This window comes from Felis catus, chromosome C1, assembly GCF_018350175.1.
Source record: "Felis catus isolate Fca126 chromosome C1, F.catus_Fca126_mat1.0, whole genome shotgun sequence".
NCBI classification, from domain to species: domain Eukaryota; kingdom Metazoa; phylum Chordata; class Mammalia; order Carnivora; family Felidae; genus Felis; species Felis catus.
The window spans coordinates 75914099-76161789 of record NC_058375.1 but is presented as its reverse complement, the minus strand read 5'-3'; the positions used below and the strand labels follow the sequence as shown (position 1 = coordinate 76161789).

Sequence of the window (247691 nt, the reverse complement as noted above, 5' to 3'; positions counted from 1 at the left end):
ACACAGACCCCTACAAAAAGCACATGCTGTTTCGCCTTGTCTTGGATGAAGCAAGTGTAAACAGTACCAAAGAATTACAGAAGAGAGTCCTAGCGGTCAAGTCTTAAAAGGCATTTGAAGATCATCTAGCTCTAATCCAAATGTTTGACTTTTCAGATGAGGTCAAGGGGGTACTTCTCCAAGGTCATTTAACTAACAGGTGGAACCAATAAGACTAGAAAATGAGTAAGGTTAACCCAAGGAGCTTTCTGACACACACCGCATGCTGAGTCTTGAAGAGCTGTTTTCCACTTGCTTCTCTACAATTTCCTCCCCTCCAACCACATCCTTTCAGGAACTCTAAAAAGAGGTCTGGAGAGAAGGGCAGGATGGAGTGGGAGGATAAGAGGGCTATAGCTGAGAAGGGGTCTGTCTCATTTTTTTTTCCAGGGATCTATTTGCCCTGGCTGGGATCGGTGGACAAAATTAGTAACTCTGGGGATTCACCCTTCTTCCTTCTCTCCTTCCCTTACTCCAAACCTGCCTGGGAGAGGTAGAACGCAGATGGCATGGTTTGGCTGTACCTGTTTGACAAAATAAGTGTTCTGGCCCTAGAAATTGATGATGCTCTTACAGAAGGTAGCAATGTCCTAGGTACATAGGACACCATTCTCCCAAAAGTTGTTTTATGACCTAAATATTCCCACTGATACAAATCATTAAAGGAAGAAAGGTCATAATTTTATGACATTGAGTTCAGTAATTAATACAAGCAAGACAAAGGCATTTTTCCCCCATACCGTTTAATTTCTTTATTGTTTTTTGCTTCAGGAAACTGAAGAAGAGGAAAAAAAAATGTTCACAGTACACTTTACTTAATTTCTAAAGCTCAGAGTAACAAGGAAGAGGTCCTACCACATGTCCTACAATTGTCCTCTGTAACCCTACTCAGACATTTCCCCCCAGGACAACCATTAGAATACCTGTGGAGGATATAACTACAGAATCTAATAACAAAGCCACATTCAATCACCAAAAATCATGGTGCTAATGTGCCAATGTGCGATACCATGTTGAAAACGTAGCACCCCTTCCTAGGTGTCAGCTCTGTGATGCACGGAGATCTCACTTCTGCATGCCTCCACTAATTCTCATTAATTTTTCTGGAAATGAAGAAGGATAGTTGTGACTCAGCAACTTTTCTTATTTATGAGGGACAACCTTCGTCTCCCTTAGCAACTTCTCTCTAGCCTTCCAGATTCATGTCTTTTGAGCTGTACCTTGCCAGAGAGTGAGAAGGTTCGATACTAGAATTTTCTAATTTTTTACTTAAGAATATTGGCAAGTGTGGGTTCAGTTTTGTTAATGTCTATCTACTTTTGAGAGAAAGAGAGACAGAGCGTGAGTAGGGGAGGGGCAGAGGGACAGGGAGACACAGAATCTGAAGCAGGCCCCAGGCTCTGAGCTGTCAGCACAGAGCCCAACACGGGGCTTGAACCCATGAACCACGAGATCATAACCTGAGCTGAAAGAAGTTGGACGCTCAACGATCTGAGCCACCCAGGCACCCCTGCAAGTGTGCGTTTTAAAAATGAAGTGTCTACATTGAAAAAATGTATTGTGAGGCTGAAATTAAATATTCAAAAATCTCAAAAAGATCCACCCTCAAACCCAACAAATGTCTATTTAAGGATAAGACAGCCATATAAAAGCTATTTGAAAACAAAAATATATGGTTGAGATATAATAGCTGGTTATTATAGGTCTATTAATGGTATAAAACATGCTATTTAATATGGGTTAAATATTGGTGTTGAGAAATATGGGGAGGTATGTTGGGAAATCAGAGTACAGATTGGATGGCAAATAATCTTAGGGTGCAATAATTTAGTTACATTGTTAAGTTAACTGTATGATTGACATATAATACATATCTTTTAATGCACCAAAGAAAACTCACAGAATGAGTAAAGTGTGGCTGGCAGTTGAAGCATATAGGCACTTTTATAGCTGGGGTTTGATCCTAGCTCTGCTTTCAGTTCAGTGAACTTGAAAAGTTTCTTTATCTATAAAGCAGAAATAACAATGGCAACCAATTCATAGAGTCATTATTGTAAGGATTAAGTGAAAGAATCCATTTAGCACAGTGCCTGACACATAGTAAGCACTCGATATTTGCTTTTATTATTACTCTTGGCAGACTTTTACAGATTACTCATTTAGGGAAAAAGTATTCTGGTATAAATGATCAGCAGAGATCTGATGTATTCCTTTTTCTCTACATTGCCCAATTAAGTTACTTTAAAAGGGGAAAGAAGCTTAAGATGACATATAAATTTCAGAGTCACTGCATGAGGGTACATATAGATAGCAAATTCTGTTATCCAAGGCAATAAGAAAAAGGGGTGTTTTGATTAATCCAATATTCTAATTAACACACAGTTGACAATTTCCAAGGAATTGAAATATTGTATGCACTCAGAGCAAAAACTACTCTAACCACTATTTAATCTCTCTCTCTCTCTCTCTCAATCTCTCTTTGATGTTGGAAAAGAATAAATCATGGACTTTATTAAAATTTAAATATTTTGCTCTTTGGAAAACACCATTAGAAAAGAAAAAGGCAAGCCACCGATTGGGAAAAAAATACTTGCAATGCCCACATCTGACAAAGGAGTTGTATCTAGAATAAATAAGAAGTAATAAGCAATAAGAAAATAACCTAATTTTTGCAAATGGGCAACATATTTCAACAGGTGCCTCATAAAGATATACAAATGGCCAAAAGCTTATGAAAAGATGCTCAATACTATTTGTCACCAGGAAAATACAAATTAAAGTGATGAAGATGATGTGCTATTGTGCATCCAATACAATGGCTCTAATTAGAAGACTAAGTCAAATATTGAAAAAATACAGAGTAGCTGGAACTTTGCCACACTGCCGGTAGGAATGTAAACAACTCCTTTGGAAAACAGTTTGGCAGTTTCTTATAAAGTTCATATGCAATAGAAACAAAAACATATGTCTACATAATGACTTCTGCACAGATTTTCATAGCAACTTTATTCATAATAGCTACAAATTGGAAACAGTCCACAGTTTTTGTCAGCAATTGAATGGATACAGTGTGGCATACCCATACAATGGAATAGTACTTGGCAATACAAAGAAAGGACCTACTGACGCAGTCGATTATGTGGATGAATTTCAAAAACATTATGTCAAGTAGAAGAAGCCAGACTCAAAAAAGCACATACTATATAATTCCAGTTATGTGAAAGTATAGAAAATGTAAACTAATCTATAGTGATAGAAAAGAAAACAACAGTTACTTGGGGCCAGGAGGGGGTGACTGTTAATGAGCACGAGGAAATTGTCGAGGTGAGGGAACTGTAGACCTTAAGTGTGATATTGGTTACATGGGTGTGTACTTTTGTCAGAACTCATGGAACTATATACACTTTTAATGGGTTCAGTTTATTTGTTTAAACAATATTTCAATTAATTTTGTTTTTAATTTTTTTTTTCAACGTTTATTTATTTTTGGGACAGAGAGAGACAGAGCATGAACGGGGGAGGGGCAGAGAGAGAGGGAGACACAGAATCAGAAGCAGGCTGCAGGCTCTGAGCCATCCGCCCAGAGCCTGACGCGGGGCTCGAACTCCCAGAACGCAAGATCGTGACCTGGCTGAAGTCGGACGCTTAACCGACTGCGCCACCCAGGCGCCCCAAGTTAATTTTTTAAAAGGAATAATACAGTTAATCTTTTTTAATAATACAGTCTAGCTTTAAAAAATAGTCAGAGAACTGCTAAAATGTCATTGCAGAAGTAGTTTTAATAGCAAAGAAAAGGAAGCAATCTAAGTATTCACTAATAGATACACAGTAATCAGTTATGATGAGTCTATATTACTAAATACGGTGCAACCATTAAAAAGACTGAAGTAGGGGCGCCTGGGTGGCTCAGTCGGTTAAGCGTCTTACTTCAGCCCGGGTCACGATCTCGCGGTCTGTGAGTTTGAGCCCCGCGTCGGGCTCTGGGCTGACAGCTCAGAGCCTGGAGCCTGTTTCAGATTCTGTGTCTCCCTCTCTCTCTCTGCTCCTCCCCTGTTCATGCTCTGTCTCTCTCTGTCTCAAAAATAAATAAACGTTAAAAAAAAAAAAGACTGAAGTAGTTCTATATGTTTGATATAGATGTTTATGACCTATAAAGTGGAAAGCTAGGATACACAACACTATGTATAGTATGATAAATACTCATTTGCATAAATATATTCTATGTACGTGTGTATATTTATATACATGAAAACTTCCAAAGGATCTATACTAGTTTTACAGACTCTATTTACCTTAAGGGCTAATCATGGGATGAGACATTTACAAAAGGATTTTTCACTTTCCCATTTTTCAACATTGAATCTTTACAGGAAGCCAATTTTACATGTATAATCGGCAGAAACAGTAGTGATATTTCCAAACGGGAAAAACGAAAGGCAGTTGGAACCTTCCAGGAACCTTCCAGGTATCATTATGAACACCAATCTTTTTGTCCTCTCCAAGTGGGGAAATGTTGAATAACAGAGATTTCTAATTAACTAGATACCAATAAGGATGGATTTACTGTATGTTGCGAAGGAAAACATTCTGCTCCATTCTTCCACCAATAGGCTGAAGAGTCATTGAATTCGTGGAAGGGAAAATATGAGATCAAACCTGGCAAGGTGGGAGTTTTCCATCCTAATCACTTGACCTATCTCTCCAAGAGAATCAGTCAATGTCTTCTAGTCTGGGCAACAAACTGAGAGCACCTGCCTATACCACACCTTATGATGACACTCTCTGAGGGTAAAACTGATAAAGGTCAGAGTACTACAAGCACAGCTTTTTCTGAAGATCCTTGGAATCTTCCTGAGAAAATGAAAATTTTGATAACCCTAAATGCTCAGACAGAACATTCAAGAGTCCCCTTTTTAAAAAAAAATTCTTTTTAATCTTTATTTATTTTTGAGAGAGAGGGAGAGACAGAGCTCAAGCAGGGGAGGGGCAGAGAAAGAGGGAGACACAGAATCTGAAGCAGGCTCCAGGCTCTGAGCTGTCAGCACAGAGGTCAATGCAAGGCTCGAACTCATGAACCACAAGATCATGACCTGAGCTGAAGTCGGACATTTAACCCACTGAGCCACCCAGGCGCCCCCAAGAGTCCCCTTATGTAACCGGCAATGTCAGGGCAATCCCAAGAAATACAGATCAGAGTAGCATTGTTCTCAGAAAAGACTTTCAAAATACTGTCGTCTACATGTGTCTTCTCAACTCTGCAATTAAATATTCACTTACTGCTTCCCATAGTTCCCCAAGTCTAGACACTATAATTATCATGACAATTTCTCCAATGTCCTAATTAACAGAGAACGAAAAGCCTGGGAGAAGAAAACAAGGACCCCAGGACTTCGATTCAGCAGTCAGATCTGCCAATGCCAATGAGGGAATTAGCCAAATATAGAGGAGAATGATTCATCTCTTTCTTCACTTCCCTATCTCCCCTTGTTTGCCCTTCCTGTATGCTTCACAAAGGAACATATCAAAACTTTGCTTCTAGGGGCGCCTGGGTGGCACAGTCGGTTAAGCGTCCGACTTCAGCCAGGTCACGATCTCGCGGTCCGTGAGTTCGAGCCCCGCGTCAGGCTCTGGGCTGATGGCTCAGAGCCTGGAGCCTGTTTCCGATTCTGTGTCTCCCTCTCTCTCTGCCCCTCCCCCGTTCATGCTCTGTCTCTCTCTGTCTCAAAAATAAATAAACGTTGAAAAAAAAATTAAAAAAAAAAAAAAAACTTTGCTTCTACTTTTCCTGGTCCCCTAGTTAATCTTCCTGCCCCATGAGGCCCTGCACAGGCCCATCTCAGTCAGCAGAATTCAGTAGGTAGTCTGCTGGACCAAGACATTAGAGCTTGCAGTGTGTTTGGAGAGCTTTGTTTCTATGAATACATTTTGAATGTTGCCTATACGCTTCAGTATATTTTTGCATGACAATTCGAATGTGAGCAACCTGAGCCTCCTCAAGCAGGGCCCAGGGTTCCCATCCAGGAGACCTGCTGAGAAAGACCTCAGTAGGCTGTTCTCCCTACCTTTTCTCCTGTGCTTTAAGGAGGGTCCCAGTGAGTTCAGCCGCAAGGCCACTGCACTTATCAGTACCACACCCTCATTCAGCTACCTCAGCAGTGAGTCAAGGAGTTCCAGGGGTGCCCAGATGCTGCTCTGCCCAAGGTCAGGGCCACTTTTCATACAACGGGCCTGATACTTACAGCATCTACAGGATGTTTACTTATGAGCCAGAATCCCCCCACAGTTCAGTTCTGTGGGCTGAACCTCCCAGCCCTTCTGGGGAACTCACACTCGGTATCATGTGACTTCTGCCTATTCACTGTCACCTCTCTCTTTTCAACTCTGAAATTTTAATTTCCTGTTTGCTTTTCTGCTGGTCTTTAAAGAAATTTGGAGAGGTTAATGGCAAAAAGGGAAGCATTGAGGGGGGCCTGGCTAGCTCAGTTGGTGGAGCGTGTGACTCTTGATTTTGGAATTGGGAGCTTGAGCCCCACATTGGGTGTAGAGATTACTTAAAAATAAAATATCTTGGGGCACCTGGTGGCTCAGTCGGTTGAGTGTCCGACTTGGGCTCAGGTTGCCATCTCTTGGTTAGTGAGTTTGAGCCACACATCAGCTCGCTGCTGTCAGCATGGAGCCTGCTTCGGATCCTCTGTCCCCCTCCCTCCCCTCCCCTGCTCATGCTCTCTGTCTCAAAATTAAATTAAATTAAAATATTTTTTAAAAGAGAGGGGGAACTTCAGTAAAGGGGAAGAGAGGCTCTGAAGACATAGAAGAAGGTTCTCTGTTCTCTGCCACTCGTTTTACAGATACACACACACACACACACACACACACACACACACACACACACACATACACACACACCTGCTCACAAGCACACGTATACCAAGCACCCAGAGCCTCGTGAGACCCTGAGGACCAGGACTGTGGCTAGCTAACCCTGGACACCCCTTAACTCACAGTGGCAGAGGATTTCTGCCCACCTGCCCCCAGCACTCCCCACTCCTTATTTCCTGCCAACTGTTCTCTTTCTACAAGAACCATTAACCTTTCTGAGAAGCCAAAATGGCTCACAATGTCTTCAGGTTCTCTCTTTCTGGTAACAATGCCATGAGTATAATATTTAACGATTTGTAAAGCCCTTTCACCTATATACACTATCCTGTTTAAGTTTCACCACAATCCTGTGAAATAGGTTAAATTATTATCCCCTATTTACAGAAAAGGAAATCTGAGTGTCAATCTGGTCGAGCAAAGCGGGCATATGACGGCACTGGGTCTTGGTCTAAATGTAAGTCCCAGAAACTGTGTTATCTGACACCTGCTTCTAGCGTAAACTTCCCCGTCTGCAGCCCCCTGGATCAGGAAAGTCAGATCAGGCTGATGTCTGTGCATCAGTGATCACTGAGTGGACTAGAGGTGGACACCTGGCCTGAGGCAGCCTGTCCGTCAGCTGGCTAATGGCTCATGAGGATGCCTGGGGCAAAGAGCTCTACCCCAAAGGAACAATGTGATTAAGCCCAGTCATTTGGACTAGCTCTTTTTGGCATTTAGATTGAAGAATTGGCCCATTAATAAGTAGAGGAAAATAGGGCACACATATCTTAGAAGAAAGGCAGAGAGATCACAAGAGGGAGAAGGCACATACCATGGGAGAGACAAAGGGGGAAGCCAGTCCCTCATGCTGCCTTGACCCCTGATCAGCTTTCTGGTTCCAGTTTTATTACTGTGATAAATCTGCTTTCCTAGGCGGGCTCAATGTTTCTCTGCTCCTTGAAACCAAGGGAGACTTTCCACTCTCCACCTTGCAGCGTTCTTTGCTGACTTAGCCCAAAGCACTAGCCCCTGTCAGGTACCCGAAAGGAAAAGTGGGGCAAATGGGTCTCTCAAACCTCGGTAGGAGAGGTGGATGGTCTTATTTCCAGATTTTCTGCTACTCTCCTTTGCCTCTGCCCACAAGGCAACCAGCTAGTCGGGTCAATAAACACAGTTCATTGCAGTCTCCCCAGTTCAACTGGTGAGACCAACAACACACAGAATACAGCCCTGAGTCCAGGTGGCTAGTCTGGTTCTTTGAAGACCAACTTCACAAAGATCAAAACTTCTGAATCAGAGAAAGTCAACTACGATAAGGTAAACATGTAGTTTTGATTTACAACTCTGAGGCTGTGTTCCAAGGGGAAAGATTCTTTTTTTTTTTTTATGGTTGTTTTTTTTTTTACGTTTATTTTTGAGACAGAGAGAGACAGAGCATGAACGCGGGAGGGGCAGACAGAGAGGGAGACACAGAATCGGAAGCAGGCTCCAGGCTCTGAGCCATCAGCCCAGAGCCCGACGCGGGGCTCGAACTCACCGTCTGTGAGATCATGACCTGAGCTGAAGTCGGATGCCCAACCGACCGAGCCACCCAGGCGCCCCGGAAAGATTCGTATAAACAAAAGGGCAGGGGGTTTTTTCATTAAGAAAAATGCTTTTGAAATTATACTGCAGAGCAGTGTGATTGCTTTAGAAAATCTGTTCTGTAAATACTTCCCTATAACTAAAAGATGTAGCATTTGGAGGAAGGGAGGTGTCCGGAGGAATTTTCTACCCCAAGGAAAGACTTTCTTTGGGAGAATATATTTCCACTCATCTAGATCTCACAAAAGGGAAGATAATCTGATCTACTACCCAACACTAGTCTTTATACTCTTGCCTTTTTTTTTTCCTCTCTCTTCAATTTTTCCTTTTCTATTTTTCCTTCAGCTATAACTTTTTGCACAGTTAATGTGCATCATTTTTATTGTGTTCAGACTTTGGAGAGGAGCCACTCCCTAAATACTTCTTACCTGTTTTAACACGAAGCACGAGAATACAAGTGCCCAGGTGTTTAAAATCAGTGAATTTCAGAAGGCAGCTGGCTCTGCCATCCAGAATCCAGGTGTCAAAACACCATGTGATCAGCCTGAATTTCTGGCAGTACCTAGAACTTCCCAACCAGGTATATCCTGACATGAAGCAGAATGTAGAAAATATCTACAAGCCTTCAAAGCTAAGGTAGAAATGTCCAAGCCCCTATTTTTTGTTACCAGGGAGAAAGGGCAGTGGGTAAATCAGTTAGGGATGTGTTTATGCAGCAAATAAGAACAGGGGGGAAAACCACCTAAAACACTGAAGAAGGGAAGATTCAGTAGCCTCTCAAACAGTGAAGTCAGGGCATAAATAGGGCCTTTCTTTACAATTCAACATCCTTAGCAAGTGTCTTTCCTGCTCTGATCACAAGGTGGCTATTGCACTTCTAGTTCAGGTGAATCTGTCCCTTTAAAAAAGTTCTTCCCTGGGGTGCCTGGGTGGCTCAGTCAGTTAAGCCTCTGACTTGGCTCAGGATCTGATCTCCCGGGGTTCCTGGGCGTTCCTGGGTTTGAGCCCCACATCCGGCTCTGTGCTGGCAGCTCAGAGCCTGGAATCTGCTTCAGATTCTGTGTCTCTGTCTCTCTCAGCCTCTCTCTCTCTCTCTCAAAAATAAACATTAAAAAAAAATTTCTTCCCTTAGGGCACCTGACTAGATCATGTGACTCTTGATCTTGGGGTTGTAAATTTGAGCCCATGTTGGGGAGATTACTTAAAAGTAAAGATTACTTAAACATAAAATCTTTAAAAAAGAAAGAAAGAAAGAAAGAAAGAAAGAAAGAAAGAAAGAAAGAAAAGAAAAGAAAGAAAAGAAAGAAAGAAAAGAAAAGAAAAGAAAAAGGAATTAAAAAGTTCTTCCTAAAAGCTTACCCAGTAATTTCTGCTTATTGGCTAGAACTGGCCCACATAACCAAACATTCCAGCAAGGGAGTCTGGGTGAATAAATAAATTCATTTTCTGGCTTGTATAGCAGAGGGCAACAGGAAAAAGGCTTTCACTAAGCCAACCACCAGTGTCTGCCACAGAAGGAATAGTAAAGGAAGTGCCCTAAAGTTACCCACTGAGATGGGAAGTTCTTAGAGTTACTCCCACAGATGAATGTCCCTTTCTAGACAAGACTGTGTAAATAGCTCTTGGTTACTGCCCAATGTTCTATCCGAACAACTTGTGTATGATCAGGCAGAGAAAAGATGCCTTCTGAGAAAGTCTATGGGGAGAAAAGTACTATCTGAACTGGAGATGGTCCGACTGGAAAAAGTTTTGCATGCCTCTGCTTGGCTAACTGCTACCTGATTCTTCGTTCCAGTAAGTATAGCAATTCCTCCAGAAGCCCACCTTGATTTCTTATACTGAATGATATGCTTTCGCTATGCCCCCAGGTAACCTTGAAGTCATCTCTCATAACATCTCTCTCTCTCTCTCATTTGTAAGGCTGGTTTAATGTCTTCTTTTCCCACTAGACGTGGAAGTTCTAAGAGAATAGAATCCATATCTGTCATTTTCACTGATACTCCCCAAGCACTTAGCACAACATCTGGCATATGATAGATGCTCAGTAAATTTTTATTAAATGGAATTAAACTGATCTGGCTCTCCTACTGTGTTGTGCTCCTTTGTAAGTTGTCACATTTATAATGACATAGTTATTTGTGTGATTATCTTTTTAAGTAAACTCTATCTCCAACTCATAACTGAGGGCTCGAACTCATAACCCTGAGATCAATGCTCTACCAACAGCCAGCCAGCCCCCCCATGTGATTATTTGTTTAAAATCTGTTTCCCCACTAACCTATTAGCCCTTTGAGAACAAGGAGTAAGTCAATTTGATTCACTGATGTATCTCCAGCCTCTTTCATATTGCCTGGTATATAGGCAGGGGTATATATATGTTCCATGAATACCTGTTGAATGAATGAATGAATGAATGAATGATTACTTTAGTAAAGATGTGCACCCTCTCTGACCCTCAGTTTCCTAATCTGTAATAACGACTTGCAAGTTATCATGATTAAGTACCTGGCATGTGTAGAACTCAAAAATATTAATTCCTTTCCTCCCCATTGTGACCACAGACTGAATCTCCAGGGTTTGCCATAAGGATGAAAGAAAAGAGAACAGGGAATTCAAGGAATTTATCTGGGATTTGGAACAAGGAACTTTAATCTGTGACAGGAGGAAGGGGGTGTGACAGTCTGCTAGGGCTGTCTACCATGGACTGGGTTGGCTTAAAGACAGAAATTTATTCCCTTACAGTTCTAGAGGCTAGAAGTCTAAGATCAAGGTGTCAGCGGCACTGATTTCGTTTGAGGCTTCTCTCCTTGTCTTGTAGATGGCTAAAAGTCTTCTCTCTGTGTCTTCACATGGTCTTCTCTCTGTGCATGTCTGTGTCCTAACCCCCCCTTCTTATAAGGACACCAGTCACATGGGATTAAGGTCCATCCCTGTGACCTCATTTAACCCAAATTACCACTTCAAAGACCCTACCTACACATAACAGTCCCATTCAGAGGTACTAGGGTTGGGGCTTCAACATATGAATTTGGGGAGGACACAATTCAGCCCATAACAGGGAGCACTGGAAAATCTGTTGCCACTTCTCTCTCATTTCTAAAAATAGCTCATACACAATCCTCCAGTGGTGGTAAATAAGCTTTAAAATGCAGGCAACCTTCACCTTAATATGAATCGCTTCATTAAGTGGAATGCTCTCCAACTAACCATGTGCAATCAGTGACACAGGTGGGAGACGAGGTGCAAGAATGAGAAATAAGTAAATTGGCTCACAGGTTGCTACTGGGAAGGGCAGAGGTAGGTAGCCCAAGGGATAATAACAAATAGAACTTATTAGACATTTACTATGTGTCATGCTAAGAATGAATGACATTAGTCCTCCTATTTATTCCTAACATTAACTCGATGCAGCAGATATATTACCATCATCCTCATTTTACAGTGGAGGAAGCTGAAACACAGAGTGATCGGGTCAGAGCAGAGACCTAAATCAAAGTTTGTCTGAGGCCAGAGCCCACGGTGCTGCTGTCTGGGGACAGTTTTCAACATGAGGACATAGACAGCACAAGAACAGGAGTGTCAAAAAGGTACGAGGGCCGGAAAAAACAAACTTCTGCTCTACGATTTTCCAAAAATAAAAATTATAATTGTGTGCATTAATTTCGACATGCATGCTGGAGGCTGCCGTGCAAGGAATAGAGCTGCCAAATGCCCTGGGATGTACCACCCCACCCCAACACACTAGCCCCGCTGTGTGGGTGCAACTCTTATCTACGCAGGAAGGGCTGGACTCAGCCCTGGGTGTTCCCCATTCTGGACAGCCTGTGGAAACAGATCCTGTCCTTAAACTCCGCCATGACTCAGGGCTTTCTCTAGGGCATGGTTCTCCACCCCGCCAGACCTAATACTCCTTTCTTACAACAGATATTTTGTAACACTTCCTTTGCCATCATGGAATTAAATCCTTAGATAATAGAACCTACCCACACATAATTTCAGGGAAAAAAAAAATAACACTACCTAGGGTGACCAACAGTCCTGGTTTACCTGGGACTGGAGAACTTTCAGGGACAGTGGATTTTCAGCACTAATTCTTTATTATAATATATGGAAGAAATAAAGTAATTTAAGATGACATGTATTAGAAGCCTTTGCTTGGGGCACATTACATTAGAATACCCACTGAAGTAGTCAGTTGACTTATCATGAATAAGTTAAGAAATAAGAATGCATTTTATGCCTCTCTGCTAACAAAAAAGTTGGATTTTAAGTCTTAGAAAGGTTTAATTTTAACTTAATTGCAAGAAGCATCAGGTCTCCTGTGTTACATATTTGCACATGACAGTTACAAATGCAGGCTGATACAGTTGTGTCATTCTGGTGACTGAAAGCCATGACCAGCACTGCAGCAGGTAGTGTGATTTTCTGCAGTGGTGAACATTTCTTGATAAAGTTCCGAATAAAATAAGTATCATCTTCCCTTCATTTAGTTGGTGACTGAATTCCTAAACACTTCTCTGATGCCAATCAGTTCTCCAAATGACACCTGGTTATCCTGCAATTCTGACACTGACTGAAGTTAGCACAGACCTCACAGGTTAAGGGCTCAGTCCCACAACACCCACCCCCCCCCACCCCCCCACCCCCGCCACCCTGAGATGCCAGTCACAAGCTGTAGGTCCCCAGGTTACCTGTACTTCTGTCTGAGTTGACAGCAAATCAGAGGTGCACCAGGAACCCCTCCTTGGATTAGATCATTTTCCAGAACAGCTCACAGAACTCAGAGAAACACTTACTTATGTTTACTAGTTTATTATATAATTACGGACATGATAAAGCATATCAATGAATAGCCAGTTGAAGAGATACACAGGGTAATGTATGTGGGAAGGGGTGTGGAGTTTCAGTGTCTTCTCATGGCACAGCACTCTACATGGTGCCTCCATGGGTTCACCTGGAAGCTCCCCAAACCTTGTACTTCTGGAATTTTTATGGTGGCATCATCACATAGGCATGATCAATCATTAACTCAATCTCTAGGCCCTCTTCCTTTACCAGAAGACAAGGAATGTAGCTGAAAGTTCCAAGCTCCTAGTCATGTGTGATCAGCCCCCATCCTAAAGCTATCCAGGAACCCACCAAGAGTCACCTCAATAGAACAAAAGACACTCCTATCACCTAAGAAATCCCACGGAATTTGGGAGTTCTGTGTGAGAAACCAAGGTCAAAGACCAAATATTAGAACAAAAGATGTTCCTAGTGCTTTTCCCAGTTGCCTTGAGAGAGATTGCCTTGATCTGTTGGTATATTTGAGAATCAGGTGTAAAGAGGGACAATTCTTTGTTGTGTGAGACGTCTTACTTATTGAAACAGGTGTCTTCCTCCCCGGTCACCGCCTACTAAATGCTAGCTAAATTCAAGAGCCCAGTCTTGAATTTTCAAATAGCCCCAATTGAGATCCACTTCTCTAGGGTGCCATCATGGAGGTGAGGAAACCCCTGGTGCCAACAGAACTAAGGATTCACCTAGACTGGAGATAACAGCTACCTTGTGGGGTACTGTGATGAATTAAAATGAGATACTATGGAAATGCATAGCACAGTGCCTGGGCCATAGTAACCACTCAATGAATGGTAATCATCCCAGCTTTACTCTATTTCTTAAACATCCCAAACTTACTCCAGTCTGAGAGCCTTAGAATTTTTACTCCCTCTACTTGAAGTATTCTTTCCCAGTCCGGCTCCTAATCATTTACATCTTAGCTCAGAAGGTCATTTATCAGAGAACTTTTCATAGCCATCTATCTAAAGTAACAAACTTAAAAAATAAATAAATAAATAAATAAATAAATAAATAAATAAAGTAACAAACTTTATCCCTTCATATACCCGATCACATTACCTTGTTTATTTCATTCACAGCAATGGTCACAATCTGAAATTACCAGGTTCACTTGTCTCTTGTTTATTGTCTCTTTCTTCCCAGGCACCTTGTCTGTCTCACTCACTGGTCGTCACCAGCCTCTAGAGGAGAACCAGGCACTGAGTAAGGTCCTCAGTAAACACTGACTCAATGAGTGACTAGTGTGATTGTTAAACCAACGCATATTGTGGCTTCAACTTAAAACTGATCTAGTTTATATGGACCTTACAACTAGAAGGTCAACCACGAGATATTCCAGTCCAGCCTCTGGCATCTCCCCTTGCTACAGCTAAGGCAGGGAAAGGAGAACCTTTCATAGCATGGACAAGTTAAGACCAGCTCAGTCGGTTAAGCGTCTGACTTCAGCTTAGGTCATGATCTCATGGTTCATGAGTTCAAGCCCTGCATCAGGCTCTGTGCTTGTAGCACAGAGCTCGCTTCAGATCTTCTGTCACCCCCTCTCTTTGCCCCTCCCCTGTGCAAGTACATGCTCTTTCAAAAATAAATAAACATTAAAAAAAAAAAAGATGTGGGGGTAAATAACTCCTCACATACTTAGCCTCGAATACCAGGAACCTATATCTTTTCATTCCCCAGAGGGACCTGAACAATTAATTTTTTTTTTAATTTTTTTTTCAACATTTATTTATTTTTTGGGGGGGACAGAGAGAGACAGAGCATGAACGGGCGAGGGGCAGAGAGAGAGGGAGACACAGAATCGGAAACAGGCTCCAGGCTCCGAGCCATCAGCCCAGAGCCTGACGTGGGGCTCGAACTCACAGACCGCGAGATCGTGACCTGGCTGAAGTCGGACGCTTAACCGACTGCGCCACCCAGGCGCCCCCTGAACAATTAATTTTTGAAGCAGTGAAACAGGAGGAGAGCTGGAGCCAAAGGCCAAGAAGTTGGTTACCTAGTCCGTGGCAGTCCAAAGAAGTGTTATTAAAAAGGTTAAAAAGGAAAATGCAGAGGCCAAAAATGCCCATCTGGAGGACCAGCCAAGTACCCATGCCTGCCTTGAAGCTAGAAGCTATGGAGGCTGTGTTTGTCTACCACGGGCATTGAGAAGCCCCTAGAGAATTCAAGTTTATAAATAAATAGACACTGGGCACTTTCTACATGCAAATCAAAGAATGGAAATTAAATGACAATTTCCAGGGGTGCCTGGTTGGCTTAGTCAGATAAGCGTCCGACTTTGGCTCATGTCATGGTCTCTTGGTTCATGAGTTCGAGCCCCGCACTGGGTTCTGTGCTGACAGCTCAGAGCCTGGAGCCTGCTTCAGATTCTGTGTCTCCCTCTCTCTCTGCTCCTCCCCCACTTGCACTGTGTGTGCCTCTCTCAAGAATAAACATTAAAAAAATTTTGAGGGGCGCCTGGGTGGCGCAGTCGGTTGAGCGTCCGACTTCAGCCAGGTCACGATCTCGCGGTCCGTGAGTTGGAGCCCCGCGTCGGGCTCTGGGCTGATGGCTCAGAGCCTGGAGCCTGTTTCCGATTCTGTGTCTCCCTCTCTCTCTGCCCCTCCCCCGTTCATGCTCTGTCTCTCTCTGTCCCAAAGATAAATAAACGTTGAAAAAAAAAATTAAAAACAAAAAAATAAATAAAATAAAATAAAATAAAAAAATAAAAAAATTTTGAGAAATGCCCATTTCCAGCTGCTCTTGTTCCTGAACTTTTCTCCGAGGAGATCGGAGGGTCCTGTTTTCTCATGATGATTGGATCTCTGGATCTTTGTAGACTCTGGGCGACCAAAGGCCTAATTCTTGAGAGAAAAGCCCAAAGAGTCTGCAGGGTGTCTTAATCCAACTTTGTTTTTATCTTTCCCCCATAAGGATTTAGATGCAGGGAATATCATTGTGGGAACAGACACTGGAAACAGCAAGAGGTTTGGAGTCAGATGGACACAGGCTTGAAATCCACCCACCAACGATTATTAACTAAGACCTTAGATGATTTACATAACTTGCCTGTGCTTCAGTTTCCTGTTTTTAAAATAAAGTCAATAATACTTTTGCTACAGGGTTCCTATATGGACAAAGTAAAATTGCAATGTGCACAAAATGTTTGGTATACCTTTGGGGGGCTGCATGCCGAGTATTTATTTCCTCATCACTAAGGGGGAGGGGGACAATGACCTCAAACTGGGGGAGCATGATGAGGATTTGTGCAGAAAATAGAAAAGCAGAGACAAGAAGGAGGAGGCAAAAGTGACTAATGCAGGAAGAGGTCACAGCTGAGTTATCATGTAGGCTAAAATTACTTTAGTTCATAATCAGTAATAGGAGGCCCCAGTACACTTCAGTGATTCTGCTTAGGTTTTAGCTTCAGAAAACCTGGCTTCTTGTCCCAGCTCTGCTGCTTGCCAGGGAGCTGGGGCAAGCCATGTCACTTCTCAGGCTCCTTACAGGTAAAATGGGGTTATTAATACCTGGCTTATTGTGAAAATATACTGAGACACAGGATGGAAGGCACCTGACTCCCAGCAAGACTCATACTCTTAGTGGCTCTCCTCAACCAGTGAAGAGCTGCTGAGCTAGCACCTGACGGTACAAGAACAATGAACGTGAGCTTCACTTACTTATTAGCATTTCAGCGGGCATAGTCTAGATTATGCTGTGGTTACAAGTAACCCTAAAATTTCAGTGACTTAACTATGAAGATTCCTTTTTTTTTTTCCTTTAGTTTTTAAGTAGGCTCCCAACATGGGGCTTGAACTCATGACCCTGAGATCAAGAGTCACATGCTCTACAGACTGAGCCAGCAGGCACCCTGAAGATCTGTTTCTGATTCACCCTGCTTTCTAGCATGGTCAGCCGGGGGCTCTATGCCACACCACTGTCATCCTCACTCCAGGCCCCAGGTTGACAGAGCAGCCACTAGCAGGAACAGTGCTGGTTGCCATGACAAGGAAAAGATAAGACGGTGAAGCATCCTGACTTTCAAAGCTTCCACTCACATTTCACTGGCCAAAGCAAGGCACATACCTTCGAGTGGGTGAGAAAGTACAACCCACCATATGTCAGGAAGGAAAGAGAATGAGAATATTTGTGAGCAGCCTTAATGACTAATGTAGTTAGGGAGCAGAGACTTCAGAGCGATTTAATTATCTCTTTTCCCAGAGAAAGACTTGCCATGGATTAGCTTGTTGAGAACTGGCACGTTACCAAGGATATGTTTCTCTTTTCTTGATGAAAATAAATTATTAGCAAATAATCTTGCTGAGCTGTTGCACTTTTTGCAATATTTTTGTGTTGCTATGCCCACCGCTGGGTTTCAGTACACTAAATTAATTTCTGTAGGCTTCTTTATTGTAGTCGAGAAGATCTTCCTTTCTCCCATGTCGTAAATGTGGACCTCCTCTATATGCTGCCTAATCACATTTTGAAACCCCAATTTCTGACGGCATCAGATGCATTGAACATTCTACCAAAAACCATGGATTTGAAATGGCCTGTGTTTGTATGTGTGTTTCCCACCAGAAGTTGGTTCTCTCGACCCAGAAATGCGGGAAAATAATGCTTCCTTCTCACTTCGTAATATGCACGTGTTTCCCAGATCCTTCTTTTGTAGGAAGCCTTCCTAAAACCCAGGAGGTGTATTGATTATCTACTGCTGCATAACAAATTAGCCCAATACTTAGTGGGGTAAAAGAACAATAAACATTCGTATTTCCCACAATTTCTGTGGGTCATAAATTCCAGCAGAGCTGGAAGTTTTGAGTCAAAGCCTGCTGTGAAGTTGCAGTTAAGATACCAGCCAGGGCTGCAGGCACCTGAAGACTTCTCAGAGGCTAAAGGTCTGCTTCCGAGACACAGCCAAAGAGCCACTTCCAAGTGACCTTCCAAGAATCACTCACATGGCTGAGAAGTAAGTGTTCGCTGTTGACAGGAGGTCTCATTCCTCCCTACATGCGGCCTCTCCACAGAACTGTTTGGGGTCCTTTCCCCTGTGCAAGTGAGCCAAGAGAGGCGAAGACAGAGGCTGCAATGTTTTCCATGACTGAAACTCAGAGTCACACACTGTCACTTCCACAGCGTTCTAGCACACATTCAGCATAGGATACCACGGGAGGGCATTATACATGGTGTGACTACCAGGAGGCAAGGATTATTGGAGGCTGGCTTTCACAGGAAGTAATGCAAGAATTCTTTCAACTGACTCGAAGTCTACTCCAAATATAAAAAATAAAAACTACGAGATAAATTCTGTGAAGGCAAAGACTTTTTTCTTCTGTTTGTTGTGCTTACCTTTAGACATGACCTAACATAATCGATTTTCAATAAATATTGGTGTAATGAATAGATAAGATGAAAAATCAGGAAAACTTTTTTTGAAAAGCTCTCAATAAAACATTATAAGTACTATATATTTTTAAGTTCCAAGTAGATACCAAATAAACATTGAGAATATAAGACAAAGTCCACTCCAAGTTGGTCCAAACTCATCAACTTTTAGTAGTAGCAGGATTTCATCAGGAAGGCAATGTAGCACAGTTTGTAGATTCTGGGTTAAAATCAGGAGAACTAAGCAATGCCTGGGTGGCTCCATCGGTCAAGCCTCCGACTTCAGCTCAGGTCATGATCTCACGATTCGTGGGTTTGAGCCCCATGTTGGGCTCTGTGTTGACAGCTCAGAGCCTGGAGCCTGCTTCAGATTCTGTGTCTCCCTCTCTCTCTCTGCCCCTCCCCTGCTCATGCTCTGTCTCTCTCTGTCTCTCAAAAATAAATAAATGTTAAAAATAAAAATTTAAAGAAATCAGGAGAACTCAGATGAGAACAAGCCATTTAACGTCTCTGGGCCTCAATCCCCCTACCTACAACAGTAGAGGTTTGGACTACATGATATCAAAGGTACTTCCAGCAAGAACATTGTAACATTATTTGAATGTCACCATACATTTGAAACTAAGCTTATGAGAAAATATTTCTGATCAACTTTATTGATTAGACAGTTCTTCCATATGTGCTAGGTTTGAGGCTAATATGTGTACATAGGTCTGGGTTTGTTTAAGGTTTGCAGGGTGGATTATTAAGTCTATTTGAATAAATATTCTAGAATTTCTTTCTGGGAAAGAATTTACTTTGATGGAAGTGAGAGTTTCGTTCAAAAACAATTTCTTAAAAATTAGATGTATGGGGCATGTGGGTGGCTCAGTCGGTTAAGTGTCCAACTCTTGCTTTCAGCTCAGGTCATGATCTCACAGCTTGTGGGTTTGAGCCCAGCATTGGGCTCTGTGCTGATAGAGCACAGTCTGCTTGGGATTCTTTCTGTCTCCCTCTCTCTCTGTTCCTCCCCCACTTGTGCTCTATCTCTCTCTCAAAATAAAAAAAAAATAGACTTAAAAAAAATTGGGACAGGTGATTTTAGAAACAGCCCATGTCTACCTATAGAATTATCTAATTTCATAGCACCCATTTGCTCATGTCTGCTACCCAAGAGATGGGCTGAAAATAAAATGGATGCATTAAAATTTGGGGCACCTGGGTGGCTCAGTCAGTTAGGTGCCCGACTCTTGATTTCAGCTCTGGTTAAGATCTCGTAGTTCGTGAGTCCACACTGACAGTGCAGAGTCTGATTGGGATTCTCTCTCTCTCTCAAAGAAACTCAAAAGAAACTCAAACTCTCAAAAGAAACTCCATATTCACTCTTGTTCACCCTTCATTCCTCCTCAATAAATAAACTTGAAACAATTAAAAAACAACAACAACAAAAAAACAATGGATGCTTTAAACGCTGCAGCAGTTTCTTCACACGTCACCTAGAGCTGAACACAGTACTTCCAAGCGTGCTCTGACCAGAAAGGAAGAGAATGCAAACATTCCCTTATCTGGGGCTTCAGAATGTTAGAATTTTATTCAGGGGGTGTGCATTTCTGAACTCTTGATTCACAGTGAGTTGGCAATAATGAAAACTTCACCTGGACTTTTATTAAACCACATCTTCACCTGGACTTTGTATTAAACATTCTCTTGTTGGAACCACCCCGTTGTTCTTAGTCTAGGTGTCCTCGGATCCTGCTTTATGCCACATATGCATCGGTGGTGTTTTGGTTAACATCCCCAAATTCCTCCTTCCCCTCCCTTCCATTCCATCTCTTGCCGGATCAACCATGAGCCACAGGAGCCCACTGGCCTAGTTCACACAAATCAGCCTCCACGGAGAGCCGGGTGGACGGTGGAGACTGGATCTGGAGGAACAAAGGCAAGATATTCAGCACAGGTGGTCTTTTCTGGGTCATTAATGAAAATGTGGGACATTCAGGACCATGAATGGAAATCTTCCGCATAGCCGCTAGAAATTTTTCATTTGATAGTCATCTATTACACACAGACTCTCTGGTATAATAGAACAAGGAATATTCTTTTTTGTATATGTTAAAATTTTCATTTTAAGTAGACTCCACACCCAACGTGGGGCTTGAACTCACGACCCAGAGATCAAGAGTCACGTGCTCCACCCACTGTGCCAGCCAGGCGCCCCTGACAAGGAACATTCTTAACATACTAATACCTCCTTCTAGTACTGTTCTTTTTTTTTCTTTAGTTTTATTAAGATATAATTCACATCATACAATTCACCCATTTAGTGTATAAATCGATGGATTTTGGTATATTCACAGAGTTACGCAACCATCACAACAATCGATTTTAGAACATTTTCATCTCCTCAAAAGAAACTCCATATCCATTCTCGTTCACCCTTCATTCCTCCTCAAACACCCCAAGCCCCTGGCAACCACTAATCTACTTTCTGTCTCTACAGATTTTGCCTATTCTGGAGATTTCACATAAATAGAATTATACAAAATATGGTCTTTTTGTGTTTGGCTTCCTTCACTAAGCATAATGTTCTCAAGGCTCATGCACATTACAGTGTATACCAGTGCTTCATTTATTTTTATTTTAATATTTATTTATTTTTGAGAGAGTACAAGTGAGCAGGGGCAGAGAGAGAGGGGGGAGAAGGGGACGGAGGATCCAAAGCGGGCTCTGCTCTGACAGCAGAGAGCCCGCTTCAGGGCTCAAACTCACGAACTGTGAGATCATGACCTGAGCTGAAGTTGGACACTTAACCGACTGAGCCACCCAGGCGCCCCCATTTCATTTTATTGCCAAGTGATACTTCACTGTATAGATAGACCACATTTCCTTTACCCACTCACCAGTTGATGGACATTTGGGTTGTTTGGGGCTTTTTGGCTGTGCTGTATAATACAGCTATGAATGCCCGTGTGCAAGTTTTTGTGTGCACACAATTTTTATTTTTCTCGGGTATATGCTCAGAAGAAGAATTGCTCTACTCACACAGGCCATATGGTAACTCTATGTTTAACCTTGTCAGGAACTGCCAGACTGTTTTCCAAGGGGGCCACACCATTTTACATTTCTACAAGCAGTGGGCGGTGTTACCATTTCTCCACTCCCTTGCCAACACTTGGTACTTGTCATTTTCGTGACAGCCATAGGGTAAGTGAAGTAGTGTCTCCTTGTACTTGTGGTTTGCATTTCTCTGATTGGTAAAGATGCCAAGCATTCCCATGTGCTCATGTGCCACGGGCATGTCCTCTTTATTTTTTTTTTTTAATTTTTTTTTTTCAACGTTTATTTATTTTTGGGACAGAGAGAGACAGAGCATGAACGGGGGAGGGGCAGAGAGAGAGGGAGACACAGAATCGGAAACAGGCTCCAGGCTCTGAGCCATCATCAGCCCAGAGCCCGACACGGGGCTCGAACTCACGGACCGCGAGATCGTGACCTGGCTGAAGTCGGACGCTTAACCGACTGCGCCACCCAGGCGCCCCAGGGCATGTCCTCTTTAAAGAAATGTCCATTCAGGTCTGCTGCCCGTTTTGGAAAATTAAGTTGTGTGATTTTTATTATTGAATTGTAGGGGTTCTTTATATACTTTAGATATGTCTCTTATTATATATATAGTTTGCAAAACTTATCTCCCGTGGTGTGTGGGGGGTGTCATTTTACTTTGTTGATGATGTCCTTTGAAGCACAAAGCTTTTGGGGCGCCTGGGTGGCTCAGTCGGTTAGGCGTCCAACTTCAGCCCAGGTCACGATCTTGCGGTCCGTGAGTTCGAGCCCCGCGTCGGGCTCTGGTCTGATGGCTCAGAGCCTGGAGCCTGCTTCCGATTCTGTGTCTCCCTCTTTCTCTGCCCCTCCCCCGTTCATGCTCTGTCTCAAAAATAAATAAACGTTAAAAAAAAAAAAGATTTATGAAGCACAAAGCTTTTAATTTTGGTGACGTCCAATTTATCTATTTTTTCATTTGTTGCGTGTGCTTTTGGAGTTATATTCTAGTGCTGTTTTGAGAGCTACTTTTTCTTAGCTTCCTGTTCAGGTTTAGAAAAATAGTTCTGATTTCCCTTTCCTGCTCCAAATGACTTAGAATAGTAGAAGCTAATATTTACTAAGCACTTACTATGTGCCAGGTTTTTAGCTAAGAGTTGAGACAGCTTGGGTAAACCAGCCCAGGGCCCCAGGGTTAGGGGGATTAATCCAATCCGAGTCTGGAGCCCATACTTCACTGTCCTACTGAACGTGTATCTTCCTCATCTTGACATTTGTTTCATTTTTGCAGGAGGAAAACAGTGTATCTGCTGTTAGTGTTGGACAAGTTACTCTGTCCATGTTCTTTGTTTCCTTCCCTTCCCTGAGGTGAGTCCTCCGCCCCACCCTTTCTAGAACTGCCAGAATCTACACAGTCTCCAACACACACACACACACTTGTCCAAAAGGGCAAAACAACAGCCTCGTTCATGACACAGAATAAATACCAAGTCCCTGATGCCACAACTGAAGCTGCCCTATCCCAGAGGTGCTGAGTCTTTGGTCATGACAGTCTAGGGACTGACAGGCAGGAGCAGCTCTGACACCCCTCGAAAGGGAATTCCGAGCTGGGGTTGCCCTGGAACTCACACCGAAAGCCCCAAATTTAAAACACTTTGCCTGTCAATTCAGTCAAGTCGAATCATGTGGGGGCGATAAATGACAGAAGCTGGTCAGAGGAGTCTCTCAGTTCTTCCTTTGACTTGGACAATATTGACGTTTAAATTTCAACTTTAGTTTCTCTAAGTACACGAGGTCAGAATTATGTAACAGGAGCCCACAAGCTCCTTCCCCCCCCCCCCCCGCCCCCTTTCCCACTGTGTCCAGCTGCCTAACGCAGCCATTTGGGATTCCTTCAGAATGTCTCTCAGACTCAGCTTCCCTCTCTAGTTCATCCTTCTTGCCGCTGCACCTGCTCAGGTCCTTCTCATCTCTTGGGTGAACCAACTGGACTTATTTCATAGTCTCCTCTTCAATCCAATTGAGTTGAAACAAATGATCCCATCATGGTTATCTTCCTCAATCTAAAAATGGATCTTTAAGGTCAGAGACCAAAAAGAATTAATTTCCCCAGAACTAAGCTTGGATTCTGCCATCTCTAGGCATTTAATTAGCATTTGTGCAAGGATTGCTCAGTGCCAGAATGTGCCCACCACCTGCAATAACAATTAAATGTCACGTGAGCCGGGTGTTCCAGGAACCCCTCTCCTGTCCTGCTGTCGTGTGCATGGACTTGGCTAGCATTCGAAGGGGGAGGTCAAGGCAAAGTAGGTATCTTGTCTCACACAACTCGGGAGGGGGGAGGTCATCTGCTGGCCTGTAAATTCCTCTCTATCTTAGTGATGGGAAAGAGTCTGGCCTGTGTCCCTCCTAGACCCATGTCTACCCAGGCCCACCAAGTGACCAGGAAGTTTGTTGTGTTTCCTAGATACAACCACACCTAATTTCCTGAGCCTAAACACCCCTCAACACCGACGAAGGAGTAACATCAAAAGTTAGGTAAGCATTGCAAAATCATTCCTAGTAGCACAGATAGTGATATCCCGTCTTAGTAACCTGCTCCCTGTGACCTTGTGGGGAAAGGTGGAGGTGAGCAGACAGGACAAGGGATCACATCGAGCTTTCAGGAGCTACACCGAATGGATGTTCCAGTTGCTCTCTACTTCTCTCTCCCCAGGCCTCTGTCACCCTCCTCACATCCTGCCTCTAAGTTTCCTAGGTAGCATCCCCATCCCTTAGCCACAGAAAGCTGCCCCATTCCTCACAAGAGGAAGCAGTCCTAAGTTGTCGCTGTCTCTTCTTAAGTGCAAAAATTAATGCCTTGGACTTCAGCTGGATGTTAATGGAAGATTTCCTCTGCCCAGCCTGCTGCTTGCTCTCAAGTAGGAGGAACGTGGGCTGGTCCTGTAGCGGAACACAGTGTGCACGTTCAGTGCCTTTCCCTCTCAGGCCGTGAGGGTGGCCAGCAGAGGCCAGTTTCCTCCTGAATTACCTAAGGACAGATGTCCACCCCCACCCCCACCCCGCGGTCAGTATTACTCATCTGCCAAAGAGAATGCAGGCCAGTAACACAGAGGCAAAGTACTTTTCAGCCATTAGCGTGTTTTTCACCTAGCCCTATGATGAAAACTTTGGCATTATTGTGGTAAAGTCGTTTTTGTTTCCTTCCTGGATCCATGTCATTACAAAGGTCCCTGTCAGTTGAGAACGTTTGTTTACTTCCTATGATAGAATTTGTTGATCCCCACATCTCTCCCCAGATGGAGCGGGGGTGGGGAGGATCTTTGCTTATCCTACCACAGCAGTAAAGAAAAAACTTAGAAGTTTGCCTGTAGAAAGAATTAGCAAGATAATTGCAAAGGGGATGTTTATGGATTCAGAGCCTTGATCTATAAAGTGTCCTTAAGAAACTGGCATCTTCAATTTCAAAGGAAATGGTGAGATTCCTAACCCACATGTGTCCTTTTGCCCAGGGGCCAGACTCTCAACTTGTCCTCCTTGGCTTCCTGCTCACTATCTGTAAGATGAAAGGAACTGATCTAAGATTTCTAGCAGATTCTTAGAATTCAATGTAATTCAATTAACATCTACTGAGTATCTGCTATGTGCGGTTTTGGGTGGTGAAAATACAACTTTGTATCATTCAGGTAGAAATTCCCAGGGATCCTATAACCTGCTTTGAGAAATTGCTCTAGAACAAAGGTCGACACAAACAGTATTATTTCTTTTGCCTCGTCAACCTAACAGCAAAGGAAGAAAACATTTTCCCAAAATGATTTACCCTAAAAACCCTGAGATCTACTGGGGATTCTTGAGATAGGTCACTGGGGTTTATGGTTTTCCAAATTCCTTCTGCTTTTTCCTTCAGGAGTGACTTCACTTAACCTTGACAGTGACAAAGAAACTTCTTCAAGGAAAAATAACTTTGAAAGGAAAAAAAAAAGGATTTGAATAATCATTCAGATCTTAACCATTCTTCCAACAGGAAATATGAGCATATTAATGGTACCAGAAAAATGTGTCAAAAGAGGCTCAACTGGAAAAAGGTAACTTTTTCTTAAACTCTTTCCAGTGATGGAAATTATTCATGGGAACCCAACAGGGAGAAATCTCTGAGGGTAAAACACTGCTATTTTACTGGTGGGTCTTTAGAAATACCCTAACTTTCCATCCATCCCCATTCTAAGAAATCAACTTCCATTGGAAAATTCCAGGCTCAGGCAAAAGAAGTCTACTTAATTTACATTATAATGTAAAACACTGTTTGCCAGACAACTTCCATCACTCATCAGGGTAGCACTGTTTCTCTCTCTTTTTTGTAATGATACGTTACCGAATGATTCTAAACTCGCAGACGCAAGACTATACTTTCACGCATCATTTTTATAGTTCATTTACTAGAGAAGTTTCTATGAACATGTAGAGCACTGGAAACCATGAGGGAGAGAGGCAGTGTTGTCTCCTGGAGTGAAACTGGCCCTAAGTTTGCTTCTGCAAAGGCCATTCATTTGTCACTGATGATCTATCTTTCTTCTCTTTCTTTGTGAGCGGGAGAGGGAGGGTGGATTTGTGAGAGAGAGCCGCCTGAATGGCTTTCTAATCAATTAATTAATCAAGGAATTCTCAGATGCATTTGCCTTCCTACCTTGATTCTAATGTCAGATTCTAAATGAAATTTGCACCAGCACACATACAAACAGAGGCTTTAGAAGTAAGAGTCACTCTGGATGATAGTCCCTTCCCACTTACCAAAAAAGGTAAGTTTTTTGTTTTTGGTTTTGGTTTTATTTATTTATTTACTTATTTACTTTTGGTTTTTGCTTTGGTTTTACATCTCAGGACACAGTGTCACCTGCTATTTGCTGATCAAAACGTAAATCCAGTTGACATCCTTAATGTCTCTTTCCTACCTGCTCCATATCTCATCCATGCACTTGTCCTGCTGGTTCTGCTCCCAGCTCACCATCCAAGCCTTCCGCTGCTCTCGCTCTCCCCTGCTGCCATCCGGGTCCGAGCCGCCGACATCTCACATAAGGAGTGCCTCTCTGGTTTCCTAAACTCTCTTCTCCTCCTACTCTTGCTCCCCTAAAATTCATTTTATCCCTTGGTTTTCAGGTTGATCTTCAAGAGCTTCAATCTGACCGTGTTCCTCTTTGTCCCCTTGACATCTTCCAATGTCTTCCACTACCCTGAAATAAAAGGAAACCTTCTGGCCTTGAAGGCTCTGTGTGATTTGGCCCACTTCGAACTTGCTGCGTAGTCCTCATCTCCTACTCACCACTCCTCGCCTCTCTCTACAAAACGGTATTTCTTGAACCCAAACATCAACCTCCTTCTCACCTCAGCATCTATGCAATTGCTGTTTTCTCTCTCTGGAGTTCTCTTTAGATTCTTCTCACTGGCCTTTCTTCCCCACAAGTGCTCCACGAACAAGCACCATAGGGATCACACGGGACCTTGTAAGAAATGCAGAAACTGGCACACAACCCCTCACCTACTAAATCATAACAGGCCTTACACAAGATCACCACGTGATTCATATGCAAATTGTAGGTTGAGAAGGTCTAGCTTAGGTCTCAGTGCAATTGTCACCTCCTCTGAAAGGCTTAACTGACCCTCAATCCAAATTAGCTTCCCAAATCAAAAAACCATGTATTTGATTTTTTTCCGATAGCTGTTAACTTTAGATGAAAGTACCTTATTTGTTAACTAATATATTTATTTTTTTCCTCACTAGAGTGTAAGCTCTATGAAAGCAGGAGGCATGTTTACATTGCCCACTACTGTTTTACCACCTAGCCTATGTCATCAATACATATTTGACAGATAAATGAATAATCACATATGACTTTAATCTTAATGATCAGAGAGACGGTGAAATACAATAAGTTTTTGACCTGTATTTATCTGGCTTTATCTGACCTAATAACCAACTGGAAAAAAATATGAATCGAATCAATTGTTTTGGCATAAATCACCTGCTGTACTCCAGTGGAATTTAAGGAAGGAAGGAAGGAAGGAAGGAAGGAAGGGAGGGAGGGAGGGAGGGAGGAAGGAAGGAAGGAAGGAAGGAAGGAAGGAAGGAAGGAAGTGGGGAGGGAGTGGGTAGAGAAAGATAGTTGGCCTTGGAAGATGTCAGGGTAATAAATGAAGTGACATTGCAAAGGATTCACAGGATAGGACTACAGAGATAAGTAAGAGATTATGGCAGGCTCCCCAACATGGTGTAAATTATGCTATTATTGGTATTTCTCACCTAGAGCTTGTAAAACATTGAAGACTGAAGCTTTATATTTTGTATTGTATTCCCAGGAACATGTCACTAACTAGTAGCCCTTAAGAAGGAGAAAGTATGGGGGCGCCTGGGTGGCTTGGTCGGTTGGGCGTCGGACTTCGGCTCAGGTCATGATCTCACGGTCCGTGAGTTCAAGCCCCGCGTCGGGCTCTGTGCTGACAGCTCAGAGCCTGGAGCCTGTTTCGGATTCTGTGTCTCCCTCTCTCTCTGCCCCTCCCCTGTTCATGCTCTGTCTCTCTCTGTCTCAAAAATAAATAAACGTTAAAAAAAAATTTTTTTTTAAAAAGGAGAAAGTATGTTGGCAATGTGTGTGGGGTGAAAACCCTCAGTACTGTGTTTCTCCTTTATTCTCGCAGAACTACCACACTCATAACACGTCTGACACCAGATGTGCAAAAATTTTTTTTTCCCACATCAAGCAATTCTGTGACACCAGCTTGGTGTCCTGCAAATGAACTCAATTCTGACATCTACCTGGAGATGGGATCAGATCAGGTTAAGGGCTCAGTCCCAAGAGACCGTCTCCCATTTCAGATGCCAATTTTAAGTAGTAGGTCTCCAGGTAACCCACAACTTCTGTTCAACTTGGCTAAAATCAGAGGTTCTCGGGGCGCCTGGCTGGCTTAGTCAGTGAAGCATGTGACTCTTGATCTCAGGTTGTGAGTTCAAGCCCCACACTGGATGTAGAGATTACTTAAAAAAAAAAAAAAGTCTTTTTTAAAAAAAATCAGAGGTTCCCATGACCTCCTCTCCTGTGGATTTGATTATTTGCTAGAACAGCTTATAGAACTCAAGGAAATACAGAGAGTTACCAGTTTATGAAAACATGATAAAGGATACCCATGAACAGCCAGATGAAGGTCTACATAGGATAAGGTTGGGAGGGTTCCAAAGGCTTCGTCCTCCCAATACGCAGAGGTGTTCACCAACATGGAAACTTTCCAAACCCCATACTGTTGAGATTTTATGGACACTTCCTCATGATCAATTGTTAACTCCATTTCTATTGAGATCAAATTGGATAATTAAACATCAGGAGTTTGTGCTTTGCAAACAGGAGGGAATCAATACCTATGTGCTGAATGAATTAAGAAAAGAACGGTTCCCTTTCCTGATCTTTCGGGATGGGTAACTCCATAAACAAATATTAACCCTCTCCTCACCAAAGGTGGAGATTGTATGGTGAGAACAACAGCACAGTCCGAAGGGTGTGTGTTACAGCTCCTCGAGCAGACCGTCCTTCCCCATGGTGTACACAGAGCAAGGAGCAAGGCCTGCTTTAAGAGCGTAAGAGATGAGGGGCCTGGCTGGCTCAGTCGGCAGAGCGTATGCCTCTTGGTCTTAGGGTTGTAAGTCTGAGCCTCATGTTGAGTGTAGGGATCGCTTAAAAATAAAGTCTTTAAAAAACAAAGAGAATGCAAGAGCCGTATACTCACACCACACCTGTTTGAACGCTCTATTGCCGAGATTTTTAATAATTTTATCTTTGTGTTGGATTTTTACACTACATTGATGGGAGCATGTGTGCAAGTAAAGACAGGTATGATATGAATATCTACTCTTCCTTGTTGTTCCATTTGCATGTGACATTCTTGATGTCCCATGAGGGCAGAATTACCATGGATCCCCATGATGTCGGGGAGTTCGGTGTTACTCAAGGCAGACACAAGGTAAGTGAGTTCCATCTATAACAGAGGGCGGCAGGCACACAGAGCCCTGAGAGGACTTGCTTTCTGCTTGACCCAGAACTTGATTTGAATGCAGAAAGAAAGTAATGGTGCTCTAAATATAAATAATGTTGGGGCGCCTGGGTGGCTCAGTTGGTGAAGCATCTGACTTCAGTTCAGGTCACACGATCTCACAGTTCGTGAGTTCCAGCCCCGCGTGGGGCTCTGTGCTGACAGCTCGGAGCCTGGAGCCTGCTTTGGATTCTGTGTCTCTCTCTCTCTGCCCCTCCCCAGCTTGCGCTCTATTTCTGTCTCTCTCAAAAATAAACATTAAAAAAATTTTTTAATATAAATAATGTTAGTTATTTAACAAATGACGAAAGAATCCCATCATATCCTTATTCATGTACTTCCCTGAATTAGCCAACCATGTTTGCAAAATATGATAACATACAAAGAAAGGGAAAGATGGAAACTCAAAGTTCCTCCTCTTTTCAAGTTTTTACTTATTCCTCAGTAAACCAGAGGTAGAGTGTTGGTAGAATGTCATTATGTGGTGAAATAAAAACAGTTGAATTGGTTTTGTCTGGCACTTCCGCTGTCCTGGTAGGAACCAAATCCACATGCATGTGTGAGAAACAAAATATAGATTGTGTAACTTTACTATTCTGCACATAGGTTTAATAGTACTCTTATACTGACATTTAAAACACACGTTGAGAGGGGCGCCTGGGTGGCTCAGTCGGTTGAGCGGCCAACTTCGGCTCAGGTCATGATCTCGCGGTCCGTGAGTTTGAGCCCCACATCGGGCTCTGTGCTGACAGCTCAGAGCCTGGAGCCTGTTTCAGATTCTGTGTCTCCCTCTCTCTGACCCTCCCCCGTTCATGCTCTGCCTCTCTCTGTCTCAAAAATAAATAAACGTTAAAAAAAAATTAAAAATAAAAAAAAAAACAAATAAAACACACATTGAGGGGCGCCTGGGTGGCTCAGTCGGTTGAACGTCGAGCTTCGGCTCAGGTCATGATCTCACAGTCCGTGAGTTCGAGCCCCACGTCGGGCTCTGTGCTGACAGCTCAGAGCCTGGAGCCTGCTTCTGCTTCCGATTCTGTGTCTCCCTCTCTCTCTGGCCCTCCCCCGTTCATGCTCTGTCTCTCTCCGTCTCAAAAATAAATAAACGTTAAAAAAAATTAAAAAAAAAAACACACGTTGAAGGGGTGGGGGGTAGGCAAAATGGGTGAAGGGGAGTGGGAGACATAGGTTGCCAGTTATGGGATGAATAAGTCACGGCACAGGGAAGAGAGTCGGTGGTAGTGTAACAGCATTGCAAGGTGGCAGATGGTAGCTACACTCGTGGTGAGCACAGCATAATGTATGGAGGAGCTGAATCACTGTGTTTTACACCTGAAACTAAGGTAACGTGTGTCGACTACACTTCAATTTTAAAAAGTGGAAAAAAGGACATTACATAATGTAAAGATGAATGCTAAATGTTATACCAATCTAAAATTTTAATTTTTACTTAGAATGACATTAAGTCGCAAATGAAAAATACCGTTACAAATCAACAGAATGAGGCAGAAAAGAGCAAACTTTCTACTTTATTTGTTTATTAAATATTTATTTTTGAGAGAGAGAGAGCACAAGAGCAGGGTAGGGGCAGATTGAGAAGGAGACAGAGGATTCAAAGTGGGCTCTGTGGGGCTTGAACTCACAAACTGTGAGATCATAATCTGAGCTGAAGTCTACGGCTTAACTGACTGAAACACCCAGGTGCCCCTATCTAGCTAGCTAGCTAGCTATGTTTTAAGTAGGCTTTACTCCTAGCACAGAGCCCAACCCAGGGCTTGAAGTCACAACCTTGAAATCAAGACATTGAGATCAAGACCTGAGCTGACATCAAGAGTTAGATGCTTAACCAACTGAGCCAGGTGCCCCGAAAACTTTCTTTCTTTCTTTTTTTAAAAAATTTAACATTTATTTTTGAGAGACAGAGACAGAGTGTGAGCAGGGGAGGGGTAGAGAGAGGGGAAGACCCAGAATCCAAAGCAGGCTCCAGGCTCTGAGCTGTCAGCACAGAGCCCCATGTGGGGCTTGAATTCACTAATGGTGAGATCGTGACCTGAACTGAAGTCAGACGCTTAATCGACTGAGCCACCCAGACACCCCGTCAAAAACTTTCTATTTTAAAAATGACTGCTTTTAGAGTGCCTGGGTGGTTCGGTTGGTTGAGCAAGTGGCTCTTGATCTTGGCCCAGGCCACAAGCTCGCAGTGGTGAGAGTGGCCTCACGTCCGGCTCCACACTGAGCTGAGTGCAGAGCCTGTTTGAGATCCTCTCTCTATTTTTGCCCCCTCCCCTGCTCACTCACCCTCTCTCTCTCTAAAATAAAATAAGCATGAAAATGACTGCTTTTACAATAACCTCAAACTTGCTTCTAGCTAACAATCTGCAAGCCATCTCTCAAGGGGCTTTTCTTAAAGGAGACAAACCTTCCTCTCCACCCCCTAAAAGCACCACAAAACATTTCAAATGTACAGACTTGAGTACTTTCTCCATCTGGTGCCACTTCCCTTTGATATGAACATACACTCATTCACTAGGCATTCTCTGAGTGGAATAGCAGCTCAAAGCTTGAGAGGGGCTGTGTTCTGTTCCCTCTGGGCTAAAGCAAGGCTCATCCAGACCAGAATGACCTGGCAACCACCGGTTAGACACGCGGATTTAAAGTTTAACTTTACACCAACAGTGCAGTGCAGTCCAGGGCAAGGTCCACAGAGATAGATCCTGACACCCTTACCTTTTAGTGTCTTCATGTCTCTGGGTCATTGAGACCTTTAGGTTTTGGCCTCCACAGGAAGACTTCAAAGAGATAATGCTGCTTCTGGCCTGTAGACCCCATGGCCTGTAGCCAGTTGGAAAACTGAAACTATTTACCCAACAGAGCTTCTTAAGCCCAAAGCCCTGGGAAGGGAAATACAAGAGGCAGAGGGTGCATTTCTGAATGTCCCTAGGAAGGTTGCACCATAGCTGGTAGAAAGCCTGGCCTGCCAAGTCAGAAGCTCTCTTCTTATCAGCCATGTGACCTCAGGCAAGCAACTCTCCATTGTCTAGGCCTCTCTCCCCTCATCTATAAAGTGGGAGCAATGAGGGGCACCTGGGTGGCTCAGTTGGTTGAGCGTCCGACTTCGGCTCAGGTCATGATCTCAGGGTTTGTGGTTTGAGCCCCATGTTGGGCTCGGTGCTGACAGCTCAGAGCCTGGAGCCTGCTTCAGATTCTCTGTCTCTCTCTCTCTCTGCCCTTCCCCAACTCATACTCTCTCTCTCTCTCTCAAAAATAAATAAACACTAAAAAAAAATTATAAAGTGGGAGCAACGATACTTTCACTGTCTGCTTCAGGAGGTTGTTGTAAAAAGTCAAATGGGATACTTTTATGGGAAAGTTCATTTTCAAATTAATGTTTTCAAATTAATATTTATTAAGCATTCACCATTGGTCAGGTTCTATTCTGGGTGATAGAGATACATCCATGAACAAAACCAGGCAAATACCGTGTAAAGTTTGTCATTTGTTCACCAGGGATAACAACTATAAAAAAAGTACAAGTAGGTGCATCTGGGTGGCTCAGTCGGTTAAGTGTCTGACTTTGGCTCAGGTCATGATCTCAAGGCTAGTGACTTCAAGCCCTGAGTCGGGCTCTGTGCCGACAGTTTGGAGCCTGGAGCCTGCTTCAGATTCTGTGTCTCTCTCTCTCTGCTCCTCCCTTGCTTGCACTCTGTCTCTCTCTCAAAAAAAAGGAAAAAGAAAAAAGAAAAGAAAAAAGAAAAAAGTATGAGTGGAGTAGCAACTTAAAGTAGGATCACGTGGCAGATCGTTACAGGCATGGCACCTGACAAGTCATACTGTTGAGTGTCCACATCCCCTTGTGATGGACTCTGCTATTCCTGACTTGTTCATCAGGAACCCAGGCCCTTAGGAGCCCTGAAGCCTCCATTCTTGACTTTTTGAAGCATTCATGCTGGACTAGACTGTAAAAGAATGAGATTTCTCTGAAAAGATAGACTCTCTAACAGCAGCACTGAGGTCCAGGCAGGTGGGTAAGGCAACCCCACACCCTTTGGTCTCAGTCAGATGACTGAAGCTCTTGGATGACCCCAGTGACCCCAGCTGACCCATGGAATTGTGAAAAATAATCAATCTGTGTGTTGTTTTTTCTAAATATTTATCTATCTATCTATCTATCTATCTATCTATCTATCTATCTATCTATCTATCTATTTAGAGATAGAGAACATATGAGTGAGGGAAGAGTGGAGAGAAAGAATCCCAAGCAGGCTCTGCACTGCCAGCACAGAGCCCGTCGTGGGGCTCCATCCCACGAACCGTGAGATCGGGACCCCAGCTGAAATCAAGAGTTGGACACTTAACCAACTGAGCCACCCAGGTGCCCCTAAATCTGTTTTTTTAAGAGCAGGCCACAGAAGGCCTCTCTGATAAGGTGATGTGTAAACAGGAATGGAAGAAGGAAATTGTTATGGATTGAATGTTTGTGTCTTCCCAAAATTCATGTGGGGAAGCCCTCTCCCCCACTGTGGCTATGTTTGAAGATGGGACTTCTAAGGAAGTAGCTAAAGTTAAATGAGGTTGTGAGCATGTGCCGGGGAAAGGCCAGGTAAGGACATAGCAAGCCAGGAAGACAATTCTCACTAGAAACCATATCGGCTGCAACCTTGATCTTGTACTTAAATCCTCCAGAACTGTGAGAAAATCCATTTCTGTTGTTGAAGCCACCCAGTCTGTGGTATTTTGTTATGGCAGCCCAAGCTGATAAGACAGAGCCATGTAGGTATGTTGGAGAGAGCACTGCAGCAAAAGGAGGGGCTGGTGCAAAGGTCCTGGAGTGCAGGCAAGCTGAATGCCGTAATGCTGGAGCACAATAAAGAGGGCCAGATGAAGGATAAAGGGTCAGAGAGGGGAAGACGCATGCAAATCAGAGGGCTATTGAAAGACTTTGACTATTACTTGAAGTTTAAAGGAAAGTCTGCAGTTTGGAGGGACGGAGTGATATGTTTTCAGAGGACATGCATTTCTGTCATATTTGACTTTTATGTAACAATGAACATGTGCTAACTTTTGTAGTCAGAAAAAAAGACTTCAGGACATTTAGAAGACTACACAAGAAAGAGCTAACAAGTACAAGCTGCGTCCTTTAATGCCAACATGTGGGTACAGGGGAAAGCAGGGAGGGGCAGCAAGAAATGAAAGGGTGGGGGAGACTGCAGCTGATGAGAAGGCCTTGGCTTCTTTGAGGACTTGTCCTGTTCTTTGGGAGCTGCACCTCCGTGGGATGGTGCAGGGCAAACATGGGGGCAGACGGTGGGGCAAGAACAGAGAATAAAGTGTGGGCTGAATTCTTTTTTTAAATTTATTAGTTTTTTAAATGCTTATTTATTTTTGAGAGAGATCGAGCATGAGAGGGAGAGGGGCACAGAGGGAGACAGAGGATCTGAAGAGGCCTCTGTGCCAACAGCAGAGAGCCTAACGTGACACTCGGACTCAAACTGTGAGCCCATGGCCTGAGCGAAAGTCAGACACTAAACTGACTGAGCCACCCAGGCGGCCTTTTTTTTTTTATGTTTATTTTTGAAAGAGAGAGAGAGAGGAGAGGCAGAGAGAAGTAGGGGACAAAGGATCCAAAGTGGGCTCTGTGCTGACAGTATTGGTCCTGAGCCCACTTCAGGGCTCGAGCAGGGCTCGAACGGGGCTCAAACTCAGGAACCGTAAGATCATGACCTGAGCTGAAGTCAGGTGCTCAACCAACTGAGCCACTCAGGTGCCCCTGAATTCTTTCTTGATAGGGATCAACTACATCTGATTTGCCCCAGAACTTAACACATTGCCCAGCTTCTATAGGGCAAGAGCTGGATTATTTCTTACAGAAACAGATGACCTGGCCTAAGCAGTTATTGTGTACCCCGCCCCCCATTCTCACCCCTATTCTTTGTTAGTATAGCCGAAGTTTAAAGGGGATCTTTAAATCCCTTTAGTGTAGTAGAGGGATCTTTGGCATAATGAAAGGGTTAAAAGTCCACTGGATTAAGCCCTGCATACCTTGTGTTTGGTTCCTAGTCTTTCAAATGTAAGAAATTGGGGCACCTGGGTGGCTCAGTCGGTTGAGCTTCTGACTCTCGGTTTTGGCTCAGGCCATGATCTCTTGGTTCATGAGTTCAAGCCTGTGATGGGCTCTGCACTGACAGCCTGGAGCCTTCTCTCTCTCTGCCCCTCTCCCACGCTCTCTCTCAAAAATAAATAAATGTAACAAATTGAGCTGAATCTTCAAGTAAGGCTGAGATCTCACAGGTTCTCAGATAACACTTTACACCTCATCATCATGGGCTGGGACTGGCAGAGTTAAAAAGGCAACGGAAACACTGCCTTTTGTGTTTTCTTGTAAAACCTCCATTCACTTCGTTTTATTCTTTAGTTGGCAGAGGAGTAGATGAATAGACAAAGATGCTCAATGCAAGCCTGGACAGAGAGTACTTTTTAAATGAGCATTCTGTTTAAAGTGCAAATGTGCTTTGCTATCAGCAACAGATGCATTTTCTAAACATTACGTATAACCCGTTTCTTTTTCTGAGTTCCAGAGGCGCTAACTCTGATGAACAGAAGGAAAGATTCTTTGTGTTTTGTGAATGATCACCCCCTTAGTCATCTGTTCTGTAAATCTGGCATTTCATGGATCAGGTATTTTAAAAATCCTTTGAAGGAAGCATCGGCCAACTATTTCTGATGATAATTTTTTTAAATATTTATTTTTGAGAGAGAGAGAGAGAGAGAGAGGGAAAGAGAGAGAGAGTGTGTGAATGGGGGAGGAGCAGACAGAGAGGGAGACAGAGAACTCAAAGTGGGCTCCAGGCTCTACGCTCTCAGCACAGAGCCTGACATAGGGCTTGAACCCACAAACTATGAGATATTGACCTGAGCCAAAGTTGGACGCATAACCAACTGAGCGACCCAGGAACCCCTGTGATCATAATTTTTTATCTTCTTGAATAGATTATAAAAATTTGAACATGTTTAGCCCCAATGACCAGTCTTAATGAAAGTTTCAAGTTAATGAAAAAGAAATACAGAATGATGATCAGCACAGTGAAGGGTACTAGAATATGCCATCCTCAAATATGCCACTTTGGCATAAGGATAATTTTGAGCTGAAGGCAACTGAGAAGAAAAAGATACAAAAAAGCTCTCTGCCCACCCCTATTTGCCTAAAAGTAGGATGTAAATTTGCAAAGGTGTCCCGTCTCTTTTCTCTACCAGGAGGACAGAAGTTCACCACTGGAGATGACCCTAGACCTTAATCAGCTCAGAGACAGCACCAGAGAAATCTACAAAACAATTTTTGCTAAAACTAGCCTTTATCTACCATTAATTTCCCCATATATTTGCCTTCCTACAATTTGTCACTCCTAGAAACTCAAAGCCCTTTTTTTTCTTAAGATTTCACTAAACATGTATTGTTCTTTTGCTAAAATGCTATGCAACCAATAAAACAAAGACCACCTACTGAATGGGAGGTGATATTTGCAAATGACAGACATATCCAATAAGGGGTTAATATTCCAAAATATATAAAGAGCTCATACAACACACACCAAAGAAACCCAAATAATATAATTTAAAAATGAGCAGAAGACATGAGCATACATTTCTCTAAAGAAGACACACAGATGGCCAATAGACACATGAAAAGATGCTCTATATCACTCATTATCAGGGAAATGCAAATCAAGACCACAGTGAGATATCACCTCATACCTGTCAGAATGGCTAAAATAAAAAACTCAAGAAATGATAAGTATTGGAGAGGATGTGGAAAAAAAGGAACACTTGTGCACTCTTGGTGGGAGCCAACTGTGGAAAATAATATGGAAGTTTCTCAAAAAATTAAAAATTACTGTATGATCCAGTAATTCCACTACTGGGTATTTACCCAAAGAATATGAAAACACTAATTTGAAAAGATATATGCACTCCTATGTTTATTGCAGCATTATTTACAACAGCCAAACTATGGAAGCAACCCACGTGTACATCAATAGATGAATGGATAAAGAAGTTGTGCCATGTATGTGTGTGTGTGTGTGTGTGTGTGTATGTATATATATATATATATATATATATATATATATATATATATGGAATATTACTCAGCCATAAAAAAAGAATGAAATCTTACCATTTACAACAATGTGGATAGACCTAGAGGATATCATGCTAAGTGAAATAAGTCAGAGAGAAATAAGTACCATGTGATTTCAGTCATATGTGGAATTTAAGAAACAAAACAAATGAACAAAAGAGACACAGTGGGGCAGTTGATTGAGTGTCCAACTCTTGATCTCAACTAGGGTCTTGATCTTAGGGTTGTGGGTTCAAGCCCTGCATTGGGTGCCATGCTGGGCATGGAGCCTACTTAAAAAAATAATAAAAAAACAAGGCTTTATCTATAAAAGGAAAAAGAGAGACAAAGGGGCAGCTGGCTGGCTCAGTTGGTAGAACATGCAACTCTTGATCTCTGGGTCATGAGTTCAAACCCCACATTGGGTGTATAGCTTACGTTAAAACAACAACAACAACAACAACAACAACAACCCCACAAAAGATTCTAAAGTATAGAGAACTGATGGTTACCAGATGGGAGGGGAGTGGGGGGATGGGTGAAATAGGTGATGGGGATTAAGAGTATGCATATCATGATGAGTACTGAGCAACATATGGAATTGCTGAATCACTATATTGTACACCTGAAACTAACCTAACACTGTAGGTAGAATTGTAAAAAATGCTATACCACGCGTTTGAATGACTCCTCTCTGGGTGCTCCCTTGTATATGCATCACGCACTTGTTAATAAACTTCTGTTTGATTTCCTCTTGCTAATGTCTTTTGTCAGTCTAATTTACAGGGCTGGGTCTGTGAACCTAAGATGGGTAGAGGGAAAACAATTTTTTTTCCTCCCTTATATCAGCAACCAATTCCTTATCCTTATGTAACTAAAATAGTCAGCATTCCTTATTGAGGACCCAAAAAACTAGCTCAAGACACAGTCCTTTATTGCCGTTCTTCAGAAATTTGTCTTCCGGCCTTTGGTCAGATGGGTCACAGGGTCTGACCCAAGTTTAGAGAACTACTTAGAAACATTCATAACCAACCAAAGAGGTTTCCTAATGATACAGAGTCTGGTTACTCTGATTTGCTGAGCAAAATAAACAAGTGAATAAATGTATGAAAAGCTGCTTGTAAGACATTAAGTACCCTGTGACTTGTCTTTGCTGGCTTTCGAAAGGAGAGAAAGACACAATTTGTTCGTAATTGGTCAGTGTCCATTTTCCTAGCTCTACTATAATATTACATTATAGCTTTATTTTCCAGAGTTTTTTTTTTTTTTTTTTTTTTTTTGCTTATGGATATATCCTCCAAATGTTTTAGAAACTTTATTAATGAAAACCATTAAAATGTATGAAGCCCTCAACATGCTTAATCCTGTTCTAGGTGCTTCATACGTGTTAACTTACTGAATCCACACAATGCCACGAAGGAAATACTATCATTAACCCCATTTCACAGATGAGAAAGCAAAAGCACACCCATGTTAAGTGACTTGTCTGTTAGGTTGCAGGCTGGAACCCTGGCCACCACACTGCATTCCCTCAGTTCCAGTGACAAAGAGCAAGTGGCTGAACTATTGGCAGAAGGCTCTATTTACAAACAGGGACTTACGTCTGAGGCCACGAATTAATTTAATTTCATACAACCAGGAAAGCAACTAAGTTCTAGCAACTAAGAACTCAGTACGAGTAGTTAACTTACTGCCTCTTGCAATCTTCCCCAAAGCGACTACACGGTGCCTGATTCATGGCAACCGAGCACACGTGTTATTTACCCCGTCTTCAGCTCCGTCTGGTGGAAGAACTGAGGCCATACTTAGAATGTGTCATTGGGCTAATTTTATTCTGTAAATAATAGAATAACTGTAGACAATATTTTAAAACATCCCCACCTATTTCCGCCTCCTCTGACCTCCTTCTTATTGCTCCATCTGCATACTTTCTTGGTCACTCCCGACCAAGAAAATTTTAGTCTAATTGAGATTAATTTTAGTCGTGGTGAATGACAAGATTTTTCTGCTTATATTGTCTGTGTATCACTTGTGTTATATTGTAAAAGTTCTACTCACTTTTACAAGGAGTCATAGATACACGACACACATAAGTGTTTTTCAAATGACAACTCACATTTTGGTTAAAATTAACTCCGGGGGCACCTGGGTGGCTCAGTCGGTTAAGCGTCCCACTTAGGCTCAGGTCACGATCTCATGGTTGGTGAGTTCGAGCCTGCATGGGGCTCTGTGTTGACAGCACAGAGCCTGCTTGGGATTCTCTCTCTCTCTCTCTCTCTCTCTCTCTCTCTCTCTCTCTCTCTCTCAATCTCTCTCTGCCCCTACCCTGCTTATTTTGTCTCTCTCAAAATACCTAAGTCAACTTAAAAAAAAAAATTTACTCCCAGGAAACTGAGCTCACCTTAGGTAAGATATTAGAACAAATTACAATGGATAAGGAACAATCACAAAGGATAAGAAATGCCAAAAACAAAAAACAAAAAAACCAAAAAAAAACCCCAAATCAAAACATTCTGGAGGCTTTGAAATGTAAATCTGAAGCGGGGTGGTTACAAAGGTACCAGCAGGGGTGGGAATGTTAGTTTCCTCAACTTTATACATTCTTTCTTTCTTCTAAGCAGTTTCTTCCAGTAAAACTGGTTCTTTCTCCCCAGGGACCACAAATATCTGATTCTTGTCCTAGCCCAGATGGTGGAGTGCAGGGACCGTCAACAGAAGAAGAAAGAGATCCAGTAAAAATAAAGGTCAGGACAACGCAGGCGCCGGTGCCGCCCGGGTTGGTAACAGCTTGAGAATCTGTCTCAAATGCCATGCTGGAAAGAAAAGTCACATCTGCCTGGAGGGCCCAGCAAATGTTACAGTGTTTTCCTGCACCCACCTGTCTGGACCTGTTGAATGTCACTCTTCACCACATTTACTCTGCATCAAATAGTCCAGACAGAGCTTTCTCATTTCGGAGTAAACGACCATGAGTAAAGACGGCCATGCCTTGAACATTTAGTGAGGGGAAAATAATTACATTACCTTGGGTGGATTGCCTTTTCATGACTGTCAGACAGCCTACCAGAGGAAACAAGTCGTAACGCTAAGGACAGATGCTGAGACACATCAAAAACTCCTATTACTAAAGAATGAAGAAAAGCCTTGGCTTGGGGCGGATTTATAGAACCAGATGTCAACACAGCTTTCACAACCTCTTTCTGAACTGCTGACAGAGCACCAGACATCTGCCGTGTCGTTTGGTGGGAGAGCATGACTCTGGTTGTAGACACACTTGAGTCTGCGGCTAGTGTCTGCTACCTACAATGTGGAACCAGAGACAGGTTAGCTTGCCTGAATCTGTTTTCTCATCACTGGGGACAATGCTTTTCTCTTCCTGGTCTGGTGAGGATTGAACGAGATAAGCTAGGCGCATCCTCTGATTTAACAGTGCCCTGGTCTCCTGTTGGCTAGGTGGCCTCAGGCAGATTGTCTAACTCACAGTTCCCTCATCTGTCAAATGGGGATAATTCACACCACCCAGGTTTGCTGGAACAAGTCAGTCAGTCAAGTGCCCATCTAGTATACAGTCTGAGCTGCTATTGCTACTTATATTGCTCAATCCACGTTCAAAGGTGTTCTTTCACCTTCAGAAATGGAAACCTGAAACACATAATCCCCTAGATAATAGCAGTTACATAGAACTGATAAGTGGAAGGCGTCATCTTGAATATGCATCAGCTACTTCTTGGGCAGGAATGAAAAAATGGACTTGGGCTAAATTGTTTGCCTAGTGTGATGATAAATTAATAGCAGGCTGTGTTTGCTCACCGTTTATCTCCAGGGAGCTCTGAGCACCATGCTGACATAATCTTCAAAACATCCTGGCGAAAAGGAGCTGATGAGTGATTGAATCACCATCTTCAAGACGATGAAGGATTGTCGTCTGGATGGTGACCAGCTGTTTCCACCACAACCAAAGCAGATAAAGAGCCGGCAGGCCTAAGTCATAGGAAAGATTGGGGTTAAACCCTGGGAGATACATCTTGAAGAGGTTTCCATCCAGGCAGTATTTCATTTCAAAGTACTGAATTATGTGGCTACTATTGAATTATAGCTTCCCACTGGCAAATTGAAAACACAGATTTCTCTACCGTATACACACAACTTGGCTTAACACCTGGGTGATTCCTTTGGGCGGGTCTTCCCCTGAAATGACTCCAGCCAATTTCCATGCCAGGCGATTTGGCAGTTTCCCAGGGACATTCTGGAAAGGCTCAAATGAGCAGGTTATCCCACAGTTGAGTGAGCTTTAAGCAGCTAACCCAGACGCAGTCTGAAGGTGAAACAATGGAATGGGGTTGTTTAGCCACCTGGGCTTGTGAAGAGTGTCCATGGCCTGAACATGGACACCTAGGTCATTAGAGCAGTTATAGGACCTTCAAAACTTCAGACTCCTCCACCATCTCTTCAAGCAGTCAACAACAGTAGGACTACACTGCCTTCCTATGGTTGCCATAGTGATAGGAATGGTATGGTTGCCAGCAGGAGCAAAGGGGAAGCATGGAAGTTGGCATAAGCCACAAGTAGCAGCCCAACTCTGGTTTCCTCCCCAGTGAGAGCCCAGCGACAGGCTGAAGGGAGAGGCAGAGCCCAATGGTGGAAAAAACACTAGTCACCGGCACCAACCTCTTCCCAGCTCCTGATGATGGCCAGCCAACTTGTTTTTGATAGGTGTGTTACTTCGGACAATGCTTCTCAAGTTTTGACCTGCCTATAAATCACCTGGATATTACTTTGTTAAAATACAGATTTTGATTCCATTGGTCTGGGTAAGGATCTGAGATTCAGCATTTCTGAGAAGCTCCCTGCACAGCAGCTTGAGCAGCAAAGTCTCTGGGACTTGCATGTATGAGAGCCCCCTAATGCACAGAGGCCTCCACAAGACAGAATTTACTCCTCCTTTATGTAATCCTGCTCTCTGAATTTGTCAGGCCCACCCAGTCTTCTGTTGCAGGCCCATGCCTGCTTTGTTTCCCTGGGTCTGCAGTCTACACTGGACTCCCTTCTAAAATCTGCAGTTTAACCAGAAGCAATGGGGAAAGGGATGGCAGGCCCTTCCCTTAAAGGGCTCAATCCAGAAAGTGCACATTCCCTTTCCACTCCCACTCTTTTGGCTAGAATTTAGTCACATGGCCACAGCCAGCCCCAAGTAAGGTTGGGAAATATTTTATTTTGTACATATTTTATGCTGTGTTCCCGGTGTCCACTGAAAATTCCATACCAAGGAAGGGAAGGAGAGAATGCGTATTAGGGGACACTAAGTCTTTTGTGACGGTTGGGGATAAAAATAATGGTAATGATGCAGTTTTGGGGGTGACGGCGGGGTTCGTAGCTGATGGCTAAGAAAGAATTCTTGAAGACGTCTTTGGTGCAAAAGGTGATTTTATTAAAGCACAGGGACAGGACCCGAGGGCAGGAAGAGCTGTAAGGCAAGGGTGGGGGTGGGGTGGGGGCTGGTGACCGGTTTAAGGAGTTGGGAGAGATAAAGTCTAGAGGGAGTTTCCAAAGAGGCTTTCACATGCTAAAGACTTACTGGAGGCCTAGCTATTGTCAAGCTAAGGTTGTTTTTCCCTCTAGCAAAGAACTAAGACAGTAGGGAGTTCCTGGACTTTAGGCCATTGATGGGATTGTCTTGTTCTTGTAAACTGGTAGAGACTCCTATTTATTTTTTTGTTCTTTCCTGTTTTGGGGTAGTGGGAGTGTATGTATGGAATATCATACAAGGTGGGGGGGGTGCTGTTAGCCTGTACTTTGCCCTCAGCTTGCCCCATGCTCCTCCATCAGTAACAGTAATCGTTATTGAGTACTTACTATCTGGCAGGCACAGCACCTTAAACGAATCACCTCATTCAGTCTTTACAAAAAGCACCGTTGGGAGGCAGTATTATTATTCCCATTTACAGATAAAGAAATTGAGGCTTAGAGAGGTTAAGTAGCCTGCTGCGGTCATACAGCTGAGGCAGAGTCAGGATTCAAATCCAGCCACTGTCAATCCAGAGCCTGGAATCTTAGTAGTAGGGAAAGGACTGATTATAGGAATAGCAGGTGGGGCTAGGCCATTGCAACCCTCAGAGGTGCGGGTGTGGGTCCTGAGTCTGTGACAAAACCCTGCAAAAAATTGACTGCAAAAAATCTTGTGCATGCCACGAGAAAGACTATGCTTACCTGTGACAACGTATACGTTGCTATTCTTTGGAGTTTGAAGATTTGTGAACCAAGGAGCTTATTATTCCCCTTATAGCTGCGACATGGTGGTCACCTGAGGCTATACCAGACTTGAAAGGCGATGGTCTGTGGCCCTGCTGTTGTCTCCCCGCCCCCCAAGCCCCCCAAGCAGACACTACTCCGAATACCTGGTAGGGTTGTCCTGGGAGAGCCACAGCTGGCCAGGACCAGATGGGACCACTTCTTGTGTCAGTCACAAGTTAGAGGACATTTGAAAACTGTTTTCCGAAGTTCACCCCCTCCTTCTTCTTTCCATGAAAAGGGCTTTTTGTTAGTTCAGGCTTTGTTTGGGGATTCAGTCGATAAAGAGACCATTTTATTGTAATGAATTACTGGCCAAGTGGTGCCAGAAATCCTAGTGAGAGGCCAGCACTCTGGCTTTTATTCAGCAAGGTGAATGGAAACAGCTACTGGGCGTGGGTATCAAGGGCACTTTGGAGTTCACTGCCATCAGCAACTTCGGGTTTAGTTGCTGGTTGCCTCTGAGTTCAGAGGGGGCAGAGAAAGTGCTAGCAATAAAATGTAAGACTTTTCCCTTTATCTATGAAAAATGTCAAATGGGCAGGAACTGTGGGCCAGGACTTTTACAGAATGAACTCTTTCTACCTATTATTAAATTGCTAAATCTCCACTACAAAGACTGAGGTCCCTGTAACAATTTCAGCTCATTCTGAATCTCCAAAAAAGCCAGTTTTCTCCGTTGAGCCAACTGAAAGTGGGGGAGGGGGGGGTGTCAAACAGGCACTAGTAAACCTCAGACTTTGTGGGACTCACACAGACATGGAATATTTAAAGTTTCTTTAAATGAATTCTCTCCAAATGGTGCTCAAGGGGCTTAGGAAAAAGAAATGAAAATACTGGTAAGCCAAAAGTCGTACATTCTAACTTGTTTTTCTCCCATGTCTGGCACATGTGGTGGCAACGTAAATTTGTGAAGACACATGGACTGACAGTATATTTCATCATCTCATTTGTTGTTTCGTTGAGACTCCAAGACCCTGTATATTTAAAGTTTGCAAGATGAATCAGCATTTCTTGGGAAACCTCTCTTAAAATATTGCTACGTGCAAACAGTGGCAAGGAATGAGGCACTTAAATCAATGGACCATGAACTCTTCAGAGTTCAAGGAAATCATTAAGGGCTGATAAAGTCAATAGAAGTTTGGGTATGTTTGAAGGCATGTAACACCAATCAGTTCTAAGCGACTGAACCTCAAGTATTGATTAGGAAATGGGTACCCACAGGCCAGGGCCAGCTGTCAAGGTTGGGAGTGTCACACAGACTGGTTCCTACAGAAGACCTCTCTGCAGAGCACGGTTGACCAGGGGGTGTCTTGCCATTTATGCCCTTCAAAATAACATACACTTGTTTTAAGAAAGGAAAGCAAGTTTCCTAGTCCATAAAGCAAGGATCGTTGAGATCTGGCCTGTTCACCTCACAAGCAAGATTATGAGGCATTCTTCTAAAAATGCTGTGCCCATAGTCTGCTGGTGGCATTACTATGCAGGGAGAATAGTGCCCTATGTGGCCGGTGGGAAGGAAACGTCTGTTTACAGGCAGAGTTGATGGGTACAAAACCTCCCTGAAGCTCCTCTTTAAGTGTTACCTCTCCCAGCCGTAATTCATTCACGTAGATTCTGCACACCTTCTAGATTACAATTATAATTAATCATTCGTATAACTGGCATTATTAGTATTCTCTTCCTTTGCTAAAAAGCTGCAGTAGCCAGGGACTTTGACTCGTTCCAGCAGTGAATTCCCAGTTCCCTGGACTGGCTAGGCGCATAGTAGAGAAATCAAAGGTGCGTATATGGAAGACAAATGGCTTATATATCCCAAATTTGCCCTTGTCCTTTGATTTTCTGAACCTGGGATTTTATACACTTGTCCTTTAGGAAGAGAGAGAGTGGCTGGGATGCTGGAGATAGGGTCAGTTCCTAAGGCAGCCAGAGAGGACAAGGCTTTCTCTATTAGTGGTAACACTTCCCAGAGTATTTATAAGTCTACAGCCAACAAAGATTCATCACCACTTGCAACGGGCCAGTTCTCTGAGACCAGTTTGGGGAGGAAAAGCAAGGATGTGAGTCCATATTTTCACATTCTCTGCAAAATCCTTCAATTCACGCTAAAGTGTGACAAGAGAATGTCCAGTTTCTTTTTAAGTTCATTTATTTTTAGTAATCTCTATATCCAAAGTGGGGCTTGAACTCACGACCTCGAGATCAAGAGTCACATGCTCTTCTGTCTGAGCCAGCCAGGCCCCTCCAGTATCTTACTAGATGAGTCCAGTCTTGTCTAGAGAGGACATTATTTTGTCATCAGGAATGTCAAACAGTCCTCTTCTCTTGAAAAAACACCCCCGTAGAAAGGCTAAGAAACACCTGCTGACCAATACCTAAACAGATGGCAGCGAATTTCTGTACACTTTGTAGGTTAAAGAAGGAAAACCATCATCCAAAAAGTACATTCTGCCAGCATTTCCTTGGACATGACCCCTCCTAGGTGTAGACAAACACAGGAAATACAGCTTGTCACTGAAATCAATAGCGAAAGTCAGTTTTCCAATTTAATGAACTTTAAGTCCCGTTTTCCCCCGCAACAGTGAAAAGGGCAAGAAATTAATGATCCTTGATTTTGTGTTATCGTCCAAATATTCATACATTGCAAAGTTTTTTTTTCAAGATTAAAAATAATGTTTATTTATTTTGAGATTCAGGGGAGAGGGACATAGAGAGAGAGAGGGAGAGAGAATCCTAAGCAGCCTCTGTGCTGTCAGTGTGGAGCCCAATGTGGGCTTGACTCTAAGAACCGTGAGATCATGACCTGAGCTAAAATCAAGAGTCTGACGTTCAACCAACTGTGCCACCCAGGTGCTCCTGATATACTGAAAAGTATTAATCATTAAGCCATTATAATTTTTGTCCTGGTTGTAATTAATTTTTACAAAAATCATTTTCTATTCATTGGCAACCTTATAGTATTGGTAGAAAAATGTATCTCATAATCCAAACTCCAGACTATAGAAAAATAGCCATTAGTAAGGGGGATGTTATTTACTTTTCTTTGTTATTTTTTTTTTAAATAATCCCCCCCCGCCCCGCAAACTGAAAGTCTACACACCTTTATCATGTTCCAGGCCTCCAAGAGTATAAAATCTATAAAATGGGATTCTCAGAAGCAGTAGCCCTAGCCCAGTATTATAAGAAGTGCTTATCTGAGGCACTTTAAATTAAAACAGGAAGGAAATCAATATTTCAGCAAATCTACATTTACAAGTTGGGACCCGATGTGTCTTTAAGTGGTCTGAGTTAAAGCAATATTGCACCGGTCAAGCAAAGTAAATCAAGACACCTCCCAAAAGGTGGTAGAGTAAGAAAAATGCCAATTTAATCATTTACTTTAGCAGGCAAGCAATTTGTAAACATTCAGTAGCGGCAGCATCCAAGTTACAAACAATTTAAAAAGAAACCAAGATTAGTGATTATAATCGTTCCTTCCCTTTCCCCAAAAGAAAAAAAGAAAAGAGAAAAGATCTGGAAAGGAATGCCTGAAAACACTACAAACATGGAACATTCAGTTATGTCTTCTATCAGCCTTCTATGCGTCCTCTCTGTGTTTTATTTTTAAAGATGTATCTACTCCTAAAATGCATTATCTTGCAATAACTTGTACGTGAGTGTTTGCAATCTAGGAAGTGGTTCCTGCACACGGATGTGCACGTATCACCTCAGTTCAGATCCCATTCGCGAAGGGAATATTTATGTCTTGATTCAATGCTTCTTTGACTTCGAGTGGCAGGGTGTCAAAAAGATGGTCTTCCACAACAAGCCCGCTTTTCTTGAGCAGGCGACACTGGCCCAGCTGGGCTGGCAGGCGGTCCAAGCAGTTGCCCTTCAGCTCCAGCTGAGTGAGCTGGGAGAGCTGACCAATCTTCTCGGGGAGGAAGGTGATGCAGTTTTGCCCCAGATTCAAAGTCCTCAACTTCACGCATTTGAACAACTGTTTTGGCAGAATGTCCACTTTGTTCCCGGTGATATGCAAATGCTGCAGGTTCTGAAGCAATCCTATTTCTATGGGAATCGCCGAAATGTTGTTGTAGCTCACGTCTAAGCATCTGAGTTTCTGTAAACTGAACACTGCCACCGGTAAGGATTCGAGCTTGTTGTTAGAGAAATAAAGTGACTCCAAGTTTTTGACGTGGGTGATGGAGGGAGGAATGGTGGCAATCTTATTATGCCATAATTTTAAACACGTCAGTCGTTTTAAATGCTGGAAACTGATGATCTCCTCAATTGTGCGTATGTTATTCGATTTTAAATCCAGTTCCTGCAAATTTGAGAGGCTGAAAATAGCATGGGGAATTCTCTCCAGCTCACAGTTTTGAAGTTCGAGCTCGGCGACATTCATCATTTTCTTAAGGCTGTTCAGTACCAAGAGTTTAGTGCCGTCATTGTGAATGACTAACTTTGTAAGATGCGGAGCCACATCTGTAATGTTGGAGGGAACTTTGGTCAAGTTACTCTTCACGTGGAGAATCTTAAGGTGCCGCAACTCTCGGAGAGATTCAAGTCCGATCATCTTATTGTTTTCAGAGTTCAAATTGCCTATCAAGTACAACTCTCGAAGGTTTTTGAGCAAATATACCCAGGCAGGAATTTCTGCCACATCGGTGAACTTCACGTGAAGGCATCTCAAGTGATCTCGGAGAAAGCTAAAAGCAGTCTGTTCCACTTTTGCAGGGCAGTGGCAGAGGTGAAGCTCTTGGAGGTTAGTCATCTGAGAAATCTTAGCGGGAATTTTAGCTTCCGGAATCAGTTCAAGTTTGAGCACATCCAGGTCTGTGAGGTCAAAGACAGCATCGGGCACGCCTGACAGCATAAACAGATGCAGCTCCTGCTTGTCCTGGGCGTTGCGGGACACGTGCTGCCTGAGTTTTTCAAACGTCCACTCGTGGTTCAAACTGATTTCCCTAAGTTTATTTTCACTGACTTCCGACAAGAACACACCAAAGCGCTTCGAATAGAGCTGGTCATATTGGTCTACCATGTGTAGAAGGAACGCAAAATCATTCTTGACATCTGGAATGTCACTGAAGCTGCTCTCTTCTCTGACTTTTTCAAAAGAATATTCCTTTAAAGGTATCCTGAATAACCAGAAGAGAGTGTAGAGGCAGATAAAACCATAAACACAAATAATAGAAATGTAACTGATGAGAAGCTTTTTCAGCATGTAAGCCATATTGTGGGTGCACTCAAATACCTCGTAACCAGTCAGGTGCTCCACTTTGGGCTTGCAGACGTGTTCAAAGCTGATTGCGTTGACAAAGTTTGCAGTATAGCAGAGGATAAAAATGAATTTGGCTGTTTTGATAAATGTTTGGACCACGTAGAGCTTATAGATCAAGTCACTGTCTTCCACGTGAGCACGGAACTTCCTTACTTTCTCAAACAGGGCTTTGGCCTGCTCCCCATCTTTTTTATCAAGGATGGTCATGCTGGGGACTTCGATCACAGGCTTCTCGGCTGAAAATTTGAAGCCTGTTTTGTTGATCATCGGGGTACTGGCACTGGGGCTCCCTTCATCACTGCTGGTAGACACATGCTTTGGTAGAGTCTGGGCACCTGTTATTCTCTGCTTGTTTTCCTCCGAGTCTTCGCACGCTGTCTCAGACAACGCTTTAGTAGTCCACGGAGACTCAAAGCACTTTCCTAATATTGAAACAAAATGTTCTACTTTTGAGCATGTTTTTGGATATTTGAACCAAAAGTTGCTACTGACCATGAGAATAATAGTATGTATAAGAGCAAGGTATGGAAAGTACTTAGAATACCACGGAAGGGCCAGATGGTAACACATCTGATTAATAAATACGTATTGCTGAAAATCCAAGTTTGTTTTTCGGCCTGTTGGATCCTTCTTCTCTTTCTTTGTCTCCTGATTTGAAACTGTCGAATCTGTGTGAGGGTATGTGGCTCTGAGAGGTATGTCAGGTGTCACAGCAGATGTGCCAAAGGAAATGTCACTTGTCGTCCGCCCATCTTGGTCTTGGTCAGTGGCTGCTTCCATCTTGGGGATATTGGTGGTAACGTCGGCATTTCCCGGTGGGGTGTGTGCCTTTGAATTTACAGGAGATGGCAATACCGGCAAGCAGACCACCTGATCTTTGGTAAGTTGCATGGTTCCCGCAAAGATGGCTACCATCAACATAACGACAGCCAGGTAATCCATAAACACGTCCCACCATGGTTTCAGGATTCGGTAAGTTGGTTGAATGTCATTAAGTGAAGCAACTTCCGCAAGGGTAAACATTCCTAGAAAACAAGGAAACAAAAGACTTTATTACAAAGATACAAGTGAAAACATTAAGTAGAAAAAAAAACAAGACAAAACCCAACACTTTACTTGCACCAAAGTAAAGTTTTCTCATCCACATCCTAGCTTTTTATCCAAGATAGGTATAGTAGTAAATAAACTAAAAGGAACGTACACATATGAGAAAAATCGCGGTCTGTTGTAGCTTTTCTCTCCTAGCCCAAGAGAAGAGAAAAAAATGGGAGAGGAATAATAAGAATGCCTACTAGGTAAGAAATTACAACACTTTGCTGAAGGTCTACAAGGGTTAGAGTAGAAATGGAGGCAGGAGCGTGGGCAGTTTGAGAACTATTTTAGGGACAGAACTGAAACGTCTTGTAACTTCCTGGACCATGAAAAAGGATATGAGAACAAGATGGTATTTGCTGTGGACTGGACTGATTTAAGGTTAAGACTGGAGTTTTAGGGAGAGGAGTGAGATGACTTCTATTTTGTTCAAGCCAAAATGGAATGGTCCGTGTACACTATTAAATTCTAGATAGCCTGTGTACCAGACTCAGGCTTACTGTTTATGAATGGTGAATGGTGTGCTTCTCCAAGCCTGGGGATGTTTACTTCTAAGGGTTATTTGCAAAGCTTAGATTAAGTAAGGACTATAAAGCTCTTATCACTCTGGTGGAAATGTGCCACAGACAGTTGAAATTAAGGGTCCAGAGTTTAAGAGGAGTCTTACTATACATACTTGGGATTTATCAATATATGTAAACTGAAACTATGGCCTTGGATACAGCACCTGTGGAAAGCATGTGGAAGGAGAAGAGGGTCAAAGACACAGGTGGAATGATCAGTGACATGACACCAAATAGGTCAGGCCCTGTAAGACCTTTGATCTCTACCAATGTGGGTGAGCCCAGAAGCAATGTGGTCACCATTCACTGACAGCTGGCAGCTTTACAGTCTTGAAACTATACAAAGAGTCAAAGTACCAAGGACAATCATCCTAGAAATAACCAAGAAAAACACAATGTTTATAGGGCAAGTAGTGGGATTGGGTTTCTGTAATCATATACGTGAAACAGGTGTTTATCTTCTTGAATTTGAAGTTTCAACTTCTTTATTTTATTTCTTATTATTTTAGAGAGAGGGAGGGAGGGGCAAAGACAGAGGGAGAGAGAGAATCTTAAAAGCAGGCTCCACGCTCAGTTCAGAGCTCAACTTGGAGCTTGAGCTCATGACCCTGAGCCGATGACCTGAGCCGAAATCAAGAGTCAGACGCTTAATCGACTGAGCCACCCAGGCACCGCTGGAAGTTGAAACTTCTTGAAAAGGAACTTTACTATATTCTACTTTCTCGAGATGCTCTCAGGTTCCAACGTTCATATATAAAATGATTTATAAAGGAAGAAAAATTTTTATCTTACAAAAGTTGCCTGGTATGCTGTGTTGAAAAGGATTCTGAGGCTGACTCTGACTGTGGCAGGAAATACTGTTACATGACAGGTTACTAGTGTCTCCCTTGGATGATATCAGTACTTTGATTCTGCTTGTTCTCTCTGTTGTAGAGTAAATCTCTGAGAGTTAGGATGGACCATACCTTATTTTTTCTCTCCACATAGCTGGTACTGTACAGAGGAGTCACATAATTTTTCTCAATAAAATACAATGAATATCTATTCAATTGTAACAGCAATTCTCATATTTGGAGTTGTTGCGGTTTTTTGGTTTGTTTTAAAATTATTTTTTAACATTTATTTTTGAGAGACAGAGCATGAGTGGGACAGGAGCAGAGGGTGAGGGAGACACCGAATTGGAAGCAGGTTCCAGGCTCTGAGCTGTCAGCACAAAGCCTGATGTGGGGCTTGATCCCACGAACTGCGAGATCGTGACCTGAGCCAAAGTTAGATGCTTAACCAACTGAACCACTCAGGTGCCCCTTGTTTGTTTAAAAGTACGTGCACACAAGCAAGAATGGGGCGGGGGGGGGGGGGGGGGGAGAGAGAGAGAGAGAGAGAGAGAGAGAGAGAGAGAGAGAAATATCTCTTAATAAGGCTCCAAGCTCAGTGCAGAACCTGATTCGGAGCTCGATTCCACGACCCTGGGACCACAACCTGAACAGCAATTGACAGTCGGATGTTCAACTGACTGAGCCACCCAGACACCCCTGCAGTTTTGTTTTGTTTTTTTTAAAGTGAAATGTCTTTTATTTAATCAGGTAAACATAAGCCCAAGAACTCCAAATACAGCCAGACTATTTACTTTTATTTTGTGAAAATTGGTAGAAATCACATTTCTAGATTTCAAGGGCTTAAGTATGAAATGTCTGGCACCCAGTCTTTATTAAAAAAATGATCAAGTAAGTGGGAGACAACATCCCCACTGGAATCCTTTTATTCTGAGCTCTTATATCTTGTGTGTGTCTACGGTTTTGTGAGTGGCTGGGAATTTAAGCAAAAAGCAGGATTATTGCAATGCACAGTGGGCCACACTAAATGAGAAACTGTTCACCCACGTGTCACATTGAGCTCTCTGGTCCCTGTAGAGGATGCACAAAACACAGCACCGAGCCACAGGCTACGGAGCAGCTCTTACTTCACATACAGAGACTGCAGAACACAGCTCACAAAGTTTCTTCCTGGCAAAGAACATCATATGGTCACACCCAGGGACGATGGTTTTAAAGGGCCATCAGTATAACTAATAGAAAAAATATATATATATTTTTTGCACAAAACACTTCTTTCTAGTAAGATTTTTCTTTACTCTTCAAATAGCTGTATTGGGCTCTAAAAGAGTCAGGATGTTTGGGTTGGAGGACAGAGGGGAGAAGGGAATTTTGAAAATCACCCTGCTGAGACTACTGGTTACTTCTCTGCCTCCAGTCTTTTATCTACTTACTATTTAATTATTGTTACAGAAGTAGAGTTGACACTCTATTAGTTTCAGGCGTATAAGATAGGGAGTCAACAATTACATACATTACGAAATGTTCACCATGGTTAAGTGTAGTTACTATCTGTCACCAGACAATGCTATTACAATATTATTGTGGGTTTTTTTTTTTTAATGTTTATTTATTTTGAGAGAGAGAGAGAGAGAGAGCGTGATCAGGGGAGGGGCAGAGAGAGATGGAGAGGAAGAACATCCCAAACAGACTCTGTGCCATCAGCATGGAGCCCAACGTGGGGCTCGATCCCATGAAACATGAGATCATGACCTGAGCCCAAATCAAGAGTTGGACACTTAAACGACTGAGCCACCCAGGTGCCCCAGCTATTACAATATTATTGACTATATTTCCTACATTGTATTTTTCATCCCCGTGACTTATTTTATAAGTTGAAGTTATACTCCCTAATCTCCTTTACCTATTTCAGTCATCCCTGCCCAGCCACTCCCCTCTGGCAATCATCTATTTGTTCTTGCATTTCTGAGTCTATTTTTCTGTTTTTCATTTTGTTTTTTAGTTTCCACATGTAAATGAAATCATAGGATGTTTGTCTTTTTCTATCTGCCTCCATTATTTTTTTTTTGAGAGAGACAGAGAGACAGAGAGAGACAGAGAGAGAGAGAGAGAGAGCGCGCAGGGAACAGGGCCAAAGGGAGAGGGAGACAGGAAACCCAAAGCAGGACCCATGTTCAGAGTAGAGTCTGACATGGCATAATCCTACGACCCCAGGATCATGATCTGGGCTGAGTGAGCTACCCAGGCGCCCCCGTGTGCCTCCATTCTTGACTTCCTTCAATCCACCTCCCACCTGCTGCTCGCCCTTCAGTTAAAACTCCTCTTCTCCCAACATTCTCTATGCCCTAGGTTGGTAACGTCTTCCAGTTTCTCCAAACAGCCGTTCTTCCCTGTATGTAGGTCCTCCCACGCATTATTTCCTCTACTTCCTTCCCATTTCCCTTCATGAGGCTATCAGGTTTCTGTTAACCTTTTCTAGGAAGCCCTCCCTGACCTCTAGTCTTCTCTGATGTGTCCCACAGGACTCTGTACCTCTACCCGTAATAGCCCTTATCACACTGTGGTGGGCTGACTACTTGTTTGATCTCATACTAGATTTAAAATTCAGCAGGGCCAGGGACCATGTCCAGCCTCCTTATTCCCATACAGCCAATTCCTGCCACCTAGTAGGTGCTTAATCAAGGAAAGACTGTATGGCTCTTGATGGTCATCTTCAGCATCCTCCTCCTCCTCCTCCTCAAAATTCCTCAAGGACATTTATTAACTATCTACACATGGTATTGGCAGAAGAGCATTTTATTAAACTTAACTGCCACATTGCAACTTAGGCCTACAAGAATAAAAACTACAAGTCAGGCTTCCACATAAAAATAAATAGCTAAAAACACAAAGTAAAGAAACTACGGGATCCTTGTAACCAGTGATATTCTGTAGCTGTTAAAGCTTCATCCGTGGTTTTAAAGCACCTGGGGCTCAGACTCAGGACAGGAGTCCCAAGAGAGAAGAGGAAGTCGATCACTTTCTCAAGAGGAGGAAGAAAAAGCTAAAAGGAGAAGACAGAGCATTAGAGTACTATAACTTCACAATGACCCCGAATGGTCACTAGCTCAGCCCCCACATCACCCCAGGGTGATGACATCAGAACAACTGAGATTGGGCATGCAAGGGTGGGCTCTCCTCCTCCAGCGTGCTGTCTTCTCTGCCACTGCCCACCAAGGGTTCTGGGGCTCTGCCATTTCCTCCAGCCCACCTCCCTTTTTCCTGTCTGTTGAACTCCTATTCTTCAAGTTCCAACTCAAACTTTCCCCAAACTCCTGTCACATGGTCTAATAATAATCTGTTTCTAATGTTTGTCTCTTCATCCAGATGTTGAGCTCCTTATGGGTACAGACTGTGCCTTATTATTCGCCCTTGATCCACTGTGACCTGTTCTCTCCCCTCTAAAGAACAGAGAAGGCATTTGGTGATGACAATGATGAGGATGAGAGTAATAATGGCAGCTGTCATGTTGCCATCTTCCTTCCACACACCAAACACTGTATGGGGGCTGTATATCTGGAATAATTCCCTGCTTTTGTGCAGGATGCATTCCTGAAAATGAATGTATGAAAGTTTAGAGTTTTAAGTTCTGGAGGATGAGGGAACAGTTCTACTTCCAAAATGCTACCTAGTATCATAAAATCCACCAGAATTTCTAAAATTAAACTGACAGATAATACCAAATGCTGGTGAGGATGTGGAACACTCAGAACCCTTCAACACTGCTGTCAGGGGTGTAAATGGGCATAACCACACCGGGAAACTTTTGAGTGAATATCTACAAAAATGGGACATATGCATACTCTACGACCCAGCAATTCCACTGTGAATTACATACCTATGAGAAACACAGATCTTCATCATAAGGCATGTACAAGGCCATTCCCAGCGGCACTCTCTGCAATAGCCCTAAAGTGGACGCCAGCTAAATGTCCACCACCGGTAGAACGAAAAAGTGAAATGTGGTAGAGTCACAAAGTGAAGTATCAGGCATCAATGAGAATGAATGGTCTGGTTACATGGGTCTGGCCCGTTTATAAAATGAGATCTGTACACTTAGGCCATATGCCTTTTCAGGTATGTATGTTTTAACGTCAATAAAAAGTTTCTTTCTTTTTTTTTTCCAACGTTTATTTATTTTTGGGACAGAGAGAGACAGAGCATGAACGGGCGAGGGGCAGAGAGAGAGGGAGATACAGAATCGGAAACAGGCTCCAGGCTCTGAGCCATCAGCCCAGAGCCTGACGCGGGGCTCGAACTCCTGGACCGCGAGATCATGACCCGGCTGAAGTCGGACGCTTAACAGACTGCGCCACCCAGGCGCCCCAATAAAAAGTTTCAAGAAGAAACAGGAAAAGAAGCTGCAGCACAAACCCCTGCCCCATGGATGTGCAGTGACAGCAGACGGAGGCTTCGCCTTATTCCCACCCCAAGGCACACGCCTGCTGGCTGGCGTCACAGGCCAGGGAAGCCCGTAACCTTCTGGCAGCCTCCCCTCACTGACTATCCTGCCTGGCCTGGGAGAAGTACTCCTCTCCCTGGAGTACAAAAGACCGAATCTGCTACGGAAAAGAGGGTGCGCAAAATGCGCGAAATGTGCGAAAGCTGGGGTTGGGAACAGTCGAACGTGCACAGATGGAACACGAGTGGAACACTGCCTGAATTCCATCTAACCTTCACAACGTTACTCTCATCTGCTCAAGTGTTGTTATTTTCCCCTGACAGACAGAGGAATAGGCTTGCAGGAGTGACGCTGTGTAAGTCAAATAATTAGCGGTGGAGTCTGGATTGAAAAATCTCATCTAGGGCCAAACCACATGTTCCTTCTAGCAGACTATCCTGCCTCTCTTCCTTACTTCGCGTGTTTGCAGTTTGCAAACTACTTCTCTATAAAGTTCCTTGGCTGATTTTCACAGTAACTCCCAGTGAATTAGGCACTGCTATTGCCCAACAGTATGTGGAAACCTGAGGCACAAAAAGCTTAAATGACCTCCCTGGGCTGATTAAGTGACAGAGCTAACAGAATCTTTCATCTCCAAATCTCATTCTCCATCACCCAGTCCTCCAATGGCTGTGCTATTGGCTAACGGCTGGCTGCTGAAGGAGCCAACCACTGTCTTTGGCTTTGAGGAGACAGAGGAATGAAATTATGTAATCATAACCTTCCTTAAGGTAACCTTTCATGACATTCACTCAGAATTCAAGAAAACCATGAGCCAGGCACAGCGAAGGGGAATACAGAGATAACGTACGTAACTCAGTCTGTGCCCCCAAGGAGTTCCCAGTCAAATGGGGATGAGAAGCATTAAGTGTGCTATTACAACACTGTAAGAAAACTGCTCTGACCAGGTTAATACAAAATACAGGAGGAACAGCACAGGACAAACCCATGTCTGCATCTGACAACTGGGATAACTGGGACGGCTCCACAGAGAGGTGGTTTCCAACTTGAGATCAGAAGGAGGCAGACCATCATACAGTGGTGGGGAGGGGAGGAAATATAATTCTGACAGAAGAAACAGTGCAAAGGTGTGGAGATATTGGGAATTATCTGTTACAGAAACTACAAAGTAACTACAAATAATTCTAATGTTATCCCATTATTACTCTAGTATGCTCCTGTACAGATATCACATTTTACAGGTAAGTCACGAGATAGAAACAAACCAAGGCATGGATGGTTTAAATGCAGTCTTAAGGAAGTGCCTGGACCATAGGGCAGGAAACCAGTACTTTCCTGCAATGTCAGCCTCTTGATAGCTCTTATCTCAAGCACAGGGCTTCAATAAATGCATCTGTTATCCTATTTTACCCATCAAAAACTTAGTAAAAACTTCCTACCTCCCAGGGAGTGTTTCAACCATTAACTGCCCCAGAACGCAGTTAGCACTTTGAAAACAGAAGTTGCTTTTCATATACACGAGTGCACACAAAGTATATGAAATACATACTCATGTAATATAGTGTATTAAGTACATGATGATCTTCAAGGACTTTCTCATGTGAAAGTCAAGTCAATGAGAGAGAAGACTGGTACATAACTTCTGTATCTTTGATCTCTTTGGTGAATCAAGACTCAAAATGGATATACACAGGGGTGTCTGGGTGGCTCAGTCACTTAAGCATCTGACTCTTGATTTTGGCTCAGGTCATGGTCTCAAGGTTCATGAGACTGAGCCCCGAATTGCGCTCTGTGCTGACAGGGCCCACCTGGGATTCTCTCTTATCCTCTCTGCCCCTCCTCACCTCGTGTGCACTCTCTATCTCTCAAAATAAATAAATAAATTTTAAAATAAAGAATGGGTATACATGGTTATCAGCAGATATTTTTTTAACCCAAGGAAGGCACATTTAGTAAGTAAGTACATTCTTTGGGCTCTCCTTTATAATATGTCTTGTAAAGGACTTAAAGAATTACATTACAAGGATGAGGATTTCACATTCCAAGGCTTCTCTGTTTATGGTACATGTGAAAATCAGCTTAACATTCCTGTAAGCACACATTTCTCATGGAAATTGAGAAAGCTCTTGTACTAGAAGTGAAAGAGGGAAGTTAATGGGCTTTGGCTGAACAAAGACAAATCAGAAAAGATTCAGTCTAAATTCTTTTCCGATACACGATTCTATTTTCTTACCTGAAATTATGACCAATAATAATGGAATAAACCAATGACCAATAGCCAGGTTCAAAAATTAGAAGCTATGATGATTGGACAACCCTGTGAATATACTAACACTGAACTGTATACTTAACTGGGTGAATGGTATGGTATATGAATTATATCTCAGTAGAGTTGTTAAAACTGAGAAGCCAGACCTCAATCTTTGTTTATTTTACTGCGTCAACTGCCTTTCAACAGAAACAGGATAGTGAAAGTAGATAGGGTTGTAGCCTAACTGTAGGTATTCAAGCTAGGCTGCATTCTAGGTTCAAATATGTTCAAAAATGATTGCTATTCCATTTGATTACATTGAACTGGTTCTGGAGAAAAATCTTTAGGACTTTCCTTATCCTCACTGAGCATCCACGCCTCATCTATTAAATATTGGCAACAATACCTATCTCTTAGGGGCATGTATTGGAAACAACTCAGTTTTTAGGGTCTGACACAAAGGAAGCCCCAAAGATGTCTGCTGAATCTGAGTGCAGAAAAAGGATCACACAGGGGAAAAGCAAGTCCACTTTACTTAGTCTTTTTAAAATTTTTCTTTTTTTTTTCAACGTTTATTTATTTTTGGAACAGAGAGAGACAGAACATGAACCGGGGAGGGGCAGAGAGAGGGAGACACAGAATCGGAAACAGGCTCCAGTCTTCTGAGCCATCAGCCCAGAGCCTGACGCGGGGCTCGAACTCCCGGACCGCGAGATCGTGACCTGGCTGAAGTCGGACGCTTAACCGACTGCGCCACCCAGGCGCCCCGATTTTACTTAGTCTTTAAGTGAAGATGATCAGGTAAATTTCTTGAATTTTGAATAAGCATATAGCACTATGTACAAAGAAATAATCCTGAAATAAATGACAATACAACTTTGTACTCAATTTCACTTCTTTCAAAAACATTTCAATTAAAATTACTTATTTTTTCTTAAGATTTTATTTCTAAGTAATCCCTACACCCAACGTGGGGCTCAAACTTACAGCCCTGAGATCAAGAGTCACATGCTTCACCGACCGTGCCAGTCAGGTGCCCTACAATGGAAACTACTTGTATTAGGCAGTGGCAAATTATACTAGAAAGAGCCTAACTTTGATGCCAAAGACAGCGGGATTCAAATGTTGCTTTTTGTTCATGTTTATTACCAGTATAAACATGGGTAACTTAGGGTCTATTGGAAAACTTACATTAATGGGATTATTATTAACATACAGCAAAATCCCAGCATCAAAACAGAAAAAAAAAGGTCACCTAATTTAAAACTTTAAAAATTAATCCCATTTGCACCAGGAGGAGGCCTTCAACACCCCTATTAAAAGGAATACAAATGGTTCTCAAATGTTATTTAATGTAGAGTGTAGAGTAGGAAGAAGCATAAGAACTTAATTAATTAACCTAATATATATATTTTTCACAGAGGAAGGAGTTTCCTGTCCAATCAGATACAAATTTTCATTTTCTTTCTACTGTGTTCTATGAAAACCCAGTCAGTTTTCTTGGCCAAACTGGGCAAATGGGAGAACACTCAGACTGTTGAGGATCAAATTCTCAAATCCTTCATTGAAATAACTCAAAGCAGAACAAATTAAAGTTCATAAAGAGGTAATAAACTATCATCACTACAAGTAACCCTTCCTCAATATCCAGTGTGCATGTAAACACAGAAGTGTATGTATACACGCATGCACACGCATGCCACACCCAATTCAGACATCAAAAATTCATATGATCAAAGAAAATAAATGGTTCAAATGCATAACAAGAGAGTAAGAATGTTTTAGTTTTTTCAGAGCTCTGTACCCCTGGTATTATGTAAGTATTAACTGTTACAGATGTTACATGGTATTAACAAATATTAAGGGTTTGGTATTATAATTATGCAAGACACTCTATAGCTGATGTAATTCCATATATAAATACAACTTATTTAGTGTTACTTCCTCTTAAAAGATTATGATAAGAAATTTTCTTTTAAAAATAGTTTTCTTTTGTGGTGCCTGGCTGGTTCAGTGGGTAGAGCATGGGATCCTTGATTTTGGGGGTTGTGAATTCGAGCCCCATGTTGGGTGTAGCAATTACTTAAAAATAAAATCTTTAGGGGCACCTGGGTGGCTTAGTGGGTTGAGTGCGCCTGACTCTTGATTTTGGCTCAGATCAAGCCCCATGTTGGGCTGAGCATGGAGACTGTTTAAGATTCTTTCTCTCTCCTTCTGCCCCTTCCCGGCTTGTGCACGCTCTCAAAAAAGAGAGACAGAGAGAGAGAAATTTAAAAAAAAATTTTTTTTTTAAAAAACATTTATTTATTTTTGAGAGGCAGAGTGAGACAGAGCACAAGTGCGGGAGGGGCAGAAAGAGAGGGGGCGGGACACAGAATCCTAAGCAGGTTCCAGGCTCTGATCTGTCAGCACACAGCCCAACACGGGGCTCGAACTCCCGGACCTTGAGATCCTGACCTGAGCTGAAGTCGGATGCTTAACTGACTAAGCCACCCAGGCGCCCCGGGAGAGAGAAATTTTTAAGAAAAGAATTAAAAAAAGAGTTTTCTCCTAACACGACTTTGGTCTAGATACCTCAAAAATAATTGAAAGAAAAAAAATGTTTAAGGACCCCATCCCTTGATTTTACAAACCTCTTGCCATATAAAACTTACTAAAATCAAATTTCACATGGGGCAAAATTCACCCATTTTGCTGATCTCCAAAGACTTTTTTTTTTTTTTTTAATTTTTTTCAACGTTTTTTATTTATTTTTGGGACAGAGAGAGACAGAGCATGAACGGGGGAGGGGCAGAGAGAGAGGGAGACACAGAATTGGAAACAGGCTCCAGGCTCCGAGCCATCAGCCCAGAGCCCGATGCGGGGCTCGAACTCCCGGACCGCGAGATCGTGACCTGGCTGAAGTCAGATGCTTAACCGACTGCGCCACCCAGGCGCCCCATCCAAAGACTTTTAATAAATCCATTTAACACCTGAAAGAAGAGGACTTTAGAAAATTCAGAACTTCTGAGCTACAAATACAAACTTACACAAAAGTATATTTTAGTACTTATTTGGAGTTTCTCTCTACAGTACTGCTATTCACAGAGAAAATCTACTTCAAAGGTAAGGAATGTAACTCTAAATACATTTTAGTAGACCCAAGGCAAAAAAGCTTAGCAATTAACAAAAAATGTGCCAATACACTGTTGTGTATTTTCTTGCTTTCTCTTCTAGCTCTTAAGCTAGAGAATGAGATCTTATTTGTGGAACAAAAGAATCTTGAAATCAAAGGTTCCCACACTTCATTTTAGGCAACATCAGAGTTTCTTTCACAATTTATCACTAGCATTGCTTGACCAGGAACTCAGGCCACCAGAATTTCACAAATCCTTTAGTACCTACATACCTCGCTTAGCGTACCCTCTACTAGAAACTTCATTTCATTCAACAAATATTTACAAGGTATCTATATGCTAGGTACAGGTGCTGGGGATAAAAAGGGAGATAAAAGTAAGGAAAAATTAGTAGCTGTCCTTACTGAAAAAGCAGCTGAGAGGAAACACCAACAGAGAAAGAGGTATGGTAATGGCTTGATTAGCCCGTAAAAAGAGAGCCGACAGCTAATGGACCTCAGTAAAGGCTCCACAGAAAGCCATCCCACTCAACGACAAGTGTTTGGTCAAATGCTTTTAATACTAACTTCATCCAGTTTGTGAGGCAGCCAGTGGGATTTCTGAGGGGAGTTCTGTTTGCATTTCTAAATTCTTCCCACCTGTAAGATAGTCATCTTAGCCCAAACTGACCATTTTCTTTTTTCTTTTTTTTAATTTTCATTTTTTAATGTTTATTTATTTTGAGAGAGAGGGAGACGGAGTGCAAGCAGCAGAGGGGCAGAGACAGAGGGAGACAGAGTCTGAAGCAGGCTTCAGGCTCTGAGCTGTGTCAGCACAGAGCCCGATGCGAGTCTTGAGCCCAATGTGGGTCTTGAACCCATGAACCGTGAGAGCATGATCTGAGCCGAAATCAGATGCTTAACTGACTGAGCCACCTAGGTGCCCCTGACCATTTTCTTTTTAAGTTTACTCACCTTTAATATTGCCTCTCCAGAGTTATGACTGGCACATGCCTGGGACTGACTGAAGGAGAGTGAACTATCAAGGAGTTCCCTGATCCCCTTAGTACCTTTCCATGGTCCTGGGAAGTCTTGCCACATTCTGTTCCAGTTACCTTTAGGACAGAAAGCCCTTCTCACCACAAACCCACGGACATCTGCTCTGGATATAGACAGCTGACAGCTGGGAGCCTACCAGTCCTTATTCCTGATTTAGTCACGACTGCTAGAAAGCACCTGAGTACCTTGCCTAGTGCTCATCTTACTAACCCTGAGAGAACTTCTCAAAGTTAGTAACAGATACTCAGGTATAGCTACACTATTAAAAGGCTACTTGGCAGTTTATTAGGAGACCCCAGCCATCAGGACTAAAAATGAACACAGAGTTAGACAATTGTTGCTCATGACCGCGGCTGAACTGTAAGTTTCATCTGTCTCTCTCCTTTTCTTCCTCCACTTGCATCTGAAGTCCTAACTTAAAGAGGAGAATTTCTTTTACCTGCATGTCCCCAGGCATGACACGGGAAAAAATTTAATAAAAGACGGAATCCTGGTGACCTATAACAGCATTCTAGGAGTGGGCACAGAAGGCACCGAACCTATGAGCCAAATACTGTTAATGACAGTGACATATAATCATGCCGAAGTCAACATAATCAGCTTTGACAGGAGTTCTTCAAAGTCCAAATGGACAACACTATACAACTCTTTTCAACGGGTTATTCTGAAGGTAACTCATTTTGATAGACCATGCAATTTGGCTCATGATTAAACATTCTGCGGAAAAACAAGAAGACAAAGGTAGGTTTGGGCACGCCCTCACCAGGAGATAAGACCAAGGTCTGATTCTTGACGGAGGGCAGGTGATAAGCCAGTGTGAACTTTGGGACAGAGGCAAAGAGGCACCATTTTAGCACATAGCTAGGTGATATAAAGGCCACACGGGAATGGGCCTGAGAGAGGCAGACTCCCTGAGACAATGAAGCTGCCAAAACCTGACTGTCCTTCTCCCTGTCCTCCTGAGGTTTTCTGCCCTTCCGACCATGTACTGGATGCAGATGTTCTGCCCATATCTAACTGTGTGCGCAGTTTGCCGGAGTCAAGAAACACTTCAGTCAGAATACACGTCAAAGTGCTGAATAAGTACCTAGCACATGGTAAGTGCTCAGTGAGAGCTGCTGCTGTTATTCACCGTGTTGAATAAGGCATTTTGGATAAAGGACCCTATAAACATTCTTTACTACTAGGTAATAAGAGAAGTTTGTCTTTCATGATGCGCCCATGTAAAAGCAATGGAATCCAGATGTTCTCCACTTAGCTGTGGCTTCCAAGAAATTCAGCTAAATTTTACATAGGCGTTATAACCATTAACCCTTGGCCTGAATCTTTGTTTACGTATTCACTCCCTCATCCCTCCATCCATGAAAGAGGTCTGTGTACTCAAGCGTTAACATGATGTAAGTTCCTGGAGAAACTCTGGTGAGCACATCCGGACAGATTTCCTTTCTCATAGAGCGCACAGTGTAGGAGAGACAACTATTCATGGAATTGAAGATACAAAATGGTCAACCGAGAGGAGCTACCCAGCAGAGGACCAGACAGGCAGATTTGCCCTGCAGGGAGAGAACAGTAAGCTTTGTGACCCCTTGCTTTAACAGGCCCCTTTCAAGGTCCTGCACCTACTTTTCCATCTCTAACTCTGTGTTCTTTTCCTTAAAGACAGCTCCCCAGTGTCAGGTAACAGAAGATCCTGACCTTCCCCTGCTTGCATGGCATCATGAAGGTGGATAATAGGGGCTTTTCCTCCAGCTGGCAAGGTCAAGGAAGAAGTCCTGAGTGGAGCCAGGTGTGGACAGAGTGCGGGGGTGCTAGGCCAGATGAGGAAAGAGCCTCTGAGGAACTGAGGTGTCGGCAGCCAGCGGGCAGCCTGCAGTAAGCCATAGGGAAGTTTCTGATGTTATCAAACTAAGGGCAGCAGGGAGCCACTGATGTGTTCTGAGCTGGAGATGGGAGGTGGGTGAAAATCGGGATTGTGTCTTTTCAAAGATTGCTGTGGGCCTCAGGGAAAGGCTAGTGATGGAAGACGTGAGATTAGGAGAGCAGCTACTGATTACTCTGGGCCACAGATGACGGTGAAGACTGGACTGTGGGTGGACAAGGGGCGGAGACGGTAGCCTGGATGACTTATGAGCCAACAAGCTGAAGAAGTAACAATCGGACTTAATGGACTGGGTGAGGAAGGCAAAGGAGAGAAAGATGTCAGGGATGACCCCCAGATTTCTTTCAATTCTCTACTTCATTGTTTCATATGCTTGTTCTTTTAGATCCATTTACAGGATTTCATGTTTTCCTAAACCCTTCAAATCTTCTTTTTCCCCTTCACGCATCTTCCAGAATCCTTTATTTCTTTTTTTTTTTTTTCCAAATCCTTTTTAAAAGTAAGCAGATTATATATAAGTGAAAAGAAATATAAGCCCTCACATGCTAGGGCATGAAATCTATAAGCAGTGTTTGAAAAACACTGCTTTAGTGCTATCAACATACAGATGATTGGGAACTATGTTTTTACTGTACTTCTGGGTTGAAGCACAATTTCAAAACCAAAAATAGTTCTGCCTTCATCTATATTTAGAGAACACATACATATAATGCACTGCACTCTACAACACTATATGCAATATAATCAAGAGACAGCCAGTATATAATACTGTAAGAATCCTATAGTCAAAGCTTGTGATTTTTTGTGCTAATAAAACCTGTTTTCTGTAATAAACTAAAATAGGAACTAGTAAAAAAAAAACAAACAGGGGCACCTGGGTGGCTCAGTCAGTTGAGCGTCCAACTCTTTTTTTGTTTTTTTAATTTTTAAAAATTTTAATGTTTATTTACTTTTGAGAGAGACAGAGACAGAATGCGAATGGGTTAGGGGCAGAGAGAGAGTGAGACACAGATCCGAAGCAGGCTCCAATCTCCGAGCTGTCAGCACAGAGCCTGACGCAGGGCTCAAACTCATAAACTGTGAGATCATGACCTGAGCTGAAGTCGGCTGCTCAACTAACTGAGCCACCCAGGCACCCTGAGTGTCCAACTCTTAAAAAAATTTTTTTAAATGTTTTTATTTATTTTTGAAGGACAGAGAGAGAGAGAGAGAGAGAGAGAGAGACAGAGACAGAGACAGAGCATGAGTGGAGTAGATCATGAGATCATGACTTGAGCTGAAGTCGGATGCTCAATCAGCTGAGCCACCCAGGTGCCCTATCCCAAGCATCCAACTCTTGATGTCAGCTCTGGTCATGATCTCAGAGGTGTGGGATCAAGCCCCATGTTGGGCTCTGCGCAGAGTGTGGAGTCTGCTTAGGATTCTCTCTCTCCCTCTGCCCCTCCCCAACTCACACACATGTGTGCGCTCTCCTTCCATCTCTAAAAAACAAACAACCCCCCCCCCCCAAATACCTTAATTAGACCTCTCACAGGAGATACAGAAAGGCAGCAGAGTTTCATTCTGTACTGTTTTCTTTAGGTTAATATTAAAATGAGTTTATATCTCATAAGTAAACAATAGCCAGGGAGTACAATGGCTGTGAAGATGGGGCAAAGATATAAGGGGGAACAGCATGAGAACACAACCAAATACTTTAAACCTATACAAAAATATTCAAATGGCATAATTTATGCACAAATAATCTAGAGTCTCTTTTTACTGAACTAATAATTAAAAAAAAAAATTTCAATTCCTGTAAGGTGGTAAGCATAATGGAGAAGAATGTGGCTTCAGGAGGCAGCCTGCCTGAGTTTTCATCCCAACTCTACCTCTCACCGCTTCATCTGTAAAACAGACACACAATTAATGTCTCACCCATCATTAGTGGTGTAAACCTGGGCCTTCATTTTCTTTTTCAATGAAGTGGGGATAAAATACCACTGTGGCAAGAGAGACAAAACATCCAGTATAATCTTGAACACACAGTAGGCATGCTAACTGAATGTTCCCACACACACCACTCTCCAAACCTGGCTCTAGATGTCCAGAAAAAAATTAAGGAAGGTTGGAGCCCCTGAAGAAAGCCCTGAGAGAAAAAAGGACCATGAAGGATTTGAGGGAGAAGAAAAAAACAAATGAAGAAAAAAAGAATAGGGGAAAAAAAATCAACAACAACCCAAGATAAGAAGGAGGGGACTTCAAGATAATAATAAAGGTGTAAATCAATACCGTAAAGGTTAAAAACTATCAAAATTCCTGGGGCGCCTAAGTAGTTCAGTTGGTTGAGTGTCCGACTTCGGCTCAGGACATGATCTCATGGTTCTTGAGTTTGAGCCCCGCATCTGGCTCTCTGCTGTCAGAGCAGAGCCCGCTTTGGATCCTCTGTCACCCTCTCTCTGCCCCTGCTTTTGTTCATGAGCTCTCTCTCTCTCTCTCTCTCTCAAAAATAATAAACATTAAAAAAAAAAAACTATCAAAACTCTTAAGAATCATTAATGACCTTTGACAATCTCTATTACAGTGGAATTCATTACTGACATTCAAAACCATCTTATTAGGTTTAACAAAAAAAAAAATTCTCCCAAAGGTCAGCCTTCTAAAGTAATAAATATAAAACTTTATTTCCGAATTAGTGATAAACTGGTAAACTTGGCTGAATATAACTTTTGTCCTATTTCAAAGGGTTTGATAAAACAATGTTTTATTCAGATTCAATTTACTTAATCTTATTTCTAAGTGCTTAACATCTATTTGTGTAGCTCTTGTAAAAATTACAAATCATCTCTAGAAAAGCAGATCTGATAGGATACTTAACTGGTAGCCCTTCACTTGCTATGGTGTGTATGGAATTAATAGTCTTTTCCTTTTCCCAAATTATGATGAATTAGTGGAGTTTTCATAGAAAGCCACAATCATGATGATATAATTTATAACATTCCCCCTAGTTATAAAGAATTAGTGAAGCTGTAAAGCCAAATCACAATTGAATAGTCCATAGTTTGTAAAAAGTCCTGAAACTTTTCGTATTGGGAAGGTACAATGACCTTACCTATATGTACAGTTACCTTAAGTATAAACAAGCATAATTTTTAATTTAGTACACTGCTACTTATCTTAGATGAGTTGCTTCTTTAAAGATTACATGAAGTTACTGACCTTAAAAAATTTGGGGTATTTACTTTCTGAAAAAGCATGACATCTATTCAACTCTGAAAAAATGGCTCAAGATAACATTTTTGAAAAAAAAGTGTTACATACTCAAGTACCAACGTATTTATTGAAGCATCTGCTGTTTTAATTGTAGAGATCATAAACAGTGTTCCTCAGTCGATTTCATGTCATGGCCCACAGAGAAAAGGACATTTTTGCACGCCCTTGGGTAAACTGAAGAGGGTAAACACAATCAAGGCTGTGGGCTTCGGGCTCCACCCAAATGAGCGGATATTTCAACCATCTGGTAACCCATTCCTGGCACAGATTGGGAACTGCAGACTAAAGTATATATATTTGATGTAAATTAAGGTCTAAAATCTTCCAAGTGATAGAATTTACCCATCTGAGGTGTGATAATTTTTGGAATGATTAAATGTTATTTTCCATTCTTCCTCATAAGAGCCAAACCCCAGTAAAAACAGATCATTATAACCAAGAAACAATTTGCTCATTTATCTAATTTTACATGCGACACTTCAGAACTACAATAACGTGTAGTGTCTTGATGGACCAATATCATTAGGTAGAGGCCTGCTAATGCTAAAATGGAGGATGGCTGTTCAATCGCTCATGGACTCAGCATCAAGCACTGTATGTTGCGTGAAAGTATTAAGGATTTGTAGTTGAAGTTAACTTACCTGGCCTATCACAGACTTCAGGAAACCTTTGTTGTCATTAAGCCCTCGAGCTCCCATCACTATATGTTATCAACAAATACCTGGCTTAAGTAATGTGATAGGTGCTGAGAATATGTATATACTAGAGCAAGACACATACAGTCCTTGACCTCCCAGAGCTTAAAGATCTGCCCATGCTTACTTTAAGTATGCATACTGGAAAACAGGAAGCATGAACCACTACCACCATTCTGCCCAGAATTATTTAGGGTCAACGGTCCTAACACATCCTGATCTAAAACGGCAACAAAGTAAGTGTATGGCTGTTAAGAAACCTGTCAGAGCTGAGACCAGTACTATGCAATGAAAGTGAAAATATAGTTTGCTTTCTGAAATGGAAAATGTTTGAGTGACAAATGCTAAACACAAGAGGATGCCAGGAGAAGGTATAACTGGGACTACCTCAGGAAAACCGTGAGTTGTCACCTTTACAGGCCACCTGAGCTAGAAATATCTGAGGCTGTTATGCGAGGCTGATGTATAAACACGAGTCCAGATTTTCGTTAGGCAAATAATCTGTAGACACATCGTCTCTTAAATATTTCATCCTATAGCAGTTGATTGAAAGTAGTTGGTATGTCAAGACAGTCTTTACAACTTTATGAATGGGGACTGACCTTCTATCATGGTAGTATGTTGCGTATTATAATTATTTTCCAGCAAGAAATCTAAAATGTTTACAAAGATGAAATAGATATAAACCATCTAAACAGTATCTCCTATCCATTAGGAAATGTGCAGAGAATGTACAGAATATTTGTCCTATACGAAGCAGAAGGCCGCTGAAGCTGCTCGTAGCTTGGAGTGCCCTGCAAGGTGGGCTGAGAGCATCCGTATTTTGGCAAACACATATGTAATTGTGCTATTAGTGTGCCACACCACACCAGCTGAGAAACTGACCCAAATTATGCAACACATTGATGGATGATGTTTGTTTAGTCATTTGACAGTGAAGAATACAGGAGGGCAGGATGAATGATAATTTCTCTTAGGAAGAGAATATATCAATATTATCTTTCAGAAAATGCTCTGTAGATGGTGATGAAAGGCTACCTGGAGTTGTACTGAGTGGGAAAATATAAGTGCCGAGACAAAAAGCCTGGAGGGAAGTTCCATGCTGTGTATGCTTATGTGTCTGGTGTCACCAATTTTTACCACAAATCCATTAGTTGAGGATAAGAGCTATAAACTGCCCTTTCCATGTTTATGCTCTTAACCGTGGATGGCACACCTTCTGGAAAGGGAAGGAAAAAAGTAAGAGGTGTTGAATCCCATTATTACCTACATATGGCAACTGCTACATCTTCCAGAGTAGGTCCAGATGGGGGAAAAAAAAATCCCAAACACTCATTTTCTCCCAGTTTGACTCCCCTCCCCCACAGTTTGACTTTTAATCGACATAGTTCTTTGTTCCTGTGGTAGAGACAACTGACTATCCTCCAGAAACCATTCTCCCTTCCTACTTTTTGGTAACAGACACCTGCTACCGTCACCACTCAGTTGAGCCACATGTACTGTCCAGGTAGAGATCACATTTTCTAGTCTTATTTGCAACCGGGTATGGCCATGTAACTGAGCTGGGGAAACAGAATGTGAGAGGTGCCCGTTCACTTCCTGGTAAGCTCCATAAAGACAAGGCTACTTGATTCAGCCTTCCTTTTTGCTTTTTCCTGCTGGCTGGAAAAGGGAAGCAGGCACAACCTTAGAAGCCAAGGGTAAGGCACAGCAGAGCTGTGCGCCAGCCGCAGGCTGCTCGCATCTGGACGGAGCCATTCTATTTAAGATGCAGCTGTTACAGCAGTTTAACTGGTACCATAATTAATAAAATTTCAAACTACTCCAAAATGCCTCTTAAATACGAGGGTCCAGAAACAGAAAGATTTGGATGGACTCATTTGTGAGTACTTCTTTGTGGTTTCCCAGAACACGGAAGAGTGGAGGCTTTCCCAAAAGTAGGGTTCAGGGAAAGCATGACACTGTCAGATCCAAATTATTAAAAGGGCAATAAGGAACCCCTGAAGGGCCTGAACGAGGAGGAGGGCGATGAGATCACTGCCCTGATTTAGAAAGAATTCTGCCCAGAGTATGGAAGTAGGACTTGAGGTAGGAAAGACTGGAAGGGGGGAAGTGAGTGTGAAAGTCATACTAAGTTGAGGTGACTTCCAGGTAAATTTAGTTTTTCAGCTTGAATAGCTAAGACTGGTGTAATACACTAAGTAGAGATTACTAGAAGTCACTTGACTTAAATCTCAGGGGAAGGATCCAGGATGGAATTATTCACTTGTGACTAATCAGTATATGAAAGATGAGAGGACGCAAGGGGAGTACAAATGGAGAAAAAGATCAAAGAATCCTGGGGATCACTACCATTTAGGGAACAGGTGGGAGAAAAGGATTCCGTGAAGGAGGAGAAGGGGGTCAGAGAAAGAGAAAGAGAACTGTGTTCTGGAAGCCCAAGGGGGCGAGTCAAGGATGTTAAGGAGTAAAGAGTGACTGGTGGGTCGGCAGTCAAGGTCACTTGAGACCTGAGCCCAAGCACTGTTGGCAAAGAAGTCCAGCTCACTGATTGTAAGGATATTAGTGGGAATGGGAATGTTTGCTTCTGGAACGTGGGCTGGGAAGAAAAACAAAAGGCTGGGACAATAGCAAGAAAGGGAAGCAGGTTTGATGGAAGGGTGTACTTTTTAGGATGGGAAAGGAGTGGGGAGTTGGAAGTTAAAAATAACAGGGTGCGAAAGAACAGAGATGTTTTTATATGGCTGTTTGTTACCTGGAACATAAAGTTAAAAGATAGTGCAGTAAACCCATTTCTACAAGAAGCTTCAGCTCAAGGATGCAACATGCTGTTCTGACTAAGTTAAGGTAAAGAGATTACAGAATTCATAGTTCTACAGAAATTCTTTAACCGAGTTTGGATATATATTGTTTGCTTTTTCTCTTCAGTAAGTCGGTAAACATTAATCTCGCTATCCACTATATTACTTACCCAGTTGTAAAACTTTAAAGGGTCCTTTGTGGGGAACGTTGAAAGAAAAAAAGAGTTCCACAACTCCTCTCACTTTGAAAAGAAAACACCACACACAGACCTGTGAGTGAACAGCTCTGTGTACGTTCAAGTAATCTAAACAGCATCAGGAGCTCTCACCCCCTGAAACTGTTAAGGTCAAGCATAAAAAGAACTCAAGTCAGATTACACTGAAAGGAAGAAGGTGGTCAAAGAACTATCTATCATTGCTAAGGAGAGTGTTAGTGACCTAAAGCAGCTTAATTTACTTCTCGTTTCCTCGGCCACAGCATGGAGGGGAAGACGGGGTGAGGAGGAGGTAGTGTATGATGCTGGCATCTGTCAGTGACAATCTTTCTGTTTTCACTTGAGAGAGAGAGGGAGGGTGAGACAGAGAGAGACTCCACTGATGTGTAACCTTAACTGACCGAGCCACCCAGATGCCCCTGTGAGTGACTATCTTGGTTGTGAGATACCATCACATAACAAGGAGACCGCTGAACATTCACAGGAGACAGGAGGAAAACTGCCCCCACCGAGGAATCAACACACACCCAAGCTCATGAAACTGTCACACCCCCCTGAGCAGTTTTAATGCCTGTTCTAGTTTTATTGAGGAAAAAAAAAATGAGGTTTAGAAAGCGTGAATTACCAAGATCACACAGCTAACAAACAAACAAACAAACAAACAAACAAACAAACAAACCAGGATTCAAAGCCCCATCTGACTCTACCAAGCCCATTCCTATCCCCTTGAGCTTGTTTTAAATCGGAAATCTGGGGTGTATGGGTGGCTCAGTGGGTTAAGTGTTCGACTTTGCCTCAGGTCATGATCTCACAGTTGGTGGGTTCGAGCTCTGCGTTGGGCTCTGTGCTGACAGATTGAGCTCTGCGTTGGGCTCTGTGCTGACAGATCGGAGCCTGGAGCCTGCTTCAGAGTCTGTGTTTCTCTCTCTGCCCCTCCCCCAGATTGTGCTCTCTCTCTCTCTCTCTCTCTCTCTCTCTCTCTCTCTCTCTCAAAAATAAAATAAACATTAAAAAAAGTGTTTTTTTTTTAATTGGAGATTGGCTCTAATTAAATTAAAAAATGTCCCCCTATTTATGAATTATTAGAAGGAATGCTTAAGTAAAGGAGACATAACCCTGGTGTTCAAAGGCTGCCTCAGGACACAAGGAGCAAAGTCTAAAAAGTGAAATGACCATTTACAATCCCACTGCCATTTCATAACAGGATTACCTAACACCTTTATCATCATCTCAGCTTTTAAAAGCACTTACGTGGATTCCAACTAATCTGATCCTTACAAACCCCTGGGAGACAAAGAAATAGTGTCAACGTCATTTTTTTAGCCAAGAAATTGTTGCAACAAGGCAGTGGCCCAGCTGATACTGGAAGCCGAGAGCTCTGTAATGTCAAACAGTGTACTTACTAGAATAGATGGTCTCACAATTTTACCTAATCTTCAGGAGTAGTTAGTGAAGTCAGACCAAATACTCACTAGAAACTCTTCTTGCACTGCAGTTTATGAAGCTTTCCTTTTTATTCTGAATTCATTTACTATAAACTGTAACTGTGCTTCTTAAAGAGTAAATAACTCACTTGGGCCTGCCAGCTCTTGGTGCAAAATATGTACTGACTCCCCAAGGTGAACAGAGTACTGCTGTAGCTATGACTATAGGAATCCTACAGGAAGGTTAAGAGACTTCAATCAGTGCTAAGAATGTTAGTCAGTGGTGGGACTGCCTGCATTTACTACATTCTTATAATTCTACCTTGACAAATCAATTAACTTCAGTGCTTCTGAAAAGATGCACCTTTGGCATGCCTATAACATTCTCAGTCTCTGAGAATGAAAAATACTGGTATTAGGGAAAATATTTCTACCTATTATTTTTAATTCAATGGTTACACAATCAAGCCCATCAAGTTACATCCTAATAATCTATACCTAATGGCTACTTTCCATAAAGTATAGTATGTGAGCAGGTAGTGTGTTTCTCAAGTAACTTGGGTCTTTATTCACTAATAACATAATCACAAGGAGAAGAAAACCAGACCTGAATTGCAAAAGCGTCGCTGAAAGATGGTAATACACCAATACAAATTACAGTCCTCCTATAAATCAGAGACCATCCTCAATCTCACAGAGAGCTTCCTGCCCAGTAAAATCTGCCTTGATTGGTTTTCTTTCTGTTGTTGCTGTTGAAAAACCGACAGAGACAGGTGCCTGGGTGGCTCAGTTGGTTAAGCGTCAGGACTTCAGCCTAGGTCATGATGTCGCCATTCCTGAGTTTGAGCCCCGCGTCAGGCTTTGCGCTGACAGCTCAAAGCCTGGAGCCTGTTTCAGATTCTGTGTCTCCGTCTGTCTCTCTCTGTCTCTCTTTCTGCCCTACCCCCCACTTAGGCTCTGTCTCTCAAAAATAAACACTTAAAAAAGAAAAAAAAAAAGAAAGAGTGAGCCAGCCCAGGCAGCATCATGAGAATTTCACACACACACACACACACACACACACACACACACACACACCCCAAGCAGCAACATGGGAATTTCAGGCACACACACACATACCGTTTAAAGCCCAAGTGAGTGCATCTAGTTTTTAAGGAAATACTAACAACAAGAAACAGGTTGAGGGTATTTTCCACTGGTTTAAAAATAAAGCGTTCTACCCTTTAAAAAAAAAAAAAAAGAATCTTAGAATTATAGCAACAGGAAGCAGCAGCTGGATTTATCATCCTTCATTTCCTCTGAGAGTTGTAGTAAGGAACTCCCCATTGAGACAAAAGCAATGGAGGGGTAGCCTACTCCTGCTTGGACCCAGAGCCACATGCTGCTGTGCACTGGCTGGCCACTTCAAAATCAGCCCGCTCACTTTGTCTTCCAAAGCTTTCCGTGCCCAGGTCCTAGGCTTTGACAGAATGAGAAATCTGACCAGAAGTTAAACACACATAATGTAATAGCCCAGGGTCTAGGAAAGCCCAGGAACAACCCCCCTGCCCCAGGTCTCTCTCCGGGGCTCCAGTAGGAGAGCTGGGCTTGGCTTCCTTCAGCCACTTGTGCGTAGCACAAGTTCTTTATTTCTCTTGGCCTTGGTTCCCTCATCTGTGAAGTGGCAACGGGACCGCCTATTTCACAAGGTTGTACACGGGCAACGAGACAATGAATGTCAAAATACCCTGCAAGTCCCCCGTCAATAATAACACCCCAGAGTAACAGCAATACATACCCTTGTAGAAGGGGTTTTACCAGTTCCAAAGCTTGCACAAATATTATCTTTCCCTTTGACCCTCAAAATGATTCAGTAGCTTAGGTGGTGGCAGCTGCATCATCATCACCACCAACACTGTTATTAGTAGTGTTTTATAAATGAGCTGGTCTAGAAGAACATCATAGGAAAACTGCGTCTTCACTCCCTAGCAAGCATCCAGATCATTGGAATATACTTCTGGCAGCACATGAGAGGTAAGTACGAGGCTGGGAGTTATGAAAGCTGTGCACAATTCAGGTCTGCTACTCTGGGCAAGTCCCTTTAACCTCTGCAGGCGATATGATTCATCCATCTGTCATCGGGCTGGTGGGAGACAAAAATAAAATTAGACCTGGTTCCAGCTCTTGAAGAGCTCACTTGCAGGCGAGAGTGGGGGATGGAAAGAAGTGACATATAAACAGGATTAATTACAAAATGGTATTTGCTTAAAAGATGGAGTTGAACAAAATGCCTTGGGATCACAAAGCAGGAAATGACTAACTTTGGGGAACTCATGGAAGAATTCCTTTCATTTGTCAACTGGGAAAAGAAGGAAATCAGACCACACATTTATCAATGTCTCTCCGAGCTAAAGCTCTGAGAAAACTAGGCTTAGAGAGGCTGTCAGCAATATTGATACACAGTACAAGTCTTCCTGGACACCTGTGCACAGCTGATACTGCATTTAAAACGATGCAGGTGGGGCACCTGGGTGGCTCAGTCGGTTAAGCGTCTGACTTTGGCTCAGGTCATGATCTCACTGTCCGTGAGTTCGAGCCCCACGTCAGGCTCTGTGCTGACTGCTCAGAGCCTGGAGCCTGTTTCAGATTCTGTGTCTCCCTCTCTCTCTGCTCCTCCCCATTCATGCTCTGTCTCTCTCTGTCTCAAAAATAAATAAACGTTTAAAAAAAAATTAAAAAAAATAAAAAATAAAAAAATAAAATGATGCAGGTATCTTAAGCAGTAGAAAAGTGTACTTTAGAAACCTCTGAGGGGCATCTGGGTGGCTCAGGGGGTTGAGCATCCGACTTTGGCTCAGGTCATGATCTCGCAGTCTGTGAGTTCGAGCCCCGCATCGGGCTCTGTGCTGACAGCTCAGAGCCTGGAACCTGTTTCAGATTCTGTGTCTCCCTCTCTCTGACTCTCCCCCATTCATGCTCTGTCTCTCTCTGTCTCAAAAATAAATAAACGTTAAAAAAATTTAAAAAAAAAATAAATCTCTGAGCAACAAGATTTTTCAGAATATTACTCAAATACAAATCATACTTTCAAGTCTGTAGTAGTCTGTGGGAGCTGGGTCTATAGTTAGCCCTATTTGTAGTAGTTATAAGACTTAGATCCTAGAGCCAGACTGTCTGGGTTAAACTCTGGACTCTACCTGTTCTCTAGCTGTGTAACTAGCTAAGCTACTTGACCTCTCTGTGCTTCAGATGAAATGCTGGTGGTGGTGGCAGGAGCAGGGGAGGAGGAAGAGGAGTAGTAACACCACCACCTACACCTACCTCACAAGTTTGTTGTGAGGACTGAAAGAACTACTATGGGCTGCCTGGGTGGCTCAGTTGGTTAAGTGTCTGGCTCTTGATTTTGGCTCAGGTCACGATTTCAAGGTTCATGGCATTGAGCCCTGTGTGGGCTTTGTGATGGCAGTGTGGAGCCCGCTTGGGATTCTCTCTCTCCCCATCTCTCTGCTCCTCCCCCTGTCGTGTGTGTGTGTGTGTGTGTGTGTGTGTGTGTGTGTGTGTGCGCGCGCGCGCACATGCATGCACTCTCTCTCTCAAAATAAATAAACATAAAAAAAAGAACTACTACTATATACACATACTTAGAGCAATTCTTGGCACACGATAAAGGCTGAGTTAGCTACTATCATGATTTTCAGAAGTATAAGAATTGGCATTTTTTGGATTGCACTTCTACAGATACTCTCTTAAGCCTGAAAGTTTCCAATTTGGTCTCAATCCACAATTTTCATTTTTCAGAAACTTATCAAAAGTTCAATTAATCAAGAATGAAATAGGGGTGCCTGGATGGCTCAGTTGGCTAAGCGTCTGACTGCCTTAGGTCTAGGTCACGATCTCACAGTCTGTGAGTTCAAGCCCCACATCGGGCTCTGTGCTGACAGCTCAGAGCCTGGAGCCTGCTTCAGATTCTTTGTCTCCCTCTCTCTCTGCCCCTTCCCTGCTTGCACTCTGTCTCTGTCTCTTTCTCTCTCTCTCAAAAATAAAGATTTAAAAAAATTAAAAAAAAAAAGAATGAAATATAGGTTATCTGCTTCAGAAATACATACCCCCAAATTCTGCTTAAGTGAAACACACTAAGTATGATTTAAAAAACTGATTTCCAGGGACAGATCTGAAACTAACATAGGCAATACAGGTTTATGGTGATAGAAATGCTTGCACTTTAGAAAACCAGATGCCTTTAAAGGGACTATACCAGAGTTTTGAATGATACTTTGGAATTATAAAAAAGCTGAAAATGAAAGAGGGAGAACGCCCATATTCTCACAAAAATTTTTTTTAATTTAGTTTTATGTTTAAAACATTTTAATACTTTAAAATAAATATTCAAGGAATATTAAATATGCAAATGTAGCTACCCACTGAAAAATATAAGCGTTTAAACAACAAAGCTCTTTTCACTTTTCTCACTGAATTCACGCAGAATTTCAGGAAATTACTTGGGCTGCTAACAGTATTCATCATTTTTATGTAGTAGCCATCACGTGAAATGGATTGTATCCAGATAAAATTAAACTTCTGTAAATCAAACTGCCATATTTTAATTGGTAGCATTAGCAACACTCACCAAACCAGAAGATTCTGCATTTAATATTTAATATATTAAACATCATCATCCCATTGGCTCTCAACCAACATCAATACTTGCAGACTCTTGGGGCCTGTGGTTTTCATCTTAGTCAATAATGCTTAGCTTCAGGCCTCAAAATTAATCATTAAAATCTGCTGCTGCAAAAAAATGTTCACTAGAACCCCACAAAAATAAAGAGAGGCAGGATATTTTTCAGTCTTATGTTCTAGAAAGAATGGGATACTTTTTCTCAATACAAAACAGGTTTGTTTTGTGATTCTACTTAATGCTTTATAATGTATCCATAGGAAATGAAGCAAAATAATTCAAGCTATAATTTGCTTAGATTCAAGTACATGCTAGGCACATTTGAGGAGGGGTTTTACAAAAGTCCGTTTAATTGGCACAACACTTTGAGACAAATTATTTCCCTAATTTTACAGGTGAAAAAAAAAAAGCTTACAAATGTTAGGTAATATCCTCATAAAGTCACAGAGCTAAAAACTGAAAGACTGGGAAACAAAACTAACCCTAAACACACACACACACACACACACACACACACACACACACACTTGCTTGTAGGTTATCCAGGTAATCATTTCAGAGACAGATAAAGAAGACTAAAAATGTTTCTTAATGAGGGAATTAGATGAGTCTACTTCATTTTGCTAATTAAGAATTACAAATGATATAAAACGAACCTAAAAGTGCTCTGTGGACATACGGTCAAAAATTTAGGAATAAACCTTATGAGAACAGAAATTTTAGGTGCCCCTGTAAGGTCAAAAGGCCATTTTCTCAACTAACCAATCCTTATAATCAAAGTTAATTAAAACCAAAAAGTATAGTGATATTTTAATAATTTTATAGAAAAGGTTTACTTAAAATAGGGCTCAACATTCAAACAATTCAGTGCCATTAAGTTTCATTGATGTACATTGAGTATGTTCATTGAGTTCATTGAGTCATTGATGTTCATTGAGTATGCTCAGAAAATAGAGGAGTAAGATTGTTTCACGCTTTTATCTGCTTAATTATATTGCGTGACGTTCTGCTATATTTGGTGCAATGATTTAGAACTCCTAGAGTACCTGAGGGCCATAAACTCTTCCTATTAGCAGGTTTCCAGACTGTCCTGACTTTTACCGTTTTATAATAAAATACTAAAATAATGTAACTAGTTTATGCATCAGGACAGCTGTTACTTTAGGCTCATACAAAAGAGAATTTAATAGTTAATCAACCCATCTACGACAGCTTTATGATAAACGTGACTCTAAAAGCACTAGGTTGTTCTAGGAGAAACTATGCAAAGTTGATCGCATATTCCCAGAATAATGCATTCTTTGGGTACCCCAAGTTCTACTTCTAGAAGATACAGCAAAGTGCTAGTAGAACTCTAGTTCTCACCCTGACTAGCTATTGGATCCTAGCAATCTCTAGGTCTTAGGTTCTCTATCTGTAAAACAGATAAGACTGTATTAGATTATCTCTTCCTTCCTGACATTAAATTTTAAGATTCAGTTCACACTTAAAATCCAAACTCTAATATATCCTTCAAAGAGAGCCATCTGCCTCCCTTCCTCACCCGGAGGCACAGTCAGCTGCTCAGAGTAGCTGAGTCCCCACACTGCTTTATTCACAGTTCATTAGGGTAATCATTAGGATATAATTATTTGTTTACCCAACAGAGTATAAGTGTTTCCAGAGGAGAAACTGTGCCTTACTGATCTTCGTGTATGTCATATAAGACTGAGATTCTAATTGCTTGGTATATAAAAAATATGCAACAGATGTTTTAAAAATGAAGCAGGCATTCATTTGGTACCTCCTCTGTATGGGCTCTAGACCACATTCTGGAGATGAACCAAAGTTCCTGCCCATAAAGCACTTGCAATTTAGAAACAGGGCAATCATGTATGATGATGAATAACAATACAAGTTTAGTACGTTTTAAGTCATAAGTTTAAAGTGAGTTTTATAGAAAAAAACATGCTCTTGGAGTTTAATATATCTAAGACCTTTTGATGCTTTAACATTGTGTGAGTGACCTTGCAAAGGCTTACCATTTCCCCTCTTCCAACCATTCTCCATATTATGGGTATGACTCTGTAGCATGCTCTTTTTTAAAAAAAAATTTGTTAATGTTTATTTATTTTTGAGAAAGAGAGCGCAAGTGGGGTAGGGTCAGAGAGAAAGGGAGACACAGAATCCAAAGCAGGCTCCAGGCTCTGTCAGCAGAAAGCCCCAAGTGGGCCTCGAACTCACAAACCACGAGATCATGACCTGAGCTGAAGTCAAACGCTTAACTGCCTGAGCCACCCAGGCGCCCCTGTATCATGCTCATTTTTATTATCTTTTAATTAAAAAAAAAATGTTTAATGTTTATTTTTGAGAGAGAGAGAGAGAGAGAGAGAGAGAGAGAGAGAGAGAGAGAGAGAGAGAAAGAGTGTGAGCAGGGAAGGGGCAGAGAGAGAGGGAGACGCAGAATCTGAAGCAGGCTCCAGGCTCAGAGCTGTCAGCACAGAGCTCAACGCAGGGCTCAAACTCACGGACTACAAGATCATGACCTGAGCCAAAGTCAGACACTCTACCCACTGAGCCACCCAGGCACCCTTCATACTCATTTTTTAATGATTCAATTGTTCAGAAGACAAAGTGATCTTGATCTCAAAAGAGCAGAGACTGATTCAGAGTGGACAAAGACTTAGATACTTGAAGATAAACAAAAGAAAAAACATTTAGGGAAGACTAATACAAATTTGTAATGGGAGGTGTAAGTTAAATGTGAAGTTACCTCCCGCTGGAGCACGGAAAAGAAAAGGAGTAAAAAGGTATGTTTTTTAGTCTGGAAGTGTTTAGCTTTCAAGTTCCAAAACATCATTTTGTGTAGTACTCGTCTGTTTTCTGGTATTTATTTCTCTTGTTCATGCACATCCCCGGCAGTTAGCAACAAAAGGGAGTAAAGGCTGCTAGCACTGGTACATAAAGGCACCGTGGAAGACAGGAAGCCCAGCACCTGAAGGATGGCCAAGAAGCCCTTCAGACCCTTTGCTGACAACTCATAATAGGCTCTCTGCATGAATACATGCTGGCACATTTGCATGGAGGAGACTGAGGGGAACCGCTCTTTGCGTTTCTTAAGTAGCACCTGAATTGAGATGAGCCGGGGTGCACACTGCAAACCCAGATTTCTGGGCTCTGCTCAGACGTCTCCCTTTCTACATGAGCCGCACCACGCAGTAAAGCAAACTAAACGTAGCTTGGGAACTCTGGCCAGCAAGGCTGAGGTGAGATGACTCAGCAGGTTAGAGCTGTGACCCTTTACTTCTGGACTCATTATTCTGGTTCTTATCCCATGGCTACTACAAATGCACAAGCACGGACTGGTCTTACTCCAGAGCCCATCTGAGAACATGGAGTGGCTAACACAGCTTGGCACGACACATGGGCAGGTTTTCCCAAAGAAAGCCCCAGTTCCTGGTTGACAACCAGCTCCCAAGAGTTTGGCCGAGAACACTAACAAAAAGGTCACTGTCCTCCTTAAACTCTGTACAATTCTATTATTTAGAAAAGGCACAGAAGTTAGGGAAAGTAGAAGAGTCGGGTGGGAGGTGGGATTGTGGGATTCTGTCAGCTAAGTACTATAAATCAATTTCCAAAGCTATGAAATTTATCATGGTAATAATAATATTTCTTTCAATGAGACTCTACTTTTTTCTATTCTTCAGGAACTGCAATGCATTTGCTTCTGTCTGAGCTGAGTGTTGCCACACAGGGTTCTCTGTATGTTGCTTATTCACCTGGGCTAACTTATATATGCCACCAGATCACCAGGAAAAAAAATGTGGCAGCCACATAAATCATGTGTTTCTACTCTACATCTGAAGCTTTAGCTAAAGGGCAGAGAAGGGCAAAGAAGGGTAATCTCAGGTTCAATCACACTGACAGATGCCGTATCTCCCTTCCATATCTCCCTTCCTCGCTAAATGTCCCTGGTGAGCAGGGCCAGGGTTGGCCTACTTTTGAGTACAAGAACAGGTGTTGCAAGAGGACTTTCATTTACCCTCCCCATGTTATCACCCAGACAAAATTCCCCATAATAATAGACCTGGTCTCTCTCTCCGCCTTCCCCTTCCTCTTTCTTCTCTTTGGGACCTGCCTGCCTGCAGAGATGGTGCATTCCGGACTCCTCTCTTGTTGGGTGTTAGAAGGCTTTACCTGCTGGCTGCCAGCTTCCGCTGTCCTGCTATGTTGGGGAAAAAGCGGGTAGTCTATCTAATTCAAGGATGAAATTTCAGAAGACCCACTTGGCTGCAGACCCAAAGCCACGTTCTCCAAAAAGTACTTTCAGTAATAAAGATGGCATTTTGCTGCCCATCAGCCTGACTCCTTTATCTTTCTCAGTGGCTTTTTAATTTGGGCAATAGAGGAGTTATTTCTGGCCCCCCTCAAACCTCAAGAGTGGGTAGGCCACTTGGCCTTACAGTTCGTGGCAATTATTTACTGAAGATATATGTACACTACACAATGTGGTGAGAAAGAAATGAAAATAATCTGTCTGGTCTAATCTGTTCATGGGTGGCTGTGACCATATCCCATCCCACCAGCTTCTCGGGAAGGTAGTCCAAAACATGGTATCCAATTTGTGTGAAATTTAGAGGAAAACAATTCATCTAAAATATATTCGAAAGAGAAACAACTGTATCAAAAATATTATCGATGACTTAGCCCACGGAAATAGGTTTTTGGCCTATGAGAAGCATGAACCACCTGGAAACTTTCTTCCAAATACTTTACAAGCCAAATGATACAAGTAAAAAGTTTATTACCCTTAGTATGATTTGTATGTTCTGAAGGGCACCACGAAATGTCTTCAAGTTCTTCCTTCTTTCTAACAGGTGAATATTTTACACTCTCAATCCTTTATAAAAGCATTATTTTTTTTTTATTTTTTTTCAACGTTTATTTATTTTTGGGACAGAGAGAGACAGAGCATGAACGGGGGAGGGGCAGAGAGAGAGGGAGACACAGAATCGGAAACAGGCTCCAGGCTCTGAGCCATCAGCCCAGAGCCTGACGCGGGGCTTGAACTCCCGGACCGCGAGATCGTGACCTGGCTGAAGTCGGACGCTTAACCGACTGCGCCACCCAGGCGCCCCTATAAAAGCATTATTAAAAGCCTTCAAAATGAAGTGTTTCTGTGTAAAAGTTCTACAGCTAGCCATTTGCTTGCAACTGAAAAAGCCAGTCATGGGTAGAATCGTAACAAGTGGAGACACTAGACAGCTAACAAAGTAACTTCAATATGTGTCATTATTATAATTCATCTCCAGAAGTACTCTGTGAACTAAGTACTACTATCAACCTCAAGTGAGGGGAGAAAATGGTGTTCAAGTGGTTTACCACTCCGCCCAAGATTACTCAGGTAATTAACATTGGCAGCAGGGAGACTCAAACCCAGGTCTTCTGATGGTAAAACGTAAGTGCTTTCTATGAAGTCATGATGCTGGAATTAGGATGCTAAGGTGCCTACACCCTCCCTCCAGTTTTCCAGAGACCTGGGCAGCAGCAACCAAAAGAAGTAATCTGAAGCAGACAGAAGAGCAAGCTAGCTCACTGAGTTCAGATTCCCCTGACCTTCTGTATTCTTTCTCAGCCCTTTTAAGGAAGAAAAGTGAGTGAACTCATTTCATTTAATTTCCTTCCTTCCCTTCCCCATGCCTGACCCACAAAGACACAGCCCGGGAACCAGACCAGTGGGGAGCTGAGATCTCTAAAAACAGTTTCACATCTGTTAAACTATAGGATGCTCTGCTAACTCCAAAGGGAAGCTGAGGGTCCAGCTTTCTTGAATTCCCCAGTGGTCAGATGGTCAGTACAGCTGTGATGAAAACCGCAGCTGAGCCTGGGGGCTCTTGAAGGAGCCAAGCTAAGGGTGAAAAGCCTTTGGCTTTGAAGGGAGGGGGTGGGGGGAGGCTAAGAGAGCTCCTCCAGAATGCTCCCAAGGACATCTCTATTGTAAAGTTTTCATCCTATCCCCTCACTTATTTTCTAGACCCCACCTTCTCTGGTTTGTCCTTGGAAAAACAGCAACAGGCTTGAGTCCTGAGAAGGGGGAAGTTGGGTGGTCTCAGGCTAATTCCATGGGAATTCCATGATCACAGTTCTTCCTGGGGGCAAAAACAATGACGGACTGGAGCCACTCAAGCCACTAAATAAATAAATGACTAGTGGATGTTAAAATACCAGAGTTATTAAGATAATCTTAAAAGTATAGTTATAGAAGGCACCTGGGTAGCTCAGTCGGTTAAGCATCCGACTTCAGCTCAGGTCATGATCATGTGCTTTGTGGGTTCAAGCCCAGTGTCGGGCTCTGTGCTAACAACTCAGAGCCCGGAGCCTGCTTCAGATTCCGTCTCCCTCTCGCTCTGCCCCTCCCCCGCTTGCGCTCTCTGTCTCCGCAAAATAAATAAACATTAAAAAAAATTTTAAAAAAGTATACTTGTATTTTGGAAGAAATCAATTCAAAGCCAACTATAAAATTTCTGGGATCAATTTGAGGCATCAAATTAGTCTTAAGAACTCCATTCAAGGGAAGTAGCAGACTGAAATATTCATAAAATAAGAGACTCCTTTTTATGAGTCATGGTGATCACCACTATTACGAATGCCAGCAAATAACCTCAAAAGTCAATGGTGGTAAAGCACCAGAGAAAACAGTGAACTTTTAGAAGGTAACCCTCCTTTTTCTTTCTTTCTTTTCTCTTCCTCTTTTTTAAATAGGCTTCACGCCCAGTGCAAAGCCCGATGCAGGGCTTGAACTCACAACCCTGAGATCGAGACCTGAGCTGAGATCAAGAGTCCGATGCTTAGCTAACTGAGCCCCCCAGGTGGCCCAGAAACCCTCCTATTTAGAACAAATCAATCAACAACACCAGAATGCTAAAAAAGCACATTTCAATGTGTGTAATTGTGCTCACTTGAAGAGTGAGAGGTAAGATACCTAAAACCAGCCTTTCTGGCTAATCCTGCCATTTCTCTCAGCGGTGAGAACAGTGTCACCTGAGTGGAAATTACACTTGGCAATGTGACACTGTGTACCTCACTGAAAAGGCATCCCCATCAGACAACTTTTATTTTGATCAAATACAGGGTAGAAAAACAGGAGGAGGAGAATGAAAAAAAGATGGCACTGCAGAGAAAAGACATTACCTAATATATTTAAGAGGAAGCACTTCCTGGAACTTCTTGTCAACAATTCACATCACCTTCATCTCGATGAGAATAAATCCAAAATCAGTTCTTCCTCTCCTCAAACAGAAAGCACTGCCACTTTCCCTGTGCTGTTCCCAGCCCACCAAACCTCCCAACTCTTCTTCCTTTGAACACATAGTAAGCAGAATGGTTAAGAGCAGGGTTCGGAAATCCCATCACTAGAGTAAAAATACTGGCTCTGCCATGTATTAGCTGTTTGACCTTCAGGTTGGTTACTTAACATCTCCGTCCCTCCCTTTCCTTATCAGTAAGATGGAAAAAAATAGCACTCATCTGAGGCTGTGGTGAGGACTGAACGAATCCGTACCTGTACTGCACTTACACAGTGCCTGGCACACGATAAGCACTCTATACATTTAACTTTGATGATGGTGGTGATGATGGCAATGACAAGGACAGGGGCTTAACAAGGACCTGGAGATCACATAGTTCCCCCAAGCAAGCACACAACCCACTACAAAAAGCCTTCTTATTCTGTGGACCCAGGGGACTCAAAGTGATTCTTCTCAGTGGCTACAGCAGCTTATCAGAAGGGTCAGGCTCAAAGGACCAAAGCCAGGGCAGGAGAGATACGGAGGAACAGAGACAGAGTGCTTGAGTCTGGGAGAAACTCGTTTGGGGCAGTTCCGAGAAGCGGTAGCGGCCAACAGTTCACAATCATGGGATTTAGAACTTAGAAAGAAAGTAACAGGCCAGTCAGATATGCACGTTTTGTTAATATGGCCAAACTCTCCACCACCCTTCCCTCAAGGTCCATCTTCCAGAAACTGCTCGAAGTTCCTAGAGCACTTTTTCACATTTTCATGGCTACCTTTGGCATGTAATCATTCTGGGGAATAACTGACATCTCAATTCAATTATAAATTCTGAAAGGAGGTATGTGTGTGCCTTATACTCTCACATCTCTCTTCCTGGCCTATCCCAGCACCTAACTCCCACGATGGACATATTCAAATGGGAAGTACACAATGTAAAGGCTCTGAGTGAGCCAGTGCTATAGAGATACATGGTATTATATTAAAATAAGCACACACATGGCTAGTACAGAGAAAAAGACACAGAGCAGCATGCCTGCCCCTTCCTTTTTGAGGCTTCAGTGAAAACGCTGAGTCCCTAAAGTTTAGAGGTAGAACATTAAGCTGTCAGTAAAACTACTGAAAAGACTCAGTTCCAAGGAGAATTTGAATTAAATAACAAACCATAAAGTAATAAGGAAGTCCAGCAAAACTCTGCTCTCCACCACCCCACCCCCCCGCTGCCATGATGGCCACTTTGATTTTTTTTTAAAACAGTGAACATCAAATTCTTTTAAAAATTTTCTAGTGGTACCTTTGCTTTGCAGGTGCCCTAAATGCACGTTTAACCTATCTGGTAATCTAGCCCTACTTGGGCACCAAAGGATTCCCTGCGGACACTGAGAGGCAGGCGTGGAAGAATGGAGTCGGGCAAGAGTCAGCAGGTGGAGAGGGAGGAGTGAAGACAGCAGGAACCAAAGCAGAGGGGCAGAGATGGCAGCTAGAAATCGGGCAACGATGCAGTCAGAGTGAGGTTCGTGAGTTCAATTCCTGCCAGCTTCAATCTAGAGAGAACTGCAATCTTCTCCTTTTACTGGCCAGAAGTGACAACCCACTGATGATGACTTACTCAACGCCAAAGCTGCCAGTGTGGGGTGGAGCAGGAACTGGAATCTGGGTCTCCCAATGCCTCCTTGGAGCCCTACCTCCTGGGCACGTGCCCCTTCTGGACACTCACAGGGCACGAGGGATCAGGGCTCAGAACTCAAGCAGCCACGAAAAAGCTCCCCAGTCTCCCCTGCCTCAGTGCCACATGTTGAAAGAGCCAAGAGAAGAGGCGAGAGAGATTAGGCTCCTGGTTATCCACTGTTTTGATGAAGCCATCTGCCCTTCTGATCAGATTTGCTGGACTAGAGATGCATGGGCACAATGTTTCCCAGCCAGGAGGACGTCTGGCTGGATCAGGCCCAGGCTTGACAACTGATGGCGTGAAAGCACATGGCACAAGAAGTACGCACCATTTTCATTCCCAGTGCCCCTACTGCCTCCACTGGCAGAAGAAATGAAATCACCACTGGATACATGGCTTTGTGGTTTCTTGATTCCTAAGAGTACAACTGTGAAGAACACAGGGTGAGTATAGGACATGTAAACCAACAGAGGAAGCTGCTTTATGAACAGTCTTGAAAGGGATACTGTTGTGGTTTTACTGGCTATAAAATTAGGGCAGACACAGAAAATGACTGTGAGGCTCAACAGATGCTCCTGCTAAGTGCTCTGCGTGGCTTGTGGACCATCTCTCAGTTTAATTACAATCCGGACCTCCTGAGCTATAAAAGCCATCTTTATAAGATCCAGCCTCCTTCCTCTGAGAGCAACTTTCTGCAAGTATCACTATGCTTCAATGCCCACTGCAAGTGTTAAACACATATATGGTACCTGACCTGGACACAGTGTTCTTTTTAATCTTGGGATTTTGACGATGTACATAAATCACTCAGTCACATTCCTGTTCCCTATTCCAAACACCTACACAAAATCAGGCAAATGAAGAGGAAAATAGATGACTCCATCTCTTGCCTTCTTTCTCCTTTGACAGCTCTCAAAGGCACCCTACTTAATAAAAAGGTCATTTCTCCGGAGGGAAAGCAAGTGAGACTTGAATAAAAAGCTTGTCATCATTAGCATCACAATGTCCCCCTTCTTGGTCTTCACCTACAAGCCTCTGCCACTCCTTCCCTCTGCCAAGTATATCCAGAGAACATCCAGCTTTCCTGCCCTCACCTTGACTTCCCCTTTGTCACCCATCAGTGCCTGTGGGAAGCCTTCCCCCAAATCTCTATGCCAGTAACCTACTCCTTCTAATTCCTTCTGTGAGGCTCTCAGAGTATCCTGTGCATTTTGGCACCTCCACACCCTTTTACAATGACCTGGCTTTGAGTCTGTCTTCCTCACTGAACTGTAGGCTTCTCCAGGGCAGGGATCACTACTTATTCATGTTTGTTTTCCCGAGGATGAGTAATGGCACCTGGCACACAGCAAGAGCGCAGCACTTACATGGTTGTAAGCCAGTGTCACACACATTCTTTTTTTTGTAAGTTTATTCATTTATTTTGTGTGTGTGAGAGACAGACAGAATTCCAAGCAGACTCTGCACCATCAGCGTAGAGCCTGACGTGGGGCTTGAACTCATAAACTGAGAGATCATAACATGAGCCAAAGCCAGATGCTTAACTGACTGAGCCACCCAGCCCTCCTGCCCCCATTCTTTAACTGGATTCTTCTTCTTTTTTTTTAATGTTTATTTTGAGAGAGAGAGAGCAAGTGGGAGAGGGGCAGAGAGAGAGGGAGACAGAATTCAAAGGCTCCCGACGCGGGGCTCCAACCCACGAACTGTGAGATCATGACCTGAGCTGAAGTTGGACACTTAACAGACTGAGCCACCCAGGCGCCCCTCTTTAACTGGATTCTTAAAGTGACACTTAGGAATTGTTGGTCTCACTTTACAAAGAAACTGAGGTTCAGAAAGGTTTTATAGGCTCTCAAGGCCACCAGTTCTTGCACCTTCTGGCTCCAGGCTTGATTTTCACTGGACCCCATTACCATCAGTTACCTATACAAGTTCTATATAGAGGATGAAAGAGAAAGCTCAGATCCTCTGATGTAAGCATATATGCAGTGACCTGCTTATCTGAAGAAATAACACAGAACCTTCAAATGTGGATAAAATCATTGCTCTGAAGGGAGGAACACTGATCCGATCTGGAGATGGAATTTACACTCATTCTTTTCTCAAGCACCTTTCCATCCTAAAGCTCTGCAGAAATGTCTGGTGGATGTGAGTTAAAGACAAACAAAAGTTCATCTGATTAAAAGGTCACGAGACAAACTGTCTCTGGTTAAACTGCCAACACTGCCTCAGACTTCTTGAATGAGCTGGAGGTAGGGCCGCAGCAGCTGCCAAGCTAGAAGTCACCTGGGTGTGGCTGATTCACCATTAATGCTCTGAGAAGCAACAACCTGTAGGAACTGTGGCTGCTTGGCAGGACGGGGCTGGTTTGGTCTTTGACCCTTCATGACTCTCTTAAGTGCAGCTGAACTCCTCAGCTGAGGAAAGCAGTTTTCAGCACAGCTGTACCCTACAATAATGTGAGGGAGCCTCTGAAGTGTGGCCAAGCCAGGCCCCAGCCACAGAGGTGCTGACTTAGCCGCGCCTGGGGTGTGGCTTTCATATCTGCATCGGAAGTGTTTAAAAGCTCCTCTGTGGGGCACCTGGGTGGCTCAGCTGGCAGAGCGTCTGACTCTTGCTTTCGGCCCAGGTCATGATCTCGTGGTTTGTAGATAGAGCCTCATGTCGGGCACCGTGCTCACAGTGCAGAGCCTGCTTGGGATTCCCTCTCTCCCTCTCTGCCCCACACTCCCACGCCCCCTTCCCACCATATGTACTCGCTCTGTCTCTCTCTCTCTCTCTCAAAATAAAAATAAACATTAAAAACAAATAAAAGCTCCTCTACAATTCTAGCGCACAGCCAAAGTTAAGATGATAAACGCAACCGAAATGTCTTCTGGGCCCTTCCTTTCTCACGTGTCCATCAAAGTTTAAAACACTGAAGCGAATGGCTGCCAGCACTCTGGAGGTGTTGAAACCACTCTTTCATTACTTAAACTTTTCTAGAGATGGAAGCAGAACATTCCTCTACGATATCCTTGACTGGGAAATTTTCCAGCCTCTTCTAGTCAAACATTTCCAATGACAGGGAACTCGCTACCTTTTGAAAAGGCACTTTGGAATTGTATGCTTGTAACAGGTGACCGTTACAGCATGTAAATTACAGGTGTTCCTCAATCCAGGATGGTGTTGAGTTCCGACACACCCACCATTAAGTTGAAAATATCGTCCGTCAAAAATGCATTTAATATACCTAACACACCAAACATCATAGCTTAGCTTAGCCTAACTTATATGTGCTCAGAGCACTTACATTAGCTTGTATCTGAGCAAAATCACCTAACACAAAGCCTACCTTATAACGAAGTGTTGAATGTCACATGTAATTTATTCAATACTGTACTGAAAGTGAATGGCTGTGTGGCACAGCACGGTAGTCAGTGTATTGGTTGTGTGCCCTTGTGATCCTGTGGCTGACCGAGAGCTGCGGCCAGCTGTCTGGCATCATTAGAGACTACTGAACCAAGTACTGCTAGCCCGGGAAAAGATCTAAATTCACAATCTGAAGCACGTTTTCTACTGAATGTGTATCACTTCATACCACTGTAAAGTCAAAAAATCATTAAGTTGAACCATCATAAATCAGGGGTTGTCTGTATATCTCAGTAAAGCTGTGTGTGTGTGTGTGTGTGTGTGTGTGTGTGTGTAAGTAGTCCACAGTAAATGATCTCTCTCTAAGCATCAATTTCCTGATCCATATGGAGTGACAGTATTTCCTTTGTAGGACTTGTGAGGATTGGAAAGCACCTAGTAGCTGGAACATTGTAAGATGCTCAATGAATAAAGCTTCCCTTCCTCTCTCTATAAAGGTGGAATGGAAGTCTTCCCCCAAAGTCCTTTTTCAGGCTAAACACTGCTCATGTTTACAATCCACAGATAGTTAATGACTCATCAGGCTGTGGTTTTTCCATTCCTCATCCTCTCAGTTCTCCTGCTCTGAATCCTTAGATTTGGTTTTGTTTTTTTAAGTGAGCTCTACACCCAACATGGGGCTTGAATTCATGATCCCAAGATCTGAATTCTCACGATCTACCGTCTGAGCTCAGCCAGACCCCCGTGAAATGCTAAGCTGTGACAACTGTTTGTGGTGGCATCGCTTCCAGAGCATCAGTGGGTTCCAGTACAGTGATGGTGGCATAACATGAACTGCGGACTGGTTCACGCTAAGTATTTTACAAGTTTTAGGAGCTCTAGATTCCCCCCACCTCCCACCCATATACTTGGTATCAGTTGCCAATGGGCACTAAACCATATGTGCAGGTTCAGTGACATTTTGGAGGGATGATGAGTCCTCTTTATTTAGCTCCTCAGGAGTAAGTACAGGGATTAGGTGGGAATTCTTCCCATTGTCTGCTGTGCCTTTCTTATCTATAATTCTGGCTTGGCAACATAAAACTGCAGAAACCAAACAGATATGGCTAAGACAGACAAGTTCAAATCATGGCACTCTCTCTCAAAGCAAGCCATGTAACTCTGAATATCAGCACACTTCTCTGAAAATGGGAACACAGCACCTTTCTACCAGGGTTACTATGGAAATTAAGTGATATGTTACAATAAAACACACAGCACAGTGCCTAGTACTTAACAGGTATCCAAAAAACTAGAAGAGTAATTATTATCAACACTGTGGTATGGCAATTTCCCATTTTTACACTAGACTGTCCTGAATGTTAATCTGTTTGGCTAGGGTCCTGACCTCTCTGCTTAGTTCTTGCCATCTCTGTCCTCTGGGGCAGGTAAAATCTGGTCCTCACACGGGAGCTTCCCCTGCCCTCTGCCCTTCTTCACAGCCTCTCTCCCCACAAGCCCCAGAATGTGGACTTCTTGGCTCCTATCAGCACCTGCTGGTGTATAAATTGAACTGGAGTCGGGAGACCTGGATCCTAGGTCCTGCTCAGCCACTAGCTATGTGACCTTGGGCCAGCCACACAGACTCTTGGATCTCTGTTTCCCCTTCTGTAAGACGATGGCATCACACAACATGATCTCCAAGGCCTCTTCCTGATCCAAAGGTTTATGACCCCCTTCCTCTCCCCCCGCACCCCCACCTCCGGGCCCCCTCCCAGCTATCCTTGATCATTCCCAATGCACTCCTCTGCCTTCCTGCCCACTAAAGGGAAGTTCATGAGTACTGACCCTCTCCCCACACTCTGACTTCTGCCCAAGCCCTGGAAACACACTATTAGTGGCAAAGAATTTATAATAAGCCACTTAAGACATAGATTTCTGGAGGCTGGTCTGGAAACTGAAACTCACGTATTACATTATGTTTATTAGAGAATGTATTCATAAACCATTTTGAGATTGTATTAAGATGATAATCTCCACTAATGATTCCAACTACTGCCTGTTAGAATAATATAGAATATACACACACACACACACACACACACACACACACACACACACACACACACACATACATACTGTGGAAATGTTTCATAAACATTTTCTGGCACACCTTTTTTTTTCCTTGTGTTTCCCATGCAAACACTGCCCCTCCCAGGGCTGGAGAGGACACTGAGGAGTTTCAAACTCAGACATTCTATCCTCGTCTCACAGATTGTACACAGAGATGTAAACTGCTTTTAAAAATGATAAAGACATCACTAAGATCACAGAAACATTTAGAGATGATTATTCTTTTTAAAGAGCTCTTGGAGTGCCTAGGGGGCTCAGTGGTTAAGTGTCAAACTCATGATCTTGGCTCAGGTCTTGATCTCACAGTCATGAGTTTGAGCCCCACGTTGGGCTCTGGGCTGGGTGTGAAGCCTACTTTAAAAAAGAAAAAAAAAAAGAGCTCTTTTAGGACATCTAAAAAGAATTTCCCTTAAAATTTTTTTTAATGTTTATTTATTTTTCAGAGAGAGAGACAGAGAGAGAGCTGAATGTGAGCAGGGAAGGGGCAGAGAGAAAGGGAGACACAGAATCCAAAGCAGGTCCAAGCTCTGAGCTGTTGGCTCAGAGCCCAACACCAGGCTTGAACTCAGCAACCACAAGATCATGACCTGAGCTGAAGTCGGATGCTTAACCGACTGAGCCACCCAGGCACCCCAAAAGAATTTCCCTTTTAAAAGTTCAAAGCCTCAACAACTTTTAAGAAGCTCAACTGAATTGCTATATAAAATGAAACAGATCATGTATGAATAGAAACCTGTGGATACAAAGATATTTTACATAATTTAAAAAATTACATAAGTCAAACCTGTTCACACAGAAAATTAGAAATGAAGGTAAACCAGAAAAAGAATGAACAGATACACCTTTATATATGAGTTTTTAAAATCAACATATATGTCACCTAGAAGAGACATGTACTACATGGAAAATTTCACTACACACATATTTATATAGTTTTCTGACTCAAGCGGCCTTTGAAATTTCAGCAGATATTTCAGATACAACTATCTCGCTGTGAATTTCTCTAAGCTATTTGCTTATTTACAATGATAGCTGAAAAAAACATACCAAGTCTGCCAAATCTGTAAATACACAGAGATTTAAAACGTTCATCAAATAAGAGAAACAAACACATTTAAATGCCATCTAACAGATGTTTAAAATATATTCCATGAATATGGCAGGCTTATCTTTTTGGGGAAGTAACGTAAAAGCCCTGCATATGTTCCTAGTACACTCAGTTATATATTTAGGAACACGTAACGATTGTGCTTCTCAAAAATTTTCACTATATTATCATACATGTTGTTACTCATCATCCAGAATACCTATCTGTTCTCAGACAAGCAAATAGAGGAGTTAGTCAATACTGCTCACTGGAGCACCCGCCTGTTTCCTGAGTGATGGAGGGGAGGGTGGAGGACACGCCCCGGTCCTGAGGAGAACAATGAAAGAACATGCGCAGGTTGCTGGGAACACAGCTTTTCCCTTTGGCAACCGCATGGTTCTTTCTGAACTTGACAGAACTTTCCATAACATGTAAGCCAAGAGCTTCCTCACCTATATGGGAGAGCTTGCATCCTGACGAAAGCAAGGAGACAATTCTTTAAGTGGTCATTTATCTCGTCTTTATGTGTTTTTGTTTTTAAGTAGACTTTATACCAGTGAGGAGCCGATCTTCAGGCTTAAACTCACAATCCTGAGATCAAGACCTGAGCTGAGATTAAGTATCGGACACTCAACCCACTGAACCACCCAGGCGCCCCATCTTGCCTTTATGAAAATATAACTTATGTCACTCACATACAAATAAGGGTAAGTACAGATTATTTTCCTACACTTCAGCTTACTTAATATTGTGCTCCTTTTGCACACAAACTCTGTTAGCATTATACATAAAATAAGAATAAGCAGGTCGTAAAAAAGACCCTGAGGTATTCTCCTATGCCAACCTATGAAAAGACCTTGAATGCCAGTGCACAGGGCTCTCTGTCCTGTTCCTGTCTGGTCCCGCGTTTTATTTTTTAAAAATGTTTATTTATTGTGTGTGTGAGAGAGAGATAGAGTACAAGCAGGGGATGGGAAAGAGAGAGAGAGGGAGACAGAATACCAAGCAGGCTCCATGCTATCAGTGCAGAGCCCAATGCTGGGCTCGAACTCATGAACCTTGAGATCATGATCTGAGATGAAATCAAGAGTTGGACACTTAATTGACTGAGCCACCCAGGTGCTTCCAGTCCCACATTTTAAATTGGTGATATTGCTGCAAAAAAAGTTTTGATTGCACAAAGCTTAAGAGGAGAGCAAAAGAGAGGCGCCTGGGTGGCTCAGTCAGTAAGGCATCCGACTCTTGAATTTGGTTTGCTCAGGTCATGATCCCAGGGTCGTGGTTTAGAGTCCATGTTGGGTTCTGCACTGGATATGGAGCCTGTTTAAGATTCTCTCTCTCAGGGGCGCCTGGGTGGCGCAGTCAGTTGAGCGTTCGACTTCAGCCAGGTCACGATCTCGCGGTCCGTGAGTTCGAGCCCCGCGTCAGGCTCTGGGCTGATGGCTCGGAGCCTGGAGGCTGTTTCCGATTCTGTGTCTCCCTCTCTCTCTCTGCCCCTCCCCCATTCATGCTCTGTCTCTCTCTGTCCCAAAAATAAATAAACGTTGAAAAAAAAATTTTAAAAAAAAAAGATTCTCTCTCTCAAAAAAAAAAAAAAAAAAAAAAAAAAAAAAGAGAGAGAGAGAGCAAAAGAGAATTTGCAATTAAAACACCTCAAAAAGGCTGAAAGATGGCCCAAATCAAAACAGATTATAGTTAGAAGGAATCAAGTTAAATAATTTAATCCAAAAGATTTCAAGAGCACAGATCAGGGTGAAAGAAAGAACTGGCTTACCAGTTAGTATATCTATGAGAAAGATGTTGATGTTTTCACAGATTGGGACCTTAATACGAGCCAAAGAGGAGACCGGCCACCAAACAAACATTACCAGGTAGACAATGGCTGGGACAGGAGAGGAAGTGGTCCCACTAATCTTTCTGCTTCTCAGATCAAGCCTGCCCTTCTGTGTTCAGTTCAGTTCTGGGTATAAGTCCACATGTGACATAGCTAGTAGGTGAACCAGGGTTGCGTAGAGTCTTGAAAAATTAACTCGAAAGCATTTCGGTGCGTACTGTGATTTGTGCAAGGTACTATAAAGTGTGCTAGTACCCAGGGATGATAATGAGTGAAAATGATAACAATGCAAATAACTAGCATATATCCTAAGCATTGCTCAAAGCACTTTCTATGTATTCATTCATTCATTTAACCCAGCAGCTTACTTTGCTTCTTGGTCATCTTCTAGATACCTGAGGTTTCCCCATTTCTGCCCAAGTGAACCATCCCTACATTCAACAGGTTGTATTTAATCACTTATTCTTCCACATTTTGTAACATGTTTCCCCCCACTTTTCTTTTGTTAAAAATAAAATTCTGGGGTGCCTGGGTGGCTCAGTCAGTTGAACGTCCAACTTCAGCTCTGGTCATGATCTCACAGCTCCTGAGTTCGAGCCCTGTGTCAGGCTCTGTGCTGACAGCTCAGAACCTGGAGACTGCTTCGGATTCTGTGTCTCCCTCTCTCTCTGTCCCTCCCCCTCTCGTGCTGTCTCTCTCTCTCAAAATAAACATTAAATTTTAAAAATTTAAAATAAAATAAAATTCTAATAGCACCAAACTGGGGCATCTGAATGGTTCAGCTGGTTGAGCATCCAACTCTTGATTTCAACTCAGGTCATGATCCCAGAGTTGTGGGATCAAGCCCGGAGTCAGGCTCTGTGCTGAGTGTGGAGCCTGCTTGGGATTCTCTCTAGACTCTCTCCATCTGCCCCTCTCCCTCACTCATGCTCTAAAATAAAAAAAATTAAAAACAAGCAAACACACACCAAACTGGTATATATCCATCATCATTTGACTTTTTAAAAGTGACTTTATTATAAAGGTGATAAAAACTGAAAGAAAAACTGGAGAACACAGACACATGGAGAGAAGTAAGAGAAAAACAAATCAGATGATTTTCTGACCACTGTTACCATTTGTGGAGTTCCCCTCCACTTTTTGCTGTGAATACATTTGTGGCTTCCACTTTACATTGAAGTCATCATACTGCACATGCATATTTGCTATTTGACCTGGTGAAATTGAGCAGCATTTTTCTCTTTTACTAAATAGGCTGTTACCATCAATTTGTGGGGCTGTGAATGTACCATATGTTTTGAGATAAAAACCAAGGAAAATGTTTCCTCCTCCGTGCCCCCCACTTTAAATCGCTCATTACTGAGGGCTTTAAGGCCTCTGAAAAGATGTCCTTGTCCTTGCAAATCAATGCTAATAGAAAAAGAGAAGTAGTCTCTTAATTGCTGCTGTGATTTAATGAGCACTTGTTAGATGAGAAATCTTACTGAGTGAGCTAGACTATAAGAGCTGCTAGATCCTTTTTCCACTACTTAAACTTCTAAGAAGAAACTTGGGTAAAAAAAAAAAAAAAAAAAAAGAAAATCCTACATGTGACTGCTATCTCTTAGGCAGTTATAAATCACTACTCCTCCTTGTCCTAAGGCAGTCTCTCCTACTCTTAAATGAACTGGCAAAAAGAGAAATCTTTGGATATTGAAGCTCCTGCTACCTGCTGTGGATGAGGTACTATACTTAAAATGGGAGACAGAACTTCAAAGATTGATGAAATTCATCATGGATGAGGTGTGACAGGGAACAGATCCTCTCATTAATATCCCTCTCCCTTCCCTCACCTCTTCTTACGGAGATAAAGGGACAGAAGGAAAAATGCAAGCCAGTCAACATGTCCAAAAAGATATCTGGTTAACACCTAAAGCCAAGTGATGGGAGGGAACCTGGGGAGTGAACTTAAGTGCCTTTGTGACTATTCTGCCTCCACAGCTTGAGATCTGAGGCCTGGCACTCTTCCCATGCGGGGCTCCGCACACAAGTTCTTCACTAATGCCTAAGTGTGATGTGCTTATTCCATCTAAGTAAAAGGTTAAGCCATGGCAGTAAATCTAGCAGTAGTAAAATAAGGATTCTCTGGAAGGTTGAGGAAACTGTTTCTTAGTGCCATAAACAGCAAACTTATTACTACCTTCTTGTTCTTTCCAAATCCCCTAAATCAAAAACACCTTCTTCTGGGCAGTTTAATACTCTGGTACTGTCCTCACTAGGATGTACTGATGTCAGTATGAAGGTAACATATCCCAACAGTGTCAGAAAATTAATTATCGAGGCAGAAACAAAATGAAAAGCAGAGGGCTATGTATCAAGATATTAAGCTCCTCATCATTTTTGAGAAGAAGATAGATGTCTGTGTTGACTGGAGCACAGCATTTGTACTGAATCATAAGAAATGAAGTCAAAGGGTTAAGGTTTAGCTAGATTCCAGAGTATACTGAAATCCAAGAGAGTTTGGTTTTATTTGGTAGGGCAACAGAGAGACTGTGCAAATTCACAGTAACATGAAACAGCTTTGGAAAGCCTAGTCACGTCATGATATATGAGATACAAGGTAGAGGGTAGCAGCCATGCAGGGGGCGTTGAGAGACACTGGAGACTGGCTGGGATTGTTGTCATTATTTAGTTGGAGAGGTCATATATGGTATCAATGGGACTGAGAAAGAAAGAGCAGGTCACAAGAAACACAGGTGAGAACTGTAATCGTGTGGCCACGGGGAACAGAGGGGAGGACAGTTCAGTGATGCAAACATCTGAAAGCATACCGGCAAGCAAGCCACATCCCAGTTAGGGATTATCAGCCACTGCACACTTCTGGTTCAGGTCATGTCCTACAAGATTTATGGACCTCATTTCTTTCCATCGTCACACCAACTCTGAGAGGAATTATCACCCCACTTTACAACGAGGAAGCTTGGACCCAAAGACATTGAGGCCACTGGCTGGAAGAGTTGGGATGTGAACCCATGTCTGTCTAATGCCGTGGCTCTTATTCACTCTGTTGCTTCCCCACTGTCAAGGCTTCAAGAAATAGAAGCAGCCCGCTCTTCACAAGTCCTGACCTAACGCAGCAGCCTCCTATACACCCAAATAAGCTACAATTATTTTGCCTTCACCAGTTCACAGTATAATATCAAATACACGATTTCTGATATTTCGTTGTGAATATATATGGCACCTGGGGGTCTCTAAAGTGCCGAACAGATGTTAGGTATTATTTTTATTATTATGTGGGCGTTTTCCTACGGTGACTAATGTCAGGAAATAGAAAGGGCTCCATTACAGAGTGTGTCTTACCTACAGCCCAGCCCAAAGATGAACTTATTAAGGCTTACTTTGTGAGGTCATTTTCCTTTATACCAAGATAGACAGAACAAATGAAGCATCTGTGTCCACGTGCTTGGGATTCTTACAGAAAGGCCCATCTGCAATTTTGGGTACAGGCTGTAGCACGACCAGATGCTGTGCAAACAACATGCCCTACTTTCTTTAACAACGACAAAGAGAAAAAAGGTTAAAGCGTAACACTCTCAACTAGCTGGTTTGTTTTCCTATAAACTCTACCTACAAAGTATTAGCAATGAGTAAGCACGAAGTGGATCAAAGTAGCCACGTTGTGCCAGGTTCAGATGCCCTCCCCCACCCCAGCCTTGCCCGGTGCTGGCAGATGGTGTCTGGCTGGGCTTTCAGAAGGCACCCAGCTTTTCTAAAGTCCCTTATGTCTCCAATGACAGACTCATAGGCTGCTGGGGCTGAACAGGATCTGAAGAGTTATTTGACAAAGAAGGTAATTAAGGTCCCAAGAGATGAATGCACAACGTTCTGCATTTTCTGCCCAATGGTCAATCTCCCAATTACACCCACTGAACAACATGCTGGAGGCTACAGAACATGGAAGGGGTAGAGAATTCACCTCTTCCTTCTTCCTTCCTTCCTTGTTCCCCTGCCCAGCTGAAACCCCATGGTCAGACATCTTACGAGGACCTCAGAGGCTCAGAGTCTGCAGCCTGGGCCAGCCCCTCTAAGAGCATCTCTTTCCAGTGGGGCTTTGCCAAGCGGTCTCGCACAGGCCTTCCAAAGGCATGCTGCTCATCTTACCCTCTCTCAGCATGTCAGAGGCATCCTGTACCTTAGAAAACCCGCCTCGGTCTCCCCCGACCCTAAAAAATAAGACCCTATTTTGATTCTGCAACTCCTCCAATTTACCCATCGAACTGCCACCAATGGTAGTTTCTGGAAGTACTCTCTGGAGCAACCCTTTAAAAACGCTGTAGCCTATTAAAGCCTAAACTCACTTGCCGGGCAGTCGATGTCCCACCATTACCTGCCCCCATCCTTTCTCGTCTCTCCACATTTTCCCATATGCCCTGTGCTCATCACCAAACAGAACCCCTGTTGTTTCCTGGGCGTAATGAGTGGCTCATGCCACTTCTGATGTCCGGAATACGCCTCGGGGCACCTCCTCTCTTCTCATGTGGAGCTGCCCACCTATTTTCCCAGGCCTGGCTCAAATGTCACTCTTCCTAAAAGAATGGCTCTCTATTACAGCAACAAGCTAATTTCTGTCTTGCAAAGAATACTCATTTATTCTTTATACATTAATTCAACCAATGCTTATTAGTAAAGCACTTGGGCACCAGGTACCCTGCTGGGCATACAAAGACACTTGGAATCAGAAATACAAATGATCAATTAGTAGTTATGTGATTCTGGAGGTACTGTGGCTTCCCTTCTTCCAAGCAGACCATACACTCCCTGATGACAGGGAATGAGCCCTCTTCTTCAGTATCTCCCACAGCACTTAATGCCATCTGTGGACCCGTAAAAACTCTCAAGCTCTCTCAGTCACGGAGTGTAAATGTACCGTAACTTATGTGCTTATCCTTGAGCAGACTGACATTACTTTTTTTAATATTCCCAATAGCCATTCTGATGCATGCCATGTAGCAGTCTCTCAGTAATTCTGAGGAATGAATGAAGAGAAGGAGGCAAGAAGCAAGCCACCGTGACAACAGGGATGTCTGTCTTGTTCACATCTCTGTCCCTGGGGTCCAGTACAGGGTTTGGCCCATATGGGAAATAACAAACATTCAGCAAATAACCATAGCCGCTGCCCTGGAAGAACTTGTCTCTTTACCTACAGTCACGTTTCCAGTCTCCTCTCTCAGCACATGGCCAGAAGAAGCTCTTAGGCAAGATTATAAGGAGAAACAGAAGTCCTGGGCCCAATTCCCATGGGAGCAAGGTCTTAGTTTCATGACTCCATCCCTGGCAGCTGCTCTGCTGGGCAGGCCTTTAGCACCCGATCTTCCAGAGACATCACCTATGCAGAGGCACGGATGAACTGCTTCCAGACTGAGACCCATGAGCAGCTCACAGAAAGGCATAAAGTGACCAGCGCCAACTCCATCTCTTAGCTCCTGGCCAGTGGTACCCCCCCCCCCCCCACCATGGCCTTGCCACTCTGGGCCAATGCTTCTGCATTCAGTTATCAATTTGGAAATGAAAAGCAGAAGCTAAAAATAAAGTTCAGTGAAACTGTTCAAGGTTAATGGGATGGAAACCACAAAAGAATTCGTGCCTGAGGGCAAGGCCCATGGTTCTGGGAGATAGCACATAATCAGCACCACACTGGCCAGCGCTTTGTAACCTCTCATGGGCCCCTTCTCAGAACTGCTCTCTCTGTGTGGCCTGGACCACACAGCTCGGCACCCAGTTTGCCTCTACCTCATGTGGCGTCCAATTCTCTCTTTTTTAAAGCTTTTTTTTTTTTTTTAAACTATTTATTTATTTATTTACTGAGAGAAAAACAGAGAAGGGAAGAAGGGGAGAGTGCCGGGAGGGGTAGAGAGGGAGGGAAATCCCAAGCAGGCTCTGCACTGTCAGCGCAGAGCCCGATGAAGGGCTCGAACTCACATACTGTGAGATCATGACCGAGCTGACATCAGACGCTCAACCGACTGAGCCACCCAGGCGCCCCGCTTCAAATTCCTTCTTAAGGTGAAGTATAGATGCAGTTTCATGTATATAATAAATCTTTCTTTACTGGACAGTCTGTTCTCAAGGGAAAAGGGGTCTGGGATCTAAATATAATTTACCATTGTATTGTTAAGAAAAAAAATGTAGTCAGCATTTATAAATTGAGAGATTGCACATTAAAAATCTGACTCTTGCTTTTAAAACTGGAAGATCTAGCAGTCTGGGATCCACTTACTCCACAGCAACAACCACCCCAGCTGAGCTGTCCCCTCTCAGAAGGACCACATGTCTGCCAGTTGACAACAGTCGCAGATCACTCCTGTTTTCTGATACTCATATCTGCTTGGCCTGGTGAACACCTGAGTTTGGAAACCATATTTAACGTAGTCAACCCAAGCAAGCGCCTGAATATCATTTCTGACTTCACTCTTTTCCTCACTGTTAGAGCTAACTGATAGAAAGCTCTACTCATCTTTTAAACATTTCTGAAACTCTTAATTTTCCAATTCGCTCCCTCTAGTACTCAGTCTAATAATCTGTTAATGCCACTGGGACTAAATTCCACGGATCCTATACTTCCTAGCTGTCACTCAGCCTCCTCTCTTTCCTGCCATTTTCAACCCTTCCTTCCACCTACCCCCCGCACCCCCACCTCTCTCTCCTTCTTCATCCCAGTGATCTGGCAGACCGTAACATAGCCTTGTTCTAAATGCAAGTCTCTGCTTGTTCTGCACATGTTCCAAAGCTGCTGACTGTGGCTGGAGAAAAACACATAATCATGGTAACTGACAAGTTCTATTTTTTTAAAAAATGTTTATTTGTGTGTGTGTGTGTGTGTGTGTGTGTGTGTGTGAGAGAGAGAGAGAGAGAGACAGAGAGACAGAGAGACAGAGAGAGAGACAGAGAGAGCTCAAGGAGAGACAGAGAGAGAGAGGGAGACAGATAATCCCAAGCAGGCTCTGCACTGTCAGTGCAGAGCCCGACTCAGGGCTCGAGCTCACAATCCATGAGATCATGACCTGAGCCACCCAGGCGCCACTCGACAAGTTCTATTTTAAATTCATGACCACTGATCTCTGCAGGGTCCTTAGTTTAGCCTCTGCAACCTGACCACCTTTTCCTCACTCCATGACTCTTCCTCTCTCCTAGGTGACTATTTTGCCATTTCTCCTCTCTTTATAGAAATCTCCTCCCTACCCGTGGCTGCAAAACTGTGCACTCTGTGTTCCACTGAGCAAAGAAGAAGCAACAGAAGGAGAATATCTCCACACTCCCGTTTCCACCTTTACCAACTTTCCTGCATTTAGACATACATTCCATAGTCTGCCATATCTAAAGCAAGTCCTGCCCTTGTAGATACCCCAACAACTTCTCTGACTTCATCAGTCTTCCAGCAACATTCTCTCTCTTAAGTCACCGGATTTTCCCCTCGCCACTGGGTCGGACCTGTCTGGAAACCTCATGCTGCCATTTTCTCCATCTTTAAAACCTCTCCCCATCACCTCATATCCTCTTCCAGGTTCCCTTTTACTCGTCTGCTCCCCTTTAAAGGGAAACTCCTCAAGAGATACCCACACTCATTCTCTTTAAAAGACACAGAACAAGGCTTTCTTCCCTCACTCTGCCAGAACACTCTACACCAGCTACCCAGGATCCTCACTGAGCCTCAGACGGGCCAAGCATTGTTCTGTCTTGGAGCCTCTGCCCAGGATGCCCTTCTGCCTGACACACTCTTCCCGGAGATATCTCCACACAGTTCCTACCATCACCTCCCCCAGGCTTCCCTGCCTGCCACCTTCTCACACACACACACCTTCACAGTGCCTAGTCCCCTTCCTGTGTTTTATTTTTCCCCACTGTCCTTACTGCCACATGGCATATTCTAAATAAATTTGGTTCTTACCCATCTCTCTCCCCTCTCATTGGCTGTCTCATTATTAAAGTTTTAAATACGATGACGTGTCTGGCTTCTGTTCTGTACGACCTGTGGATGTTTCCAAGATCACAGAATGCTCCCTGGATTATCATTTGAAGCATATAATTTGCACTCTCTAGCAGTTTCCCTTCTGTGGGGAGACCCGTCTGCAACTCTTGGATGAGTGTCTGGGAAGGCTGCTAGGAAGCACTCAAGGGGTGTCATTCGACATGGTCGACACCCGCAGTTGGGTGCAAGTCTTCAGACACCTTGCAGTGACGGATTACACATAAACTTGCCACTTACTAAGTCACATGAATAACAAAACTCTATTCAATCAGATGCTTGCCAACAATGTCTTCAAGGTTATTTCCTTTCAAATATCTTTTAAAATGTTTTTATTCTTGAGAGACAGAGCACAAGTGGGGGAGGGGCAGAGAGAGAGGGAGACACAGAATCTGAAGCAGGCTCCAGGTTTGAGCAGTCAGCATAGAGCCCGACATGGGACTCGAACTCATGGACCACGAGATCACGACCTGAGCCAAAGTGGGACACTTAACCGATTGAGCCATCCAGGTGCACCAGTCATCAAAGTTATTTCTTAATCACTCAAATGCTAAAGTCACTTGGCAGACACAGACATAAAATTTCTTTTTACCAAATCACTCAAAGCTGTGGTGAATTGTAATACATTCAAACTACTGTTTGGGTAAAATGGTGCCACCATTTCTTCATCAATTGTCCAGGGAGGGGATAAGTAAAACAAGTCCTATGTTTTGGGGGGAAAAATGATTCTATCAAATGGTTCTGCTGTTATTTTTAACATTAGAAAGAGAAGAATAGTCATTTTGTAAACCTCACCTAAGGAAATATGCCCAAATCTAAGAAAAACTACAAGCACAAGATACCCAGCATCACAGGTTAGAGCATTTTGCATGACAGTGAAGCACATGATCTTCCCACCACAGTAAAATGATGTGTGCCACTAAATGGAATATTGTATAACAATGATGGTTAAATATTGATATGGGGGGCACCGGGGTGGCTCAGTCAGTTAAGCATCCAACTTCAGCTCAGCATGATCTCATAGTTCGTGAGTTTGAGGCCCACATTGGGCTCTGAGCTGACAGTGAGGAGCCTGCTTAGGATATTCTCTCTCTCTCTCTCTCTCTCCCTCTCTCCCTCTCTCTCTCTCTCTCTCCCCCCCTCCCCAACTCACACTGTCTCTCTCTCTCTCAAAATAAATAAAGAAACTTTAAAAAAATATATCACTATGGAAAAATGTAGTATCCCAAATGTTCTGCATACTACAGAACAACTTTACATTTTTAGAGACACAGAAAGAGGTCAAGATTTATTGTAATAATTATGTGAGGCTATTTTTTTCTTTTCTCTACGTGCCAAAATTTAGCATATTGCTTCTATAATTTAAATGCAGGGGCGCCTGGGTGGCTCAGTCAGTCAAGCATCCAACTTCAGCTCAGGTCATAATCTCGTGCTTTGTGAGTTCGAGCCCCACGTTGGGCTCTCTGTCGACAGCTCAGAGTCTGGAGCCTGCTTCAGATTCTGTGTCTCCCTCTCTGTCTCTGCCCCTCCCCTGCTCGTGCTCTGTCTCTCTCTCAAAAATAAATAACGTTAAAAACATTTTTAAAACAAGTATATCTAAATTTTAACATTAAGAAAAGGTAATTTTGACACATACACGAAACGGCTCAACTGCACGTGCTGTTTTGTGAACTAGTGGGTCTTGAGACTTGACTCCACATCCTGTACCAATTCCCCACTCATTGCTGACTTCCTCCTTCCATAGTTTCAGATAATCTTCTCTACATGGTAACGTGGTTTTAATTCCCAACTAGTTTAGATTTCTATAAAAGTTACAACTTAAAAATATGTACCAAAAAACACAGATACCGAAGGTACAGACACCTGAATCTGTTGCCTCTCTCAGCAGACTGAATTACGTACAAATACCTACCAAAATCGCTTTCTGTGTGAAGAGTCCAAAGAATAGCTATTTCTTTTACTGGCCAATCATGTTTTTAATTATAAAGGAATGATGTACTCATTTTGTAAATGCAAAGACTGACAGTGAGTGTTCACTGTTTCACTAAAAATCCCTCAGTGTATCCAGAGTTATACAAGAAATTGGAATATTTTTGTTAAGCTAACTTAAATTCAACCATTTATTCAACAAAATTTACACATCACTAATGAAGATGCCTAGTGCTATATGGAAATGTGTAATAAATACAGAGTTCTAGTCCTCAGGGAGCTTGCGGTCTGGAGGAGGGGTAAGATGTTTACACCTGCAAATATCACTCAGTGATTCAAATGGGGATGTGACTCTTATCTTATTTACCTGTGTGTCTTCACCACCAGAGTTTGTGACTCATATCAGATGCTCAATAAATGTTGGCCGAATAGATAATTGAGGGGAAAATGTCACAGGCTATAAAGTGCAACAAAGGAAGGAGAAATTAGTTTGGACTTGGGGCTTGAGAAATAGAAATGGAAATGAAAATGAGAAAAGGCCAAAGACAGGTGGGCGAGAAGGAGAGATTAATGCTGGAATAGTTGGAACCAGTCGGTAAGAACCTGTTTTTCATTCTGTGGGAGATGAAACGCCATTGCAGATCTTTGAACAGGGCAATAAAGTGATACAGGTTATACCTGAAAAAATTAGTCTGACAGTCTATATTTAGGAGAGCAAGTGTGGAAATTGGTTCAGAGACTTTTGCAATAGTCTGTGCAAGAGGAAATCAGGTGCTAAACACAAGAGGTTGAAAGGGGATAGAAAGGAAAATATATTCAGGGTATCTAGCTGACTGGGCAAGAGCTGCTGTTTTATTTTTAATTTTTTTTTAACGTTTTTATTTATTTTTGAGACAGGGAGAGACAGAACATGAACAGTGGAGGGTCAGAGAGAGGGATACAGAATCTGAAACAGGCTCCAGGCTCTGAGCTGTCAGCACAGAGCCCGACACGGGGCTTGAACTCATGGACCACGAGATCATGACCTGAGCCGAAGTCGGCCGCCTAACCGACTGAGCCACCCAGGCACCCCAAGAGCTGCTGCTTTAAATCCCATTTTCTGATTTAGATACAACCGATATTCTATTAACTCCTTCAGAGATATGCATATATGACACCAAGCTTAGACCCGTCACATGCTCATGGAGCAGTATTATTGACCCTCACATTATGGATGGAGACAAAGTTTCTGCAGCACGCTCAGCAAGAAATTGGGGGGGGGGGAATCAAGCCCTGGTCTCCCGGGTATTCTTTCCGGTCATGACACATGTTCAACCTAATGAGATTTCTCTGCATTCCAGGCTAGAACTGGAATCTAAAGTTCATCATTCCAATGTCAATATATTCTGCAGGAAACACTTTGCTTGTGATGGTCCTAGAAGTCGACTCTGGAAAGTCAACTTTTTCATTTGGATTAGATAATATGCCTCCAATACACCTCTTTCCCTTGTCTTACCCAGTTCTGTGTCTCTACAAACCCTGTGTTCAGCCACGCTAGACTCTTAACATTCCTTGCCTCACATATCCGGACCACATTTTCCTTTACACAACTGCTTTTCTGATCTGTAGAATGAAGAAGACAGTACCAAACGTCACAGAGACATACAAAACACACACAAAAAAGTCTCACACGCAGTAGATACCAAACCAATGTGAATTATTACATCTGTACCCCCTCAAACATATTTGTTTTTATTTATTTTTGAGAGAGTGAAAGAGAGAGAACAGACACACACACAAGTGAGGGAGAGGGGCTAGGGGAGAGGGAGGGGGAGAGAATCTCAAGCAGGCCCCATGCTCAGTGTGGAGCCCGATCGATGTGAGGCCCAATCCCACGACCCTGGGATCATGACCCAAGCTGAAATCAAGAGTAGGACGCTCAACTGACTGAGCCACCTCAGTGGAGCCTCCTCTTATTTGTTTTTTAAAGTTCAGTCCGCATCGACTCCATGGATTGATCCAGGAAGAATTAAATGGCTCCCTCTGTTTGCAATTGGATTTTAGTTTTTTTTTTTTTTTTTTTTTTTTTTTTTAATAGCCTCCTTTATGTTCTGGCTAAAATGCTCATGTCTACTTCTCCAATTAGAAAACTAAGGCACTATCTCATTTACATTTTTATCTTCAACGAGGCTGGTATAGTGTGAAGGATACAGTAGGTCCCAAATAAATAGGTGCTAAATCCATCCATGTTTACTTTCATTAGTAAACTGCTGATTAATCTTAAAATGGATTTGTCGGGAAGATGATTAGACAACACACATCACTGGAACAAATGTACCTACTAATGCGTCACATTTAGTAAGTCAGTCTCATTCACATACAATTTATCTAAAAAGAAATAATTCCTTCTACAAGACACTTTAAGGTAACATCACAGATTTCACAGGAAAATATTTGTTTGTGTTCTAGTATCTTTGAAGTGTGCAGTATCACAGCAAACACCACCATCTCGTCCAGCTTCCTATCCATTCCCTCATCCCTAACAGAATGGTCTGATTGAGCTCATCCAAGGTCTATGAATAGCAGATTGCTGGCCAGCACTGGTGCTTAACAAATGTTTCCTTATACTGAGCTTACGTCTGTAACTTCTACACGTTAATTCTAGCTCTGCAATTTATATTACTAAGGTTTCCACCCCAAGAAAACTTATAATTGGAACCACAGTCTTCTAAGCTGCATCCTCACTCCACAGTTCACACAAAAAGAGAGGGGAAGTACTGAATTTAGAGCAGGAGAAAAGTTTTTATTGCTTACTCTCTTTCAATTCAAGTGATGCAAATGGGTGTCAATGGGCTGTAGATAAATGTGCTGGAAAAGCAGTAGATAGAGTTGAACAGGCACGTGCAATGGGGTGATACGGAGCAGGGAGGTGCAGACAAGTGCATGTAAAAACCGAGCAAGTCCAACAGCTGTGCTTATTGTACAGCCTAATCCCCTAAGGGCCACATCGCATCGGAGACTTTGATACTTCCATATCCTCCCTCCCTAAGATGACTAAAGTTTCAGACCACACATGATTTTAAGCTAGAGGATATTAATAGTTGACTATTTTCTCATTCTTTCTGCTCTATGTCAAATGGGCCATGAAAACTTTCAGCAGCTTCACTGTATTTCAGATATATTCAAACACAATCTAGAATTTGAACACGGAAAACAAACAGCACGCGATGGCCTAAACATGGGATCACTACTTGCAGAATGAAAACAGTGCCTACCATCTGGGCAAGGTTTTCTCCTTATATTGTTTGCTTATCGAGGAGTGTTGCAACATGGTCTTACAGATCAAAAAGGCAGCCTTGGAGAGCAACTGCTGAGCACAGAGTATCTGCTGAACACTGATGTTCCAGCCTTGGAGAACAGATCTAAGGGCTAAAAAGTACTGTCATATCATCACCATCTCAGAAAGCCTAAAAGTAGATTTTTTAAGAGGCCACATTCATTGGCTTCTGGGAAGTCTTTAAAAGTGGTATTGTTTAGCCATGGCAAGTATATATATATATATAGCACTGGATTATTTATTAGTAGACACTACTGAAGATGAGAAAGTTACCAAAGAGTCAGTTTAAAAAAAAAACACAAAAAACTCAAAGTGATCTTATTCTGAATTTTTTTTCACTTCTGGATTTCTACTACTATTATCATTTACAAACAATTGCCAACTCCCCCCTCGCAGCAGGTTCCTGCTGGTTCTGCTCACGGTTCTCTAACAGGGAAGACCATGGTAGGAGATTCTGACGTGTCTCAAGATAAAATAGAAACATACCTCCTTTCAAATGTTACGAGGATTTCTTCAACTTAGTCACTAAGAAATGTTCTGCTTCTAATTAAACATATCTAGTTCATTTGCGAAGAGTTTCTGCAAAACAATCTGGCCATCTATCATCAGTGATAGATATATCTATCATCTATCATCTGTCTGCAGTGACCCATCAGTAAAACTCTGACAATACCTTGCTGCCTACGTCACATGCTGGATCCATCTGGGTTAACCGTAATGAACCTACTGAAGCACAGCTGGTCTCCAAATTAGAAACAAACTACATTAGTCACATTAGCGTGCAAGTTATCCTGGAATTCAGAATCCACTTTCCTTTAAAAAAAAAAAAAAAAAAAAAAAAAAAAGGAGGGGTGCCCGGGTGGTTCAGTCAGTCAGTTAAGCATCCAACTTTGGCTCAGGTCAGGATCTCGAGGTTCATGGGTTCGAGCCCCATGTCAGGTTCTGTGCTGACTGCTCAGAGCCTGGAGCCTACTTCCAATTCTGTGTCTCCCTCTCTCTCTGCCCCACCTTTGGTTATGCCCTGTCTCTCGCTCTCAAAAGTGAATGAACATTAAAAAAAAAAAAAAAAAGGAGAGGGGTAAATAATAAGGATTATTTTCCTAACCTAGGCCACAAAAAACTTATGAAATAATGATAAGGGCAGCAAACACAAAGATTTTACTATGTGCAAGATGCTGTTTAAGCACTTTAACTTCATAACAGTCTTTGAAGGTAGGTACTATCACTATCTCTTTTACAGGTGAGAAAATTGAGGCAAAGAGAAACTAGGTAACCTAACCAAGCTCCTTAAAAATCACAATGGAAAAAGTGAAAAGGTATAAAATGCATCCTTTCTAGACTTCTTTCCCTGGTCTCCCTCTTCCCAGTGGCCTGAAGGAAACTCTTGCCAGTATTTAATTGACACCTCAAAGCCAATCCCAATCTGAAACTTTTGCTCTAGTCCTGCACAGTCTGATACTGTCGCCACCAGTGAAAGGTGGCTATTTAAATTTAAATTAACTTTTTATAATCAAATTAATTAAAACCAGATAAAACAAAAATTCCAGTTACTCGATCATATCGCTCACTCTTCAAGTGCTCAGTGCCCAAAAGGCAAGTGTTGCTGGCTAGCAGAGCAAATATTTCCACCTTGACAGAAAGTGCTACTAGATAGCTCAGCTGTCTGACAAAGTTTCCTATAATGGGCCAAATAGTAAATATTTTAGGCTTTGCAGGCTGTAGGGTCTTTGCAGCAATCACTCAACTCTGCCATTGTAGTGCAAAGCAGCTGTAGACAATACATGAAGAATGAATGTGGCTATGTTCCAGAAATGCAGCCAGCTGTGCCACAGGCCACAGTTTACTATGGTTACTACAGGTCACTTTGCCACAGGTTTGCCCTCAAGGTTTGATTTTCTACCATCCTGCAACTTCTCTTAATTAGCAGAGAAAAAACTGCAGCAAGATTCCCCTGCACTCCGTGGAGGGAAGCTTGGGTCACATAACTCTCTTTTCTTATCTCATCTCTCTCCCCTCACAAGAGCAAGGGGGCACATCTTCTAACACAGTGGCTCTTAAGAAGCCTAAAATACAGATTTTGGGGCCCCATCTGCAAAGCAGGCTTTAGTGGGTCTGAGGTGGAGCCCAGGAAGGTGCATGTTAAATAAGCCCCACGGATGGGGGGAGGGGGGGAGTTACTCTGTGCAACACAACATGAAAAATGCTAAGCCTTTGAAACACCAGGTGGGAGAAGGGAGGGAGGGTTAGGAGGTAAATTCCCCTCTGGAAGGTGTAATCCCCAAGCCAAGCAGAGAGAAGCTAGCACTTATACCCAACAGCCCCAGTAAAGTGCAAATGTCAACTGAGGAGATGAGGCACCAAACAGGCCAGCAGGAAAGAGCTCTGGGCAGGAGCAAGCGGGGAGAGTGCAGCTGGTCTGGCAGGGACGGCAGGGGACAAAGCAGCCTTCCTAAAGGACCTCAGGAGTGGACATACTCCCCAGCACGTGGACTCCCACCCTGTCTGCTGTTCCTGGAACCCAGCAGCAGCACAAAGAATTTTCAACTCTTTCTTTACATTATTTTTTTCCTTTATAAATGGATTCATTCAATATTAGCTGTGACCTTGTGCGAATCCCTCAGCTTCCCCCTAAAATGAAACAAAGTATACAGAGGGTTCTTGTGAAAACGAAATCAGTGAGTATGTGCAATGCACTTAGAGCACGCGCTCAGAGTTAAGTGCTCTAGAGGCGTTTGTTAAATGAAAAAATGCCATTTAACATTTAATGATCGCCTCCTGCCCGTCAGGTACAGTGTTAGATGCAAAACACAGAAACAAAGAGAACCTCAAATGGAAACACTGCTGGATATGCTCTATGTATAAATAAGGGAATGCTGTGGGAACACAAGAGATACAATTCTAGAAGTGTGTCACACCACAATGTGCATATAAACACAACTGCACTGTTCACTGAAAAATGGTTAAGATGGGAAGTTTTAAATTACCTGTTTTTTTTTTTTAACCACCATAAAAAAAGATCACAAATGAAAATTAAAAAGAGGGCGCGAGGAGAAAGGGGAAGAAAAGTTGATGGGGGTAATTTGGGACTGGACAAAAGCAGGAGGGATGCAGAGAGGATGTAAGGGTAGACCCAGTTCCTAAATGGAAGACTGCATTCCTGGATACATTGGGGATGCTCAGAGGTGTCACATGGGAAGCACAGGGGTTAGGCTAGTTGTTTGAAATGGCATCTTAGTTTGTTCATCATTAAATCTCCAGCAATTACAAGAAACCAAAATACAACAAAACAAAACAAAACAAAAAAAACCCCCAAACCCCTGAATGTTATTTATTGGGACTTAATATTATCAATCAGAAAATGGGGGCTTTTTTTTTTTTTTTAAAGGACATCAAGTACCTGACTCTCCTGTTACAAACTAGTCATTTTGCTTCCAAGAGACTACATTCCACCAAGACTCTTTAGTCACGACTTCCACTGTGGATTTCCGTGGTGGTGTTTTATGACATGTGGTATTATCTTCCTAGGTAAGAATGTGTCATCTTATTGAAAAATAAACACTGTATCATTACTTCAAAAAACAAAGACACAACAACAAAAGCTCAAATGGTGAGTGTGTATGGTAGCCCAGAAGACCCCGGCGGATCCGCTCACCTCCTGAATCCTCCTCAGAACGGTCTCCTCTACTCCGCCCCCATCGCTAGCCCTGCTCTGCCAGGGTGCCGTCCTCCACCCCACAGTTGCCAGAGGCTTCCGTACTTGCGTTTCCTCTGCCTGGAACGTTCGTTCTCCTGATACCCTATCTGGCACATACCTTCACTTCCTCCAGGTCTCTGCTCATGTCTACTGACTAACACCCCCTTCTCCCATTGCTCTGTCTCTTATCCTGCTCTATTTTTCTTATTAGCACTTGCTATAGGATAGATAACTCTTATTGGCTCCATCCACTACATGGTCTCCTTGAGGATAAAAACTCTGTGATGTTCCCTACTGTATCTCTAGCTCCTAAAACAGTGCCTGCTGTAGAGTAAATGATCAAAAACTATTTATGGACCTGAATTGGAGTGTGTATGAAGGACACTTGACAAATCCTTATTGTATTACGGTATTTTGTAAGGGCCAAGTAGTCAAATATTTTGGAGTGTCTCACCTGTAATCACATGCATATTTTTAAACTTTTTTTTAAACTTAAAAAAATTTTGAACATAAAGACTTATTTAAAAAATTTTTTTAATTAGTAAAGCCAGGGGTGCCTGGGTGGCTCAGTCAGCGAAGCATCTGACTTCGACTCAGGTCATGATATCACAGTCCATGAGTTCGAGCCCCACGTCAGGCTCTGTGTTGACAGCTCGGAGCCTGGAGCCTGCTTCGGATTCTGTGTCTCCCTCACTCTCTGCCCCTACTCTGCTCACGCTCTTTCTCGCTCTCAAAAATAAATAAACATTAAAAATAAAAAAAAAATGGTAAACTCTCTGATATTAAAAAAATCAAATTGCAAGATATATTAAAAGGATGTCTGGATTTTGCACAAGTCCAAAGATTCTGCTTGTCTATTTAACATATAAATCAACATTGTTTATACCTTTATTCAGGTCTTTTGTTTATCCTCATAATGTTCTGAGGGGTAGGGATGGGACAGATATTTCCCCCTACTTAACAATGAGAAAATAGTGCAGAGAAATTTCCTTGTCCACACACACCCAGATCAGCAACAAAGTTGGCAACATGGACACCCTTCCTCTCTCACAAGTTCTACTGAATCATTAGGGCCAACTGATTCCAGTTCCACTTACGAGATATTCCTGTTATAGAAACTGCTGAAATGACAGACAAAGCAGTCTTGGAGCTAAGAATTAAATGGATCTATGAATAAACATGATCACCAACCAGTTCAGCCCCAGCCTCCTCTTCTACCAACCTCCTCACATCTTTGAACTACTACTTAAGGCACTGTCCTTACCTTTATCTAGGAATGGCAATTATACTCTTCAAATGCCACCTTTTGACTACTAAATTAAACATCTATAATTCAGATTATTGCATACTTTGTCACTACTAGATTCTATTGACACCCCATTGTCAATATATACTGAGTGGAGAAGAAAGCAGGATCCACTGACAAATGGCTACAATGTGACCCCAGTCCTTAGTGAATTTTTTGTTAGGTGATAAAGTCATTGCAGTGTAACAATGATCCTTATTACTCTGAAATAATGAGAAACATCCAGGTATAATATCTCTCATTAAAAAAAATAGTTTATAGGAAAACAGATTCATTACTCAGGAGTCACAGAGTCCAATTCTATCTTGTTACAGATGAGAAAACGGAGACAAATAGTTTCAAAGACTTGTCCAAAGCCACACTACTAGTTTTGGCAAGAGCCAGAGCTAAAACCCTTGTCTCCTGCCTCCCACTTCAGAGTTCTGCATTTACAAGCTTGACAATCCACATACACTGGGATCTTTTCCTGCTAGTTTGTCCTTTTAATGATCTTTTCAGTTTTGTGTAGAGGAAAATTAGTCATTAAACAAAGTACCCATAGACCTTTTGATCGTTAAATGCCCCATAAATATTTGAGTGAACTGAACCGAATCTGGATATGACTTATCCCCGTAAGAAGCAGAATGCTTAATGCTTAAGACCATCCATTTGTGATTTTTGGTTTCCATAGAGATACCTAACATTTACTGCTACATGTGGTCTGGCTTACATCTATGAACAAGCATTTCCTGATGAATGGCAACTCCCACAAGATATAATTTCCCAAATATTTTAGACAGCTGATGAAGAAAAAGCATTCCCCATAGAAAAGATTAACAGCCTATTACGTCATTCAGCACTGAAAGGCACTCCAAGTTTGCTATGATATAGCTGAAGCCCTCAGAGATTTGTTTTAGGCACATAACGGTAGACATCTAGGCTTTATTAACCAGTTTAACAGATGGGATTATAAAATTCAGGACTGAAAAACCATACCATCGATTTGATGCAACAGTCTAAATCAAGATAGTTTCCAATCCTACACAATGACAAGGAGGTCTTTGGTATTTTCATTCTTCAATGATTAGCGTTAGCTTTACAGAAGGGCCCTATTTTATATGATGGTGAGTCCCCTCCTCTACTGTATCCAGCATATCTGCAACATAACAATGCTGTCAGTTCATTCTGGGCATAAACATGAGAAGCCATGGGAAAGAGCCATGAGCTTCAATAACCGCCTGGCTCTTCATTGCTTCCAGCTGCTTGCCGTGGGGCAGGGCGGTGGGGGTGGGGGGTGGGTGTTGGAGTTCAGTGTTTCTGTTAAGAACTAAACTTATCAAAAATGTTCCAGGTTAGGTCATTAAAAATACAAGAGCAACCAAGAATGGCTTATATGAAACGATACATTTAGAAATACATATATTTTCTCCTAGCATCCTCTTCCCAGAAAGCTGTAACACAGAAACTGGTTTTGATCTCTTTCCTATTTTGGAACTTTGTATCAACAACTTTGAGGGGTTGTTGAGTTAGAGCAAAGGGGTCAAATATTTTTCAAAAAGGACAGGTTGAGTCAGTATCTTGATGTTCCCTAGATCTCTCTCTCTCTCCCCTGTATGATTACAGAAGCCTGCACACATTGTTTCTAAGAACATTTCAACAAAATTGCCTTTAGTGAGAACAAGACAACTGTTCACAGTCTGGACAGAATAACTAAATCGTTTGTACTAGATGCCTGATTGTAATGTGGCTTACAAAAGCCATCTTTATTCCTCTTAGGTTATTAACTATTCCCACCTAAATTCCCAAGACTTTATCCTGATTTCAACTCTAACCCTCTCCCAAACTTACGGAAATTAGGCAAAATAATTAAGAGTTAAATCTCTTAAAAGTAGTCATTCATACAAGTTTGAACAAACACCATAAGCACTTATTATATACCTGGCACCGTGCAGGAGGCAGAGTAGGGCACACTGTAAAGTCACTTCCTGAAAGGGAAAGGGCTGAGTTGGGGAAGGGAACAAAAAACACACCAACACCAACTTCAGGGAAATGCAGTTGTATTGAGTAAGCAGATAGAACACACAGCAAAGTTAAAACAGTGAAATACAGACACTGCTTGGTTTCTCCAAAGGACCGCATAGAGGTAGCCCTTCGCCATCAATAGGATGGACTTTTCATGACAGCTATCATGGTAATTCTCTCAGAGATGCGGAATGAAGAAACAGAAGCTGGGGGAAGCAGAATAGACTGCGAATGTCTTTGTACAGAATATGACTAGGTTGGTTCATGTCTTGCTTCCTCTGTGACAAACAGGAGAATTAAGTCCTGGTCACCAGAGTAGAAGAACCCCCATAGAGACTAAGGAAAGCATCGACAGCCACCTGCCTGCCTCCACTCCCCCGTCCACCCCTCACTGGGCAGGTTCAGAACTCGTGTCTTGGCAATGAAGTGTTGCGACCTGGAATGGATATGCAACATCTCTGAAGGCTGCTAGAACACTCTCTACATTGCATGCAGATAATAAGGCTGCCCTTCACGCACGCAGGGCAGCTCAACTCAACGGGCACTTACCATGGCAGTTCCATGTCGTTAACGCCATGCTAGTTTCTGTCAGTGGACAATTTACATTTATTATTATTATTATTTTTTAAAATAATCTTTTTTTTTTAACGTTTATTTATTTTTGAGACAGAGAGAGACAGAGCATGAATGGGGGAGGGGCAGAGAGAGAGGGAGACACAGAATTGGAAGCAGGCTCCAGGCTCTGAGCCATCAGCCCAGAGCCCGACGCGGGGCTCGAACTCACGGACTGCGAGATCGTGACCTGAGCTGAAGTCGGATGCTTAACCGACTGAGCCACCCAGGCGCCCCGGCAATTTACATTTAAACTATAGTACTTGTCCCCAAAGAACTTGCACTTAAGTTAGAGACAGAATATACTCTCGGGAAAGCAAATATGTATAGACCTAAGCCATATTCAAATTTATAAATTCTAAGTTTGAAATTCTGCAGAATATTCCTAGGTAGTGAGGAAGAAATCATTCAAGGGACTGAGCTATATAAACCAGGTCAAGAGAGATAGAATGACCCCAATGATGAATGTAGGTAAAAGCCATAGGTGCCCAAAAGGAAAACTGGAGAAACATAAGATAGCATTTAAAAGCAAACAATCCGAAATGAAGACAAAACATAAAAACAACCCCACAATATTTTCAGTGAAGCTTTACTGTGGAAAAGAGTCACCAAAGGTACTGAAATAAATCTGTCTGCCACCTGTACCAAACCAAACCAGATAGGATAAGTCACCAACATCTTCCAACTGCAAATCACCAGAGCACTTTATAATGAAGGTGATTGACATAAATCATTAACTCTTGAGATGATACTTAAGGTATCTTGTTAGTGGTCCTCTAAGTAGCAGACAGAAACAAGTGTTAATGAAAAAACAAAAACAAAAACAAAAAACGGAACCCTACTGCTATCAGAGACCTAAGAGTAATTATGCCCTATGTAAATTAATGTAAATGCAAGCAGTCTAAAAACTCTAAGCGTTGAATTCTGTTCAAATGTATTTTAAGACTAAGAGTAAATATATTTCTCATGAGGTGTAAGAGGGTATCTTCTGAATATTTGAACCCTCAAAGACCGTTAGGTACAGGTACTTAGAAAAAAAGCACTTCTGTATGTTTTAATTAATCATTAATGAGGCTCCAAATACGAATTCAACCTCAGGTAATCATCTACCCACTTTCTTTAACAAAGTACAAAACAGAAGCTATGCTACACTGTATTGCCCATGAGACTACGACCTTTAACCCTAGATATGGGTAAGATAACTCGACCCTGTAAATATAAGACAGCTGCAAGAAAAGGCCAAAGATACTCATCATGCTAACTGCTTGGGGCTCGTACCTTCTAGCAGTGGCAAATGAACTTTCCTTCACTAGCGTTTTATCTGTAAACAACTTACATAACTTTGCAACCTTGAGGCATGAATGAACCAACACAGGAAGTAACTTCACCATCCATTGCTTCAATGCTGTGTTTATGAAATATCTCATCTCAGGAACAGATTTTGAAGCAGAATTGTTAAAGCACGGTTCTATGCCCAAATGGAAGGTATGGAGTGTCCTACGGAAATTATCTAGATTTAATTCTTCCCAGAAGAACAGAATAGTTCCGTTGAGAATACTACTCGTTTACTTCCAGATTATCAAACTGGACCAACGTTCATCAAGCTGAACTGGGAGGGGTACCCGGTCCCAGGCGGTCACTGCTCTCTGTCAGCTGTTCTTCCATTATAGCTTAGTCCTGAAGAATCGTACAGCCAAGGAGGGGGCGGATGCTGGGAGCTACAACCATGAAAGCACCTATGACATCAGATTGGATTCCTCTGGGGAGTGGCAGAATGCAAAATGCGTCTCATTTCCTGACAAAATGGTGTTTCTTGAGTTTCCCTTCTAAATGTCCATACCTAAAAGGAAGGGTTTTTTTTTTAATGTTTTTATTTATTTTTGAGAGAGAGAGAGACAGAGCATGAGCAGGGGAGGGGCAGAGAAAGAGAGAGACACAGAATCCGAAGCAGGCTCCAGGCTCCGAGCTGTCACACAGAGCCCGACTTGGGGCTCGAACTCACGAACCGTGGGATCATGACCTGAGCCGAAGTCAGATGCTTAACCAGCTGAACCACCCAGGCGCCCCTGAGGGGTGTCTGGGTGGCTTGGCTGGTTAAGCATCTGACTCTTGATCTCAGCTCAGGTATTGATCTCAGGTTGTGAGTTCAAGCCCTACGCTGGGCTCCATGCTAGGAGTGGAGCTTACTAAAAAAAAAACTTCAGTGTACATCAATTTTCTAGAAAAACTAAAAGGCAAGCAAACACAATTTAACTGCTTTTATCTTCTAATTAAGTAGACTTAAGCACCCAACCAAGCTTAAGAGAACCACTACAGTTCTCAGACCATCAGAGCAGAGCTTGAACCTAAGTCTACCACCGGCTTTGGTATCCTTCACCCCGCTTCCTTCCCAATCCTTTAACTCTGCACTGATATGGCACCTACCCTACGTCCCCCAGCTAGAATTGTTGGGAGTCCTCTTCAAGTCATCTGCCAACTCTCATATCCAGAAGGTTGCTGAGTCCTAACGGTTTTAGCTTAGAAACTGTTCACCCGTCCTTCTTCTCCCCACTGCCCAAATCCAGGCTTTAACCACAACCAAACTCCCTGCCACCTATTTCTATCTACTGCAGCCTACTGTCTTTAGAAAAGAAAATGGAAATCTAATCGTACTTTTCCCCTGCTGGTTCTGGGATCAAGTTCAACCTTCACAAGTGTGCACAAAGCTGCAACGACTACTTCAGGTGCACCATGATCACATACCCTGTGAGGTTCCTGCCACCCTCAACTGTACCTACAGTGAGCAGGCCAAGAGAGCAATGACAAAATCCCCATCAAAATAATACGGTGGTGATATTTGCACCAGGTTCTTCTTCTACACCTTTCCCCAATTCCTGTTGCAAAGGCTCCGACGGGGGAGGAGGACTTTTTTTGTACTGAGTACAGTGGCTGAGAGGACGGGCTGGAAGCCTGGACTCCTCCTGGCGTGCCCCTTGAGAGCTGGTGTGATCCTGGACAAGTTACTTATTCGTGCTGAGCCTAAACTTCCTTTTCTGTAACACGGGACTAAGGAGGGCTGACCTCACCTCAAGCGTTGTGTCAATTAAGTGACACAGTGAGTGCTTATATTGATGTGCTTTATATGGGGAGGAATGAAGTGAGGTACGTTTACATAAATAAACCTCACGGGCATCACAGAATTCACAAATACTCTTCAAGCACGTGTGATGGGGTGTGCAGCAGTTGTGGGCGAGATGACGCAGATGTTTTTAAAGACACCCGTGTGATCTGAAGAGGCCTGTCAGCTTTTAAGGACTTGATCTAGGGACGCTTCACTTTGCAACCCCTTTTTATTTTTACTTTTATTTTATTTTTAATGTTTATTTATTTTTGAGACAGAGAGAGACAGCATGAACAGGGGAGGGTCAGAGAGAGAGGGAAACACAGAATCCGAAACAGGCTCCAGGCTCTGAGCCGTCAGCCCAGAGCCCGACCTGGGGCTCGAACTCACAGACCGTGAGATCATGACCTGAGCCGAAGTCAGACGCTCCACCGACTGAGCCACCCAGGTGCCCCATTGCAACCCCTTTTTAAATGATGTAAAGTTCCCTGGAAGAGATCAGTAGTTTCTGATTCTGACATTTTAGGATCTTAAACTCTTCTGATTTGTCTGCTTCATTACATCTTCTTCAAAACCAGGAATAAACACTCTGTGCCAGACACCAAGCAGAGTACTGGGGAATATAAAGTTGACTCTTATATTAGCCCACCATTAGAAGGCCATTCTTTGGCTTGGTTGTGCTGGTAAATTTAGTACCTTTAAAAGAAATCTCTTGGGGCGCCTGGGTGGCGCAGTCGGTTAAGCGTCCGACTTCAGTCAGGTCACGATCTCGCGGTCCGTGAGTTCGAGCCCCGCGTCGGGCTCTGGGCTGATGGCTCAGAGCCTGGAGCCTGTTTCCAATTCTGTGTCTCCCTCTCTCTCTGCCCCTCCCCCGTTCATGCTCTGGCTCTCTCTGTCCCCCCCCCCCAAAAAACAAAAGAAATCTCTTACATTTGGGTCCATTTTCCACCTTTTCGTGTTTCCTTTGCTTGTCACAGACAAGGATTCTACTTAACAGGTCTCTGAAAATGAGAGACTGCTCAACCCCTTCCACTTAAATTCTAACCCGTCAACAGGCAGTCCTTCCAGTCAGGGCAGCGATTTTCTCTCAACCTTCCAATCCCTGAAGTCACAGGGTCAAAATGTGGGTCATAATTTGTACCTTTTAAGAATTCCCAAAGCATGTATTTCTTAAATGTATTAGAATTCCCAAGAACTCCCAAGGAAATCTTCATTTTAAGGGAAAAAATTTTAGTTAAGTATCTTTACATGAAAAGATGTTCTATATCATTAGTCACAGAGAAACATAAATCACAATGAGATACCACTACACCCCTACTGAGATGGCTATAATCAGGAAGACAGATAATAACAAGTGTTGGCCACAATGTGGAGAAACCGAGACCTTCATGCACTGCTGCTGGCAATGCAAAATGATGCAGTTTATTTTATTTATTTTTAATATTTATTTATTTTTGAGACAGAGACAGAGCGTGAGTGGGGGAGGGGCACAGAAAGAGAGGGAGACACAGAATCGGAAGCAAGCTCCAGGCTCGGAGCTGTCAGCACAGACCCTGACATGGGGCTCGAACCCACAAACCGTGAGATCATGACCTGAGCTGAAGTTGGACGCTTAACCAACTGAGCTACCCAGGCGCCCCTAAATGCAAATGATGCAGTTTAAATGATTAAAGTCTGGCAGTTCCTCCGTATGTTAAATACAGAATTACTACAGGACCTATCAATTCTACTCCCAGGTATATACTAAGAGAAAGGAAAATATAGGCCCCCACAAAAATGTGTACACAAATGTTCATAGCAACATTACACACAACAGCCCAAACGTGGGAAACAACCCAAATGTCTGTCAACCAAGAAGAATGGATAAAATTTGGTATATCATATCTAGTTTCAGTTTTGCAAGTTGAGAAAGTTCTGAAAATCTGTTTCACCACAATGTGAACATAATACGGCTGAACTGACACTTAAGGATTTTTTTTTCTTTTCTTTTTTTTTTTTTTGCCATAGGGGAGCCTGGGTGGGTTCAGTCAGTTAAGCATCCAAGTCTTGATTTTGGATCAGATCGTGATCCCAGGGTCATGGGATCAAGCCTCACACTGAGTGTGGAGCCTGCTTAAGATTCTCTCTCTCCCCTTATGCCCCTCTCCCCTGCTCTCTCTCTCTAAATAAAAAAAATTTTTGGCATATCTAGACAATGGAACATTATTTGACAAAAAAAAAAAAATGAAATACTGACACTACAACATGGATGCACCTTGAAAACATTATGCTCAGGGAAAGAAACTAGTCACAAAGGTAACATACTATATGATTCTACTCATATTAAATGTTCAGAACAGGCAAATCTACAGACAGAAAGTAGATTAGTGGTTGCCAGGGGCTCGGGGAGAATGGAGAATGACTTGTAATGAATTTCTTTTCTTTTTTTTTTTTTAGTTTTATTTATTTAAATAATCTCTACATTCAACATGGAGCCTGAACTCACAACCTGAGATCAAGATTCACATGCTCTTCTGACTGAGCCAGCCAGGTGTTCCAAGTCTTTTTTAGGTGATGAAATATTATAAAGTTGATTGTGGTGATGGTTGCACAATTCTGTGAAAGTACTAAACACCACTGTACACTTTAAATAGGCCAATCGTATGTCATGTGAACTATATCTTAATCAAGCTATCAAAAATATGTAAGCAAAAAAAAAAACAAAAACAAAGGACAATTAAGTGAATTACTTGGTCCTTAGGCTAAAGCCATGACATTCTGTTTAGCTTAATAAAAGGCCTTCAGCTATGCAGTCTATATCAGTAATATTTTTACCAATTTTTCTTTTCAGTGTTAAGTATAATGATCTGATACACTTCAAGTCCTGACGGCCTTTCCTAGCTGCTTTGCTGTGTTCTTACTACACTCCCTCCTCAACAGGTGCTCCTGAGTGACAGGGCTTCAGGGTTACCTGGGTAACCACAAATCACCTACAGACAACAATAGAGAGCCTTGAGCCCTTCGTGAGACCAGAAGACAAGGTTTCTCGGGCGCCTGGGTGGCTCAGTCGATTAAGCATCTGACTCTTGGAGTTGGTTCAGGTCATGATCTCACGGTTTTGTGGGTTCGAGTCCTATTTCAGGCTCAGAATCTGCTTGGGATTCTCTGTCTCCCTCTATGCCCCTCCCCCACTTGTGCTGTCTCTCTCAAAATAAATAGAAACTTAAAAAACAAAAACAAAAAACAAGCCTCTCCATTCCTCTCACCAAGCAGAGGCTTTGTAAGATACAGATATAGTTTAGGAGGCTAGAGAGGTAGAGACCCAAGAGGATGACCCACTGGAGCCAAAACACCTTTGGAAATCCAATGATATGTTTGTGCATGGTCTGCAGTACGTTATGTGTGCCATAAGCAAGTGTTCTGACATGGGGCTCTAAGGAGCTCTAGAGGACCAGAGACATTCAAGAGTCTGTGACTGCTCCCAAAGAATCTATTTTGTTTTCATTTCACTGTTAATCTAAAAGAAACTGATATAAATACACAACGGGCCATCTGAATTATTCCCCTTACCAATACAGTGCCCAGGTTTGCATTTATGATCACAGTGGTTCTGAGCGATCCCCATCACTAACAGCACTTATAAATACGGTAGCAAGCACACAGGGCAACAATAAAGGCCATTGTTAAGACACTGAACAAGACTTTAATTTCATGACACCATGAAATAACAAACAGTAGAGTATGGTAGTATATTAACTGCTATAGACTAATAAGGAAAGGACAGAGGTAGACTTGATACGTCAACGATGCAGTCACACTAAGTGAAAGCCAAATGATATTACATTAATGCTTTCATAATAATGCCTTCAAAATAGCATGAAAGTATTGTAAAACAAAGGGTTTGTTTTTAGTGGTTCAAAAATTACAAAGTGGAGGCAATTATAAGAAAAAGAGTTACGTTCAAGTTGTTTTCAAAATAGTGTGAATGAGTCATTTCTATTATCTATTGACTTCCTTCAACAGTCTGACGCTTAGCCACATGCTAAAACTTTAAAAATTTTCCACATCTATAAGAACTAAAATCGACAAACATATCCCTGTTCCTGGTTTTAGTAACAGTTGAAGTAGGTATATGCTTGATGTTGATTTCAGTAATTCTACAATGCTAACCTTATCTTTAAATGTACAAGAAATTTACAGCACTAGCAAGAAAATGAGAAATCGTTAAAATCATCAAAATTGCAATTCAAGGACTGCTCACTGACAGATGTGTTCTGATAAGGTCTCACAGTTCTGAGATAGCAAGCAAGGCCTTCAAGTCCATAATGGGCTTCTGAATAACAGATTATGCTACAAACAAGTATTCCCTGCATTATTATTATCAAAATCAAAAGACTTATATGCACTAATTATTAGGACCTAAGGAAAACAAGTTTATATTATTTTTTTTTAAATCAACATAGGTGATTCAGTTTCAGAAAAAAAAGCACTCATCATATGAATATTTTTCATTTAAATTTTAATGGTTTTAAAATAGTTTGCATTTGTTTGTGACTTTTCAAGTGTTTCAATAGTTACCTGAGTGCTATCAGCATAAGGAGTATATATTTTGTGACTATACACATTTAGTGTAAGGAAAGAGAATTTAAATCATTAAGAGGAGTTTACTAAAATCTCCTTGAAAGAAATTCACGCGTAAGCAATACTGTATGTAATAACGTGAGCGTGATTTGGAACATGTTCATTCATTCAAAGAACATAGCAGATCCTACTGTGTGCAAAGCACAAAGATACAGAGGGAAAAAAAGACAGATCTATCTATGCTCACACGGAGCTTGGAATCTATCAGAAAAGGTAAATAAATGCAGTAAGCGAAATGTTAGGGAGGTACAAGGTACTGCAGAAACAAACATCAGAGGGACCTAATTTAATGTAGGGGTTAAAGAGGACTTCTTGAAGCATATGACATTTAAGGTGAGACGAAGGAAGAAACAGGAATTAGCTAGATAAAAGTGAAGCAGCAAAGGGAGAAGAGCATTCTAGGCATCAGACACATCGAGAAGGCTCACTGTCATGGAAGTGTAGCAGATTCAAGGCACAGAAAGACATTCTCGGGGCTGTGAACAGTGTGTCTGGAGTCAGGGGGAAGGGAAGGCAATACCATGAAATGGAGACTTTCTCATGCAAGGTCTTAAAGTCTTCTTAAGGACTCTGGCTTTTAACTTCTTATGAAGAAGTTCTGAGGGCACTGAGAAGTCACTGGAAGATTTTATGCAAGCCACTTACATATTGTGTTTGGTCATGTAAAAGCCCCTAAGACAGCGAGTAGAGAGCACTAGAGGTCAGACACAGGGAGGGGGCTGGAGGTAGCTTCAGCAGTCCCAGCAAGACTGGGCAGTGGCCACTCTGGAGCTGTGTGTTGAAGAAGTATATGGGAGTTCCAAGGGACAGCAGGAAAAGATTAAGAATTTAAGTTTAAGATTGAATTGAGACTACTTGGCAACTCATCGCAAGTGGCAGGGAAGGAAGAAGGTTATACTAAGAGAAAGGGCCAAGTGGTAACTGGTGGACAGAGGTGTCTTTCCCAAGATGGAGGAAGAACTGCAAATCCTTAGGAGTTGAGGACCACCTGCATTCAAAGACTGCTTTGTACAAGTTGTCTTAAAAAAAGTATTTTGTTTTTCTTGCAATTTCATACCTCTAAATCTATTATGAATAGTTTTTCTTTTTTTAAACAAAAATACTACTGACTTGCATAATCACTCACACCCAGGGGCGGCAATATTCAAAACAACTCTGTGTTCTTTTTGGGAAGTCTTGGTTCAAAGACAAAAATCAGAGAACAGACAAATCTTTTGATCCTTCCTACTGACACGGTGCTTCAATGCAAACCCCAAGCACTACTAAGACCTTTCTTTGATGGGACAAAGGGCAACAGCTCAACATAGGCACTTAGGTTTAAGAGGCTCACTCTACATTTTAAGCCACAGAAAAAGGATTTAAATATCAAAAGAGCTGGGAACTCAAGTTCAAATGACCAATGCACCTGGCAGAATTTAACCCAGCATTAAACCTCTCCATGCAAATTCACAATTTTCTAGGAACAAACAACTCTGGGAAAATTTTCCCATGACCCACCTCCTCATGAACATTTTTAATATTTCAAAAATGCTTAAAAGCCGGAACGAAGCAATTTTTAAATCTCAAAGGGTCAGAGCAACTGGAATTAGTTTAAGAATGCATTACACATGAAAGACACCAAGGCTCTATAAACAGGGCATCTTCTTCACACCAAAGCACAAGAAAACAAAGGAAGAATGAAACTAACACAGACCGCAGAAAATATCACATGAAAGGAAATCATGTCTGGCCGAGCCTACACCAGAAAAATCTCAAATAAACAGGTTTGGTTTTTATTGGCTTCCTAAAAGCAAGGAGTACAAAAACAAGAATCACAACCATTTTGAACACCTCGCAAGTAGAATTTTATTAATATTCCCGGTTATTAGGATTACTAAGGAGACAAACAGAAGCAGAGGATCCAGGGCCACCCACCCTGCCTGGTTGTGCACAGGTTAGCCCCATTACCACTCACTGTAGTGCACAATCTTTTGGGTCTGTCTCTACCTCTTCCTCCAGGGGCCAGAAGTGGGAAGACTACAGATGCCCCTTGAACAACATGGGTTTGAAGTTTGTAGATCCAGTTACACCCAATTGTTTTTCAGTAAGTACAGTACTATAAATGTACTTTCTCTTCTTTATGATTTTAATACTTTTTTCCTCTAGCTTACTTTATTGTAAGAATACAGTGTACAATACATCTATAACACAGAGAATATGTGTTAATTGACTATGTTGTCAGTAAGGCTTCCGGTCAAGGGTAGGCTATTAGTAGCTAAGTTGTGGGAAAGTCAACAGTTACACATGGATTTTTTTAAACGTTTATTTATTTATTTGTTTATTTAATATTTATTTATTTTTGAGAGAGAGAGAGAGAGAGAGAGAGAGAGAGAGAGAGACAGACAGACAGACAGAATCGGAAGCAGGCTCCAGACTGTCAGCACAGAGCCCAATGTAGGGCTCGAACTCACAAACCATGAGATCATGACCTGAACAGAAGTCGGATTCTTAACTGACTGAGCCAAGTAGGCACCCCATCAGTTACACATGGATCTTTGACCACATGGGGCTTGTTAAGCCCTTAACCTCCATGTCATTCAACGATCAACTGTATTTTCATGGGTGATCATTTATTTTATTTAATCAACACTTGTGTATTTACTACGTGCCACACACTGTTCTAAATGCTTCACAAATAAGAACCTAGTTAGTCCTCATTAGAACCATATGAGAGAGGCACTATGATTATTCCTGTTTTCCATGCAGAGAAATGAGGCAGGGAGAGGTGATAAAATTTGCCAAAAGTCAAAGTGCTAGTAAGTGATACCTCTGAGATATGAACCCAGTCTTAATCATCAGACTGTAGAGCTACAAAGGTTATTTTAATTTTCTCCTATAGTTCCTATATTTTCTTTAAATGAGGATTTACTGCTTTTATAATAAGGAAAAGCTAAAAGATCATTTCTACTTTGAAATACAAAACAAAAAATACATACATACATACATACATACATACATACATACATACAAACAAGGCCTCAAATACCTCTTCTATGAAATCACAGGAATAAACACCTCATCTGCTGGAAACCGAGGGGTTGGGCCAGATGATCTTCTTTGGATTACCTGCCACAGATCTTCAATTCCACACTCTGCTCCCCCATTACACAGGCAGCACAGGGAACGGAAAGTGTAAAGAGTACCAATTAAGAACATGTTGTCTGGAAAACTGACCTGGATCTAGTTCCAGCCTACAAGCTGTATAAACCTAGAACAAGTGGCTTAAGCCCTGTAAGCCTCAATTTTCTGGCCTGTACAGCTACACTTGTCTCCTAGAATTACCTGACATGAAACACTTAAAAACAGAAGAGTGCCTAGTATAGAGTAAGAGGTCAAAAAACTATTGAACATAGAGCCAAACTCTCATATTTGCCTATTTAGATCATTCCTGGGCCAGGGCAATCAAAGCAACCAAAGATCTCATGAAATAATTAAACATGGGCACAAGAAAGAATCTGAGTAGGAACCAGAAAGGTTTTCATCCATGCCTTACTTAGCTGTCAGCAACAGGACTAACAGGGTAGAGATCATCTCTGAGCCACAAAGAAATGACTGCTAGGTCTACAGGCTACGGTTATGGTGCTGCGTTGGAATGTATGAAATAACTACAACATTAGGTACCAGGTCTCCAATTTGCCTTTTTCTAATACGAAGAGATAAGTTTCAAGGAACAAGTTACTTCACCTGATTCTCCATTTCATTGCTTATAAAAAAAAAACTGAATTGAGTGGCCCCAAAGATTCCTTCCAGCTCTAACAATCTGTATTTCTTTGATGGTATAAACCTGATATCACTCTTTTAGTCATGAAGTCTGTACTGATGAGATCTATCAAATTTCTAAGTGATACCACTCTGTCAAGCAAGTAGATCTTCAAATAGCTTGTAATGAATAAATTTTTTATGTTGCCGGTTTAGTTATCTACAGAGATTCCCCAGTTATCTTGAAAATGTTCTCTTAAAATAATGCTTCTGGCCCTTCTGGACCTATTCTTCTTCTCTCTCAAATACAATATCTGCAATTAGGAGCCTGGCTCCAAAAAAAGAAACTTAGAGGAAAAATTAAATGTTACCAATACAGATTTCTACATTCATAAGCCTTTGTATAGTGAGATTTTTCTCTATCCATATCCAACTGCCATTTAGTGCTTTCGTGACCTTAATGATGAAGCAGAAAAAGCTCACAGGAAAGCTAAAGTAGTAATGGATCTTGGCTTCATCAAGGGTTTTATGACTGTCTCTTGTGCCAAATTCAAAGGACACAGAGGATCCGTAGCTGTTCACTCACTGACTTGCCCAGGTATCAGACATTGATGGCAATGTTACCCAAGGAGCTCAGGGCATCCCTTGGCACACTGGTGGACCCCAAGGCATAGGTATAGAGAGTAGGATGAGAAAGGAAGAGAAAAGAATTAAAAGCTCTACAAAATTTAACAGGAGGCCAGAAATGGAAGAGAGAGAAAGGAAAAGGGACACAGAATGAAAAGCTATAGAATCATATTCATTTGGAAGGAATAACTACACCAAAGTACTTTAGGTACATTAAATTCACATGACAAGCCTCACATCATCTTATCCTCATTTTATCCTCATTCTAAAGACAAGCAAACGGAAGCTTAGAGATTTTAATTTAAGACTGAATGGTATGTGTGCACGTTGTGACCTCAGAGAACTCACTTTGTGCCCATGGGAGGCGTTGGTCTCTCTGCAGCCATGACTGAAGATGGACAGCCTCTCTGAGGTGCCCTCAGCGCTGGGACCCTGGATAGGACAGGGCAGCTCAGTCCAGCTCGGCATAGCTTTGGAGATTTGTTTTTCATATGAAGCCAAAGTCTGTTGCCCTGCAACGTCGACCTGCCTTTATCCCAGGAAATCAACACATTAGCAGCTATAAGGTTTCCTGTCAAAGTCCCCATCAGTAATTAAAATTTTCTAAATGTCAGAAATTTTTCAAGGAAAATCTCAAAAAACCATATATATATATATATATATATATATATATTTTTTTTTTTTTTTTAAATAAGACCTGTAAGGTAAGAGTTAAGAGCCTTGGGATTTGCAAACTTACTGTAGGAAGGTTGAACATGGGTCTATCTTTGATTAGGTACTTCATAGAGGATGATATACATCTATTTCTATTAAGAAAGGAATCAGAGTTGCCTTAAGTTTTAATGTAAAAGATTTAGTTTAAAATATTACTGACTTGAGATCAGAGAGTACAGAGATTTTATCTCTTCCAGAAAAGCTTACATCGTACATTTCCTTTATCCTGGAATGGTTCAGATAAAAGCCTCCCTTAAGTATGAGATTTGTAAGCTTTCTTTCCCAGTACTGATGAAAGCTTACTTAAAAATGAAAAGCTCATCTAATGTGTGACCTTCAACTTAAACTGCCTGGCATTTAAGTTCCATCCATAAAGTGGGAATACTACTTGGTACACTGTATTTTAGGACTGTTGTAAAAATGTTGCCTTTTGGTCTTACTGTTACTGCCCCCTAAAATATACAAATTACTCATCTAGAATTAAATGCTAAAATAAGCAGGGAAACTTAAACAAATATAGAAAAGATTTCATGTATTTATATATTATATGTATATATGTATATATTAATTTGGCAACTATATATTTTAATGCTCAGTATTTGTAAAAGGTACTGACAAAATCATTGTTTCAATTTTTGAATTTTCACTTCGCCGTTTGTAACCACCTCCTGAAGGCACAAAGTGGGAGTTCGCCTCTTTGTGAGAACACTGCTTTAACGTCTCCATCTCATACTGGGCATTTGTGGCACCACGGATCACAAGCTCACACTTCCTTCAAAGAGCAAGTGATCAGGAAACACAGGGGAATCGTCATGAAATAAATGGGTGGTAAGGCAGACCAAAATTAGCGCCTACTGACTCTTCCCTGAGGGTACTTATTAAAGCATTACGGTTTACATTTAGAAAGGCAAAGATAACCTATTATGCTATCAGTTCTTTTGGGGGTAAAAGCTCAGGGTTGCAGATAATCCTCTTTCCCCATATTTAAAATAATGAGGGGATTATTTCTTTCTTCCATTCAGTTCTTAGCCCCAAACCATTTCTCACTTAAGTAATTTTCACAGCGGTACCTGAGAAGCAAAAAAGGCAGATAGAATGTCACAGTGTAGACAGTGACAAGTTAAAAACTGAAGGAACCAATGGCAACTCAGGTCAAAGGCAGCAAAGCCAACACAGGTAAGGTTTAAATAAGTGGGCAACATAGAAACAAACACTAGAATTCTCACCAATGTTTCTCCATTAACATTTCCATGTATCAAGTCTCTCACTCAGGAATGAGTTTAAAAAAAGAATCAAATTACTTATCCTTAATCCCACACCTAACTGAAGGGTTTACTAATATGGTTTATACTGCAAATGTCAATTCATTTCAAGCTTATCTTAAGAAGCATCACAAATCAGAAACTTGACTTCTGACCTCTCTACTTCTTACAAAATACCAAACATCAAAATAATATACAGGAAATGTATTCAATTCTACCCAGAATCCCTTCAACAGCGATATTTATATTTTTGTATTTCCTTCGAAATCTGTATGTATTTCAGCACAGCTGCAATAATCAATGTGCTCTGAATGAATTCTTTTTTACACTTATTTCATAATTTTTCCAACTGTCTTTGTTGGATTCTATTAGCTTTAAACAGAATATGACAACTAGTTCATTTCTTACCTTAAGTGAAATTTCCCAACTCTATTAATAGACTATATTAGAATGGAGACCTATAATTTTCACCTGGAAATACAGACAAAACTGGTTTGCTTTTTTAAAATTCTCTTCTTTAAGAAGACACAAAAAGCCTCACTGGTCTTTTGCTTACTTGGATGCAGCAGGCAAGCAGCAAGAGATAATGATCCCAATTTTAGAGGCTAATGAACTACTACAGTACTTATAAAATTTATGGCTTTCATGAAAACACCTGGCAGATTAGTTGGTACTAAAACCATTTTTTATTTTATACATATATATTTTTAAGTTTATTTATTTATTTGGGGGGGTGGGGGCAGAGACAGAGGGACAGAGAGAGAATTCCAAGCAGGCTCTGCATTGTCAGTGCAGAACCCGACACAGGGCTCAATCTAATGAACCCTAAGATCATGACCTGAGCCAAAACCAAGAGTCGGATGCTTAACCAAATGAGCCACCCTAGAACCATTTTTTAAACAAATCTACATTTTATCTGTTTACACTGAGCCATGCAATTTCTAAGTTTTAATGCGGGTTTGATTTACATGCAAATCCAAATACATTGAGAAGATATAATCAACATCGAAAAAAACAATGGTTATTTTCTCTACTACGGCAATGAGGGGGAGTTTTCTGAAATAGAGACAGCAATAGCCTCACATTAGTTACAAGCTCTTCACCTACTACTAGAGGTACTACCTCTAACAGTCTCTCCCCACCCTGCCCAACACAGGTTTCATACCAGGAAACCAAAGAAAGATTACAAGTTTTACAAGGAAAGCTCCACTTCAAACTGCTTTTCAAGTGTTCTTACACTGCTCATTATTTTGTGAAAGACACTTAAGAGGCATAAGGACATTCCATGCAGAGGAAAACTTAATTATGCAGAAACAGAGAAGTATGCTTAACTCTGTATTAAGTGAAAACCTTTTTTTACGTCAAACCACATGGTGGATTGATCCCTAAGTCATTCTCACTGTGTAGGCAGAGAAGGTACAGGGCAGGAGTGACAACCTTCCCAGCGCAAGGGGAGCAGCGGCAGACCCCTTCCCTTGTTCCTACCAGTGCAGTGATGGGGCTGTGAGGCAGTGTGGTGGTCTCAAGCTGGAAGACAAGAGAGGGTAAAGCACAGAATAGGAAATTTTCAGCTTATTTTGCTGTCATTTGCCCTCTCCTCTCCCTTCGAAAGGAAAGGAGCCTTTTTTCTTTCTGATTATAAAAGCAATACCCACTTGCCATGAAAAGAATCGGATAATACAGAAAACTATAGAAAAGAAAATAAAGGGGGACCTGATTGGTTCAGTCAGTTGAGCATCCAACTCTCGATTTCAGCTTGGGTCATGATCCCAGGGTGCTGAGATCAAGACCTAAGTCAGGCTCCACACTGAGTGTGGTGCCTGCTTGAGATTCTCCTTCTGTCCCTCTGCCGCTCTCTCCTGCTCGCATACACTCTTTCTCTCTCTCAAATAAAAAAAAGAGGGGCATCTGGGTGGCTCCGCTAAGTGTCTGACTCCTGGTTTTGGTTCAGGTCATCATCTCACAGATTGTGAGTTCAAGCCCCACGTTGGGCTCTGTGCTGACAGCAACGAGCCTGCTTGGGATTCTCTCTCACCATCTCTCTCCCTGCCCCTCCCTCATTCATGCTCTCTCTGTCTCTCAAATAAATAAGTAAATAAATAAACATATCAAAAAATACTTAAAAAAAAGTAAATACTACCTATAATTCTTCTACCCAAAGATTAACTATTCTTAATGTCTTAGTATATATAATATTCCAATTTTTTTCTATGCATATGCACACAAACATGTTTTTGCTTTTAAAAAAAATTTAGAAAGTGAAATCAATTGTAAACTCTACAGTGATCACCAAAAAAAAAATTCGTAAAGTATAATTGACATGTTTAAAGAGGAGATAAAATAGAATCATATAAAATGTTTGCTTAAAAACCACAGAAGAAAATTCAGAAAAAGGAAACAAATAGCCACTGCAACAAATAGAAAACAGTTACCAACATGGTAGACATTAAGTCCACTAGATCAATAATCACCTTAAATGTGAATCATGTAAATACACGAATTAAATGATACAACTTGGGGTGCCTGGGTGGCTCAGCCGGTTAAATGTCTGACTTCAGCTCAGGTCATGATCTCGCAGTTCATTAGTTAGAGCCCCGTGTTGGTCCATGCTGACAGCTCGGAGCCTGGAGCCCGCTTCGGATTCTGTGTCTCCCTCTCTCTCTGCCCTCCCCCACTCGCACTTTGTCTCTGTCTCTCTCAAAAATAAATGAACATTAAAAATTTTTTTAAAAAGATACAACTTAACAGATTTTACTTTTAAAAAATAAACCCAAATATATACGGTCCATAAGACACCCAGTGTCAACACAGACCTAGGTTAAAAACAGAGCAAGAGGGGCGCCTGGGTGGCTTGGTCGGTTAAGCGTCCGACTTTGGCTCAGGTCATGATCTCATGGTCCTGAGTTCGAGCCCCGCGTCGGGCTCTGTGCTGACAGCTCAGAGCCTGGAGCCTGTTTCAGATTCCGTGTCTCCCTCTCTCTCTCTGCTCCTCCCCTGTTCATGCTCTGTCTCTCTCTGTCTCAAAAATAAATAAACGTTAAAAAAAAAATTAAAAAAAAAACAGCAACAAAGAGATCAAAGCTGTATGGAGCTTTGAGATCTGTTCTATCTTTTCTTGAAAGACAAATGCAGAAAAAAACTGGTCTATCGAGAAATTCTGTAAAGTTCTCAATGTTTAAGTCATTTTCCCAGTATACATAAGTATTATCCAATATTTCAATTTATTGACCTATTTTATAGGTCTGACCAAATATTGACCTATTTTATAGGATCTGAGGAATACAGAATTGCATATTATTTGAACCCACAAATTAATGGTAAATAAATACTTAACACACTTATTTCTCCCTAATCTTGCTTGTATCTAACAAAAATCTGCCAACCATAACACAACTGATGCCCTTCCTTAAAGATGAGCTCTCATTCCTTGTTTCTGGAAGTAGAGAAATATTAACAAATGTTCTTACTGCTACTTGAGAATGTGTGTGTATAGTAATTCTGTAGATTCCTTCTTCCATGCAGTTTCATGACCAATGTGAGCTGCTAAGCTTTTATTACTAGCTGAGCTCTGAAATAATTCACTGATCTAGCATGTTTAAGTTCAAGTTTAGACGCTATATGTTTGCAGAAACTCAGTGGGTTTTTCTCTGATCTTCCCGAACTGAATGCCCAAAAAAGGACATTTTCATTGCTGCATCTCTAGCATGGCCCACACTGACCAAACACACGTTGGAAGTGGACTCCACTAAACTAGGAAGTGGTCCGTTGATGACAATTTCACATATGCCAATGGAAGTTTCTGAATTCCACATACATATCCTGGTTCCTCATGTTAAAAGAGGAAAAAAGGCAGCAATTTGATTTTCTGAGGTTGGAAAAAAATAACTGAAACTTTCCCATTGTGTGATGATGCTGGAATCTTTGATCTCCACTACTCTAAGTTCACAGTCAGGCTACTTAGTTTATTTTGAGAAAGCAAACCTTTCCTGTTGTTTCTCAGGAAATGGAAGAACACATTTATAGACTATGTTTTAACTTCACATTTAGACGGTTTTAATTTTTTTTAACTATGTTTCACTTAGATGAATATTTAATTATGTGACGAAATTAAGACTTTCAGAAAGAAACTAGAACAGTTGCCTGGAGGGAGAATAGTATTCTCAGACTTAAGCTAAAAGGGTGAATTTAAAAAAAAAAAAAAAAAAAAAAGTCTCATGCAAACTGTTACACCCTGTTTCTTCCTGTGAAGAATTTTCCAAGCATTAAGTTGTGTAATAGCTTAATGAAGAAAAAAGGAAATGCCCAAGTTTCTCTCAAATATGTAATAGCATAGAGAAAGATTAGAGAATTAATTTTAAAAAGAGTGTCCCATTACCTGTTTAGGCTTGTTAAATTATTACAGTAAGCTCTGGAGGTACTCACCTGATCTGGATTCACTTTTCTTTTATTTTTATTTTTATTTTTTTAACGTCTATTTGTTTTTGAGAGAGACAGAGACAGTGTGCAAGCTGGGGAGGGGCAGAGAGAGAGGGAAATACAGAAACTGAAGCAGCTCCTGCTGCTCCTGAAGCAGTCTCCGTCAGCAGAGTCCGACGCGGGACTTGAACTCACCAGCCATGAGATCATGACTTGAACTGAAGTCGGACGCTTAACCGACTGAGCCACCCAGGCACCCCATCACATTTTTTTTTAATCTTTTTTAAAAATTTTTTAATGTTTATTTATTTTTGAGAGAGAGAGAGAGCGCGCGAGCAGGGGAGGGGCAGTGAGAGAGGGAGACACTGAATCCAAGCAGACTCCAGGCTCTGAGCTGTCAGCACAGAGCCCGACACGGGCTTGAACTCACAAACCGTGAGATCATGACCCAAGCTGAATTCGGACGCTAAACCAACTGAGCCACCCAGGCGCCCTGATCTGGATTCACTTTTTCTTTTTAATCTTTAAAAATTTTTTTTTAATGTTTATTTATTTTTGAGAGAGAGAGCACGAGCAGGGGAGGGACAGTGAGAGAGGGAAACACAGAATCCAAGCAGGCTCCAGGCTCTGAGCTGTCAGCACAGAGCTGGATGTAAGGCTCGAACTCACAAACCATGAGATCATGACCCCGGCTGAAGTTGGACGCTCAACCAACTGAGCCATCCAGGCACCCTGATCTCGATTCACTTTTTAATGTTAGCTGAACTCTAGGGCTTTAAGATGTCATCCCTGTTTGTTTGTTTAAGATTTTATTTTTAAGTAATCTCTATGACCCAATGTAGGGCTTGAACTTACAACCCCAAGATCAAGAGTCACATACTCCCCTGAATGAGCCAGCCAGGCACCCTGTCATCCCTGTGCTTAACAGGAATCAGACAGTTTAAACAGCTTTGAAAAGTAAATGTTCATCCAGGGGAAGAACATTCCCAACTGAGCCTTCAGTGATGAAATGCTTCAAACTATTTCTGGTTTCTCTACTAGCAAAAAAATCAAGGTGTAGTGAAGGAGATGGGAAGGAGAAAAGTCTTTTGAGGCAAGATGCTGGAAATAATGCTCACCCTTCTTCGACTGTTGAATTCTCTTCCACAATGCTATCTTTTTGATGAGGAGGGAGAAATACACCCAGTGAAAATAAAATGCAATCATACAAGGGAAAGAAATACCACAGATGACGAATGCAAAGACCTCCTACTGCCTTTACAAAGCGCCCTGTGAGGTCTTGGGGAGACGAGGCACACACACGCAGCAAACCTACCCTGTCATCGCCCTGCACCACTCACAGCCCCATGCCTCTCTCCTTTCCCGCTGAGCTACTGGGTGCAGGCCGGCAGTGGATCCGGGACATGCTATCCAACAGCTGGCCTGGCCTCTTGCTGTCAACTCCCCAAAGGCACTGGCGAGGGCTGATATCAGAGGGACTCCTGAATGATAAATGACAGGAACCTAGCTTCTCTTACTGTTCTGGCCACTCATTTTTGTCTAATAACGAACAGGTCTCGCAGATGTTCTGGGACCTACGGGAGACTCGAGGGGACATGAATTGTAATTTTCTCCCCTGAAAGGTGAGGACGGCGAGGCTCAGTGAGATTAGTGGACTTCCCCAAGGCCGTTGCCTGTTGATGGAACTCAGACACCAACTCGGGCTCCCTAACGTTCAATCTCTTAGCTCCTTCTGTGCTCCTTTTCCTTCCTTCCCCCTCATCCTTAGGTTCCTTAAATCACCATCTAAACCTAACGTTTCAGGCAAGGCTTTTGGGTTTTATTTTAAAAGGTCAGTCACGGTATTTATCTTACTGTATGAACCAGAAGAAAACCCCACCATCAGCACCTAATGCCAGCTGACAAAACACCAACTGATACACTTACTCATCCTAAATCCGTGAGCTCCTTTCTCCAAGTTTATTGTTACCAAGTCTCAACTATCATCCCCAGGCCCCCTCACTCCCAGATTTCATCGGCTCCTACTTTACTAAGAAAACCCAAGCCATCAGGAACGAACTTTCTCAGCTTCCTCCTCTTCCACTAGCACTCATCTATAGTTACATGTATCTTCTTCTTCTTTTTTTTTTTTTTTTATGTTTATTTATTTTTGAGAGAGAGAGAATGTGTGCATGAGTCGGGGAGGAGCAGAGAGAGAGGAAGAGAGAGAATCTCAAGCAGGCTCCATGCTGACAGAACCCTCCCTCCCGACGTGGGGCTTGATCTCATGAACTGAGATCATGACCTGAGCTGAAATCAAGAGTCAAGTCACTTAACTGAGCCACCCAGGTGCCCCCACAGTCAGATGTATCTTCTCTTCCTCTCCCATCCCAAAGGAATGACTGTCCCTGTTCCCTCTCACGATACCTCCTTTGATCGTGCACACACTCCAGATCAAATCTTTTCTGAAGCCTTACTCCACCACTCATTCTCTCTTCTTCTACTTTTGGTTACTCTCTCCGCTTATTCTCAAACAAAATACAAGCTCTGGTCACAATTACACCTGAAAAATATTCCTTCATGGACAAATGTGTGCACACACGCTCCAATTGGTGCCTCCCCCTCAGTCCTTCCTCATTCTTGACTTAAGAACTCTTCCGACTACCGAATACCAATTGAATTTCTCATGGCCAAATCCAGGCTCCCACTTTCAGTCTTTGCTCTACCTGGCCTTCCCGGGGCCTCCCAGAGACCTGAGAGCTTTTCCCTATTTACTACCCGGGTGCTTTGGCCAGTTCCTTACCAGAGCTTCAGAGAACTTATCTCTAAAAGCCAGTAACGGGGCTACCCGGGGGGCTCAGTCGGTTGAGTGTCTGACTTCAGCTCAGGTCATGATCTCATGGTTGGTGAGTTCGAGCCCCGCGTCGGGCTTTGTGCTGACAGTTCAGAGCCTGGAGCCTGCTTCGAATTCTGTGTCTCCTTCTCTCTCTGCCCCTCCCCTGCTCGCACTCTGTCTCTCTCTCCCCAGAATAAACATTAAAAAATATATTTTTTAAATAAGGTAAATAAAAGCCAATAACATTAATGATTTCAGGGGGTTTTATTCAAAGGACCATATGACAATAGACAGAAACAAGACAAAAACCCTAGTGCTCAAGCTTCCCATCGGTTTTGTTTGTACCATTTCCTGATCTTGCTTCGTTCTCCCCTTTTGTCTGTTGGTCTCTGGTCATAGGGCCATCCATCAGTGATCTCAGCTACATTCACAGCTACAGTCATCAGTTCCAGTCACTCCCCAAAGCACATCTCTGGCTGTGACTTCTCTCTAGGGCAAGGCCTCTCAAGATCAACTGAACGTCCCAGGGGCACCCCAACTTGACTCCAAACTGAAGTCACTACTCTCTCTCCAAACTTGCTCCTCTCATACTTTCCATTCTGACTAATGACACCATCAGCGAATTTTCCCAACCAGAAACATCAGGGGCCATCTTTCTTTTCCCTTCCCTCCCACTTTCCATTCAATCAGTAACCAATTCTCTCTCCTAAATGAGTTTCAAACCCATCCTCTCCTTTCCTTTCCCACCATGCTCAACATAATTCTGGTCCTCACTACTTCCACCTGGGTTGTTTTAATAGTCACTGGACTTCTCCCTGCTTCCTTTTCATGTACCTTAAGACCGTGACTTAAGCATTTATTTCATCTCTGGTCGGGAAAAAAACACCACTACCAGAAATAGCATGTGTAGCCCTGGACATGGCTGGATCAAGAATCGAGGCCAAGATGTACCTCCAGCCCCCTTTCCCCTGCACCATGACCTCTCTGCTCCAGTCACTCATACTCTATGTTCCTCGCACATTGAGCTCATCGGGGCTCCGAACCTGGACTATTTCTTTCGTTTTTTCCCTTCTCTACAGCCTGGTAAGTAATCCTATCCCTCTAATAATCGGCACCAAAATCACCTCCTTCATGAATTCTTCCCTCACAAATAAGAAAGAATAAATCACTGCCTCCTTTGTGCCCGATTCTATTATTATTTATCACAACGTACCGTGGTAAAGTGCCTCACTTTCTAAGTTCCAGTTAATGATTTATGTGTCTATCTTCTGAGGTCGGGCACTGTGTCATATTCACACTATATCTTCAACATTTAGCACAATGACTGGCACACAGCAGGTAGGAAGAAGAGAGAGAAGGGAAACTAAGATCTAGTAGTCTGGAGCTCAGCAAATGTCTGCTGAATGGATGAAGTAGCTTTGCTGTCAGTTATATTAGAATAATTGAATAAGAGAGGAGGCTGGTAAGACAGGTGGATCTGACAGCTGGTGAGGTGAGCATAAAGGAACCTGAATGAGAAATGGGAAATGTCAGCACAGATGAAGACCTCTCCTGAGTATGTAAGTTCAATCAGGTCAGTAGCTGGGGTTGTTATCATCAAACTTAGGTGAATACCTAATGAATCCTGTTTAAAGCACACTGGGAGAACAACTCCAACAGCCCAAGGGCATGGTCTTATCTGTCTAAGCAGGTTTTAGACTCTAGAACGTTCTATATTATAACTTTATTGGACTTTGTGCAAGCTTAGTAAATTTCAGTAGACTGCAACCCTACATCCACAAAGCACCTATAAATAACTCCAAACAAAAGAAGAATAAAACATAGCCTATCACCCATATAATGCTAGACCCGATGGCCAAGAAGAATATCTTTGGTCCAGGCAACCATGCTATGCAGTATCTATTCTGAGACCAAAATTTGTCCCCCACAGTAATTTCGCATTTACTTACAATAATATAAGCCATGTTATATACAACATGGTTTCATGCCATTTCATCAACTAAGGAAAAAGGACACTATTCTGCACAGGCATGCAAATGCTTGTTTATCAAATCAAGTAATCCAGCATTCAGGGTGACATGTATTAGAGCCTGGAAGAGGGATGAGACCAAGTGATCTGAGAAGAGTGTGGAGCAAAGTAAACTTGGGGAAAACCAAGTCAAAACTGGCAATGTTTTCCCAATAATAAACAGACATCTATAATCAACAGGTTTTCAAGAGTTTTCAGCCATGTATTACAGCATCACAAACGTTCACTCAAAAGCCATACTAGGAATGCACATCCCAGATCTATAAGTACATGCAAAGCACTAAAGAGGAAAGAGAAGCCTTTGAAGTGAGACCCCCCCCCCTGCCCTACATAGATAACCAAGTGTGGAAGGGAGCCATGTTGCTAAAAAAATAAAACTGAGAAAGAAATGTAACGTAAGGAATGTTAAATTACGTTACTAAATAATGCTCCCAGTGAAGTAAACACATTGCTAGAAGACATCTGCAGGTGTTAAGAGTTAACACACACAGAAATAACAGCAAGAAATCTACCTAAAATAATGTATTTTTGAACTTTATTTTTTTAATGTTTGAGAGACAGAGAGAGAGAGAGAGCGCATGCATGCGTGTGCACAAACATGAGCAGAGGGGCCGAGAGAGAGGGGGAGAGAGCAGGCTCTGTGATGTCAGTGCAGAGCCCAACGCAGGGCTCAACCCCACAAACCATGAGATCATGACCTGAGCCACCCAGGTGCTGCTATTTTTGAACTCTTAAAAATATATCAATCTTGGTAATATAAATGTACATGTAACAAGACATATTTGAAAGCCATAATAATTTTAAAAGGGTATCAATGACCCAGGAACACACAATTAAGTCACCTAAACAAATGAGAAATCTCAGAAAGAGATCTCTATCAATATACACTTATATGCTGGAGGCAGCACCAACTGTAGAGAAAGAGTAGATTATTTCGGAAACAGTGTTGGTCAAATTGACTCACAACATGACCAGTTTTTAAAAAATAAAAATGCGCATGCTGGTGTGACTCAGTCGGTTCAGTGTCCGACTCTTGATTTTAGCTCAGGTCATGATCCCAGAGTCGTGAGATTGAGCCCTGAATCTGGCTCTACGCTGGGCTTAAGATTCTCTCTCTTCTGGGGTGCCTGGGTGGCTCAGTCGGGTAAGTGTCCAGCTTCGGCTGAGCTCATGATCTCACGGTTTCTGAGTTTGAGCCCCACGCCGGGCTCTGTGCTAACAGCTCAGAACCTGGAGCCTGCTTCAGATTCTGTGTCTCCCACTCTCTCTGTCCCTCCCCCACTCATGCTCTGTCTCTCTCTCAAAAATAAATAAACATTAAAAAAAATTTTTTTTAAAGATTCTCTCTCTTCTTCTCCCTCTGCCCCTTCCCCACTTATGCTCTCTCTCATTCACAAATAGTTTCTACCTCATATATTAAATTCCAAATAGTTTAAAAACTCAAGAGTAAACCTATAAAACTTGAATAAAGTAAGGGAAGACTAAACCATGGTATGATCCTAGAACAGGGAAGGATTCCTGAAATGACTTAATCACAGACCACAATAACATTAAAAACGGATGGGTTCACCTACATTAAAATTAAAGATTTTTGTTGTTGCTAATGAAAGTCACCCTACACAGTTATCAGGCGAGTGACATACTGGGAGAAAGTGTTCACAATACCGAAAGCAGAGAAGGGATTCGTTTCTAGAATATACAGGAATGCTGGAAGAATTCTTTCAAAGAACTTATCAGAAAAGGGCAAGAGACCTGATTCACAGAAAAGGGAAATTAAATCAAGCAAAAGGAAGGGATGCTCAACCTCACTTGTAGTCATAAAAAGGCAAAATTAAACTATGAGGTACAAATAACATCTATCAGATTGGCCAACATCAGGAAATTTGTTAATAAAAAAAGAAATCATCATGCAGTATTGGTGGCGATACAAACCTGCCAACAAACTGCAGAGTTCCCAGTAAAACAAATACGCTTACAGCCTAACATCCAGCTGGGCTGCTTGTGGCCAATATTGCCTCAAGACACTCTCACCAACAGAGTCAATATATCTAGGCTTTTTAGGGAAAAAAATGAATACATACTGTGCGAAAGCCAAAAATATTCATAAAAACCTTAACTCTTCCACGTCCCTAATTTCCTAATGCCTTTATATGCTCTGTGGCTGTAACTTAACCCCTGCTGAGAGGGCAAAGTTAAACTTAAGACTAAACGAAGTGTGATCATTTCTCTTCACTAGGGAGGTTAAGGACAGAAAGAAGCAGATATAAAGGAGGGGCAGTTTTAGCATGGGGAATCAGAAATCTGGATCCCAGTCCAGGGCTTCACTTGTTTCTGTGAATGGGTAAGCTATAATTTCTGCCTGCCTCAGTTTCCTCACCTATAAAACAGGGAGATTATCCACCGTGCACAACACCAGGAGGATTAGAGACAATCCATGTAAAGGTCTAGCACACATGAAGTGTTAAGTAGGATGTGATTTTTTGGTTGTTGTTTAATCAGAAAAAAAGACATTATGCACTAACCTTAATAAGTTTTGGTGCTCGGCCTATCCTGTCTTTAACAGAACACCAAAACCACAGAAACAGGCATGGAAACCAAAGAGACCGATTCAGTAGGAACTTATGTGTCCATTTTTTCCACCAGGAAATAAGGATAAATAATATCTCTTTCCACGTACTTATCAAAAACTGTAAAGGTTAAGGTTGAGAGGAAGCTTCTTTTAGCTTCTGGGAAATGAAAATAAGGCTGCTGCTGGTGGTACTTAAGCCAGTGGCAATTATGCAACTGGTGTCAGAGTCCTGACTATATTAACGTAAGGAAAGGATATTCACAGAAGTAATGCAGGGAAAATGGTCTTACAAGAATTCCAGTTATCCATAACTGGATACTTCTAAGATCTCAAAGTTGACCATGAAAAACAATTAACCTGGAAACAAAATCAGATTCAAAGTCAGGACTTTACACATCATCTATTTAATGTACAAGAAAGACAGAGATCGGTATCTTGATAATCTGACTGGCTAACAGACTGTACATTTAAATCACCATTTCGCCATCCCTAGCCCGGAGCAGTTGTTTTCCTTTGGTCCTGATTTTCCAGCCCATGGACTTCAAGGTGCTGGCAGATTTCAGTGCACTGAACCCACGTCTCACATAGATATACACTTCTACTGTGTAAGTACAAGAAGATGTTATAGGCATTATTTACACTATATATTCAGCTGAGTGATAGATACATAGTACCTCTGTCACTCAATATTAGCAATCATCAGAAATAAGAAGTAAAACTCTAAGCAAATCAAAATCTTTGAAATCTTTGAGTATTAATAAAAGCTTCCCAATTTGCGTGAAGGGTTGAGAACCACTGCTTTAAAGCTTGCAATTTCCAATAGAAGACAATTTTTACTATATAATGGACATGAAAAAACCAGAGGGTTTTGAAAAAATGAAAATGCTAACACAATCAATCTCTACTCTAGCCCTCTCTTGGTCATAAACTTCTCCTTGGCATTTAACATCAAAGCTAGTATGCTTTCATTCCTATTCACAAGCTATTGGAACTGTCCCAGACAGACAGAAATGGCAGTACATTGTTTATTAAGAAAAAATACATATTTCATTCCTCATTTATAAAAGAAAGACCACTTACTTTACCTCTTTCCTCTCCCACCTTCTCCCCTTCTGATACTTGGTACAATTCTAAGGAACAGAAGTTATAGATCACTACAGATACTCTGTTGAAGACAAAATAAATATTGCATGCAGCATTTCCCAGTAAAAACGTACTCTCAATTTTATGTTCTTCTTAATGCCGCACAAAATATTAGCTAAAGAAAACCTTAACTTTAAGCATCACAAAGATAAGAAAAAATAAACTTATTTCCATCTGGAGAATACTACAAAATTACTTAACATAGAATTTAAAGCATACATGGATTTGCCATTGTTGTTGTGTAATATGACCTTTTCTTTCTTTTTTATAATCTCTATGCTCAACATAAGGCTCAAACTCACAACCCCAAGATCACGCTCTACTGACTGAGCCAGCCAGTCACCCCTGTGATATGACCTTTACTGTGGGTATCCTGAACTGGGGTGGGGAGTTGCAGGGCTATATGTGGTGGTAGTACGTTATGTATGGCAGTGGGCTGTAGAGACAGTCCCACACATCATTTCATAATTTATTATTTCTTTTCTGGGACATAAAGTGTTCTAGGGTTAAACCAGAAGTACTGCTTTTCTGTTCTAAAAAACAATCTGACCCTTCAAAAAGAGACAGTTTACTAACACTTGACATAAAATATCTGTAAATTAAAATATGCCATTAGAATTCTGGCAGCAGAAAACAGATCAGATTGATACAAACACAGCTAAATCTAGTGACTAACACAGAGGAAGTGTAAATGTCAGATGTGGGAACAAAACAAAACAAAACAAAAACCCCTCAGCTCTGGGTAGAGGTTATGGGAAAAGATCCAAAGACGTAGGTAAGGCTAGTCTGGAGTCGGTCATTACCAGCTTGCTGGGAATAGCGAAAGACCACCTGAATCAGCATGGACATCCCTTTCTCAGGCAGCAACTTTCCAGATTACAGATGTGCCCAGGACGTGTTCATCAAAAGACGTCCCGGCATCTCCATTTACGTAGTCCCATTTTACAAGTCCCATTTCCACAGCCTCAGTTTCCTCTCTCCACAAAACAGAGTGAACAAGACCTGTTTCACCAGACTATGAAAGGGAGTAACAAATTATAAACGCGATCTAGAAAATGTGCTTGTCAACAGAAAATGAAGAGCTCTTAAGATCAATTATCATTATTTCTGGGCTATTACTTAATATTATTAAATTTTCCTAGGGTGGGAGCAAATCCTGTCTCTAAACAGGGTATGAGTTTGGAGAGTCACAAAGGCTGTTCTATTTTATCTTGAAGCAGAGCACCTGAAGCTGAAGATACTCCTCAAATAAATTAACGAACTGGAAAGCCAGGAGTATACTTGGGTATAAAAAGAGAGACAAAACACTATGGTCGTACAGGTCTTTCAAGAGTCCCTCTCACTGACTTGTTTTAATCGTGTCCTGTATCTGGCAAAGAGAAGAGGCCTAAACACGGACATATCACAATGAAATTCAAATTTAAGACATCCAAGTCCATCTATCTAGAAAAAGATGAAATTAATTGCTCAGTTCTCACAGTGTATCTTGGCTATTTACTGCTAACGCAATTATGCCAATTACTGATACTATCGCAACACTCAAAGCAGCTGCTTTCTAAAAGGGATTAAAGTTCTGAGGGACTATTGGAATAATGGGATCACAGAATTAAAATCACTGATGACAGGCGTTAAAAAAGGGAGAGAGAGGGCGGTACAAATTTACCAGGCTACCTGACCACAAAAGATTTTCCTTTCAAAGCAAAATTAGTTATGTAGGGGAATATATTTTATTACAAAAGGTACAAATTAGAATAGCATAGCCAGCATATGACATCACGAATTAAATCTACAGCGAACGCTGCTCCCTGATGAAGCTTAGCCTCCCCATAAGGTGAAGGAGTTAATAAGTGCACCTGGTAGTGGGATTCTACACACTCCCTCCAACGCTGTAGAAAGAGACCCTTCTTGACTCGCCTCCCCTCTAGTCCTCTGCTCACATCCCTTCCTCTAAGAGTAGGAAGACGCTACTGGCTTTAACACTGTTCAAACATTGCATGTGAGGCCAATCTCGCCATTAAACTGATTCTTCTCAACTATCCAACCTCCGTTAGTGGCTCTCCACCAGACTGGAGTTTCACCAGGTAGATAAATATAGGCGGAGAAACAAGGCCAGGCTTTCATTAGGGGAGAAGTCAATTTGACTTAGTCTGCAGAGACCGGAGCTGCCAGGGAAATGAAGAAGCACTAAGCCTGCGCACGAAACCACCCTCTTCTCGAGCAGTTTGTGCTCTCCGCCTGGGAACATCCGAGAGGCAGCAAGACACAGATGTGAAATTATAAACTACTTGGTGAATGCGAGAAGTCATTCTCCATTTTCCTCTGATGGAAAATGGAATATAATGAATAAAGACGTCTGGCTCATACCTTTAAGAGTACCTTCTGTCCGAGCGAGGGAGCCTGGCTGAGAGAAACCACAACTGCAGTTAAGCAGCCAGACACCAGACTAAACACCTCAGAAGTAGCTGTCCCTCATTCCTGGTCGCTACCTTTCCAGTGCATGTCTACATCACTAATTCCCTCTGTTCTGAAAGCCTGGCTCCAAGCACCCCCCCCAACCCCCCCCAAAAAACAGAAACAAAACAAAACAAACCAACCCACCAACAGACAGCAAGGCTCCGCTGAGGAGGTGGGCTTTCGGAAGCCGCGCACCAAGACTCTTGCTCCCCTTTCCACCTTACACCTCGCTCACCCTCTCTCTCTCCCTAGGTCCCCACTTCTCACACGCTACCCTTCCTAACATCCAAGCCTCCCAGAGACTTCGGAGCAACAGAGCGCCCCGCTTCGGGCAGCAGTGGCGGGAGGAGGCGGCGGTGAGGGCGGAGAGGGCAGCTGGGGACTCGGGGAAGCCTCCCGGGCAAAGGCAGCCCCGCCTGGAAAGCGCCTGCCTAGGCTAAGTAAGCCCGGGCAGGTCCCGCAGGCGTCAGGCAGCCCAAAGCCCTCCCGCCCTCCAGGGGCGGGGGACCAACACGCCCGGGGCAGCAGGCCACAGTTGGGCAGAGACCCCCGGGGACGAAGGCGGGCAGGGGGGTGCCACCAGGCTACCGCCGCACGCACGCGAGTGAGGCTGCGGCGCGGAGCTGGAGAGCAGGCTCGGCGGCACCCAGGGGCGGCGGCCAGTGACAGCCCAGCGCCCGGCCCGCGCGGGCTCCCCGACCCGGCCCCACGCACCTGGACCAGGCGGCCACCCTGCTCCCTCAGGGCGCTCTCCGGGGACTTGGCTTCCGGGGGGAGGGGGGCGCTCCGCAGGCTGGCACCAGCGGCGACAGAGACTTCACTCCTCCATCCTGGGACCCGGCACGTTACAGACAGCCGTGCACTTCCTGTTTGAAAACACAGGGGAGAGAAAGAGCGAGAGATCCGAGTGTTGGCAGAGTGGAGGGAGGGGCGCAGACCCGCGCGAGGGAGGACACATGGGGGCTGCGGGTTGCATAACTACCGCCGCCCCCGCCCGCCTCGCCATGGTCCCTCCGGGCGCTGTCCTCTGACCCGCTACACCGGCTTCTGGCGAGGTGGCTCCCCGAGGCCCGGGCCTCCCCCTGCCGGAGGCCTCGCGGCCGGAGCGCTCGCAGCCCTTCCGTTTCCAGCCCCTGCCTCGGTTCTCCCCTCCCCACAAGTACCGAGTCAATGGACTGCACGCTTCCTCCCGAGCGCGCAGAGCGCGGTGCCGCGTGTAGTCTGCCTCCGTTTTCCTCCTTTCCTTTCCTCTCCTCCCCGCCCCCGCCCGTGGAACAAAATCGCCTAGGGGAAGGTGTAAAGACGGGACCCAGCCTTTCCAGGGAGTGGAGGATGGATTTATGCAAAATTGTAAAGCGCATAGCCACATCCCAGTATATTCACTCCAGCTCAGCAACTGAAAGACCCGAGGATTGGGAGGAAATTACTTGTCTTGCGCCTGGCTGAGTCAAGAGAGCGTGCACACTGCCGCGAACTTGGGTGGAGGGGCGGGGAGAGCGTTCCAGGGGGGCTACGGTCTCTAGGCGCGCCAACCTCAAGCTCACAATCCCCTAACATGACAGATACCAATCCCACACAGAAGATAGTGGTATAGTGCGTTCTTTCAATGAACAACTAAGGATTTCTCTGTGCTTATGAAATCAGAAAGCAGTTCCAAAATTCTGAGTTTGGGTTGATAGTGCTACCCTCTGACTTTGGTGAACTTCGAGGTAATGTTTAAAAATTAATAAACAGATGGTTTAAGAATCTGCTATATGCAGAGCATGCCAGCCCTAGGAGTTTGTATGTGCGTTTAGTGCCTGGTTTCTGGACTTCCAGATGTGGATGGCTTCATCTGTACCCTCTCTGTCCCTGCACACAAATCTCTTGGGTTACAAGGTACTTACAGGCCTGTCTTGGATAAACAGCTCCTTTGGTCACAAGCTGATGGCTTAAATAAAATTTATTCATGTTTCAAAACTCAACATGGAGAGTAGGACAATTATTCTATATAAAAAGCCAAATTTTGACTGAAGTAGAAATTGATGGACATTAAGTTCCTAGTCTTGGCTAGACAGCATCTCATTTTAATCAGCTCTTAGTTTCAACATTTCCCAACAGATCTATGAATGTCCTATTCTCCTATTCCCAACTGAGGAAATAGGGTCAGAGAAGTTAAGTAACTGTCCTGATGTCTCAGCTAGAAAGTGGTCAAATGGAGAGCTGAATAACAGGTCTTTCCTAAGTATAAAATCTGGGCCATTTCCTCTACACTCTGCTAATTCTCAAAACAATAGTGAATCCTGGGAGACAAATCAAGCCCAGTGACCATCTGTGATCCATTTCTTCATCTCTAAATGATTCTGCAATTTACATGCTATAACCCTGTTCGACTACCTAGGGTCCTTACCCACCTCAATAATATGTACCTTTATTACCCAAGCAGAGGACACGGTGCTCTTCCCCAGTGCCTACGACTGGCTCTTTCAGCTTTTTCAGAATTACTCAATGGCAAAAGTTCAAAAGGTTCTAGGATAGCCACTCTTATGCCAAGGTACAAAGTCTGTGCAAGTTCAGAACCTAATCAGCTGACTAATATTTGTTCCCTGAATTCTTTTTCTCTAACTGGGATTTTTTAAGAGGGAAAATAAAACAACATACACATGACCTCAGCTTTGAGTGAAACTGTTGAAATTCTCTCCTTTTCTGTTCCTCTCTGCTTCAGCGCTTAGCTCACACTCACCTGTAATAGTATGCTATTGCCCTCCTGACAAGCCAAGAAATAGAGCACATATAGAAAGGTGATTAAGAATCTTGGCAATGGCAAGACCCCAGGCACCTGCAGGGAGTGAAGGAGAAAGTTTATCCTGTCTCCAGATGAACTGCATCTCACCTGCCCTTGCCTGCCCCCTCCCTAAGGAGCACACTCGGCAGTAGGAGGAGCGTGCGCAGGTGCACGGCAAGAGCAGTTCAAGAGGGGCAGCGGGGGCTGGGTGGGGGCAGAGATACATCCCCATCCTTCAGGCATGCCCAGTCTAATGAGGGCTTGTCACTACAAACTTCTGAGGGGTCTCAGCATCCTTTTAGGGTCCCGCTGGGCCCTGGCTGCCACCTTTTCCTTCTCCCAGTCCTTTGCCTCCCTAGACTTGTCAATTCTTCATCTCTTTTCAGATCTCTTCATGTCTTTCATCCTTTTTCCCAAAGCACTACCATATCCCACCCCCCCTCCATAAAGTACACGGTGGGAAGGCAACAGAAAGGAAGGCACGTAGCTCAGAACTGTTCTCACTTCTCTCTCATTTAAAAAAAAACTGTCAATGTTACCATGTTTTTGAGGACACAATTCTATTTTAAAATACATTTTTGGGTGCTCCTGGGTGGCTCAGTCAGTTAAGCACAACTTTGACCGAGGTCATGATCTCAGGGTTCATGATTTCGAGCCCCATGAGGGTGTCTCTGCTGTCAGTGCAGAGCCTGCTTCAAATCTTGTCTCTTCTCTGTCCCTCTCCCACTCATGTGTGTGTATTCTCTCTCAAAAATAAACATCAAAATAAAATAAAATAGATACAATACAATACAATACAATACAATACAATACAATACAATACAATACATTTTGGTAACCCTGCCTTAATTTGTTACTCATTAGGACTCCAAGAGCCTAGAAGGAAAACCTCTGAAGAAAAAGTGAATTCCTAAGAAAATCCAAAGGAAACATGCTTAAATTAACTTGCATGGATCCCAAAGTTTGCAGTTTGGATAATACGTACAACACTCCTATGACTGCATCAGTCCCACACATGCTTCCTAAGAGCCACAAGGTCTAAGTACCATATCATACTTTCCCATTGTTCAGCTATTCTCCTGCACCTTCTGTGTTTCTGTGTTTCATGGAGAAGTGTTTCTACCTTATACCTGTTGAGAAATAAATACACACACACACACACACATACATTCTGTATATCACAACCTCCTAGGAAGAGAAAAAATATGCTCCCCGGTAGGTACAAATCATGCCACAAGAGATAAAATTGATTTTGGAAGGATATTGGAAGTTCATTTTGAGAGTCTCCACTCCCTAGGTATGACAGTCCATGGATGAAGATGGCAACATTGTGAAAGCCATTTTGGAAGCTCCAAAGTAAGTGACGAGAGACAGCTTCTCTGAGGACTAAGAGGTGTGGAGGAGGAGATGATAAACTCATGTCTCAAATGATGCTGCTTATCTTCCTTCATCATAAAAAAGAAAGACAAAGACCTTACTTTGGTGGTTAAAAATGTTTGCCACAGATCTCTTTGTACGAGGACTCTTGGTCATTATTACGGCTGGATTTTGCAAACAAGAAAAAGAAAACTGACAAGCTGTCTGGTCACCTAAGAGACAGTCTCTCTCTGTACTCGCAGCCTTCAGTCAGTGTCCTTGTCTGTCTGCACTTCCAGGATGGCACCTGGAACAGGCTTTTCGGTGAAGGAGGTCTCTGGCACTCACACTCACCTCCCAGCCTTTGCAGAACCTGGGCCATGGCTTTCAAGGAAGACATCCTCGGAGCCAACTGGCTGGCTAGACTGGCATCTACCCACAGAGGGGTATGAGCCATTTTCCAGGAGCCAGAGTGTCATTTCCCACGGCAGAAATGTAGTAAAGGGGTACACACCATTTTAAAAAATTCTGCCTGCATGATGGTTTAGGGTCCCTTCTGGGCACAGGGGTTTCCTGGCTTTGAAGGAGCTGAGAAGGAAAGCACTGCTTGGAGCACCCCATGGCAGGACTTCGAAAAGCCAGCCACAGAGGAGAAACACAGGGCCAAGGTGACTATAGACCTGGGCTGGTAGACCTCTCAGCCCAGTGCCCCAGGGTCACAGGCTTCCAATCACACATAGGAACTCACCCAGGCTGCACAGAATTAGGAACTTGACCTGGGGGCCCTCACATGCCCTGCCTCACTGAATTTGCAGAACTGCCTTTACAGGGAAGGGTCGCTAACCCTATGTGAGAAGAAGCAGTGGGGCTCACAGATGTTAAGTCATTTTCTCAAAGCAGCAGGTAACGGAGCTAAAACTCACCCTGGGTCTGAACTTCCTCCTTTTAATTAAAGACAAACGAGTGGGTGCCTTTTTGGCTGTGGAGTTACAGTTCTGTGCTACACAACTTTTACTCAGAAGACTCTTACTTACTTTTCAAACCCAACTTGTAATGTTCTCTTAGCTGCATCATGTGGCTTCATCACCTTGCCAAATTTTTGTAAAGTGTAAATTGTAAATGTGTATTTTGCAACAGGCCAACTCATTTTAAACCCTGGCAATGCAAGTCCATACAAATTAGGTTACATATGCTCTTGGGCTGTGGCTGAATATTACTTCATGAAATAATAAAGAAGACAGATCTACAGGTCAAACTGTGATGATCAAAATTTCAATACATTTTTTCCTAGTCTCTCTCTCATTCTTCAGTTAGTATGGAAATATATAATAAAATAGGCCATCCGGGGCACCTGGGTGGCGCAGTCGGTTAAGCGCCCGACTTCAGCCAGGTCACGATCTCGCGGTCCGTGAGTTCGAGCCCCGCGTTGGGCTCTGGGCTGATGGCTCAGAGCCTGGAGCCTGCTTCCGATTCTGTGTCTCCCTCTCTCTCTGCCCCTCCCCCGTTCATGCTCTGTCTCTCTCTGTCCCAAAAATAAATAAACGTTGAAAAAAAAATTTATAAAAAAAAAAAAAATAGGCCATCCTGGCTGATGGGCAGTCACTTAAAGAGCGTAAGTATGAAAGAATAGCAAGAAACGACGTAAGTTTGACTACATGCAAATACCTGTACACAAGTTAAGAGTATTCAAAACGGTTCTGGCACAAACTGTTAGCCGTGGACAGCCGTGGGTTATTTACTGACTGCTGACTGTGATGTGTATTGTGTAGACTAAACACTGCCCTATAAGACATTTTTCTTTGGAAGGCACGTTTTGTCTATTCATCTTCTGTAGTGAGTATTTCTGCTTCCTTATTAAAAAAAATATTTAGGGGCGCCTGGCTGGCTCAGCCAGGCCAGCATGTGACTCTTGATCTTGAGGTTATAAGTCTGAGCCCCACGTTGAGTGTAGAACTTAGTTAAAAATAAAGTCTTAAAAAAATTTAATTCTCTTTGTGCATCCATTTAAAAAATAATATATGAAAAATCCAACAACTTAAAAGGATTGCTCCTAACAAGTCAAACAAATAAAACTTACACTACCAACAAAATCGTGTTCTTAAAAAGGATTTAAAAAATACATAAACATCATAAACATCTGTACACATCTGAAGGTACCAAATTATAGGAGCTGAGAGGGAATAATTCACACACATCACTGTTCTAGTGATATATCAATTCTCAATTATCTATTATAAAGAAATCCTTTTTAATGGGGCACCTGGGTGGCTCAGTCGGTTACGCTTTAGACTTCAGCTCAGGTTATGATCTCACAGTCCATGAGTTCGAGCCCTGAATTGGGTTCTGTGCTGACAGCTCAGAGCCTGGAGCCTGCTTCAGATTCTGTGTCTCTCTCTCTGCCCCTCCCCTGCTCAGGCTCTGTCTCTCTCTCTCAAAAATAAAAACATAAAAAAAATTTTTTAAATGTTTTTAATGTTTATTTTTGAGAGAGACAGAGCACCAGCAGGGGAGGGGCAAAGAGAGAGGAAGACACAGAATCTGAAGCAGGCTCCAGGCTCTGAGCTGTCAGCATTGAGCCTGATGTGGCTCACGACCTGAGCTGAAGTCGGAAGCTTAACTGAGCCACCCAGGTGCCCCTATTATAATGGAATCTTAAAGGAAAAAAAGCAATTTATGGATAACCCTAAGGTGGCAAAATCGGATAGTTTGATTTAATTTTCTTTCCTTTACTTGTAATGGAATGGCTAAGGCAAACAGCACGAAAGAGTAACAAAATACCTAGAAAACCCAGAAACGTTATTATAAACTTCTGAAAAGATTATTCACCAATGTTTAAACTAAACCTAACTAAACAAATTTTAGCCACTTTACATACACTGACTCAATTATTCCTGATAACAACCCTATGAGGTAGGAATTACCACTACCTCTGTATTACAGATCAGGAAACAGACAAAAAGATAACAATTTGTCCGAAGTAACACCGTTAGCAAATAGCAGAACTCGGGCAGCCTGGCTGGCCACAGAGTCTACTTTTAACCAACACATTTTACTACCAATAAGGTACAATTAGATGGGGCTTGTTGTTTCCAGCATGAAAGTTCGTGGGGAGAATAGTCCCATGGGTATGGCACATGAAAGGCTCAGAGTTTTTCCTTTTTGCAGCAAAAAGTGGTTGAAGGGGCTCAGAGATACACAGCCCACTACATGTTGCTAAATAAATGAATACAGGAAAGGAAAGGATATCTGCAGAATGGAATAGCCAGGGAGAAGAGCTGCTTCCTCGCCTTGAGCAGAACCCTGGACTGCAAGGCTCCAGGACTGCCTGGCTACAGCACAAGTGAGTTAGCAACGGAAGGGAATCCAAGGATCCCCGTGTACTTTGATCTTTCTGAAGCATTCGATACAGTGTGCCATGAAATCAGGATCACTAAATCAACTGAAACTTATGTGGCAACAAGAACCACCCAGGAGTTAAGCAGCTAGAAAGAAAAACACTGGCCGGATCTACTGGTATGGTGAAGAAAAGAACCGTAAGGGAACAGTTTTCAAAAGCAACTCAGAAATTACTCACACCATTATAATCAAATGCACACATAACATTAATTTGGGAGGTGTAAAAAGGGCAAATGAGGGCGAGCCAATGGAGTCCGTTAAATTAACCGAGGGGTGAAGAAAAACAAGGAATTCAGTTTCATTTTTGTGCTCCTTTTAATTTTCAGGGAGGGGCTGGGATGTCCGATGGGCGCTAACCACCTCTAGACCTGAAATGCCAACACTGAGCTAAGTATAAAGTAAGCAACAGCAAATTGGAGAGGTTTAGGATTTGGGGGCCTTAGGTCTGAACTTTAAAAAGCATGCTCCTATTATTCCACACACCATCAATACAGTTCCATGAGAAATAATATTCCTTTCAACAAGAAGACTTTGTTAGCAAAATTCAAAGAAACGAAGGGGCTCGAAAGCTGAATTTGGAGGTCGGATGAAAAAGTCAGTCAGTGGTGTATGTATAATCTGGCCCCACTACAAATATGCCACACAGGCAGGAGGTCATGAGAATGGTTTGCAGACACCCGGCAGGATAAAGAACAGTAGAGAAGGAAGAGAGAGGAGAGCTAAAACTTGGACTAACATTATTTTTTTAAGCATAAATTATAATTTCAAATTTCTTTAATCTTGAGAAATCGCTTCTCCCTTGGTAGAACTGTTTGCGTTCCCAGCAGAAACTAAACTTTAAACGTCAATAGTTGATTTAGAACTCAAGAAAGGGGAGTAAGGGAGATCTGCAACATTTGGAAAAAAAGGCTTCGGTTCAGGCTGGGTCCCAGGAAATGGACAAGTGAGCAGCATTTCGGCCAACTCCTAAGAGACTGAAGTGAACTGTGAGCACTGAGCCACCCTGCCTGAGGCAGTGGACTCCAGAACTCACATCCTGAGAGACTGCACTGATGAACAGTCACCGAGAAAATCCTACATATTCCATTTCCCTCTAAATAAAAGAAAAAGGGCAAATAGAACACACAGGCATAAAGATTAGAGCCATACTACATTCTAGACACGAATGGGAAAATTTATGTGGAAATGACCCTGTTCTGAGATTATTATTTAAGATTTATAGAGCATATAAGACAGATCTTCTCCAAGGTTTGATTACTGGCCCCCTCGCGTCGTTTCAAAATTATCCACACAATGACTGTTGGGCTCAGTCCAGCCCCAGTCCCCGATGTTCTAATGCCCACAGGACCTATTCCTGGATCTGGCTGCACTCAGAAGCACCTTTCGAATATAATCCTCCAGGCCAGGCCCCACCCCAGATTTACACCATCAGCATCACTGCTGGGGGTGAGTGCGCCATTCTGTTCATTTAAGGAACTCACAGTGACCTAAGGTGCAGCCCAGTTGGGGAATCCCTGCTACAGACATTTACTCCTCTCTTCACGCTACCATCGATGAAGTCAGAGACTAGAGCAAATAAAGTCCCTTCTCGTGAGCCTTTAGTGGAATAACCTTCAAAGGCAATGGAACGAAGTCCAAATTCTGTAGCAGGACACTCCAGGCCCTCAGTACCCTGTCCCAAACTGCTTTTCTGCTCTCCTTTTCTCCCACATCTCTCACTCTGTCACAGCATCAATTCCCCCAAACACACTGCATACTTCCTTTTTCATTTCCATACTTCACCACACCCACCCTGACGGTCCCAGTCTATTGCATCCTTCAAGGTCCTTTCTGAAACCATTCTTCTGTGTGTATGAAATCTTCGCTGGTCTTTACAGTCTCGGGGCACCTGGGTGGCTCACTCAGTTAAGCGTCTGACTCTTGGTTTTGACTCAAGTCACGATCTCACAGTTAGTGAGTTCGAGCCCCACATCAGGCTCTGTGCTGACAGGGCGGAGCCTGCTTGGGATTCTCTCTCTCTCTCTCTCTCTCTCTCTCTCTCTCTCTCTCTCTCTCTCTCAAAATAAGTAAATAAATAAACTTAAAAAAAAAATCAGTCTCTCTTTCCTCTAAGCAAATGTCCAAAAACTTTAGCTCATGCAGGGGTTACGGCATATATTGCATGCACACTGTGCTCAATTATACTACACTGTTCACACGCCAGTCTCCTCCCTGAAAGCAGGAGGGAAATGTAACTCATGTTTTATTCTGTGGATGAGAGACAGATCCAGGTTCAAAGTTTAGTTCCTCCAGGTACTTACTAGCACTGTAACGCTTGGTATGTTATTTAATCTTTATTTATTTTTGAGAGAGAGACAGAGAGACAGAGCATGAGCAGAGAGGGGCAGAGACACGGAGACACAGAATCCGAAGCAGTTTTCAGGCTCTGAGTTGTCAGCATGGAGCCCAAAGTGGGGCTTGAACTCACAGACTATGAGATCATAACCTGAGCCAAATCGGACGCTTAACTGACTGAGCCACCCAGGTGCCCAGACCCTTGCTAGGTTATTTAAACAGAGTGAGCCTCAATTTTGTAATCTTTGAAATGGAACAGCAACAACAAATGATACCTATCTCCATGACTGAAGTGAGGATAAAACATGAAAAATGTTTGGCTCAATATGGACCACCTAAAAATTCACCAAAATGACACCTGTTTTTATTATTTTTTATTATTAATTTTTGTTTGTATCCTACTAGAATGTACCACAAGACACACTGCTCAAAAAGCATTTGCTTTCACCAAAAAAACAAACAAAAAAAAAAGCATTTGCTTTCAGAGTAATAGGCAGTGATTTCCTCAAGACCTCTTTTCCTCACCCAATTCCATTCCGTTAGGAAGAGCATTTCATAACGTTCCTAGTGACAAGTCATGTCTTATCCCCCTTTCTTTCCTTCAAAAACCAATGTACGAAATTCTAATGCACAAGCCCCGTCAGTGTCCCTCCTACTCCAGCCTGGCTTTTTGCTTTGAACTACAGTAACTGCCTGCAGCCACAGTGTCGCTGCCCAGAATCGCCCGCTTCACCCTCACAACAAACAGTACTTTGTAGGCAAACTGGAGGCGAGCCCAAAGTAGGAGGGGGAAAAGCCAAGGAAATGGAGTTTGGGCCAGAAACTGAGTCCACACCCACACTATCGTCCACACTAGAACACAGGTAAGGGAAGAACAGGAAAGGGAAGAAGTTCAGATCAACACAAACCTTCCCAAGTACTCCCAAGCATCCACCTCACCGCTCACCCATGGAAAATGACTTCCACGGCTCACAAAGGACACACTGGTCCAGTCACTGCCTAACACACACAACTACTGTTGTTGATAAACTACCGTCCTGTATAATGGCACCTTACCCTCACGAAACCAGTCATATTGCCACTATTCACCCCCATCACTCCCAAGGGGATGAAATCCAAGCCCTGTGAAATCCAAGGTCACATGGTCAGTAGAAGAAAGGGCGAGGTCCAGAACTCAAGTCCCTAAGCTCCAGACTCATGGACCTCCCACTGCCTTACATTAAGTGTGAAAAACGATTTTTTTTTTTTTTAGGGTTCTCAGAAGCATTCCAAACCCACTAGCTGTAAAGGTAAACGTAAAACAGCTTTCGTGCTCTTAAAAACGATTCTGGTGCCAAGAGTGAGGGTTGTGACAGCAGCAAGGCCCCAACGGCAGCCCCGAGGATGAGCGGTCCAAGATGCTAGCACATGGTTCCAGGAAGATCTTCAGCTTTCTGTTCCTGGATGGAAACAGCTCCTGACAACTCTGTTCATTCTGTTTGTGGAGGAGCAATTAGGGAAGGAGTATAATACTCATTCTTTTTTAAAATCCCACCTTGATCCTGAGTTTAAAGCTGAGGTAATGTGGAAAGCCAAAGAGTTTCTAACGCCAATCTGAGGTCCTTGCCGGGAGAGAGGGCAAGAGGCAGTAATGCAATCCTTGAAAGGACGGATCCTGAAGCAGCAAGGGCTTCGGTTCCCATCACTGCCCTGCTACTACCGCCAATACACGCCCGAGCTCCTTGACTGCTGCCCACGGTCACGGGGAAGTGCGTCCACACTGGGGCACTCTGCCTGTCGTGAGGGGCAAATGAGCTACTACATGCAAAGTGCTCCAAACAGTGCCAGGTGCGTGTGAGTACTTCATAGAGGTTTCCTATTATTATTTCCAGAAGAGAATCGCTAAGATTGTGTTCTTTTCAAAGTGTATTTCATAAGAAGTTTCAAGAAGACTTCTCGTCCCATTTGTTGATCCATGATGCCCCACACCAGCACAAAGATTATTTACGAGTTTCACTTCCTGATAGGATCTTTCTGGGTTCCCATCTGTGGACTGGAGGCACTGGAAGAACAAACGGTGGAATTTGAAGAACTGTTCTTTTTCCCAGCAATAGTGCAAGGAAATCACCCATTCTCTCAATACTACAAACTGGCTTCCATAAGGAGAAAAAACCCCAAAGACCTTCACTGCATTACCCTGATGTGAGGGCACATTTTTAAAATGCGTCTTCTATTCTGAAAGCAACCAAAGTGTTAAAAATTTAAAGTTTCACCAGCTGAGAAGGACATGGTTCAGCTCACCCAGGGATGACAGTCCTAAGGACTGGAATAGAACCTGCTGATGAATCAAAAGAGTTCTTTCCCAGAAAATGCTGAAATTCCAGGAACAATGTGCTATGCTCGGGATGATTAAGAGAACAATGCTTTTAAAAATCCCCCTCTCAGGCTAGGAGTCTAGCCTCCACTACCAACAAAGATCGGCTAAAGTGTCACCTCTCTGAACCTCTCCACTTTCAGAGAGGGCATTTGTTCGACCTATTCTAGGCGAACGACTGAAGGCTTCTCCCCAGAAGAGCAGATAAACCAGGGGGCAGCGTTAGTGGGGGTCACAGTGCAGGTCTGAGGTCGTGTCCTGCATGGAGGCACCCAGCCGGGGAGAAGGGGCGGCAAGTCAGCCTCCACTGTTCCCCAGCAGCAAGCCCCGACTGGGCAGATGCAGTCGTGCTGTCGCTAACTTCACACGCGGGGGCGTGGGGGCTGCCGCAGGCCACGCTGAGCACGCGAGCCCTCCACAAGCAAAACAAGCTGGAACCCCGGGGAGCCGCGTGTGAGCTGGGGGGCCACCTCGTTCTGGATCCCAACACAGCCAACTTTCTGCAATGCAAACGCTTTCCCGGTTTCCTTTTTGGTACTGGCTGCTGTGCAGTGTCCTCTTCTGCTTCCACATTCTCCCTTCTCACATGAACCCTTCACCTTCCTTCTCACTCCGGTTCTCCTTTTGCAGAAGCCACAACACAAATTAATGCGCACACACTAGCAATGGCGAAAGAATGGCACTCTGCCCACCCACAGAGATCCCACACTACTTCCGCAGTATGTATCAGGTCATGATTTTCCCTTTCCTGGGTAAGGACTCTCCTAACCCTGTCTTCCCTATCACCCCCAAATCAATTTTGAGATATACATAAATGTTCCTCTTCCCTTATCTCTGGGGGGTAGATGATCTCTTTCTTCACTTCCCAAGTGGTACTCACCCCTCATTCTCTGCTCTTCGGCCCACCTGCCCCCTCAGCCCCCAGCTCTGAATCACTTTTGCCTAGCTCCTTCCCTCCCAAACTACACCGTTCTCCCTGAATCTGTTACTCCTCAAGCAAGACAACCCTTCAAATGCATTCACTTCAAACATACCAAATTTAAAGGGCAGAAACTGTTACCATCATTGAAAGTATGCGGCTTTTGAGTTTTTCTGCTTTATGTGTACATGGCCAGGGAGGGGGGTGGTGGCGGGGGGGGGGGGTGCGAAGCACAAAGCAATGAAATCAAGTTCTGATTTGTTTCCACTTAAACTGATCTGCCAAGTGTGCTGTGGTTTTATTCACATCCTATGCTTCTGTTTACCTGGCCCCTCAGGGCTATCCATCTCTAAGGGCCTAAGGTTGCAGGCTGTATCTCAGCCCACAAAGCCATTTTGTTTGGTCGGCAGGAAGTTCTTATTTAAAATGTTGAGTAGGCTGATCTTTTAAAATCAGGAGATTTTAAAGTAATAATCCAGACTTTCTGGCTTACGGTGAAAAATCAGAAGATCTGGCAAGACTTGCCCACTTTCCCATATGGCCAACAATTGGCTGCTGAACAGATCAGCTAAACAGAGCCCCTTCAGGCAGACCTGCATTTTCTAGTTCAGCCCAGGTCCAGCCCCCTCCCTCCTGACCACCCTACCCTGAGGCTGAAGACCAGCTGCTGCACAACATCTTCCCTGAGGCTTGCCTGAGACCTGAGGCAGAGCTACCATCCACTCTAATGCTCCCTCTAGTTAGTGCAGAAACTACAGATGCAATTACCCAGTTTTGGCTCCATACAGATTTTGCCAGGTACAAATAACTTATAAGGAAAAGAACTTAGAACCATGAGAAATGGGAAATGCCCCATAATAGAAAAATATTTGAAAAGAACTAGGCTAAAGAGAGAGAAAAGTGTCCCTCCCTCTGCCTTTCCCTCCCTCTCTGTACCTGTGTGTATAGGAAGGGGTGCATTTGTGAAATCTGTGTTAACGCTGCAGGCCATTTCCTAATTTGTACTTTATTAGTGGTCAAATGCTAGTATGAAAAAACCGTGAAAGGAGAGATTCTAGCAGGATGAATTCACTCCGCTGAAATACTTATACTTGATCATAATAAATCTATATTAAGACAATATAAATACAGGATATAGATATTTGGATATTGATTCATGGTCTATTTAGAGGAATACAGATATGATTGTTTTTTGAATTGCATATATTTGTGATAGCAGTTGTTCAGCGAGCACTTGGGTATAACACCTTAATAAATATCAGCTACATCTTGACATATTTGTGTCCAGCTGTTGCTGTAAGGCTGATCTCTTTAGGAGAAGGGCGCTTCATGTGTATGTACTGTTACAAGTGGCATTCCATCACCAACACTGGTGACAAAACAGAATAGGGCTAGAGAAGTCACCAAAACAAGTGCTTTTAAATTACCCTCTCAATTCTAGGGTAAAGTTTCACTCAAATAGTATTATTTTGGTTGCTATTTTCTAAAACCCTGTGTGCTGGCGAGAACACTGTCCTAGAAACCAGAAGATGCAGGTGTCACTGGGGCTCAACTCTCTATGGCCTCTGTCCCCACGTTTCAGATCTGACCCCAGATCTGTCCATGACCTGGACAAGCTGCGAGGTCCCTCTAGACCTCAAAATCCCATTCTCTTTCCTGGCATTTTTTGTTTTTGGCAAGAATATGAATAGGTATTATAAAATGAATACAAAGAATACAAGAATAATGAGAACAGTAGATAAGAGAACGGGCTTTGAAATAACAAGGCTAATTTCAAATTCCACTTCCACCATTTCCGTGTGATTTTTTTTACAAATCACATAACCTCTGAAGCCCCAGTTACCTCATCTGTAAGGTAGGATGTAACTCTACCTTCCACTCAGGATTACTTTGAGGATGGCATGAGAATGCATGTAAATTTCAGGGCATACATTTGGACAATCAGAAAATGCCTAATTAACAGTTGTTAGTGTTAATTTGGGGTAGTCCACACATTGCCCAATTACTTCTTGACCAGTTAAGTTAAAAAAACAAAACAAAACTAGTTACATCTGATAATAAATTGATTTTAAAAGCTTATTTAGTGGGGTGCATCATGGAGACCATTTTCCAAACAATTTCAATTTTTAAATATCTCTTAGAACTAAGCTTGGAACAATCAGTAAAGAGGATTTTGACTGATGGTATTTCATACACAGTGGGATGGCATGAATGTGTCCTGTCTCTACTGCATGAGATCTGGAGATCTGGTGCTTTCTGGTGATCAACATCCTTCAGAGGGGAGGGTGGTCTTGCGCTTCCTTTCTTCTCCCTCCTTTGTAGAATTTATTGCAGTCTTGGTGATCTGTTGACGCTAAGATTTAGCAATGGAATTTATGGGTTGCTGGGGAAGTGAAGCCTTCCTTGGCAGTGTTCCTAACTATTACCAGCAAGCAGAAGAGGAAAGTAAAAAAGGGTTTTAAGAAATGTTCATAATGGCATCTAACATGGATATCTGTGAGCCTTCACAACAGCAGGTGTCAACAGGAGGATAGGGACATCTTGAAAACCTCAGCAGTAGTAGTTCCCACACTTGATTTCATAGACCAGTAGAAGGCTGTCATAAAACTGCCAGGGTTTGGGTGACCAAGAGATGACCTCAAAAAAGCGATCATCGCCATCCTTCACAAGAGGAAACAAAATTAACACCTCAAAGTAGGAAGTACCCAAGAATTTTTAAAAAGACCTTTGAAATTGAATAAACTTAGCATTAAAATCAAATTCAAAAGCTTGACGCATTGCTTTTACTCTTTTACCCCACAGGCTGGTGCGACTGTCACCATGGAACCTGGAAACAACTGCTCAGGAACAGACTTCAAGTTGGCTCATTATGCCATCCAGTCTGGGGATGCAGCACCTCATGAAAACACCACGGGCCACCCTGTGAACCACCCACTGCCTTGGTCATCACCTTCCAAGGACACAGATGTATCCTTAAAGTTCTTTGTCTTAGTAACTAACTGTGAGCCTGTCAGCCACGAATGTTTCAAAACCTTTTGTCTTCAGTGGGTACCCAGACTTCTGTGTACAAAAGACAGTGAGTGGTTCTGTCTTGGCTCTACACATGGAATCACTTGGGGGGTGGAGAGCTCGTTTCAACACGAAACTCCCCCCGCCCCCACTCCCCGGAGATTTTGATTCGATAGATGGGGCTTGAGTAACTTTAAAAATATTCCCCAGACTGACTCTGATGATAGCCAGTGTTGAGAAAAACTGGTGCCATATTTTTTTGCCTTCATCCTGAACTTGCGTATTATAAAGCTTTAACGTACACCTCTTCATGCATTCCTTCTGGCAACAGATATGAACAGAGGACCTGCCATGCATGAGGCACTAGGAAATCAGTGCAGAACAATACAGATATCTCCCCGCCCTTGCCACACTGACAAGTACTGGACCATGGAGACAAGGAAGCAGGCAACTGAAATACCACATTCAGGTTTGCTGGGATTAGGGGAACAATCAGGTTCTTCTATCCTTATCCTAACGGTTTCATGGGTTTCAATAATATCTCCTTGCAGTCTTCTTTCCAGATACTAAAAATCCCATTATTTTTTATTTTATTTTATTAAATCCCAATATTTTTATCAAAAAACAGACGGGGAAGGCCCTGTCCTCCTGGAGCTTCCATTCTAGCAGGAATGCCTACATTTTTTAGGTACCATTACATTGGTCGTTCCAGCTCCAGGGTCTTTCCTAAAGACCGGTGCCCATGCTTTGAACAAAGCACAGTGGAAAATCAAATAAGATTTTCTGTTTTGTTTCCAAAATCTTTTGTATGAAGCTTAGCATTTCCTGCCTTTTTTAACCTGCAAGAGCAAGTTGGGACAACACTGTGAAAGTGTTTTTGAAGTCCTTTCCTGCCCACCCTATGACAGTTCCATAATTTCTAAGTACCTGACCTCATACTGCCCACAGAGAAACTCACCTGCAAATCTGCTGATGACTCATATATCCTAATACGGTTTCCCTGGAGTAAATCCCCATTGGTTACTTATTTCATAATTCAGAAGAGCTTGCTGTCATCTGTAAACTTAGAAATTCCACTGTGTGCTCCTTCTTCTGGATCAATTATGTAAATAAGGCCTGAGGGACCCACTGTTTACACACCTTCAAGCAGAGGAGAAATCTTCATCCTGAGCCTTTATTTGTGGTCTTTAAGGCAGATGAATTCTAATGCCTGCTCTGTCACCTCCTGGGTAAGCTACAGCTAATCACATCACCTTCCTGGGCCTGGATTTCCGCGATTTTATGGATACAAAATTCAAGTGTTGATACCTTCCATCTACAAAATTCTACCTTTCTACTCAAAATGATACTTCACATCTTTAATTCCAAGGTGGCTCCAAGTTCGGTATAGCCTTTGAAAGTCTACAAGGACAATACCTAAGGGCTTTCAAATATTTTCCCTCTCAAGAAATCTCATACCTTCACAAAACATCCCTTCTGCTCTCAGGAATATCTCTCACCTCCAGAGGACATGGAGAGGTTTCCCATGTGGACCAGAACAGAAGTGAGAGCGAACAGACCATCTGGACAGACAACACACCAGCAGGGGATCAGGGCATGATGGATATTCATAACAAAGAGGCTGTACTTGTTAGCTACAAGATCTGGAATTTTGTTCTAACACTCTCAAAACTGTTGGATGGCTACCATCCCAACCAAATCATTTGTTTAAATCTAGTTTATTGGATAGATCTAGAACATTTGAAGAACTTGGCACTAAGTTACTTACGCTTTCTGAACTGCCTGCTTCAAAAGACATCTGAGCGTGGTAATTTCCTAATGTCATTTCAGTGAAGACACGTGAAATCTGGTAAGTATGAAATTACACCAATGACAAGCTAAACCCTAATTCTGGGAAAAGGGCTTGTTTCTAAACCCTAATCCTCTCTCCTGCCCCAAATGTAAACCTGTCACTAATTAAGTATTTTGAGCATACTAGCAAAAAGAAAAGGAAAAAAAGCTTAGCCCGAGTGGGAACCACGTTCATACGTGGTTTTTTCAATACCAGTTATCCTATTTATGTCCGCACAAATTTCAAAAGCAACTCTGATCTGGTAAGCTTCAGATTTGCACAGAACATTAGAAATTCTCTTCCAGATGTCTAAACAGAATTACAAAGACCCTAGAGGATGGAGTACAGATTTCAGAAGCTTGCAACTGACTCAAATAATTTCAAAAGGGCACCTCAGGTGCAAACATCTGCAAAAGCTAAATGCAATGTAGTCTGACCACAAACATAGATTCCTTAGAAGCCCCTGACCTAAGGGCCAATCAACCCCTAGAATTTACCTCCATCACTAAACACCTCAGCTCTCAAATAGGACCAGCAGTGCCAAACTACTGGGTTTCGTGCAGTATTAATACAAGTGACTATAAAGCTTTTGGCAAAGTCATCCTCTACTCCTCTCTCATAGGATTAGAAGGCAGAATCAAGACTTTAAAATCTCAAAAGGCCTGAGATTGGACCAAAATAAATAGGATACCACTGAACAGGGACAAAAACTAAAAACCGTCCACTCAATCTCACCTACACATACAAAAATCTGCCCAATGAATAGGGTCGCAGCAGCTCAACACCATATCTGGATGTTTTGACAGTTTGACTGGACAGAACCTACAGGTGAATCTGTGCTAGGTGCTGTTTTTTAAAAAAGGCAGTTTTGGGGATGCCTGGGTGGCTCAGTCAGTTGAGCGTCCAACTATGGCTCATGTCATGATCCCACGGTTTGTGAGTTCAAGCCCCACATCAGGCTCTATGCTGACAGCTCAGAGCCTGGAGCCTGCTTCAGATTCTGTGTCTCCCTCTCTCTCTCCCCCTCCCCCGCTCACACTCTGTCTCTCAAAAATAAACGTTAAAAAAAAAAAAAAAAGGCAGTTTTGTGGGGCACGTGGGTAGTTCAGTCAGTTAAGCTTCCACTCTTGATTTTGGCTCAGGTCATAATCTCACAGCTCATGAGATCAAGATCGAGCCCCGCGTTGGGCTCTGGGCTGACAGCGCAGAGACTGCTTGGGATTCTCTTCCTTACTCTCTCTCTGCTCCTCCTCTGTGTGTGCACTGTCTCTCTCAAAATAAAATAAAAACTTTAAAAAAAACGATAGTTGTTTAAATTGCAGTAAGTAGATGTTTATGCCTTGGTCTTAGGAAAAAGCTGTCCTACTATACTCTCTGTTGACCAGGCACACCTCAATTACCGTATTTAATTCCAGATACCATTACTCTCCATGAGAGACACTGACAAACTAAAAAGACATCTAGAAACCATGTCCCACACAGGATTGTGAGAAGAGGTTGACTATTTTGCACTGAGAAATGGGGAGAGAGACATCATACCGTCTTTGTGAATTCAAGGGGCTGTCCTCTGGATATGGGAAGCTCCAGAGGCACAGAATCAACGGAACAGTTTCGAGGAGGCAGCCTTCGGCTCAAATAAAAATCACACATGGAATCCAAAGATATAATGACATGTCTTCCTAACTACAGGGTTCCCTGTACTTTCTAGGGGTTATTTAAAAAAAATTTTTTTTTAATGTTTATTTATTTTTGAGAGAGAGAGCTAGTGTGAGCAGGGGAGGGGCAGGCAGAGAGAGAGAGAGAGAGAGAGAGAGAGAGAGAGAGAGAGGGAGGGAGGGGGAGGGAGGGAGACACAGAAGCTGAAGCAGGCTCCAGGCTCTGAGCTATCAGCACAGAGCCTGACAAGGGGCTCCAACTCACAAACCATGAGATCATGACCTGAGCGGAAGTCAGTTGCTTAACCGACTGGCTTTCCTCTAGGGGTGTTTAAACAGAGGCTGTCTAGCAAGTGTAAGAATTTACTAAAGAAGTTAGACCAGGACCTCTCTAAAATTCCAGTTCTGACTCCAAGATTCCCCACCTACCCAGTATTATACTGCCCTGCTAACTGATCTGCCATGATTTCTCAAAAATGCCCTTTTCTTCTGATTAGGCTTTGCCCAGATCCTACTCACTTCAGGCCGAGCAGAGCACAGGTCTCCTAGATTGGCTTCCCAATCTTGACGTCCTCGCTCACCGGTCAAGAACCACCTCCTTCAAGGCCCATTCTGAGATGTAACTTTCCTTCACGGTGACCTTAACGTTTGCTGTCTCGAGCAGGGTTTCTCAACCCTGGCACTACTGACATTTCAGCTAGGATAGTTCTTTGTTGTGGGGGCTGTCCTGAGCATTGCAGGATGGATGTGCAGCAGGATCCCTGGCCTCTTTCCACTAGATGTCAGTAGCACCTGCCTCCCGGCTATGACAAAAAAAAAAAAAAAAAAAAGTTTCCAGACATTGCCAAATGTTTGCTGGGAGGCAAAGTCACCCCTTGTTGAGAACCACTCTTCTTGAGGCAAATGATTAGCATCACTGACCTGTGTTTTCCACTAACTAGATCTCCCCTAACTCCATCAGTCTTGTTCTCTGCTCCAGCCAGGCAAACCTATTTACTATATTTGACTTGGGACAAAGCTCACTGCTTCCCCTAAAACATGCTCCTTCCCCCTTCCCCAAGGCACACAATACTTTTATCTGGCTCCAAACACCCTTTCCATTTCAGTATTCCTTGACCTCCTAAAAAATGCAATCCTTTGCTGCTGGTGGTGTCCTCACTTGTATCTGTCTTACCTGCCCTCTATTTGTGCAAGAATCTTCTCCTTCCTTGTTAGGGAACCACAACACCCACTCTGGTTTTCCGCTTGCTGCCGGCACTCAATAAAGTGACTGGTGTTTCTTAGCATGTCAAGTATCAGCTCCAATTATGTATGAAAAGTACGTGAAATCCCTTACCAACTACCATTTCAAGAGCATGTGTGATCACGAGTACACAGTTTGAACAAAACTTTTGACTTCTTCACAGATAGTGCCAATTTACCTGTGTTACTGAGATTGAACCAAGTCTAACTTCCATCATACAGCTACCAGAACAGTTTAGCTACCAGGACATGACAAACACATCAACATTTTGTGAAATTAATTTTAAAAAGCTCATCACAGTATAGAAGTGAAGGGAAAACGGCAAAGTGTTGATCAAGTTTTTGAATTCTGTAAACCTTGGCAAGGAGAAAAAGATACGAATATGGCTCAATACTTTAACTGTTGCATCATACACTACTCAACGTGGTAACAGAAGAGACTGGGGGACTGGGTCACCTAAGGACACTTTCCTCTGCAAACTTCTAACGTGTTGAGTTTTAATCAACAAAGTACACACTCACACACCGTCAATAAAAACGAGACAAACCTAAGATAAAATGTTCAAATATGTAAGTAAACCATGCCAATTCAAGATTTGCATTTTCTTTCAGCTCCGCGGATTACCTAATCATTTTACAGGAGACTCCCTAAATAACCTACGGAGACCAAACACTCCAAATCAACTGTGCTGGATCCTTATTTTAACTCATCTCAGGATCTTTCCTCTCTTGCTTTTGCACTTTAACAGGATTTTAATCAACTGATGTGGAATACAAGAGAAGTGACAACTCTGACCCTTTCCTAGCTGATGGCAGGGGTTTGGCCGGTATTTATGGACAGTAAAATGAAATGCTGTCTACGGACCTCCTTTACTAGCCATGGATTCTTCCCACAGGTCTGTAAAGAGCAGCGGGTGGGGGGGGGGGGGTCCCAGAAGCTTTGGTGGGAAGGTCTGAATCACTGTCATTCTTGGCACTTGGAAGTGCCCTTTGGTTGTTTATGAGGCAAACAGCCGTCACCATTACTGCAGACAGCAACTCCTCGCCTGTCCAGACTCTTCCAAAGTCCAGCACGGAACACAAAATAGGTGCTCAATAAGAGCGGCCTGAATGGAATTTTATTTTCAAAGCTCAGGAAAGTTTCCAGAAGCCTGCTCTCTTTTTACTCAGTTATCTTTCAAAATATATCCTCACAGATTTGCCCAACAAGAAATATTTTTGAAATTCAAGGGAAGAAAAAGGAGGAAATTTGCAAAGCAGAAGGAGCCATGTATGAGCCCAAGTAGCTCAAGTTGGGCCCCACGATTGGCTAGGACTCCCCAGTACTATTCCCCATCTCTCGGCCTACCTCTTGAGCGCTCGCTCCCTCACACCTTTGCGTTGTTTCTGTCCTGAAGCCTCACCTCCCCACCTTCTGCCACACAACCCCCAGCTGCGTACCCATTGGGACCGCAAATCCCACCTCTTCCTCTCCAGCAGGGACCTACCTCTCCTCCCTCGACCTGCGGCAGCTCTCCTTCACTGCGGCTGGCTTTTTAAGAAACACAACACAGAAAACAAAACAAAACAAAACAAAACAAACAAACAAAAAAAAAAACCAGCCCTCCAAAAAAACCAAAAGCCTAATTTGTTTATCCCCACGGGAGACCCCAAATGAGGGGGGACATTAGGAGGAAGGCCTCTATCAACCCTCCAGTAAGCAACTTCCCCCAATCCTCCTTCCCAAGCCCCTGGCCAGGATTCGAGCAGAAGTCCAGTTCCCAAGTGCCCACGCCTTCAAACAAGCTAGAAGCGGATTATACCGGTACCCAACCCGGAGATGGCCCGCGGCGGGCAGGGTGCACCTGCGGGCCCCCGGCTCCCTCCCTCCGGCGCGGGGGGCGGGGCGCGGCCCTCATTCCCCGCCCAGCCCACCCGGCGCGGGAAGCAGGCGAGGGGGAGGCGTTTCACGAGAAGTTAAAGGGCTCACCTTCTGGGCTCCCGGCCAGCAAGGCCAGACACCAAACACCCACCTCCGGGAGGAATCAGCGGAGCCGAAACCGGGACTCCCCGCCCTCCCGACTGCGCGGACGGGGGCGAGGGGAGGGAGCGCGCGCGAGGGGGAGCTGGAGGGAGGCAGTCCACACTCTCCTCTCTCAGGGCCCACCGCCGGCGGCCGAGGCTTCGGCGGCGCCCGCCGCTCCAGTTGCCCAGAGCGGCGCAATCTTCCGGGCCCGGGCGGTCGCAGACGGGAACCCAGCGCGGCCCCGCGCGCCGCCCGCGCCCCCTCCCCCCCACCTCCGCCCCTGCCCCTGCCCCTGCCCCTCGCTGCCAGTTCCCGGCCGCGGGGCAGGACGCCTGCGCCGGGGGCGCGCGCTTCGGCTCCGGGGCGGCTCCCACCTGCGCGGCCCCGGCCCCGGCGAGGCTACCACTAACCTTGGGGGGCAGTCGGGGCAGCTTGGCCGCCGAGCCACGGCTTATGCTGAGGCGGGAGGTGGCGGCATCACCTGCGGCGGGCGGCGGCTGCACCGGGACGCGCCGGGGCGGCGAAGGCGCGCGGCGCCCTGGACCCTGCTCCCGAGGCCCCGCCCGCGGCTGCCACCTCGAAGCGCGGCGGAGGAGCCGGGGCACCACGGGCGGCGGCAGCGGCGACGACGGGAGCAGCAGCACATGACTCTGTAACGGGGGGAATTAGACAAAGCGTAACATGGACTCCGGGCCCGTGCAGGCGCTGCAGCTCCGGGACCAACCGCAGCCAGCGAGCGCCGCGACTGGCTCGGCCACAGCCAATGGGGCGGGCCGGGGCCTCCATGTGACGGCGAGCACTTTCCCCTGGCCGCCCTGCCGCGCCCGCGGAGGGTCGGGGCGCTTCCGCAGCGCGCCGAGCTCACCGGAGGGGGCTAGCGGCCAGTTAGGTGGCCCAGGGTCGGGGATTGGTGGCGGGAGGCTGCTGGCCGCCGAACAGGTGCATGGGGCGGGGAAGATCGCTGTCGCCTGAAGACTTACCTGTCAAACGCCTACCTGAGCAGGGCGCGGAGCCAGGCAGACGCTGTCGCCTGGAGGGAGCGGGGCAAGGTCAGCAACCTTCGCCCTTCCTGGGTCTGTCCTTTTGACTAAAACTCTGATATTAAGACATGGGGAGAAATGCAGTGACATGGTAGGGGGGAACTGGCGTAAAAGTCGTTTAAGCAGGCTCTAGTCTAAGGAGCTAAGTACTTGCCTCGGATTCGGGGCGCTCACAACTTTATCTTGGCACGAATAGCTTCTCGACTTCATTTGTTCCGTCTCTGCTATTAAAGATATATTGGAGAGTCGGTTCTTGTTTTAATCCGAGTCTACTCTCTTTTCCCCATTCCTTTTTACCAAACTTATCTTGTGCCTGAAGCAGGCAGGTGAACGGCTGCCCTCTGCTAAGGACTGGCCTGCTAAGGCTGTCCTCTGTTCCCCAGCCTGATAGTTTTCCCTCTTGTTTTTGTTGTAAGATTGAAATGTGTTTCCCCTGTTTCTCGTGGGGAGAAGCAGGGATAAACAAGTAAAGCCAGGAGGGATGTTTGGAATTGGTGCTTTATAACAAGTGGCTTCAGCCCAATACTTCAGTATCTCCTTTTATCTGAATCCACCCATTTCTGTGAACAACGGAAAGTCTCATCTCTGTTAAGGTCTCTCCATGTCAGTGAATGTTCAGTCACCATTAACTCCGCGTCCCCATGTTTTTTGTAAACATGTGGCACAAAATGTGACAGGTACTTGGGTGGGTGTGTGTTTAGATATAGGATATAGGCAGGCCTTAGAAAGAGTGGTTTTCTAGGTTTCAGGAAAGGCTTCCGAGAGAAGAGGGTGATTAGAACCGACCCTGGAAAGGGAGCCCTTGTTGATCAGGCCCTGGAAGCGAAGAAGACCAGCCGTGGCAGGGAGGAGCATGAACAGAGGTCCAGAGCACACTCAAGGGACTGTCCTAGATGAATTGCCACATGACACTAGATTTTGAACCCTTGTGACCTTCTCTTGCTTTCTCACTTTCCTTGCCCTGTCCCTCATACCAGCAGCCTCTCCTATTCCACACACCCAGCTGAGAAGGAGGTATGTGGGCAGGGGCTGTGCCCTAAGCGATTTAATCACAGAACCAGATTTGCTCTTCTGGACGTTAGAACAGTTTTAAAACTGTTAACATCTAGTGGTGTAATAGTTTGATTGAAAACACCCCACTATTGTAACGGGTTTGGAATGTTTTGCTGTTTGTAAAAACACTTTGTTCCATGTTTTGATCTTCCTGGGGCTTTAAACTATGGTTTGAGATTTGAGAGAAATAGGATTTCAAGATTGGTATAAACTAAGAAAAAAAAAGTAATACTTAGAACACAGTTAAATGTGGAGAAGCAGGCATTCACATACACTTATGAGTACAAATTGGGTAAATCCTTTTGGAGGGCAATTTGGCAATTTTGGAAAAAATACGTATGTGTGTTCTTTTTGACCAGATAAGTCCACCTCTAGGAGTTTATACTTCAGGCTTACATATGCAAAAAATATATATTTCAGAAATATTTATACATGTGTCTAAAAATAATGTACAGGTGTTTATTGCATTGTCTGTAATAACAAAAACAGGTAATGGTGTACAAGTCTAACAAGCCAGTAGGAAACTTTAAGCAAACTATACTAGATCTGTAAAAGGAAACCAAGTAGCCACTAATATAAAAAAGATAGATCTATTTGTACATGGAAGAACATTCAAAATCTATAAGTGAAAAAAGCAAAGTGCAGAACAGTATGGATGCTATGATCTCATTTTTATTTGCATTTTTTCTTGTCTCTAACCATACATGCTATTAAATGTATGCTTAGTGGAAATCTGGAAGCATGTGTAACAAGCAGTTAGCAGTGGTTATCTCTGGCTGTGGGATCACGACGGCCACTCGCTGTCTCTTACAAAGTTCTGTGCGTTTGCATTGTTTTTATGTTGAGCACATATTACTTAGATAACAAGAAAAATAATAAAAACATTTTTAAAGGTAAAATTGGTAAGAACTCTCCCAATAACAAACAATGAAAAATCACTGTGATGGTCCGGGATGTAAAAGGATGTCAGCTTCCTTTATTCCCCAAGGAAAACAAATGGGAAGGAGACGAAGGACAATAATTGATGTAACATTGGATTCAAAGTTAAGGAATGTGACAGAAAAGGAACCTGGGGCTACTCTAGGCATGTCTACAGGGATGAGGTGGGGGAAACAGACTTCAAGAAGTTCTGTTCAACAAGAACTTACAGAGCAGTTACTATCCTTTGCTGAGTTGTTACAGCCAGGAATCCGGTAGCCGTTCAGGCACATGGTAAATCTGTATCTCACTAATAACAACAACAAGTCTAGTGCTTATGATGGGCCAGGCACTGCCCTAAGTACTGTACATATGTTTGCTTAGTCCTCACAGCAACCCTAGGAGATAGATACTATTCCTAGCCTCATTTTTTAAGACTGGAAGCAAAGGCCTGAGGAGGTTATGAAATTAGCTCAAGTTTATGCAGCCTTTAAGTGACTCTAGAGGTAAGCACTTACCATATTGTCTAAAAGGGCCTTTTAAGATAAAGGCCATTATACATTATTACCTGAGCATCTGTTTTTAGCAAGTATTGTAATTCTAGGTTGATTTGTGCTTACCTAAACTATAGTGTTTGGCATGGCCCTGAGGCACTCAGTAATACCGAATGAATGAATGAATAATTGACTTTCCTATGGAGAAGCATCTGAGCTCCTGGGAGGAGCGAGTTTGCATTGTTCCCCTTTTTATCACCTAGCAGAATGCCCAACATGTGGTAAGCAATATGAATTCCGATAATCTGTAAACATGTTGTTGAAATATTGTACGGGAGTCAAGTTTTATAAATTGATCCTAAATACACTGGGGTAGCTTATGAATATAATAGCATGATGAATTCCTTGTAACATGAAGAAGAGCCGTGGGGCACAGGGCTAAATCTGGATACACCTGCATAACCACACATAAATAAATATAGATTATATTTGCTTGGAAAGTGGCAGTAATGCCAAAGAGTGGAAGGGATACAAAATTGCACATTATTTGAGCCTCTTTTTCTCTCATCTCTCTTGGTTTCTGAAATGGGGAGGAAGATACATACCTCAAGTTATTGTGAGGCCCAGGACTAAATGACATGTGGAAAGGGCTTAGCTAAGTGCCTTAGAACATAGGCATTGCTCAGTAAATGTTACCTATTATAAGTGTGTCCATTTATTATAAATGTGACCCGATTTCCAAATCTATTGTGACTATAAACTCTACAGCTAACACAGTGGGCAATGTGGGGGAGCTCATATGCATATTGTGCTTTGAAATGGTAGAGTAGGGGCTCAGTCAAAGCAAATGGACACTCAGTAGTCTCCTCTTCTTCTGTCCCACTTCCACTTTTCCTCTTCTTTTTATTATTTTACATGGGTTAAACCCATTTCACATAGACTTATTTAAACTCTCAACCTAGGAGGTAGAAAGCAAATTGTCCTCTTTCCTCACAGCTGAGGAAATTGAAATGCTGGAGACTAGATTAGAAATGAGCAGGTCAAGGAAGGAGAACAGTGAGGGGTGGAGGAACAGAACTGGGTGGGTGTGTGGGGTAACTCTCCGTAAGAATTGACATAATACGAGGTCCAAAGAGGAAGGGAATTTGCCAGGCTGTTATAATTAGAAATAAGACAGTGAAATCGAAACTAGAAAAACTAAGGGTACATGTCTTACCCACAATGAGGAGAAGTGGACCTATCCCTTCTAAGATAGATTCATAGAGTGAAAAAAAACTAGGGTTGCCTATCTAGGCACACCAGTGCTCTTTGGTAGCCCTAGACTGTGTTTTCTTCACTGGGGAAAATTTTTTTTGAAGCATTTAAAAAAACACCAAATTCAACTAGGTGAGGATTGGTACCCATATCTTCTGCTTTCCTGCCAGCCACCACTAGGGATGGACTCTTCATGTTCTTTTTTTTTTTTTTTTAATTTTTTTTTTTCAACGTTTATTTATTTTTGGGACAGAGAGAGACAGAGCATGAACGGGGGAGGGGCAGAGAGAGAGGGAGACACAGAGTCGGAAACAGGCTCCAGTCTTCTGAGCCATCAGCCCAGAGCCTGACGCGGGGCTCGGACTCACGGACCGCGAGATCGTGACCTGGCTGAAGTCGGACGCTTAACCGACTGCGCCACCCAGGCGCCCCTTGGACTCTTCATGTTCTTAGCGAAAGCCAGTTTTTCCGCTCTTGAACCCCATCTCAAATGATAATTCCAGCAAGTCTCCTATATTACTAATTTACCCCTCTCTGCTGGACTATTGCCATCAACATTTTTTAATTTTAATTTTTTTTAACGTTTATTTATTTTTGAGAGAGAGATCAGGGGAGGGACAGAGAAGGGGACAGAAGATCAGAAGCCTGCTCCACACTGACAGTAGAGAGCCCGATGCGATGCTTGAACCCACGAACCTTCAAACTATGACCTGAGCTGAAGTTGGAGGCTTAGCCGACTGAGCCACCCAGGCGTCTGACATTTTTTAAAAATATTATTTCTTCCATCTTAAGGAATAAACTGTCTCTTGACCCTACTATCCCTGCTCCATTTCTCATCTCTCCGTTGCATCTAAACATATTGTTTCCAATTCCTTTCTTCCCATTATCTTTTCCACTCAATCTAATTAGGGTTTTACTCCCAAAGCATCACAGAAACTGATCTGACCAAGATAACCGACAACTTCTACTCCACTAAATATAGCAGCGAATCCTTAACTGACCTCTCAGCTGCATTAGACTGCTCCTTCCTCTTTGGTAAACTACCTTGTCTGGACTTCCAGGACACCACACTCACTCCCTCCAAGGAGATGATCCACTCTTATGGCTTTGAGTTCCCTTTCTACGGCCAACAACCCCACATATGTGTCTCCAGCATATTTCTCTCTCCTGAGATCCAATTTGCATTTCTTAAAAATTTTTAAATGTTTATTTATTTTGAGAGAGAGAGAGAGTGTGCCAGTGTGAGTGGGGGAGGGGCAGAGAGAGAGAGAGAGAGAGAGAGAGAGAGAGAATCTCAAACAGCCTCCAAGCTGAGTACAGAGCCCAACACTGAACCAACTGAGCTACCCAGGTGCCCCCCCCATTTGCATTTCGAGCTACTTTTTTGGTTTTCGCACTTAGACTTCTAACAGATATCCCAACCTTAACAATTTCCAAACCAAACTCCTGATTTCCCCCCAAAACCTGTGCAACCCACACAGCTTTCTCCCTTTCAGTAAATGGCAGCTCTGTCCTTCCAATTACTTGGGTTAAAAGCCTTGGAGTCGGTCATCCTTGGCTCTTCTGTCTTTCTCTCATAACTTATGTTGAAACTGTCCAGAAATCCTTCCAAACATGCAACATATTGTTACGCCTTGGTTCCATCCACCATCATCTCTCTCCTGTATTAACTCATAAGCCACTTAACTAGTCTATGTGCTTCCACTCATGCCCCATCCCTCCCCACAATTGGTTCTCAACAGCAGCCAAAGTGAGCCTTTTAACACATAAGACTAATCAACTCATTCCTTTGCCCAAACCCTGTGATAGCTCCGTTTTTCATCCAGAGTAAAGGCTTAGTCCTTACAGTGGCTTACAAGGTCCTTGCACAATCTGTATCCCTCCCTCCCAACATCACTTACTCAGGGAAGCATACCCTGACAACCGTATCTAGACTGAAATTTCATGCCTACCCATTCCTCTCACCTTTATTATTTTCCTCTTTTTTTTCTCTTTTTTTTTTTTAAATTTTTTTTAATGTTTATTCAGTCTCCAAATCTGGACCTTTTACTAAAATAGCACCTGGCACCTAGGAGCTTGTGTGGCAAAAGAAAAACTTAATGGAAAATATTACCTTTTTTTCTAGTCTCCTAGCAAAAAGGGAAAAGGAAAACAATCTGCCCTGAGCTGACAAACAAAATTGCGAAATAAGAATTCCAAAGTTGTCAATCATATTCTTATTAATGAAAATATGTAAGCAACATAACACAACAATTGAAAAGAATAAGTAAGGACGAATGATACATTCACTTCCTCGTAACTTACTACTTAACCTTAAGACTATCTTACTGTGTAGTAAAGTTGTTATGAACTCCAATCTGGCTAAAAGAAAAGGTTTAAATGAAGTGGAGGAACCTAGATGGGACATAAAATAGCAAGCGGGACTCTTAATTATAACTTTGCCATTTGAAAGTTGAAATGACACAAAAATCCGGAGGAAAAGCACCGTAAAAAGGAATTGGGCAATACTTTAAAACAAAACAAAACCGGCTCCCAAAGCAAACTGATTTGTGTGGCCCTTTGAAAAGAGGAAGGAGGAGAAATGGCTGTTTCCAAATGGTGAGTTGAATGTTTAAAAATCCACACGGAACTCACTCTGTTAGGTTGTCTCCTGAAAGCTGTCTTCCTTGGGAAGAGAAGACGAGCACAACCAGAAACCTTAAATGTCAAGCTGAGGCTGAGCAGTGCTTGAGCCGAGGAGAGGAATGCCGAGGACAGGGAGACAAGCCAGCTGTGGGGTTTTCTTACTCATGGGTGAAATCTTAGCATTCTGGGGTTGAAAGAGTAATATGTCTGGGTACTGTCTGAAACTTCATCCAACAGTTCTCCAAAACAGTGTGGTCTAGAGATGATTGGAAAGTAAAGGTGAGCCCGAGAGGTTGGAATCATGGAACTAAAAGGCAGTGTTGCCCTAATGCAAGCCACTTCTTGGGCGCTGCAGACGCACGGAGGAGACAGCAGCCCCGTTTCCTGTTCCTGGGCCTTTGCCCAGCCTAGACATAGCTCCCCGGCCAAAGGGGAACCCAGGCCACGTGTCTGGATTTATATCTAAATCTAAATACATGAGACTAGGAGATCTTAGACGTCTCAGATTCTGTGATATCCCCTGGAAGTTTATCTCCAGTGCACTAATGAATAGTTCCTCTTGCCACTTTCCTCATTAATGTTTGCCTCCTCTCCCTGAATCTCTATTCTTTTCTCACTTTCGAAATGAGTAATGTTTTCTGCATTAACTGCGTGAGTCTCTTCTCTTTTTGTGCAACAATTGGGTGACAACCTATAAACCCAAAGCCTACGGATGTGTTGTAACTGCATAGAGTTTCCTTGAAAAAATTTTAATTAGATGCCAATATTCAATAACTGGGAAATGTCACAAAACTACCCAGATTTCCAGCAGTTTGAACAACCGGACTATCTGGCAAACCTGGAGTAATTCCTGTGTAGCAAAATCCTGCGAGGGCTGAGAAGTTGCCGCTTCAGCTGGTTCTCATTCTGCAGGTCACAAGTGGCCCAGCCACTCCTATGGTTCCGGGTTCTGAGGCAAAGAGGAGCAATTGTCCTTTGTCGTTTTGTGTACACTATTGTGTTTTCTATAACAGAGACATACTTCTTTCCACCATGTTTTAATATTTCCTACAAATGTGCTTCACGTTTTCCAGACCCAACCCACATTTTAACGGCCTGTCTGGTGACTTTACACATTTGAGTCTGTGATCCATGGTTTGTATTATCGGGCTGGCCTCCCTGGTTATCAACAACAGCAACAACAAAACTTGTAAACGGTGTTCAAAATGAAGTGGTAAGAGCCCTGAACAACCCAAGACATTATATAATTAATATAATTATCAGGTGGTTAAGACTGAGGAGAAACTTCTAACCAAGACTCTGATAATCATACTTCATAAGTCATCGTAAATAATTTTCATGGAAATTTAGTCCTCAAGCAATTCTGCTAGGTATGTATCATTACCTCCATTTTTACAAATGCAAAAACTGAGGTGCAGAGAGAAGTGAAGGAATTTGCCCACAGCCACCCAGCTAATAAATGCCTAGCCTAGGAACAAGCCCAGAGTTTTCAGGCCAACCACAATGCTCCTTATGGCACATTGTAGCTGTTGCATATTGACCTTGAAAGCCAACGTGCTGTGATTCTGAGAAATCTTTAGAAAGTCCTCTGCCGTCAACTCAATAACATGTTTCAATGCTTTGCAGCCCAGCTAGTTAGGAGAAATATTGAAATCATTTTGACTTATATTCCTCCAACCCCAACTCTAATTGGGTGGATGGTCTTGTCTGTTTTTCCTTTAAAACAACTATTCTACCCAAATGTTTGTCTCCATTCCCTGTACACAATCTTCACCCCAAATCCACTGACTCACTCTTGGATTAAGGTAATGGGCTCCAGCTGAGGCCCTTACACAGCACTCTGTGTCCCTCCAGACCGTATTTACAGGCAAAGAAAGTGGCTTTGTAATAGAGCTTCCCGGTTACATTTTCTGTCTCAGAAAGTAGTAGTGGTCTTCTAAACAATAGCTATCAACTACTGGATCTGGTGTTCAAGGTCCATCCTTCTCTTAGCTACAATACTGCTCCCAGTATCTGCTGTCCTTCTCTATAGGAGAATTATACCTCCCACCCAGTGACCTCAGACTTGGCCATATGACTTGTTTGAACTAATGAAATATAAGTGAAAGTGACAGGTACCACTTCTGAGAAAGAGTTTTAAGAGTCACTGTGGGTTCTCATCTTTTCTCTTTTCCCTCTTCCTTGAAAATGGCAAGGTGCTGGATTAGAACGGCCTCTTCAGCTTGAATCTTGGAATGAAGAAACTGTGGAACAGAGTCCCAATGAGCATGGGGACTGATCCTCGGGCAATGCGGACTTACAGGAGGAGACGGTCCCATCTCCTATTCGTATGAGATGACTTATGACATGAGCAAGAAATCGACTTTTGCTGTCGTAGCTACTGAGAGTCTGGCGCTGTTTGTCATGGGGATGACCCAGAGAAAGCTGACTGATACAGCCTCCACAAGCCATCTGTTTCCTTCAGGCCACACGCTGAGCTCTTTTTTCAGGGCTCTGTACTGGGGTATGTGCTGTCCACAGCTTTTCTAGTCCTGCTGAATTAGAGCCGCTTGGACTTATCATTTTGCTTGGTATCAACTAATCCTCAAAGATGTGCTCAGTTAGAGATTGATGGCTCTGCTTATGGTTCTCTAGGTTATGGCGACAGTAAACCTAGAAGCTCGTACATTGTCTGTCAGTACACACAACAGAAGGATCAAACAATCTGCCCCTTACTACAAGTGGCTGGGGTACTAATCAAACAGCAGTGCCCTTAAATGTCCAACCATTCAGGATTACATACGGGGTTGCAGGCTTCAAAACCTACAACTTCTTTCTTAGAGAGGTATAAATAATGTAAGCTGTGATTTGCCCAAGTTAGACATTTTCTATGGCTCTGCCCTGGAGGCTCTTTTGAACACTATGGTATCCCCAATCTAGATAGCGGCATTGGCAGTGGCACTGGTTTGGCCCCAGGATGAGACCCTCAGAAGACTGATCCAAAGGCCCCATCTCGCCAAGATCCTGTCTTCGTCATTCTCATTTTTTTGCTGTTCTCACTACCTGCCAACATTTGCTATTCACCCTTCTGCATCTGACCCAGTCTTTAAGACCCACCTTTCTCGTGAAGCCTGGCACTTTTTAGGACGCCAGGAGGGAGGGTGGGAGAGTGCCCAGGGAAAGTGATATGTAGCAATGCAGGAGCCTGGTTAAACCCCAAGACAGCTGTCTTGGACTGGTCCTTACCAAGGAGGCAAGGGGATGCTCAGAAATTCCAGACGCCAATTAGGATCAGAAGCCAGGGAGAATGGAATTGGGCATCTGGAAGGCAACACTACATGAAGCTGTAGACAGCAGGCAGAATCCTTGCTGAGAGCCAGTGTACATGGGTGAGTGTCAACAGTTGGGATGTCAAGTCTGCAAACGCTGGGCTTGGGCTTCTTTTTTTTTTTATCTTAAAGAAAATTTTTTTAATGTTTATTTATTTTTGAGATAGAGACAGAGTGTGAACAGGGGAGGTGCAGAGAGAGAAGGAGACACAGAATCCAAAGCAGGCTCCAGGCTCCGAGCTGTCAGCACAGAGCCCGACGCAGGGCTCAAACTCATGGACCATGAGATCATGACTTGGGCTGAAGTCGGACTCTCAACCGACTGGGCCACCCAGGCGCCCCTGGGCTTGGGCTTCTTTATGTGGAGCCTAGAAGGGATGGTGTTGTGAAGCAACTCTTCCTTCAGGATCTTCCATAACTACTTTGGTCTCTCAGAGAACACCTCCAGTGCCAGGGAAAGGGAGAACCCCAGGCCACTGGGCCAGACCCTCCAGGTCTGCCCTCGCTCCTGAGCAAGGGTTCTGAGGTCACGACAGGGAAGGTACCTGCTGGGTGTCAGTCTGAGCAGGGGCAACCAGGAAGGAGGAGGGAAGTCCCAGGCTAGGAGTTGGTGAGGGGACTCTGGGCTGGAGGAGTAGGGAATTCAAGGGAAAAAGCAGGAAGGGGTGTGAGGGATTGGGGGAGATGAGAAAGGGGGTCCTCTGTTGAGAGAACAGGCAAAGTAGAACAAGGTGGGTGCAAAATGAGGTCAGGAACACTCTAGAAAAGAGATCTGACTTGACTTTTAAACATTGCTTTGGGGTAATTCTCTTGTGTGTGTGTATTGGAGGGGGTGGGTAAGAACTCACGGTGCTGAGCTGATTCCCACTTCCTGCTACTCTGAACCATTAACTGTATCACATACTGTTTTGTGTTTCCCCTGCTATTTCATGTGTGTTTCATTTGACTCTTCCAGCCAGGACCTAAACTCTGTCTTATGCTTCTTCACTGTCTCTCACTGCCTTGCCCAGTGATGAGCTGATTGATGGTTATTAATTTATGAATTAATACCTATCATCAACTCTTTTCATTATTTGTTCTCCTGCCATTGCCATACATGCATGCATTCAACAAGAATTTCTTTCTTGAATTTTTAAAGTTTATTTATTTTTTTAAAATATTTTTTCAACGTTTATTTATTTTTGAGACAGAGAGAGACAGAGCATGAACGGGGGAGGGGCAGAGAGAGAGGGAGACACAGAATCGGAAACAGGCTCCAGGCTCCGAGCCATCAGCACAGAGCCTGACGTGGGGCTCGAACTCACGGACTGTGAGATCATGACCTGAGTTGAAGTCGGACATTTAACCGACTGAGCCACCCAGGCGCCCCCGAATTTTTAAAGTTTAAAAAAAAAGTTTATTTGTTTTGAGAGAGGTAGAGACAGCATGAGTGGGGGAGAGGCAGAGAGAGAGAGAGAGAGAGAGAGAGAGAGAGAATCCCAAGCAGACACCATGCTGCTAGTGTGGGGCTGACATGGGGCTCACAAATCCGTGCGATCTTGACCCAAGCCAAAACTAAGTCGGACGCTCAACCAACTGAGCCACGCAGGCACCCTAACAAGAATTTATTTCTATACATAACACATAATAACAACATTTACTGAGTACTTATTAACTGTGAGCCAAGCATTGTGTGGGGTGCTGAAACACATTCATCAGTAAAGCCTAATCCCAGTACCTGGAGGGAAGGGCAGAGATGCAAATAGAAAAATGATACCCTGCCAGGTGTATCAGGGGAGGCTTCATGGAAGAGGTGATCATTTTGCTGGGTCCCAGAGGATGAATAAGGGTTCGCTTAGGAGGGCAGGGAAAGTCCCACAGACAATGGGAACGGTATGAGCACAAATGCAGAGCTTAATTCTCCACCTCCATCCGCCCTTGTAATCACAGAAGAAGGGACAAGCCCTCTTCTACCCTAAATTTGATGAGTCCTCGAATGAGGATAAATACAAAATTTCTGTTCATATTGTGTATAAACTGAAAGTATTGGCTTTATTCTTTTGCCTTGCTAGCAACCATGTACGTAAAGGCCTCAGCCAATTGCTTTTTAGATGGGGCTTTGCTGAGTTTTAAAGTTCTTGTCAAGAGTCTAACCATGAGATTCTTTGCCTTTTTCATTATGAGCACTAGATTTGAGTGTCAACTCAAAAGACCTTCTCTTTTCATCTTGTCTGCTTTTGATTAATTAACTGAAGTTGTATATATCATGAATAAGTACCTCACATTCGTTTTGACTGCAAATAACTTCTTTTTTTTACAATAACAAATTTTAAAAAGATTCTTGGTATTTACAAATTTCCCTTTTACTTCCCAGCAACCTAAAAATCTTTTCATTTAGCCAAGATGGTCCAACAGTACTTTATCCAGCTCTGAGTAAGCATTTTTATCTTGTGAGTTACCATGGAATGCTTGAAATAACATGGATTCTGAAGAATGGTGCATTATAACACTAACACAGCTCAAAACGTGGGCTATGGCTGGCTCAGTCAGAAGAGTATCTGACTCTTGATCTCGGGGTTGTAAGTTTGATACCCACATTGGTGTATAGATTACTTTTAAAAAAATCTTAAAAAGAGAGAAAGCAGGGTGGGGGGGTGGCTATTTACCAGAAGGAAGTTTTTCCTCCGATGAAGTATAAGTATCTCCCTCTCATCTACAAGACCTTAGACCACTAGCAGCAGTTACAAAGACCAAATTTATGTGCCTCTAACTGCATGCAGAAACTTTGGGCCACAGAGAGCATTTGTACTGAGTCTGTTAAGGGAAGGCATGGCCGAGCCCCAGTGAAGAATGCAAGTGCTATGCCTGGGAAGGTCATCTGCAGACTTTGGAACAAACGCATGGCTGGGTGTGAGCATCAAGGGGAGTGAGGCTGTACTTTCACCCCTGGAAAGGCCTCCGTCATGTTTTACCTTAAAAGTCCAGAAGGCCAATGGCCATGTCCTGACAGCTTTGACCCTGCTGGGGGCAGTCAGTGCTATAATTTGTGACTTGGACCTGTTGCCCTGCAGAACAGCTGAGAACCTTTCCTAGAATCAACTTTGACCCAGGGGGACCCTGGGGTTTGGGTGGATGGACAGTGGACATGTTTATTGCCATCATTTCATATGCCCTGCAAGAACACTAGAGCTCTTTTATTGTTTGTTCTGTGGTTGTTGGTAGGGTGGTGGCGGTGGCAGCAGTGGGGTATGTGTGTATGTGTGTGTCAGTTTGATGTGACAATGAACACAAATCTGAAATCTCACTCCTTCTCCCACTTGCTTCCTATCTGAGGCACAGCTGGCTGGCTGGAAGCACAGAACGGCAGGTGAGAAAACTGAAGGCAGCTTTGGGCAGCCAGGACCATGCAAGGAACTCTTCCCCTCTCCTGCCACTCCCTCCCCCAACCCCCCCCCCCCCCACCGCACCTCTGGGTTCTTTTTCTGAACCTCTCATCTAACTCTCTACCTTCTGTTGAGTTCACCAGAACCCCCAGTATGGCATGTTTGTGATGTGGTGCGGAGGCTGCTGTCCCAAAATAAACCCTTGTACCGAGGAGGGAAAGCTGGTTTTAAGAGGCGTGCTAGCCAGCCAAGGCACTTAGCGGTACTTACTGGTTAATGTCTGAAAATTTTCTTTTTCTACAAAAAGCTAAATGGGGCTCATTAAGCTCCTCTGGTGTAATTTTTTTTTTTTTTTTTTTTTTTTTTTTTTTTTAAAGAAAGGACAAGTTAAAAATAGCCTGAGCACAAGTCTTGGAGACAATGAAAGCTTTGGTTGTTAGGAAGAACTGGTGATGAGGTCCAGGGAGGGTTTCTGCAGCTGAAATTCAAAGCGCAGCAGGAACCGTGGGACCCCAGCAGGAGGGGGTGGCTGGGGGGTCCTTGACAAAGGCTGTGGGGGGCAAAGCTCCTGTTCCAGTAGGGACTCACATTCAGAGTCAGCGTGATGTTGCTTTTATCAAGCACCTATCAACATATAACACATAAGCTATCAAGTGGTTATAACATAAATTCCCGACTCACATCTGCTTGGGATGTCAGGGTCCTGGTACAATTTCATGAGACACTTGGGGCTGAAAAACCCAAAGGGCTGCTCCAGCTTGAGGCAGCAGATCTTTGAAGAAGACAGCTGTGCTGACTCATCAGGGGGATGATAAGGCCTTGCCTGCTGTGTGCCTAGAGAAAAGAGAAGGCAAGACAGACAGGTACCCAAGTGTGAATGCTGCAGGAAGTGGAATTTTATCCACTGCTCCTTCACTAACCATCCCTTGTGCTGAGAGCCAAACCAGGAGGGTTCTGGAGGCAGCAGATTAAGCCCCCGACACCTCCCTCCCCAGGTTTTCAAGTTGGCGAAAGGAAAAGCGAGGGGAGCCATGGAGATGGAAATTAGTCATCAATGAACAGTCTGTAGCCCAGAGCTTTAACAAGGGCCCGTGCCAGCTGGGGACGTGTTGCTTCTGGACTCGGCGGGTGCATTTGTATGTTCCAGTTTCCGAACGCAGGAGCGCTGAGCCAGTTCTTCTCCTCCGACAGCTCCTCCAGGCACCCAGCGATGGTGCCCTGGCCACCAGGTCCCCGTGACTTGGGCCCCTTCTGCCTGCACCAAGGTTAATTTGGATTCACCTTTCCTGCCCTCCCTGTCTCCCAGAGGGAGGAGTGGAGCAGCAGTGGGAAGGAATGTCTAATTCTCTAGGAGGGAGGGAAGATCTCCAGTCTCTCCCAAGGTTATGTCCCTCACTGCAGGCGCACCATGTGCACAACATACAGGGTTGACTTAAAAGGTCTTGAGAGTGTTGCCCAGCGGTGACTTTTGGGGCTCAGGCTCTATCCCCTGCCCTCACTGCGGGAGAGCACTAACGAGGTGGTGTGAAAAGGGTGGGTAAAGTGGGCACGGACATTTAGGCAGAGACAGCCACTTGGCAGGGATGTGGTTGGGGCATGCATACAACAGATCGGGACCCTGATTGGGTGATCTGTGAGTTCTTTGTAACCCCAAGATGTTCTGGCTCCCCAGGTCTGAGGTCTGGGGGTGATGGCTCCTGAGTCTGGGAAGCACAGTGTGGGAGGAGTTGCAAAAGCACTGGCTTGTGTCACCAACCCAGGAACCCAGCCCTCCTCCCTATCTGCTGCACTGTCCTCCTAGGGACTCACCTCAACAGCAATCCTTCTGTGGGTCCCACTTCTTGAGTACAATTACAATAAGAATATTAGAAACCGTGTATTGAAGACTTATTATCTGTCAGGCATCTTGCATTATCTCATCTCTTCATCAATCGGCCAGTCCCAGGTTCAAATCCTGGCTGGGCCATTTATTACCAGGTCACTTTAGGCAAATCACTTAACCTCTCTGAGCCAGTTTCCCCAAGTAGTAAAATGTGGATAATAAAACACTTATCCTGGATAGCTGAGAGGAGCAAGTAAATTAATACATGGGAAGGGCTTAGCAGAGTGCCTGGCACAGTGCTCACTACTGTTAACCACTGCTATTCCATGCCAGGAGTATTAGTACTATTGTCACGCCTATGTTACACATAGAGCCCAGTCTCCCTGCGACCCTGGTGTTCCAGCCTGGGTTCATGGGGCGTTAAAGCCTGGATCTTTTCTGTTATGCTGCACTGCTCTTTAAGACTTCTCTTACATTATGTGGCAATTACAAGACTCAGTCATTTGAACTCTCCTGAGAGTGGAATAATGTCATCTCTTGTTTCCTATTAATAGTTACACACACTGGCATATAGATCACAAAATGGTTTTGCTTTAAATATCCCGTCTACAAGTTCAGGCGCCATGTCTAGCAGAGTACCTGTCACATCTAAGGCACCACTGCATATGTATTGAGTTGAATTGACTTGCATCCACAGGGAAAATGAAGCTGGTAAAGTAACCAGGGCTTCACGGCTCCCCTTGGCCATCTCCTAGGTGCCCCATTTGACTCCCAAGTCATTGCTTCCATGCATCCCAGCCCACTGTGAGTTAAGATGCTTTTTAAAGTTTCTTTTCTCTCTTAGTCATTCTTCTCAGTTTGTTCATGCACTTACCCTACAAATGATCATAAATGCTTACTCTGCAAATGAGCATTAGCCTTCTATGCATCAGACCCTGTGCTAGATGCTGACATCCAATCACGAACCAGAAAACCAAAGTTCCTGCTCTCACAAAGGGATACAGCAAGTATCCAACAGATGAGGTTGGGCTACAGTCACTAAGGAAATACAGAATGATGCGTGCACAAGACAGAAAGGTGTGTGTCCCATGTGCCATGCTCTGGTGGGAGAGGTGCGGGGTGCCATGGGAACACATCATAGGAACGTTGCACCCAGACCCTGGCAGCAAGATCATAAGGAGCAACCTAAACTGAGTGATGGAGGGGAGTGGGAGCTACACGGGTAAGTGCTAGAGGGAGGAAGTTATATTTTAGGCAGAGAGAAGCTCTGGAAAAGTGCTAACCCAATAGGAACCTACTGGGTATGGGGGAGGCAGGGAATAGGGCTTCTGCTCTTGAGAAACAAAATGTATAGAAATGAGGTAACTTGAGCACCTGGGTGTTTCAGTCCGTTAAGCATCTGACTCTTGATTTCAGCTCAGGTCATGATCTCACGGTTCATGGGATCGAGCTCCGCATTGGGCACTATGCTGACAGTGCAGAACCTGCTTGGGATTTTCTCTCTCCCCCTCTCTCTCTGCCTCCTCCCCACTCTATCTCTCTAAAACTAAATAAATAAACATTTAAAAAAAAGAAATGAGGTAACTTGAGAAAATGTCTGAAGTAACAGCGGCAAATGGCCAATCACATCAGGATGATGTGATATGAGTGTGAATATATTCAGAGTATTTTGTCAAAATGAAATTCATGAATGATGTACATCAGCGTCACTCAGGATGCTTGTTAAATATGCAAGGACACTATCTCCAATCTCAAGTATCTTGACGTCTGGAGGGAGGGCCTGGACATTTGCAAGTTCATCAATCACCCTGGGTGACTCTGGTGCCTTTAAAGGTTTGAGAACCACTGTGAACCAGTATTTATTTATTCAGTACCCATCAAGTCTCAACAAGCCCTAACAATCAGGATGGAAGAGAAATGGCCTAAGGCCCAGATACAGCCTCACAGACTCTGGGGCATGAAGGCATGGTGGTCTCAGAGGTGGATGAAGAAAAGCAAGGATGTTTTTAGCAGGTGAGATTGGAATAATCATAGGGAGTCCAAAAAGACGTGTGCATGGAACAGCAAAAATATTGGACTGGCTGGAGTAGAAGGGCAAGGTTGTGCAATTACAGAGTTTTAGCTAAAAAAAAATTCTAAGAAAGTCTGCAAATGAAGGGCATTTAATTAGACAGGAGGACATTACATGGTATCCAACAGAAAAAGCCCCAGTGCAATAGAAATACCTTTGGAAGGATGGTATCTTTAAAAATTTTTTTTTTCAACGTTTATTCATTTTTGGGACAGAGAGAGACAGAGCATGAATGGGGGAGGGGCAGAGAGAGAGGGAGACACAGAATCGGAAACAGGCTCCAGGCTCTGAGCCATCAGCCCAGAGCCCGACGCGGGGCTCGAACTCACGGACCGCGAGATCGTGACCTGGCTGAAGTCGTACGCTTAACCGACTGCACCACCCAGGCGCCCCTGGAAGGATGGTATCTTAATAGTAAGGTACTTTTGCATTGCATATCCAACTTTGCATTGTCCATGATTGAATGCCTCACTTAATTTCACTGAATGTCAATTTCTTCATCTATAAAGGGGAGATAATAATATCTACTTTTCAGAGTTGTGAAGATTGAATGGTATATATGCGAAAAATCAGTCCTATTCTGGACCAAGTTTATATTAAAACAATAACAAAAGCTAAAACCGAACATGCAGACACACACACACACACACACACACGCACACACACATACCTTTCCACAACCCATCATGTGGTTTGTGATGTCTGGCCCCATGATAATTGCTGAACCTGCTTACCATTTATTTCCCTTCTTTTTTCCCCTCTATCTCTAGCTGCTCAGGTGGCTTCCTGGGAGTCTGTGTAGCCAGCCTTCTCCTAGCGCGCCCCCTAGTGCTGGATGCTATAATGACTCATTCAGTCTCCGAAAGGAGGATAACGTTTTCTGATCTTACAAGAAACTGTTCTTTAAAGCTAATATAGCCTACATAAAAATAACATTTTTAGTAGGAATCTACCCATCGTCATCAAGGGAAAATTACTTTGTAACATGTAGCTCTCACAAATGACTGGTTCATAATTTTCTTCTCTAAACAGAATCTTTCAGGAAATACTTTGGGGTTGAAGATAGAACCAAAAACACGAAGGTTCTCCATCCTGACTCTTCTCCTTCCATGCTTCCAAAGAAACTGAAGAAGTGCTTCCTTCAAGTGTTTTTTTATTGATTGTTTCACTCATAAGTTTCTTTTGAAAAAGTAGAACTGTCATTACATTGGGAACATTAGCAATCTGATTTTTGGTGCCAGTTCTGTTGTTGGCTAATTGGGTGACTTTGGCTAAGTAACACTCCTTCTCTGGATCTTGATTTCTGCAAGAGTGAAGTGAGAGCCAAACATTCTGTGGTCACTCAGGTCTCTTCTAGCACATGGGCTCTTTGCCTAAATAGAGACTGTGAAGGGAGGACATATCATTCCGGAGAGGCATCAGAAGACCTACATCCTCATTCCTGTTCCAGTATCTACCACTTCTGGGACTGTGGCCAGCCATTTAACCTGTCCGGACCATACTTTCCTCATCTGAAAAGTGGGAGAAAGAACTGCTCTGCCTTATTTACAGTTCTTATAAAACACACAAAAAAGAGCTGTTCACAAAATACGTTGGATACTGTAAAATTCAAGTTTCTAAAATATGGACCCCTTTCTAGTCATCTCTTCTAAACAACGTATGGCAGTTAATAACTTTAAGGACAAACACGTCTGAGTTTCAAAGTCACTGGTTAGTAGCTCCTGTAACTTTAGGTAAATCTCAACCTCAATTTTATAAACTATAAAGAAAGAGAGGTCAATATTGTTGTGGTCATTAAATAAGAAATCTATGAAAGGGCTGAGTCCTTCCTCTGATCTGCTTCCCCTGGCCTTTGAGGAGAATGATACCACCCTCGTGCGGATTTTGCGCTCAATAGCTCGGAGGCTCCCAGGCAGACTACAAACTGTGACAAATGGTGTGGAGTGTCTCATCTATACAGACTGGATGTGTCACAAATTTACCAACTCAAGAATTGCAGATAGCGTGTTTCAGCCTTCACCTGCAGATCACGAAAAATACGGTGAGGATCCACAGCACCCTCGTAAACTGCATATTGTTACCAGAGTGAAAAGTACAAAAAGATGTCCATATTGGGAAAAAGATAGAACGAAGATGCCTGGATTAGAAAAAGCCCATACTTCTCAAGTTCCACAAGAATATTCCTTCAGGGAATGCAAAACTGAAAGTGGTTAAACATTTAAAAAAATGTTTATTTTTTTGAGAGAGAGGGAGGGGAGGGACAGAGAGAGAGCGAGGGAGAGAGAGAGAATCCCAAGCAGGCTCCACACTGTCAGCACAGAGCCTGACACGGGGCTCGATCTTACAAACCATGTGATCATGACTAGAGCCAAAATTGAGAGTTGGATGCTTAACGAACTGAGCCACCCGGTGGCTCTCATTCTCTCTCTCTCTCTCTCTCAAAAAAAAAAAGTAGTAGGAAAGTGTTCTCATGAAAATATATTTTAGTACTTTTTCACTGGAAAAAAAAAGAAATATATGAAAGGGCTGAACATAATAAGTGCTTGCTCTTCTTTTTCTCTAATCAATTTCATTATAGCATTTAATGGGTAAAGAAGCTAAGAAAGAAAAGTTACATTATTTTTCAGAAGTAGTCAAAGATTTTATTCTGAGGCCATTGAATGGAATTCTTTTTGACCTGGTACATGCTGTACATCTTGAATTCTAGGAACATGTTAACAGGAAAATCATCAGAAGGGCTCAGACTGTAGGAATACAGTTAAGGTGCGTGCTTGGCTGTGAACCTATTCTGGCAATCAACGTGAACAGCCAACTCAGAAACTCAGTATCCTGATGGATTCCAGAAGGCCAGGGATACATGAACGGGATGATTATACAAAATGCTCTCAATCTCTGGATTCTCTGGGCTTGAGACATCTCTACCCAGCTCGACCATGCCGCTCCCAGAGCCGTCACCCGCCCGCCCCGAGTAGGCTTCTACATTCTGCCTACTTAAAGGCAAAACATTAGGACGAGTGGCAGGACAGACACTCCTTATCGCTGGGTCCTTGACCTATATTCCGGTCACCATATTGTGTTCTTCAAAAAATAAAACCAAAGACAAAACGGGAAGCCCAATTAAAGACCACAAACCCCTGTCAGAGCAAACAGCTGTGGGCTCTGGGAGGTATTCCTGGGGCCCAGTTATGATGCCGAAAGTAGGCTTGCTGCCTTTGATTTCCACAACCGTCCCTCCCATCATGGGTAACAGCTGAGGAAAATGCCCCACAAGAGCTGGCTGGCCTTATCTGCCGACAGTATTTGGAGAACTGAAGGAAGTGGTACCCACCACATCGATGAGCCAACGTCACGTCAGCATTATTTCCCCTGGACTTTGAAAAACAATTTTGTTTTCAGGCCGTGTGACTGCAAGGGGAGAGCCCAGGTTGCACAACAAAACTGATGAAAGAGGCTCTGTGCCTCCCTCCCCTTCCTTCCCAGCCCAGGTGCCCGGAGGACAGGGGAGTCCCGCGAGGAGGGCAGTGCAGGCACGTGGGCAGACAGGTGTGACAGTCCTGGAGTGGGGAGGCCAGCCGGCTCATTCCTCCCACATTTCTCTTGTTTTAAAAATTAAGACTCCTGCCAGGGATATATTTAGTGCGATGAGCTTTCATCTTAGAATCAGAGTGACCAGATGGTGGTGTTTTACAGCCACGCAGCTATAAAGTCACCTGGGGGGTAGGTGAGCCGCAAGCAACGGCTACGTCTCCCTGAGCGGTCCCCTCCACGAAGGAAATCGGGGCTTCTCTGCACATTGTCCCAGATAAGTCGATCCAAGCAGGCGTGTCTGCCTTCTGGGGTGCCTCTTGCTCTGATTGCAGTGTCCCGTGAGATGTGTTGCCGAGGATGGAGAAAGGCGATTGCCACTGAAAAGGCCCTCGTTCTGCGTTTCAGACTCCCTTGTGCATATCATTAGGAAATCAAACACGTTACAACAATTCAAGGCCCACTAAACTCTTATATCTATGGAATAAGAAAGATGCCCCTTCGTGAAATAGCCCATCTTTTCTGCAGAGGCCGACTCAAGTTAGAAAATCTAGATTAAAATCCCAACTTGGGGCACCAGGGTGGCTCAGTGGGTTGAACATCCGACTTCAGCTCAAGTCATGATCTCACGGTTCGTGAGTTCGAGCCCCTCATCAGGCTTGCTGCTGTCAGCACAGAGCCCGCTTTGGATCCTCTGCCTCCCTCTCTCTCTCCCCCTCCCCCCATTCAACACACATGCTCTCTCTCTCTCAAAAATAAATACAACACTAAAAATATAGAATATCCTATTAAAAAAAAAAACCCAGCTCCTTCACTTATTAGCTCTGTGATTTGGGGCAAATCCTGAAGGCCTGTGAATAGAGAAAGTATAGCCTATGTTCCTTATGGACCTGAAAGGGTGGTTATAAGAATAAAACTTAAAACATGATAGGCTTTGTGCAAAGGCTCTGGAAACTAGAAGGGGACCTTAGGAGTGCCTGCCTGGCCCCTGGTTTGCAGCCAGCAAATATTTGTGGAATTGGCTGCTGGAGGGAGATATGTGGGATGTCAGGCACGAAGCAAGCAAAGCCGATGAAGAGATATTTGGAGCTTTATCTTTGCTTACTCTCTTCAGTTATTTACTCTGTCCAGACATGAAACTGGCTTCAGTTCCCTTCAGCCACACTGTCCCCACCTAACAGCCATCCACAAAGGGTACACAGACCAGATTCCGTGGCACCATCACGGCAGCCTGGGCCCATCCACCTGCGAGTGACTCTGTACCTCCTAACACGTATTTCCATACAATTGGAGGCCATTGCAACAGCCCTTTGTAAACCTAAAGGAAAAAGAATATCCGGATACATGTGAAAACCTCAGGTGCCACTTCTGGGCCGTAGTTGGGTTACGTTTGTCATAATCTAGAATTCAACTTTAATATGCATAGCACCAACCAGGGATCTTGTAAAATGTGAATCGGATGCAGACAGCCTCGAGCAGGGTCTGACACGCAGCTCTAGGGTGGGGCCGCTGCTGGTGGTTCTCAGAGCACACGGAATGGTGAGGCTGTGCTGAATCACCTCTGCGTCACATCCCCGTTGTCACCGGGTGACCCACGGGTGTAAGCCCCACCCCATGATTTCACCCACAACAAATTCGGTGCTTCCTCTCCTCCGGCTGTTTCCCGCTCACTTCCTCTCTCCCAAGCCCTTCTGGAGATCCATCTGGACCACCTATCTTCTTAACTCTTGCTCACGTGTGTGGAACCCTGTCTCTCTGAGGTTCTGGCAGATTCCTGTCTGCTCTTCCTCACTCACTCCTCGCTATGGTCATAGCCCGTCTCTCTGTCTCAAGTCCTGCCATCATTCTGGATGGTGTTCACATCTCCTGGGTGGCCCCAGCCCCTGGCTTCCTTGGCTCTTCATTTTTATCTTACCTTCCTCTTCACTTAGCCCAGGCACTACTTCCTATGACCACACTCAGGTTCCAGAAGCCACCCCAAACTATTCCATCTCTCATAAGAGTATTTCAGAAAGGCCACTCTGACCTTAATTCCTACACCTCTCCTCCTTTACTCCTCACCTCTCCTTTCACTGTGGCTCTGAACTTTCAAGCTTCCCCAGCCTGAGCCCTGTCTGTTCTCTCTGTGCTCTCTCACCTCCTCCCTTCTTAGGTCAGACCCCTGCTGAAGGCACTCCCGCACAAGTCTCTCCTTCAGAATGTAACTGAAAGCATAGGAATTAAAGAGCTAATCACAAAGCACACTTATTTCCCTCCCTCTCACACACACAATGATTGCCCTTGTAAATCGCCCTGAGGGGAGAGTTTCCCTCGGATGAGACCCTTGGTGGGGCCCGCAGCTTACTGATCCCTCACAGAGCATGAAAAGTGCTCTGGTCACTTTGGGATCTCAGTCTCAGTTAGGCATAATCATGTGCAGCCCAGAGGGATAATACAAACAGGATTAAAGCTGGCCCATTGCGGATAGGAAGCCTACAGTGGGAGAGGGGGGTGTGGGCAGGTTCTTTATGATGCCAGTGCCCCCCTCCCTCCACCAGGTGCAGTCTCTGACCCCTCCAGGATTAGAGGGGAAAGTAGACAGAGGGGGCCAGAAAGGTTCTACTGACTAGTTGACAAAGGGCAGTGGTTGATGCTGTCTGGGATGGGCAAGTGTCCAAAGCGGGTCCTTGGTCCTAGGGGCTGCTCTGTGATTCTTCAGAGACCCAGTGCCCAGGACTCTTTCATGTATATGAAAGAGTATGTATATACTTGAGACTCTCCCCTTTAGCCTCTGGTCACGGGGGTGTTCGACTCTGCCTGTGGGAGGACCTTCAGGAATGGCCCTTTGGGGCAAAGTCCCTTTACGGAGGTTCCAGGCCAATTCCCAGCATCCCCTCCCATGTCTGTGCTCTTGTTTCACAGAAACACGCACCTTTGACCTGCTGTCAGTGGAGAGAACTTACTTCCTGAATCGCACCTTCTACACTGTTGCCACAGGCGGCTTCAGTCACATTCCTGCCCTTTGGATTTCTTAAGCAGGAGGCAGACACCAGTCTAAGCCTCACCTTCAGGGACGCATGTCAATGCTCCAGAAAGTCTCCCTGCAGGCCTCCCACCTCTCCTGCATCGTGGATATTTAGGGTGAACCACACACCATGCACCCACCCCACCCTCCTCCTTGAGGTCCTGGCCTTGCTCTCAGACTCCCCAGCCTCTTTCACAGGTTGGGGCCCCATAGCCAGCTTAGGTCTACAGACCAGTTCTTAGCCTCCCCCTTTGCATGTCCTGCACAGCTGAACTAGCCAACTCCCTCTGGAACCTGAGAGCACTGACCACCCATTGTCTTGTCAACAGCAGAATCAAAACCCCACGCTAACACCCCTGACAGCAGTGCCTCTTGTGGTAGCAATGCCACATTTATTCTGTAATTAGTATTTTCTGCCCTTCTAAAAGATGATCTCCACAAAGTCTGAGGCTGTGTCTGTGGCATATACAACACCCGCCACATCATCGAGGGGTTCTGTGAGCGGAGCGTATCGAAGGGCTTCTCTGCAACCCCACCTTCTTGAGCCTCCGCCTGCCCTCCTCTCCCCAGTCAAAGGCCTGCCTGTGCTCACTCTCAGGGTCACCTTTCCTAACTTTCTGCCATGAAGAAGGAAGGGCATGGGCTTCCCCAGGAGCTCAGGGCGATGGTAGTTGACAGCTAAGCGGAGGCCCGGGGCTCAGTCTACACCCGCCACAGCCTGGGCCCCACATCAGCTGGCTGCTCCCCAGGCTCGTGACCACTGTCCCCCCTCCTCTTCGTACTTGTTCCTTAGTCTTCCATTAGTTTCACGCAGTTGAGGCAGACTTTCTACGGGAAGGACCTCACCAAGCCTGATCCATCGACTGACACCTGGGCCTCAGGCAAGGGGGCCCTTCTGCTAGGGCAACAAAGTCTCACAAACTGGGGGGGGGGGGCAGGAATTTATTCTCTCAGTTCTGGAATCTAGCAGGCAGACATCAAGGTGTCAGCAGGCACATGCTCCCTCTGAAAGTCCAGGGAAGAATCCTTCCTTGCCTCCTCCTAGCTTTTGGTGGCTGCTGGTGGCCCTGGGCGTCCTTTGGCTTCACTCTAATCTCTGCCTCCGCCATCATATGACCTTCTCTGTGCACACTCCTGTGCCGTCACACGGCCTTCTTTTAAGAATACTAGTTATGGGATTTAGGCCCATTCTCCTCTGATATGACAACATCATAACTAATTAAATCCACAAAGACCCTATTTTGAAAAAAATTTTTTTTTCAACGTTTATTTATTTTTGGGACAGAGAGAGACAGAGCATGAACGGGGGAGGGGCAGAGAGAGAGGGAGACACAGAATCGGAAACAGGCTCCAGGCTCTGAGCCATCAGCCCAGAGCCCGACGCGGGGCTCGAACTCACAGACCGCGAGATCGTGACCTGGCTGAAGTCGGACACTTAACCGACTGCGCCACCCAGGCGCCCCTACAAAGACCCTATTTTGAAAGAAGGTCTATTCTCAGGCCCTGGTGGATATGGATTTTGTGGGATACTGTTCCACAGAGCGCAGTGAGTATTGGAGCACTAGGACAATCTGATGACGTAGGGAATATTCTCCTCAGACAAAACAGTGGGAGAAGGTCTTTCCCCCCTCAACAGCCTCATCCCCCTTCCAGAGTGGATCTAAGTAATATATATCTTTATTTGAGTTTGCTTTATCTCAGCAGGCAAATACTCTATGAAGAAAAGAAGGTGTATTTGTAACCAGTAGGAGACCCTGTGGCTTCATTGGCTTTGAAGCTTAACTTGTCATCTGAGCATGTCCTAGCCATCCACTGCATGGCATACAGGTCTCCCGAGACCAGCCCAGGACTCTCTCTGACTGTGGCCTTACATACTGTCATAGTCAGAGAAGGAGTGTTTGGGCCACTGAAACATTGTTTTTGACACAGAATGAAAATGTAGCTCTTGCTCCCTAAGCTCCTTTGGTGTTCGAAAAAATATCTGCCTAGATCAAGTTCTTTTCCAGTTATTTGACATAGTAGAGGGTAACACCCCCATCATCCAACTGAGCCTGCCATTCTGATCACCCCCTGCTCCAACTGTCCACAGAGTCCCCACTCTGGGAGGTGAAGGGAGAGCACAGGCTGGGTGCCTACCTCTACTTTCCAGCTTGTGGTGGAGGTGAGAGAGACGTTGATGGAGCCCTGGGGGGCATGGGCGGTAGCTCTGAAAGTTAGACTGTAAGAGCCCCAAGGCAGCAACTGGGCCTGTCTTCCTCATGGCGTCTAGTGGCCAGTCTGGCACATAGTGGACACTCATGGAATATCTGGGGAATGAATGATTGGTCACTGGGATGCTGGCTGTCAGTTCAGCCTGTTTCTCTGTGATGATGGTCCTTCCGAGGTCCTGGACTTTGTGAAACACCCACCACTGCTTCCGTTGTATTCCGCTGATCAGAGACCAACCCTGATACAATGGGGAGGGGACTACACAGGGCGTAAATACTGGGGAGCTGGCAACCACAGAGATTAGTTTCCTCTTGTGATCCCTCAATAATAGTGTCATTATTTAGAAATACAAATGAAATGCCATTTTTTTCTTATGTTCAGCAGTATTGTTTTTATTTCCCTTACCCTCTCACCCTGTAGGCTTTTATCTGAGTACAGTATGTTATTTTTGTTAGGTTCAGCCTGAATTTCTGCACCAAGAAGACCTCAAACTATAGTAGCTTAGACAAGAGGGGGTAGGGCAATGCAGGATGACCTTGCTCTTTGAGGGCACTGGGAACTCAGGTTCTTTCTATTTATGCTTTTGCCCTTAGGGTGCTGACTTCAACTGCATGGTTAAAGCTGGCTCACAAGTAAAAAGAGGGTAGGGGGAGGATGTGGAGAGGTGCAAGCATTCCATGTAAGAATGTGACCTGGATGGCATACATTAATTCTTGTGCCATTGCTTAAGTCCAGTTGGCCAAAGTCACATGGCCATGCCCATGTGCAAGAAAGGCTGGGAAATACAGTCTCCATCTGGCTGCCCATGTGCTCAGCTCAAACTTTTAGGACCGAGAGGATGAATCATGGGAGATAGTGTTCTCTGTCCCCTACGTGACTAGACAGCAAATAAGCAGAGGCCTCATGACGTAACTCCACCACTAACTAGTGACGAGACCAGATACGAGGTACTTATCGCCTCTCTAGACCTCGGTTTGTATTGTCTATAAAATGAGCATATGGCACTAAATCAGCAATTTCCAACATACAGGCTTTATACTAAGAGGGAGCTGTGGTGTGAATACAAATAATTTTAGAAAACATTTGAGAATCAAGCATTTGCTATCACTGGAAGAAATAACATGACACATCTTTACATATACTACCAATTTTCAAATGTAGGTGCTGTCATAATGATTAAAATGTGATATTTAAAATTTTACTATGTTTGCAGTTAATTTGATTTCATCAGGTACTTTTCTTCCATAAATATCTAGAATCCCAATTACTGTCAAATGGAAGACTGTGAGCTTTTTTAATATTAAGAAAGAATTTTTGGGGGCGCCTGGGTGGCTTAGTCGGTTACACGTCTGACTTCGGCTCAGTCACGAACTTGCGGTTTGTGAGTTCGAGCCCCGCGTGGGGCTCTGTGCTGACAGCTCAGAGCCTGGAGCCTGCTTCAGATTCTGTGTCTCCTTCTCTCTCTGTTCCTCCCCCGCTCACACTCTGTCCTCTCTCTCTCTTTCTCTGTCTCAAAAATAAAAATAAAAAAGATTTAAAAATTTAAAAAAAAAAGGAAAGAATTTTTGTACTTGAGTTCCTGGAACATAATAGATGTTCAGTAAACATTTGTTGTTTGGATTTAATAGATTGCAGGGCACCACTGAATGAGATGAGCTCTTTCATCTCTGCCTACTCTAGAATCTTAAGAATTCTTTACTCTAACTCTGAGGCAATTTTCCAGTTTGAGTTTTACTGTAACCAATCACTTCTACATAATTAAAACCAGTGCTGGTCCACTGCATCAGTTGCCAAATACCGGGAGACTTTTCCATTTCACATACATATAATAGCCCTGCTCACTTAGTATTCACGTCTTCAAAATCTCTTCCTGGAAATAACCTTCCCCTGTTGTAAAAATGAAGAAGGTGGAACTTACACGCCACCCTTTAAAGGTCCTGCGTTACAAATTCATTCAGAAACACAGATTATGTCTGCTTGTAAGGGTGACACCAGGAGATGAATGTGATGCATCTTCAGTAGGAGCTTCAGTAGACTCAGTAGGGATTTCCACGGCTTTCACCCACCCTGCAAAATTTATTACTTTATGCTGTATGATGTTATTAAGTTCTAAAATGTTTACATCACAAATAGAAAATATTGGCTTGTAGGCAAAGGAAGCTCTCGGCGTTCCCTCCTCTACCTCTGAGGTCAATCCCAGGAGGAGAGATGTTTGTATTGATTGGTCCTGTTCCAATCCAATATGCAGGGATATTCTTGGGCCATGCTTTCCACAGTGGGGCACTGGACGTGGAGCTTAAATAAGACTTCTGTCCTTGAGGATGGTTTTCTTCTGGAGGGAGAAAGAAGAGGGAGAGTCCTGACTACTTTGTTTCATTCCCTTCTTTCTTCTTTCCCATTTGTCTGGGTGAGTCGAAAGGGCAGAGCTGAACTGAGTTCAGCTGAGTGCTGGGGCTGACTGACTGCCCAGAGTGGCTCTGCCCTGGGCATCAGTACACCCGCGGGCTCGTGTTCTCTTCTTCTTGGCTCTCGTTCCTGATTTCCATTGGATTGGTCTTGCCTTACCACCAAGTGTGGGCTTGAGGGGGTGACATTCAGGGGGTTAGACAGGAGGGTCAGTTGGGTCATTGGTGTTATTGCCAAGTTCCGGGCCACTTTACTTGGCTCAGCCTTGCCTGCCAGAGTCCAGTGGTATTTGAAGCCAAAGCCCAGGTTTCAAAGCTTTCGTTGTCTCAACACAGTTCATACATATGTAGCTTCTGAAGGGTTAGGGACAACCGCAGAGTTAGGAACTGAAAGGCTCCGATCTTCTCTGCAGGTCATGCGTTTTTCTGCTTTTGCAACAATATATCATAAGAGAAGGATTTTATGTAGAGAACGTGGAGAATGCACATTAATTCAGACAGTCCTGTGTTCGAGTTCATAATACACAGAATTGTTTTGAAATGTAACAGACTACAAATTCAAAGTTAGAAGGCTAGGGGGCACCTGACTGGCTCAGTCAGTAGAGCATGTGACTCCTGACTTCATGGTTGTGGGTTTGAGACCTATGTTGACTGTAGAGATTTTTTTTTTCAAACAGTAGAACAAAAAATAAAGTTAGAAGGCTGGGGTTCAAATCCCACTAAGTATGTGATATTGGCTAAGATATGTAGCCTCTGGTTTCTTGGAAGTGTGTGTGTGTGTGTGCACACATGTGCACGTGTGTGTGCATGAGTGTGTGTGTGTGTGATTGTATACATTTTATCAGAGTTAGGAGTAAACGAGCTATAATATCTATCTTATACAAATAGTAATAGGTACTTGGTGAAAATTTACTGAATTTCTATGGTAGTTCAAACATGTTTTACTGGATTTAAGCTTTTGAAATGATTTCTCCTGAGCATTTTCAAAGACTTACTTGTTAAATTCATAGCATTCTTTTAGCTTCAAATCAAGGGATTAAAAAACTCACATTCCGGGGTGCCTGGGTGGCGCAGTCGGTTAAGCGTCCGACTTCAGCCAGGTCACGATCTCGCGGTCCGTGAGTTCGAGCCCCGCATCAGGCTCTGGGCTGATGGCTCAGAGCCTGGAGCCTGTTTCCGATTCTGTGTCTCCCTCTCTCTCTGCCCCTCCCCAGTTCATGCTCTGTCTCTGTCCCAAAAAATAAAATAAAAAACGTTGAAAAAAAATTAAAAAAAGAAACCTCACATTCCTCAATATGCAGTCTACTATAGGAACCAAAAATTACTTCTTTTATATTCAAAGACTTGTATGGCTATGACATACAACTACTTTAAACTGTGGCTTCTGTCATTTAATTAGTCTCATTTAGTTTATTAGAATATGTTAATGCTAGTTAGGTATACTTTACCTAAAGGGATTAAAAACATGTCACAACAAATATTTTACCCATTTTGTGCTTTCATTCTGCAAATATATATTAGTTATCCTGATCTAGGTTTTTTCTATTATTCTAATTGAGGGAGATTTTGTTACACAGCATCAACTTAGTATGTAATCAATTTTTTTTTTAACAACTTGGCATTTTACTTTGTTCTTGCAATAATGTAATGGCAACATTAAGGGACAGTTAGCCATTTTATCATGGCTCTTGGATGGTTAATGTAAGCTTTTTAAAAGTGTTATATCTGCCCAAAGAAAACTCTAGTAATTGTGAAGCGTGATGTAGTGAAGTTCTGGTGTTTTGTTTTTAACAGCAATTTAATCCCTGCTTCAACTTGGGAAACAGAGAAGGACAGACATGAATGCTTGAGCTTGGAGAAAGATGGCTGTGGTCTTTTGTGGTGACCTATCTTCCTCAAAAAAAAGCTGCACCGGACTCAAGACCCACGAAGTTTTCTTGGGCAGGGCTGCTTCAGTAAGCCTCTATTCGTGTTAGGTAGGGACTTCCAGAGATAAGCAGGTGTCTGTTGAACACAAGTTCTAAGAAAAAATAAAGTGGGTATTTCTTAGGAGAGGTTCATTTGCTGCATTTTTTTTTTTTAAGGTGCATTGTCAGAACTCAAAGAGGAGGACGCTGGTCCCTGACTGCCTCCTAGTGCCACAGGGAGACCAAAGGACTTCGCAGTTCTGACACCTTTTCCCAGTGGATTTCAAATGAAAGGATCAACATGTATGGCAAAGCCTCATTCTGCACTCCTGCACCCCTCCAGCCAGGGTGAAATGGTCCAGCTCACCTGGTCTTGATTCTTTTTTTTTTTTTTTTTTTAATTTTTTTTTTCAACGTTTATTTATTTTTGGGACAGAGAGAGACAGAGCATGAACAGGGGAGGGGCAGAGAGAGAGAGGGAGACACAGAATCGCAAACAGGCTCCAGGCTCTGAGCCATCAGCCCAGAGCCCGATGCAGGGCACGAACCCACGGACCGCGAGATCGTGACCTGGCTGAAGTCGGACGCTCAACCGACTGCGCCACCCAGGCGCCCCTGGTCTTGATTCTTAATAAAACTCACAGTTACTCAGAAAAACCATGAGCCACGCTAAGCACACTATATAGGTGATCTCATTTAATCTTCAAAACACATCTAAGGGGTAGGATTTGCTTATTTTCTTTTAAGTTTATTTATTTACTTGGGGCGGGGAGGGGAAGAGAGAGGGAGCGAGAGAGAATCCCAAGCAGACTCTGCACTTTCAATGCAGAACCCGATGCAAGTATTGAACTCACAAACCATGAGATCACGACCTGAGCTGAAATCTAGAGTTGGACACTTAACTTGACTGAGCCATTCAGGTGCTCTGGTTTTGCTTATTCTTATCTGAATTTCAAGTATGAGAAAACTGAATCTTAGATTTTGTGATTTGCCCAGGGGCACACAGTTACTGAGTGGGAAAAAGACAATAGCCAAATCTGGGCAGCTGACTTTAGAGCCTGAACTCTGACCGGCACACCGCCCAGATCACATCGCCCGGTGATCACCATGTATCCAGACTGTCTTCAACAGTCCTGGCTTCAAGTATTCTGTCCCTTTGGTCCCTGAAGATGTTCTAACTTGTCCACTTGTGTATCCCATTTTCTGGTAATATTTCAAACATAGGTAGCATAGGTAGGTAAGTACCTACTGAATAGATACTTACATTGTTCTTACTAGTCTAAATGCCCTTTTGAAATCAATTCTTGTCTCAACTGTATAAAATATGTATTACTATATCATCTCCATTTTATACAATGGGAAATAGAAGAACAGAGAGGTTAAGTAACTTGACCGAGGTTGAAGAGCGAATAAATGGTAAATGGCAGTGTTGGGATTCAAACCCAGGACACCTGGCTAGTAACCATTATGCCACATTACCCCTACATTCATGGCATTAGTCACTGGGACATGTATCCCATGCTCAGCACTCAATTAAAGGAAATATAGACATGGACTCTGCTCTTCAGTTGCACACAGCTGCTATCATAAATAGCTGCTCAGAGAAGGGTAAAGTTCAAACAGGCCAGACCTGGCTCTGAAGGGGTGGCAGACACTGCTGATTGCCCATCTCATCTTTCGTTTCTTCCTCTTGCTTTCTAACCAGATGCCAGTTTTGTTTAGGACAGCATTGAGCCCATTAAGAGGCGGCCATGCAGTCAGGTTCTACCCAGTGAGATGAGCCCCAGTGGGGCTCCCTGGAAAGCTATTACTTTTCTGATACAAAGACACAGATTCAGCTGACACGGACCTTTGACCCTTTGTCCTTGCCCTTTCTTTCATCCTGGGACCTGGACACAATACCCGGGGTGCAGCAGCCATCTTACAACCATGAAGACCAAAGCCAGATGCTGAGGATGGCGGGCAAGGAAGTTAGAAGCAGCCCAGTCCTTGACGATTTCTTTATGCAGCTGTAGCAGTCCTGGACCGCCTACATCTGGACTTCCTGATGTGTGTAGTGAAGCCTCTGGCACAAACAATGGAACAAAACCCTCACTTCTGCAAAAGCCTTCATGGAGGAGAGTTCGACAGCTTTGAAAGAGAAATATTCAGCTTCGCTGGGGGAAAAGAGAAGTGTCTGAGGTATGGAGTATGTCCTACCCAGTGACAGGGAAGCAAAACCAGGATGGTGGCCTCAGGGGAAGGTGGGGAAGCAGAGGGTCTGGGCAGAGCATAGTTAACACATCTCCGTGGTGTCTAAAGAAGAGTGAGAAAAGTAAGAGAGCGGCATCTGAAACAGCACAGAAGGGGCCAAGGCTCGGTGAGAGATGAATCTTGAGCCACGTCATGGATTTGGAGCTAAGATTTGGACTTTATGAATATGGAGGTTGGAGGCACCGAAGAGCTTTGGGCAAGAATCCAATGTCAACCAGCCACTACATATGGGCGAGTGTTCTGTCTCTGCAACTGTATCTTCACACAGTCCTCACACAGTTTCGACCATTCTAATATGTGTCAGTCACTGTTCTCAGCTAGGTGAGAGGTCAAGATTCTGTAGATAAACTCAGTTTCTGGGCCCCTTAACAAATATTTCAGAGAAGGGCTCCCTTTATCTTGTTTTAAATGATAAAAAGTGAAGTGTTTTGAGAGGGACTGCCTGGACTCAAATTCTGGTGTTGTCTTTTGACATTTCCGTGCCTCAATTTTCTCGGCCACATAGTTTATTTATGAAGGTGAAATGAGACAGCACTGATTCAGTATCCCCTGTCTGATGAATAGCGGTCCTAGCTTTCCATTGTTCAGTCCCCAAATCATGGACTATTCTTGACCCCTCTTCTCTCAGCAGCAAATCCTGTTGGATCTAAGTTGGAAATACATACAGGATCTAATTGCTATGTATCCCTTTCACTGCTATCACCTGGTTGTGGCCACCTTCATTTTTGCAGTGGCTACTGGTGCCCATTTTTCCCAGATGTCCTCTTGAGGACAGATGTGCTCATCCCCACCTGCTGGGACTATTGGTTGTTGAAGGCACACAGGTATTTTCCCCATGGGGACTGCCTTGGTTGAAGAGAATTAGTTCATTCAAAACTTACATCATTTCCCAAGGGCAACCCCACCAAAGATGGGCTGATGCAAAGATACAAAGACCTGGCCACCTTGCCTGAATGGTCTCCATGCTTATACTCTTAACTCTCTGTAGTTCTTCTCCACATAGTAGACACAACAACTCTGTTAAAACGTAAATTCAATCAGGGGGTGACTGGGTGGCTCAGTGGGTTGAGTGTCCAACTCTCAGCTCAGGATAGGATCTTGCACTTCATGAGTTTGAGCTCCGCATTGGGCTCTGCACTGATAGTGGGGAGCCTGCTTGGGATTCTCCCTCTCTCCCTCTCTCTGCCTCTCCCTGCTTGTGCTGTCCCTTTCTCTCTCAAAATAAATAAATAAACACTTCTAAAAAAACCCATAAATTACATCAAGACACTCCATAGCTTCCCCCCACTGCATAAAGGTCAAATTCCCAACAGTGACTGAAAGGCTCCTTCATAATCTGCTTCATCACCTTGTCAACACCTCCTCTGCCTCACCTCCTATGATTCTACCCCTTGTTCACTCTACTCCAGTCACTCTGGCATCCTTGCTGTTCTTGGACATGCCAGGCAAACTCCTGCCCTGGGGCTATTTTTGTTTGTTTGTTTGTCTGTTTGTTTGTTTATTTAAATTTACATCCAAGTTCGTTAGCATATAGTGCAATAATGATTTCAGGAGTAGAATCCAGTGATTCATCCCCTACATATAATACCCAATGCTCATTCCAACAAGGGTCCTCCTTAATGCCCCTTGTCCATTTAGCCCATGCCCTCACCCTCTGCCCCTCTGGCAACCCTCAGTTTGTTCTCTGTATTTATAAGAGTCTCTTATAGTTTGTCCCCCTCCCTGATTTTCTATTACTTTTGCTTCTCTTCCTTTGTGTTCATCCGTTTTCTATCTTAAGTTCCACATATGCGTGAGGTCATATGATATTTGTCCTTCTCTGACTAATTTCGCTTAGTGTAATACCCTCTAGTTCCATCCATGTTGTTGCAAATCTGCCCTGGGGCTTTTATATTGACTCTTTCCTCTGCTTATAGGTTACCTTTCTAGTGGGGTCCCACCCATTTTCTCTCCTTTTTTTAAAGTAGATATGTATGTATGTATGTATGTATGTATTTTAATGTTCATTTATTTTTGAGAGAGAGAGAGAGAGAGAGAGAGAGAGTTGAGGAGAGGCAGAGAGAGAGGGAGACACAGAATCTGAAGCAGGCTCTAGGCCCTGAGCTGTCACCACAGAATCTGACCAGGGGCCGGAACCCATGAACTGTGAGATCATGACCTGAGCTGAAGTCAGATGTTTAACTGACTGAGCCACCCAGGAGCCCCCTGCCCACTTTCTTTAAAATAGCAATTACCACTTGTCCTACTCTGGTACTTCTCATTCCTCTTACTTGCACTGTTTTCTCTCTGGGCCTGTAACTTTCTAATATACTATATAATTAAAAAAAAATTTTTTTTAACGTTTATTTATTTTTGAGACAGAGAGAGACACAGCATGAATGGGGGAGGGGCAGAGAGACAGGGAGACACAGAATCGGAAGCAGGCTCCAGGCTCTGAGCCATCAGCCCAGAGCCCGACACGGGGCTCGAACTCACGAACCGCGAGATTGTGACCTGAGCTGAAGTCGGACGCCCAACCGACTGAGCCACCCAGGCGCCCCAATATACTATATAATTTAATTATTTTGCTATTGTTTTTCTCCTATTAGACCATACCATCTAAAAAAGCAGGTGTTTGGTTTGCCAGGACAGTGTCTGACAATAGTGGTCACTCAATAAATATTTGCTGAATGAATAAATTACTCTATGCATTTATACATAAATGTATTTAGAATGGTGTCTGGCACATCGTAAATGCTCAGTGAGTGTTAGCTAGTGTTTTTGCCAGTAGAGAAGGGCTCATGAGAATCCTGGAGTTTCAGAGGCTGGTTATGCAGAGGTTGATCCTGTGATCCTGCAGGAAGAGGAAGACAAGTAGTATCACACACTGATTAGGACCTTAGTTCCCTTGCTTTTATGGGTGTGAGCCAACCCCTGGGATGAGCTAAATTCCCTTTAGAACAGATTAACAGCACAAGTCTGAGTTTCTCACATGGATCCAGGAAGTGATCAAGGACATGAGAGGAGGGTGTGGGCTGGAGCTCTGTTTGGAACCACAATTTGAGTGCAAGGAACAGAGGTCAGATGTCTGCTCTGGCTCCAGGTGGGGCCTGATCCATCCCGGGGCCTCTCTGGGAAATGGTGAATGTCCAGCGGTTATACTGAGACAGAGTGGCTGGTGGGAGTTTATAGTGATTTTAAACTCTTCAGTTATTGGAAGGACTGCCCTGTTTAGATGGGACTCCTATTAAGGGAGAGCTCAGAGCTCTATCTATTTCCTTGTTCACGAGCCTTATCCTTTTCTGAACTGAGTGTGTGATCAGCCCTGGGTACTTGCCAAATGTGAGATGCCTTCTTTTGGTGGGTTTTGGGGAAAGAGGCTCAGAAATGTACTTTGAAACGAGAAGGAGAAGCGTATGTGCATGTAAATGTGTAAGACATTCTGATTCCTGGGGAAATACACACTTGTCCTTAAAAAATACCTATTGAGGTGCCAAGGTGGTTCAGTTGGTTGAGTGCCCAACTCTTGATTTTGGCTTGAGTTGTGATCCCAGGGTCGTGGGATCAAGTCCTGTGTCGAGATCCACGCTGAGCGTGGCATCTTCTCTCTCCCTCTGCCTCTCTCCACCACTCACATGGTCTCTCTCTCACTCATTTTACTCAATATCAATATAGATTTGTATCTGACCATAGAGCAACATAGCCACTTCTGCCATCTGATAGTTGTGTGAGCACTTTGAAGAAAGAGCTCTTGTATGTGTGAGGTACTTGAAATCGTTCAGTCCTTGACTCCAAAAAGTACAGAATGCCTAAACTGTTAGGAATAGGAGGGGGTTGGTCTTATTTTAAAGATCTTTCAAGACACGCGCTCCGTCTTTTGCTGCTTGTGCAATCCAAAGTTAGACAATAGATTGGAATGTCTTAGTAGTGTTTAAGCCCAGTTCTGTTTTGATCCCTATTAATGTCGGCACCTCATCAGATCTGTTTACAACAACCCTAGAAATTACATACTTGAAGATTATGAAGTAACTCCTGTGATTTTATTCCCCCCTCAAATAAGGTTGATCTCTAATGATTTAATAGTTCTTTTTAAGGAGATGGGTTGGGGGAATTTTCTGAAATCTGTGTGGTTATGTAAATCCTATCAAAGTGCCCTATGACTTCCATGCCTATTGCCATAGCACTTGCCTAATACAAGTAGAATTCCTAACTACTGTGCAATTTAACTATCAAAATAAAACTATTCCAAATAGTGAACAAAATGTGACATAGACAATAAAATGCACACGGAGGATTGCTTTTAGTGCTTGCATACCATACGTCTTTCTTTGTCATACTTCTGTTAATGCATTCTAGTATCTTGAAAACTTTTGATGTAGCATGTGTTGATGCTGCATGTCTTTTCAGTCTTGTCTTGGTACCCAAGAGGGATTGGACCGGATATGCAACCTCAGGCCCCTATCCTTCCTGTATGAATTTCATCTTGGCTTTGGTGGGCCATTTTATAAATCTCATGTTGAGTAACAGCCAGATTTTCTAAGGTGTGATAGTCCTGTCCAGTGTTGCCTGCTCATCTCACCTGCCCCTCAAACCTTACAGTCCAGGACTTCTCCTTTGATATGGACTGATAACTGATATTTCTACTTACCTAGGACCTCATATAAATGATTTTTAAAATTTAATTTCTCCAAAAAATTTAATTTCCTCAAACATCAGGTATTACAAGGTTATTTCCACATTTTCACATACTTTTCCGAGAGGAAAAGTCAGTGAACAAATTACAGCCACGTCCTATCATTTCATGCTTTCTCAATTTCACACCTGAATCTGTGTTAACATACCCATGTGTCAACTTGCACTTATGTTAAAAAAAAAAACAACAAATTGCTTTATTGCTCATTATCGTTTTGAATCCTGTTTCTTGGTATCTAAAGTATCTTAGCCACACCTTTGAGCAACAACCATAGTTGTTTCCAAATATTACACCATTCAAGTCATCCTACTTGGTTGCTCATTGATATTTTCCAGGGAACCTATTTTTATATTTTAGGAATATAACAGGAATCTAGAAGCTAATGACTTACTGCCCATCTAACAACCCCTCAAGAAAACTCTTCCGGCCACGGGCACATTTCCAAGACTCCTAGACCATCGTAGGGAGCTTCTATTTGCTGCTGCTGCTCTATCAGCTATTGTTTTTGAGGTTTCCAGACAAGGCAGAGCCTTTTGGAGAGGTAGTTCAGCCCTGTCCTGATGGGAAACATTACCAAGATCACTTACCAATATGAACACTGATTCTCACTATAAACCAGAGATTTAATTTTTTTTGATTGAGGGATAACGTAACAGTAAGGCGCACAAATCTGGCATAACCTTGACCATTATGCATACCCATGCCCCTGTGTAGCCGCTGCCTAGATCAAGATATAAACTATTTCCAATATCTCAGAAGACTTTCTTGTCTCCTTGGGCCTCTTCCCAGTTAATACCTTACTCCAGGTGACCATGAAACGGACCTCTCTAACCCTGTGATAAAGGGAGCCCTACGGTGTGTGCACTTTTGTGTCTGACTTCTTACTCTTCAGTGTGTCATTGAGAGTCATTCAGGTTTGTACCTATAGCAAGACTGCATTCTTTTCATCGCTAGGTCTTCCTCCACGGGCCAATGTTCCACAGTTTTTGTATCCATTCTACTGCTGATGGACACTTGGACTATTTGCATTTTTAGACTATTGTGAATAAAACTAGTTAGAGAGTTTTACATATAAAAGAACACTTCGCTATATGTGACTTCTGCTATTTGGACAATCCTTTATATGAGGACAGACACAGAGCGGAAAACCGAATAAAAAAGCCTCTGATGATTTTTGTGAGATATTCAGACAGAACCCATCTGCCATCCAAGTTGAGATGAACTGTAAGAGCATAAGCAACAGCGAAAAAAAAAAAAAAAGGATAAATTGGACTTTATCAACTTCATGAACATTTGTGGATCAAAGGGTACTATTAAAGAAAGCAAAAAGACAACTTACTGAATGGGAGAAAATATTTGCAAGTTATTTATCTGATAAGGGATTAATATCCAGAATACACAAGGACTTCTAAAATTCAACAACAAGGGGTGCCTGGGTGGCTCAGTCGGTTAAGCGGCCGACCTCAGCTCGGGTCATGATCTCGCGGTCCGTGAGTTCGAGCCCCGCGTTGGGCTCTGTGCTGACAGCTCAGAGCCTGGAGCCTGTTTCAGATTCTGTGTCTCCCTCTCTCTGACCCTCCCCTGTTCATGCTCTGTCTCTGTCTCAAAAATAAATAAACGTTAAAAAAATTAAAAAAAAAAAAAAGAAAGAAAATTCAACAACAAAAACTCAAGGGCAAAAATAAATAATTCAAAAAATGAATAAAGCACTTCAATAGATACTTCTCCAAAGAAGATATACAAAGGCCCATACGCCCTTTTAAAAGATGTGCAATATCATTAGGGGCTAGGGAGATGAAAATCAAAACCACACTAAGATACCACTTCACAACTACTAGGATGGCTCTAACTTGATTTTACGAAAGAAAGAAGTGGAAGAGAAGTGTTGATGAGGATGAGGAGAGGTTGGAACCCTCAGACAGTGTTGGTGGGAATACGAAATGGTGAAGCTGCTATGGCAAACACTCTGGTAGTTTCTCAAAGGGTCGAGCACAGAACTATCATATGATCCAGCAATTTCACTCCTAGGTACATACCCCAAAGACCTGAAACCTAGGACTCGAACAGATACTTGTGCACCAATGTTCTTAGTGGCACTATTGACAATAGCCAAACACGGAAACAACACAAGTGTCTGTCGAGAGATGAATAGCTGAACAGAATGTGACATATGCATATGATGGAATATTATTCAGCCATAGAAAGGAATATATATGTGTGTGTGTGTGTGTGTGTGTGTGTGTGTGTGTGTGTATGATATATACTACCAAATGGATGAATTTTAAAAACATGCTTGGTGAAATAAGCCAGACATAGAAGGACATCTGTGCGATTCCACTTATGAGTTACCTAGAATAGACAAATCCATAGAGGCAGAGAGTATAATAGAGGTTAGCAGGGGGTGGGGATAGACGGAAAGGGGGAAGTTATTGTTTCATGAGTAGAGTAGGGAGAAGATTAAAAACTTTTGGGTATAGTTGGTGCCGATGGTTATACAACAGTGTAAATAGAGTTAGTAACACTGAGCTGTACATTTACAAATGGTAAACATAATATTATACTGTGTATATTTTATCACAATAAAAAAATCAACCATAGGTGTAAAACAGTAGTTCTTTGGTATTTACTCATTCAACACATGCTTATTGAATATCTGCAGAAAGCAAGGGCACTTATGGAAACGAAGAATCAAGCATAGTATTCATTTTCTATTGCTGTGGTAACAAATTACCACAAATTTATCGGCTTAAAACAACACAAATGTATTACCTTACAGTTCGGTAGATCGGATGTTCAAAATGAGTCTCACTGGGATAAAATCAAGGTATGGCAGGACTGTGTTCCTTCTGAAGGCTCGAGGGGAGAACCTGTTTTCTTTCCTTTTCTGGCTTTTGGGGGCTGCCCCCATTCCTTGGCTCATGGCCGTCTTCCATCTTGAAAGACAAGCAGTTACAACCCTCCTGACTTGCTTCTTTGTAATGTCTCCTCTACCTCCAACCACCCTCCCTTCTTTCACTCATAAGGACCCTTGTGATTACATTTGTCTCACCTGCATGATCCAGGTTAATCTTATCTCTACAGCTGATTAGCAACCTTAGTTCCATCTGCAACTTTAGCTCACTTTCTGTGTGGCCTATCACATTCACAGATTCCAGGGACTGGGACATTGTCATCTTTGGGGAGCCATTATTCCACTTACCATACTTAGCTTCCTGACTTCAAAGATAGGTGGAGAGGGACACCTGGGTGGCTCAGGCAGTTAAGCGGCTGATTTAGCTCAGGCCATGATATTGCGGTTCCTGAGTTCAAGCCCCACATCGGGCTCTGTGCTGACAGCTTGGACCCCAGAGCCTGCTTCAGATCCTGTGTCTCCCCCTCTCTCTCTGCCCCTCTCCTACTCATACTCTGTCCCTGTCTCTTAAGAATAAATAAACATTAAAAAAATAAAAAAAAAAAAAGAGAGGCAGAGAGAAACAACAAAAGTAAATTATGAATGGTGCAGCTGAAACATTCTGAGCTCAGGGTGAGAGTATTCGGGTAGAGAGAATCGAGAAATTCAGAGACTAACAAAACCAGTCAAAAAAATATATACAAGGGTGCCCTCTATGCCAAGAACTTTGGGAGTCTCGATGCTTCATAGTGTAAGTGAACTAGCTCTGTTCCACATCTGATGGTCAGGCAGGATCACAGAAACGCAGTTGATCAGTGCACGTCAGAGGGTGATCCAGAGTGCCTGCCCAGTGGCATGATTCCAGCGGGTCAGCTGGGGACGGGACAGCGATGTTGCTCTGTTTGACGAGGAAGGCTGCCAGGAGCATTAAGTCCCTGCGTGATCTAGAGGTGATCTACACAGCACCTGCTAGCAAACTGGAAACCCAGAGAAGTGTGAATTCTAGCATTAATTAGCGTCAAGAGTGAATGTGAGAGGCCTAGAAATGGCAGCCTGGCCCTGAAATTCTCTTACACATAGTGTGGCTACAATTTGGGCTACGTATTAGTGTTTGCATTTGCACTGCATTATCAAGAAAATGATTGCGCCGGCTTTTTGATCTAAATGGTGCCTGATAAAAAGCAGCGAGACCCACTGTACTTTCCTTTTTTATTACTAAAATTTGTTTTCATGTTTATTTATTTATTTTGAGAGAGAGAGAATCCCAAGCAGGCTCTGCACTGTCAGCACAGAGCCCGATGTGGGCTCGGACTCACAAACTGTGAGATCATGACCTAAGCCAAAACCAAGAGTTCCATGCTTAACTGACTGAGCCCCCAGGCCCTCCTAGACCCACTGTACTTTCTGATGTAAAAAAAGTCAAATAAAAATTTTTTAATGCTTATTATTTTTGAGAGACAGAGAGAGACAGAGTGTGAGTGGGGGAAGGGCAGAGAGAGAGGGAGACAGAATCTGAAGCAGGCTCCAGGCTCCGAGCTGTCAGAAGAGAGCCCGATGCAGGGCTCAAACTCGAACCGTGAGATCATGACCTGAGCCAAAGTTGGACGCTTAACCAACTGAGCCACCCAGGTGCCCCTGATGTAAAAATAAATTTAATGACATCTTTGTACCGTTGGTAGCACCAAAAAGCACTTTAGTCCCACAGGGAGCGGGCTGGGAAACACTGCTCTCCAGGTGTGGGACTGATGAGTTCTTTACATCCAACACACAACAGCATGGAACAGTCTACTACGTGTCTAGGGCGTTCAGCAGTGGCCACTACCATATCCCTCCCCAACCTGTGTGATTTGGTTTTGTCCACCATATTTATCACTGAATAAATGAATCCACTGAAGATATAATATGTGCTCAATAAATGTTTAATAAGTGCAGGAAATAGGAATAAATGACTTCAGGTACTTAAAATTCTTAACTTGGGCCTACACTGTGGTTCTGAGGAATCACACCTCTCTGATCCCATGTATTTCTTTGCAGTGACCTCATTGTGTGCACACATTTTTGCTTGGCCAATTTAACGGGCTTGCTTTCAGCCTATGTGAACTCTAACTAGAAAAATGTATTTAAGGATATTAGAAAAAATGTATTTAAAAATTGTCTTATAAAACAAGAGGTATTTTCATTAGAATTTTTGCCTCGATCGAAGGAAAACGTTGTTGGACCCTTGCTTGGGTTCTGTCTCCAAGGACACATCCAACCACCAGATACAACTGCCTGCTGAGAGCCCAGAGATTGGTGCTCCTTTCTCTCTAGTCTCTCTAGTCAGTGACATCAAGAAATAATAACCTCTTTCAGCTGTGTGACTCAAGGTCTGCAAGGTCCAAAGTATGTCACTGTTTACCCTGAGAGAATGTCCGGGAGAGCTGCTTGTGGGTCTCTAGACTCATCAAAGATGCCGCCCCAGACCCGTAATCCCCTTATAAATGGATATGTGAAGTCCTTAAGATACTAGGTGACCCTATCTTTGTGTAGGCCTTGTATAACCTTTTCTGACTCTCTTTTTTTCTTCTATCTCCTTCCTTCCTTCCCCCCTCCCTCCTTTCCATCCATCCTTCCTTCTTTCCTTCCTCCCTCCCTCCCTCTCTCCCTTCCTTCCTTCCTTCCTTCCTTCCTTCCTTCCTTCCTTCCTTCCTTCCTCATATTTATTAATTCTACAAATATTGTTGAACACCTACAGTGTGCAAGGGGCTGGTTAGGAACTGAGGATTCAGCTGGGACTAAGACCAAGCAGTCCTTGCTTTCGTGGAGTTTCCATACTAATGAGAGGGGGAGATAATGAACAAGAGAACAAATTGATTAGTGAAATATCCTCAGATTATAAGTCTTAGAAAGGCTGTGAATAGGGTGCTGTGAAAAAGAATATCATGGGGAAAGTATGTTCTTTCTTAATGCGCAGAAATCTAGGTGTCTGCATGTGTGTGAACGAATCTTTGGGGGGCAGCTCCAAGGGAGAAAGCTTGGCTCAATCTTTCTGGTAAAAGAGGGAAAAGAAAACCTAAAGTGACGGGGTAACCTATCTTGTGAGGAACTCAGGGAGTAAGGGACGTCCATCTTGCTTATCATAGCATGGCCAATGCATAGCACTGTGCTGGCATACGGAAAAAGCCCCTGAAGTAATTACTGACAGGAAAGTCACCTGATCCTGTAAAGCATACATTTATGGAACCCATTCTTTTTGTTTTTTGTCCCATGTAGAAGAAAATCCAGCAGTCTTGAGTGATAGATAACCTTTCCATACATGGCCAACTTTGGTGGCTCGGGGCAGGACCTCCTGTGAAGGCACTTAGTAAGGGGTGGCAATGAGTTCAGGGATGCAAGGCAAACTTTCTTCATGGCCTCATACAGGAGGTCAGACTGTGGGAGGACACCCCTTGGAGGTATTAAGACATTGGTGCCAACTGATCGGGTATTTGAGAGAGGATTATCTCTTGGGGCCAGATAGCTATTTCCGAGAAGAAAATGAGCACTCTTGACCCACCCCGGAAGGGTTCATTAGGAAAACACAATACCCATTATAGCATTTACCCTCTAGTAATTTATTTCATTGTGCACACATCAGTTTCCTACTCCAATAGACCATAAGCTTCTCTTGCGGCAGCTTTAAAAATCTGATGGGAAGACGGGACTAAATCTTGTCTTGAAGCTGCATTCCCATTAGCTTATGTTTTGCGAATACAGGTTTAGATCCATCAAAACAGCCTTTGCACTTTGTTCATAAGATTTACTATCATCATCCTCATCCTGGTGTTAACTGGGTGGTTTTGGGGTGGCTGCTGAAGATTATGGGCAGGCCAAATGCCTCCACACACACCCCTCCCTAAAGACCCCTCCCCCCAGCCTCTTTCTTGTTGATTATTTTAGGACCCAATGTCCAGCACATAGTAAGCAACTGTGGTATTAAGTATAAAAAACACTAAAATAAAAGAAGTCATAAAAAAAAAAAAAAGGAAGCTTGGAATACAAGTGTCAATCTTATCTCACAACACCTGGACTTTGAATGTGTTTCCCATCATTATTTTTAGCATTTCCAATGGGATATAGAACAAGCTGCAACAGCATAATAATACTTGATTCAAAAAATTCATTCTGGGGCGCCTGGGTGGCTCAAGAGGTTGAGCGCCCGACCCTCGATTTGGGCTCAGGTCAAGATCCCAGGGTTGTGGGATCGAGCCCTGCATGGGGTTCCATAATGACAGCACTCGAAGCCTGCTTGGGGTCATCTCTCTCTCTCCTTCTGTCCCTCTCCCCCGACTCGTGCACCTTCTCTCTCTCTCAAAACAAAAAACAAAAAAAATCATTTTAATGCTTTCCCAAACAAGGTGTACTGGAGACCACAGAGGAGAGAGTACAGAGGCTTATAATCTTAGAATAGTTCATGTAGGGGCTTCTGGGTGGCTCAGCCAGTTAAGTGGCCTGCCTTGGCTCAGGTCATGATTTCGCTGTTCATGACTTCAAGCCCCATGTCGGGCTCTGTGCTGAGAGCTCAGAGCCTGGAGCCTACTTCGGATTCTGTGTCTCCCTCTCTCTGCTCGTCCTCTGCTCATGCTCTGTCTCTGTCTCTCCCTCAAAAATAAATAAACATTAAAATAAATAAAAGAAAAAAGAATAGTGCATGTAAATGCGTGAACAGCAAAGATGTCCTTCGAGCTGGGTGCAGGTCAGACCTTTGTAACTGCTGCCCCATCCTGCCTCTCCCAACCCAAATGCTTTGACCCCCAAAGCCTCCAAACCTTCTGTCAGGCCAGGTGCAAGAGGTAGAGACTAAAGAGGCCCTAGAGATAAAAGGCTGTCATGAAAGCCCCAATAAGCTTTTCTTCCCCAGGATATGGCATTAGAGAAGCCATCTGAGCTAAAACGATTATCGCTGGGCTGCTGCCAACAGAGAATATTCTATTCCCAGCTTAATAAAAAAAAAAAAAAAAAGAAAAGAAAGAAAGAAAATGTAAGTTGAATCCAAATGAAATATAATTCTATTTCCTTTTTATCCAAGTGATTTCAGTGGACAAAGGATAGGAACTCTGCTGAGAGCAAATTAAATAAGTCCTCTGATGCATCACAGTAGCTTTTAGGGCGGTGAGGCCAGTGGCCTGGAGAGGGAGGTAAAGCCACCTTCCCCCCTCAGAATGAAAAGAGAGGGAGGTAAGGGTGAATTAAACCTCCACGCTACTGATATCTCCTCTCCGCACCAGAGGAGTGTTCATCCTCTGAACAATCGTTGCTGTAAGCAGTAGGGAGTTACAGAGGGTTCTGGAGTAGGGGAGTGGCAAGACAGAGGTAGCATTTAGGAAGCTGAACTTGTCAGAGTCTCATTAAATATTTGTTGAATGAGTGATTCAGATTAAGAACAAGACAGAGATGTGGATTTGGCCATTTCTGTATATGGATTTCAGTAAAGCTCTCTGAAGAAAGGATTAGAAAATGATGTTCAATCAACACCACAAGTATAGCTTTAGGTTATTTATAGTTTTCTATTTGCTTATTCTTAAGTTAATGCAGCAAAAGTGTTGACCAGATTTGACTTACGGAACGTGATAAAACACAGCTTTACTTTTGTTCCTGCTGATCCGATGAAGTTTATTGTCTGTGGTAATCTTTCCCTGCCCTAGATAAATACGATTTACCCAGAGGCAATATACAGTCAGTCCTGTTGCCCTTTTAAGTCACAAACACACTCTAAGGCCCCCATTAGAATACCCAGCCCTGGAAATAATTAAAATGATGAGTTTTATATAATGTCAAACCTCCCTTTGCCAGACCACACCACTAGTAGCTCGTAGCCCACATTTTCCCTTTATTTCTCTTTTCTTGTTCCTCTTCATTCATTGGGCTCACCCCTAGGGCTGGAACAGAGACAAAGGGAAGACAGGAGCAGAAAACGGTCTTGCTTCTGTTGTATCTGCTATCACTTGGCTTTGTGCCGAGTTAGGCTTGTGTTTAAAGCTGATACTCTCTTGTGGCTCCGGGGTGGCTCAGTTGGTTAAGTGACCTGATTCCTGATTTCAGCTCAGGTCATGATCTCATGGTTCTTGAGATCAAGCCTCAAGTCGAGCTGTGTGCTGGGATTTTTTCTCTCCCTCTTTCTCTGTCCCTCCCTCACTCATGCTCTCTCTCTCAAAATAAATGAACTTAAAAAAAAAAAAGCCGATACTCTCTTGAGCACCCTTGTGGGGGTCCTCCTGGAGGTTTCTCTGGAGATGTGTTGATACCCCTTCTTTAGCTGGTTGCTCCCAGCCTTCTCGCAGGACCCACTCCCACACTGTTGGAACCCCACCCCCCTGTAGATGGTCTTCTAGGCAGACCCTAAATCAGCCTCGGGAGGGCAGTCCTTGATCCTGTGCACCGTTGTGTCCTGCTGCAGGGGGGAGATGAGGTCATTTTCCACACGAAGCGGTTACTTGCCCTGACTCCACCCCCCTCAATACCGCTCACCCCCTCCTCTTCTACCCTGCATATTTTCTGGGGCAGCTCGCCATTCCTCTAACTCCAGGCCACACACATCTGACTCTCAAAGTGGCCATGTTGAAGGGCCCCCGAGACTTGAGCGGGGAAGTTCAGACACCCGCCCCCCACCTCTTATTTCCTCATGGGATATAGGACTTGAAGTTCTCAGCACAAATTTCCCCCATCCCATCTTTCCTCTTTCTTCCCACTGTCCAAAAACTTTTTATATTCTTGAGGTACAAAAGAAGTCCCTGGATAAATGTCCTGAATTTTTGAAGCTCAGCCTCAGAATTTTTTTTTTCTTTTTTTCTTTTTAAGATTCCTCTAATGGCACTCTGTCTCAGATATACTTTGGTAAGTGAGAGCTAGACTATGAGTCCCCCTGGAGAAACTGAAGAGAGAGTGTTCTATTTAACATCAGGTTACATTCACTTAACAAATTCTATGTAGGGCATGCTACAAAGTAAGTTCAATTTTTCTCATTTAATTTTCTTGTCCTTTCAAAGCTTGAAGTTAAAAGAACTTCCAAAGTACCCGCACTGGTAAATAACATTTGCAGTCTTTACTAATCGCAGCAGTCGCTCTGGGTTGTATACATTTCACAGTTCAAGAAGACACTCTTTAAGGACATAAATGCAAAATTAGGAATACAGAATTGGTATAAAAACACATATTTACTTAGAATGAGAAAAAAATTATAGCAAATCACAAATTTTGAAATGCTGGCTATACTGCAAACATCAAAAACCCAGCAAGATTATATAATGCGTTAGTGAATGAATGGTCTTAAATACATACCTCAGGAAGTTCTTTTGAATTTTGATATGGTCAGCAATTCTGGATGAATATAAAAGGTATCTGAAAATAAAACATACAGAGGAGTAATTAAATTGCATTAAAAAACCCCTACATTGCATTAAGCTACTTGATCATGTAATCACATAATTCTTAACACTATACGTTGCTTTGTTTATAAATAGGTACAGTGATTTCATTCTTTTGTTGTGCTCCATTGATGGGTAATTTTTCATCCCATTTTGTTTAAAACTGCTGTCCTCTTCAGGATGTGATCCAATATATTGGATTAAAACAAAAATTTTTTTTTAACATTTATTCATTTTTGAGAGACAGAGTGTGAGTGGGGGAGGGGCAGAGACACTGGCAGACAGAATCTGAGGCAGGCTCCAGGCTCTGAGTTGTCAGCACAGAGCTGGACACAGGGCTTGAACTCACAGACTGAGAGATCATGACCTGAGCCAAAGTCAGATGCTTAACCGACTGAGCCACCCAGGCACCCCCAATATATTAGATTTTTTAAATACGTGACTAAACAAACATAGTCACCATAGAACTGATGTTGCTTTGTGCCCTACAAGCGCAGGAATGCCGATAAGTTCTATTTTGTGTGAGTTACATAAAAGAATACTGTGGGTTTATAACTGCATACAGTGCTTATTGAGTATACTCCAGGCAGGACAGAACTTTTGTTTTGAACGGGCATGTGTGAGAATCAAATCCTCTGCCTATAATTTTGCATATTTGAAGACTGGCAGAATTTTTCACAGACTAGCTTCTTGCTTCATTATTTTGGAAACTTGTTTCTTCTTCACTATCCACATACTTTCGATGCCCAGTGCAATAGGTCATGTTCATATTGCAATATGACCCCTGGCATTGCTGAAGTGGGTGGTGGGAAGAATGCCAGAAGCCATTCCTGCACCAGAATAGCTAGCAATAACTTAACTAGATGTGAAAGTAAACCACATAAACCTAACCTTCTTAACCTAAACTCCACGAATCTTCAACTCAACTTCCCCTTAGCTGAACCCCTAACACCCCATGGTCTCTCTAACACCAGCCTACAGAAGGGCAAGTGTAACAGAGGGTGGGTTGGAGAGGAAAGGGACAGAGGTCCTGATTGTGGCCAATATACTTCTAAGTTTTACAAAAACATATTACCATGTCAACACATTGCATAGGTCCCAAACAGGGCCTTGAAAGAGGTGTGGGCTCATGAGGGCCCTGGGATGTCATTAACTTACCTGCCCTGCTAAGCGCGAACGAGTCCTGTTTGGACACACTACCTATTCACAAGACATTTCCATTTACAGTGTTGGTGCACTGGGGCGCATGTGGGCAAATGCAGGTTAGTATGTGCTACCACCAGCATTTGGCAGTTGGCTACCCTCCAACAAATTCAGCAACTGAATAGAGTTTTCCTGTGTTTTAAGTTTCATTCCTTAGCCTCAAGGCATAAGGAAACTCACTGACCTCATTAGTATGTTCACATGCAATTGAAAGGTGTTTGCCTTAGAAAGTAGAGGCAGTTTAGTAAATTGGCATGGAGGAGACTCGTGCAAGGACAAGAAAGGGGTGGGTTGTGCTCAGACTTTGGGCAAATTAAAGAGAGCACGATAAGATGTCCGAATTATCAGTTTAAGGATTTTCTTTGTCACACGTGTAGTCTAGAAGGGGGTCGTCACAGGAATGTTTCCAGCGGGAAGTAATAGAATACTCAACTAACAATGGCTTAAGTAACAGGGCTTAAATAATAAAGATAATTACTTCTTAGAACAAAAGCTTTGAAGGTAGGTGAATTGCTGATTCTGATATGTTGGGGCTATTTGTCCTTTTCTCTATGATTTTCTTGATCAAAAGGTGGTTGCTTCAGCTCCATATATCATTGATCCAACAGCAGAAAACGGGAGGGGGGGAGGCAGTGAGAGAGTGTGTGCCTTTCTCCTTTTAGAGAGGAAAACAACCCTTTTCTAGCCAGTTTCCTATCAGAATTCCTCTTTAGGTCTCATTGGCCCAAACTGGGTACATGGGTGCCCCTCAGTGTAAGGGGAAATTGGGAAAGTGGGTCTGGCAAAGGGACATGGGAGTTCTATGGCTTAGTCATGCTTCATCACTCTGGGCTGGGCGTATGGCTTCTCTGAACAAAATATGGACTCTATTATTAAGAAGAAAACGGGATGGGAGCCTGGGTGGCTCAGTCGGTTGAGCGTCCGACTCTTGATTTCGACTCGGGTCATGATCTCACAGTTCATGGGATCAAGCCCCAAGCTGGGCTCCATGCTGACAGCACGGAGCCTGCTTGGGATTCTCTCTCTCTCTCTCTCTCTCTCTCCCTCTCTCTGCTCCTCCCCCTACTTGCTCACTGTCTTTCTCTCTCAAAATAAACAAACTTTCAAAAAAAAAAAAAAAAAAGAAGGAAAATGGAATGGCTATTGGGAGGCAACTAATGGCATATATAACGGAAACTTTTGTGTTGAGTATCATAAAACTATCTTTAATTGACAATTACTAAGCTAATGTAAATCAAGGACACACATGAAGACAAACTATCGTTTAGTTAGCCAATATTCTGTGCCAGGATCTGGTGCTAGATGTTAAACATAAGTTTCCTGTAGTTAGCCTTGCCCTGCAAGATGGATATTATTATCATTATTTTCAGAGAGATTAGATTACCTCCCCATTAGGGAAATAAGTAGCTTCATTTTGATTTTATCATGAAAGCCATTGCCTTTCTTGAACGTCAAATAAATCATATGCAATATTCTCTTTTGTTTCAGACTTATCTTGCTCAATATTAGGTCTGTGATTCATTCATGTTGTTAAGGGTACTAATCATGTGCCTCTTATTGCTGTGTATTATTCCATGGCTTGAAAATATCACAATTTAGGGGCGCCTGGGTGGCTCAGTCGGTTAAGCGTCCGACTTCGGCTCAGGTCATGATCTCACGGTCTGTGAGTTCGAGCCCCGCGTCGGGCTCTGTGCTGACAGCTCAGAGCCTGGAGCCCATTTCAGATTCTGTGTCTCCCTCTCTCTGCCCCTCCCCTGTTCATGCTCTGTCTCTCTCTGTCTCAAAAATAAAATAAACATTAAAAAAAAAAAAAGAAAAGAAAATATCACAATTTATTTATCTACTGCGCTATAGGTTGATATTTCAGTTGTTTGCCGTTCAGAGATATTATGAATAAAATTGCTTTTAACATTCTTAATATGAGTCTTTTGGCATTCCTTTCTGTTGGGTTTACACACAGGAGCAGCATAGGGTATTTTTAGCTTTGGTAGATACTCTTCAAAGATTTAAAGATTTTTAAATCTTTAATTAAATCTGGAAGACTTAAATATTTTGAAGTCTTTAAAAGATTTCCAAAGTGGTTGTACCAAGTTACACTCCCACCAGCAATTTGTGAGAGAGCCATCTGCCAATGTTTGGTGTTGTTACATAGAAGGTGGTAAGACATATGGAAAAAGAAAAACTGGGCAAGACGAGGGGGATTGTTGGGGCTGGGAGAAAGTGGAGCAGGTTGAAATTTTAAATACAGTGGTTGAGGGGTGGGTACCTGGGTGGCTCAATCAGTTAAGCATCTGACTCTTGATTTCGACTCGGGTCACGATCTCACAGTTCATGGGTTGAGCCCTACATCGGGTTCCACGTGGACAGTGCAGAGCCTGCTTGGGATTCTCTCTCTCTCTCCGTTTTTCTCTGCCCCTCCCCATTCATGCTCTCTCTCTCTCAAAAATAAATAAATAAACTTAAAAAAATAAATACAGTGGTTAACATAGGTTTTTTTTTTTTTTTCTTTTTGAGAAGGTGACATTCCAGCAAAGTCACGAGGAAGGTAAGGGCATGAGCAATGCAGGCATGTGGAAAATGTTGGAGGCAGAGGCCAGGGCCAGTACAAAGGCTGTAAATCGAGGCCCTGTGTGCTGGAGTCAGGGTAACAGGTCAGTGTGGAAGAAGAGCGAGTGAGGGGGAAAGCAACAGAAGATATTATAAGAGGCAAATGGCACCAGATCACGCAGGATCTTTGAGGACACAGGGAGGACTTGGCCTTTCACCCCGAATGCCAGGGGGAGTCACAACGGTGTTTTGAGCAGATGAGTGACATAATCTGACTTCCATTTTAGAGAGATCATTCTGGTGTCTGGGTTGAGGACAGGTTGTAGGGTGGGAGCAGGGAGAGCAGTTAGTAAGCTACTGCAGGAGGTGACGGTGGCTTTTGGGCCAGGGCGGTGGCAGTGAACATGCTGAGACTGATTAGATGCTGGGTGTATTTTGGAGGTAGAGCAATCATTTTTATTGGCATCACTAGCTTTAATATTAGCAATGCTATGGTAATAATAATAGTTATCATTTTCAATCTCTTACTATGTCCGTACTGTATATTATTCTCGTAAACTGAAGCTCAAAGATGTTAGGCAACCTCCCTAAAAACACAGGTTTCATAAGAGACAGACCAGGCATTCTATCTTAGCTCTAGCAGATTTCAAACTTAATGCTCCTAAAACTGCCTCATCACTAGGTTCTGGTTTCCGTTTTGCCTCTACTCCAGGCAGCGGCTTATACATAATAGGTGATCGATATATTTACATTGAATTCATTGACACCATTCACTTTTCCCTGAACTTTGTTTCTGGATTTTCTTAAAAAATAGGCTTTTACTGTTATATTTACATACTGTAAACTTTACTTTTTGGGTATATAGTTCCATGACTTTTAACATGCATAGATTTACATGAGCACTACCACAATCAGGATATAGACTATTTCCATTGCTTCTGCCTGCCCCAAATTCTCTCATGCTGCACCTGTGCAGCCAAACCCTCCCCCACCCAATAATTCCTGGAAACCCCTAATCTGTTCTTCATCTTTACTGATTATAAACATGAGTGTACAGGTTTTTGTGGGAGCGTAAGTGTGCAGTTTTCTGGGATAAAAGCCTAGGCATGTATTTGCCAGTCCATGTGGTTAATATTTGTTTAACTCTGTAAGAAACTACCAAATTGTTTTCTAAAGTGATTACACCATTGTGCAAGTCAACCAGCACCATATGAAAGTAACAATTGCTCTGTGTCTTTGTCAATGCTTTTTGAAATTTACAGTGAAAGTATTTTGGACTCCAGAATATATTTATAGGCTAAATTCCATATTCCATATTTTTTTAATGTGTCACATAAATTTAGTCTGTGACATTTTCCTCATTGAAGATATTTTACAATACATTAAAATACATCAATATTTCATGAAAAAACCTAGTAGAAGAATTTAGATAATACCTATGATATACGAAATTTCACCCTGGCTATACATTTTTTTAATTTTAAGCATCAGTTTTTAAATTTTTTTTTCAACATTTTATTTATTTTTGGGACAGAGAGAGACAGAGCATGAATGGGGGAGGGGCAGAGAGAGAGGGAGACACAAAATCGGAAACAGGCTCCAGGCTCTGAGCCATCAGCCCAGAGCCTGACGCGGGGCTTGAACTCATGGACCGCGAGATCGTGACCTGGCTGAAGTTGGACGCTTAACTGACTGTGCCACCCAGGCGCCCCAGCATCAGTTTTTAAAAAGTAACATCAAAATGATAAGGATTGCTGTATTCTTCATATATCCCATGTCTCATAAATTTGAATTCATCTTTTCCCAACCATATATGTTAAGGGTATTTGCTTCTGTTTTTGAATGGTAACAGTACCCATTTTCTGTTCCTTAGGAGTGATACTTAGGTCTTATTTTTCTGATTCTTCCAGAAAATGCTGCATGTTGCATTTGAATAGGAATTGAGGGTTCAGAAAGGGGTGGGCAATTACAGATCTAATTTTAAAAACCTGAGGTATGGGTCCAGCCAAGTGCTCAGCTTGATTTCCATGATTTCTAAATAAACATGATATTGGCATACTTTACAAAATTTACCACCTGCCCTTTTTGATCCAGATACCTTTCCATTTGGAGACTGTTATTGTGATGTAATTAACACATATAAATAACACAATGTGCTTGCACGACTTCCAATAAAGAAGTCCCTATGAAACAGGCCTAAGCTTTTCTTTTCTTTCAGGGATGTTGTAGAAGTTAGATCAAAGGTCATAAGGTAGTGAATGAAAATTTGCTTTAAGGGACAAAAACATGTTACTATTATTATAAAAGATAAGTCACTTCTTAATTAAATGAGTACTAAGTACCTCATATAGTGAAAGTATCATGTAAGATATGTTCATGGAGAATATAAGTATAAAACAGAGCTCTTACCCTCATGTATTTATAATCTAGTTGGCAGAGAAGTAAATGTTTAAAAAAATTTAGGGGCGCCTGGGTGGCTCAGTCGGTTGAGCGTCCGACTTCAGCTCAGGTCATGGTCTCACAGCTTGTGAGTTCAAGCCCCGCATCAGGCTCTGTGTCGACAGCTCGGAGCCTGGAGCCTGCTTTGGATTCTGTGCCTCTCTCTCTCTCTGCCCCAACCCACTCACATTGTCTCTGTCTCTCTCTCTCTCAAAAATAAATAAATAAATAAATAAACATTAAAACAAAATTAAAAAAAAATTTAAGTATTCCAGTAACACATGAATACACGTTACAAGGCTTTATGTATGTGTGATTGCACAAACAGTAAAATATCCCACACATTGGTCTATTATATACATATATAAGTTTAAATGGTGCACTCTCACAAAGTATTGGTTTCGTCTCACAGCAGATAATGTGTGAAGTCATAAGCCCACTATTCTTATCTCAGTTCTCTGAGCAGGTGAAGAAATTTGAGCTGGGTTCAGCAGAACATTAGAGAGGAGGGAGAGGCCATTCCAAGCAAATAAAGTGTCAAGAGCCAAAGTGCAGAGATGGAAAGTGCAAGCATGTGCCTGACCTGTGAGCAAACCGGTTGGCTTAACAGAGGAGTAATGATAACAGCAGTCATTAATTGAGCACTGAGTGTGGCAAGCACTGGGCTAAGACTGATACACGGGCTACCTCACTAAATCTCAACAACAAATAAACTGAGGATTCGGAATCTTCCATACAGGTACACAGCTAATAAGTTGTAGACCTGGGGTTCCAACCCAGACGGTCTGATTCTAGTCCTTAACGTCAACGTTATACTGTAACACTAAGGCTAGAAAGGCAATTTGAGGACACATTGTAGGGAGCTGAGATGTTTGAACTTTAGCCCAGACGACTAGGGGTTCTCCATCTTTTCCCCAGCCCTCTACATTTAACCGATAGGATATCTTGAGGAACATCCCCTTGATAAATTCGTTCAACATGAGCGTGGGCTGGGGAAGAGCATCAACATCTCCAGCCTGTGTGTGGAAATGCTGCTCATTCTGTCCTGAGAGTGAGATGCTTCTCAAGGAAGGGTGTCTCCCTTTTGAGGGTCACCACTATAGATGATGGGGGAAGCCTGGAAGTCTTAAAAAGAGAACGTAGAAGAACCAACGAGTGTCAATGAATTTGGCAGCAAGGTCCAAAATGGACTGGACACAGGTCCAGGCAATGGACCACTGCAGCCCAACTATGCAGATAAGGGAGAGCTAAGGTGGGACAATGGGGATGGCTGTTGGGAAGGGAATATTGATAGGACCTGGTGACTAGAAGGATCTAGGGGCAGTGGAGTGGAGGAGTTAGTCAATAAAGATTGTATAACTGTGGTTTCTTTCCTGTGCCTTCAAGAAGAGCAGACTGGTCCCTACAGCATCCTTGAGCCCTCAAAGTCTATTGTCATATCGGCCATGGCCACTAGAGGGCTGCCCCATCTCGTCTGGAGCCCAGACTGATTCCTACGCAGGGAAGACAGTGGGACTGTTTAAAATCCAAGTCCTGCTGGTCCCTGGAACTTCATGAGAGCCTGGGTTTACAACGGTTGGTTTTCATTGAGACAGAAGGTTGGAAGGTCTCCCACGCACTGACGATGGCTGGAAGTGGCCTAAGAGGTGGTGATAAGTTACGGAGTGCTGGTGTGGGTGCCCAGGCCGCCAGGGGAACAGGAGGGCAGGAGGAGGAAATCTCAGGTTTGAAGATATCCTGGTCGCGGAAGACAGAGAACTTGCACGGTTGAACCGCAGCTGGAGCGGATGTGTGTGCCCATGTGCGTGAGTGTGGGGATGCATATGGGCGGTACCTGTGCACGGGTGAGTGTACGTGTGGATGCATATACGTGCATGCGTGAGAGTGTGGATGGGTGAGTATGCGTGCGCACGTGTGCGGGTGTATACGTGTATGTGTAAACGTGTGCATGCCTGGGAGAGCGTGGCACATGTGGGCAGGCTTCCAAGTGTCTGTGTGTGTCTGCTCCGCAGGGGGGAATGTTCATGTTTGTTGCTTGGCTGCAACCCAAAAGACAAACAATGAGGTGAATGGAAATGAACTGGAGTCTCTGCTTCAGCAGTGATTAGCTCCCATCAATTCTGACCAAGCAGAGATACAACAGGCACCAAGGAGCAAACACTGGGAAACTCAGAGACCTGGGTTGTGCAGGGGTCTGCAAAGCCACTCGGCAGCGTCCTTGGACAGCAAAGGTCGCCTCTGGAGCCTGGAGCGGGAGACGGGTCATTCCTGCCCTCAGACACAGATCTGTGTGCTATTCCATCCTGGCCAGTGGCTCTTCGGTCTGGCCTTGGTCTTACTAAACATCACTTTACTTTCTGATGGGTGGACAGCTACCTACCTCACCTAACCCCTGGCAGTTTTCTCGTTCTCTTTGTCAGGCTGGCCTCCGTCTCTTCCCAGAGATGAGGTGAGAGCCCTCTTTCCAGCTGCTCAGAGGAGCCCGGCTTCGTGCTGTGTTCGCACTTAGTCATGTTGCCTTGTCCTCAGGCTCCCCTCCTGCCACCTGTCAGGGGTTGGAAGCAGAATGGTGAAGGCAGAAACACAGACTGTCTGGTGGGTTGGTGAGAAGGAGTTGTTCCTTATCTCTAGACCTCTGCACATATTTATGTGTGAGCGAGTGGGAAAGGTGGTGGTAGGGAGGGCATTAGAGGACCCTGGGGCAGGCCTTCAGCTCTCAGAGCTGGGGTCCCTGGCTGTGGGTTCCCCGAGGCCCAGAGACACTGGTTTAGCTGGGGACATGAGTGTCCACCAACCTGCTAAAGTGCATGCCCTGTCCTCACAGAACAGGGTCTTTCCTGGGCTCTCACAATCCCTCATGAGCACGTCTCAGAGGGCGCCAGGCCCCTCAAGCAGCATGGCTATGAGAATTTAAAAAAAGCTCTGCATACACAGCAGGTTCTCCTTATGCTTGTATACTTGGGTGTGTGGGGAGGGTACTTCATCATCATTCACATCCTAATAAATCTAGAGTAGTTACTTCGTAGAAATTACTCATTGGGCGCCTGGGGGGCTCCATTGGTTAAGTGTCTGACTTCGGCTCAGGTTGTGAACTCAATGGTTCGCAGGTTCCAGCCCCGCAATGGGCTCTGTGCTGACAGCTCGGAGCCTGGAGCCTGCTTCAGATTCTGTGTCTCCCTCTCTGCCTCTCTCCTGCTCACATTCTGTCTCTCTCTCTTTCTCTCTCAAAAATAAATAAACATTAAAAAAGAAATTGTTCATGACACTTCCAGTTTGTTTTTAGTCTTTAAATAGTTCCTGTTCTCATTTGCCCCCTCAGGGCACAAGTGGCCCAGTCCTGATTTTTTTTTTTAATGCCGTTCCTGTTTTATAGTTCACTAGATTGAATAGCTGTGGGAGTTCTCAAGCTTTAATATTAAAAAAAAAAAATCTCCTGAGGAGCTTGTGTTATTTAAAAAAAAAAAGTAATAAATTCTAGGGGCATTTGGGTGGCTCAGTTGGTTAAGTGACCAACTCTTGGTTTTGGCTCAGGTCACGATTTCAGTTTTGTAAGTTCAAGTCCCACATCAGGCTTCATGCTGGCAGCGCGAGCCTGCTTGGGATTTTCTTTCTCCTCTCTCTCTCTACCCCTGCCCACACTCATGCTGTCTCTGTCCCTTTCAAAATAAATAAATAAACTTAAAAAAAAAAAAAAAAGTAAATTCTACCCCCAAAGTGGGGCTTCAACTCACAACCCTGAGCATTGAGATCAAGAGTAGCATGCTCTACCGACTGAACTAGCCAGACATCCTGAGTAGCTTCGTTTAAAGGCAGATTTCTCAGGCCCCGTTTAAATCTATGGAATCAGAATTTCTGGAATGAGACACAGGAATTTGCATTTTACCAATCCCTCCCCCACACCCAAGATCCTGAGTTAGGTGATCCACAGAACACATGCTGTGAACCATGGTGTGGAAGGATGCTTGGATCCATTTTTTTTTTAATGTTTAGTTTCCAGAGTTCTTTATACATTCTAGACACAAGGCCCTTGTTGGTTGTGTGATTTGTAAATCTTTCCTCCTAGACTGTAATTTGTTTTTTCATCCTTTTACAGGGTCTTTCACAGAGGAAAAGTATTAAATTTTGATAAGGTCCAATTTGATGAGGTCAACTCTGCTGAGCCCTAGGTCCCAAAGATACCTTCCTGTGTTCTTTTCTAGAAGTTTTGTAGTCTTATGTTTAGATGTAAGTCCATGATCCATTATGAGTTAATTTTTTTTTTAATGTTTATTTATTTTTGACAGAGAGAGACAGACACGAGCAGGGGAAGAGTTGACAAAGAGAGGGACACAGCATCCAAAGCAGGCTCCAGGCTCCAAGCTGTCAGCACAGAGTCTGATGTGGGGCTCTAACTCACAAACCGTGAGACCATGACCTGAGCCAAAGTCGGACACGTAACTGACTGAGCCACCCAGGTGCCCTGTGAGTTAGTTTTTATATTAGGTGTGAGGTTTATGTCCAATTTTTCCAGCACTACTTATTGAAAAGGCTGTTTCTCCTCCATTGGATTGCTTTCATTTCTTTATCAGAATTAGTCAGGGACATATTTGTGTGGCTCTAGATCTGGGTTCTTTATTCTGTTCCACTGATCCATGTGCCTATTCCCTCCACCAGCACCATGCTGTCTTGATACCGGAGTTATGCATTAGGCCTTAATGTTGAGAAGGGTGGTTTCTCTCACTTCATTCTTGTTTTTCAACATTGTTTTGGCTATTCTTTTTTTTAAGCTTATTTAATTTATTTTGATAGAGAGAGAGAGCATGTGTGTGAGCGGGGAAGAGGGGGAGAGAGAGAGAGAGAGAGAGAGAGAGAATCCCAAGCAGACGCCATGTTTTCAGCACAGAGTCTGATGGGGGGCTCGATCCCACGAACTGTGAGATCATGAACTGACCTGATATCAAGAGTTGGATGCTTAACCGACTGAACCACCCAGGTATCCCTGTTTTGGCTATTCTGGGGCCTTTTCCTTTCCAAATAAATTTTGGAATAAGCTTGTCAAGGCCTACAAATTAACTTGCTCAGATTTTGATGGGAATTACATTAATACTGATCAGTTTTAGAAAAGGACTGTATTTTTTTTTTCTTGCACCAGAATTTTGGGAGAGCAGGGTTTAACCAAAGCAGTTCTGAAGTCTTACCTTGTTAAATGTTTCTTGCATGGGATATACTTTTACTTCCATCCACTACAATCTCTTATCTGGCTGCAGAGAAGAAACCATGTGGAAAAACTGGGCAGCTACAGTTGGTGCAAGGTTCACCAATAAGCTTTGTTCCAACCTAGAATCCTAGAAATTAAGCATACTCAGTGCTCTAAATTGTCTCCTTAAGGGCACATTGTAGCTTCTTGGGATTCATCTGCTGTCTTTAGGAAAACGGAATAGAGATATCTTAAGAGAAGTAGGTTATGGGACGCCTGGGTGGCTCGGTTGGTTAAGCTTCCAACTCTTGATTTCTGCTCAGGTCATGATCTCGTGGTTCATGGGATTGAGCCCTGAGTTGGGTTCCACACTAACAGCATGGAGCCTGCTTGGGCTTCTCTCTCCCTCTCTCTGCCCCTCCCCACCTACTCTCTCTCAAAATAAATAAGTAAACTTCCAAGAAAGAGAGAGAAGTAGGTTGTACTTCTTGAGTCTGTGAGGTCCAAATGTTTACTTCATTCACTTGATCCTCACCTCTGCTTTGCCAGAGAAGGAAGATTGAATGGACTTGAGGGGTTACTGGGAACACCCATCTCACCAGCACCACCAAGCACTGTTCCAAGGGTGCGAGAAGATGTGGTGACTCAAAAAGAGGATGGTTTTGTGGAAGGTCTTTAAACTTAACCTCACACTCTGCAGTGCCTGCTCGTGCACTCTTCCCATTTCTTATCCTCCTGGGAAGCAGCTGTCAACATGCGATCCTAATGTTCTCGCACCCCTTTCCTCACATCGCTCTTCCCACCCCCCCCCACGCCCCCAGTCACACCCTTCAGCTCTCCAATCGGTTATTTGTAGCCAGTGACTCAGATGTTTGGCACGTTAACGTTCATCTCAGTCAACACCAGACGAAGTGAACCCAGTTTCATTTCTTTCCTCATCTAAAAGTTGGCCCCAGACTAGTTCACAGAATCTCTGCAGTTTTCCTTGGCTGGTGTAAGCTATGTGTGTCCCTTTAGTGATCTGATTGATACTGGCCTTTGTGGTGGATGTCACATCCAGAGAGCTGTAAGGTCACACTTGATAAAAGGGACTACTTACCTGGAATTTACCCTCAGAACACCATAATCTTGACAATGACAGTTTTGTGCACCTCCAGTGCTTTGAGGGGTTCTTATAATTCTGAGTTGTACGGAGGCAATCAAAAGATTTCTTGAGAATGACTAACTCCCCATGTGGAATGAGAACTGTACGCAGTTAAACAGTTAATTGTACCAATAGCATCTAAATGTGGTATCCACACAATAAGCTTCAAGAAGCATCCAGTGTGTCATAACCTAAAATGCCCCTATCTTAGAGAATTAGCAATACCCTTAGTTGGATCTGGCTAGAGAAATGACTTTACTGAAGCCTTAAAACTTCTTTGCCAAGTTCTCCCCCCGCCCCCAGTTTTCTTTATTCTTTATGCCTTACCTACCCTCTTATGTCTTCTGCCATGTTACATTGGGATGGTTCCTTCTACATGCAAATGGCAACTGATGCGGTCATTGGGTTCCATGTCCCTCAGCAGTTCCCTCCAGGAACTATGTGAGAGCATACCCAGGGCCTGAGGGCTGGAACACAAAGAAAATGAGGGTGGAGTGTTGCTGAACTAACCCAAGAGCTATATATTCTTTCTGTATTTTTTCCTCGGTCAATGAGAGCACACAGCTGTCTTGCTTAGGGATTACAGAAGCTTGTAAGGCTGGGCTCAGGGCTATGGAAACAGTAATACCCATGGGACTAAGGCATCCATTGTCTGTTCTTTGCTAAACTCACTTCATCACCAATACAAACATTACGGTCATCCTCCTTTCGCCCCATCGCTTCTGCCGATCACCCCCCGATCACCTCCTCCTAGGCTGGCCAGACGCTTCTGCCGTTTGCCGGAGGAAGAGGGGATATTTTTTGGTATGCACAGGAGAGCCCTGGTTTCCTAGTTACACTATTCTGTCCTTCCTTGTCCCAAGCTCCTTCTACTAACTGCAGAGAGCTCTCAGTTCACAGGGGCTGCTGCTTTCAGTGCTTGCTCCCTGAAGGAGCATGCCTAGCTGCTGTTTGGGGGATGGTATCCTCCACTGACATCTGCATGGACTCTGTCTTTGTAGGCTGCAGGGATGTGAGGGATGAGGTTTTTAGAAGAGTGGCTTTTCTGATAGGAAGGGAGAAGCATCCAGACTGCATCTAACCTAAATCAGGTTTTCCTCTCTGAACAGAAGTCATTGATGCTTCCCGTGTTGCAGTAACAACAACAACGACCCGTCCTAGCTGCTGCTGGGTATGGGTTTGAGTGTTGAATCCCTTTGGGCTCATTAGGGATGTGGGGCTGGGAGAGTGCAGTGGGAGGTGGGGGGGCCACCCTTTCACGCTGGCTCCATCTACAGAACGCTTCCCGAAGATCCCTTCCTGCTTCTATAATCTTGGCAGAACAAAGCGGCCACTATTCCTCTTTGCCGAGCCCTGTCTGTGCTCAACACCTCCGGTGCCCTCTCTAATTTCCCTCTTCCTCACGCAATCCAGCTGCCTGTTGAGGCTTCTCTCCCTGTATTTACAGCCATCTAATCAGCTGGTAATTTACTTTCAATCAGTGCCAGATTGTGTTCCTCAGATTCATATCTCTTCTTTCGTTTAGTGAGGAAATGATTGCCTTTCCTTTTTACCATTCGCTTTACATATCAGCTGCCATGTTGTGCTGATGAGTAGGCCCTTCGATAGGAAGGGATAATCCGACATTTTAAGAGTGCATCTGTCCAAAGCTGTCCAGGTTAAGACTTACATCACAGATAAGTTCAAATACTTGGGACTGGGGGAGAGTCTTTCACGGCCAGTCTTATGGTCAGTGTCTCAAGTTCTTGAGTTGTTAGTGGCAAGTGTAGTTCGGCAGAAACTTCTTGTCATTTAATCCCAGCTGGGAATTAATTTTCTGGTAGGCTGCCTGTCAGGACCATCCAGAATGGTTAGGGATGGGGGAAGGGCGGTGCCGGGCTGTGGCCAAAGTCCTATCTCTTAGATTTTAGCTACATGAGGTTGAAGAGGCTGCCTGCTAAAGTTTGAAAAACTGCAGGCCAAGAATAATAACAGATTATTTGTGTGGCTTGTGAGGCTGGTTGAGTCGCGTGGAAGAGGAATTAAATCGGGAAGATGAAGAGAACAGATGAGGGTACAGTCAGAGACTGAATGAAGGACAGATGGGCTGAGGGTCAGTTGAGGTCCACCCACCCACTTTCCCCTCATACGTGTGTTGGGATGCTTTCCTGGATGGGGGCATGTTCTCAAATATGGCTGAGTGAGTAATATGTCTTACCTCCCTTCTAGGGAAGATTCTCCTGTGGGACAGGATGGGGCTGGAAAACCTTCACTTCTTACCCACCCCTCCAGCTTCTTGCTCTTGAAACCATCATGCCCTTTCTGCCTCTTGAGCCTGAAGATCTCTTCCTCTTCCCAACCCTGTTAACATTAATAATTATTAACTATAATAAATAATATATTGGTAATATATTAATAAAATATTATCATATTCTTCACATTATACTAACATGTTATTAATAATAATATATTAGCATATATATATATATATATATATATATATATATATATATATATTGGTCTTGGTTTTAAATGGAAGCTTCTTCAAGTTGCTTTCTCTACCTCTGAACCCTCCAGACCCAGGTCAGGTGCTCCACCTCTGTGCCCCTAGGACCCTGTACTCATAGGTAATGTGCATCCATGTACCTTTTTGTATCCCTCATTAGATAGTGAGCCTAACATGAAAGTCAGAAGGGATGTGCATAGTACAAGGTCTAGCACATTGTGTCATCCAAATAGTTGCTGAGCTTGGTTATGGAGAAGCAGCCAGGTTGGTACATCCTGTGTCTAGAGGGCAGGGAAGGGCCCTTCATAAGTCAGGTACCAGTCACTAAGAATATTCCCTATGCTGGGCACAAATATTTCACATGCTTGTCCCTTAAAAGACCAGAGTGTGGTTGGAAATTGATGGTAAGGGGTGCTCAAGAAGCAAGAGAGTGATCAGTCAGTTATTGGGAGGATCTGTCTTCAGAGTTTAGTGGCCTAGCCACCAGGCTGGGGTCTAGGGTCAGGGCACTTCTCAAGGAGAGGACTAACAGGGGCATGAGGGAATAGCAGGCCCCCAGCCTAGACCTGGTCCTGAGAATAGGCACCAGAGGAACACCAGGCAGCACGAGAGCCCTCTGGCTACCACTGGGGGCATTGGATCCTGGCTGAGTTTAGCAGCAGAAGTGGATCCATCAGTTTTCAGATGTGCTAAGGCCCTGGGGCCAGGGAGGGGACTAAACTACACAAAGTCAGTTAAGTCCTTCCTACTTCTCATTCCAGAATTGTCTATAAGGCTTAATAAAAATCAGATTCCTATGCTTCACCTTACAGTTACTGAAATGAAAATATCTGGAGGTTAGGTCTCAAGTCTGAGAATCTTGAGTGGGATAACAATGGGCTCTGATGGAGTGAACTAGAGCAGGCAGAACCAGGGGAAACAAGGCAGCGTTCATATTAGAATCAGTGGGCAAACTCTCACATCTTTGTACTAATTCTGACTGTATTAGTTTGCTAGGGCAGCTGTAACAAAGTATCACAAAATTGGGTGACTTACACAGCAGAGTTCCAGAGTCTAGAGGTCCAAGGTCAAGATGCCAGCAGGATAGGTTCCCTCTGAAGTCTGGGAGGAAGAATTTGTTCCATGCCTCTCTCTTAGCTTCTGGGAGTTTGCTCCCAATCTTTGGTGTTCATTGGTTTGCAGATGCATCACCCCATCTCTGCTTTCATGTTCATATGGCATTATTCCCATGGGGTGTCTATTTCTGTGTCTAAATTTCTCCTCTTTATTGGAGATGAAGATATCATTATTATTGGATTATGATCTCCTTTTAACTTGATTACCTCTATAAACACCCTATTTCTGAAAAAGGTTACATCCTGAGGTACTGGGGATTAGGGTTTCAACATATCTTTTTTGGGGGACATAATTCAACGCATAACACTAAGTGGGAGAATTCATTGAGGAATAGTAGAAAGGGAGTAGATTCTCATCAGAGAGTCCAAAATTTTTGACGAAGGACCTCTTGGCTGCTTCTGATATGGTCTCAAAACTCTTAAGATACCATTCAGAAAGTTTCTGTAAAAGAAAAAGAAAAACTCACAGGTATAATCAAAAGATCCAACCATGAGAGATAAATAATTCTCAAAAGTAAAATTCTGATGACATAAGTGAAAGTGATCCTGAAGGAATTATTGTGCCTGCGAAGAGAGCTCTTTGATGAGTTTTCATCATAAATGGTCATTGGTGGTTAAAGAAGTGTTGGTGGAAGGAGTACAGTCAACAAAGAATATAACCTGTAAAAGGAAGCTAAGAATGAAACACATCTAATAAAAATGCTAAGGGAGGGGCGCTTGCATGGCTCAGTCATTTAAGTGTCAGACTCTTGATTTTGGCTCAGGTCATGATCTCACGATTGAGACTGAGCCCCACGTCCGGTTCCACACTAAACATGAAGCCTGCTTAAGATTCTCTCTCCCTCCCCTTTCCCCCTGCCCCTCCCCTCTTCTGCCATGTTACATTGGAATGGTTGTCATGAGGGGAAGGAATTAGATTTGCTCTGTATGTCATTGAAGAACAGACTTATGGCCAGAGGGAAAAGGATACAGAGAATATTCTTTGTTGTTCTTTTTTTTAAATGTTTATTGACTTATTTTTGAGAGAGAGATAGAGCATGAGCAGGGGAGGGGCAGAGAGAGACGTACACAAAATCCCAAGCAGACTTCTGGCTGTTAGCACAGAGCCCTATGTGGTGCTCAAACTCACGAACCACGAGATCATGACCTGAGCTGAAACCAAGAATCAGATGCTCAACAGACTGAGCCACCCAGTGCCTCAATACAGAGAATATTCTGGTCACTGATATTTCCTAATGATGCAATGGGCTTCCATGTGAGGCAGTGACCATTTAGGGGAAGACGGATATAAGTTGTCTTCTAGCTCCTGCCAGAGTACTTGGCACAATCATACAAATTTGTGTGAGAATTATGTTAACAATTCCATCATGAAAACTTGTACACACCCATAGGACTTTCTCCAGAGTTACTCACCTCTAATCCACCTGCTCCACATTTCTCATTCATCAGCATCCTGGGTATCTTCTTGTTTGGTTCCATATTCTTTATTCTCCCTCTTGCACTTGAGACTGGAAAACTTATTTGGTCCTCTTTTTCCAGGTCTTAACCTTAACTTCTCATTCAGATGTAACTTTCTCTATCTGTCCTTTGACCCTTCAGACCACAACTTTGGGCAAAAGGTACCACAGTTAATGATCTTTCCTCACCAACAAAACAACACGCAATTAAATTGCTATTCATCTGACCCCATCTGATATAGGAAGGGTATAGAACACTGGAAGACTCCTTGTCAGGTCTGCATAGAAGAATCTTACATTAGGAGAGAGGTTGGACTTCATGACCACTAATGTCCCCTTTTATTTTCAGATGTTATGATTTTCTTATTTATATTTGTCACTGCTCACAGGATGGGCAATAAATAGAAAGTTTTCAGTGGTTCTTTGTCAGTGGTAATGCTCTTTCCAAGAACACCATCATTCAATAGGTCACGTATATGTAGAGATGCTTCCGCTCTTTGATATTGCCACCGAACTACCTTCAGCAGGTCATAGGCAGCTCTTGGAGCAGTGGAGATGAACTAATTCTTCCTCATTTACCTTCTTGTCTGGTGTCCTGTGAGACCAAAGGGAGCCTATGAAGTACAGCCAGCTACAGAGGAAGAAGGGGTACGGTTTGTCATGGAGCAGTGCCATGCTGATGGCCGTATGGCCAAACCATGGCTTTGGCCTCCTTGGCGCTCTGAGCTAACCAAGATTCAATGCTGTTTGAAGGCTTGTGGGGAGGAAATTACAGCCACAGTTGTGTTGATCCTGAAATGATTCAATTCCGTGGAAAGTAGCAGAAGGCTAGGACCCTGGCCCATAGATATCCATGAAGGGATGGTCTTATTAAAAAGACCTCAAAATCTGATCAATCATATTGCTCCACCAATACTCTCCAGCTGCGCCTACAATAATATCCAAACTCCATATCAGTACTTAACTGGTCTGATTTCTGGCCCTCTCTCCAAACTCATCAACTTATTCTAATTTCTACCTCTTGAAAGCAGAAACTACTTCTGTGTCCTGCTCCATCTGCAGTGTTGAGAACAGTACTTGGCATATACTTTAATAACTATTTGTTTCACAAATGGATCTAGGCTCTACTTCCAAAGAACTTTACTAAGTTTATATAATGGAATCTCTCATTACTCAATTCTTAAGAATAATCCCTTTTTAAAAATTCTATCCTCATATCCCCATCATGCTTTGGGGATGAAAAGCATTCTTTTGATTAATAATAGGAGAGTTGAAGAAGTGAAGAATAATGTCCTCTCTCGTTCAAACTCCTTGGGGGAATTTGGTTGGGAGAATGGAATTACCCAAGTTGGACTCTGCCCAGCACACCAGGCTTAAGTTATTGGGTAAGAGTACATTAGATAAATGAATTTTGGCAGCTGACAAAATATTCTCTTTATGTGGAAGTGAGTGACCTTGGATTTAGTTTCTTTTAAAGGCTGGCTTTCTCTGGCAGGGGCAAGAGATGATACTTTGAAGGAGCCATCATTTTGCAGTAACAGCAGCAGTACCAGGAAATTTGTGGGTGATTGTAGAGCATCCATTATCTCAGCATCCATTAGGGTAGGAATGCAGTGGACAAATCTGCTTTTCGTTTGCCAGTGTTTAGCCCCTTCGCTTGGAGAATCACCCATGATTATAGCTGAATGTAGTCCAAGATTCATGAGTGCTCTGAATCAGATACCTATGGGCAGAAAGGAAACCATTTATTCATTCCTTTCTTTTTTCTCTGTTTTTCTTCCCCCATTTAATTGTCCCACATTGTCAGTGAATGAGTCAAATGGTCAATACTTTTTCCCCAGAGACTGCCTTTGGCAAAGCAATGCAGTGTATCATACTGTTTCTAAACTAGTTCATCGTGACATTCTGGGATTTCGATAGGACATCTTTTCTGTGTCAAGCTGTCCTAGGATAGCTCATACCCCTTTGTTCACTTTTGACAAGATAGATGGAAGCCAGGGTTATAACATGGCAGGATGAAAGGGAGAAAGTGGGCAGATGAAGGGTGTATGCATTGGGAGGGGAGGGTGCAGACAGCTGAAAGAGTGGTAAAAGTCGTCTTTGTCTGAATAGTCCATATTCCAACAAGCCCCCAAAGCTGGAAAAGAATTTAAACAGTGGAGGGCTTGAGGTAGTTATATTCTCTGCTAGTAAGGTCATAAGTAATCACCTTTATTGTCAATCCAAATAGAGTATATGGTGCCAGTCACTGTGTAATTTGGAGGAAACCACCCCAAAATACCTCCTCCACCAGCTGGTTGAGTGTTTATAAGCTCTACTCACATCCTTTCTTTGTGTGAAAGTCCTATCTCTCAAAGTCCTTGAGAAAATGCTATCTCACCTGCAAGGGGCAGGTCAGTTAACAGGATCAGGGATGGTTTATTTCGTCAGAGACAAATGCAATGTAGGAAGTTTGGAATGGGGTGGGAGAGGTAGGTCAGCACCAGCAACTGCTCTCACAGTGGAGATCTCTGGGAAGGCAAGACCAGCAATAAAAGACACTTATTTGGGGGAACAAGTGAGGTGAGCCACAGAATAGTGGCAACATGTGCGAAATATGAAATATTGCTCACTGCTTCCCTTCAAATCTCACACAAGATCATCTCTTGTGGGCAGTCTAATGGGAACCATGCAGGGAAGGGAATTCTGGGAAATTTAGTTCGGCTTCTCCAAGTTGACACCTATCAAGCCACCATTCCAGGTCACCGGATTCCATATCCTGTGGCCTTTCCATAACACCATGTTGTCCCTTTCCAAATGGACTTTTAAGTTACTTGTTCAATCTTTAAACCCATGAAAGACATTTTTCCTAGTTCCACCTAGTCTGAGTATTGATACCACAGGCCTAGAGCAGGGCTGGCTAGTGGTTAGAGGGCAACATGCATGAGAAAGACTAGGAGGTTAGCATCTCCTAGAACAGATCCAAAAACAGACTAAACTCCAGCTGCAAAGGAAAAGGGTCTCATCTGTGGGGGCGTATGCAGTAGGAGTCAGGCATTTTGCTCTTCGTGTACCTCTAGCCCTGCAATACCCCCTCTCACACAGCCACCCCCCCCCCCCCCCAGGGGCAGTTAGGCAGTTTCTGTCCTGCGCAGAGAGGTCCAAACAATGAGAGGGGAAGGAAATGGCTGAAATAAGCCCTGCTTCTCTCACCAGGGTCAGGGACGCTTCAGCCTTGAGGAATGAAAAGTTTTCCAATGCATAGGCCTGGAGGAGGCAACTTTTATGGTTTGCATGAAGGCACTGGACGTATAGTTGAATCAGTTGCCTACAGCTCACACGACTTTTCTTTTTTTCCTTTGGGAGAGCCAAGCCAGGACAGTCTGCTGGACTTCGCAGACTTCCCACATCTAGTTCAGCTCCTGTCCTCCCTGTCTGGAGCTTGGGTGGACCTCCATGTGAGGGAAGGAGCTGAGACGAAGAAACCAAATACTTGCACACTGGTCATTTCAAGGCATCAAGACAACGGGACCTTCATCATGACTTTGAAGAATTTCTGCTTTCCCTTTTGAGGGTCAGCAGAGCATTTCAACAAGAATACTGAGCTTGAGGGACGCCTGGGTGGCTCTGTCAGTTAAGTGTCAGACTTTGGCTCAGGTCATGATCTCATGTTTCCTGAGTTTGAGCCCTGCATCAGGTTCTGTGCTGACAGCTAGGAGCCTGGAGCCTGCTTCGGATTCTGTGTCTCCCTCTCTCTCTACCCCTCGCCTGCTCACACTCTGTCTCTCTCTCTCTCAAAAAGAAATAAACATTAAAAAAGAAAAAGAAAAAAAAACTGAGCTTGCTATAGAGGGATTTGGTGTGTGTGTGTGTGTGTGTGTGTTATAGGAACTGAGGCAATGCAAGTGCATTTTGTTTTGTTTTAATTTTTTTTAATGTTTATTTATTTTTGAAAGAGAGAGAGTCAGTTGCCCCAATGCAAGTGTATTTTGAAAGAACCAACTTCCCATCAAGATGGAAGGCAGATTGTTGATTGATTTTGGCTTTACATACTCCATGAGCTTGTATAAGGGGAACATGCCTTATCAGGATGCCCTGATATCTACTTAATATCTACTTAAGATGATTCTTTCCTGCTGCCTGTTGCAGCTCAGTTCTGCCTGCTTTAGTTCTTCCAAACTTTTGCTCTGATGCCCCTCTGAGCTTCTGTTTTGATCCTCATAGCCTGGTACCCTCCTGGTAATGGTGTTGTGGGGTGGCTAACTGGAGTTGGTTTTTGGACAATTCTTCATATTTTCTTTTTTAAAATGTTATTTATTTTGAGAGAGAGAGAGAGAGAGACAGAGACATAGAGCATGAGCAGAGGAGGGACAGAGAGGAAGACACAGAATCCGAAGCAGGCTCCAGGCTCCAAGCTGTCAGTGCAGAACCAATAAGGAGTTAAATAAATCGAAGGGCCACTGTATAAGGATGGTTCATTGTGTCTACACCAGAGAGTCTTTAAAATAATGTTAGCCAGCTGGTGCACCCCTTCTTGACTCTTAGAGCAGAATCTGGTGTGGGCCAACTGTACTTCTATAGGCATTATGTAACTATACAGGCATTAAAAACTTCCAGCGTTTCACTTGATGCTTAAAAGGAAATATGAGGGGGTGCCTGGGTGGCTCAGTTGGTTAAGCGTCCTACTTCGGCTCATGTCATAAAAAGATAATGAGAAATTTAAAGGTAAAATGTATGATATGGAGAAGGTGGGAAATGCCTTGTAGAAAAGTAAAATGAGGAAGGGCTTTAGGTTGTACTGGTGAGGGCCCAGGAAGGGAGGGCGTGACTCTTCTAGATGAAGATTTCCTGAAGACCGATCCATAGGACATCTCTTGGGTCACGTAATATTGTTATCTTCATTTTACAGGTGAAGAAACTGAGGCTTAGGATATAAAAACTATCTTGCAAAAATTGATCTATTAGCTATTCATATGGTGGAGTCTCCCAGAAGTATTTGCTGTGGCCTTCTTCCTAGCTGTAGAATGCAAAGCAGTTGTACACAGTTAAGGAATTGTAACATGAGGGATCAGCCAAAGGCATGAGATAGAGAAAAGGTTACATTTCCTATGGCTCCTCTCATCACGATGGCTTAGCCGGCCTGCTTACCCACTCTCCCTCTTTTTTTTTTTTTTTTTTTTTTTTTAATTTACATCCAAATTAGTTAGCATTTAGTGCAACAATGATTTCAGGAGTAGATTCCTTAATTCCCCTTACCCATTTACCCCATCCCCGCTCCCATAGCCCCTCCAGCAACCTTCTGTTTGTTCTCCATATTTAAGAGTCTCTTATGGTTTGTCCCTTCCCTGTTTTTATATTATTTTTGTTTCCCTTCCCTTGTGTTCATCTGTTTTGTCTCTTAAAGTCCTCATAGGAGTGAAGTCATGTGATATTTGTTTTTCTCTGCCCAGTCTTCTTCTTGAGCTAGGATCAACCTCTGCATGATGCTAGGCAGGGTTCTGTGGCCATAGAATAGGTTTTAAAAAGAAATTTCAGCCAATTAAAAATTTTGTTTTAACATTTATTCATTTTTGAGAGACAGAGAGAGACAGAATGTGAGCAAGGGAGGGGCAGAGAGAGAGGGAGACACAGAAGCTGAAGCAGGCTCCAGGCTCTGAGCTGTCAGCACAGAGCCTGATGCAGGGCTTGAACCCACGAACCGTGAGATCACGACTTGAGCCGAAGTCAGACGCTTAACTGAAGAATCCACCCAGGTGCCCTTGGCCAATTTTTAGAAGTTATTGGATTGTTTAGAGCAGTTTTAAGTTCACAGCTAAACTGAGCAGAAAGTACAGAGAGTTCCCATATACCCCCTGCCCCACACATGTACAGCCTCCCTGACTGTCCACATCCCACCAGACTTTTTATTTATAAGGTTAACTCCTTCCATGTCTTGCTTCTTTCTTGTGAATTAAATCTGGGCTGCAGATTCAAATCATATTACTCCCCAGATGCTGAGTCCCCCATGCATACCTGGGCTGCCGTGTCTGTTGGGGTCTTGCCGCTGTCCCTCATAGATGGAGGTACCAGAGCCTGCAGAGGAGGTCAGAAGGCACACAGGGGACACAGACAGGTGGTCGGGTTCCTGTGTGCTTGCAGGCCCATGAGCCGCTGCAGGTCTGAGGTCATCCCTGCTTAGTAGCTCAAGTCACCTTCTCCTCCTGTCCAAGGTTATGATTTCGTTTCTAGGAATTTCTCAGCCCTGGATTTCCCCTTTTGCTTTTTAGTTTCTCATCCTAAGTTGGCTCAGCTTGTCCTCCAGACTTGCCCGAAAACTCCTTATTTAATGTTGAGCCTTGAATAAATTCTCATCTGCCACAGAGTGCTGAGTCACAGTGACGTCACACACTGCAAGCTGCCTTCCAGCCTGGTGGGCTTGCCCTGCGGCTGGCAGGAAGCAGCGGCCAGCCAGACACCCACACCTTCGGGCAGAGCCGCTTCTGAGAAGCAGTCGGGGTGGAAATGTGTCATCCGCCAGGCGGGTGGGAGAGAGGCATGAGGGTGGGAGTGACATCATGCCTGCTCCTGCTGGATTTGAGGGGAGGTCATGCTTGAGCTTGACTTTTGAGGGAAAAGGAGTTGAAGTCATTGACCAGCTTTCTTTACTTGAGAGTCAGGGGAGGAGGTCACACTGGGGTTTTTACCTTACTTGAGAGAAGAAACAATGGGATCGTGCTGCGTGTCCCTTACTTGGGGTCCAGGAGTGAGGGGAGAGGGTACAGCTAATTAGAGGCTGGGGAAGTTACAGAGCGTCCTAGCCTCCATGTGGTGGTTTGCCTTCCTCCATGAAGAGCTTGCTTATCTCTGGGAAAGAGTCTGAGGGGAGGACACCCTCCTGGGCAGCACAAAGCTTGGCTAATGCTGCTGCTCTGCTCAGGACACCCAGGGCCACGCTAGGACTTTCGTGGGCCCTGCTCCCTTTTTTCCACCATGGGCACTTTCCTTCATTAAAGAAAGAATTAAAAATTATATATATTATATTATATTATATTATATTATTATATTATATTATATTATATTATATTATATTATATTATATTATATATTTTTAAAATATTTATATTTGAGAGAGAGAGAGTGAGCAGGGGAGGGCACAGAGAGAGGGAGACACAGAATCTGAAGCAGGCTCCAGGCTCTGAGCTGTCAGCACAGAGCCCCATGTGGGTCTTGAACCCACAAACTGTGAGATCATGACCTGAGCCAAAGTTGGATGCTTAACCGACTGAACCACCCAGGTGCCCCTAAAAATTATAATTTATAACTGTGTCGGTATAAAGATGAATATAATCCAGGCTAGAACCATTATTATATAAGCATTATGATATTAGTTTTCCTTAGAACTTTAAAAGAAATTAAGATTAAAATATTTTTGTGGGCCTCTATTTAAGTAGATAAATTGGCCCTAGGGTCAGGGCTCTCCTCACCTTCAGAAAGGAATCTGCCCCTCTCCCCCACCAAATCCCTTACCCTCATTTTGCCGATAGGAGATGCCCCAGCGGGGAGTGGACTCACAGAAGCCCACAGAACCGCACCAGCCTCCACGTACAGACAGAAGGCACAGTGAAGAAGCTGGGTGGTCCATCAGGATGCAGGCTTGCTTAAAAGGACTACTTTCAGGGGCGCCTGGGTGGCTCAGTCGGTTGAGTGTCCGACTTCAGCTCAGGTCATGATCTCACAGCTTGTGAGTTCAAGCCCCGTGTCGGGCTTGGTGCTGACAGCTCGAAGCCTGGAGCCTGCTTTGGATTCTGTGTCTTCCTCTCTCTCTGCCCCTAACCCACTCGGATTCTGTCTCCGTCTCTCTCAAAAATAAACATTAAAAAGAAAAAAAACCTTTCAGGTAGTTGTAAGAGCTGAGTTATTCATCCAAGAGGAGCTACTAGTCATTTCCTCAGGCAAAGGCAGAGATCAGAGGCATGATTTGGAAACAATGTCACAGGTGATCAACTAGTGCAGAGGAAACAATTTAAGGTAGGAGTGATCACATAAATTATCCACATTCATTTGCTCATCTCATTCAACAAATATTTATTGAACATCATCTATGTGCTAAGCTCTAGGCCTTGGGGATACCGACAAGTTCTGGCTTCCGTGGAGTTTAAATTAATACTATACACCGTACATTTGAATTCTCCAATGTATCTATTTATAACCACAGGAAAACCGGCAGGGGGTACTTATGAGTCCTGCTGCCCCCTGAGGCAGGATTAGATTTACTAAATTGAGTTCTCAAAAATGTGAAATTGCTCATTCATTTTGCACTGCCTGTGTCCTAGCATCTATTAAATGTAGATGTTTAAAATACACTTAAAAATAATGTAAGTAGGTCTGTCCTTGTTTTCCCTCTCATACTGAGACCCAAAAAATCCCCGGTCCCGCCCCACGCAGGCTGGGTCACATAATAGTAACTCTGTGAGAATAATCTGCCGAGACTCATAGTTGCCATTTCTGTCATTGACTAACCTCTACCTCCACTTCTAGGCCCAAACCCCAATATCCACCCAAGTCACTTTGAAAATAGAAGATGGCTTTTTCTTCTTTTCCCTCTAAGTATCTGCCAGAACCAGAGGAGATGAAGAAGTCATTGCTAATTAATGAAGTTTCCAAATGTCAAAACAGAAATCATTCCTGTCACTAAACACAACTAGAAGTGAAATGTGTGAGCAGAATTGCCTAGACAGTTCATCAGCTAATCCCAGAAGAGCTGGGAGATTCAGGAGCAGAGGAAGGTTCCTGCTGCGACACTAAGGTATGAGAAGTGACTGGCAGCGGGGGAGGAATCGCACAGCCAGGAAATGGCTTTTTTTTGGAAGAAAAATCACCTGAATCATTTCAACATTGAAAAAAAAAATGTAAACAAACCTTGGCATGGGGAAATATCCTAAACAAAAAAAGTTAATACATACACAGACAATAAGGAAAAGTGTGGTACCTATGATACGGCTTAAATACACAAACAGCAAACCCCAATCCCCTTCCCAAGGACGGAACCACCAGGTCACCCTGCCATTTCTGGACCTTCCACCTGGCCTGAGTGATGAAGTTCACCCCTGACCCTTACTGATGGAGGCTGTGCTCTCTATGGGAGAAATCTATGAGCCTCCAAGACCAGCGAGAGGAGAAGGGAGGATGTAAGGGGGCAGGACTCTCACCCCTCCAGGGAATTATCAGGCAGAGTAGGATACTAGACATTTGTCCAGACTACACAGAGATGTACCATGCCCTTGGAAGCCACATCGCTGATGCCGACATGTGAAGCTTGGATGGAGTCCACTCTTCCTAGTCTGTATATGTAGTCACCCTCCCTCTCTCCCTCTCTCCCTCTCTCCTTCTCTCCTTCCCTCCCTCCCTCACTTCCTTCCCTCCCTCCCTCCCTTCTTTCTCCCTTCCTTCCTTTCTTCCCTTCCTTCTGTGTAGGAAGTCGTATATACAGAGTATACAGAACATCATTTAATCTGTTTTAGTTGATAATAAAAATCTTTCTGGAATTTCAGATTCACCATTAGGAATTATTTTCATCGGATATGACAAATATTGACGTAGAAAGTCTGGAGACTAGTCTGAATTGGCAAAGCCTTAAGAAATATCCTGAAAGTTGGTTATGAGAAATTCTCAATTTACAGTCACTTTCTTGAGAGTTTGCATTCTCTCTTAAAAGTCAAAGGCAGAAGAATTTCTGATTAGCTAAAGTTTCTGGTTGTTTAGTCTCTGGTGGAAGCTTTGCTTGCTCTTGTCCTCTCTTCTTTTCTAGATACATCAGGGTTAAAATACTAGGAAGAATTAACGAGGGGAAAATCCCCCTTCTATTTATATAAACCATCCACATATCTGGCTGCAAAATCATCTTCATATACATAATTATCTCTGGTTGAAACATTTTATCTTGATTAATTAAGGCACTTCAACTGCTCCCAGCAGCAGGGAAGAGTTTCTGGAAAGGACTCCAAAGTCACTTGGCCTTCTTTAACAGCTCTGCTGTCCACAAGTCTAGACTCGCAAATGCTTACCACCGCTTTATAATTTTTTTATCTCATAGAACAGAAGTGTGGCAGTTACATACTTCAAATTACTTCTGTTATAACTGAACACTACCTACATAATTAAGAACCTCAACCTGAAAAAAATCCTTTTCTTTTAAAAAAATTTTTTTTTCAACGTTTATTTATTTTTGGGACAGAGAGAGACAGAGCATGAACGGGGGAGGGGCAGAGAGAGAGGGAGACACAGAATCGGAAACAGGCTCCAGGCTCTGAGCCATCAGCCCAGAGCCCGACGCGGGGCTCGAACTCACGGACCGCGAGATCATGACCTGGCTGAAGTCGGACGCTTAACCGACTGCGCCACCCAGGCGCCCCAATCCTTTTCTTTTTTAAATGTCACAGATTTTCACTGTAGAAAATTATAAAATACAGAGAAACAAAGAAGAGAATAAAGATCACCTATAATCACACTACTAAGTGATCAATTTCATAATATTTTGGTGAACATCCTTCAAGTATTTTTTTAATGCATATGATTTTTTTAATATTCAACTGAAAGCTTACATTCTAATAGGGATGCTTTTTTTGGGGGGGGCCACTAAAAAATATATCACACACATTTTGCCCATGCAGTTAAGTATTCATATGGAATAGGACATTTAATGTCTATTTGGTTCTCAGTTGTATAGATGTGTTATAATTTATTTAATAAATCTATTAGGAATTCCAGTTAGGTTGTTGTCATTTTTTTGTTCACTGTTGTATATAACACAGACATGGACAGCCTTGTGCATAAATCTTTTCAAGAATCCCTAATTACTTCTTTATGGCAAATTCCCAGATATGGAATAGGTCACTGACAGGGCTTAACCATTTTCACGTCTTTTACTAAAAGACTGAAAAATGGATGCATACATTTATTCTCTTAAAGACTTTTAAGACTTTTATCTACATCTTCAACAACATACCATCTTCAAAATAAAGCTTTACTAATTTGGTTGTTGAAAATGGGAATCTCATTTTCATTGAAATGTCTTTGAATACCAGTGAGGTTGAGCACTGTTTTAGGCATTTAATTGGCCATTTGTTTGTGGGCTCTGGGGAATGGTCCATCATACCATGTACTCAATTTCCTACTGTGATGGTTATCATTTACTGATTGGTCTGTGGGTAGCTAATTGTTTGTTCTTTTCCACTGTCAAGCCATTTCTAAAGTTGAATTTTATGGCAATGTTTGTTTTACATGCTTCCTTTCTGTCACCTTTTCTACGACGGTCATGGAAAATGAACACATACTAAAAACTGGCCAAATTACTTTGCTTCCAAATTTGCAAGAAATCTTTCTTCTTCTAAGTCTACTCATGTCATGACTCTGTTTTGAAGTTTTGCAGTGGCTCCTTTTCACCTTTAGAATGAAAATGAAACTTACCAGAAAAAAATGACGAAAAAGATCTAGCAGCAGATCTCACCGCTGTTGTGCTGTTCAATACTGTAGCCAGAGTAGATCTTCCGTGAAGTGTTCTTATCACACACCTAGAATAATAATAAATAAGACGGCAGGAGCAAACCCTTGGAGGCGATGGAGGTGTTTAGGGCATAGATGGTGGTGATGATTTCACAGGTATATACTTACCTCCAAACTTATCAAGTTGTATTGATTCTGTACAATTTTTTGGTATGTTAATCATGATGTGGAGAACAAAGGCAAAAGGAAACGTAGTAAAATTAAATTTCCTTAAAACTTGCAGCCCATCGACAAATACTTGGGACAGGCAGAGTAGGACATTCCTCCAGGAACTCCCAACTGTCTTAATGCTTTTCTAAAGGCAAAAAGCAATCTTAGCTTGATGATAGCCAGGTCTCCAGGATCCTGTAAGGCCTCTCTAACCCATGAAAATCTTTTGGGAACTTCTTTGTCTCTACCCCACCAGAAAACTAGCAGCTATTTCTGCCCTTGGTTCCTATCCCTGTGCCTTAAAAAAACCACCTTTTTTGTACCGAAAATATCTCAAGAGTTCTTTTTTGACCATTTGCTCCAGGACCCCACATTAAATCACATCAAAGCATGCCTCAATAAAGTGATGTAAAAAATACAGTAGCCACATGCGGCTATTTAAATTAAAAAAAGAAAATTAAAATTCAGTTCTCTTGTTCAGTAGCCACATGTTATCTTGTGGCTCCTGTTTTGGACAGCAGAGGTATGGAACTTTTCCATCTAGATAGCACTGATCAACAGATTTCGCTTTTTCCAGTCCCTGGGTGTGCTCCCTTCTACTTCTCTGAGCTGATGCTTAGAAGGCCCTTCTCCTTTTCTTTGGCTAATTTCCACACATCCTTCAACATACAGCTCAGATGTCACCTGCTCTGGGGAAGTGTCTCCTGACCACTCATGTCTCGAGTCTGGATGGCATGCCCTTCTGTGGCTCACAGAACTCCGGCCACAGCATGCCCACTATTATCAGCCACAGACGTCAGTTCACTGGTCCACGTCCCCTACCAACACGTCGAGGGAAGAATACACGTCTTCAGTTCCATATTCCCCAGGACCCAGCATAGTGTCTGGGAAACAGACAAACCTTAGTGGACCATATGGACTGCCCACAATTTGCCCCAACCTGTGCAAATGCAATGGGTTATTCTTTAAAATTCTCAAGAATTAAAACACACACACAAAAAAAGTATTCAAGGAGTAGCCCATGTTTTAAAGAATAGTACAATGATTAACTATAATAATGAAATACATGGGTGTTCTTTATGAGCTTCCTCACAAAAGATAGTTACAATGGCAATATGGATCCTTTCTCTTGTTAGAGCTAGAGACATAGGACCTTTATACTTGAACACATGTGTATCATTGGAACAATTTCAAGTCATATCCTCTTGAGAATTTTCACCCCAAAATAAAATACTATAAAAACTTAACTGTTATTATTAGCCTTCCAGAGTCTCTCTGGAGTCTTCATCTCATTTTCCTTCTAAAGTTACAGCATGTTGCTGGCAGAGTGCATGTTTGAGCAGCAGGCCCAGGATACATTTTTCCTTTTAACTAAAAAAAAAAACAAAAACCAAAAACCAAAAAACACAATTAATATGTATTTCTTAGAGGAAAAAAATTAAAAATACTGATACATATAAGGACTTAAGGAGAACTCATTCATAATCCTACTACCAAATGACATATTCTGTTTGTATTTGGCATGTAACTTCCCCCAATTTTTAAAATCACAGATATATGTATTTTTATTTCTTGCAAAAGTGAGATCATACTGTACTTTGATTTTTTTCGATTAACACATCATGAATGTTAATGTGGCAATAAACATGCCTGTAACATAATTTTTAATGTCTATCTAGTGTTTTATTCTATAAAGGTACCATTTCAAAAAAATCACTGTTTTTTGGAAGCTTGGATTATTTCTGCCTCCCCCCAACCCCCCTCGTTAATAGTGCTGTGATGGATGGTTCTCCTTCTGACTAAATGTTTTCTAGAGATCTGTAGATCTGAATTTCTCCAGTGCAGAAATAAAGAATGCCCTTCCTTTGGGGTTTTAGAGTAGGATGGGCAGAGGTGAATATAAACCTGCCCAGGATGACCTAGGAGCAAAGCAACCAAATTAATGGGTCCAGAGTGTTATTTTGAGGTCAGTGAGCCACTGGTCGTGGGTTCCCTAGAAGACAGACTGAGGCAAAACTTACCTGCTCATGCTTCT

At 43.2% G+C, this 247691-nt stretch overlaps 1 protein-coding gene, 3 long non-coding RNA genes and 1 pseudogene across 10 annotated transcripts; 3 read left to right on the top strand and 2 right to left on the bottom strand.

Moving 5' to 3' along the window:
• Positions 1-10101: 10101 nt before the first annotated feature.
• On the top strand, positions 10102-24248 carry LOC109502454. 2 transcript variants are annotated; one of them, XR_006584526.1, is made up of 4 exons: positions 10102-10275; positions 21743-21867; positions 22991-23067; positions 24167-24248. It is a non-coding gene; the product is annotated as an uncharacterized LOC109502454 (long non-coding RNA). The 2 variants fall into 2 exon arrangements; XR_002745020.2 differs by lacking the exon at positions 21743-21867.
• Positions 24249-25610: 1362 nt separating this feature from the next.
• Positions 25611-26958, top strand: LOC123379684. The gene is made up of 2 exons (XR_006584527.1): positions 25611-25784; positions 26854-26958. It is a non-coding gene; the product is annotated as an uncharacterized LOC123379684 (long non-coding RNA).
• LOC111561996 lies at positions 26097-26331 on the top strand (annotated as a pseudogene).
• A 20557-nt stretch (positions 26959-47515) lies between the features above and the next one.
• LRRC8D (leucine rich repeat containing 8 VRAC subunit D) lies at positions 47516-168770 on the bottom strand. Of its 6 annotated transcripts, XM_045036150.1 has the most exons (4): positions 168638-168770; positions 146078-146229; positions 142847-142896; positions 47516-50461 (listed from the first exon to the last, which is right to left on the bottom strand). In XM_045036150.1, exon 4 carries the CDS (start codon positions 50457-50459, stop codon positions 47883-47885), a length of 2577 nt encoding a protein of 858 aa, XP_044892085.1. In that variant the 5' UTR covers positions 50460-50461; positions 142847-142896; positions 146078-146229; positions 168638-168770; the 3' UTR covers positions 47516-47882. The 6 variants fall into 6 exon arrangements, with proteins under 6 accessions (XP_044892085.1, XP_023114660.1, XP_044892083.1 ...); XM_023258892.2 differs by lacking the exon at positions 142847-142896; XM_045036148.1 differs by lacking the exons at positions 142847-142896; positions 168638-168770 and adding an exon at positions 168192-168313.
• A 35345-nt stretch (positions 168771-204115) lies between these two features.
• Positions 204116-247461, bottom strand: LOC102901954. Its single transcript, XR_006584525.1, has 8 exons — positions 245411-247461; positions 233943-235709; positions 232450-232971; positions 231127-231269; positions 229261-229396; positions 224990-225154; positions 216335-216394; positions 204116-204309 (listed from the first exon to the last, which is right to left on the bottom strand). It is a non-coding gene; the product is annotated as an uncharacterized LOC102901954 (long non-coding RNA).
• Between the last annotated feature and the right edge of the window lie 230 nt (positions 247462-247691).

What these genes read in the sequence shown, in the direction of transcription:
- LRRC8D (XM_045036150.1), bottom strand. Translation starts at nt 50,459, where the DNA reads ATGTTTACCCTTGCGGAAGTTGCTTCACTTAATGACATTCAACCAACT.